Here is a 288,358-nt window from a genome sequence, read left to right as displayed (position 1 = left end):
AATACCAAACAGGACCGATAAAAGTGGGGGAGGGCATTCTGGTTGCTAGGTACATGTGTCAATTTTTAGTTGCAGATATGGTGGGATGACCATCCATTGAGTTTATTAGTGAAATTGCTTGGGGGAAAAAAACTGTTCCTGTGTCTGGCTGTCCTCACCAGTCGAGAGCCGAACCTCCTCCCAGAGGGCAGCTTTCTGATCAAGTCATCAGCTGGCTGGGAGTGGTCACTAATAATTCTTCCAGCTCGCTTCGTAACCCTAGACCTGTATATGTCCTCAATCACAGGGAGATCCGAACCGATGATTTTTTCCGCTGCTTTTACAATTCGTTGTAATTAATGTGAAGAAACCCCTTCTTACTTCTGTAAGGAATTCCTCGAGGCTCAGTGCATGCACGTGTATCCTAAGTACAGTGTTGTTACTGAATAAGTCTCCTCCTATTTTCTTATGATTTACAATCCTGTATTTGGACATACTATTCATATCTACCCTCAACCTCCATTTTTCCAGTGTAGAAATATTAAGCCTGGATAGCATATCTTTATATTCTAGTGACTCAATACCCCTTATTAGTTTAGTTGACCTTCTCTGAACCTGTTCCAGTTCATTTGTGTCTGAGGTGCCCAGAACTGAAGACAGTACTCTAAGTGTGGCCTCACCAATAAAAAAAGGGGCACTATCACACTGGCATTTCTCGAGTGCATTCCCATTTAATGCATGCCATGGCCCTGTTAGCTTTTGCTGCAGCTCTTGAGCAGTGTGCACCATAACTCAACTTGTCATCTATGATGACCCTTAAATCCTTTTCCACTGTAGAGCTCTCCATATTAACTTAATTTAACTTATAACTAGAATGTTCATTTTTGCTTCCATAATGAATTTACTTTGCATTTATCTGTTAACTCACATCCTCCACCGATCTGCCCATTTTTCTAGTTTAATGAAGTAATTTTTCTGTGCTTCTACATCCCCTCCTGAGTTAATTTCCTTACTTAGTTTTATGACATCTGCGAATATTGCAATTTTACTCCACTTTGGACCTTTTCTAAGGTTTACCATTTACCACTACTCTCTGTTCGTGATCATATAACCAATTTTTTAGCCAAGTACAATTTTTTTCCCATATCTCTAGGTTCCCAAGTTTTCTTAACAACCTTTTATGTGGCACTGTATCAAATGCCACAATGGTGCCAAATCAAATTACATCACACAGTAATGCAACCTTCACATTACATCAAATCATAATGTCCCTTATTCATGTTACACCACACAGTAGTGTCCCTTATTCACAACACATCACATCATAGCGTTCCTTAATTGTATGCCACACAGTACCTCTTTACTTTATAGACATTATGCCTGTGTCAGTCTGTTGCTGCCTACTGTCAATGTGAGCTGGCCCTATGCTTGGAATGCATGCCCATAGACATTCCAAATGCCATAAGCATTTGCCTAGTTTGCCTATGCCTAAGGCCGGCTCTTCTCTCATCAATATTGGATCTGAAACCCCATGACACCCTTCTGTACAATGGTATAGGCGACTATGGGTAACTTTGATTCTCAGAAGAAACATTGTTCTGTAGTCTACTGTTTATACTCAATTAATGTTTGAGTCTCTGGACTCAATTGGAAAAAAGCACTGCCAGACCACAAAGGACAGTGAGGTAAGATGGCCTAAAATAAGTCCAGGTTTGGGTCATAAAATATTGAATGTAATACAAGGGGCACATTACAATCTAGTTCAAAAATTCAATCTGAAATCTGGTACACAATGAGAACACTGTCAGCAATTCAAATTGCAAATCCAGTGCACTAGTATGCTGCTAACCTGCTACTGACTGCCAAAGGGGAGGGGAAATTTACATGCCAGAGCTGAGGGCATAAAGTTGAGCAGCGGCTGCAGGTGTGCATTTGTACTGAAGACCTTGTAAGAATGTTTTTCTTTTAACTTCTTAGTCCTGAAAAATACTGTGACCTGCTGACCTAAGTAGGAACAATAGATCTAAGTAAATTGACAGTTACTAAAGAACAGCAAAAGCTAGTCTTTTATTCAATTTAACTGCTTATATGTGTTACCGAAGTGGCTGTTCTTTGAAATCATTCATATGCGATTTCATGTTGGGAGAATGCAAGAGTTAAGAAAAGATATTTCAGATGAAACCACATTTATTAACCTGTGCAGGAACATGTCAGTAATATGTCGTTCCTATGTGATTGCGTTACATTGATTCTGCTTGCAGTTAATCAGAATTCAAAGTTCATCAATTTCAGGAAAGCAGAGGAGCATTCAAAACTACTAAAATGTAATTTATATTACAAACATACAGGGTACTCTAACCTAGTAATAATTCATCACAAATGTCTCCTTCGCAGGATGTTCCTATAATCCAGGCTGGAAGAAGATACAGTATGTACAGTATGCATTGAAACAGCCACAAAATTAATGACTACATCACATGCACGTCTTCACATTGCAAATGAGTTAATACTGATATTCTCTAGACAAAATCACCAGCAAGCAGTGTGAGCTCATAGCTTATCTTTAGTTTCTATAGTAAAATCTAATTTCTTCCCATTATATAGTCATGTTTTAGCATACTGTATCATAAATTAATAAACAAGTTTATCAGACAAACTATGGGTGAAATTTAATAGCATGAGAGATTCAGAAAGTGAGAGATTTTATACTGTAAGAATCTTTTTTTTTTTTAAGCGGCAATCATTTACACTTCAAAATCGAACTAGTTTTGCATTGTAAATGATTGCTGCTTTAAAAAAATTGAGATGTCTTTACAAATCTCTCACTTTCTGAATCTCTCAATCTAATACATTTCACCCTAGGTATCTATCACTAAGCTATTACAGTATGTCCATTATATGTATATCTTATGGTTTTTGGGAAGGTCCAGGGTTTTATTTGTTTGTTTTTTTACCCCAGGACTTACATTTTTAGTTTTTCATTCTCTGTGTAGTAGGGATTATGGGATAGCCTGGCGCATATTCATAAATAAAATGTGAGTTGTTTATACTTTAAAAACAACATTTACTTGCAGAAAAAAAAATACATACAACAAACACATGGACAATTTTTCCAAGCAAATCTTATACCTCACCCTATAAGATGGTTGCGGTGGGCTTTTTCTTAAAAGCAATAAGACCTGCGGCACCACCGCAGAAGGCTTGAGGGCAAGGGTCCCAGGAGAAAGTGCAAATGCGTCCTTTCAGAAAGTGTCCAAGTGCCAAAAGTGCAAGTGCACTGGCAAGTTATAGCAGCAACCCGTTTCGGAGAATGCTTCTCCTTCATCAGGCGGTGTAAAGTGCCTGTGCTGTGAGGGGTACTATATACCCGTTTCCTACTATCAATTACAGATCAGTAGCCAATCGAAATTAGCGGGAGATTCCCGCGATTTCGGCCGCTACCGGAAGTGTACTGCGTACCAGCAGTCACTTCCGGTTGCTTTCCACCTCGTTTCCGCTTCCGGAATATACCCTGTTTGAGCAGCTCAGTATAAACAATTGTTATCCTATGCTTTAAGCTTCTCCAACTTCTTTTTTATCCTCTTATTTTCACCGGAGGTTTGGATGCTTCTTTTCTTGTATAATGGACTTTCATTTTCTATTCTTTGAGCGCTTGATGTTCCGGTCGCCATCTTTGTTATGGGCAAAGTGAAGGGCAAAATTTATTTTTTCTTTTTTTCTGGCTTTTATACATTTCCAAAGTTGCACATTGCTCTCCTCACCTACTATGCCGTACTTAGTATTCCCGCATGGTCCATCCCTTTTACCGGGAGAGCAATGTTTTACAGATTTTCCACTTGAATTCACTTCCAAGTATACATGAAAGAAAGAATAAAGACATGTAAGATAAAGTGCATAATTTCAAGTCACTATTTTTATAGTAAAGTGCATATTTAGAAACAATAATTTTCAAAAAGGTTCTTACTTGTACCAAAAGATTAAAATTATTTTAAAATTACAACAGAAAGACTCATAAATTTACTCTTCTAAAAACCATTTCAGCTCGAAATCAACATTGTGACCTTTTGGTGAAAGGGTATCTAAAAGAAAGATCCATTTCATTTCATTTTTCGCAAGATTGATTTCTACATCGCAATTTTTCCAATGTGAATTCACTTGCTGAATGCAAATAAATCTTTTTATGGAACCTTCACACTTTTATGGTGTTTGAAAAAGTGCTCAGATAATGTGTGGGTGATTGCACCCTTGCGGATATTGTATATGTGTTCCGCTGACCTCAATTTTAGATTCCTTTTCGTTTTGCCAATATATATTTTATTGCAGTCACACTCCAGAAGATATATGACGTTTCTACTGTGGCACGTAATAAACTGATTTATTTTGTATTTTGTACCATTGACTTCAAAAGTGGTTGCCTTCTTTTCGTAAGGTTTGTATGAAGTTGCTTTGCACATGGTGCAGGATCCGCATCTATCGAAGCCCTTATTACGTTCGCTCCCATTTTGCTTCTCAGATAGGGCACTCCTTACTAGCAAGTTTTTCATGGAAGGGGCTCTTCTATAGATGAAATTCGGTTTTTCAGGAATATTCTTCCCTAGGACCGGATCATCCAGTAAAATTCTCCAATTATTTTTAATAATGGATTCAACTTTTTTGTGATGCGACCCGTACTTTATGAAAAACGCCCACTCTGTAAAATTTGAATTCTTTGTCCTTTCTTCTGATGTTTTTGGTTTTTAAAAGTTCTGATCTTTCTATTTGATCTATCTTTACTCTTGAATCCTTTAGGAGATTTTCTGAATACCCCTTTTGTCTGAACCTTTCATTCAGTTCTTCGTATTGTTGTTCCAGAACATTTTATTCAGTACAATTCCTTTTCAGGCATTTGTACTGCCCCAGGGGTATGTTTCTTAGCCATCTTTCATGGTGCTCACTATTCGTTTCTATATAGGAATTTGAATCAGTCCATTTCCTATGTGTTTTTGTTTGGATTCCTCCAGCATCGATATATATATATTCAGATCTAAAAATACCAGTTCTGTTTTACTGATATTAAACGTAAGATTGATGTTAAAAGTATTTGAATTTAAAAACTCACAAAAATTGGTTAAAAGCTCATCACTTCCTCTCCATACAAATAAAATGTCATCTATGAAACGCCACCAGGCTACCAGGCTCGCCCCCTCTGCCAACCTGCCATCAACCGCACTGGTTTCCCAAAACGCCATAAACAGGTTGGAATAACTAGGGGCGAACCTGGTGCCCATAGCAGTACCCTTGATCTAAAATATAAAAACTTCCATTAAAATACAAATAATTATTGTTTAAAATGAAAGCTATGGATTCTATGATAAAATCCTGCAGATCTTGGGAGTACTTACTTTTGTTGAGGAAGTATTTTACTGCTTCTTGTCCTTTTTCCCACTCTATAATGGTATAGAGGGTACTAACGTCTGCACTAATTAAAGTGCAGTCTGTGTCCCATTTCACAGATTCTAATTTTCTTAGGACATCTCCAGTGTCTTTTAAGAATGAGCGGGTTTTTACAACAAGTGGCTGTGGATAAAAATCCACAATTGCTGACAGGTTCGATGTGATGCTACCTGTTCCTGTAATAATTGGGCGCCCAATTATGAGTCTTTCTGTTGTAATTTTAAAAGAATTTTAATGTTTTGGTACAAGTAAGAACCTTTTTGAGAATTATTGTTTCTAAATATGCACTTTACTATAAAAATAGTGACTTGAAATTATGCACTTTATCTTACATGTCTTTATTCTTTCTTTCATGTATACTTGGAAGTGAATTCAAGTGGAAAATCTGTAAAACATTGCTCTCCCAGTAAAAGGGAATACTAAGTATGGCATAGTAGGTGAGGAGAGCAATGTGCAACTTTGGAAATGTATAAAAGCCAGAAAAAAAGAAAAAAATAAATTTTGCCCTTCACTTTGCCCATAACAAAGATGGCGACCGGAACATCAAGCGCTCAAAGAATAGAAAATGAAAGTCCATTATAAAAGAAAATAAGCATCCAAACCTCCGGTGAAAATAAGAGGATAAAAAAGAAGTTGGAGAAGCTTAAAGCATAGGATAACAATTGTTTATACTGAGCTGTGCAAACAGGGTATATTCCGGAAGCAGAAACGAGGTGGAACGCAACCGGAAGTGACTGCTGGAACGCAGTACACTTCCGGTAGCGGCCGAAATCGTGGGAATCTCCCGCTAATTTCGATTAGCTACTGATCTGTAATTGATAGTAGGAAAGGGGTATAAAGTACCCCTCACAGCACAGGCACTTTACACAGCCTGAGGAAGGAGAAGCATTCTCCGAAACGCGTTGCTGCTATAACTTGCCAGTGCACTTGCACTTTTGGCACTTGGACACTTTCTGAAAGGAAGCATTTGCACTTTCTCCTGGGACCCTTGCCCTCAAGCCTTCTGCGGTGGTGCCGCAGGTCTTATTGCTTTTAAGAAAAAGCCCACCGCAACCATCTTATAGGGTGAGGTATAAGATTTGTATATTGTACCCAGTGCTTGGAAAAAGTGTCCATGTGTTTGTTGTATGTATTTTTATTCTGCAAATAAATGTTGTTTTTAAAGTATAAACAACTCACATTTTATATATGAATATGTGCCAGGCTATCCCATAATCCCTACTACACAGAAATTTAAGGGGACGGTATCCCTCCCATGGGAATATAGCAGGCTGCTCATTCATAATTAATGCGCATTGACCATAAGTATTTTCTGTAAAGTTTTTCATTCTCATCTGGTCCACTGGGGTCCATGGCATCCATTTTCAGAGGAATTTCTGGTCCCACTGATGCATTGCGTGGGTGTGCCGTTGATGTCATGACACCTGGGCAATGAATCTTTGGATGCCGGTGGGGTGCCTGGGGATGCCTCGGAAACCAAGTGAGCATGAATTATTCCTAAATCCGGAATAACCCCCTATCCAAAATGCTCCTGGTCCTAAGCATTTTGGGTAAAGGATACTCAACCTGTACAATGCAGTTTAAATTCCAAAACAAGTGATTTTGGACTGATGATAGATAAAGGGCAGAATGGATTGCAGTTTTTATTCTTATTCTGTTTTGGGTACAGTACATACACATAGAGCCTAATTCTGATTTATAAAGTAACGCACAGTTGCAGGAAGAAGCTGTGGAAGATTACAGAATTTAAATGCAAATTCAGCAGGAGGCATCTGTAGGAGATGTATACCTCCTGTGTGCCTCAGGTCACCATCGCAATCAACCATGTTATGTGCGCCAAAGCTAAAGCAGTCTGACCTTCAGATCCAATCATCTGGGTCTAAGAAGTCTACTTCCGACAATGTAGAATCCGGCTCTGACACACCTACAAAATTGGGGTCACACGCCCCAGTTTTGTAAAACAGATCCAGTTGCTTCCCCAGCTCCACCACCCAAACATGCAGCATGTCAGTCATGCGGCAGCTAATGGCGGTCTGTGAGTAATATCAAAGGACCCTTTCTGCACGTGTATAGAATGGTTCTTGTGCATGCATAGACCCCCAAAAATTGGATTTGCAAGTAAGCCATATTTGCTTACAATTTCCAATCATGTCAGATGGATTTGTTTCAGGTGTATGTGTAAATTATATCCGCCACTTTAAAAATAGTTTCGGTCAGTGTATAAAACACACTCACTTGTTGCCAAGTTATGAGTAAGACACAAGGAGAGAATATATACAGTATTTATAATGGTCCATCTGCACCTGGATTTATATGGAGAGGTTGCTTTTTAGAAAGCATGAACCATAATAATTAAAATTTTATGAAATAATTATACTGATAAGCTGAAGCACAAGCTTGATTTAAATTAAAATGTAATCAGATATGATTGCTGAATAAAATGTGAATCAGCAATATGATTCTATTGCAATCTATCGAATTTTTCATCTTTTTTTTTATATATGTAAGGTGGCTGTTTAATGTTCATTGGTCTTAAAAGTCTGCTTGATTTAAATTGTTCACACTTCCTTTGTCTGTGACTTTATTTACATTATATCATGGTATAGCAGCAGATGTTTTCAGTTTGTTTTATATTTATTTTATACTATAATGTATTCAATCTTCATCTGCAGCATATCTGTTATATACGCAGATCATTATTTATAATGCCATATACTGTAGTGTCTTTCATTTCTGTAGTAAAGTGTGGACAGTGGTTCATGTGACTTGGAAAATTACATGATTGGTGTTGTACAATGGCATCAATCTATATGAGAGCAAGGAAGGCACATTGCAAAATCATTACCCAATTATGAAAAATGAATGGATTCATTTGTCAGAATGGATCCGACACTATCTATTCAATCATGGACCAAATATGAATGGCCGATGCTGCTTCTGCTCACCTGGCCTGGACCGGGTGAGTGGCGGTGGGAGTCAGGACTGCGCAGGCTGAGGCTGCTCACACCTGGCCCGGTAGCGGGACCTAGTGAGGACGGAGGAAGGAGCGGGCGGAAGAACAGCGGTGGGAGGACAGTTCCGGGAGAGCTGCTGCTGCTTACCTGGCGCCATCCTCCCTGCCTCAATCTGACATTTTATCAAGTCGGATTGAGATTGCCGGAAATGGGGCCGAAACCTGGCTGCATTTCCATCAAAAGCAAGTGGATCAGCGCCCATTCCGCCAATCCATCTGGATTCTAACAGGTTGGAACATTACCTCTGATTGAGCAGCTTGCCAATAAAAGTGTTGTGCAGTTGAGAGAGGCATAGATGGGTCAGCATTAGGAGGGATTGCTGACGCCTGAGTGCCATTGGAGAAGCCAGGGGTATCTCCAGGTAAGCTGGCTCTCAGATGTTGTAAGCCATTATCATGTGGCCTTACACTGGGCTATTAGGCCCAAAAAATTTTTATTGTGCATGGGATGGGTTTGGGAGTGTGATTCCCTCTTTGTTGGTATGGCTGGTCTGCTCCAGGTTAGCACACCCTAACACTTTATTAACATTTATGTTTTTCCCTATCACATTGTATGTATTATTTTAACCACACCTTCATCTCCTTACATAGCACTTATGTGCTTCTTATTAACACCTACTAATTTTCATTTGTGTGCTGCCCTGGAGTAGACAGCCTGTGCCGGCATATTGGGGGCCCACACCCCATACCCAGTGTTAGGGACCCCCAGTGACAGAAATGTCAAAACACATCATAAATCAGGCAGTAATCATTTAAACCAGATACTGCTGCGGATTTAGGGACAGGGACAATTATAGTGACTTTAAACATTGTGGGACAACACAATAAACTAATGATAAATTCAAAATCCTTGTAAAAATTCCTGCTAATTAGTCAGTACAGACACTTAAAACCCTGCCTGGAGTATCATCTGGACCGGGAGCTTCCCTAACATTAGTTTGCCATAGGCACAACCTACTGTAACTTCTGACTCAGATAATTCCAGAGAGAAATCTGACTGATCACAGATTTTAACTGCAGGGATAAGGTTCCCCTCCTCAAACCTGGCATAAAATGTATTTAACTCATCCATAGAGGGCCCATTAGTCTTACATAGACCAGTATTTAAACCACTGTGTTTCTTTATATGCTTGATCCAGTACCACATTGATCTTGTATCTCCAGATTACTTAAAATTACCTAATTTTTTTTTCCAAATAGGCCATCTTAGATAACTGAATGCCCTCTTCAAATCTGAATGAATGACCATGTATCTTTATATCTAATCCCCATCTCTAGATCTTAGCAGGGAACAAATCTCACTATTCATCCATGGCACCTCATTTGGGAATAAACGTATTCTCTTTTCCCTAGATACACCCTCTATGCAAAATTTAAGGTACATCAAAACCTTGGAAGCTAGTGAGTCCACATTGATGCTGTTGTCAGAACAAAGTATTTAATAAGAATATTTCATTCATTAAGAACTAGGATGTGCTATGTTAGTATTCCCTTTATTTTTTTGAGCAGTGTACATGGTCCAAGATGTTGCCACATTTCGGGACGCCCATATTCTGAGCAAATTTTTGGAGAACCGAGTTCAAATTAGCCTGGTTAAATTTGCCAGCACCAATAAAGGCACATTCCAGGTGGGCAGTTTGTAGTCCAGAGCTATGGATATAGACTGCAGCCACAAAGACCACAGAAATGATCTCCCTGGGCATATAAAATGGCCTACAACTTAATAGGATATATTCCAACTGAGCAGAAGTTCTTAATTAAACCTACTTCCGAACACCAGTTGTTATGAGAGTGTATGCAAAGGCCACCACCATTCTTCTTGCTTGACTCTGATGTTCTGTCAGCTCTAAACAAAGTCAACCCAGGTAACTCAATTGGGCAGACAGGATCACCTATACAAAGTCAAGTCTTAGTGAATATTAGTAGAGCACAGTTATTTAATGGCTGATAACAGCCTTTCCTCAGCCTAATCTCATTTTGTTAGAGAGAGATCTAATATTAGCTAAGAAAATACTAGGCAGAGGGTTTAAATGACTGACACCGTAATCTAGCCACAGTGCCAAACCTCTTACTCCTCCTGCTTTCTTAGCCTCCACAAATGCCTTGGGTGATGCAAATCGAATGGCTGCCTCTCCCTCTAATCTCGAGTGCAGATCTGTGCAGCCTGCCATAATCAGGTGGCTCCTATCTCCTTCCTCAGATCAAGTACCAGGAGCAGCAGGATGGCTGGCTCCTGACATCCAGCTTCTTTATGAAGATGCTGGATCATAGTGCACTGCCACTTCTCTGTCGAGATGCTGCAAGGGAAGTGGGGAGACTGAGAAGATGCTGCAGAGCTGCAAAGGCTGAAGGTGAATGGACACCAGAGAGATGCAGAGGCTGAAGGTGCGTGGGCACTGGAGAGAAGTTCTGGGGTACTAGGGTACCGGTGGTTTGAGGGGAGTGGGAAATGGAAAGATGCTGCAAGTGGAATGGAGACAATCAGCTCTCCTGCCAGCTATACCACCAACACAGGTTACATTACATAACCACTCCCCAAAATAATTCTACCATAAAGACATATACCGTAGGGTACACACATGGCGCACTCTGGTGCAAAAGCAGCACTCATTGGCAATTGTAGCAGTATTAAAATAACAGTAAGATTGTCTGGATGTGCATACTGAAACATACATTTATTAGAATAAAAAGCATTAAATTCACATAAAACATTCTTAGTATATATTTGCAATATTGATCATACAGTATATATCGCTTGTTCCTAATTATCATATATTCTCTGGAATGGGTCAATGCAATTTGTTGGAAAACTGCTATTACTGATAGCAGTTTTTGTTAGTATATACTGTAGACACAGTTTTGCTATTAAATATTAACGTTGCCTCCTAGGAATGGATGGTGTAATATTTTCGCACTGTAATACACAAACTTAGTTATAATTAATATTTGATTGTCTATGAACAAGTTGAGACTATTTTAATACGATTTTACATTTTTATTTGGGCTTTTTTTGGGGTATATAAATATTAAAAGTTATGTTTTATTTTTCATTTAGTTAATCTACTGTTCTGTATCCAGAACCAATAATTGTGAGTTGTACATACATATATTTCATTACTCATTTGGCACTTGCAATTAATATTGCCGTACAGTACTTTTAAGCTTTTTTTTTTACAATCCCCACTAATCTATATTAACCATAGGCTATATTCCAGAATATGGAATGCATGAACTCTGCCTAACCTGCCAGGGCCCTAGTAGTTCACATTTCTATTACTCACTTCTGTTCAGGTTACAGAGTGTGGAACGCATGGTGTTTCCAGTAATGACCCTGAACTCTCCAGCCATGAAAGATATGGTGGTGAGTGATCGTAACAGTTAGCTATACACACTGTAACCAATGAATTTTAGGTTTTATTGGGAGACATAATTATTGATGCACCCTTTGTCACCATGGGTATGAGCATGCATTTCAATAAACCTAAGGGATGTATGCTTAGACTTATAAACTGCAAAATAATCTAAATTTGATTCTTTCCCTACAACTTATCTGGGTGGTATCAGTCTATGAGGGTATTCAATTACCGGACTTTTATTGCAGGCTAATTAGCCCTAAAGTGATTGAGGCTTAATACTATAGTTGCCTACCCTCCTGCATTCTGCAGTAGACTCCATGAAATAGCAGCAATTTCCTTCTCTCCCTCATTAGTCTAGCAATCTCCCTCATTTCCCCTAGCCCACATTACACTGTTACATTTTTGAGGAAAAAAGGAATATTACCAAATTCATATTAGGCAATTATCTTGCTTTTACTAATATCAGCAGTAGCCATATCTATATTAAAGCATGCCATTTAAGAAGAAATGTAAGGAAACAAAACTATATCTATAATCATAGAACAGGGCCCTCTTTCCTTATGTGCTTTTCTTAAAATATATGTTACTTGTGTAGTTTCACGGCGGCACTTAAATCGCATCGTATGCAAATCATATGAAAATATTGCATGCAATTTGCATACGTTTCGATCCGCGATGTGATTTAGCACACCCACACTATCCACATCAGCCCGAAACGTGGCGAGCGCAACGAGCCCCGCGAGGGGACACAGTACGTGTCCTCCCACCCTATTTTTAGCCCCACTATCCACGTCGGCGAGGAGTTGATTTTATAAAGTGTGGTGAGCGAAGCAAGTATCGAGCGGATGTGGAAAACTAATGGGAAAAAGGTGGGTGGAGCGCAAAAATATGAGTAATTGGTTTACAATAGATTTATATCAACATGAAAAAATGTATTATTGTAGGATAAAATTGCTGTTTTAGTGTGCAATTGCACTGGGTAGGGTATAAAATAAATGCATATATAACACAATTTGTTGCACAAAATATACAATATTATAGAGCATTAAAAATAGTACATTACTCAATGAAAAATAAAAAAATAGATATAAGGATGGGTCTGATACTTAGTGGTCTGAAGTCCCGTTTCACCGAAGGGTGGGAGACGTTTTGTGGGAATGGAGCAGTGCTTGGTTTAATCCATATATAGCTGGAAATTTAAAGGGTCCATGTACCTTGCTGGATTCTATTCACGCTGGAGGATGATGATAGAGCCGCTGTTGGAGTGCGGGGAATCCTCAACAATGATGTGGAATTTGTAATCCTTATTGTGCAGGTGGTGGTTCCCAAATGGGTAGTGCAGCTTTTGAGCCCAGGTATTGCAAAGTTGGAATCGGTCTCCAAAGTTGTAGTAATTGAAAGAAATAGGAATCAGACCAAAGTAGCCCAGATAAAATCAGCAGGTGCTCCCTGACATGTTTCGCTGCGCTCGCCATGCTTTGGGCTCACCACGCTTTGGGCTGACGTGGATAGTGGGGGTATGCAGATCAAATAGTATGCAAATCGAATGCAAATTGTATGCAAATATTACATACAATTTGCGTACAATTTGCGTATGATCCAATGGGAAGTGCCGTTGTGAAACTACACAAGTACCTAAATTGTCTTGTACTGTAATTTTTTTTTTTTTGCTCACTTATGCATTGTTAAGTGCTGCGGAACCCTTGTGGCACCATAAAAATAAATAATAATAATAATATTCCATTGCTGTTCCACCTGGCACTGACTGAGTTAAGTAATTTGCTGCTTTTCAAACCATAATAATATATCAACTGAATCTAAATACAGGATGTTTTTGCTGTAGGCTGCTTAATACGTGCTATATGATATTAAAAATGAAAAAAAAGTGTATATGTAGATACAGTACAATGCGTTAATATTTTAGAGGAATGTATAAAAAGAAATTAAAAAAGATGCCTTGAGGGCATATGGCATTTTATAAGTCACGTCACACAATTGAGTAACACAAAACTGGAGGGTTTTTTTTCTTTCATTTTGCAAATATAGTAAGTTGTGAACCAAGTACATTATTAGCAATGAATTTTTTTATTTAACTTCCAGTTGAAATACTAAGCAAAGAAGTAAATATGACCTCTGCAGCCAAAATTGGTAATACAATAATTTGGGTACAGTGCATACATGCATGAATATGCTATAAAACTTAGTTTTACACATGAATTTTGCCTATTTAAAGGTATGTGTAAGTTATATATCTTTTTGGGGTGGTAACTTATTAGCCGTGATCCTTTTTCTCATGAAAAAAATGATCACAATGGTCATTATCGGGCTATCAAATTAAATCCCATGCTTTTTCTGGGCAGAAAATGGCCCATTTTTGAGCGATAACACCTGGTATCCATTATAATTCATTGGACCCATGTGTTATTTCTTCTCTGAGGGCTGCTTATTGGGGATTATGGTTTGGCCTCAGCATATTCTCCAAAAAGTGCCGACAGTGACTGGATGTACCTCGTTGCTTGCACCAAGTGATCACAGCCTGGGCTTTATGTCTCATGGTACCTATCCAATATGGGATTCGCTCATCTCAGTAACTGCCTGTGACTGACTCCACTCACTATGCAGTGGGTGTGTTCCTTTTCTGCCACCACTGGCCCTGGAACTGCTTTACTGCTGAGTCCCCTACCATCAGCACCTGAATATCAATTACTGCTGTGTATGCATAGATACGCTGCTGCCACACTTCCTGACAGCATCAGTTGATCCCCACTGGTCACGGACCATTGATGAGGTTCTGCATCAGTAGCTGGCAAAGGGTGAAGCTTGAGGATGCTGAGGCTCACTTCAGACATTGGGAAAATGGAATAGCGTTTTCTGCAATTCAGTGGTCCCCGAATCTAGATGGACTCATGGTTTATTGCTATCCAAAGACTTCTTCCTCTTTCAAGACATTCAAGATGTTACAGCAGTTGCACACTGTCTTCAAGAGTTCACATAAGATGTAGCCATGTTAATCATTCTGCAATGGGTACAATCACTTCAGATATACCTGTATTTTTTTTACTCTGGTGCTTTGCGCCAGGCTGTATACTCCGACCACAGCATTGCTGAATACCGTTAAGTACACACGTGTTGAACACTGCATTTGAACACTTAGGGGCAGATTTATTAAGCTCGGTGAAGTGATAAACTGTATGGTTTTTTATCACCAGCCAATCAGCTCTTACCTGTCATTTTTCATACCAAGCCTGTAGCTTCACAGGTAAGAGCTGATTGGTCGGTGATAAAAACCAGACATTTTATCATTTCTCCGAGCTTAATAAATCTACCGCTCAAATTTAAATTACAATCTGAAAAAGTTCCCTCCAAAATGAACTTCCAGGAAACTGCTAAGGAACAAAGCCACCTCTAGCCTTAATTATGTACATTTTTATTTTACCATACAATCATTTAAAATACACTTCACTTATATATTTTTTATAGATATGGGTACATCACAGCATGGCTACATACAGTTGTCTTCAAAATTATTCAACCCCCACTGAAATTGAATGTTTTGGCCAGTTTGACATTGATTTTGATCATTCAGTCATCTTGCTTACATTTACATGAAAGAGGCACTTGTAGGTCAGAGAAATATAAACTTAAGTTTATAATGAAATAACCACAAATGTCTTTTCTGTGCTCACATCATTATTAGTTTTTATTCAACATCCTTTTACAGTTATAACAGCTTTTAAACGTGAAGCATAGCTTGACACAAGTGTCTTGCAGCGATCTACGGGTATCTTCGCCCATTCTTCATGGGCAAAAGCCTCCAGTTCAGTCAAATTCTTAGGCTTGCGCACTGCAACTGCTTTCTTTAAGTCCCACCAGAGGTTCTCAATCGGATTTAAGTCTGGTGACTGCGATGGCCACTCCAAAATGTTCCAGCCTTTCCTCTGCAACCATGCTCTAGTGGACTTGGAGGTATGCTTGGGATCATTGTCCTGTTGAAAGGTCCAACGTCTCCCAAGCCTCAGGTGTGTGACGGACTGCATCACATTTTCATCCAATATCTCCTGGTACTGAAGAGAATTCATGGTACCTTGTACACGCTGAAGCTTCCCTGTACCTGCAGAAGCAAAACAGCCCCAAAGCATAATTGACCCTCCGCCATGCTTCACAGTAGGCAAGGTGTTCTTTTCGTCATATGCCTTGTTCTTCCTCCTCCAAACATAGCGTTGATCCATGGGCCCAAACAGTTCTAATTTTGTTTCATCAGTCCACAGAACACTATCCCACAACTTTTGTGGTTTGCCCACATGACTTTTGGCATACTGCAGTCGACTCTTCTTATTCTTGGGAGACAGCAAGGGGGTGCGCCTGGGGGTTCTGGCATGGAGACCTTCATTACGCAGTGTGCGCCTTATTGTCTGAGCTGAAACTTCTATACCCACATCTGACAAATCTTTTTTCAGTTCCTCAGCAGTCACACGGGGACTTTTATCCACTCTACGCTTCAGGTAGCGCACAGCAGTCGAAGTCAGGATCTTCTTTCTTCCACGACCAGGTAGCATTTCAATAGTGCCCTTTGCCTTGAATTTGCGAATGATGCTTCCTATGGTGTCTCTTGGTATGTTTAACTTCTTTGCAATCTTCTTATAGCCATTGCCCTTCCTGTGAAGACAAATCACCTCTTCTCTTGTCTTCCTGGACCATTCTCTTGACTTCACCATGTTTGTAACCACACCAGTAAATGTCTAGAAGGAGCTGAGTATCACAGTCATTTTAAAGCTGCCTAATTGGTGCTTATTATGCTTGATTGGTGCTCGGTGACATCCACAGGTGTTTTCAATACCTGATTGAAAACACCAGAATTAACCTCTCTTCTTCAGAGTGGTAGTCTTTAAGGGGTTGAATAATTGTGGCAATGAAGAAACCACAAAATACACATTTACTACTGTGTTATATAAACAATTGATGTCATTTTAGTTGCATTTGGTTCTTTAAAACGTACTTGTAGGATTTCATTCTGAATACAATTCCAAATGTACACTATAGTCCCTAAACCCCTTTACAGCATTGGGGGTTGAATAATTTTGAGCACAACTGTATCTTGCAGTACACACATTTTTCATACTTTACATTTAAATACTATATACAGTATGTATATTTATGTATGTTCCCCCTTTCCCTTGTCTGTTCAAATTATATATATTAAAAACTTTGTCTTTCCTGCCACAGAAATCCTTACTCCTTTCCTGCCCAGGCCTCCCTGCCTTGCTCACCTCCCCAAAGCGGGTAGAGGTTCTAAAGATAAGTATCGGTTCTGATATTTAATAGATGCAGCGGGGTTTTGGGCAAAGGAACTATGTTGACCGATGTTAAGGGAGGTTTATAGTTAGACTGCCAGAGGTTTCTGTTTACATGGGTTACAGTTTTCCTATCTACCTAGGAGAACCTACATGTTTACTCTGGCAAGTTACACATAATAGTATGTTTTTTTTTTCTTCTGTTTGTCTTCTCCCTCCTGGGCTTCACAGGTGGACTGTTAGTTCAAATTGTTATGTTTTATTTAAAATTGTCGTTACTAGAGGGGCGGCCTCCCCTTCTCTCTCTTCTCTAGAGATACCAGGCCACCACCCCCACACTTCCTCACACTACTGCATGAAAACCCCGTTCCTTTCCCCTGCAGTAGTCATGCGGGTCCAAGTTGACGGACCCTTTTGTTTTGCCTTTCCCTTTACCTTCTTTTCTTCTCACCACCTGTCCCTCCCCCCCTCCTCCCCTCCCCCCCCCTGGACCGCATTACCCACCACCAATTCACTCCCCCCATTATCCTCCCCCTGGATTTATTCAGAATACCCTCAGCACTTCCTAAACCTGTATCATGCCCAAGCTAATCTCATTAAATGTTAAGGGGATGAACTCCCCAAACAAGCGTAGGTTGGCCTTGTCATATTTTCATAAACAGAAGGCGGACATAGTGGCCCTCCAAGAGACGCACTTTGCCTCTCCTAACCCCCCAGCATTTAAAGACTCGATTTACCCAACAGCTTACTACGCTAACGGCCCCTTTAAGCGTAACGGAGTCGCTATCCTGTTTAACCGCCACACCCCCTTTATCTGCCACTCCCAAACTGCTGATAAGAATGGCAGATACCTGATTCTCACTGGCCTTCTGGAAGACAGACTGACGACTATTGTTTCTGTATACGCCCCTAATACATGCCAAGTGACATTCCTCCGCAAACTTTTCTCTCTCGTACAAAAAACCTCAAAGGGCTCCCTGATACTAATGGGCGACTTCAACCTAACACTAGACCCTCTGCTCGATAAATCCCGACTCCCCCCTAGCCACCAATCCCACTCAGACAACCAACCGACAGCTTTGCGCAACCTTCTTTTAGAATTTGACTTGTACGATACTTGGAGAACAACCTACCCGACTGGCCGAGAATATACTTTCCACTCCCCAGTTCATAATACCTATTCTAGAATTGATTTCATCCTATGTGACAAATGGTCCCTGCAACACTCCGCAGGAGTCGATATCCTTCCCATTACATGGTCGGACCACGCCCCCGTTGTGTGGCACTGGAACTTTCTCCCATCTAAAATCCCCCCTAGACCATGGCGTTTGTTCCCCCACCTCCTATCAGACCCAATAGCTAAAGACATCATCTCCAAAGCAATAAACGAATATATGTCTAACAACCAGGTGACGGATACCTCTGTAATCAACCACTGGTGTGCATTCAAGGCAGTCACCAGGGGGGCGGCCATACAAGTGGGCGCCACCCTGAAGCGTATGGCCATCGCAACCCAAAAATCCCTGGAGTCCAAACTAATAGAACTCGAAAATAAGAACAAAAAGTCCCCTTCCAACTCCCTAAAGACAGAGCTGGCCTCAATACGTAGTCAACTACAAAAACTGCTCTTAGCACGCACCCAATCAGCTCTAAACAGGCTGAGACATAGATTCTACCTCGCTAGTAACAGATCAGGCAGAATGCTAGCCCGAAAATTGCGGGCCCAACAAGCCAGAAATAGAATCAAACATATAATTTCTCCCAATAAAGAGAAAATTAGCAACCCTAAAGACATCGCAAATCAATTCGCTGACTACTATTCAAAACTTTATAACCTCTCCCTAGACTCCTCCATAGTCCACCCCACTAATGCCACCATTCAGGATTTCTTAGACAGTTTACACTTTCCCTCCCTTACCCAAGAGCAGCTAGACTCCCTAAACGCCCCTTGGTCACAGTTAGAAATCATGGCGGTCATTGGATCACTCCCCCGCAACAAAGCCCCGGGCCCCGACGGGTTCATAGCAGACTTTTACATCTCCTTTAGCGAACTGCTATCTCCCTACTTAAAGGACCTGTTCAATGAACTCTCCTCTACGGGACATGCTCCCCCGGAACTACTAGAAGCCCGAATAGTGACCATCCCGAAACCCGGTAAAAACCCTGCCGCGTGCCAAAACTACCGCCCAATAGCCTTTCTGAATAGTGATATCAAAATTTTCGCCAAACTAATGGCATCCCGAATCAATCAGTTCCTGCCCTTGCTGGTACACCCGGACCAGACGGGGTTCGTCCCGAGGCGACAGGCCCCGGATAACACCAGGAGAGTGTTCAACTTAATTGACTCTCTATCTGAGGAGCAAGGTCTCCTTCTTCTATCTCTCGATGCTGAAAAAGCATTTGACCGACTGAACTGGCAATATATGAGAGAGGTCTTATCACGCTTCGGCTTCAAGGACCGGATTCTGTCGTCAATCATGTCGCTTTATAGCGCCCCGTTGGCCCGGGTGTTTAGCAATGGCTTCCTTTCTTCCCCATTTTTAATTTCCAATGGCACAAGGCAGGGCTGCCCCCTCTCACCCTTAATATTTGTCCTTTCCATAGAACCATTAGCTATGTCTATTCGAAATAACCCCAACATACCGGGTCTCCGGGTAGGCCCCATCAACCATAAACTTAGCCTCTTTGCAGACGATGTCCTGCTTTTCGTGACGGACCCCACCAATACCCTCCCGTTTATCCACACAACACTAGCCTCCTATAGCGCTGCCTCTTATTATAAGCTCAATACATCCAAGACTGATGCCCTCCCGATCAACCTCTCCTCCCTCCCCTCATTGAAGGCCACATATCATTACAACTGGCAGGCAAACTCTATAAAATACCTGGGTATCCACATCCCCCCAAACATGGTATCCGTTTTTGAGGTCAACCTATCCCCCCTCCTAACCTCCCTTGCATCCCTCTCCAGGTCTTGGCTAGCATTTGAGGTTTCCTGGATGGGACGGATGGTAGCATTTAAGATGTCGCTGCTCCCTAAGTTAATGTACCTGTTTTGCACCATCCCCTATACCTTCCCTAAAAAGTCCCTGCAACTGGCTACCTCCATTCTGACGAAGTATGTCTGGTCAACAAAACCTCCAGCTATGGCCCGCTCCAAAATGTCATTACCAAGAGTATTCGGTGGACTTGATCTACCTGACCTATTCCAATATCAAGCAGCCTGCCTCCTTGCCTCGTCTAAATACTATTTCGAAAGAGATGCACCCATGGCGTGGGTGTGCGCTGAACAAGTCTACTCCCCTCAAATCCCTCTCCCTGACTTACTTAAGATCCCAAAACACATAAGGCCTCCCCTAACTGGCCTTCTCCCTGCAACTGTTGCCACTCTCCATATGTGGGACCAATTACTTGCCACCCTCCGTGCCCCAACAGCCCTTATCACTACTCTACCCATCACCACAGTGGCAAAACTGATACCCAATCTCAACCTGAACCGCTGGAAAAGTTGCGGGATCAACTCCTTAGGAGATGTGGTGGACGTCCACACAATCCTTCCCTTCGCCTCTCTACGAGAAACATACTCCCTCCCCCCCCAGGAATATCACCACTACCTACAACTGGCCCATTGGTGGAGTGCCCACTTCTCCAACCGCCCTGCTCCAGAAACACATTACCAGGCAGCCCTCTCCCGACCCACCCTGACGACATCCAAGGGGGACATCTCCTTTTTGTATGGCACCCTGACAACTCCCTTTGAGTTCACTAAGACTTCTGCCCATAGAAAATGGGAGGCAGACCTAGGCACTCAGCTATCTGCTCCTCAGTGGTGTAGGATCTTTTTAACCTCCTACACAATGTCTCGCTGCCTCAACCACTCGGAGATGCACATCAAACTAATCAATCGACTTTACCTAACGCCAGATCGCCTCCACACCTTTTGGCCTACATGCTCTAATATGTGCTGACGGCAGTGCGGGAATGTGGGCAATATATATCATATCTTCTGGTCCTGCCCCAAGCTCAGGGAATACTGCGGGGAGGTCTTTAAGTTAATCTCCACGGTGCTTCAGATATCTCTTCTCCCCGACACACTCATAGCCTTACTTCATATGTACCCCCAGGATCTCCCAACAGGGAAAACATATGTCCTCGGACATAGCGCAACAATGGAAACAGCCCTCCCCCCCTTCCCTCCTCCAGGTCATTTTAAAAACAAACCACCATTATTATATGGAGACCGGCTTTACCCCCTACTCGTCTAAACCCTCCTCACCCCACTCCAGATGGGCCCCTTGGTGTAGCTACATAATGGATGGAGCAGAGGCCGGGCCTTCCACCTCCGGTCCCCCTGGGCAGACGCCACTGTTTAGTCTGAATGAACACCCAGACCCAGACTCACCCACGCCCCAAGAACCCGACCAGTGATCATCCCCTTTTCCTAGGGGTGATAGCCGGAATGAGGCGGAGGTCAACATAAGTGCTACCCTAAGACACAAGTTTCCAGTTACCGAAGGCTGAATAGCTGGTTCTATCTCAATGCTTTATGTTATACTGTATGTAATAAGTCTTATGTTCACTTTGCTCTGCGTAGCGACAGGTTCCCGCTTTGTTATACTTGTTACTCTTGCCTTATTCACTGTACTTACTGTATTGTTCCCACTACTGAATGTAGTCCACTCCCCTCCCCCCCTCCCCCCTAAGTATCCCCTTTCTCTTTTGTACCCCTTATAAAACTTTGTGCTAATAAAAATTTATTGATGGAAAAAAAAAAACTTTGTCTTTCCTGGTAAGTTTTGTGAACAATGTAGACAATGCATCTCTTCAGTTGCCTTTCCTTATAGGCTCTCTAATGTAGTTATTATATCCTTCTGGAAATATGGCCTCCAGTACTGAGCATAGCATTCCAGATGAGGCCAGACCAATGCCCTATACCAGTGTTTTTCAACCAGTGTGCCGTGGCACACTAGTGTGCCTTGAGCTGTTCTCAAGTGTGCCCCCAGATCTAGAGATGCCCAAACCCATTTACAGCCACCACCAGTTCAACTGTTATTTACTGGTCTCTTGTTTTCATGTAAAGGGCCAATGTATTTTATTTTTGTTACCTGTGGGGATCAGTGTGATTGTTTTTAATGTGGGGGCCAATAGGTTTTTTTTTTTTTGTGTTTTGCCCTTTGGGGATCTCATGGTGTGCCTTGGCAATTTTAAAGTCCTATTTAGTGTGCCGCAAGGTAAAAAGGTTGAAAATCACTGCCCTATACCATGGCATTATTACTGTTATTTCTGCAATGTATTCCTCTCCCTATGCATCCAAGCATCTGACTTGTCTTCCCCATTGCTTTGTTACGATGCTTACCTGCCTGTAGGTCACATGAAATCATGACTCCTAGATCCCTTTCCTACTGTATATTTATTTATCCATTAATTATATAGAGCACATATATTCCACAGAGTTTTACAGAGAATACTTGACATCAGTCCCTGCCCCAGTTGAGATTATAATCTATATACCCTAACACATGTACACACATATTCATGCTAGGCTTAATTTTGTTGGAAGCCAATTAACCAACTAGTATATTTTTGGATTGTAGGAGGAAACTGGAGTACCCGGAGGAAACCCACAGAAACACGGGGAGAATATACAAATTCTGCACAGTTAGGACCATGGTGGGAGTCGAACCCATGTCCTCCATGCTGGGAGGCAGTAAGGCTAACCATTACACTATTTGTCAACTTTAAACCTATTTAACCTTTCATTAGTCAAATTAGATAAAAATAAAAGACGTGCTGGTTTTCCGGGTACTTTTATTATTATAAAATGAAATTCGAACAATACAAACAACTTCAATAAAACAGATATGAAATCAACATCTACAATCACATAAAGGAATTCCAGGCAGATTAGAGTAGTTGCAACAACTGTCCATACACAAAGCATCAATTACAAAAACCTTGGTATAGCTTAGTTAGATATTCTGTATACCAATGCAGGCCGGTATATTAAAATACATTTTCCATGCACAAGACATTAACTGCATGTAACTGTATAAAGGTGTGTACACTGGAAGATATTTTTAACACTATTGCTCATTTTGACCCTGATAAAGGAGGCAAACTCCTGTGGGTCATTAATGATGGTTTCTGTTGTCTGTACATCCAACTTGTATGTGCTACTACTGTATGTATAGTACAATGTTAATTCAGTATAGTTGAAATATAAGACAGTTTGATTTGTGAATGTTTTATTTCTATTGTTTATTCATGAATTACACAAAGTATGCATGTATTTTGACAAGTGCATACTAGTCTTCTTGAAATGTACATTATGGGTGAAATTTAATAGGATGAGAGGTCAGAAAGTGAGAGATTTTTTTTTTTTTTAAATAATTTTTATTACCAGGTAAGTAATCCATACAATTGAGATATTACAAAAGAATACAAGGAGAAAAATTTGAATATAAATCAATGGTACACGTCACCGTACAATAGCAGAGAAGATAACACAAATATCCAGGACTCTATTACAAGAAGGATTATTCGGTACATGTATACATCTCCTTAGTGTATAAAGTATCCATAGTACTCTTGTAAACCTGGGAGATTTTCTAGGACACTAACAAATGAACCAACACATAAGGACAAACTGGGTAAGACAAGACAAAAGACAGATTGGGTAGGGGAAGGGGGTATAGGAAAGGAGCAAAGAAAGGTGCGAAGTCGTGTAAGCATTTTCAAACAGTATATATACCAAAATGACAAGAACGGTAATACCATCTATCAGAGATCATGCATACCGTATATTGAGGACAACAGTACTTATCCCGTCTAGGTCCCACATCATTCGAGCCGGGAACCAGACGTCAGCCCAAGGAGGGTTTGTCTTATTTGAAAAAGAGTTTTTGGATATCATCCAAGGTTTCAATAAAAGGATGCCAACGTCGAGTAAATTTTTGAGGGCCATGTAATGGGTCTACACAAGAAAGTTTCTGTTCAAAGAGAGCTGCTTGTAGCAGCATATTTTTAACCAATTCAAGGCGTGGGGCCCCAGAAACGGTCCAGTGTTTTAAAATAGCTTTCTTAGCTATTGTAACAATAATCACAATAAGCGGGAGGGAATTGGTGTCTATTCTATCAATTGGCCACTTCGAAAAAGTTAGGCCCATCATGGCTGCCGGCTCGAACCCAAAGGTTACATGAAACATACCTGTCAAATAAGCTAACACTTTATACCAAAATTTCTTTACTTTGTAACATCCCCACATACAGTGTTGAAAGTCTGCTTTTGTCATTGAGCATTTAGGACATACCCCTGTTTCAGAAAATATCATATGTCGCCTTCTATAAGGAGATATATAGGCCTTATGAAGTGTAAAAAAGCAAACCTCCTGGTAATAAGACGCTACAAGAGCTTTTTGCGTCAGGGGGAGAAGAGCAGTAATATCCTCCGTCGATGTTAACGAAGGAATATCTTGTTGCCATTTGGCTAGTAGGTTGTTAAACTGAACATTATTTAAGGGTTCTGGATCCACAATAAGCTTGTATAAAAATTTCAGCTTGTAAGAACGGAATTGCAAGTAATCTAGTAATGAGTCAATGTCCACTACCTGGGATATATATTTGGTTTTTCCAAGGGGTTTATCAATGACCTTAAGAGAAGTAAGGAAATGGCAGGTCTGCATGTACATAAATCTATGTTTCTCCGGTAAGTTAAACCTACTAGAGATATCTGCAAATGGAATAAAACCGCCTCCTGGATCAAACATCTTCGATGACACATCAAGACCTGCAGCCTTCCACCTGTAGAACCAAACATTTTCCAGGGATGGGGTAAAGTTAGGATTTCCCCACAGTGGAATGAAGTGTGAGCTGAGAGGATTCCTGGACATCTGTTTATTTAGCCTCCACCATGCATTGTAAGTGTCCGTAAATAAAATATGCGAGAGGATGTCCACAGGGATTTTTGATCTAGGGGTCTGTAAGAGAGCTGCGGGGGCATATGGGAAAAACAAAGCAGATTCTATCTCTAAATCTGTATACACTGATTTATTAAGTAGCCAGTCGCTGGAGTATCTAAAAAATATGGCTAGCGAGTAGGATAACAAATCTGGGATTCCCAGACCTCCATTTATTCTGGCAGACCTCAACCTTGTTTTTGCAATTCTAGGACGCCTCCCTCTCCAAAGAAAGCTGGAGAAAATCTGTTCCAGACTTTTAATGTCAGAGTTTTTCAGGGCTCGGGGTACCATTTGCATGAAATATAAAATTTTGGGGAAAGCGATGGACTTAATAATGGACGCTCTGCCAAGAAGTGACAAGGGGAGAGATGACCATGACTGAAGTTTAAGTTTAATTTCCGAGATTGCTGAGGGAAAATTAAGATTATACATCTGTGCTAGATCAACCGGGATTTTAATACCCAAATATTTAAAATGTGTCTTATTTATCGTAAAGGGTATCTGGATGGATTCAAGGATCTTTGGGTCATATGCGCCAAGCGGGACTAATTCCGATTTTGCCCAATTGATCTGATAGCCAGATCTAATTCCAAAGGACTTTAGTAAATTTAAAATAGCTGGGATGGTTTGGGTAGGCTTAGAAATAAAGATAAGAGCATCATCGGCAAAGAGTGCTATTCTAATTTCCTTCTGCTTAACAGAGATTCCCTGTATCAAAGGTGAAGTGCGGATTGCCACCGCCAAAGGCTCTATGGCTAAATCAAAGAGGATGGGGGATAAGGGGCAACCTTGCCTAGTGCCTCTTTTTAAGGTGAAATAAGCAGAGCATAGGCCATTACAATTTACCGTCGATCTGGGGTTATCATATAACATTCTGATAATTGCAATAAATTGATCCGGAAAACCAAAACCCTTCAGAGTTCTATAAAGATGGGGCCAGAGGACCATGTCGAATGCCTTCTCTGCGTCAAGGGCCAAGACCATATTGGGCAGGCCATCTGACGCAGAGAAGGCAGTCGAGCTCGCAATTGCAGCCACTACTCTTCTAACATTGGTCACAGCGTGTCTGCCTGTTACAAAACCGGATTGGTCTTTATGTATTAAATATGGGAGGATAGGCTTCAGTCTCTCCGACAATATCTTCGTGAGAATCTTAAAGTCAATGTTAAGGAGAGATATCGGCCTATACGACCCAGGAAGGCCGAGATCTCTCCCTTGTTTAGGAATAACCTTTATAATTGCGTCAGAAAAATACAGCGGGAGAGAGCCCGAAGTTAAGGAAAAATTAAAAAATTGGGTTAGAGGTTGGGAGATATATGTTGACAAAATCTTAAAAAATTCAGTAGAATACCCATCGGGTCCCGGGGCCTTGGCAAGTTTTAACTGTCCTATCGCCCACCTGACTTCCTCGACAGTGATATTAGATGTCAGATTTCCCGAGATTTCAGCCGGAATCTGTGGTAAAGGCAATAGATCCCAATAAGCTTGATCAGAGGGGACAGTATCTATATTATCATGGGCTAGTGGGGTAGAATAGAGCTTTTCATAAAAAGCCCTCATAGTCTCCGCAATCCGCACTTCATCTTCAGCCTTATCTCCATTATCTAGTCTAAGCGGATGAATAGTGTTGGCCTGTCTAGGTCCTCTCAGAAGATTAGACATCATCTTTCCCGTCTTATTTCCGTGTCCATAGAACTTAGCATCTACATTAAATTGGTATTTGTCCCCATGTAGTTTCAGATACTCTTGGAGAGTAACTTGCGCCTTCTTCAGAGCGCTTCTGTTTAAAAGAGAGGGGTCAAGTTTAAAATTCTGGTAGGCTAAAGAGAGGTTATGTTGCAGTGAGACATAGTCTTCCTTATATTTTCTCTTCAGTCTACTAGAGTATGCGAGTAAGTCTCCCCTTATCACGGACTTAGCAGTCATCCAATAAATATCTGGTTTAGAGGTTTCATATTCTTTATTAGCCTCGGCATATCTTTCCCAAAAAGATATCAATTTATCCTTAAAAGCCGGGGATTTTGTTAAATGAGATGGAAATTTCCACGACGGGGGCTTCTTTACACATAGATCAAATGAGAGGGTTAATGTAACTAATCCATGGTCTGATAATAATGGGGGAAGGATTTTTGGATTTTTTATTTTCGTTATTAGGTTTTCCGCGACAAGGATATAGTCCAATCTGGACCAGGTCTGATGTGTAAGGGATTGACATGAATATTCGGAGCCTGTAGGATTCAAAGTCCTCCAGGAGTCAATAAGGTGTAGGGATTTTAAGATAAACGGTATCCCAACTCTGGGTAGGGAAGGAAGGCGTTTCGGCGTAGGGTATCTATCTAATATATACGATGCAACAAGGTTGAGGTCTCCACAGATTACCAAATTCTCCAGGTCATATTTAAGCAAAATCGAGATTAAACTAGTGAAAAATGATCGGTCATATTTAGTAGGAGCATATATATTGGCCACTATAAAAGCCACGTTACCTATTGTAAACCTGGAGATGACATACCTGCCCCCGGAGTCGGCCTGCAGTGTGTCAGTTGTTATTTGCAAGGTTTTACGTACCAAGGTAATCACACCGCAAGATTTGGATGTGTGAGAGGCAGCTCCCACTACCTTCCAATTAAGCGCATTCAATTTTTTAACCTCCTCCGGGAGCAGGTGTGTCTCCTGCAAACAGGCGACATCTACCCCTTGTTTGGTCAGATAAGTCAGCACTTTACGGCGCTTGGCCGGCGTATGTATGCCACGTACATTTAAAGAGGCAATGGTAATAGCCATTTTATCCTAGGTCTATAAAAACCATAACGCCCCATTTCTTTGCATAAAGGACAAACAAGGGAAACACATTAGGAAAAGGGAAGACATGGACAGGGACAAACGAAGAGAGAACAAGAATGCAGCTAAAACCAATAACGTCAGAACTTTGACTTCCGTTGCAAGTATTGTCATAAAGATATATCAACAATATGTCATTAATTATATAGTAACATAACATATGAACGAGCACCATGCTGATGACATGAGGTGCTTCCATATTAGAGCAGCAAAACTCCATCTACAGAGGGGATTTGTAATTCCAACCAAAACAGGTCGTAACCTATAATCGACCGCAACAAAACTGTTACTCAACTCTCCCAAGGCATACTGGGGGAAGAGGAGGAAAGTTGGCTCAATAAGAACCATTTAGATAGAAGAAGCAGAAAAATTTTCCCTCAGGTAGGAGGAATGTCAGTAATATCGTCTTGGGAATCTCTGGCGGGTCTCGATGAAAGGAAAAGATCAGCTTGTTTTGGATCCTTAAAATCTTTAAAGCCCGTGGGTGTCACAATTCTGAGGGTGGCAGGATATAGAACAAAAAATTTTCTGTTGTCATTCACCAATTTAGTGCACACAGGGTTAAAGGCTCGTCGCGCTTTTGATATTTCACTTGAAAAGTCCTGGAAGACTCTCAGATGATATTGTTCCCACATGATGGGATGGATCTTTCGGGAAGCGGCCCAAATGACCTGTCTGTGTAAAAAATTAAGCACTTTGAAAATGACCACTCTAGGCTTCGAAGAGGCATTCTCCTGAGGTACCAAGGGGCCCAGCCTGTGGACCCTTTCAATCACGAGATCGGTGCAGGCTTGTTCTACATGTAGGATCTTGGGCAGAGTGTGTTTAACCAGGCGCTCCAATGCGGGGCCTTTGACCGACTCAGGGATCCCTGCTATACGCAAATTATTGCGACGTAATCTATTTTCTATATTTTGGAGCGAGTCCGTGAGCCTTACATTTTCCTTAGATATGTGAGCGACGGTCATTTTCAGATCGTGAATGTCATCTGTATTATTACTGATGCGGGTCTCTGCCTCAGATAGCCTGGTTGTTAGACCAGAGATTTGTGCGGTGATATCAGACACCGCCTGGTTCACCAACGGAGAGACAGTTGTCTGAATAGCGGCAATTAAGTCACTGTATTGTAGCGCAGCCAGGCTAGCGCTGTCCGAAATACCTGCACTCAGTCTGTCCTCGGGTATCGGCTTCTTGGACGCTGGGAGAGGTGCTGCGTCCTTCTCCTCCGCCGCCGCCATGTTTTCTCCGCGGCGCTTGTCCTTTCGCTGCTGCATCGGGACTTGTGGCTGTTGTTTAGCTGTCCCTGCCGGACCCAGGAATCTGTCCATGACGGGAGATTGCCTGCGAGGGGAGCGGGATCTGTCTCTGGTAGGTTTCGGCAGTTTCGTGCGGTGTTTAGTTCCCTCTGTAGCGGAGCTGCGTGGATATGCTGCTTATCCACTCATGCCGGAAACGGAAGTCCAGAAAGTGAGAGATTTAGTAAGAAATCTCCAGTTGTATTAAAGCAGCAATCATTTAGACTGCAAAACCAGTTTGATTTTGCAGTGTAAATGATTTAAAAAAAAAACCTGTAGATTTCTTACCAAATCTCTCAATTTCTGAATCTATCATCCTATTACATTTCACCCTATATTTTTGAAAGCAAGATGAAAAAGGAAACTGAATATGGTTCTGATTCTGGATGCTCAGCCAGACACAGGAATAACAGTTCACCTGTTGTAAGTCCTCTGGCGTCCAATGAATGGAGACAACTTGGGGTTCTTCATCAGAAACATAGTTATGATCCTACACCCCCCCCCCCTTCAAATACCCTATAGCCAGGAAACTCAGCTGATACCCATCACTGCAAATCAGCATCTTCCACAATTTGTGCATGAGCAGGAGCACTGGAAACTGGAAATTGCCTGCGTTACAACAACCAGGAAGACAGCTCAAATAACAACTCCCACAAATATGTTATAGTATATTTTTTTTCCACATATTTATTCAGAATGCATTAAATAAGTGTTTATCCTGCTCAACAATCTTGAAATAATGTCCATAGTGAAATGTCGATTAAAACAGACATACAAAAAAAAAAAGTTAAAAACAAGAGAGTTTGTGCTCCGGTTAAAGGCATTAAAATTGGTTGGTTTTCCCAAGGTTTTAGTATAAACCCTCCCCTGTTTAATGTATATACACGTCTAAAAAAGATACATCCTCTGTATAATATAAAAAGGTATAGTTAATATTGAAAGCATTAGTGCAAAAAGCTAAAAGAGATTCTTCATTGCCCCACTAAATAATCTAAATATCATCTGCTAGACACTGCCGGCATGGTCGGCATGGCTTTAAGTCGACATTGTCATTAGGTCAATACAAGAATTAGGTAGAATGTATGCTCTGACAAGAGATGCCTTGGGATGACTGGCTTGTGTTGGCCTGGGAATTTCTGTGCCCTGGAACCAGGGGGTGACATTCTATGGGGTGAGATAAATAGACTATTGCGATTTTTTTCGCAAAAACGGCCGAAATCGCATTTTTTTCCATTTTCGCATATTTAATGAGCTCCGAAAATGTGAAAAAAATGCGATTTTTGCCAACGAGTTGGACACACTGGAAATGCGATGGCTGCTTTTCGCAACACATCGCATCCAGATGTTTTCACATGGAAAAGTATACAAATCGCATATTTAATGGTATGCGATTTGTATAAAGTGTGACTATAATTCGCCCAAAAATCAGACCAGGTTCTGATGGGCGAATTAGCCAGAACCCTGCACAGATCGCAATGTTCTGTGCAGGTTTCTGCTGAAAAAAAAATAAACAGTTAAAATAAAATAAAAAATTAGCGCGGGGTCCCCCGCCCGAGCATAACCAGCCCCGGGCTCATTGAGCCGGTGCTGGTGACATAAAATCAGGGTCCCCGACAAATAGGGGTCCCCTTGATTTAATGAAACCAGCACCAGGCTCAAGGTCTGGCGCTGGTTCCCAAAATACGGGGGACAAAATGACTAGGGGTCCCCCGTATTTTAAGAACCAGCACCGGACCCAACCAGCCAGCAGGGTAATGCCACAGCCGGGGGACACTTATTATATAAGGTCCCGCGGCCAAAGCATTATCCCCGTGGCTGGTCAGCATGGGCAGGGGTCCTGGGGAAGTGGGGACCCCCCCAATGAAGGGGTCCCCCCCTCCAGGACTTACCAGCCCATGCTGAAAGTCCGGGGCTGTCCCCGATGCCCCTGGGCGGTGGGCATCGGGCTGATGGATTGTGTAAAAAAAAGAAGATAAACTATTGTTTTCTACTGGCGAACTATGAGTCCCAGCAAGCCTCCCCCGCATGCTGGGACTTGGAGAACCACAAGTCCCAGCATGCGGGGCATTAAAGGGCCCGCTGGCACTTGTAGTTCTAGAGTACAAAAAATAGTTAAATAAAACACACTGACACCCTGAAAAATAAAAGTTTAATACACACATAACACACACACACTGATACTTACCTACCTTGAGCCCGTAGGTCGGTCCCTGGATCCTGGGTCCGGGCTCCGGGGCTCCAGGGCTGAAGAGTCCGGTTCCGGGGCCTTGGTTCTGGTTCCGGGGCTGGTCCTGGGGTTCCGGGGCTCCAGGGCTGAAGAGTCCAGTTTCGGGGGCCTTGGTCCTGGTTCCGGGGCTGGTCCTGGGGTTCCGGGGCTCCAGGGCTGAAGAGTCCGGTTCCGGGGCCTTGGTCCTGGTTCCGGGGCTGGTCCTGGGGTTCCGGGGCTGGTCCGGGGTCCAGGATCCGATGAAGTCCACAGGGGTACCTAAGGAAGGAAATACTACTCACCTGGTCCCTGGCGACGACATCGGCATCCTCTCAGGCAGACGCGCTGCTCCCGGCTGCTGTGGTACCCGCTCTCGGACTGAGGAGGCAAAGAGATTTTCATCTTCCGCGCCTTTCCTCCGGATGATTCTATTGGCCGCCTAGCGGCCAATCAGGAGCCGACTTTCTCGGCTCCTGATTGGCCGCTAGCCGGCCAATGGAATCATTCTGAGAAGAGGCGCGGAAGATGAACATCTCTGCGCCTCTTCAGTCCGAGAGCGGGTACCACAGCAGCCGGAAGCAGCGCGTCTGCCGGAGAGGATGCCGATGTCGTCGCCGGGGACCAGGTGAGTAGGATTTCCTTCCTTAGGTACCCCTGTGGACTTCATCGGATCCTGGACCCCGGACCAGTCCCGGAACCCCAGGACCAGCCCCGGAACCAGGACCAAGGCCCCGGAACCGTATTCTTCAGCCCAGGAGCCCTGGAACCCCAGGACCAGCCCCGGAACCAGGACCAAGGCCCCGGAACCGGACTCTTCAGCCCTGGAGCCCCGGAGCCCGGACCCAGGATCCAGGGACCGACCTACGGGCTCAAGGTAGGTAAGTATCAGTGTGTGTGTGTGTTATGTGTGTATTAAACTTTTATTTTTCAGGGTGTCAGTGTGTTTTATTTAACTATTTTTTGTACTGTAGAACTACAAGTGCCAGCGGGCCCTTTAATGCCCCGCATGCTGGGACTTGTGGTTCTCCAAGTCCCAGCATGCGGGGTAGGCTTGCTGGGACTCATAGTTCACCAGTAGAAAACAATAGTTTATCTTCTTTTTTTTACACAATCCATCAGCCCGATGCCCACCGCCCAGGGGCATCGGGGACAGCCCCGGACTTTCAGCATGGGCTGGTAAGTCCTGGAGGGGGGGACCCCTTCATTGGGGGGGTCCCCACTTCCCCAGGACCCCTGCCCATGCTGACCAGCCACGGGGATAATGCTTTGGCCGCGGGACCTTATATAATAAGTGTCCCCCGGCTGTGGCATTACCCTGCTGGCTGGTTGGGTCCGGTGCTGGTTCTTAAAATACGGGGGACCCCTAGTCATTTTGTCCCCCGTATTTTGGGAACCAGCGCCGGACCTTGAGCCTGGTGCTGGTTTCATTAAATCAAGGGGACCCCTATTTGTCGGGGACTTTGATTTTATGTCACCAGCACCGGCTCAATGAGCCCGGGGCTGGTTATGCTCTGGCGGGGGACCCAGCGCTCGTTTTTTTTTATTATTTTGCGCTTTCCTGCAAACGTGCGATTTTCAGACATGAAAATCGCACATTTTCAGGACTAAAGACATCGCACCACCTCGCACCTTTTCGCACTATTTGGCCCATTTTTCGCATCTCATTAAATATGCGAAAAACGGCCCAATCTTGCGATTTGAAAAAGGGCGAAGTGGTGCGATAAAAAAACGCTCATTTATCTCATCCCATAGAATGTCACCCTTAGTGTTAGGAGATGATGAGGCTCCTGAAGGATGTTTTTGGCCTAAATTATGCTAAGCACATCAAATTGACTCAGTTCTATTGTTTTTTAAGTTGCTTATTAAGGTAACAGAGCAAGCTAAAAATTATAGTGAAACCATCAGCAAATTAAAAGCAGCAGACCATATGAAACTAGTTTACAAAAATAGAAATGAATTTCAGTAGAAGCTGTTGCAGACAAATACCACTATAATGAAAAATATACACGTAAAAACCTCTGTATAATCACATACGATTTTATATGACAAATACTGTACGTCTCCAATGTACATTTATCTTTTTAGCACAGAAAAATCTTAGAAAAATAACAATGGAAGCTGTTGATTTAACTAGAGATGCGCAGGCTCTGATTTAGTCTGATTTACTCTGATTTCAAAGCAGGATCTTAATGGCTATCCCAAATCACATGACATTTGTTGACAGTTGATAGCCAATAATCAGCTGTAAATTTAACCCATTAGGCTGCATGCACTGTATTTAGTTTAAAAAAAAAAAAGTGTCTCCAGTGGCTACAATTTTCATTCACTAACATTGTCATCCCTCAGTATCAGCAATATATATTCTATTTTAGTGTTGCCAGATAACTGTTTGTTGCACATCTCTAAAATGGTAACAGGCCAGATGCTCTTTACATTTTCTAGGATGTCTTTTAAATACAAAAGTGGCCAAACGGACATTGGCCCTGATTCTGTTTGACTCACAAAGCAGCATTATTTTGCTGCTTTGCGAGGCAATTAACGCCGGCCGCATGAACACCAGCCCCCCCGCTGGACACCGAATGTTGCCTCAGGCCTGCAAATGGAGGTTTTGCACAAACATCCATTTACAGCCTTGTGAACGGGCCCAAAATCATTTGATGGTCACCAACCATCGAATGATTTCTGAAGCACTCGCTAATATAAGCCGCTCCCTGGTGACTTATATTAGCGGCACCCTGCTCCAAGAACAGGGCGGGCAGCTGACATCTGGTGATGTCAGCAGCCTGCCACCGGAAGGCAGGAAACCACCCCCATTCGCATGGGAAGGGCCAGTCTTTTCCTGGACTCACTCAGCATTTTCGTGGGTATGCCCCCAGCTGGCCTCCTACGGGCAGGGACGGCCGAGAGGTATGCAGGGCCCTAGTAAAAGTTTGGGGGAGTGGCCTAATTGCAGGAGGTGTGGAAAAACACTCTAAAGTCGAGGGGGGAGTGCCCCCCCCAGCAGCAGCGGTGGTAGCAGCACACACCTTCAGCATGTGCTGACAGCAGACTCAGCATGAGCTCTCACGCTGTCAGTGAGACGCTCATGCTGAGCCTGCTGTCAGCACAGCATATGCAATAGGCAGTGCTATTTTTGTAGGAAAATAGGTTCAGGAACTGTGGGCGGGGGCAGAAAGTGGGCAGTGATATGGGAGGAGCTACAAAAGGGGTGGCGCATTACATAAAATAAAAAAATAAAAAACAAGAAAAACATAATTCCTCACTCCGTCACGCTTATTATGCATATGCCACACACAGAGATTCCCATTATACATATGCCCCACACCGTGATGCTCCATTATACATATGCCACACACCGTGATGCCCATTATACATATGCCACACACAGTGATGGCCATTATACATATGCCACACACCGTGATGGCCATTATACATATGCCACACACAGATGCCCACTATACATATGGCCCACACCGAGATGCCCATTATACATATGCCACACACCGTGATGGCCATTATACATATGCCCCACTCCGTGATGCCCATTATACATATGCCCCACTCTGTGATGCCCATTATACATATGCCCCACTCCGTGATGCCCATTATACATATGCCACACACCGTGTTGGCCATTATACATATGCCACACACCGTGATGGCCATTATACATATGCCCCACTCTGTGATGCCCATTATACATATTCCACACACAGAGATGCCCATTATACCTAAGGCCCACACAGTGATGCTGCCCATTAAACATAACACCAACATGATCATTATACAGTAACCGCAGTGAGAAAAAAATAAAATTGCATTACAAATTTGTAGAACATTCTTTCTCCATACCAGACAATTGCAGCCAGGATCAGAATCCAGTGTAACTGGGCTCACTGCAGATGGAGGAAGAAGGCACTTCACAGGTCAGGGCAGGCAGCAGGTGGGAGAGCGTCCTCAGGTTAGGCAGGCTGGTAGGTGGGAGAATGCGTCACAGGTCCGCGGACGGGAGAGCGCGCGTCCCTGCCACAAACTGAGATGCCCATTATACATATTCCACACACAGAGATGCCCATTATACATATGCCCCACTCGTGATGCCCATTATACATATGCCATACACCGTGATGCCCATTATACATATGCCATACACCGTGATGCCCATTATACATATTCCACACACAGAGATGCCCATTATACATATTCCACACACAGAGATGCCCATTATACATATGCCCCACTCGTGATGCCCATTATACATATGCCATACACCGTGATGCCCATTATACATATGCCTCACACAGAGATGCCCATTATACATATGCCCCACACAGAGATGCCCATTATACATATGCCCCACACAGTGATGCCCATTATACATATGCCCCACTCCGTGGTGCCCATTATACACATGCCCCACTCCGTGGTGCCCATTATACATATGCCCCACTCCGTGATGACCATTATACATATGCCATACACCGTGATGCTCATTATACATATGCCCCACACAGAGATGCTCATTATACATATGCCACACACCGTGATGCCCATTATACATATGCCCCACTCTGTGATTCTCATTATACATATGCCCCACTCCATGATGCCCATTATACATATGCCCCACTCCGTGATACCCATTATATATATGCCCCACTCCGTGATGCTCATTATACATATGCCCCACTCCGTGATGCCCATTATACATATGCCCCACTCCGTGATGCCCATTATACATATGCCCCACTCCGTGATGCCCATTATACATATTCCACACACAGAGATGCCCATTATACATAAGGCCCACACAGAGATGCCCATTATACATAAGGCCCACACAGAGATGCCCATTATAGATACGGCCCACACAGAGATGCCCATTATACATCAGGCCCACACAGAGATGCCCATTATACATCAGGCCCACACAGAGATGCCCTCCATACCAGACAATTGCAGATGGAGGCAGATGGAGGAATAGAAAGGGCTGACCTGGGCTGCCTGCATAGGTCAGGGCAGGCAGCAGATGGGAGAGCGTCCTCTGGCAGGCTGGCAGGTGGGAGAATGCATCCCTGCAGTGGTCAGCCGGGCGGACAGGTGGACGGCCGGGTGGACGGCCGGGCGGACAGGTGGACGGCCGGGCGGGTGGCCGGGCGGACAGGTGGACGGCCGGGCGGGTGGACGGCCAGGCGGGTGGGCGGGCGGGTGGACGGCCGGGCGGGTGGGCTGGCGTCTCGGCGTCCGTGGGAGTTGTAGCGCTGCGGGAGTCACCATGGATGCGCACCATGGACGTCATGTGCGTGCATCCATGGTGACGGTGGGCAGGGGGCGGGTCGCAGGAAGCTGCAGCGCATCCACCCGGCCAGCGCGGGGATGGATAGATTTGTGCTGGGCAGCCGGGCCTAATTGAACTTCCGGAACGCCGTTCCTGCTGAGGACATATTTGAACAGAACTGCAGGAACGGTGTTCCGGAGCGTTCCGGCCGAAAAATACCCCTGGCAATAGGTGTGTGCTGTTGCTGCTGCTGCCTGGGAGGGAGTACTAGGGCCCCCTCTGGGTCCCCACCAGCATGCCCGGGCCCGAGTAATTAGTACCCGCTCCCCCCCCCTCGGCGGCCCTGCCTACACGCTCTGAGGGCACCCGCAGAGAAGACCTGCACATCCGCATATTTGCTTATGCGCATGTGCAGATCTTCCACATCGGCCGATTAAATCCGAATGACCCCCCCCATCCTCGAAATGACAAGATTTGTGTTACCATATATTGAAGAAATGACTGTGGCAATCCATGGACGGGTTTCAAAACATGTATTGAAAAAGATACATGACAATAATCAGATACATGAAAATAATCCAATGTTTCAATGTCTGTCTGGCATTTTTATCAAGGCGCACATGTCATTTGTCATACATGCAATAGCAGACAAACAATCAAGCAAACCTGACAAGCACCACATTGGCGTACATATACTCATTTACACAATACTGTGATTTCCAAAATCAGCAAACCAGCTCAGCATGAAAATATAAGAAATGAGATATAGAAAAATATTTGTCGCTGATGTCCTGTGACATAAGCTGCCTGCCCCTACAGGTATTGGCCCACCTTCATTCCCAGGGGAAGGCCCGGCATTTGTATGGGGATGCCCATAAAATGCTGGGCATTCCCTTTTTCCAGCACCATTTTCACCCTGGCCACCCCAATCCTTCACCTCAATGAATGGCCCGGCGCTTGTTTAAAGTGTAGACTTGTTACATGCGTAGAAATGCCAAACCCCAACCATCTGGACTGGGGCCAAATTCAGATTACACCAAGTGATCATGAATCAGCCCCATGGAGAGAGGCAGCTGGGAAGACAGAGATTGGAGGTAAGAGCAGATAGGGACTAAGGCATCATTTTGACTTTTAACTAATTTATACATATTAACCAAGTACCAAGTACTGTAGGACAGCTAACAGGGGTCATATGTCCATATCTTACCCATTTACAATCCATTCAAGGTGGTATAAGGTACAGTCCTAATTCAATATTTAGCAGTTACTGCAGAATAGTTAATAATATTTTTTTCACTGGATTCAGCCCAGTGCCCACCACCCTGGGGCACCCACTGGGGACAGCCTCGGGCTTCAGGCCGGGCAGGGTTCATTCTGGAGGGGGGACCCCTAAAATCAATCATTTCCCCTGGCTGTGGCATTATGCTTCCGGCTGTTTGGGACCAGTACTGGTTCTCAAAATACAAGGGACCCCTACTCATTTTTCCCCACATATTTTTGAATCAAGAACCAGCCCCTGAGCTTGGTGCTGGTTTGAAAAATCCTGGGTTCCCCTATTTGTTTTAACCCATTAATTTCTGGAACCAGGACCCGCTCTTTGAGCCTGGGGCTGGTTTCCCCCATGGACCCGACGCTGTTTTTTTTTATTATTATTATTTTATTTATTTATTCTTTAGTTTACAAAATGCAGCCTGCATGGATCTGATTGATCCAAGCAGGCTGAGGATTTGTATTTGCATTTGGCGACCTCATACAGTATACGTACATATGGCCGCCAAATATGAATTTAATAAAATACATCCACCTTCCCCATAGGAAATTCAGAATTTCTGAAATTTGGCAGATTAATAAATCTATTTACAAATTGTATTTACCCAAAAATACGGCTGATGCCAGTCCTATGCAGTCGTACCTGGCACCGGCCATATTTCCATTTTCTAGTAAAGCTCCCCCACTATGAGCTACAGATTTTATGTGGCAGATGCTTGGACAGTTAGTTATCAAAACAGGTCTTTTCCTGTGTGACAAATCTTTGAATGTAAGGTTCTTAAATGTACAGTATGAATGTTGAAAACATACAGTAATTAAAAATTGTCAAGAAGAAAATAAAGGCATTAATCAAACCCAGGACTCTGAGCATGGGACGCAGAAAACTTCACCATTTGGCCTCGACACCTTGTGATAGAGACACAAGATCATGTGTAAATGGAAGCAGTGATACCTTCCCATTGGTTTTGTTTATGCTGTATTGGCTACAGGACTTGGACGCTCCCATTACCCAAACATCAATGGGCCATTGCTTTAACATGTTCGTTCACACAGTACTGTAGGCATATACCCACTCTGCTGGTTAACCCCCACCTCCCCCGTACCTCTTCCCCTGGGAGACTGCTCATTAGTCCGGGTCCCTGGGCAAAATAATTAACTGGGCCCCTTTGCCTCCCCTCTCTCTCCCCTCGGGGGCTGGGAGATTATAGCACTATTTGTGGGGCGGTAAGAGAGCACTGCTGATTTTCAAAAGACTGGCCGGATGCTAATTGGCTGATAGAATTCACCCAATCAGCATCCGGCCAGTCTTTTCAAATTCAGCATGACTTCCTTCCTTGCCACCCAGCAAATAGCGCTACAACCACTTCAGCCTCAGCAGCTACCTGGGGCAGTGCTGCATTCCACAGTGGTGGGGCCCCCTAGAATCCTTGGGCCCTATGGCAACTACCCATTAAGCCCAATGGGAATTATGGCACTGAGGCAGCTTACAGTCAATAAATTGACAACACACTATGTAAAGGAAGGGCTGATACTGCAGTCGTTGCGGGTGGGGGAAAGTGCAGTGGCGTAACTGTAAATGTTGTGGTGCCCTCCCGGCATATACATATATTCTGTACACCTTGATAAAGCGGTGTTCAGGGGTCCACCTGGGGACATGAGGGTAGAGGGAAACAGGACCTGGGGACATGAAGGGGGACATGATGGGGGGAGAGGAGGGACACTGCACCTGGGGACATTAGGGGAGGGAGAGGATACAGCATATCTTCCCTCATGTGCTCCCCCCTTTCCTTCCTTTCATTTGCACATTGGTATCCCCTTTCTGCATAGCTCTGTTTTCTTTCTCCTGGTGGCTCCTCCTCTCCTCACCACAATCCTACCACCAGCACCATCGGAGGAGAGGACTAAGGAGAATGTGGTGGGGTGAAGCTAAGACAAGAGTGATAGCTAGCGCTGCCCACGCTGCATCTCTAGGAGGCACACTACACAGCAGGGGCACACCTGCCAATCACACATGCAAGGCTTCCTGCACAGTGACGGGCAGCCAGGCAAAGTTGTTCCAGACTAGTAAAGGGAATGGGGTTAAACTTTTCTGCGCAAGGGAAGCAGCCTGTATTTATTTTAAGATAAAGGGGACCACCTAGACACCCTTAAATAAACCGTTTAGAAGAAAAGAATAATCTCAATATATGAAATATGGGCGCTTAAAGAAAGAGGCTAATACTCCCCTGTTCATGTATTAGAGCCTCAGAATCCTCTTCGTTTTTCTCGTTCCACATAGATATATGAAATTACAAGAAATGAGAGATAGAGGGCAGCTCCCCTCGTGTAATACTGTTTGACTCAATAGCCACTTCAAAATACTTCAAATCTCAATAAACAAATCGTGTATCAACACAAATTTTCAATATGGGGTTATCCCCCTGCAAGAGACACTCACGGGATCTCTACTTCAATCGTACATATCACACCATATGTGGTGTATCTGGAACCGTAGATGACGTGCATACGTTGGTGAATCCCCCTTAGCAAATTACTCACTCGAGGTTGTAATTGTGATCACCTGTAAGGTGGGTCTTTCTCCTCATGATCCTTCCTCCCAGGAATAGTAGAATATTATCTGTTGCCCATTGTGGGGGTGCAGAACAGAGATAGAGTAAAGCACCGGTACACAACAGGACGACCCGTTCACGATGCACATCAGTGTCTCGTCCGACCCGCTCACGATCACGCAGAGTTCACGACCCGCTCACAGTGTGCGGGTTCCGATCCGATCGCGACCCGCACCCAGGTGTATGGTCGTTTTCAGATCCTACTTGCTGCAGGTAGGATCTGAATAACGACCGACCGACCCTCGGGGCTGCGCATCCAATCGGAATCAGATCGGAACAGGACAGAAAAGGGCCCAATCAACATACAATCTACATACAATTGGTTGGAATTGGATCTAGATTGATGGGATCGGACCCTTGTCGCCCTGGTGTGTACCCTGCATAAGAGACAAAGGGTGTTGGGGAGAGAGATAAGGGGCCCCCCCTTTTCTCTCTCTCCCTCTTTATGGAAAAAGAGGGAGAGAGAGATGAGCAAGTGAGAAAGTGAGGGGGCAATTATGAGTGAGAGACAGGGAAAAAGAGTCAGCGAGAGAGGGGAGAGAGCGCAGGTAGAGAAGGGTAGGAGACTGTCAGAGAGAGGGAGGAAGTAGAGAGGGGGAGTGTGGGGAAAGAAGTGGGGAGGAGAGAGAGGGGATAAGGACTAGCAGCAGAGAGAGAGATAAAGTGGTGAGAGATGTGGAGTGAGAGATTGGGTTGAGAGAAAGAGAGAGCAGGAGAGAAAAGAGAGCGGGTAGGGGAGAGAGAGCAGGATAAGCACCCCCTCCCCCCAGTATAGATGGAACTGTGTGCTTCCCACTGTACCCCACTCCCCCAGGAAGTTGCCGATGGACAGATGGTGCACGCCTCACCCCTAGGACCGATGGGACTTTGTACCTCCAGCAGCACTGGGTTTCCACTCCCCAGCGCTAGGCTACCACTGGGTCTCTGCACTGCATTGCCGGGATCCGCACCACACCACCAGGTCCCCACACCATGTATCCTGTCAGCCCCGGACAGGTCAGGTGCTTTCGTATTTAATGCTGAGGCTAGCTGCTCACTAGTGACGTTGAGCTCCAGCCTTCAGGAGAGTGGAGGAATAGCCTGCCTTCCCTTCCGCTGCGTCTCCCTTCTGCTGCATGCCCCTTCATTAGTAAAGACTGTCACTGGGGGCACGGAACAGCAACGCTATTTAAACAGATTAAAAGGGTGCAGGGGATTGCTACTGTAGCTTGGCCTCGGGCCCCCCAACCTGCCGGGCCCCATAGCAACGGCACACCCTGCACCCTCTATTGTGTTATGCAATTATATATAGCTATTTAGGTAAAGTTAACTAATTAGCTAGCTACATAAACTGACTGAGCAGCACAAGTAAGTAAATCTAGAGCCAGAGAGGATTGATAAAACTATATAAAATACAGTATTTGATGAAAGAATCCCAAAAATCCATCACTAGAAAATTTTGGTGTCCTTACGACAATGATACAGCATTTTTGTCTAGTCAATTTTAGTCATGACAACATGGACGAATATTTAGTCAACATTTAAGTTATTAAAAAGTTCTTATTTTCCCTATTGTTACATTTTAGTCATAGAAATAAATTCTTAATGAATAGTTTGTATAAAGCTTATGGGCCGGTCCTGGTTCCCAAAATAAGGGGGACACACTGAGTAGGGGGTCCCTCGTATTTTGTAAACCAGCACCGGACCCAAATAGCCAGCAGGCTAATGCCACAGCTGGGGGAGACATTTTATACAAGCTCCCCTGGCCAAAGCATTAACCCGTGGCTGATCAGCATGGACCAGGACCCTGGGGGAGTTGGAATAAAGGGGTCCCGTCCCTGGTGCCCCTGGATGGTGGGCACCTAGCTGATAGCGATCAAGTGTAAAAAGAAGATTAATTAACTATTGGGTTATGTTGTGGAATTACATGTCCCAGAAAACCTCCCCTGTATGCAGGGACTTGTAGAACCAGACCCAGCATGTGGAGCATTAAAGGGCCCACTGGGTCTTGTAGTTTTACAACATAACCAATAACCAAATAAAACACACAGAAACCCCAAAAAATAGAACTTTAATTCACACTATGATCATCCATACATACTTACCAATAGGGTCAAGTCCTCTTCTTTGGTAGAATCCATAGGGGTACCTGAGGGAATAAATTATACTCACCAGCTCCTGTGGTGTAATCCGCGTCCTCATCATTCCAAAGTAGACATCCACAACTTTAAAAACAAACCAACCAACCAACAGTCCCAACAGCATATGAACTGAGGAGCCACAAGTGTGTTTACACTTACGTCTCCTCCCCCAGGGATTTCTCAATGATGTCATACACTGGGTCCTCCCCCAGTCAATCAGCCGCAGGCTCCGAGGGAGTTCTATGACTGATCGGCTGTTAGTTGCTCCAAAGAAGCCCATGTTAAAGATTAACATGGGTTTCTATGAGCGGTTCCCACCGTAGACGCCCATGTTAAATTTTTAACATGGGCGTCTATGGTGGGAACCGTCCATAGATGCCCATGTTAATCTTTTTTGTTTTTTTTAAAGTTGTGGATGCCTACTTTGGAACGATGGGACATGATCTAAACCAGAGGAGCTGGTGCGTATAATTTTATTTCCACAGTCAAATTCTATGTTTCTAAGAGTGCACAGGCAGGGTAGAAGGGAGGGGAGCTGCTGACTGTGCACAGGGACAAAGGAGGGGAGTTGTCAATAGTGCCCAGTGAGGGACTCGTTCCTTAAACCAATTGGAAAATACGCTCAACCCCCACCAGTGACACCTGTGACCAAGGAATAGAGAGCTACAATCTGCATGTCACAGCTGCAAGCAGGGTTACCTCTTTTTTCATAACTTGTCCAATTTGTAGCACGGGGAAGGCAGACAGTTTGTGCTCACAACTCATGTCCTGGCTGTAGCAGTTATTGCTGTCACTTTGAAATTAATTATACCTGGCCCCTATGAGCTGCCCATTGTAGCAGCAGTATGGGGGACATCATTGGAAGTGCCCCTCACAAATCACACAGTGGGCAGAAGGACTATGAATGGAGACAAATGGACAGTCAAACCTTGCTAAATCAGGAGAATAGAGGGGTCAGTGATGTATCTACGGTATAGAGGGATCAGTGATGTAGCTTAGGGTATAGAGTGGTCAGTGATGTAGCTTAGGGTATAGAGGGGTCAGGAATGTAGTGTGGAATATAGAGGGGTCAGTGATGTACTGTAGTGTAGTTAGGGGGGTCAGGGATGCAGTGTCAGTGATGTAGTTTAGGGTATAGAGAGTCAGTGATGTAGGTTATAGAGGGGTCAGTGAAGTAGTATGGGATATAGAGGGGTCTGGGATGTATTGTAGGGTATAGAGGGGTCATGGATATAGTGTTGATATAGAAGGGTCAGTGATGTTGTGTGGAATACAAAGGAGTCAGTAGTATAGTGTAGGTTATAGAGGGGTTGATGATGTAGTGTAGGGTATAGAGGGCTCAGTGATGTACTGTAGTGTAGGTAAAGAGGGGTTAGGGATGCAGTGTCAGGGATGCAGGGTCAGTGATGTAGTTTAGGGTATAGAGAGTCATTGAAGTAGTATGGGATATAGAGGGGTCTGAGATGTACAGTAGTGTTAGATATAGAAGGTCACCGGTGTGGAATACAGTGATGTAGTATAGGGTATAGAGGGGTCATGGATCTAGTGTTGATATAGAAGGGTCAGTGATGTTGTGTGGAATACAAAGGAGTCAGTAGTATAGTGTAGGTTATAGAGGGGTCGATGATGTAGTGTAGGGTATAGAGGGGTCAGTAATGTACTGTAGTGTAGTTAGGGGGGTCAGGGATGCAGAGTCAGTGATGTAGGTTATAGAGGGGTCAGTGAAGTAGTATGGGATATAGAGGGGTCTGGGATGTATTGTAGGGTATAGAGGGGTCATGGATATAGTGTTGATATAGAAGGGTCAGTGATGTTGTGTGGAATACAAAGGAGTCAGTAGTATAGTGTAGGTTATAGAGGGGTTGATGATGTAGTGTAGGGTATAGAGGGCTCAGTGATGTACTGTAGTGTAGGTAAAGAGGGGTTAGGGATGCAGTGTCAGGGATGCAGGGTCAGTGATGTAGTTTAGGGTATAGAGAGTCATTGAAGTAGTATGGGATATAGAGGGGTCTGAGATGTACAGTAGTGTTAGATATAGAAGGTCACCGGTGTGGAATACAGTGATGTAGTATAGGGTATAGAGGGGTCATGGATCTAGTGTTGATATAGAAGGGTCAGTGATGTTGTGTGGAATACAAAGGAGTCAGTAGTATAGTGTAGGTTATAGAGGGGTCGATGATGTAGTGTAGGGTATAGAGGGGTCAGTGATGTACTGTAGTGTAGTTAGGGGGGTCAGGGATGCAGTGTCAGTGATGTAGTTTAGGGTATAGAGAGTCAGTGATGTAGGTTATAGAGGTGTCAGTGAAGTAGTATGGGATAAAGAGGGGTCTGGGATGTATTGTAGGGTATAGAGGGGTCATGGATATAGTGTTGATATAGAAGGGTCAGTGATGTTGTGTGGAATACAAAGGAGACAGTAGTATAGTGTAGGTTATAGAGGGGTCGATGATGTAGTGTAGGGTATAGAGGGCTCAGTGATGTAGCTTAGGGTATAGAAGGGTCTGTAATGTAGTGTTAGGTATAGAGAGGTCAGTAATGTAGTGAGGGATATAGAGGGGTCAGTGATGTACTGTAGTGTAGGTAAAGAGGGGTTAGGGATGCAGTGTCAGTGATGCAGGGTCAGTGATGTAGTTTAGGGTATAGAGAGTCATTGAAGTAGTATGGGATATAGAGGGGTCTGAGATGTACAGTAGTGTTAGATATAGAAGGTCACCGGTGTGGAATACAGTGATGTAGTATAGGGTATAGAGGGGTCATGGATGTAGTGTTAGATATAGAAGGGTCACAGGTTTGGAATACATTGATGTAGTATAGGGTATAGAGGGGTCAAGGATGTTGGGTATATTATAGAGGGGTCAGTGATGTAGTGTACGGTATAGAGTGGTCAGTGATGTAGTGTAGGGTATACAGTGGTCAGTGATGTAAAGTAGGATATAGAGGGATCAGTGATGCAGTATAGGGTATAGAGCGTCAATGATGTAGGTTATAGAGGGGTCAGTAATGTAGTGTATGGTATAGAGGGGTCAGTAATGTATGTTACAAGCCACCTCCGGTGGGTTGGTGTTATTCTGTTTGTTTTCCCTGGATCGGTACTCCGAGTTTTGCTGATCCACCTTGCCTGGTGTTCGTGCATACCCTGGTTTTGGGTGTGGCTGCATGCTAGGTTATTTAGCTATGCTTTCAGCATGCAGACCCTTCTGGTTATAGTTCTTAGTGGAGTTCTGTTTGTCAGGGTTCCTGCTCCAGAGTGTTCCAGGTCCCAGCACCTTGTATCCAGCGTCCTGTGTGCCAGCTTTGTTAAAGTCTTGTCAGAGTCCTGTTATAGTCCTGTGTATTCCAGCAGATGCTCCTGCCGGGTGTCCTGTGAAGTTCTGCCTGTGCTTGTGAACCATTGCTGCAGTCTGAGAGACCCTGTAAGAACACTGACCCTGTCTAACAGAGATAAATGCTGTTTTTTCCATCTTCATTATTTCTGCTGATCCCTGTTAGAATGTATCTGTATGGAGTATATGTCCTCTCTAATTTAGGGGTTTTGCCATCCAGCTTCGCACAGGTTATATATTATTTATTATTAACATCTTCATGCATTGTTGCATTTACTCTGTATATTTTTATATTATTAGTTATAGTTCCATCTGGTGTATTGTTACATTTATTTCTCGGTACTGAAGGTGCATATACCTTACCCAGTTTTCGTTGTGGTACCCTGCATCCTGTAGCAGCCTTGTATTCCATAACACCAGGCGGCACCGGAGTTGAGGAGGAAATAATCTACCTCTTCAAACGTGGCTGTTAATGGTAAAGCCTCATTCGCAGGAGGCAATCAGGACAGCAAGGGGTCCACAACGGACGGCTGGTTCATGCCCTTCCTAACAGTAGCTTAGGGTATAGAGGGGTCAGGGATGTAGTGTAAGGTTTAGAAGGGAAGTGATGTAGTGTAGGAAATAGAGGGGTCAGTGATGTACTGTAGTCTAGGGTATAGAGGTGTCAGGGATGCAGTGTAGGGTATATAGGGGTCAGTGATATAGTGTACATTATATAGTGGTCAATGACGTGGAGTAGGGTATAGAGGGGTCAGTGATATAGCTTAAGGTATAGAGAGTCAATGATGTAGGTTATAGAGGAGTCAATGACATAGTTTGGGATATAGAGGGGTCTGGGATGTATTGCAGGGTATAGAGGGGTCAGGGATGTAGTGTAAGGTATAGAGGGTAAGGTATAGAGCAGGGGTGGCCAACTGGTCAGAGGTAAAGAGCCGAAAAATATCGTCGGTCAAGCCAAAGAGCCAACATCATGCGCCAAAAAGGGGCGTGATCGGGGGAGTGGCCAGGGGCGTGGTCATATGACACAAGGGGAGTGGCCACTTGACAAAACTTTATGCCCCCAGTGCCAGATATGCCCCCCACAGTGCCAAACATCATATGCCCCCCACAGTGCCAAACATCATATGCCCCCACAGTGCTAAACATCATATGCCCCCACAGTGCCAAACATCATATGCCCCCACAGTGCCAAACATCATATGCCCCCCACAGTGCCAAACATCATATGCCCCCCACAGTGCCAAACATCATATGCCCCCACAGTGCCAAACATCATATGCCCCCACAGTTAGGAAGCTGGGCTGTCCGGCACAGGTGTTGCCCACAGTGCAACACCTATGCTGGAGGGCCCAGCTTCCTAACTAAAGGGCCCACCTAGAGGGCCAGGAGGGCCCAACAAACAAATGAGCCACGGGCCAAGAGGGCCCGACTAATGCGCCCACAGGCCGGAAGGGCCTGAATGTGCCCACGGGCGTAGTGCCCTACACCTGGTGTTGGGAAAGGCCGCTGGGGGGAGCTTCGTCAGCTCTTTTGCTTCCCACCCCCGCTGGCCTCTCCGGGAGCCATCTTCTTTCTTCTTGCAGAAGGCGCCGGAGATCTTCTGTCTTGATCCCGGTATCTTCTGGCCTCTTCAGCGGCGCCGGAACTCTTCTCCCCGCCGCCGTCTTCTGCGCCGTCCTCCGGCGGCTTCTCGCGTCTTCAGGAGCGCTCCTGCGCTCCGCCGGCATGGAGACAACTTTTCGCCCTCCCGCTGGCGTCTGATGTCAGACGCCGGGGGCGGGGCGGAAACGGCGCGGCGAGGGCTGATTGGCTCGCCGCGTTCGTTTCCTATTGGCCGCCGATGCAGCGTTTTGAATTGGCAGCCGAATTGGCGCCAAATTCAAAACCCCACTTCGCCGATGGGAGCCGCACATTACAGCGTGGCGAGCCGCGGGTTGGCCACCGCTGGTATAGAGGGTCAGTGATATAGTGTGGAATATGAAGGAGTGTAAAGTATAGTGTAGGGTATACACTATATTATGTGTATTATTTATTAACAGTTTTTTATATACAATAGCGCATACATATTCTGCAGCGCTTTACAGAGAATATTTGAACATTCACCCCAGTGGAGCTTACAATCTATATTCCCTACCACACATACACGTACACAGACATTCTAGGGTTAATTTTGTTGGGAGCCAATTAGCCTACCAGTATATTTTTGGATTGTGGGAGGAAACCGAAGTACCCGGAAGAAACCCACGCAAGTACAAGGAGAATATACAAACTCCGCACAGTTAGAGCCATGGTGGGAATTGATCCCATGACCTCAGTGCTGTGAGGCAGTAATGCTAATCATTACACCATCCGTACTGCCCCAAATGTCATGTAGGGTAAAGGGGGGCCAGGGATGTAGTGTAGAATATAGAGGGGTCAGTGAGATAGTGTAGGGCATATAGGGGTCAGTGATGTAGTGGTTAAAGAAGGGTGGGTGATGTAGTGTGGGATATAGAGGGGTCTGGGATGTAGTGTAGGGTACAGAGGGTTCAGGGATGTAGGGTTGGGTATAGAATAATCAGTGATGTAGTGTGCAGTATAGAGGGGTCTGTGATGTAGTCTAGGGTATAGAGGGGTCAGTGAAGTAGTGTAGGGTACAGTCAGGTCAGGTATGTAGTGTTAAGTGTAGAGGGGAAAGTGATGTAGTGTAGGGTATAGAGGGGTCGGTGATGTAGTGTAAGGTACAGAGGGGTTAGTAATGTAGTGTAGGGTACAGGGGGGTTATTGATTTAGTGTAGGGTACAGAGGGGATAGTCATGTAGTGTATGGTATAGAGGACTCGGTGATGTAGTGTGAGGTACAGAGGGGTCAATGATGTAGTGTAGGGTACAGATGGGTCAGTAATGTAGTGTAGGATATGGGTCAGTAATGTAGTGTAAATGTAGAGGGGAAAGTGATGTAGTGTTGGGTATACAGTGCCCATTGATCTAGTGTAGGGTATAGAGGGGTAAGTGATGTAATGTAGGGTACAGAGGGGTTAGTGATGTAGGGTACAGAGGGGTCAGTGATGAAATGTAAGGTGTAGAGGGGAAAGTGATGTAGTGTATAGAAGGGTCAGTGAGATGTAGAGGGGTCAATGATTTAGTGCAGTGTATAGAAGGGTCAGCGAGATGTAGTGCAGGGTATTGAGGGGTCAGTGATGTAGTGTAGGGTGTAGAGGGGCCAGTGATGTATTGTAGGTTACAGAGGCATCAGTGATGTAGTGTAGGTAACAGATGGTTCAGTGATGTAGTGTAGGGTTGGGTATAGAGGGGTCAGTGATGTAGTTTAGGTTATAGAAAGGTCAGTGATGTATTGTGGGGTATAGAGGGGTCAGTGATGTAGTGTAGGGTATCCAGTGGTCAGTTATATAGTGTAGGACAGCGGTGGCCAACCCGCGGCTCGCGAGCCGCATGCGGCTCGCCACACTGTAATGTGTGACTCCCATCGGCGAAGCGGGGTTCTGAATTTGGCGCCAATTCGGCTGCCAATTCAAAACGCTGCATCAGCGGCCAATAGGAAACGGCCGCGGCGAGCCAATCAGCGCTCGCCGCGCCATTTCCGCCCTGCCCCCGGCGTCATCAGACGCCAGCGGGAGGGCGAAAAGTCGTCTCCACGCCGGCGGAGCGCAGGAGCGCTCCTGAAGATGCGAGAAGCCGCTGGAGGACGGCGCAGAAGACGGCGCAGAAGACGGCGGCGGGGAGAAGAGTTCCGGCGCCGTTGAAGAGGCCAGAAGATGCCGGGATCAAGACAGAAGATCTCCGGCGCCTTCTGCAAGAAGAAAGAAGATGGCTCCCGGAGAGGCCAGCGGGGGTGGGAAGCAAAAGAGCTGACGAAGCTCCCCCCATCGGCCTTTCCCAACACCAGGTAGGGGCCTTTGGCCTCCTACCCCCCATCCACCCTAGACCACCGGGTGTCGGGCACTAGGCCCGTGGGCACATTCGGCGCGCGTGCATGATGTTGGCTCTTTGGCTTGACCGACGATATTTTTCGGCTCTTTACCTCTGACCGGTTGGCCACCCCTTGTGTAGGGTATAGAGGGGTCAGTGATGTAATGTAGGGTATACTAATCCCAAAATGTATGAGAGATTCAGATCTTGTGTAGAACAGAAGGGTAAGCTGGGAGATGTTGGAAGATGACATGAGAGATGTATGCTGGTGTTTCGTTAATGGAATTATAGAAAAGTATTAATATCGAAATTGTTAAAATACAGGCAGCTAATGGAGAGACTGACATACAGTAACAGAGAAAAATAATGTGAATGTTTTGTGAGGTGGGCAAGATGAGTAGGAGTTAGGATTGTGGCATCTGTCAGGTGGGCAAGAAAGGGAGGAGCTAGGTTGTGGAACCCACAAGGGAATTCCTCTGGGTGGGGTTAGTTCCATCACCCCTCCAGGACTGCTTTAAGCACTGGCCTCCTCCTCTCCTCAAATGCCACAGGGTATAGATGAGCATATACAGTATTGAAGGGATTAGTGTTTTTTGACATATATTTTACATCTAAATGTTCAAATTATATTTTGCATAAGGAAGGTAAGAAAATTACTCTAATTCCATAGAAAACAGCAATTAGTCCTTGTCATTCTGCATTTAAAATATGTGAAATCATAGGTGAGATATAATGAGGTGCAATATTTTAAGTGTCTACAAAAGCACACCATGTAACAGGGAAGAAAACATAAAAAATTGTGATTTCCAGTTTTCTTTTTTTATTAATGTGATATGTGCATATCTAGTAAAGGTAAAGGTGCGGTAACGGGGGTGTGCTTCTTCAGTAAAAAAAACCCTAACACCCCCCCCCCCCCGCCCCCCGCCGAGCATAAACAGACCCAGGCTGATTGGTTAACAGTAAACTGTAGTAAACAGTGACTGTAAATTCCCTCAGTATCGGAGTCAACACACATGCAGCTCCCCAAGTGCGTTGAGTGTTGACAGTGTTTTTATTTGGAGCACTACTTGACACAATGGTTGTTGGAGTCTGGTGCTGGTTTTACAATGCAGGGGACCCCTACTCTTTTTGTCCTCTGCATTTTTGGAACCAGGAATTGTCCAAGAGTCCAGTGCTGGTCTCTTAAATATGTAGGACGGACCACTGTCACTTCTTTCCTTGTATTTGGAAAATCAGGACCGGCTCAAAGAACCAGGGGCTTGTTATGCTTTTTTTTTACTTTAACACAATTTCACAGGCAGAACCATGCACAGATCTCACTAATCTGTGCGTGGTTTTGCCAAACTCGCCTGCCAGAAGCAGTCGAGATTTTTGAAAATGTTTAGGGCGCAATTTGAAATACTGTACCCTATTACATTTGCTATTTTGATGTTTTCAATGAGAAAATATCTGGAATGCGATTTTTGAAGTATGATTTTTTGTTGTTTTTTGGTCACAGCTAAATTTTTACAGTGATTTGTGGCAAACGTGGGATTTTGGCAGCTTTTGACCCAAAAATCGCACATACTGTACCTCACTCCATTATATTTGGACCCATATATTAAGATACATTGCATAGGTTTAAGATTTAAAAAAAAAAATATATATATATATATAAGTTTTTTCTCCCATTCTAGTTAATTTGCATTCCCTTTATGCAGTTCTACTATATCATTCATTTTAGTATGATATGCAAGTCTCCCTGCTGCTGAGTAGGGAGGAGGGAAGAAGGTGTGCCAGGAGGTGGGGGAGCACAGAAAAGGGGTGCTCCTGAAACTGCTCCATGCTGACAATGTCCATTGTAACAACAGCTACAGACATAAAGCAGCAACTTCTCTTCGCATCTGTCGCCTGCTGCTACTGCTGCTGCTGCCAGCATCTTAGTAGAACAAGAGAAGCAGCAATGAAGGGGGCAGCAGCTCCTAGATCCTGGGTCATCAGGTCCTAGCCAGAGACTACTCACCACGGTCCTGTAAGCAAGCTACAGCATAGACTCAGCTGCTATGCAATAAATGCATCCAGATTTACATAAACGGGAATACAATTGCTCCTGTCCTGTGATATCAAGCCGATTGCCGGGCATCTGAAATACTTGCAGCCTTTTTCTATTTCCTTTGTACAATCATTTAATGTTCTGCAGCGATGTCAGTGTGATTGGGGTTTGGCTAGAAGGACAAGAGCTCAAAACCTGCTGTATGCTCCCTCACTTACTGCTGGATTTCCCGAGGAAGAAGTTCATGCTTCTGTTGTGAGTGGTACTTCCCTACGCAGCCTCCTGACATCCCCTCATCTCACGCTCCCTGGTCTCCAATGCTCTTACTGGGCACAGATTACATTAGGTCAGGATGGATAGACATGTTCTCTCTCTCTTCCAGCTCTTCCTGCCCGTGCTCTGTGGTGAGTAGAATGATGATAGATGTGCATAGTCATACATCATATACTGTAGTATGACTTCTGTAAAACTTGAGTGAAGTTTCTGAGGACATGGGTCAGTAATAGTCTATGCAGCTGTATGTATTCTGTAACCATGTGAAGTAATGTCACTAGTAGTGATTGCTGTGACCGGCATTGTGCTACCTGAGTGTGGGAGAGGATGTGTAGGATACACTGCCAGTATAAATACGCACAACGTGTTCCTTACAGATAGCATTGTTACTGACACAGGATATGGCAGAGACTACAATGGCACTCTTACTTCTGTGCTGTAGCATCTTGGGCTTTGCTGTACACCACAGTATGTTACAAGTACTTTCCTACTTACAGTAGCTCAGAACTGTTTTGTAAGAAAGTATAAATCATTTACATGTTGTTGTTGTTAACACTATCTGGATTTCTTAGCAAAATATATTGCAATTAATGACACAATAGGTTAAGTAACTATGGGGCAACTGCAATATATATATATATATATATATATATATATATATATATATATATATATATATATATATATATATATATATCATTTATCTTATTATTTTTCCTTGAGTTCTAATAATGGAGGTGTTTTATTCATCCTCACTAACTAGCTAATGAAGTAATATTATATGGGACCTGATCTGTACTCATTTTCATATTCCTGTGCTAATTAAAATACAATTTGCTGAGAAACAAAATCCAGTCTAGAGTCTGATGGGAAACCTCACTGAAATGGTGTAATAAAATGCAGCTGAATAATTTAGATAGTGATCTCATATCTGCTGTACTCCTGAGTTCTGCTAACCAGTGACCAGTCCATTATCTCTGCTTCTCACATACATTTTTTTATCAGTGTCTGATGTTTCTGTTATTCTAATTATAGCTTGTGAAAGTGGGAGTGGTCGGCATATTAACACCATAGAATAGAATTTGGAAACCTTTTAACATTTTAAATGAATGATTTGTTATGTTGTATTACTAATTCACACGACTGCCCTAGAATTGGTGTTTTATTTTAACCATGTCATATAGAAAGTTATGTAGATTACTTTTTGGTCCAAGCTGAGGTGCAGTTATTTACATTTGGCTCAGTCTAGGTCTGTAGTGAGGATGATGTTTGTTGATGTTTCCACACTGTTGGACAATGATCAGATTATTTGAAGTACATCAATGGATTTAAAAAGTACTCTGAAGGCTACATAACTCTTGCGACACTTTTTGAGTTGCACTGGAAACAAATTGTAGTCTGTATAATTGAACTGAACTGTATGAGATTTTAATAGAACATATACAGTCTCTTTGTAGAGGAAATCTATTTGTTGTAAACATTCGCCAATGTACTGCAGGATTTTTATTCTGTGTCATCTTCACTAAACACACACAACAAATATTACACATTACTGCTAGATGTCTGCAATTAATTTAATTTTTGTCTAGTTTTTTTTGTCTGTTTATTTTTTCAATCTGGGAAGTTTTCTCATTTTGCAGGAAGTGCAGAGAACAATAGTCAGATGTAGTTGGTCTCTTTCCCATCTTGCTCTAAGATCTTGAATGTATCTTTCAAGAGGTTATGATCATGTAATATTGTAAGTAAAACCAAGGGCCAGATCTACTAAGTGGCAGCAAAAGCTATGGCTTAGTAAATCTACAGTAGCTCCCAGGGATTGTTTCATCAAGACTAGAGGGGAATATTCAATCCCGGGTCCTGACTGTCAGCGTGTCATGACAGTTGGGACCCTGGCCTGGTTTTGGTTCGCTCACCTGTTTATCGACATGCAGGATTCAATGTCCCGTCTGCCGATCGGTGAAACAGTGGCATGTCTGCGAAAACGGCTGTGGGTTGTCAAGATTCGTCCGTGCTCTCGACAATCAATTTTTAGCAAAATGGACGTGATTTCTTTTAATGTGGGGTCCGTTCTGACGAGATGCCGATGCAATACGGTCGGGAAAGCATTCAATAGGCACCCGCTGCTATTTCTATGTCAAAAAAGTCAATCGATTATTGCAATAGTCTCCTTATTGGCCTTCCCCAATACAGACTCTCACCACTACAATCCATCATGAATGCAGCTGCGAGGCTAATCTTCCTAGCCAGACGTTCATCGACTGCAAAACTACTCTGTCCATCACTTCATTGGTTACCTGCATTCTACCATATTCAATACAACATTATTTTACTTACACATAAAGCCAAAAACCAAACTACACCAACATACATATCATCTCTTATTTCAAAGTATCTTCCAACCCGACCTCTACGCTCCTCCCAAGATCTGCGTCTCTCATCCACACTCATTACTCGCTCCCATTCCTGATTGCAGGACTTTCTTCGGGCTGCACCCACTCTGTGGAATGCCCTCCCAAGCAAAATAAGACTCTCCTCCAGTCTCCAAACCTATAAGCGTTTCCTGAAAACTCATCTCTTCAGGCAAGCTTATCAAATTCCAGAACCAGACACGGAACCTTGCATTCTGGTGGAATTGATGCAATAAAGAATACAGTATCTATCCTTATGTATCAATGCCTATTTCCCTATAGATAGTAAGCTTGCGAGCAGGGCCCTCCTACCTTTTGACTGTCTGTAAATTCCCTGTTTGTTGTACCACTGTCTCCTTTTGTAAAGCGTAACGGAATATGCTGCGCTATATAAGAAACTGTTAATAAATAAATAAGTAGTAGTATATGTAATATAATTCAAATATTACACATTTATTTAAATGCTCATATAGTAGATTATTATATGCTTATGGTATATTGGGGCAGATGTATTAAGCATGGTAAAGTGATAAAGTTGTAATAAAGAGGTGATAAAGTGGAAGCTGATAATGCACAAGCCAATCAGCTGAGTTTGAAAAATGATAGTAAGGAGTTGATTGGCTGGTGAATTAGCACATTCCAATTTATCACCACTTTGTCACCACTTTATTACTTTACCAGGCTTAATACATTTGTCACATTATGTTTTTTGTAACCGATGCAGTTAGAAATTCTACAGTGAGCTCTAATAACTGGTTAAACTGGTAGGACCTACACATCCGACAATTGGGCAGCTGTGTTAAGTCTGGTAAAGTGATAAAGTGGTGATAAAGTGGAAGTTGATAACGCACCAGCAAATCAGTTAGCAACTAGCTGTCATTTTTCAAACGTAGTTGATTGGCTGGTGTGTTATCACCTTCCACTTTATCACAGCTTTATCACCACGGTATCACTTTAACAGTCTTGATACATCTGCCCCACTGTGTTCTATGTTATGGACCTGCTAGACACACTCATTTACACAAGGGTGTACTGGGCCCAGGTAGCAAGGGGCAAATATAATAATTATCATTTATTAATAACACTCCTTAGGAGAGGGAATGTGATGCTGTGTCCCTAACTGTTCTGGCTGCTTGGATTGCCTTCTACTGCCTGGACTTTACAGAAGCTGAATTTGTTCGGGCATTTCAACACCGTGTGTCCCTACCCTACTACTACTACTAGTCTCTACTACTAGTATTACCCCCCAAACTGTTATATTTGTGACTACTACATCCATGCTGTCAATGTGTCTTTGCTGCTACTACTACTACAGTACTACTATCTAATTGCCTAACTGTAATCATACTGCTACTACTAATCCCAGTTTCACATGTCCCTAAACTAGTAGCAGCAAGCTGACTTCCTCTTTCCCTAGTAATACTACCTGCACCCTCTGGACATGCCATTCTACTCCTGCTATCATACGTCTCTACAATTACTATGTGTCCTTACTACTATAATACCCCATCCCACCTGTAATGAGTTCCTGCTACTATTACATCCCTGAATGGTGCTTAAAGTAGGTTTTGTTTGGTTAAAGCATTTTTTTAACTAGGCACCCTGGGGGCACCATGAGTGATTAGGCACCTTGGGGGGCTGCAAGGCTCTTGCAGGGGTGCTTTGGATTCGCGGTCCAGGACCAAATCAAATTATTTATAGTCAAAGTAAAAAGGCAAAACTATTGATACTAGCTGCCAATTATAAAACATGTGGACAATCAAAAGCCCAAATGTACCACCACAAAACTGAACCTACTGTAAGGATAGGTACAGTTAGGTGCAATGGTTACTTGGAAAATAAGGCATACAGTAGCTTACTTAACTTAATATTTTTTTTCTAAATGTATTACTAAAATTACTGGTACTCTAGGACGCCATGATTCAAAAAAGTTTGGGAACCACTGCTATAATCCTCAATATTTTATTTTAAAATATGTACATTTTTCTTCCAGTTTCTTATATTCTTTTTGGTCTTTAAGTATTGCCACAGTAGCCAACTTATACCCCTTTTACACCAAAATCCCTGGTCGGACCCTGGTCTTTGAACATGGGAGTTTCCAGGGTTGGACCCAGTTTCATACCCCATTTACACAGCACTGTGACCCAGGTCGGACCCAGGTCTGCGCCGTTTACACTGAACCTGGGTCAGCACTGCTTTTCCCTATGGATGACATTAAAAATGTCAATTTTAGGATAAACTGACATCCAACCTTCCCTCAATGATTTAAAATAAAAATTAAAAGATCTGACAAGTTAGCTTTGAAAAATGTTGGTTTGTTTATTTAGTAAAATATTTTTCAAAAAGTTTTATTCATTGCTCAAGGACACATAGCGGTATAAAAGTGCAGCATCTCCCATGTGCTCTCCCCAGCCCCTTCCCCTGCAGCCGTAGACCGAATCTCCCATGTGCTCTCCCCCCCCCCCCCCCAAAAAAAAAAATAATAATAATATAAATGATACTGCATCCAATTATCCAATTATGATTTCTGTGTGCACTGCCCGTATCCATCCTGGCTGCTGTCTTTTGCCACTGCAGCACACTGTCAAAAGGCATCCAGCACTTCTGGTATCCTTTCAGCACTACCCAGATGTCCTAACCTGGGTTGGGACCATTTACACTGCCCACGACCCAGGTCCAACCAGTGTTCAACCCTGGTCAGGACCTGGGTAGGAGACCAGTGTTACTGGACCTGAGTTGACCCCTTTTACACCAAAGCTGACCTGGGTCCGACCTGGGTTATTCCTTGGTGTAAAAGGGGTATAACACATGGTCAGGTGAAGCAGTAAGTTGCAGGCATAAGTGCGGCAGCTGAGTATCCTACATCTGATCCTGCAATATTTTACTGACAAATTGTATTTGAGAGGGATTGGCACCTAATCTAAAATTTGCCAACCACCCTCTGAATTTGCATCAAGTGAATACATTTTAAATAGTAATATTGTATGTTAAATACCAGATTTTTTGTTCAGATCATATCATCTTAAGCTTAACTACAGTGCATACAGTTCCTCTATTTCGGAATAAACCTTTTTTTTTTTTACTTTTAAGTCTGTTTTATGTCACAGTTGCAAAACAGTGTCCTTTCTCAGCTATAATTATCTCACAAACGGAACCTACTGTAGTAAACGACTCTGTGAAAATCAGCAGCTCAAACAAAAAATCTTTTTCCGCAAATAAATTCTGTATGCCTTCTGATAATGCACTGTATCCTGCAAATAAATCTATACATTTAATTTCCATTTTCTGCCAACGTTTATTTTTCAGTTTCGTAAAACATATATCTGGTGGGGGCAGCGATCTGGATTGAAGCAAAATTCTCAAGGTCATAAGAGGCTCACACTGGGAGTCTCACACATTTCTGCATGACAGCAGCTTTTAAACAGTTGAGCAAAAATGTGAGCTGCCTGTTTGTGCTTCTAGGACCCACTATTAAACATATTGTTTTAAATAATTTCTCACTATTGTGTCAATGCAAATAAATAAATGAGAATAGTTACATAAACTATTTTTCATTTGCTTGGTAGTCTGTTAATGGTTGTAGTAGTAGTAGTAGTAGTAGTAGTAGTAGTAGTAGTAGTAGTAGTAGTAGTAGTAGTAGTAGTAGTAGTAGTAAGACTATAAACTACAGAAAAAAATTTTGTGCCTATATAAGTTATGTAGATCCAAGGATGAGTCCTTGGCAACTACAAATTGCTACTTTTTAATGTTATACATCTTACTAAAACCCCGTACACACATGGTGATTTCAGCCAATATCAGCGGAAATATGGTCGCTGAGTGACCATAACCCCATCTGTATGGGGCGAAGGTCCCGCAACCAGCCCAGTACTGGTTGCTGCGACTAGCCCAGTACTGGTTGCTGCGACCAGTGTCTTTTTCATTCAGTGACTCTGTTTGCATCAACAACCATCACTGGTTACTGATGAAAACGGGACACTCAGCAATTTGGTCGCTGAGCGATATTAAGTCATAATCGCTCAGCAACCAAATTGCTCCGTGCGTACGGAGCTTAGGACTGTCACTAAGCAATACTGACTTGTTTCTGTTTACAAATACAATGTCAGTTATACCAACACTTATGCTCAAAAGCCTGAAGTCTGACATCAATAAAATATCAAGCAATTCCCGCAAGTGTTCATAAGAATCTATGCCGCTTTCCACATTCTTAATAAATACATGCAAATATAGTTTGTAGTTGTACCCATGTGCCTTTAGAGATCATTAAAATAACAACTGATGAAACAAATTAAACTTGGTATTCAAGTCTGATAGAAAGACTTGTGAGATAGTGCAATTTCATGCATCATTTGCCATAAAATTCCTGCTCCTGTCTGACTGTGTGTGTGGCTTTCTTATGTTTCCAAGCCAACCCTTCACATGTTGATTCAAGCCTTAAAGTACATATCAAACTAATCATGGTTTGGTCCAATATAGCACAATTTTATTATAGTTACTTTTATTTAAACAAAAGAACAGCTGATATTCATTATTTTCTGGAAGAAGCAATTGTTGAAAAAAGAAATCAGGATCCAAATATATGAAAGGATCTGAGATCCACTGATATGTAAATCTCTCTGTCTGTTCAAAGAAATTAAAATCAATATTAAGATGTTTTTGGTAGATTTAAAATGTTGCAGCTAGTCACAAATTAAACTGATGAAAGAAAACCCCAAGAAATCACAAGACGGAGAATGGGACAAAAATGTGGGGCAGAAATGGTGGTCATTATTTGGAACAAAGTTTCATGTACGAATATTTTCAGTTTCAGTATGACAATGTTGGACTCTTGGGATTTATTTACTAACATGGGAGTTTATTGAAGATGGGATGTTGCTATGGCCAATCAGATTCAATCTATTATCTTTTAGAAAGTCCTAAATATATAAGGGTGTGGGTCATAGGGTCTACTGCATGAAGGTCGACATGCATTTGGTTGACCACTGAAAGTCGACAGGGTTTAGGTCGACAACTGAAATAGGTCGACATGGCTAAGGACGACAGGATCGGAAGGTCGACACAATCATTAGTTGACATGAGGTTTTCATATTTTTTTGTCCCAAACATCATCATAGTCAACATAGACAAAGGCTAAGCATACCGTGTCCCCTCACATGGCTCGCTACTCTTGCCATGCTTCGGGCACGGTGCCTTGGTGTGCTCGGCACAATAGTTTATTCTCCCACCATGCTATAGTGGATGGTAGGGAATGAAATACCACCTGTCGGCACATTTTGGCTCAAAAAAAACCCCAGTGAAAACCGTATTTTGACCTTTTGATTTCAATTGTCGACTTAATGCTTGTGTCAACCTTCTGACATTGTCGACCTTAGCCATGACAACCTATTTCAGGTGTCAACCTAAGCCTTGTCAATCTTCAGTGGTCGACCTTCATGGGGTCAACTTAATGACCGTATCCCATAAATAAGATGTAGAATCTGCTTGGTTGCTATCTTCCTGGGTAGACGTTCATTGTCTGCTGATACGCTCTGTCAATCCCTCCATTGGTTTCCTTTATTTTACTGCATTCAATATAAAATACTTCTACTAAACATTCAAGGCCATTACTCTGACTACACCGACTTATATCTTTTCACTTATCTCAAAATAGATCCCCACCCGACCTCTCCACTCTGCACAAGATCTGCGTCTCTCATCCACACTCCCACTTACACTTGCAGGATTGGGCAGCACCCACCCTATGGAATGCCCTTCCACATACATTGACTCTCCTCTAGGCTCCAAACTTTCAAGCGTTCCCTGAAAACTCACCTCTTCAGGCAAGCTTATCATATTCAGGAACACCCACACAACCTCCAGTAGCATTCATATCTAATTGCATCCCATCAGGACTGTCTTGTAATCTGGTGGGACTGTCATACTATGGAATTCTATCCTCATGTATCCCTCCTACTATCCCTATAGATTGTAAGCTTCTGAGCAGAATCCTTCTCAGTGCTATTTTTCAGCAGGAACCAGCAGGAACTCAGTTTCTGAACCTCTAATTAAATAGGACATCATCAGGAACTAAAAATTTACTTTCCATAAGATAACTTTTACTTTAAAGTCACCTGGGAGTGCTTTTGTTTCTAAATACAATATATACATCTATCTCTCCCTCCCTCTCTTTATGATATATATTATTTTTTATTTAATTGATCCACCCCGAGACCTGGAGTTCCTGGACCTATTTTTCCAGAAAAATAGTACTGCTCCTTCTATGCTGGTTTGTTTCTACCCAGTTTGTTTTATCACTGTTGTTTCCGATTGCAGCACATACTTTTTGAACTGTGCGATGGGATGTGCGCGGGAGCGCGCATCGCACCCGCAAAACGCACATTGTATGGGCACCTCTAGTGTATGAGGGCCTTAAGAAGCTGTTTAGTTAGTGCTTTACTGTATATCTCTCCACTTTATCAGTCACCATACTTTAATAGCTACCCCACTAGAACACACATTGATAATATGCATAATAAGTTCATTTAAGAAAATCTTTCAAAATGAAAAAAAACAAAACATTGGAGAAAAATAGAAAACTAAAAAAAAAAATTATTTTGAGTAGTTATATTATGTCTAAATAACAATACGATTTTGTAAAAAAAATTCAATTTACATTTTTTTTAAATAAAATAAGTGCATCATTGTTTTTTATTTTTAATCTGTGCCTGAAACAAAGGGCCTTATTCTGCTTGGTGCGGTCCATTCCGAATTCTTTCGGAGGGCGCATTTTAGCCGACTGCGCATGCGTAGGCAACGCAATGCGCATGTGCAACGTAGTGTCTCCGCACTCGTTCTTGCCAATACCGTCCAGAAATTTGCACCGAATTGGCTCGGGAAATATGGGCGTAATATGGGCGTCATGTGGGCGTACACAAGGGCGCGGTTTCAAAGTGGGCAAAACTGGGCATAAATCTGGGCGTACACGTGGGAGTGCACGAACTGTGGTAGGCGTGCATTCGGACAGGACACCGACTGCAAGCGAACCAACACACATGAAATATGCGGTGTCCATAATCAAGTTTCAGTTTGCGGAGACCACTTGTTCATGTGCTAGGCATTCGGTTTGCCCAAATATTACGCCCGCACCTGAAGCACTCTCAGCTGACCACAATACAATCCACTTCTCTACTCATTAGTGATTAATTACACTCTTTTATAAGGGTTCAATTGGAACCACTAAGACAGGTAAAAGGGCAACAATGAAGTAATACATTTTTACATGATGTAAGGGATAATCTAAAGTGCTAGTAATGTGTTTAAGTATCAATTAGGAATTAATTGATTACATTTAAAAATAATCAATTTGTTATGAGGTTGGCTAATTGGATAAGTGTGTCATGTTGCAGAAGCATGAGTTCCGAATAGAGTAGTGAGGTTTGCGGAAATACACCAACTCGGTGCGTACGGCCAGCTTCCCGTCCGTTTGGACGCTGTAAGACCGTGCTGAATCTTTGTGTTCCCACCGCACATGCACCTTTGGATGTAGTCCGAAGACACTCTTCTTAGTGAGTCCGTCCGAAGGGATCCGGACGACCTGTGGGCGTATATTCTTAGAATGTCCGCACGGCGTGGCGTTCGGTCATTTCCGAAAGAATTCGGAACGGACCGCAATAACCAGAATAGAATATCCGCACGGCGTGGCGTTCGGTCATTTCCGAAAGAATTCGGAACGGACCGCAATAACCAGAATAAGGCCCAAAGTGAAAGATATGCCCACAACACTGACATGAAGAAAATGCTTCTAGAAAAATATAACATTTGTTTGCTTCAAACCAAAGTCTAAAATGTTGGAATGAATCCCACAAAAGCATAGGGAGATTATACCAACTCCACACAATTATGGCCATGATGGGAATCAAAGCTATGACCTTAGTGTTGTGAGGCAGTAATACTAGCCATTACACCATCCTGTCCTAAAACATAGGGCCTTATTCTAGTTCACTCTTTCTGACAAAATCCTTCTTAGATGGACAAAACCATGTGCACTGCAGGGAAGCAGATGTAATATGTGCAGAGAGAATTAGATTTGGGTGAGTTATTTTGTTTCTGTGCAGGCTAAATACTGGCTGCTTTATTTTTACACTGCAATATAGATCTCACTTTGAAGTAAAACCTACCCAAATCTAACTCTCTCTGCACAAGTTACATCTGCCCCACCTGCAGTCCACATGATTTTGTCCATCTAAGAAGGATTTTGTCAGAAAGAGTGAACTAGAATAAGGCCCATAATCCCTATCCCCTTCTCAGAGCAAAGGGTATTTCATATAAAATAAGAGTCTTATAAGAGCTGCTATAAGTTTTATAGCAGCATCCTCAATAGCGATTAAAAATACAGTATGTCCATTTCTAAGTGCCTCCAACACATAGGGACCACCTCCATATTTACACAAACTGTAACCTTTCATTACAATACCTTATACCATGACATGAAACCTCATGTTTGCATTTATGTCTCTGATTATTATGGCTAGCTCACATTTCATATGAAAGGCTGTGATCCATACAGAATAAAAATGTTCTCATCAATACATTTTTGTGCTAATCGGTGCACTTATCCATATAAACATGTCCAATCGCTGAAAAGAAGGTTCATGACCTCAAATAAGAAGAAAGAATATACCTGTCACATATTCTCTTAATATAGAAGCAAAGCAACGTCCGTTTGCTTTTACATGGAAAATTACTACCATAGCGTATTATTAATCTAGTTTTGGGTATCAAATGATGCACTAAACTTTGAAAAAGTGGAGTACATTTTTCTTTAATTCTATTGTATAGGACAGATCAACAGAACATTAATGATACAACAGATGATACCAAACTCTGTGCCTACATTAATAATATAAGTGAATGTTAAGGGGAGTACACAATAGATAACATTTTAACAACCATTCAACAAACTCTAAACATCGTCCAGTGCGTACACACTATGGGGGTTATTTAGACCTGATCTCTTCTCTATTAACTTGCACGTCCCTGCAATCAGCCACCACCACACCAGAGTGATATCCCGTCCTGTGCAAGGCTTACAATTAGCTGTACATCCATTCGCAACTTACTCACCAGCCAATGAGTTTTCCAGTGTGTGATGTCTGTGCGGAACCCAGGACCAACTTGGTCAGTGTGATAGAAACAGGCTGATCGGGGCAACAGCTGACATCACACACCACTTAAAAATCTATAGCACGTCTGTATTTTTCCTGACACTCCCATCAAAAGGCAGGTGTCTACCCCCAAATGCCGGCTTCCTGTCAATCAACGTGCAAACAGCTTGCGATCAGAAAATATGCTGGATTTTATTGCTGGATGGTCTCGCGCATGCTCGCTACAATCCGCACACAGGCACAGTTTTTGATAATTGGCCGGCCTGCAAATTCGCAACCCAGCGATCAGGTCTGAATGACCCCCTATATTGCTAGTGTTGCGAGTTCCGTGGGTGGTTAGCGACAGCCTCTGTCATCTGTACATGCAGCTCAATCTGAAGATATCATTAATGACAGCATACTAATGGACGTGGTCATTAACAAGATCTTTTGTAAAACCACTCAGCGTGTACAAACTATATTGCTGTCTGTGAGTTCAATTGAGCTCAAGGGAAATCGTGAGCGGAATCGTATCGTTTTCATGTCGGCTTCTGGGTACCCAGTTTAATTGAGAATTTATTAAAGATATGCTACAGTATACTTCTGGTTTGTGCCTGTACATAGCAAGACTAGGGGCCTTATTTTGGTTCATTCTCTCTGACAAAATCCTTCTTAGATGGACAAAACCATGTGCACTGCAGGGGGGGGGGGCAGATGTCACATGTGCAGAGAGAATTAGATTAGAGTGAGTAATTTTGTTTCTGTGCAGGGAAAATACTGACTGCTTTATTTTTACACTGCAATATAGATCTCACTTTGAAGTAAAACCCCACCCAAATCTAATTCTCTCTGCACATGTTACATCTGCCCCACCTGCAGTGCACATGGTTTTGCCCATCTAAGAAGGATTTTGTCAGAAAGAATGAACCAAAATAAGGCCCTAGGACATGACTGAGTTTGATTGCTGTTTGATGGGGCTGTGACCAACTATATTTTTTTATTTATTAACAGTTTCTTATATAGCGCGTACATATTCTGCAGCGCTTTACAGAGAATATTAGACCATTTACATCAGTCCCTGCCCCAGTGGAGCTTACAATCTATATTCCCTACCACATGTACACACACACACACAAACATTCTAAGGTTAATTTTTGTTGGACGACAATTAGCCTACCAGCATATTTTTGGATTGTTTGATGAAACCTTAGTACCCGGAGGAAACCCACGCAAGTACAGGGAGAATATACAAACTCCGCACAGTTAGGGTCATGGTGGGAATCAAACCCATGAGGGTTGTGAGGCAGTAATGCTAACCATTACACCATCCATGCTGCCCCAATATCAATAGTCATTAGGTTGTCAGCAAAAGGTCGACTTGCACGAGCTCTACATTGACGAAGGTCGACACATTAAAAAGGTACTTTCCCTTTTTTTGGTGTCAGTATCGACACCTGAGCATGAGGATCTCCAATTAATATTTTGCATCCCCTCACATGAATTGCTTCGCTCGCCATGCTTCAGGACTCTTTACAATTCCTATTTGGAGTCCACCTGAATGGTAAAGTATGACAATGTTGATTGTTTCATGTGTCGACACTTTGCCAAAGCTGACCTCTTGCATGTTGTCCTTTTAGTGTCGACCTTGTGCTTGTCGTCCTTTTAGATACAACATATTGACTGTCAACCTAGACATTGTAAGAAGAATCCTACTCTGTAAACACTGTCTGGTCCCGAGGAAGGGTACTAGGCAATCCTCGAATATGACCTTCTACACCCTGTTGATGAAATGTTTTCTGGTTGCACCCATAGTATTTTCCCCTTTAGAAAAACTGTGCTCATATAGCACTGCATGTAGAGTTGTTCTCCTTTAGTGTGCAAGATAATAGTTAGCGAAGTTTTATTTTTGCATTGGATTTGCTGATACCGTGCAGGGGAACTGAAGTTGATTTAGTAAAAAGAAATCAGAAAGTCACAATCAAACTCAAAATCATCAGCTACATGTCTAGAGATGCTAATGTACAGTGCACATGACACACATGACACCGTGACCCTTGAGAGCATTCTCTGCACTTTCAGTTAATAGATCAACCATTTTCAAAGTTACAGTATCCTGAAAAACCAAGCAATGTTGTTTGTATACCTCCTTACATAATCACACACCAACCTACATTATCTAAGAAATGCATCTAATAAACAGCCCCACCACAAGTCTAATAAGCCATGCATCTATTCTTCCTATTTATACTGAACCTTTGTTACCAGGTACAATGTCAGGACTAGTTAAAGTACTAGTTCCGGTTTGTTGGTAAACAAAAACACAGCAAGCAATTGTATTGATATTTCTGTGCAAAATAACTTTATTCCTACTTCTTTTGACACATGATGTGGCATCAGGCCTTTGCTTGACCTGATCTGGCCTCGCAAACCCGTTTTCATCACTGGGGGTGTCCGGGAAATGTCGACTACCCTTGAAGAGTTCCTTGACTGCCATGCCATACTACAGGGGCAGGAGCCAGGTTCTGAACTTAGACCATGATTCATCACCGCTCGATAAGTAGCGGTCGTTCGCTGCTTACCGAGTGGCTTAATGCTGCCCTGCCGAATGGCCAAATTCCCTCATTACCATGCGAGGGGATGTGTTCCCTAATGTTTATTGATGGAACCTGTTTACTGATAGAACCATTACTTTATGTACATTGTACTACAGTGCCAGCTGGGCAGCCTAAAGCCAAAGCCTCCTATCCATGCCACAAGCATACAAGCAAGTTGTATAACCTTTGTTACATGCACATGGGCAGAATGACTGGCGAGTCACTGAGTGCTCATACACATGTGTTTAGCAGCATTACAAGGGGAGCTACATGTGTATTAGCCTAGGGCACCTTGAACCTTTAATCAGGCCCTGGTGTCACCCTTAGGCAAGTGACACCCTGGTACGTCCCGCACCTCCCTAGTGATGTTACTGGGCCACATATAAATAAATAACAGCTGATGCTGCTCCGGACACTGCGTTCCCCAGCAATGCTGACGTCTTTTGCAGTAAGCATAATAAGGATGTCAGAGATATCCTTAATTCGCCCCCGAGGTTCATCTTCAAGTTTTTCACAGAGAAAGAAAGTCACCATGCAGTGTTGATATTATTTCAAACATACCCCTAACAACTTAGGCAAATATCTATTTTGTAAAAACTAAGGTTTTCTTTGCATTGAATTTGAAGCACAACAGTGTTCAAGTGTGTTGCCCAAATAAATCTGATCCACCCATATTTCAGAGAAAACAGTTGTTTCTTGGCAAGAGAACATATTTCAGCATAAAGCATTGTGCAATGATGTTAAATCCAGTGGAACAATAAATAAGCTGTGAATAGTGCCACAATAGAGTTTTCTTCCATGCTTTACTTAGTTCATTAAAATCTGTGATGAATAAATGAATATTATTATTATTATTATTATTATTATTATTATTATCAGGGGCGAATTTAGGGGTCAGGCCGCCCCTAGGCACAACATTTTTGTGCCCCCCCCCCCCCTATTTTAATGTAATCATATATGTATATACATTGTTATTTATATAATTTCATTAAAATTTAACTGTAGCCCACCTTAATATTTTTTTAAGCACTCTGGACTGCTCACTGTACGGAGGAACCGGAGGGAGGGAGGCACTTATTAGTACAGTGATTAGCACAGTGTCTCCGTCAGTCTCTCTCACACTGTGACTGACTGAGTGCAGGGAGGATCTGCGCGCCGATCAGCTCAGCTGCTGGATACACAGCAGCCATAAGACTGTGTGTGTGTGTAGAGTAGCCAATGGGCGGGGGCTGGCAGCAGTGAGCCTGAGCTATTTCTGGATGCGCAGGGGGACCGTCGGACCCAGCCACTAAGCGGTGATGTAATGTGCATGGCAGAGTGGGTGGGCAGTGGCGGGTGACGAGCGACCCTGCCGCCGACATATGATAATTCATGCCTGTAGCGGCGGCACTCGTCCCTCGCCGCTGCCCACCCGCTATGCCATGCTGCTATTTAACAGAATGTCAGCCTGCCTGCCGCCCTTAATTGGTGCCGCCCTGAGTCCGGTGCCTCACGGGCCTAGGCACAAATCCGGCCCTGATTATTATTATTATTATTATTATTATTATAGCCTTTAAATGTAAAAATTTTAAAAAAGCATTTACATTTATATCAAACAGAAATTAGACCCCACGATGCACTTTTGCTCTGTATCATAGTGCACTATTAAAATACAGCTATTCAAAGAAGGAACATGTTTCCCCTGGAATTGCAGCACATACTGTATGCACTGATGAAAATGACTTATACTGACTTATGAATTATCACAAATTGGAATATGATGGTTTTGCTCTCGATTGCACTTCACAATTATCATAAATTAAAATGTTTGAATTTCACCTATTAGATAAAAAGCAATCCCAGTGTGATGGGTGCATTGAAAGAAGTCAACTAGCATCAATGTTAAAATAGGGCTTTTTTAAAATATAATTGGTGGTAGTATTTAGATCTAACTTGTCTATTGGGCAAGTATACTGCAAGTACATGCTGCTGAGAAGAGATCTGAAGATTTCTGTCTCAAGGTGCCTATACATGGAGCATTTTCTCCGTGCAATGTGATGCGCACATTACGTTGCAAAGCACAAAAAGTGTGTGCAGCTTGTACTTTTTGTACTACAGTAGATCGCATTGCATCAAGTACAAAAAGGCACGCTGCTGTAGCACATCACATGTTTTTTGTACTAGATGCTATCCGATCTAATAGAAGAAGTGGGGAGCACATCACTCTGTATATGGGCACCTTAACAAAAATAATAGGGTAGTGGCTAGTAGGGTATTTTTTTCTGAATTTGATAAATTGGTGGAGACTGTTGGTCCCCATGATAGGATGTTGCCCATTGCACCCCAATCAGATTCAGGGGTTATGCAATGTGCCGCCGCTATTTCCCATGTCAGAAATAGCGGCGGCACATTGTTCCCTATATTGCTCCCTATTCTTAAGCGACAGCATTGAAGCGGGATCACGGCAAAATGGGCCCGACTTTAGAAGCTGTCAGGCCTGTTCTGCCGATAACGGCCATGGATTGTCGCGATCCCGGCCACAGATCTACATGCCCCCACTGTGATGCTAGCACATATGTACTAACATATGCGGCTAGCATCATGTCGTTCAACTGAACATGTCGGTATAATGAATGTCGGTATATTGACCATGTTTGTATTTTGAGTGTCAATGGGTGTCGGTATAGTGACTATCGGTCAAATGTCCACCAGTAAATTGACTGCAAATGTAGTCAGTGTCCAGCTTGTGACATTAATTTGCATGCCAGTTGTGTCTCCAGTATTAGCCAGGCACCCCAGTAATGTCACAGTTATATTAACCAGGCACTAATGCTTTAAGTGTGAATAACAGCCCTGTGCCAGGCAGCCCGGGAGAGGTAAGCCACCATTGTCTGTGGTGTTGACTGACTTATCAACATTGTTTTATGTCATGTGCCGCTGAGCTGGGTATTGTAATCCAATCTACCCTTTCCCACCGCATCACAAGCTCAGCCCCCTCCCCCCCCAGTGCAGATGCCACCTCACAGTGTCCTTCTAATTCCTAGTGTTCTGTGTGCCCAGAGTACACCACACACACACACACACACACACACACACACTAAATTTATATTTTCCAAATGGTACTCAAGGCAGTAAGCCATCCACTCAGCCTTTTTTGGTAATACAAATAAATCAGTTTAAATAGTTTTTTTTCTATACAAAATACAGTAAATGGCCAAAAGTCTGGATGTTCTTTCTAATGAGTACATTTGGATATTTTAGCTGCATAAATTTTTAATTCAATGTTTTATGTATATATGATCCACTAAAATACTTTATGTCAGTAAACCTTTGTAAAAAATTAAAGAAAGAAAGAAATTCACTGTTCAGGAATTACAGGTACTGCAAGAACATTGTAGTACTTACAAAAGGTCATTTTACAGATGAACCCCATCCACTGTTGCACATTGCAGCATACGCACACACACCTGCTACCCAAGCAATATAAAGGGGGTGGAGTGGCAGCTGCTGCAATCAAGTATGGTATACAGTGATGAGTATGCATCATGGGTAGGCTAAGAAGTACTGTATGCCACTGAAGTAATGGAGGGGAACACATCTGTGCTCTCTAATTGCTTCCTAACTTGGATAAAATGGCTTAATGCACATAAGGGGTTATTCAGACCTGATTGCAGATTATTAATTTGCAATCGTTGACAATATAGGCAGATTTGACTGCATGTTCAGATGACTGCGGAGCATGCATCTTTACCAATATAGTGTGTACACACCATAGGTGCCGATTCTGTGGGTGCTTGAGGGCCCGAGCACCCACGGAAATTGATGAGCACCCACCCGCTCAGCAGCGGCCCACTCGCCTGTGTCCCACTGCACTCCCCCTCCCTCGTCGCTGGCACAGGTACTGTGTGGGCATTTATGTACCTGCACTGTGGGGGCATTTATGTATTTGGCACTGTGGGGGCATTTATGTATTTGGCACTGTGGGGGGATTTTTGTACCTGCACTGTGTGGGCAATTATGTATTTGGCACTGTGGGGGCATTTATGTATTTGGCACTGTGGGAGGATTTTTGTACCTGAACTGTGTGGGCATTTATGTATTTGGCACTGTTGCCATAATTTGAATATTGTAAACAACTGTGCTGCGTAATATAAATCAGTATTATTTTGTGGCCACACCCCTTTCACATGAAGCCACTCCCCTATATTTTTGGCTTGAGCACCCATCAGCAAAAACATAAATCAGCACCTATAGTACACACTAGACAAAATGCACGGTAATATAGTTAATGATTTTGTTAGAATGCATATCGTTAAAAAAAATTGCCTAATGCATATACACCTTTAATACCTGGATGTTTTACTGAATGTTTTTTTTACAGTGCAGTGTCATAGCGAAACATTAGGCTCACTATTCTGAGCAAGGTATGCGGTCCCTGGGTCAACAATGTCTAGATTGACAGTCGCTAGGTCGAGCACTATTGGTGACTAGTTTGGCAACTAAGAATGTCCTAGGTCGACGTTGACACAGGCTTAAGGTTGATGTGGACATGAATACGGTCGACATGAGTTTTTCATGATTTTTTTTTTTAACAAGGTGGTTTTTCATACCTTACTATTCAAGTGAGCATAGAGTGAGAATATGATCATGTGCCAAGTGGGGAAGCAGTCAAAATCCCGACCGCCGAAATTCTGTCACTTTGTCCCTCTGTGGGTGTCCACGACACCCAAAGAGGGAGAATAAATTATTGAGCTGAGCATAGAGAGGCACCGGGCCCTCTGTGTGACGAGCGCAGCTGGCCCGCAAGGGGGGGGGGATCCACGTCCCCCCCTTGTCGGGATTCTGGCATTGGGATTCCGACCGCCTGGATTACATACCAATCCCTCTAGTGCAGTAAGGCTCTGCGCCAGAAGCATGGCAAGCATAGCGAGCCATGTAAGGGGACGTGCTATACTTATACGTGCCCATGTCAACATAGGTCGACATAGACACCAAAAATGTGAAAACCTCATGTCAACATTATTCATGTCAACCATATCCATGTCAACTTAAAGATTGTCAGCCTTCTTTCAGTGTCGACCATTCTTAGGTGTCGACCTAGTCACTGTCAACTATTAGTGGTCATCCTAGTGACTATCGACCTAGGCCAGGGCCGGATTTATGTTTGTGGGGGCCCTGGGCAACACGGTTTGTGCCCCCCCCCCCACACACACACACACGCACACTCCACGGATCTTGGGATCTTGCTCCATATGGACCATTTATTATTGCAGCAACATTTTCTCTGGATCATCCCCAGTGCTTCATCTATAATGCGCAAATGTTGGGGTATGTAATTCATTAAATTAACCTCTAGAGCACCACCGAAACATTGAATGCTCATCAACATCTAGGGGACTGCTACTATGATCTGATAAAAAACATTGCTGCTTACTATTTCTACTAATAATAGGAGGAGGCCCTATTTAAAAGGGGTCATGCAATACAAATATAGTAGTCATTTTATCAGTGGCATTTATTTACTACCTGTGTGACATTTACTGTTAATGATCTGATATAGATGCTAGGAGGCTGAGTATCTGTTTTAACATTTATATACTGTATGTCATTATAGATTGAATTATATTGTTAGAAAAAATATTTTTTCAGCCAGCGCTTCTACTCTCACATTTGTTTATCCAGAGTAACTGGGAAGTATTTGATTTGAGGTATATGGAAGATTCTTCACTTGTAGTGGTTTTTTCCATACACTGTAGTATAGCTTTGCTTGTATTCTCTAACAGTTTTCATTATAAGCACAATAAAAAAAAAAAAAAGTTTTTTAATTCATCCCATCTCTGCTAAATTTTGGCATTAAATGCCATACCCCACGCTGAATTTCCTTTTCCTCCAAACATACCAAATAGCAAAATTAATTGTCACTGTCATCATGCCAGAAAGCACACATGGAATGCCATTCTGCAGACCTGAGTGACAGAAGCCGTACTGGACATTTGTATTGAATGGAAGCTCGCACATCCGTAAAACATCCTTTTTCATCAATATAATTTAATTGGATGTGACTTTGCTCTCTTTTCTAGAAGTAGTAAACAATCAACAGTCTTACTTTTTGTTTTCCCATCATTATGTTAGTTTGTGCTCTAGAAATATTATCTATTTGCATTATTTAAAAAATAAATGGCAAATTCCTTTTCATATTCTCCAATTAATAATAAGATAGGCAACAGTGTATTATTTGGTACTTGTTTCCTAGCACGGCGCCCATCGTATGCCATCGTATATAACTAATTACGGTATGCGATGGGATGCAATGGGACCCGATTTTCGGGTCCTAAGACCCACACTGTACAGTTTTAATATCACATCGCATTGCATGCCATTACAATGGCATGTGATGTGATGAGATTTTTAATTGCACAGGCACCCCCACTATCAATGCCAACCCGAAGCTTGGCGAGCGGCGGCGGTACATGTCCTCCGACCATTTCATACCCCCACTATCCATGACGGCGTGGAGTTGATTCTATATAGTGTGGTGAGCGCAGCGAGCCACCGAGCCCAAAGCGTGGCAAGCGGACGCGGAATACATGTGAAGTAATCTGTGTCCCCTCGCAGGGCTCGCTGCGCTCGCCACGCTTCGGGCTCGGTGGTTCGCTGCGCTCGCCACACTATATAAAATCAACTCCACGCGACGTGGATAGTGGGGGTATGAAAAGGTCGGAGGACGCGTACCACCACCGCTCGCCACGCTTCAGGTTGGCGTTCATAGTGGGGGTGGCGTTAACAATGGGGGTGCATTTAACATAGTAATCACCCATCAGGGTGCATGTACAATAAAAAATCAAGTCTGATCGCATCGCATGCGATTGGGTCGCATGCAATGCGATCGAAACAATGGCATAAGATGAAAATCGTGGGCACTGTGCTAGGAAACAAGTACCTATTATTTTTTTCTAATAAATCTCAAATTAAACTGATAAACTCATCACTATCAATGGATAACCAGATTTTGTTTCATACAATTCAGATTGAAATATATACGAGAGAGCCACTGGAAACATATGGTATATACAATACTGAGACGGGTCCTCTTTCCTCCCTCACTTTCATCTCCGACTCTCTGTCTAGCCTGTGTGTTAGTCTGCTGTAATTGATCATGGCCCCCTCCTTTGCATCTGAGGGGTATCTTTTTTCTAATTTTTTTTTAAGGGGCATGAACAAACTGGCATGTTTGGGCCCCTGCCTTTATGTAAAGATCTTTGAATTACGTGAACATAATCATTTATAATAATTTATCTGAACAATTTTTATTTACTCTCTATGGATATTTGATAGGCAATACTACAAATTTATTTTATTTAATATTTTTATTTCACATGTTTCATGAAATCAACACATAGTGGATTCACGGACCATAAGGATTCACATCCATAGTTCAAACTTAAGAAGCCGAACTTATTGTATAAACTATTTCATCTGAATTGTTTAGTCTCATTTGAAACTTAGAGCCTGATTCAGGTTGGCTCAGTAATTCCGCTTAATTCCATGCTCCTTTGTATAAATTGCTAAATCTTCAGGTGTGAACAACATACCAACTTTTTTTCTAAAGTATATATTATTTATGTGTGTATGCTTTAACATTTTAATTTTTTTTGGTACCCCTTATAATCCTTTTGTGTTTGTTTTGTAATTGTTTTTATGTTCTGTATAGTATTTTTCTTGATTCCCTGCTTGTTGTAGTAAGTAACTGGTTGTTACAATTGCTCTTATTATTATAGCAATGATTATTTAGCTATTGTATCTTTTTAAGAAGGCTTAGTGTCAATTCTTAAGTGTAGCAATTGGGTGAACTCTGTTCCTTTCCAATAGCTGGAATGCTACTGTATAGTTCTTTATGCTGTATCTATCCCAGATATTTGTAAAATGTTTTAGTTACTCTGCAGGGAATCAGTCTCAGATTAGCCTATGGGCGGTATTCAATGTGAATACCGGCGAGGTGCAGCGAATCCTGTTTAGGATTCGCTGCACATTCGCCACGTTCCGGAGCCTCGCCGGCTCCGGTATTCAACGAGTCAGGGGCTCGCTGCCCCTGACCGGCGAATATGAGCTCCTGCGGCGAACGCCGCAGGGAGCCTGAGGACGGTGGCAGGCAGGGAGATGGAAGTCTCTCTGCCTGCCCCAGAGCGTATGTGGGGGGGAGGTGGGCTCCCCGGGTGCCAGGCAGCACAGGCTGCCCCCCGGGGGTGCCAGCAGGGGACCGGGTATATTCACTACACCTGATCGTGCATATGCAATGATCGGGTGCAGTGAATATATGAATATCTAATGAGCGGCTCGGCTCCGGCGCCCCCTGCTGGCTGCTGTGTAAAAAAAAATATATATATTTATTTTTTTTAAATTAAATATATATTCATGTGCTTACAGCACATGAATAAAAATAGCATGCCCCTCCTCAGAATAAAATTCCTGATTTTTTGACACCAAATGTAAAAAACAAAACACTTTATTTTAAAAGTTCACATTCCACTTCTCCATAAAAAGATAGCGATTGCTACTCGGTGAATTATGGCGAAAAAAACCTTCAAATGTATTCGCCATGTGGTCATTGAATAGGGTGATTCACCGTTTTCGTCAAAAATTCGCCAAACAGCACAAATTCGCCATAAAAACATGGCGAATCATGCTAATTGAATACCGTCCTATGTATACAGTTCAATCAGCATCGCAGTTTACCGATCGTCTGAGACGCCGCCCACCGACTGTCTGAATGCACGTCCCCCTGCCGCCAATTGCCTTCAATAACATACAAGTGGATGTGTAATAAAAACACATCCCCTCGCATGCCTCCGCTGCAGGAGAAATCATTCAATGGTTGCGACCATCAAATGATTTCTCCTGCCTTCGAAAATAGAAATCAGTGAAAACTGACTTTTTAATTACGAGCACCTGGACATGGACGGGCAGGTGGCAAACATCCTGTGACATCAGTTGCCTACCCTCAGTAGGCATCAGCCTGCCTGCATACCTGTTGGAATGCCTACCTTTTTCATGGGGGTACTTGTGTAGTTTCACGGCGCCAGCATGGCACCGTGCGTCTGAGTCCCCTTGCTGGCGCCGTGAAACTACACAAGAACCTTCATGGGGATGCCCCTAAAATGCTGGGCGTTCTGATGGGCGAGCCCCATTCCCACCGCCATCCGCCACCGACCCTCCCTCCCCACAACAATTGGCCTGCTGAGGAGGTTTGTTGCCAGGCTCTGCACAAATACGCGTTTGTGCAGACTCCCAAACATTGTATTGGGCTGATTTCATGCTGAATGAATCAGAATTAGGCCTTTACTGCGTTTGACTGAAAAACACGGCTGCATTGGGCACATTTTGAAGATTGCTTGCTTTTTTACAATATTAGTATTTTTCTACCTGTATAAATGTAGCTAAAGATGTTGGCTATCAGACTCTAACAGTACATCACTGATATAAAGCAAATAACTTTGAAAATGTATTTACTGAAAACAACTACTGTTAATGGTTTACTTTATTAAAACAGTGCCACAGATCAGACAAGATTGGTAGACACTGTATACCTATTAGGAAAAAGTAAAGATCATGGAGGGGACCATAGAATGGATAATAGATGATGTTTTTTACAGAAATATAGAGTATTAGGAAAAGAACACAAAAAAAACCAGGAAAAAAAGTAGAAAAACAGTGCCACAGAGCTGATAAGTTCAGTTGTTTTTTTTACCACATGTTTAACATGGTTGCATTGTTTGTCACACCAAACAGCCACACTAGGCACTGCTTTGTCTGACCTGGTCAAAAACACAAACACAAGCCACCAATAGCAGAGAGACATCCTGGCCCCTCTGCATCCTCCAGTGTCTTCTGTGCGGCCGATCACCCAATGATTGTACAGAGAAACAGCCATCAGGAGATGTAAATTAAGCCCTTTATTGGGTGGCTGCTCAGATGATTTCCGCCGTGGAAATAAAAAGATGTTCTGATGGTGGTGATCTGATGTTCCAGTGTTTGGAAACCCATATTTTACAAATATTATAATTTTTTTTTTTTTTTTATATAAAATATTTTTGGATAACAGTTATTTATGATCTTCACCTAATTCTTTTGTTAAAAAATTCAGACAATTTCTGCGCGGTTTGTAGAAAAAAAATTGCAAGTCAAGTAGTTAAAAAGTAAGTTGTAATGAAAAAAAAAATGAAAAGTGAAATTATCAACTAAAAAGATACTGCCACTCTGCCATTAATGTTTACAATGTATGATGGCTTTTTTTTACATCTTCAGCTACAACATCAGTCCATATCGGTCACCTGTACATTGGTTCTAGTCTGGACGTTATATTAGTGCCAGTCCAGCTCTCTGATCTCAATACTAGTGTCGGTCCACTTCTAGTGTCTCTACTCAACCCGTTTTGACCTGATTGGGTAGTTTTCTACCCAGCAGGTTAATATTTTTTTCAAGAACAATTAACCTTTTCTCTATCTAATCACAATAATTTTAGCTAATCAATTTTCTTTCAAAACTCCACCACCCTTTTAGCACGTTTATTTGAAGCTAACTGTAACCCTACAAAAAAAATTGAAAAAATGTAATTAAAAGTTAAAAAAAACTGTAAAATAAAAAAGATTCATTATTCCTGTGTCATGAATAGCAGTCACCACATATGTAATAATTTTTCCCCTCACATGCACCCCATCTGTGTTACACTTTCCCCGTGATTTATCGGCCCAAAATCATGTAGAAAAGTGCCATATTGTATAAGTGCAAAAAGTGCAACGTGAGTTTGCATCGAGCATTATTTTTAATAAATGATAAATGAAAACATACCTTACGGGTACAGTGTAGGGGCCTGATGGTCAGTATACAGACAATGGAAACCTGACTGCTGGTACTCCATGAGCGCATTAAAGCCCCTTGGACCCCCACAAGGGAGAATAACCCCTGAAAGTCAGGATTCTGACTGTCAGGCATTTAACAGTCAGGATTCCGATGTCGGTATACCGTACTGACCGTTGGAATCCCGACAGTTGAGAGGTCGTCCGGCACCCTTGCATTATATTTATTACTGATTACTACTGATAACATGCTGTTACTAATCTATATTGTAGTTTTATAATTAGGTTGAGTTTATTGTAAACAAATCATGTTTTCTTGTATAGGTTTATTTGTTTCCAAAATTACTCAATGTATTGGCCCATTGGATAGAAAACTGCCTTGATTTTGACACCAGATTTTCCTTTAATTACCCATCCATCAAGAAAACGCAAAAAAAAGTCAACCTATTCAGGTATAACCCCAAAAAATCTATTATGCACAAAAATAATTACTAAGTGGTCAGTGGTATGTAATAAATGGTAATGGTATATGGTATATCAAAACATTAAATACTCATGATACACTAACTAATAATATATAATTTATATATTGTATTTATATATTGTATTTAAAAAATCCCAAACCGGGGCACGAATGCAGTGGTAGGAGTGTGGCCTCTTGATAAATGTGTATAGTATATACGGTTGGTTGATCCATGCATGATAATGTAGTAATGTATCAGATTAAAAACACTACATTATAGACAATATATCATAGTCCAGTGCAGTATAGTGTAACATATGTATAATTCAAGTACACAGTCTAGAACCTAATCCCTAGAGAAGAGAGTGGGCACCTTGTACTACTGTGGGCCATTCTGACCCTGTTAGAATACATCAATACCATAAAGGTACAAAAATAATCATAGTAAAGACAAATACAACTGACTGTTGAAATACCTGTACACTCCCAAAATAAGGTGCTTCAGTGTGTATATATATATATATATATATATATATATATATATATATATATATATATAGAGAGAGAGAGAGAGAGAGAGAGAGAGTTCTTGACTTTACATAATGTAGAACATGTTAGAGGGATACATTCAGTGGCACAGAGAGGGGCAGAGAGCAGGTACTTTTTACCCAGGCTCGGGTTTGACCAAGGTGCCCAAAGCACGTTACCCCCCCTCTCAGTGCTGTGTGCTGAGCTGGGGAGAGCAGCAGCAGCAGCCTGTCCACTGAGTGGCCTGTGCTACATTTGTTTTCAATGGATGTGGCCACGCCCCCTCCATTTGCCATGCCCCTTCGTTTTAAAAGGGCCGGCAGAGCTGTCATCGCCCATGCTCAGTATAATGAAATATAAGTCCCTGGAGTCTGGACTATGCCCCCCTTTGAATATTTCACTGAACAGCTTTGAACATACAGGTATTTGCTTATTTACTCTGTAGATTAAAATCAGATAGCTGTAAACAGATAAATCTAAAAAACGAACTAGAATTAAAACTAGAAATTATTAAAATTACAGAAACAAATGTCACTTGCACATAAAGGGTGAAACAAACATTCCCCGTTAGGAAGGAAATACATGAATAGTCCTCTTTCTTGTAGGGTACAGATAAAATAACACATGACATTGACATGCTTGAAATAATAGAAAGAGGAAGTTAAAGAAAGGCAAAACGGAACTAGTAGTATACAATGTGAATTTTTCCCCCAGTCTTTTATAGCTGTAGTGCTGATGTCATATATTGTTTTAAGTTAGTTTTACATTTTTATATTTTCATCTACAAATATGGGTTTCATTTAAATTTAAGAGTAAATCCAGGTAGAATTAACAATTTTGCACCTTAGAAAAACAATGGTTCACTGCAGGAGGAGCCACATTTAAAATGTGGGTAGAGGTATTACTTCATAGCTTGGCATCCGGATGGCTGACAGACAGTAACTAGGTCTACCTAAGCCAGTGATGGCTAACCTTGACATGCCAGCTGTTGTTGAACTACACATCCCAGCATGCCCTACATCATTTTTAGCATGGCCAAATAGCAAAACTGTAGCAGAGCATGCTTCGATGTATAGTTCAACAACAGCTTGAGTGTCAAGGTTAGCCATCACTGACCTAAGCAGTAACAATGGCTCTGGCCAACACATGGGATTTTTGACAAATAATTTTGAACTTTTTCATACTTTACCATCTACGTGGACTGGGAACAGTAAAGTTTGCAACAGTAATGAAGTGATTCCCCTGGCCCGAAGCATGAACCAAGCATGATCCAAAGGGCTGCCGTACACTAATTGTTGGTCCATTTGTTCAAGTGACACAAAAAAAGTAAAAAACTCATGTCACCCTTTTCATGTGTCAACCTTTTGCCTGTGTGGGTCTTTCCAGGGTCAGCTTTGTCATCTTTTGCAGCCTAGACATTGTTGACCTGCTACACTACTCCCTCATAACACATTATTGAATCGCAGGCATAAAGTATTTCAGAAAAAGAAAACAGTTGTGAGCCCACCTAGGGTATAGGAGGGGTCTAAAGGGGGTACTCGGCAGGAGTGGCCTCTCAGCAGCTGCTGAAAACAGGGTAGTTACTCCTATATATAATAGCTAAGAAGAAAAAGAAAGGTAGCAACAATTGGTGAAGAAATTGGATGATCTTTACAATGTTAACAATTTAATATAAGCATGAACTACACAACAATATAATAACCCATAGGATTTTTTTTTTAAAAAGAGGGGTTGATAAACAACGCAATAAAAATTAATGGGTTAAAAGCCCTTTTACCACACTATGACAGCAGTAGAGGAGAGTACGTTCCTAATATGCCCAGGATATTTAAGCTGGAAACATAGTTACTGCTCCTGATCGGATAGATGAGTTAGTGGTATGTATTGTCCTTGAGTCCAAGTGGTCGGCCCTGGATGGCACAATTTACCGGAATCCACTGGAATTGATTTTGAGGACCGTTTGATAGGTACCACAGGTATCCAGATAGTTGGCGTTTGTTTGGGAGGAGCGGTATTCCAGAGAGTCTTTGAGTACTCCAATGGTGCAATGCGGAGGTCAATTGAAGTGCAATCCTATGCTGGGCTGGTTCGGGCTTCGATCTAAAGTTTTAAAAAGGTGGCAAAATGGGCAACTCCTTTGAGAAAGCTGCTAGATGCAGCAAAACGCTTCAGAGTGCTGTTGCCCATTTTGCCACCTTTTTAAAAGTAATAAAAAATAGATAGATCACCATAGGGACATGTTTCCCACTCTGTGTAAGATTTAAAGGACCAGGTGTACCAAAAAGGGAGGTCCTGATTGGTGCAGGGATTGATTTCCATCTACAAAAGGTCAGCTATGCTGAAGCATAGCTGACCTTGTGCTATGATATAACTGCAGTGGTGTAGCTAGGGCTTTGTAGCCCTAGCGGTGGCAGGGGGGAGGAGCCAGCGCCCCTCCCCTGTAATTTTCTGTTTGTTTTTTTTATATTATTAAAATCGCTGCGCTGCTGGGGAAGCTGTTTCAGGCACCAGCCAGGTATCCAGCTGCAGCAGCAGGAAGAGGCTGAATGAAGAGCACTTTGTGCTCTGGTGGCTGCCTGGTGCTTCCCATTGCTCAGTCCCATGTGCCACCTGGATGCAGAAATGTTGGACTTGTGGCAACTGCAATGGACTCATTCAGCTGTTGCATGTCAGCAGCCGGCACCGGGGAGCTGGAAAGTAGCAGCGGGGGCCGGGGACCATAAGAAGAGCAGCTGAGGCAGGGACCAGGAGAGAAGTGGCAACCGGCAGTCAGCAGCCAGAAGCCAGGGACCATAATTAGGGCAGCAGCGGCCGGAACCTCATGAGCAGTGTTAGCCAAAGGTCGATAGCAGGTGAGCAGTTGCAGCCAGCAGAGGCTTGCCCCTGTGAGCAGGAGACCCACCCAATGCCACCTTGCCTCCTTTCACCATGTCACTGCTCACCCCCTTTCAGCATGCCCTTCACCCCCCTCTTGTCTCCGCCCATCACCTCTCCCCTTCATGCCTCAGCCCATGTGCTGCTTTATCAAAAATGGGAGGGAGAGGGGGGCGCCATATTTTTTTTTTGGGGGGGGGGGGATTTCTAGTTATGCCACTGTATAACTGTACCAAACCATGGCTATTCCCAGTGACCCATTTCGGCCTGAAACCTAGCTCTCGCATCTTTTCTTGTATCCTTCTCCCTTTTACTTCATATCCATGTTATGAGCTGGCTTAATAACTATGGGCCTTATTTTGGTTCATTCTTTCTGACAAAATCCTTCTTAGATGGGCAAAACCATGTGCACTGCAGGGGGGGGGGGGGGCAGATGTAACATGTGCAGAGAGAATTAGATTTGGGTGGGGTTTTACTTTAAAGTGAGATCTATATTGCAGTGTAAAAATAAAGCAGTCAGTATTTTCCCTGCACAGAAACAAAATTACTCACCCAAATCTAATTATCTCTGCACATGTTACATCTGCCCCCCCCCCCCTGCAGTGCACATGGTTTTGTCCATCTAAGAAGGATTTTGTCAGAAAGAATGAACCAAAATAAGGCCCTATGTCTTGTATGCCAGACTAGTTCTAGCTACACACCTGAGCATGCCAGCACCTGTACAAGGGATCCTGTGTAGAAGCCCGCAACCTACATGTCGGGTGACACCTAAGTTAATACTACAGGGGTCCTTGTTGAATACAACTGGTACTTTCGTCTGTTCTGGGTCTTTGCAATTCCCAGGAACCGCCAAGCATTCATTACCAATTGAGCAAATGCAATTAGAAGGCTGTTCCCTAATTCTTTAGATTAATGCAAACAGTATTCAGCTAAAAATAAACAATTTTACATGTGACACATACGGTTGAGAAAAGTCTATTATGTTAAAGTTACTTGGAAAAAAGTCTAAATGCTAAACCACAGTGTTAGACAAAAGATTTCAAATAATATGGAAGTAGGAAAGTGGTGGACACATATTAATGACATTATTCAAATAATGAAAGCAAGAATTTCTAATTGATGGCTAGAACTTGAGTAAAAGCTGAAATACTATTCAAAGTTAACAATGGAGTTAGAATTGCAACATTTCCTGTGGGGACAAGGAGTTACTGTAATATAAAATAAATTTAGAACCTATTACAATAAGAAAGGGGGTGTTGTGGAAAAGGAAGAAAGTCATTTTGCAATGAATATAATAAAATATTTCCAATGGATTGATAGCAAAATCTAGGTGTCTTGATTATTTATTGCAAAGTGCAATTATTATTATTATTATTATTATTATTATTATTATTATTATTATTATTATTATTATTATCCTTTATTTCTAATAATAATAATAATAATAATATTTGCACTTTGCAATAAATAATCTAGACACCTAGATTTGGCTATCAAACTATTGGAAATATTTTATTATATTATTCACTGCAAAATGACTTTATTCCTTTCCCACAGTACCCTCTTTTTTATTCTAGTATAAATATAAAATGCAAACCGTAAAAAATATATTTTTATTAGTTGCACATAACTTATGATACGTGATATTGAAAATAAGCTTGCAGATGTGTTGGCATTTAGTGCCTGATTCAGACCTCCAAATTTGGACGTTGCATGATGTTTGCTGTACTGCGCATACGCATTGGCTGCAATGTGCATGTGCTAGGACCGCCAGCGAGTGCCTTCAGCTAATTTTTTGATTTGCAAGGCACTCACGTCCTGTTTGACAGTGGGTAGGCTTGTTAGGGTGGATCCCCTGGGCTTCATGGGCATTCCCACGAAAACGGTGAGCACGCCCAACGAAACGCTGGTTGTCCGCCCAAACACAGACGTGTTTATGCCTGAGCTACGTGGTGGTTGCTAGCACTAGGCAGAGGTGGAATTATCATTCGATGGTAAGTGAAAAACAAATGATTTTTCTGCTGAGTGGCCACATGCGAACAGATATGTACCCGTGGATCACAAGGAGGGCAATTCTCAATGCTCAGCTCAGTGTTCACTGGGCTCGGAACACTCACAGCCCAGCGAACAGGTCTGAATCAGACCCTTAGAGCTCAAGATTATGCCATTAAGTGTTTCTTAAGTAGAGAATTACAGGAGAATCATTGAATCCACTTAATATTGAATGACAGAGCGAAGGTGTATTGATCAGTAGGTGACAGGCTTACCTGCCTTTCATTCCCCCCCCCCCCCCCAAAGGATTAAGATCGAGAAGAAAGAACACAATCCCATTTGGTTTTAGTTGACTAATAAATTATACCCCTTTTAGACATGCGACACAGCAATTACCCGGCATTTTGAGTGCTGGGCGCAGTCTGACCCTATTTCACAATTAAGAGAGTTAAACAGTTAAAACTGTCAACCTGGTAATTTGCGAAAAACACGGGTAATTTGTGTAGTGTGAAAGGGTCTATCCAGGTCACAAATTCCGGGTCAATGACCCTGGTAAAAAGCAGGGGCGGAGACCTGGGATTTAAGACCCGGGTAGACCCTTTCACACTACACAAATTACCAGGTACAACTGCTTCACCTGGTAATTTGCTGTTATGTCTGAAAGGGGTATCAGTTAGATAAATTGTATTTTTATTTAGCAAAACACAATATATAACACACTTATTTTTGGTTGTTAGTGCACTACAGGTCTCAGGAATTCATGTATTCAAGATCATGCTCGCAATTGTAATTCAACAAAAGCCAGCATGATCTGACAGCCACGGGAATGGTTGTACAAGAACCAGCATACCTATGCTATAAGTTTATACATAATTTAAAGTAGCAACCAAACTTCTTAGAACTTTAGATTATTTTATTTATTTATGAAAAAAATAATGTCTCAAAAATAGAAAAACCTTTGATATCCTTTGTCCATTTAGACAGCATTGCAGAGATGACAGTGTCAATCCTGTTGTCAATATTGCCATTTCAGTTTAGCTTTAGCAGAAGGCCCATACAGAAACACTATACTATATAAAATAAATAAAGTACATATTTCTCTATTTTTTCTTAGTCACCCAGTGGTTTTTTATGTTTTAACTTATTAACTTATGGGGTACTGCATAAAAAAATAGGTTCATAACAGGACTGAGAGAACCATTGGCATAGATGTTGGTTTTATGGTTCCAGCAAAATAAAGAAACATACAACTGAAATGATTAAAGGAATCACAGCCAAATGTATCTTAAGGCGTGTGCACGGTGTGATTTTTGATTGGCCGATTTTGAGTAAGCTATTTTGATTAGATGCACCATGAATATAGTCTGTGTTCTAGTCAAAATTGCTTCGCCTGTACAGTCTATTTTGCCAGGCGATTCTGACTTAAGAAGTGTGCAAATGGTGAGATTTTGGTGAGGAAGGGTTTAAGCTCGAATTCACTATTTAATCCCTTCGGGACTAATGTCCCTAAGCGATATATCCATCGCATCTCAGTCTTTGAGAGGCGTTTTGCTACGTCATTGTTGCAACTTTTTGGGATAATTTGTTCAATCAGGATTAGCGGCGTTTAGGTCCAGCTGTACCTAATGAATTACTGGTATAAATATACCAGCCTATGGACACTGTAGCACGCTTCTGATGTTTCCGAAACGCGTTAAGTGTGCTTTTATGCTTGGACTCGTACATCCTGAAAGGCTTACTTTGGAGAGTGTGGACCCCCTGCTGTGGCTTTTTATTCCAGACTGAGGAACTCAGAAGGGAGGACTTTGATTACATAATTTGCCCGCTGTTTGCCATATGGAGTGCTTGTCTCATGCCTTTTAATCAGTCACTTTATTGTAAGTGCATTCTATGTATTAAAATCTTTTTAACTTTATTGACCTGCACTATGCTGTATTCTATTGTGTCTCCCCTGCTTATTTAATAGGGGAGAAAGGAATCATTGGAATACACAGAATTACCATATGACCATGCATCTGCCAATTTGGGATCTATTTGGGTTTGGTATAATCCTCTATGAGGTCTGATTAACCTTCTAACATAGTTACCTGTGAGCGCTACCTTTCAAATTCACTATTTCTTCTACCCACCTGCAATTCTCAGTAGTATATGGCGTTTCTACTATGTGGATTTGTGTGTAGCTGCACTCTGGTTTTATTGCGCACTTGGTAATCAATACAAACTGGGTAGCAACAGACAGACTTGGAGGTAAGAGGGCCCTGCTGCAAGCTTATAATCTATAGGGTCTAAGTGTGCTAATGCTTCATAAACAGGGGATAAGCCTTATTTGATACTGCCCCTAGGGGTTGGGATTGTTGGGTCTACAACAACTAGGTCGACAAGCATTGAGTCGACACCGCTAGGTCGAGATGGATCATGGTCGACCTGGGTCAAGGTCAACATGGATCAAGGTCGACATGGGTCTAGGTAGACATAACATTAGGTCGACACAAGCATTAGGTCGACATGGGCTAGGTCAACAGTCAAAAGGTCAACATGGGGTTTTTCACAGTTTTTTTACCCATGTTGACCTTAACCCATGTCGGCCTTGATTCATGTCGACCTAGAGGTGTCGACCCAATGCTTGTCAACCTAGTTGTTGTTGTCCTAATGACCATATCCCGCCCCTAGCTGTTCCCATATCTGCCTGGCTGACCCAAATCTCTACCATGGCTACGAGCGGGGTGGGCAAATGTAGTTGCTGGTGCCATGCAAAGCCCATGTCCATGTAACATGCCATAATGGGTTCAATTTAGGATAAAGACAAGGGGTGAGTCATAGGCAGTTGCAAGTAAACAGGGCAGGATCCTGTGTAAAGAGGAGGAGGACATTGGAAAATATGGTGTGGACCATATGTCCAGCTGGCACCTGGTTAGAAAATTGTGCTCATATACCTACAGCAGGACTAACAAAGACCTGGCCCAATGGTTTGGGGAACAATGACCCCCATGAGACCCTGATATCAGGTTCCCACTAACTCAGTGTGTCAGACACAGCCTGCCCATCAGCCATTTATCCACCTTCATTAGTAAAAAAGTCAGTGGTGGTAATATGACAGGCTGCCCAAAAACTGGTTAGGGAAGATTTTCCATAAAATGTTATAATCTCAGAATTGTAAAATTGTCCCCTTACTCTTTTTTATATGATGGTAAGAAATTTGTAATTTGATTGTTACCTTAACATAGAGAAAGCAACTATTTACTTTTTACTGTTTCTGGTCTTATATATTGTCCCCTCAGAAAGGATTCGGCATGAAAAGCCGGCGGTTAGGATCCCGGCGTTCAAAATCCCGACGCCGGAATCCCGAACGCTGAAATCCCGACAAAGGGGGGATGTGGATCGCCCCCCCTTGCGGGCTCGCTGCGTTTGCCACGCAGCGGGCCCAGTGCCTCGCTACGCTCGGCACACTAATTTATTCTCCCTCCGAGGGTGTCGTGGACACCCACGGGGGGAGAAAGTGTCAGGATTTCGGCGTTCGGGATTCCGGTCTCGGGATTTTGAATGCCGTGATCCCGACCGCCGGGATTTAAACTGCATCCCCTCAGAAATGTATATTGCAGAAAAGAATTACTGAGCCCAGAAAAGGATGTGGAATATTTCCAAAGCCAAACATATACAGAATATGTGTCAATCATTTCATTATTGCAAATTCAAGAATTAAAAAAGGAAATTTCACAAGTCAGTTAACGAAAAAAATAAAATAAAATAGTAACAGCAAAAGTCAAGGACATCTTAAAGTTTATTGCTCTTTTAACACTTCCTTGTGACTGACTAACATGTGACCTTTGTCCATTGAACAATTTCCTTTTTCATGACCTCCCACCATTCCGAATGTTTTTGTAAGCGATCAGCTTAATCTTTTGGAGAAAGCAGGCTGCTCTGCATTGTTTTAAGAATGTAAAAAAAAAAAACATATTACATGTGTTTGCATTCAGTGTTCTTTGTGGAGTTTCTCCACTCAGGAATAGCATGTTTCATTGTATGAACAATCCAAATATCCTGCAATTACGAAAAGTAATTTATATTAATAATTTTAGATGGAATTTGTAGTCCAAAAAGTTTTCTCAGTCTATAGCAGAATTTTTGGATGTGTATATTAAACTATATGAAAGATTACAACCATTGTTATGATGCGCGCTCCCTTGGGTCCTCTGCCATCTGTACATGCAGAACGTTGGAGGATATCGGTAGCAGGAGCCATGCTGTGGACAAAACCATGTGCACTGCAGAGGGGGGGGGGCAGATGTAACATGAGCAAAGAGAGTTAGATTTGACTGGGGTTTGTGCTTCAAACTGATATCTATATTGCAGTGTGAAAATAAAGCAGTCAGTATTTACCCTGCACAAAAACAATATAACTCACCTAAATCTAACTCTCTCTGCACATGTTGCATCTGCCCCACCTGTAGTGCACATGGTTTTATCCATTAGAGAGAGAATTTGCTTTTTCGAGTGATCCAGAATCAGGCCCATTGTTGAATGTGCACCCTGCTTTAGAATCTAATAGACTTAAAATCAAACTGTTATTTGCTGTGATTTGTACATTTAACTGTACATGTATTCTATATGAATGATATACTTCTAATAAATATAGGACGTACTGTAGTATTTCAAGGTGTTGACTAAAATCCGTGAAATTGAATTTTTTGCATCTCTGATGATGCATAATCTAGTATGTGTTTTGCAATCCTCTCCTTTTGGAAAGAAGTGTTTTTTATTTAAGCTGAACACATTCTGCAAGTGTTTGCTAAAGTCACACTGGCACCTAGCACCAAGCAGCCTGCTTTAGCCTCCAGTACTTGAATTTGCTTTAGACACCAAGAAGACTCCCTGTAGTTTTTTTTCCTCAGTGCCGCTCAACAGCTATTGAAATGTAAAAAAAAAATGAATCAATCAAAAGTTTTTAATTCCAATGATTACTGATGTTATAAATGTCAGTTTTGAAGGGTAGCTGTTAAATCCTAAAGGACCACTACACTTTAAAGTGTAAATATACAGATGTGAATAATTAAAGTAAATATTTTACACATCATTATTGCAGTGACATTCAACTGCAGTGCTGTTAAATACTAAAGTTTAATTACCGTCACACTGTATTGAAGGGTGTTTAAGCCACATGCACTTCTTTTGGAAAATTGTTACAGGTCAAAAGATGTATCATAAAGTTATAAAATATAATGCCCTATAATCAAATAAATTTTCCATGTTTTTTTATCTTTTTTATATTTTAGGAACATGTATACATACTATATAGAGTGCCTTATTCATCATGGTTCACTAGTTAGAGGAAAAGCAGTTGCCTGTGATCAAAAAGTCACCGTGCAGACAGAACGAATAACTGCCTATTGCAAAACTGTGCATGCAAACCATCAAACAGATTTTCGATCTGAGTAATGGGGTATACACACTGGGCAATGTAAGCACCAATCGCTGTGTGTGTGTTTGCCCCATAGCAATAGCAATGCATGGCCCTAAGCGTCTCCTAGTGCCGAGCTAGATATTTCAAGCATGCTTGAAATATCTAGTCATCGCCCATGTTCTCTCTATTGAGAACACAGGCAGTGACAGTTCGCTCAGCACACAGCGCTGATGCAGTACTGTGTGCTCAGCAATCTGTGCTGAGCGAGCTGAGCGATTCAGCACAAAACTTAACTCGCCACGACTGTACGGGGCATTAGTCTAGGGCTTCCATTAATCTGCTCAAGAAACAGACTGGAACTGGTTATCGCCAACGTCAGAGACCCACTCAAAAAATGCGTTGTGTTCAAAAATACACCCAGACAATGCCATGTTTCCAACCCCAAAATGTTGGTTATCTGTCAATCAAACTGTAACTTCTATGCAACTGCTATGCATATTAATATTTAGTTGCTATGCAAACGCTGCAAATGTGCAGTCATTCAATATTCAAATGTATTATAAATTCTCTCTTTAGCGATCAATGCAGAAATAGGCTCAGAGTTGGATAGTGTACCATGCTCACTACAAGTGATAAAGGTATCTTTAGATGGCTTTTGTGCCCTTCTTTTTATATAATATGGATTGTGTACGGTGATTCAAAGTTCTCCATGTATATATGCGATATTCAAAAAGAAGCAAAAATAATAATGTGTAGTAGAGTCATAGAAATGGGGGGAGGGGGTTAGGAAACCTCAAAGTGCTATTTAAATGACATGCTTACCTCACTCACATAAAATAGAATGTTCAAAGGTACATAAAGGTTTCTTTACTTCCTTATGTGTGAATATAATTTCCACCTAAGGATGTAAGGTAGTGTCGTACCCCAACTCACATAAATTGTGCTGTAGACACATACAGTATATAAAGGTATCTTTACTTTCTAGTATTCAGTAGCATAGCAAAAATTAGAGCATATACAGTACAGCATGTTCATGTAAAGGTATCTTTGGACTTTGATGTTAAGGAGATGATGTTTCTTTGAGGTAATTTTTATATGTAGGGTAAATCAAAATTGGGTGTCAGTCCATAGCATATTTTAAATATGTATTTAAAATAGAATGTATTTCTACAAACCATAAAAGGCCAATAGCGGTATAAACAGGACATAAAAGGTATAGAAAATATTTACAAAAGATATAGAGACAAATAAAACATTCAAACAAGAAAATATTGATCTGGACTATTTAAATATTTAAAAAATGATGTTCCCAATTTGTTCCAACAGAGGGCCTGATTGAGACCTGCTCACTTGGCGGCATATATACACTGCCTATTGAGCAGGTAAACGCCACACAAACACGCGCCCCCTTCCCCTAGCATGTGAGAGGATGTGTACGCTTACACATCTGCTCGCATGTGGGTGCATGGAGGAGAAATCATTTGATGGTCGCTGACTATCGAATGATTTCTCTAGCCTTTGCTCTGAAAAGTCCATACTTATTTTTCAGATGCACACTATCCACCGAATTGTCATGTGATGTCAGGCATCCACCCCAAGGATTCATGGGCATCCTCTTTCCTGCCCACCATTTGACAAAAGCCCCAGTGAGTGTGAAACGTGCTGAAGGCGTTCGTTCCCGGGGCTTGCACATACACATATATTGACCTGAGCATTTAGGGGTGAATCGCCCCCAGAGTCTCCAATATTTTGTCAGATAGCTTTATATATGTATGTCTATAGCACAATTATTGTGAGTCGGGGTACAACACTCCCATACATCCTTAGGTTAAGGTGATATACACACATAAGGACGTAGTAAAGAAACCTTTATGCCAGTGGTTCTCAAACTGTCTTGAATCACGGCACCCTAGATTATCATCATAGTATTAGCATTTTCTTTCATGGCACCCCTAAGATAAATTTAAAAAAAAAAAAAAATCCTGTAATCTTTAGGGCCAGTTATGTGGTAGTGTTCAGTTGTGCTTCTGTTTGTTTACATGCTTTATGATTGACAGCAGCTAGCACTGCTTTTTAAATATTACTTTGATAATAAATAATTTGATTTGGTCCTGGACCACCAACCTGAGTCACCCCTGCAATGGCCTCACGCTACCCCAGGGTGTCTAGACACACAGTTTGGGAACCATTGCTTTATGCACTGGTGAACATTCGATTTTATAGATGCATGTACTTTAACTAGCACTTTGAGGTTTTCCTACATTCCTCCCTTTTCTATGACTATACTACACATTATTATTTTTTCTTCTTTTTGAATATATATATATATATATATATATATATATATACTTGCTGAGTTCAGTGTAAGATGGAGGATGAGGTCAGGTGATGGTGCAACCATTGCAATGGCACCTAGCCTTCTTTGCCCCTTACTGCATTTACCCCATTGGCAGTTCCAAGATATTGAAATGACACCAATTGTAGAACATGTACCTCTATGTTGCCTACTAAAACATGTTATACCAGAAACTGGACACGGGTGTAGGCAAGGTTTAATTGTGACTTTTCCACCAAAATTCAAGTATTTGGGAGGCATGCAATAAACAATAAAAAAAATCTTATCTGTATAAAATACTGTATTATCTAAAAACCTGTATGATTATCCCTCTTATATGGTTATTTGAATTATATAACAAATGTGAGCGACGCTGGCATTTTTAGTGGATGATTTGAATATCTCTCACAGAGATGTTGACACTCAAAGGGTTAATAATTTTCCGGGAGATGTTTCTTTATGTCTTGGAGCTGACTGTTCCTTGGAGGTCATCATGAAGTTTAAGTAAAGTCTATTACAGTACAATGTTCTCAGGGAAAATCTTTTGTATATATTGAAAACATATAGGGGTTACACAATAGTGATTTATTGGACTTCATTTGGGCTTCTTGTTGACCTCCGCTTGTTACATGTAGATGACAGCCAGCCCCATATTGGTCCTTTCCTGTTACTGTTTCTTAAGTATACAAGATGTTGGAACCAATCCAGAGGGACATGTGAAACCTCTTCCATATATGCAATTTATAAATTGTTACACAGTTCCAGGCTGCATTGCTTATCTAGAACTGCAATCGCAAATACAGACATGGTGTGCCCCTATTCGTACATTTGCACTGTTAAGGATCACATATGCTAAGCTGCTGTGAGCAGTTTAGCATACAAGATCCAACTTGAACTAGTCCTAAAGTACTGCTACTATTAGAATAATATAACAAAAAATGGTACTTGTGTATTATCTGGGCGCCCGATGTTGAAAATTGCATGCATTAACTTAAGGCATGCAATGCGATGCGACCGACGTGATTTTGCGGTAAAATCGTGTCGATCGCATCGCATGCGATGCGATCGACGCGATTTTTCCATAGGAATCAATGTTAAATGGTTCCAAATGGTCCCTGACACCCGATTTCACATTAGGGGCAATGTTAAATGCCCCCAGGGCCCCGCCCCCCATTAGGTGTATTAGCGAGGGGCGGCGGTACGCGTCCTCCGACCTTTTCATACCCCCACTATCCACGTCGGCATGTAGTTGATTTTATATAGTGTGGCGAGCGCAGCAAGCCACCGAGCCCGAAGCTTGGTGAGCAGACGAGGAATACAAGCCCGAAGCGTGGCGAGCGGACGCAAAATACATGTTAAGTAATCCGCGTCCGCTCGCCACGCTTCGGGCTCGTATTCCGCGTCCCCTCGCGGGGCACGCTTCGCTTGCCACGCTTCGGGCTCGGTGGCTCACTGCGCTCGCCACACTATATAAAATCAACTCCACGCCGAAGTGGATATTGGGGGTATGAAAAAAGTCGGAGGACGAGTACCGCCGCCCCTCGCGGGCTCGCTGCGCTCGACACGCTTTGGGTTGGCGTTGATGGTGGGGTGGCTTTAATAATGAGGGGGCATACACCTAATGGGGGGCCTAGGGGGCATTTAACATTGCCCCTAATGTGAAATCGGGTGTCAGGGACCATTTAGAATCATTTAACATTGATTCCTATGGAAAAATCGCGTTGATCGCGTCGATCGCATCACATGTACGATTTGGTCGCATGCGATGCGATCTACGCGATTTTCGCGACCGATGAAAAAATCGGGCGCCCAGATAATACACAAGTACCCAAAAAATAAATGTGAGGTGTATAGTATTTTATTTAGCCTCCCCCCCCCCCCCCTTAAGCATGCTGTTGATGAGTACACATCAGTTCAGATAAGATGACCCTATGTGATCACGTGCTTCTGTCTTTCTCTCTCTTTCTCCTGGCAGGGGAAAGTCAATAGCAAGGACTCCTGAGAAACTACAGCAAATCACAGTTCAAAACAAAAGTAAAAAAGCATATGCTTTCATTGTGTTTCATAGTAGTGGGCCAATGGGCTAATGGGGGTGTGCATTATTTTCATAAGAATTTGAAAAAAAAAAAAGATTAATAAATTTATGTATTTTTTTTATTTTCAATGTCAATAAGTTTAATTAAAGTTGTCTTATGCGTTTAGTGCAGCTACATTAATTATTTATAAATGTGCAAGAATACAGTAGATCTTTTCTGCTTTACAAATGTCAGTGAATAATTAAATAGGGAGCTTATTAAGTAGCAAAAGTAAGTGTGAATCATAACTTAGCTTTCGTGTCAATTCCACCTCAACCGTTTGCAATTAGGAGGTGATTCATTGATGAATGCAGACGCTGCTATGCCTTTGAAAAAAATAATGATGCAACCAATAACATGCTAATCCTGCAGAAGGCATTTTGTGTTAATAGACTCCTTTTGCATGCTTTTGTGATCCGTTGATGCATCTGAAAATGCTGCTATCAGGTCACTTGCATCAACATCGGCCATCTGAGTAGCATTCAGGCTACGCAGGATGTCCGGGCTGTTGGAGCTTGCGGGCAGGGCCGGATTAAGCCTTTAGGGGGCCTACAGCACTTCAGACAGGGAAGTCCCCTCCCACTTGTCATTGCTGGCAGATAGCTGCATGGGAGAATATTACACTTTTTAAAACACAGAGTAAAGACAGTATAAATGTCGGTCAATGGGTAACTGCAGGGCGGGGATTAATATAAACATATATATATATATATATATATATATATATATAGATATATATATATATATAATACCACATGAAAAATCTGTGTTTGTCCCTCTGTACCTTACTCTGTAGGAGCCCTGACGACAGGCTCAACGCTGCCTCGGATTAAAAACCCTCCCATGACAAGGCCACTGCTGCTGTTTCCTCCATGGGCCTGAAAAGCATATGATGAGCTCCACCAAGCAGAGCTCAGCACAAGCCTCTCAGTCTCTGACCTCTTCTGCAAAGCCTCATTGGACTTCATCAACTCCCAGTAATGCACTGCACACTTGTGCAGTCAGAAAACCTTGGCTCTCGATGCTCAGCACTATTAATCATTGTCACATTGGCTGCAGCACTACCCCACTCCCATGCACAGAACCTTGAGCTAAAAAAAAGAAATAAAAAAATGTATTTTAAAAATACATGCCAACCACAGGGGGCCCCCAGATAGAGGGGGGCCCAGGCGTACTGACCCCCTGTGCCTCCCCCTTAATACATCCCTGCTTGCGGGGCAAGGAAATTTGCATTGGAATACTTAGATCTTAGCCCCAGCACACCTACAAATGGGGTTGACACGCTTAGGGGGTTTGGGGACTGGCAAGGTCTGTTCCTCAAAACAGGAATGTTGTCTCCGTTTTGTAGGAGTGCCAAAGTTTGTGTCTGCATCTTTACTGACCTCAATTACAGACCTGAGAAAGAACCCTGAATTGGTCCCATTGTTCATATCATTTGACAGAATGCCAATTCCAGGTAGTACAATAACTGATGCAGTAGTACAAGAACATGCTCTGTCATTCAAACATGATTTGATTATTAATGGTAATTAATAAGTAATGGTAATAGTAATAAAAAAATATTTTGCTATATCAATAAGAGTTTCCTCATGTTTACCATATTGTTCATCTAAACTTTAAAAATGGATACAATATTAAAGCTAATAATATGTTAAGACTGACAAACTTTTTTTTAATAAACATACTGAAATGAATAACCTACTGTAAGTCATAATGCTTTAACTAATTGAGCCAATTCAAAATTTGGTCAAGCCAACTAGAAAGGCTTTGTAAATAGTTTAGCTGCAAGTACATATAGTTATTTGTTCAGATCAAGGAGCACATTTCACGGCACATGTAATGAGAAGTCTTACTGAGGTCTGACAGTATAAGCCCAAGGCACATTAAACCAATGGTTGTTTTGAGTTTTGCCACTTTAAATAATGTGCAGAACTTTCCCCTTTAAGGTAGGCAGCTTAGTTCAACAGCCAGTAGTTGTTTAGTGTGGGGGAGCATCCAGAGTTAATATTGGTGTGAGGCAGATTATCTGGCTTTTTGTTCCAGGGTGTGTTATGCATTCTTCTGTAATTTAAAGGGGAATACACAGAGTGCGATCTAATCTAGGGCTGAAGTTCATTTAGCCGATTTTGACTACATGGACTGTGGGATTTATGGCCATATACACTGTATGAGACATAGTAAAAATAGTAAAAATAGACTGTGCCTGCCCAGTTTATTTTTACTTGTAATACAGACCTCGTGAGGCCATATATAGATATAACAAGCCCCTTAGCACTGTGCGATATTGGCTAACTTTCCTTACGATTTGGACTACAGTATATAGTGAAAATTGTAAGGAAAGTGAAGTCACAATCGCCCCTTTAGATGTAGAAATACATTACACATTTTCCAATCAAATGAATGTAATCAACCACAAGGAGCCAGCCATGTCTGGCCAGATCTGGAAGAAAGGGGACAATACACCTAGCCGGGTCTCCTGTGGATTGATTAAACAAAGATCTCTTCTGTTGAACAATAGGGTGTAAAGAGTACACTGGTGTAAAGAGTACAATAGTACCTTAAATCACTCAACCTTTATAGTCCCTTGTGGTATACTAAAACAATAGAAAACTTTGACTGACTTGATTACTTTAACAGATAACATAAAACCATTGCATATATTGCCAATATTAAAGCTGGATCAGAGACGGTATAGATGTGAGCAGCAGCATGCTACAGTATAAAGAATGAATAAACATTCAAACTGAGTATAGTTAGAGACATGGGGTAAAAAGTAAATATTCAAAAATATTGTGTTGACGTGGTAAATGGTGTAATATTGTATTTATAGTCACAGATCTCCTTTTCCCCCACATTCCACCCTTCTTTGTTTTTTTTCTGTGGATGTAGGTGTATGGTGGTAAAGAATGGTACTGTTATGAGCCACCTCTGGTGGGTCTGTGTAAATTCAGCCTGACTCTTGTATTTGTTCTGTGTTCAGTTTCACCTGTCATACAATTAGGCAATTAGCACTCTGCCTTGTGTGTCAGGCTGCTCACCTGCAGTGATTTTCCTCATTAAGGGGGCTTGTCCATTCTAGCTGTTCTGATTTGACATTGCCCATATTATCCAGTCTGCCCTAAGCTCTGGACTTGTTATACTGCTTGTTTTAAGCTATTGCAGCAGATCATTCTGAGTCCCTGCCTGTTTACTCGGATCCTATCCAGCCCTGTGTTCACCTACCTGGATCCTGTTTCCCAAAGTTTGCTTAACCCTTCATGTGCCTGTGCTGTGTTTGGTCCTTTTTTTCCTTGTTGATACTTGCTCTTATGGAGCTTCTGTTTGTATCCTGGGATTATTCCCCTGTCCTGTTTGAAACTAGTACTGCCCCACAGTCTGGTCTCACTGTATGTCCATCTGTGTCACTGTAAGCAGTCTGTTTGTCTACTAGTGTGTTGTCCCTTAGTACTACACTTAGTTTTTGTTAGCGACCAGCCATTGTGGTTCACTCCTCCGTACTTTCATCAACATCTACAGTAAAGTGTCACTAGTATGTAACATCCCTAACAGTGGTCTGGTGCCATTGTATTATATCCTTGTTTACTGTTTGTCCTTCCTTTTGTGTCCCAGTCTGACTCCAGTCCTGTATTTGCCTTGCCCAGCCTCCTGTAGCAGCCTCGTCCCTCTGTAAGACCTGGTCGCACCGGAGTGGGGGTGGACCTAATTTAGGTGAAGCCTTAGCCTACAGGAGTCTTTAAGGACTGCTGTGCAAGTGCAACAGCACCCCCTATAAGACCTTAGTGGCATCCCTAACAGGTAGCTTGTTTGTTTAGTTATGTTTGTAGGCTTTGTGGTTGCTTTCGTCTTGCATTGGGGTATGTTGTAAACCAATTGTCCTGAATGGGAACTTATTACACCATCTGAATGGGTGGTTTGTGGAATGCACACATAGATACTGCACTATATATTTAGATGCATAAATGTCTGAATAAACTTCTACAACATGTGTTATTGTTATATATTCAATCAATTTAATAAGATGCATTTTTATAAGCAGGTGGCCACCCGAAGGACAGAAATATATATATATATATATATATATATATATGCAGCGGAGGTCTGGCACTCCAATGTTACAGTTGAAAGCTGCAGCCGGTGCCTTCACAGGGGGGTAAGTATAGCAACTGGGGGTGCGGCACTCACGGCTTCGGTTTTTAGAAATCAACACACCGTGACACGGTTTAAAGTGATCATCAACATTTCAAATATCGTGATGACAAATACACGATATTTGAAACGTTGATGATCACTTTAAACCGTGTCACGGTGTGTTGATTTCTAAAAACCGAAGCGGTGAGTGCCGCACCCCCAGTTGCTATATATATATATATATATATATATATATATATATATATAAAGAAAGGGGGGTTTCAGAGGGCGCTTCAGATAGTGAATTAATCACTTTAAATTGACATTAATATTTAATAAAATGTACAAACATGTAAAAACCCATCTAGAAAGGGGTAATGACCTTGTGTTTCCTGCGCACCCCCTTGCTGCCTGGGTCAAAAAACTTCCTGGTGTCTTCCCAAAAGGCACCAAAAAAGACAGGAGTAGGAGAGTAGGTGGAAGTGACCTTTGGCGCACTGGGTATAGAAATTTCTTCCAATAAGTAATGTAGTGGGTTAATCCAAAAATTTATTTATTGTGACACAAAGTTGATAAAAGGCAAAAAACAATTACAATAACATCAGAAATCCTTCCTCACCCAGCTAGAGAGGTGGAGCCAAGGATGGTATTGACAGAGTGCTCCAAAGGGTACACCCTGTAGGCTCCACAAACTTTAAACTGGGCAGTACTGGGCACAGATAAAAACATCAAATATGGTGGATACAATATAAGTCCTTCTCACCCAGCTGATGAAATGGAGCCAGGATGGTAGGTTGACAGGGGGTCCAAGAAAAAGGGCTCACCCTGTCGGCTCCACAAACTTAGGCTGGGCAGATGGTCCTCCGTGGTAGGCTGCAATCCTGTTGGGCCAACGCGTTTCGAGTCTCAGAAGACTCTTTTTCAAGGCTGAGGATTGCTATGGCGTTTTTCTATTTATGGAAGAAAAAGGCGGGAAATAGTAGAGGCGGGGAGTAGGTGTGTCTCCAAACACCATCCCCGGATTTGTCGTGTCCGTCTGTCATCAGCGCAACTTCCGGTCCTATTACCGGAAGTATGTGACTGACGCGATCGCGGCAACTTCCGCCGGAAGTTGACGTTCCGTCCATACGGAGGAAGATTCAGGTGATGTCCATGATCGTCCTGGGGAGGCGGCGTCTACCTCCTGAAGTGGGAACTCCGTTTCTTCATTGCGGAGATTCATTCTCTGCATCCGCGGCCATTTTGGATAAGGGAAAGATTCGTGTTGTATGGGAATCACCGGGCGCCATCTTGGGATCGGGTTATTCACTGTTATAGCGGTGGCCATCTTTGATGTGGTCACAATAGAGGAGTCCAAAGTGAATGGTACCTCAGGATAAAGCAAAGGACATAATTAGGAAGGCAATTATTAAATAACGATATTCCATGCAATATTCATCTGGAGCAGAAAATTCATCTGAAGTAGAAAAATTCATATAATATTAAAAGGTGAATAAAAAGTTTCCGATAAAAAGGGAATAAAAATGAGATAAAAAATATCATATATACACAACTGGTGAACAATCGCAATGGTAAGCAAGTACAACTCAGTTCAGTTGGTCAATTCGGTCGAAATGAGGAGCCCAACGCATTTCGTCATGTCATGACTTCATCAGGGGCAAAGAATGCAACGACAATAACTATGTGTGTCCTATATAAGGGTATCGAGTATTTCAATATCTGTCCAACACAATCCCAATATTCGGAGTAACAAAGATTCGTCCTCAAATTGAGTGCAATTATTTAGAGGATTTGCTGGATGAAATCACCAAAATAATGTGATCAGGAGCAGTAGCATACATCAGGGGTTCACCACAGGGTTCATCACTGTGGTGAACCCCTGCTGTATGCTGCTGCTCCTGATGCACTCAATTTGAGGACGAATCTTTGTTGCTCAAAGTACATAATTTAAATAATTGCAAACCACCATTGTAAAATATTATTTCGCTATAGCACACCTTGGGCCTTATTTTGGTTCATTCTTTCTGACAAATCCTTCTTAGATGGACAAAACCATGTGCACTGCAGGGGGGCAGATGTAACATGTGCAGAGAGAATTAGATTTGGGTGAGTAATTTTGTTTCTGTGCAGGGAAAATACTGACTGCTTTATTTTTACACTGCAATATAGATCTCACTTTGAAGTAAAACCCCACCCAAATCTAATTCTCTCTGCACAAGTAACACCTGCCCCACCTGCAGTGCACATGGTTTTGCCCATCTAAGAAGGATTTTGTCAGAAAGAATGAACCAAAATAAGGCCCCTTATTATTATACAAATAGATGGATGTTAACATAAAAGCAATATGTGATGTTTTAAATGTTTTTTGCTTAACTTTTCCCATTGATCATAAATAACCAATTTAAAAAAAAAAATGTGGTCCCAATACAGTGAATAATTTGTTAGACTGATTGGTCTGAATAAGTTCAGTGAATGGCTGACATCCACAAACTATAGGTCCCTCAGACATGCTATGCAGATTTTTATGCTACAAGGTGTTTGTCCCAATTATTATATGTGGACAAAATCACATTCTAAATGGTTCTAAGCAAAAAATATTATTTCCCTATAACACACCTTATTGTTCAATAAATAAATACAGGTTGACAAAAAAAGGAATATTTAATGTAATAAGTGCTTTCTGCATGACTTTTGCCATTGATCATAAATAACCTACAGTATAATCACTACTATGTAGAATATCTGAACATACAGTAATTTTGCTGTTGCCCAATTGTCTTGAAGGTTGGAAAGGCCAGCCTCTCTCATGACAAGGATAAGTGACTTCGTTTCAGTTCAAAATGTAATTTAAGGTTAACAGAGAAAAAGCAGCCTAGCTGTCACAATTTAGACAAGACAGATTGCAGCCTCTGTCCTACTGCCCTCGACATGGACAAGTATTTCCTAAAGTGGAAAATCTAAATGGTATTTCCCGTTTGCTGCTCTCTGTTAATAAAGTACATCTAGAACAATGCTTTGAAAAAGCTATTGGACGTCGAGACGTATGGGCATATCTTTGATGGGTTCAGTAACTGCATACATGCCCCAGGGGGCCTGCACCTTAGTCAGAGTATACAATTAACAATAGAGGGGATGTAGCTGCCCAGGCCTCCTTATAAAAACAGGCCCATTATCATGACAGCATGATGATCACCAGACAAACACCAACTGGCCACATGGTTGGCCATAAATCATTAGTATTAAAATAGCTTTCCTATTTTCCACACTTATACAATGTTTGCAGTTTTATACATTTATATATCCTGATATCGCTATCACTGTTGAGAACACAACAATTAATCCTAATCCACAAGATCGCTGCCTAGGGGTTATCCTTGATTCTGAACTGTCCTTCATTCCTCACATTCAATCTGTCTCTAAATCATGTTACATGCATCTAAAAAACATATCCAAAATTCGTCCGTACCTTACACAAGACACTGCAAAAACTCGAATCCATGCACTCATTATACCACGCATTGATTATTGCACTGGCCTCCTTACCGGTCTTCCTTAGAAAAGACTCTCACCACTACAATCAATTTTGAATGCAGCTGCAAGGTTGATCTTTCTGGCTAGATGGTCATCATCTGCTGATCAACTCTGTCAGTGTTATGATACCCGGGTGTCCTCGCCAACCCTGACTCCGTTGTCACCGAATGAGATTGGCGGCTGCGTGCTAGTGCTAGGCTTCGCCTATAATAGCCGCGTTCGACAGAGCCCGTTAGTCAGGCTCCGCCCCCGATGCCACCAGGTCTTAAGGGTTGACAACGCTGCCACCAATGTCAAGGATGAACAAGGGGATAACTAACTAACCCAAGAAGGCGAGGTCACCCTTGCTCTGTAGCAAACAGGGTAGACGTAACAATACGTAAAGATGTAACACAATACTATTCCAAACAGGTGTAACAATACACAGAGGTGTTATATCAATATCAAGATACGAGTAAGGGCAGCCTGGGGGTAGACCCCACTTATCTGTGCACCGAGGGGGCAACGGCAGCGGGAACCAGGATACGGACAACTGGACAACACACGGACACCAGGAGAACAGGAGACGAAACGGAGGATACGGCTGGGAATCAACGACAGGACGCAGGACGACTGGGCACAGGAACCAGGAGTAGAGGATAGGTGGGAACCAGGAACACTTGAGACCCTGAGGTGCAAAAGCTATAACCGGCGCCTGTCCTGGGCAGACGCCGGCTCTTTATTCGAAATCCCCGCTGACGCTGACGTGCGCCGCGCTGCCGGGCGCATGACGTTAGCGCGCCGGCACGCCGACGGAGACGCTCGGGGACGTTGCCCGGCAACGCCCCGATGCCTGCTGACGATGCCGTGGGGACGGAAGCTAGGGGCGCTGCTGCGCGACGCCCCCAACGTCTCCCCCGGCACTCGTCTACACTGTCTGTCCCGGCGGGTCCGGGACAGCAGTGTAACAGTCAGTCCCTCCATTGGTTGCCTGTATATTACTGCACTCAATGTAAAATACTTCTACTTACTGTACATACAGTATAAAGCCATTACTCTGACTACACCAACATATCTCTTTGCTTATCTCAAAATATATCCCCACCCGACCTCTCCACTCTGCACAAGATCTGCGTCTCTCATCCACACTCATAACTTGCTCCCACTTACACTTGCAGGATTTTTGTTGGGCAGCACCCACCCTATGGAATGCCATTCCACATACATTGACTCTCCTCTAGCCTCCAAACTTTCAAGCGTTCCCTGAAAACTCACCTCTTCAGGCTAGCTTATCATATTCAGGAACACCCACACAACCTCCAGTAGCATTCATATCTAACTGCTTCCCATCAGGACTGTTTTGTAATCTGATGGGACTGCCATGCTATGGAATTCTATCCTTATACAGCCCTCCTATTATCCCTATAGATTGTAAGCTTGCGAGCAGGGCCACCTACCTCCATTGTTGGTTTGTATCTACCCAGTTTGTTTAATCACTGTTGTTTCCAATTGTAAAGCGCAACGGAATATGCTGCGCTATGTATAAGAAACTGTAAATAAATAAATAAAATAAATAAATAATATTTAGGGAGACACTGTGGCTTATAGTGTATGAGTTCTATATGCTTACATGGCATAGGCCTCACCTCATTCACTTCTCATAACAGGCCTTAGAGCATTTACAGCTCCAGGCCCATTAGGCCCTTAATTTGGCCCTGCTTCTAGACTAGTGCTCTAATCCCAAAATGACATGTACATGCCCCTGTTCCTAGTAATGGATATGAATTACTGGGAGGTATGAAATAATATCCTATAGAATATATAATTAGGAAACAGTATTTTATTACAATGATTTAATAAATATTTTCAATCCAAGTTATGTGAAAGTGCAATAACACAAACTATTACAAAAATATGTATATCCTGTATGAGCTGTATGCTTCCAACGTCATACCCATCGTTTCATACGTGTGAAGATGCAAGCCTACAGCAGATATTCTAATGTTTACTTTTAACTAAATAGTACAGTCACACAATGTGTGTGCTTTTCTGCAGATTCATTCATCTGAAACCTATATGAAAATTATATGAAATTAAGGACTGTCTAAGTTTGGCAGTTAATATGATAAATAACATGTGTCATTCTCTATCAACCCCTGTATCAAATTGTGACATAAAACCTCACTTATTCCCACCTTCATTACAGATAAATCAGGTTCTGGAAGTGTGAATGCAAAGTATGCTACAAATTACAGTTAAGTGCAATACTTTTCAGATGATCATTAAGAGACAGTAATTCTGTAATGTTATAGTTGTTATAAAGCCTCTGTAGAGGCTTAATATGTAGTCCAACCAGGTTCTAATTATCCCTACCCCTAAGAGTAAACAGAAGTGCATTGAAGGATGTTGTCTGTAATATGCATTACGGTGTGTGGTATAGTATTCAATAGGCCTTACGGTGTGTGGTTTAATATGTTATAGGCATTACGTGTGTTTGTTATAATATGTAATAGGCATTACAGTGCATGGCTTAAAGTAAAATAAGCATTACAGCGTGTGACAAAATGTGTAATGGGCATTATGATGTGTGGCATAAAGAGAAGTAAGCATTATGGTTTGTGGCATAATGTGTAATTGGCATTATGGTGTGTGGCATAATGTGTAATAGACATTAATGTGTGTGGCATATTGTGTAAAGGGTATTACAGTGCATGGCATAATATGTAATGGGCATTATGGTGTGTGGCATAATGTGTAATAGGCATTATAGTGTGTGGCATAATGTGCAATGGGCATTACAATGTGTGTTATTCTCTGCATGTCTCATGTAAACATTGGCTGATGTTATTGGCTTGAATTTAACAATGGAACAGTGTTGTAATGTTTCTACATTAATCCAACTATGTTCTAACCAGAAAAAGATTGACAAAGCATCTTATAGGAGATATTTATTTGCGCTATTTTTTAAATTGTTTCCATCTATCAGAATATTTGTTTTCAGCATATTTTACAGTTAGATCATCACTAAACCCCTAAAAAATTCATCAGCAATAACCTCTTTTATTGATGATAATAACTCATCCCTTTCGAACATCTAAGGGTATTAAATTGCTAAATTGATTGAGAACCTTCCATTTTATATTGCGGTTCTGAGAGGCACAAATGGGACCTAGTAATGACTCCAGGTAAATTGGCTCTCAAATTAGATTTTTTTTTTTTTTGTAAATGCTATTATCATGTGGCCTTCCATTAGACAGTTAAATAGCCAAGAGTGGGTACTGTTATCATTTCCCTTGAACTCACCGGCAGATTCCCAGACACACAATAGATCTTATGTGTGTAATTTCACATAAGATCTATTGTAAGATCTGCAACTCCAGCATACTGGTCCTTAGCAGCTTTAGATTATGTGTGGAGCAGGTAAGATCATCGGATCCATCTCAAGACCTGCTGGTCCACACATTGGATCAGAAATGTACCAAAACACCTCATGATGTGCACAAAAGTACACAAAATGAATCACACAGGCTGTCGAAATCGTGCATTTGGCTCTGAAGTCCTTCTAATGTATAACCAGCATTAGAGAAGACTTGGGGCCAGATGCACTAAGCTTTAAAAGTTATCAAATGGAGAGTGATAAACTACCAACCAATCAGCTCCTGCCTGACATTTTTCAAACACAGTAGGTGCTTATTGGCTTGCTGGTTATCATTTTCCATTTTATTACCCTTGAAGCTTAGTGCATCTGGCCCTTGTCCTGGAGGCTTATAATATTGTTTCAAATATATGAAAATAAGATCTATGAACTACAGATGGAGCAGCTGTCAGCCAGCCTGCCTCATCGCCAGATCTCCTGTGCTGGTGCAAGCTGGCGGACGGCAGCTCCATCTGACGGGGATGCGTGAGCGTCTCACTTGCACGCGCATCCCCATCATCAAGGCGGCGTGGAGCAGCTTCCCTGCCTTTCTCTGCTTCAGGGAGACAGTCAGGGACATCAGTCTAAATAAACAGTAACTCTGGAAATTACTGCTCACGGAACTTTGCACAATTACAAAGTGCTTTTTATGTTTCATGTTTGTTTGTCCTGGTCTGTCAGTATACCGGTATCAGGACTTTACAAATAGTGTTTTTTGCTGCCACAAATATACCCTCTATAATATATATTTTTATTATTGTTTTTTATTTATTGGTTCATTGTAGATCCTTATTAAATAAAGCGAGTATATTCTTTTTAAACAATCTACGTGCCAGTGATTTATTTGGTACTCTTTACCTTGCACGGCGCCCACGATTTTGATCGTGGGCATCGCAGGTAAAAAAATCGCGGGCATCGCGGGCATTGAATGCACTAAAAATTGGGTGCGACGCGACCGACGCGATGCCCGCGATTTCCCATAGGGATCAATGTTAAATTTCTCAATTGACCCGATTTTACTGTTCAATGCCTCAATTCACACGATTTTTCCATAGGAAACAATGTTAAATGGCCCACAGAGGCCAAATAGGCACCCTGAAGTGTGAAATGGCCCCCACAATTGTTAACGCCACCCCACGATCAACGTCAACCCGAAGCGTAGCGAGCGCAGCGAGCCCGCGAGGGGCGGCGGTACGCGTCCTACGACCTTTTCATACCCCCACTATCCACGTCGCTACACTATTCTATTCTCAACTCCACGCTGACGTGGATAGTGGGGTATGAAAAGGTCGTAGGACGCGTACCGCCGCCCCTCGCGGGCTCGCTGCGCTCGCCACGCTTCGGGTTGACGTTGATCGTGGGGTGGCGTTAACAATTGTGGGGGCCATTTCACACTTCAGGGTGGCTATTTGGCCTCTGTGGGCCATTTAACATTGATTCCTATGGAAAAATCGTGTCAATTGAGGCATTGAACAGAAAAATCGGGTCAATTGAGAAATTTAACATTGGTCCCTATGGGAAATCGCGGGCATCGCGTCGGTCGCGTCGCACCCGATTTTTAAGTGCATTCAATGCCCGCGATGGGCGCCGTTGCGTGTAGCGTGTAGCGCATTGGTTTTCTCAAAAACCCTTCCTTCTAGACTATCTTCATTGGGTACTTTGTAGTATACCCCGGGTTTACCCTGCTGCAACCTTCCACACCACTAACTCAGCGCAGTTGCCACCCACATCTTGTAAGGGACATCGGGGGGAGCTGAGGGCAGAGCGGGTTGGAGGGCTGCTACAGCCTCCATCATAACACGCCGCATGAGAGCTACTCCATCTGTACTACCATGTAGTATTCAAATCTTATAGGTAGTACCCCTTGGTGTGCTGGGGAATATCTGTTCTGTGGCAGACACAGGGAAAAGGAGACATAGGAGATCCACCTCCTGGCATGTTCATATTCTTCAGTAAGAGCTTACCCAGTCACAATGTGAATGTAGTCTTGGGGAGAAATCCATTGAGTGAAGCCTGCTATTTGCCAATGCTGTGGCATTTAAATACCATAAACAGCACCCCATCTTGCACATTTTTGGCATACTTTGCTAACTCTCCCCCCCCCCCCCCCCCACACACACACACAAACACAAATCCCAAACATGCACAAAAGTACTCACTACCCTATGCTATAGTTAACAGTTTTGGGGCGAGATCGGACAGCTGTAAAGTATGGCTGCTGCTGCTGCACTGATTCGTCCGCAGGTATGTTTTTGCCAATAATTGAATCCCCCCTTAGTGAACAAGGCAATGCTTGTCTGAATATTCCGCCTCTCCAGTAATATGGAGTCACAAGTAAAAGATGTTGTTAGATTTGCATATGGATTTGTGCATATGTATGTTAGCAATGTGCCTGCTATGCCCCGAAATTGATTTCATGCAAATAAAACTGATATACATTCAACACACCATGAGGATCTAAAATTACAAAATTAAATAGATTCTGATTGAATATTATGATCTGATACTAAATGCATAAAAATGTCGGTCGAAGGAAACCAAAGAAGGACAACAAGGTTTTTGGGGCACACTTTACAAGAATATTGAATAGATGATCAGTGAATCAATTAAAACATAACATTTATTCAAGAAATATATTTAGTAATAAAGACAAAAACAAGAAAACATATTCAATTCATATAAATGCAAAAATCCCTATAATGATATAAAAAGTCTTTGTGATCATGTACAAGGTTACCGAAAATGGTTTCTCTACTGATTATATGCTTTGGCTGTCACCGCTGTTAATAAGGTGTAAATCATTACAGTAATTGGCTATAATTTAAATGATACAATATACAATATTTAGGGGGAAATATTTATTAATATACAATATTTAGGGTGAAATTTAATAGGATGAGAGATTCAGAAAGTGAGAGATTTGGTAAGAAATCTCCATTTTTTTTAAAGCGGCAATCATGTTCATTTCAAACTCAAACTGGTTTTGCAGTGTAAATGATTGCAGCTTTAAAAAAAATGGAGATTTCTTACCAAATCTCTCACTTTCTGAATCTCTCATCCTATTAAATACCCCCCTTTGTATGTTAAGCTGGTTTCACATTGCAAAAACCTGCTTTCAACCCGTTTTTCTAAACATGTCTTAAAACGGGTCAAAAGCCAGTTAAACCCCTTTTATATTGCATGTTCTAAAGGTATATTGCAGTTTAAATACCATTGTAATTTTAAATGTTTTTTTTCCTGCTTGTGGGCGGGGATCAAGTGTGGTTATCATTTGTAGCAAATACCGTTTCTGAGCTGTTCAGACTGCAGGGAAAACGGCTCTGAAACGTGTAGGATCCTGCTTTTAACACGTTTCAAAATACCGGTATTTTGTAACCGGTAAATTGATTATGGAGCTTTCATATTGCAGCTGGTACCGTTTTAAAGCAGTTAAAAATCGGCAATATGCCGTGTTAAAACTGCAATGTGAAAGGGGCTTAATTAATTATTGGTGTAATCCACAGAATACATTCAATATTTTGCTCAGCACCAGTAGCCCAAATAGTTAACAGATAAGAAATGGAGAAAGGCAAACGTTGTAACTGTATTGAAATTAATTCTCCGCTGAGAATTGTTCCTGTGCTTCTGCTGTCTGAGAGATTCAGAAAATTACAGCACCAGGTATTCCTTGATAGTCAAAGAAGAAGAAAGAAAAGAATTGTCTTTTTTGCTGGCGCACTGAGAGAGAACAATAGATTCAAAATAAAATGTACCTTTTAATTAGTATTTTGATAAAACCGTTCAAGTGAAATATGTACCACCTAAACTATTTGACAAACATTGAACAATAAAGTTTAAAAGCTCTCTATACAGTATTATGCTGCTGATATTTGGCAGCCCTGCTTCTTGGGGGCATATAAATCCTCTATCAGAATATGCCTAAGGTTAAAGGTGATTGCGCTGCTCTTGGCGCATAGATGGAAAATAATAGGAAAGATCAACCATGTATCATGGTGATGTGTGCTTTAAATCAGAATGTGCTGAAAATATTCTTATGTGCCGCTTCTCCAATTTTTAGACGTTTTTTAGGAGCAGATATTCCTGCTGCTCTTTTAGCAGTATTAAACTGCTCGTATTTGGCAGCTCTGTTCCATAAGGTCTTGCAAATCCTCTTATTAGAGTACCCTTGGAATGATAGTGATTTCGCTGCTCTTTATGCAGACATGCAGGCTGCTAAGGCACGGCAGCTACATATCCTTAGGGTAGGCACTTTAATTGAGATACACTGAGGGCGTACAGATTAATTGTTATGTACATCAATTTTAATTATTCAGTGTTTTTTAGGGGTGGCTATTTCTGCTGCTCTCTGCAGTATTAATTCTGCTAATATTTGGCAGCCAGTGGCATAGCTACGTTTTGAGCGCCCCCCCGCCATTAGCGGGGGGGCGCCCCCCCCCCGTTGCCGCCCCGCCGAGCACCCCTACCCCGCCGCCCATGCAAACCCCCCCTCAATCCCCCACAGCCTTACCTATCGCGCGCTGGTCCCGGCGGCTCCGTTCTTCTGCTGAGGACCACCAGAAAATGGCCGCCCCCATACAGCAGACAGTTTCAGAGAACAGTGTGCTATATGGGGGCGGCCATTTTGTGGTGGTCCTCAGCAGAAGAACGGAGCCGCCGGGACCAGCGCGATAGGTAAGTCTGCGGGGATTGAGGGGGGGGGGGGTTAACTATAGCACCGCAGCCCCCGGCGCCCCCACATGCACAGCGCCCCTCCGCGGTGGCGGGGGCTGCGGTGCTATAGTTACGCTCCTGTTGGCAGCTCCACTCCCTATAGATATATAAGTTGTTATCACTAATATTTCAGCAGTTGTTTTATGGAATATGTGTGAGATTACTGGTGTTCCAAGTGTGATTGTTCTGTACAGGCAAAGAGGGAGTAATATACAACAATTGCTATTGCTTCAGGAAGTTTTAGTAATGTCTCTTAATTATACAGTAGATACTGATTTCAGTACCTACTAGCTACTACTCCCCTGCTGGTGCTTGAATCTTCTGAGTGTTCCTAATAAGCACGTTGTATGGGAGTAGAGTTTATCAGTTCCCTTTGTCAACAGAAAATTCTATAAATATATATCAAAGTATATTGTGTGTTTTTATTTGTTACACATTTTTTATAAACAGTTTGTTAGTTCGTATCAAGATGCCGGCAACATTAATTCCAATGTATCTATTGCGGGCATAAGCTGCTGCTCGTACAAGAGACAGCTTGGGCAGTGGTATAGATCCCTTCCGTGATTATAACAGTTTTAAAACATTCCTGTCTGTCCCTCTGAGTTTTACTGGGATCTTTTAACACATTGTCTGCCCGATAGTGTCCCGTTTTTCCAGGGGCATTGTGTGTCTATTTATGGTATATGATGTATGTATACTTTATTGCATACACATTGAGAGATATATCAGTTTTACAGGGTGTATTATATTTGAGCCCTGTCTTGTTTGTGTAGTCTTATTTTATTATTCTCCATTATCCCCGCATTCATTAGTGTTTATATGCAGTTGGGCTTCTTGTGCCCCTGAATGGAGGTTGCTACAGTCTCTCTCCTTTATTGTGTACACACTAGAAGATATATCAATTTGCAAGGTATGTTATATTTAGACCTTTTACTTTTTGCAGTTTTATTTTATTATTCTCCAATTCTCCTGCATTTGCTAATATTGTTTGTAAGCGGTTGGGCTTTTTATGTCCCTAAATGGAGATAGCTGCAATCTCTCTTATCAGTCCTAGATTGGACAGATATAAGTGCCATTAACTGGTCATGGTGTAGTCATTATGCAAAGTGCCGCTTGTCAATACTATTCCTTCTGTTTGGTACAATCAGTTGAATTTAGCGGCAGACAAAATCTCCATTGTTATACAGTCATTTTCACAATCTGTCTAGTACATTGAACACAACACGTGCATTGGGCTTGGGCCGACGCGCGTTTCACATACGGCTTTCTCAAGGCTGAACTCGAGCCTCACTGCTGGTGGGAGTATATTGGAGAGGTGGGCCAATCAGGTTCGTTCCTGTGGTCATCTGGTGCACTTTCGTCACTCCATATGCTTATCATTATTTGGTTTGTTTTATATTTAACTCTGTTTCAAATAAGATTATATTGTTGAGCCAAAAAACAAGAATAAGAATAAATATAATGTTTATGTTATTCATCCTGTGTTTAGTATATATGTTATTGTTTATGGTTAGGACTGAGTAATTAACAAAAAAATTATTGTATAAGGGACCAGATTGTTTATTAATAAAAGTGCTAATATTTTTACCCGCATATTTATTTGTCTTAATCATTGCTCGAATGTAGTGTATTTCATTTGTGCTATTATACATTATATATGTTTTCAAAGAAAATAATAAATACAAAATAATATATAATAATAATTAAATAGTAATATATCATAAATAATAAAGGAAGATTTTTTAATAGAGGAGATGTAATAAATAATTCTGTGAAAAGGTCAAACACAAAGCAGTGAAAATCAACAAAAAACATTTTTTGTGCAAAAGTGGAAAATAAAAATAAATTATTTATTAAAAGCAAATATATAGATCCCGTATCCGTACATCCCGTATCTGAATTATTCCAAAAAATGTGTTTTTTTAGAACAATTAGAATTTTTTTGTTTGTTTGTTTTTTCCCCTAACCCTTTTTTTATACTTACCAAGTCCTTCTGCGTCCTCAGCAGGCCTTGAGCATCCTCTCCAGCATCTTCTCCAGCATCGTCTCCAGCGGTACCAGGAGTGCATTGTGCGAGTGCGCGCCTGGGAACTCCCGCAATGCACTCCTGAGACCGCTGGAGATGCTGGAGACGGTGCTAAAGGCCTGCCGTGGACGCCGGGGGACAACATGGGAGCAGAGGGACCATCGGGGCACCACCAGGGGACAGGTATGTATGCCTAAAAAAATTTATTCCAAAAAATTGAAAAATCCCTTATCCGGAATGCTCATAGTCCCGAGCATTTCGGATAAGGGATACTCAACCTGTATTATAATAAGAGTGTATTGGTTTTGTATTCAAGTGTATATATGGTGCTATCTTAAATATGTGATATTAATGTGATATTGTGTAGTGATTATCATTTTTGTTTTAATAGGGGTATGTGAATTTTGTGAGAAGAGGGTGAGAGGGGGGAGAAAAGGGAAGGGGGGAATTTGCTGGTTTTTATTTGTCATGTATCAGGTTGGTTGGTTGATTCATTTTAGCATTGCAGTATTTCGAGAATACTGCAATTCTATACCGGGAAGCTATTATATTCATCAGTCATGTTGGTTGTTGACTGTTCATTAGAAATATCATCTTGGTTTCAAATTTAAGAAGGGCTTTCTCTACATCTCCCCCACCTATGTAAGTTTGGATATGTTTCATACCAAAGGCCCGTAAGCCTCTTGGATCACTGTTGTGGGCCTGTAAAAAAATGATTGGCTACTGGGGTTAATGGTTTTAATCTCAATTTGTCTTGTTGTGCGTTTCTGATACTTCCAGCATGTTACAGGATTCTTGTTTTTAGTAGTCTCTTGGTTTTCCCTATATAGATTTTTTGCATGGGCAGGACAGCTGGTACACTACTCCAATTGTTGTGCAATCTATATAAGAGTCAATAGTCCATTTGTTATTGTATTTATCCTGGAACTGTGTTTTAGGTATCATACAGTATATTGACATGCTTTTCATTGTCGACAATTATTTGAGCCCTTCTTAGAATAGAGTGACCATCGTTAGATGGCTCTGTACTACTTTGTCTTTTAGACTTGGGGACCATCTCCAACTTGTCTCAACCTTCTGTGGGAGGATTTCTTTCAAGTCTGGGTCCATATGTAAAATTTTCCAGTGTTTCTGGACTATTGAAGTGACTTAGCGCCATTTGTTGTTAAAGGTACCAATGAATCTGATTGGTTCCTCCTTTGTTATCTTTGTTTTGGGGACTAAAAGAGATTCCCTAGAATAATGTTTAACCTCTCATCTGGATGTTTTAATGAGTTTGTTGCTATACCCCCTTTGTTTCAACCTCTCACACAGTATTTTTTCCCTCATATTAAAATCCGAGGTTTGGGAGCAATTCCTCTTGGTCCTTAATAGTTCCCCTTTAGGGATGCCCTTTATTGTAGATGGTAGGTGGGAACTTGATGCGTGTAATATAGCATCTGTTGCTGTCTTTTTGCAATAGATATCACTTGTAATTTGTCCATTATATTCTCTCTTGATTGTTAAGTCCAGAAATGTCACCTCTTTTTGGCTTTCTTCACCAGTGAGTTTAAGGTTCAGATTGTTGTCATTCAAGATGGTAATTAACTTTCTGAGGTCCTCTTGATGTCCATCCCACAGGATTAGTACATCATCAATATACCTTAAATAAAGGAGGATGAGGATGTGGTCCGTGTATATTTCATGTTCTTTAGAAAATACCACCTCCTTCTCCCACCACCCCAGGTAGAGGCCCACGTAGGTCGGCGCACATGCTGTACCCATCGCGGTGCCTCTCAACTTCCTTGATAGTCTCCTAATCAGGTACTATCCAGGCCATTCACTCATTAGCTTCTAAGGTCAGATGGGCGACGCAGTGAGGTATGGCAATAATATGATCATCAGTGCATAAGAATAGATGATTCCTGATACAGAGTCGGCATTGCCGGGATACCAAACACCGCGCACAAAATGCATAGCAGTATATATATAGACAGTATATATTTAATTAGTTAGTGGTCACAATCCCATTCGTTGAATGGCAAATGAGACAGGAAAAGTGGAATGTGCTCACAGTTCTTAAGGTGTACCAAGATAAATAAAGAAAAAGAACCAGTAGGTGCCTTCTGTACAATTAAAACAATTTATTTACTAAATATCACAAGAAACCATAAAAACATATGTATAAATAAACAATAAAACAATGATGCATGCATGCACAATAACCACAATTATTCTAAAAAGCCATTCAGATGCAAGTGCATAATGTTTGTAACTATAGTTACCAGTTCCTTTTTAGGACAAGTGGGGCGTTGAGGTTGGCAAATGTTTCCAACAGATCACACTCAGTGGTGGTGTAATTAGTGAAAGAAAAATCCTTTCCAGCAAGCCTTAGGTAAAGTCCTTTCCTTAAATGCTGATGTTTTTATATATAAAGGTCAGTCTTTTATTGGACAATGCAACCTCCTGTGACCATCTGACATGTAAGTTGCTCAGTGTGTTATTTATTAGGTCACAGTACCTTTTGTGAGGTTTTCCACACTTGCTTTGTCCGGCCAGTGGATCTGACTGCAGCCAGACTGCACAATACTCCAAAGGGTGAGCAGCAGGTGACAGCCGCTCTTGGGTGCGCTGTTGTCAGGTGCACAAACCACCGTGTGTGGTAACTGCTGGATGAAGCTCTGTTTGCAGGCTAAATGTGTCAGCTGCAGGAACCGGGTTGTCGCGGGTTGGTTCAAGCCGATATGGCAGATGTTTCCACTTGCTCTAATGCCGTCAGTGTTCCCCGTCGGTCCTCAGCTGTCGACACTTCTGAATAGCTCCTCACAAGACGCGTTTCGCCGCGCTCAGGCAGCTTTTTCAATTTCCTGAAACGTAAGACAAATTCAAAACAAACTGACTTTAGTAATTCACACTTTTACAGATATATCAAATTGCTGTGCAAAATTTAACTGCAGCTCCTATACCTTGGGACACAAGAACAACACAAAAAGCTATTGGTAATGGTGCGCTGACACCTGCACAGTTTTTAACCCTTTACACAGTTACACTGACTGTTCCACAGTGTCAGGGAATATGCACTTGTCCATTCAATTTTAGACCGCTGCTCCCCAGAGTTTAACCCGATCCCATGTGTGTTTGGTAGGAAATCTGGAAGGAAATGAACAGAGGGGGGCGTCTAATGGTACATTACCATTTTTATTATTTAACAAACATATAACATTTTTCATAAAAGCAATCCAAATATGGCACCCATACCAGATAATGCATCAGGTGTGGGCTGGTTACCACAAGGTTTTTCAATCAATCCCACTGGCACACTGCTACCCTGGGCACGATTGCCGCTAGATGTTCACCCATGGAACCTCTCAGGGGATAATTGTTCTTTAAGACAGATAATCTTATATTGAAGAAGCATATAGACTCCTGGGTGACAAGAAATCTTACATAAAGATACTTAATGATCCGAAGAGATTAAAAGAGAGACTAAACAATAAAAGTATAACTGTAGAGGAATACAATTATCTTCTTAATAAAACTCCAAGAATTGCCACATTTTATCATATTCCAAATATCCACAAAAAGTGTAACCCAACCTTCAGGAAATCCGATAATTAGTGGAATTGGGTCTCTAACATCCAAAATGTCTGAGTACATAGACAGATATATAAAAGAGTATGTACCCCTGCTAGAGACATATATACAAGATTTGACCCACATGCTACAAGTAATTAATTACTTTGTCCTAAAATATATTTATTTCACCTTCTTGGAAAAATTCTTCCTACAGTGCTGTGGAATAGCGATGGGGAGCATTTGTGCCCCGAGCCTTGAATATTTATATATGGGCCACTGGGTAAAAGATGGCTCATATAGGGACAAAATAATACATGGCTCATATAGGGACAAAATAATCACTTTCAAACGCTATATACAGTAGATGACGTTCTTATTGTATGGAATGGAAGTAAAAGTTAGTTTGAATCCTTCATGGTTTATATTAATGTAAATAATTATAGTCTATCATTCACCCACAATTTTAGTGAAACACATATAGAATTTCTAGACCTGGTTGTAACTACAGAAAATTTTGAGACCATGGGGCGCATAGAAACGTATATGCACTTTAAACAAGTGGATAGCAACAGCTATCTTGATTTTCAGAGTTGCCACCTTTCTAGATGGAAACAGAATATACAATTTTCCCAGTTCACCAGGTTATATAGAAACTGCACTAGTACAGAGACGTTTGACATACTGTACAATCAAAGACATACAGTATGAACAAAAGTTTAAAGAAAAAGGTTACCCTGAAAAAGTAGTTTTGGAAGTAAGGCAAGGGGACAAATATCACAGACATGTTGGTGTACAAAAAGAAGGGGGCAGAAAGAAATGAAAATACTTTCTTCTGTCCCCTTATCTCTAAATATAGTGATATTTTTTAAAAAAACTATTATGTAAAAACTGGCATGTTATGAAATTGTACCCAATATTAGTGGACATCTACCCACTCAACCAAATATATTCTATAAAAAAAAGCCAGAAAGTAAAATCTATGGTCTCCAAGAGTTGTTCAGAAAAATTACCAGAGAAATCACTGTTTAAATGTTTGGGGGTATTGTGGGTTCCTTTCCGTGTGGGGGCTGTAAAGTATGCCGATTAATGCAGAAAGGGGATAAAACCTTTTTTGACCAAAAAGACGAATACAAGATTAAAAGCTTCATAAACTGTACGTCATCTTTCATAATCTATATGTAAATATGCCCTTGTATGCTTAAATATATAGGTAAAACTAAAATACCCTTAAAAATAAGAGTACTGGAGCATACAAGAAATATCAAAAATAAGGTTACAAATCACAGTGTTCCCCTTTGTTTCACTTTGCCCAATATCATAATGGAGATCCCAGTCTGCTGAAGTTTATGGGAATAGGACATGTGCCAGTGCATAAGAGAGGTGGAGACAGGGGAAAAAACTCTATCAAAGACAGAAACTTTCTGGATAGTCACATTAAAGACACCAATCCCCAAAGGGTTAAATGAAAACTATAAAATTTCCCCTTTTATACAGGATTTTTCAAAAAGTGGGAGTAAATAGAGAGGTAATCTTTATGTGCTCTGTAAAGTGCCTTTCTTTTTATACAATGAGCAGGTTGAGAAGGTTAGCATTATATGGATATCCGTATATCAGATATAAGAAAAAACAGATCCTGCTATTAACATTTTGATATAGTATTTAATATATTTTCGGCATAAAAATATCGCTTTATGAAGATATATTTTTCATGATTTTTGTTTTTAATCTTTAAATATAAAATTTTTTTTAAACATGTTCACAAACATAGCGGCTGCATTGATATATGAGTATAACTAAAATGCTTGATATTATGTAGCAACAAAAGTAGCTAAGAACTGCTACATATATATTGCTGAATAGAAAGGAATATTATATAGCTCTAAAACAGTGGTTCTCAACCTCGGTCCTCAGGAAACACAGTGCACGTTTTCCATGTCTCCACACAGAATCACAAGTGAAATAATTAGCTCCACCTGTGGATCTTTTAAAAGGTGTCATAATAATGGCAACTTTGGAAGGCCTTCTGTGAATTTCTGCTTGTAGATTCTTGATGCCAACAGTATGTTATTCATATATGTTTCCTTAATATGGATAAATGTACAGATGGATTTTACTTTGATGCTAATTGTCACATCAAGGAAATGAATCTCAGTATGGCTACAGTATGTGACATTGTTAGGTTCACCAGGCTAATAGATTCATTGATGTAGACACTGTATTCTCCATTTCGGTGATGGGGTCTGTCCAAATTAAGAATATATCATCTATATAACTGCAGTAGTATGGGATAAGGGGCTTCAATTCATTAGTGAGTAGATACACTCATACTCCCGAAACTAAATAAAGATATCATACCATAGCTTTGGCCATTGCAGTATTGATTCTCATCAAGATGGATACAGGTGTGTCCTCATACAACTAGCCTCAAGTCACCATGCGGTTTAAGAACCATGGTGTGAAAGAGCCGTGCACATATCTTTTTTCCATAATTTCCCTGCTGAATGCAGGGAAAATGCTTAATTACAATGTAATGTGACAATCCCATTTCATGATACTGCACTGATTAATTTGTATGTGACACTTGCATATCTGAGTGCAAGGTTGAATTTTTTTTACCAAGCACAACAGAACTTGGAATTTAAAAATAATGAAGCCACTTCGTAAACAGACAATGTTCAGACTCAGCTGCACACAAATATTATACAAGTGTTGCATATCAAATTAATCAGTGCGATTTTGTAAAGCAATTTTGTAATGACAAACATTCGAGGAAAAAAGACCCTCGGCAGACTGGACCAGCCAAACCAAAAAGGTATGTTTGGTGCAACTGCTGGAATAGTGTATGAGGACACATTTTTAGAATACAGTATACTGGAAGAACTTCCTATAAAAATAATATTCTGTTGAAATCCATTTTCATATTACCATTTTATTTAACATGTTGTCAGTGTCATTACATCAACTATTATAGATAATGTGTTCCATTACTGACCCTTCTTTAGACCTTTAGTAATACATTCTATCATAAAAATCATTATCCTTATTTTATTCATTATCCTTATTTTATTATATCTTTTACAGGTTCTTCTGCCATGCTTATCATGCTAATAATACACTTATACAGTGAAAGTATTACTAAGCTAGTCTTAAGGACCCATCCAATGGATGGGCGAAAATTTTATTTAATGGACCCCTATAGGCCTTAAACCCCTTTGGTGGTATGCTCGAAAAATTTTCGGACTGAGCTGCACTTCAGGAGCGGGTTTTCCTGGGAAATTTCCATGCATGCTACTGAAAGGGGGCTCTCCCCTCCCCCCCCCCTTCCATTTCTTTTTTTGTTTCAAAATTGAATTATTAATGTTTTATAGTTTACAAACAAGGTGAAATGGGTACAGAAATAAAAAGAAAAGGGGGAGGGAAGCAATGGGGAAAGAGGACATAATCACAAAATTACAATATAGTGTCACGAGACAAAGGAGCGATACAAATAATTGCTAATAATAATACGTTAGGTAGATGTATACTTATGTAAGCATTCACCTCATAAGGGCAAAAAAATAATTTCAATGTAAGGCAACAACTAGAAGGTTCATATACTATCTAGATACTCATTTCAGAGGGTATACCTTAAGACGGATGAACTAGAGGTCTATATCAGTGGGTGGGACGATCTGTATGCATTCCAAGGGGACCATCGGAGGGCGTGCTTGGATGGGCCGCCAGAGAAGAATAGTCCTGCAGTTTCATATTCATAGTGAGAGTGAACTGCGTGTTCTACCTCTGACAGGGTAGGGCTTTGGGGGGGGGGGGGGGGGTGCGCCAATGTTGTGCAATCGATAACCTAGTTGATGTCAATACAGTATATGACCTACTACATACTTATCACCTGGGGAGAGGGTACCAGAATAAATAGGTTTAGGTAGTGGACGTAAACAGTAGCCTAGGACATCAGAAATGAGGGCGAACACTGCTGTCCAAAGGGAGACGAGTGCAGGACAGGACCAGAAAGTATGATACAATGTACCAATGCCACCACAATTATGTCAGCAGGCATCTGAGTAAGACGGCCAGATAGAATGAAGCCTGGCAGGGGTAAAATAATCCCCCCATTTCTGATCCTCCCCACTGCCGCTCGGGAAGGTTCGGCTTGCTCAGCCGTTCTTGTACTGGGGCGTCCAAACACAGGAATGCCCGAACAGACAAATGGCTGAGCACTCGAACACCTGAGTGCTCCCGAGCCCCGAACTTCTCCTTGCAGCCGCAAACAGCCTGGTGAAGATTTTCTGCAGCCCCTGGACTCGAGAAGATAGAGGGCAGATGAAAGAAGTGGGAGGTGGGCTGAGGTTGGAAGCATTTGCCGAGCTAGCAGAAAGGGAGTGTGTGTATGTGTGAGAAGCAGGTGCAAGTCTAGGGGTATTGTAGTGTGTGTATGTGTGGGAAGTAAGTGCAGGTCTGGGGGTAGTGTAGTGTGTGCAGGAAGCATGTGCAGGGCTAGCGGTACTGTAGTGTGTCAGGGAAGCAAGTGGAATGCTAGCAGTAGTGTAGTGTGTGAGAAGCAAGTGCAGGGCTATAAGTAGTGTAGTGTGTGAGGGAAGCATGTGCAGGGCTAGCTGTAGTGTGTGTGGGAAGCAGGTGCAGGGCTAGCGCTAATGTAGTGTGTGAGGGAAGCAGGGGTAGTGTAGTATGTGTGTGTGTGGAAAGACAGTCCTGGGCTAGTGGTAATGTATTGTGTGTGGGAAGCAGGGGTAGTGTGTGTGTGTGTGTGTGTGTGTGTGTGTGTGTGTGTGTGTGTGTGAAAAGCCAGTGCTGGGCTAGTGGTAGTGTGTGTAGGTAGCAGGTGCAGGGCTTTCAGTAGTGTGTGTGGAAAGTCAGTGCTGGTCTAGTGGTAGAGTAGTGTGTGTGGGAAGCAGGTGCAGGGCTAGCAGTAGTGTAGTGTGTGTGTGTGTTTGGGAAGCAGGAGTAGTGTGTGTGTGAAAATTTGGTGCTGGGCTAATGGTAGTATAGGAAGCAGGGGCAGGGTGTGTGTGAAGGGGGAAGCAGGAGCAGGGTTAGATGTAGTGTAGTGTGTGCATGGAGCAGGTTCATGGTTAGGGGTAGTGTGTGCGAGGAGCGGGTGCTGGGTTTGTTGTATAGTGTGAGCAGGTAGCTGGTGCATGGTTAGAGGTAGTGTTGTGTGCTCAGGAAGCGAAGTTAGGTGTATTGTGTGTGGGGAGTGGGTCCAGGGTTGGGTAGTGCAGTGAGTGTGCGGTTAGGTGTGGTGTGGGTAGTACCTTTTGTACCTGTCCTGTGACCAGACCATGTTAACTGTGTGTAATGCTGGAGAGGAAAACCTGAGGAGGAGGACAGCATGACAGAAAGTGAGTAATTAAGGACAAATTAAGCTAATTGGAAACATCCAATTACTTATTTAGTCATTAGGGGTGTCCAGAGGGTTCTAGACAGATTTTCTTAAAATATGAATTTTAGATTTATTTAGACTTGCTTTGGAGATGCTAAAAAAAACTTGCACCCAACTGAGTATAAAAAAAATCTTGTATCTGTGGGTAAACCAGCACTGGTTCAAGATTTGTTTTGTAAACTCCCGCCTAATTGCTGTTTAAACCACACCCACATCAGATACGCCATGTCCCCAACATTACTTTTACCCCTATTTTTGCGCTGCATTTTTCTGTGAAAGTTGGGCCACTTGCCTATTTCTGACCCCCAGGCAGAAAATTGTCAGCCAGCCAGCCTCGACCACAGCCCATGAAATTTTTTTTTGCTACAGGGGTGTGGCCATGCCTTTTTTTTTACCAGGGCCTGGCAGCACTTTCAGCAGCACTGGTTGTATTCAGGAAGTCATAAGCTTTCCAGCGACATACAGATAGAGCTGCTCCAGATGATAGAACCGCCATTCGCCACCTCGCACATCCCCATTACATGGAGTTCCTGTTCACCACCACTGGCGATCCTGCAGTCTGGCTGGTAGGTGCTCCATCTGTATCACAATGCATGGAAACAACATAAATAACATGGACCCTTATGACAGCACCCTTAAGGGCTCATCCCATTAAATCCATCTTCAAACTTAGATTGTCCCTTAAGATAATAAGGTAGTGTGCAAGTTTGAAGATGATTAGTTAAAGCCTTCGAGCATTATCGTGGAACGTCCATATAAACACACACATATACACACATACACACACATACACAAATATCAGTGAATTATACTTATGTAGATCTTGGAAACTTGGATACAATGTGCATTATGTTTAAATAATAATAAAATAAAACAATCTAAAAGGTATAATATGCCTTCCCAGGTATGATTAATAGCAAAATATTTTTAAATACTGTAAGTTCACAAATTCATATAATACATGCATGGACAATGAAAAGAATGCACATCAGCTTCAGATGTGAATGTGCAATAATCCAGTCAGAAGAGATACTATCATCATTGAGTATATGACCCCCCCCCCCTCCCATTGGGCACCCTCAATTGATGTGACTACTGACAGGTATAGACGTATCTGGATTCTTCATCATCTTGCAAATACATGCTCATTTGTGTTTAGAGATGTTTCTTTTTAAATTGTTATACACTTTATATTAGTCATGATGACACTATTTAAAGCAATTGCTAAATGACTGCTGGCAGAGAGTGCTCCGAATGTATATTGGATGCTTACACATTGGGCATATGCTGGAACCAGAGCTGGCACTACCTGCTCAGCAAAGGCATGCAAAAGGCACTCTGCCAGCTCTGCTTACCCTGCTGGGAAGTGCAGTGCTTCCTGCTGCGCCTGTCTCAACCAGCACAGCTCTAATTTCCAGTACTGCCTCCCTCTCCGCTTCTGCAAGGGCCAGCCCACATATTACCTGCAGCACCAAGGAGTGAGATCCTGGATTGCAGTGGGGGCAGCAGCCTATGCACGCTGTATATGCAGGGTTGCATTCGGGTACTGGAGACTGCAGTGGTCGACCCTCCTTCTATCTCTGGCACATCTTGCCCCCACTAATTTTCTATTAATGAAGTGAGTGTTTATTTATTTACTGTATATATTACTGACCGTGATTATTAAAGTCTATAAAATATCTTAATATATTAACAATAAGTTTGATTATTGTTCAAAACAGTATGGGACTGCAATCGGATTATAGAGAATTATCTGAAAATAGCTTTGGTAATATATTTTTATGTAAAAATAAATTGCGCAAATCAAATGTATTCAAATAATCTAAAAATAATCATTGAATATCATTACAGATAAGAGCCTACACATCATTCTACTCTTCTACAGCCAAACCACGGTGGAACATGTAGATACCAAATAACTGTCACAGCTGACAGAACATTAGGCACTGGTTCCCTGCTTCCTATCACAAAAGAGTGTATCTGATTCAATTTGACAGGCAGGCTCGGCCGTAGATGATTTATCAGGCAATTTGATAATTCATACTACAGCTTCTACAAGGCATCATCTTGTCTAAAAGTCATGCAACTAGGTATGAAATATTAATGGTCAGAGTTTTCTCATCATACAACTCTAGAAATGTGCTGATTAACTACAGATTTTGCAGCTTAATGAATAACTCCATACAACTGAGATCTGTGGTCATTCTCTTGGTGACTGGTAAATTATTTTTGATGCTAATCGAAAGTGATGAGGGAGTTAAAGTATTAGAGAAAGTCTCCAAAAAAGCAGAAATTTTCACAGCATAGAGGGAGAAGGTACAAATCAACTCTATAATTCAAATTTTTGTATATGGAAAAAGTTTTTGATGCTTGAGAAAAAACCACCAAGAAAAAAAGTGCACAGAGAATAATAAAACCATGATCATTGCCTTGCATATACGAAATGTCCCAGACAAATTCCACATGGATAATTATAAATGTATTTATAAAGCACCATTATATTATGCATTTATTTACACTGAGGTACTATGTATCATAAATAACATACAATGACATGAAACAGAAAATAAAGATAATACTTATTGGCAGATCCTATGGGGTAGTGGGTGGCCTCAGTGTGTGATGGAGGTCAGTCCACATAGCAGATAAACCTAATCAGGGAGTGGTTTCATTACCATTAGAAGCATGATAACACAGGGTTAACAGCAATATGCAGCTCATACAGGATGTATGGAATGTGAAAGCTTGTGTTAGGCCTCCTCTCTGGGTGGACTGCAGGACCTGTTGCTTCCTTCCTTAAGTTTTTAAGGGAGTCAGTCCAGCACAGTCCTGCCGGTGATAGCTTTCTTTTAGCTACCTATCCAGCCTTCTCTCTGCTCCACTCTAATTCGGCTGGGTCTTGGTCAGCTGTTCCCGGTTATCCGTCCATCAGCTCCTGATTCTGTGCTGGTATACATGAGTCTTCCTTCTAGGAAACCTGGTTCTCAGTTCTATCTACTGTACACTCCAGAAAGTATGGAGAACAATTAACATAAAAAGCAGTGGTATAATCATTCTAGCTAGTGGTGGGGAAACTGTAGGTGGCTAATGAAAAATCGGGACAGTTGGGAGGTATGCATTTTATATAATTTGTACAGTTTAATAAAAGTTTTCATATATTAAGGACCTTGCATGTTATACCTCTTCAAAAGGCCAGGCAGCTAATGTATGGGGGCCTTTGGTTTGTAATACTATTCCCCTACAGTACTATTGCTATTAATTTTTATTATTGTATTATTATTAATTTAGATAGTGCCACAAGGGATCCACAGCACCCAGTTACAGAGGTGTAGATGTAAGCAGTGGTGATCAGGGGAATATGCGCTATCCCCGTGCGTTATGGCAGGGGATAGTGCTTCCCCTGATGTATGACACCCATGATGCATCTACTTTATTGGTGGTGCTACGGGGCAGCAGGCTTATCAGCGCTTTTAAATTTTTTAAATAAATGTGTCGGGATATTACCAGATCTATTATCCGGCGATGTGGAGCTTAGTTACTTATGCAGCCCTATTGTGGATCACCAGCTTTTCTGGCGCTGCAGGTCATACCTATTGTCATACCTTTGTTTATGATGTTGTTGGGCACTTGTTCATGTGTTCATTCAGGAGTGGCGCAATCAGCCGTATAACTGGGCCACAAACTGAACGATGTTAGGGTCTTGGCAAGGTTGTTCTTCCCACCCTTCTTTTAAGAGGTCCATAATCCCTTTGGGCTGTCTCCCATAGAGGAACTCAAAGGGACTAAACCGTGTAGAGGATTGGGGTACCTCTCTGACTGCAAACATCAAGTAAGGTAAGAGCAGATCCCAATCTCATTTTTCTTGAGACACTGACGTCTTTATAATTTGATTAAGGTTTTGAGCAAACCTTTCTACCAGGCCATCTGTTTGTGTGTAGGACACTGAGGTGGTAATCCTGTCTACTTTTAGCATCTGGCATAAATCCTTCATGAGTTTAGAAAAAAATGTGTACCTTGGTTTAAGTCCTCTTTTGGTGTTCTAAGACGTATATATGGTTAGTAGCTCTCTGGCAATGGTGCCAGATTTCATATTATGCAGGGGTATAGCCTCCGGGTACTTGGTTACGTAATCAACTACCACCAATATGTATTGGTGCACCCAAGCAGATTTTTCCACCGGCCCTATCAGATCCATGCCAATCCACTCAAAAGGCATGGAAATGATAGGGAGGAGTACCAGTGGAGCCCTAAACTCTGGTCGTGGGGGTTTCTTCTGGCACACTGTGCATTCCTGACAATACCTCTTAATGTAGGCCTAAATGCTGGGCCAAAAGAACTTTAACTAGATGCGTTGGAGTGTTTTCTCCTCTGCCAGATGGCCACCCTACAAATGCATATGTGCAGAATCTAAATCCAACTGCTCTAGTTTCCGGGGAGCTAAGAGCTGATCAAGCCTTTTCCCTTGTAAGGAAGCATCACGATATAACAAATAATTTTTCAAAACAAAATATGGTATACCGTCTAATGGTAAAGGATCAATTACCCTGCCATTAACCACTTTAACAGTCTCAAAGGCATGTACCAAATTGCTGTCCTCGCGTTGATCTCTCCCAAAGTCCTGCAGTGATACGTCTCACCAACTGGGTTCTATTTGGCCTCAAACTCTGTCTCTTGGGGTGGTTCAGGACCAGCAGCAGCTCTCCCGGATGCCAAACTTTGGTAGTCTCTGGCCTGAGTTGCTTCATTGGCTGACGGTTGTTGGTGTCATGTCAGGTAACCAGCTCCTGCAGCAATGTAAAGTCACAGCCCAGAATCAATGGATAATGTGGTCTGGAGGTGACCACCACTACCACCTTTAAGGTTCGGCCCTGAATGGTCAGGAAGCACAACACCCTGACAGGAGGCAGGGCCATGTCAGCTCCTGGAAAACCACATTGGCAGTGAGGATGGTAAGCTCACTGCCGGTATCTAGCAGTGCCCAGAACTCCTGGCCTTCCAATTGTACCATCACCCGGAACAAGGAGGACTCTGTTTGGCATATCCCTGCAGCCACCATGTTGACCAACAGCCAAGCCATTTTTCCCCACACTACTATCCATCGACTCACCCTATTTTAGTCCCACTGCCACATGACCAGGCTCCCCACACTCAAAGCACCGCACTCAAAGCACACCAAGAGAGACGGAGCCTTTGGTTTAACCACTGGGATTTAAGTTCTAGGCTTAGGTATAGGCACATATCCTGACCTGGCTTTATTCAGCTTTCCCAGCATCAGGTACCACTCAATCACCACTGCCAACTCCTCAAATATCTGGGGGTCAGCCTGAAGGGCCCATTGCTGCATTGAGCGGTCTAACACCCATATAGCCTGGTCCAGTGCAACTATCTCTACAATCCTCACTGCATAGTTTTTATCCGGCTGCAACCAGGCCCTTGCCAGCCAGGCTAGTTTAGCCAGCTGAAGCCTGGGAGGCTCAGAGCCCTCCAGCCACCAGTCATGGAATTCCTGGGCTTTGCTGGGTCCCATCAATCAAATCCTATCCAGTATAGCCTTTTTCAGGCTAGAATAAGTGCATGCCTCAGCCACAGTCATATCCACATACACTTGCTGTGCCTCTCCTGTTAAACAGGGAGCAGCCTGTCTGACCATTCCTCTGCAGGCCATCCCAACTGTGTGTCCGTGCGCTCAAATGTGCAAAGGAATGCCTCTATATCATCAGCTGGGGTGAGCCCCGGTAGTCTCTCCCACTCTGGCTCACCTTTTTTTAGCACCTTTAGCTCATTATGCAACTGCTCATTATCTGAATCTGAGTTTGATGTTGAGCAGTCAGATCCTGTTGCCCTGCATGTATCATCTGGACCTGGTCTTGCTGGCTCTGTGTTTGGGTTTGTTGTGCAGCCAACATATTCTGCCCTATTTATAGTTTACGTTTATATATATATATAATTTTTATTGAAATATAAACAATTAACATAGCATAACAAGTCAGTAAAGTTCACATTACAGATACAGGTAGTATAGGGTACATGTATACTAAGATATATATACATAGAAGGGCAAGTAAAGGTCGCAGTACCAGGGTGCAATTAGTAGGCATTAGGAAGTGTGGAGTAGTATTCCAGGTTTTCCCGTGGTGTATTAAAAGGGAGGAGTTCCTTTCTCCAAGACCGTCATGTTATACCAAGTGGACAATTGTACGGCTTTTCTAATATTATCTCGTTCTGTGGGGGTCAGTGTTAGTATATAGGTCGTTTTTTTAAGCTGTACAGGGAAATAATTAATTCCCTTATCTTCCATTTACAAATGCCAACAGTAACAAATTCGGTACTTATATGTTAGCGGGGCACCCGGCTACGCTACGCTGACAACGTAGTTTTGGCTATGTTATCAGCGTAGCCATTGGCGGCCAGCCGGTTAATCTCGGGCGGCAGGGGCGGGCGGGCAGACAGGGAGGGTTTACTTACATTGTCCTGTTGAAGGACGGGCGGCGGGGTGGGCGGGCAGGCGGCGGGGATTCAGCAGCGGCCGGGCGGGGGACAAAACCTCTAGATGGCGGTGAGCAATGGTGGCGATTTAGCGTAGTCACCGCTGGGGGAGCATCACATGGTTTCCCAGCTCCCCCAGCGGCACTACGCTAATAGCGTACATGCCGGACTGTCATGGCGGGCGGGACTGTTGGGAGCCGAGTGCCGGAGCCGCCTGGGACATCGTGGATGGTAAGTATCATGCACACTACACACACACACACATTACACACACACAAAACGCGCACTTACACAATCATATGCCCACTATCAACGTCATAACCCCAGTGTCCACATGGGTGTGGAGTTAATTTCAGAAAGCGTGGCGAGTGTATCTGCGTCCCCTCGGGGGGCTCGCTTTTCTCGCCATGCTTCGGGCTCGGTGGCTCATTGTGCACGCCACACTTTCTAAAATTAACTCCCCACCCACATGGACACTGGGGTTATGACGTGGGTAGTGAACATATGATTCTTTATTTTTTAGCAGGGCTCCAGTTACGTAATTTGCGTAACTTACATCAGTTGCGTAAGTTAGGTAGTTTACGTAGCCAGCATAGTGGTGTATTGGTATTCTCAATCCACCACTATGCAAACTACGGAACGGGTGCCCACAAATTCTGTATAATCAGCCCCCGACAATAAAAATGACATTTGTGTGTGTTTGTGTGTGTATGAAGGGGATAAAAATAAAATGCACATTAAAGAAAAGAAAGCAGATAAAAAAAGAGGACTATATTCTGGCAATATTAAATATTTTCTATTTCTGCCTCTTACATCAATGATAATTGTTATATTAAAAAAGACACATTAAATGTCCTGTTTTAACATAGTGTTTATTTAGTACACCACATTGGACAATTAATTTCTCTTTCCATGTATGTCTTATATTATTAACCTGTGGTAGCAACCCCCCCCCCCCCCCCCCCCCCAATCCTGATGATCTAATTGTTCTACAATACGATTTATTCTAGCTACAGAAAAACCACCAATTAACTACTGTATGGATATATGATTTATCTGCCTTTAAGAAGTACAATCCTAATACATTAAGTGTCATTACCTAGCGTAGCTTTTAATCTACAGTATGCAAATAATATTTTCCTGCTCATTGCCTTGTATATCTACAGCACCTGATGACTTCCTTAAGTGCTTTACTGCAAACAGTTGTCTTATGTCTTATGATATCTGACTTCTGCTCATTTCTGATTACATTGTCTGTCTGATCCCTGACTTTGGATTGTGTCTGAAAGCTGGCTTTCCTTTGGATATTCTGTTCTTGTCATGCATTAATAATGCAACTCATTTTTGTTTCCAAAATCATTTTGTTATGCTAAACCTTGTTTTCCACACTCTGGCCCTGGAACAATGTTTGTGTGTGTGTGTGTGTATATATATATATCTATCTTTATCACATATAGAAGGAAAGTACATTGTTGCGTATATATATATATATATATATATATATATATATATATATATACACACAGAGAACAATACCCAGGCGCAAAACCTCCTAAATCACGTAGTTCAGTTCCTCAATGCGTGCAGCTCTTAACGAGGGCCAGACCAAGGACCCAATCAGCAGAATCTCAGGAGAAATGAGAAAAGCGCACCATGAGCCAAAAGTAATACAGTTCCTTACTAAAAAATATAAGCTCACATACATATAGGTTTGGGATACACAGCTTGCCAGCATAGCAGGGATTGATCACAGCATACGGTATCACATATATCACGGTAAAACAAATGTCCAGCGTCCGTTTGCCGTCCTCCGTACTCAGCCGCTGCTAGGATCTCCCACACAGTCGGACGTCACTCCGTCCTCTCCGTAAGCCACGCCCAATGCATTTCGTCTATGGACTTCATCAGACACCCCACTGACACCCCCCTGATGAAGTCCATATATATATATATATATATATATATACGCAACAATGTACTTTCCGTCTATATATTATAAAGATATATAGGGTGAAATGTTATAGGGTGAGAGAATCAGAAAGTGAGAGATTTGGTAAGAAATCTCCAAGTTTTTTAAAGCGACAATCATTTACACTGCAAAACCAGTTTGATATTGCATGGGATCCCATCCCTAGCAAGGTCGCTGGGTACACATATCGTGTAGTATGGTGAGTGAAGTTTTTCAATCTCAGTGTGGACTTCCCCTTGATTTATTTAGCATCTGTATATGCAACCACTTCAGTGACATACACCATAGCATGCCAATAAGATGGACTATTTCAGTGTCTGGGGTATGTGGGGCAGAGTGCTGCTGGAGTGATGAGCTTGGTGCCAATGGTGCTATTAGAGAGAGTGGGCCAGATGCACTAAGCTTCAAAATGTGATAACATGGAGCCTGATACAAGTCATCCAGATCTGTCATTTTTCAAACCAAGCCTGTAGCATGGCAGCTAGGAGCTGATTGGCTGGTTGTTTATCACTCTCTATCAATTTTTTAATTTGAGTGCATCTGGAAAACTATGCGGCACTGGAGCAGTTCTTCTGCACCTGGGTGAGTACTGGAGAGGGGGGGGGGAGGGAATCTTAAAATGCACACCCTATATACATGAGGTGCTATCATGCTGGGACTTGTACAGTAGTTCTGCAAAGAAAAACACATGGTGCAGCTTGGTATATTAATTGGCCAAGAAATATTTGCCCACCAACCAGCTTCACAGTGACCTCATTTCTGGTGGGTCCCTAATACTAAGTTTGAAACTGGGGCACGGAACCCCAAAAAGGCCCGCATAAGCCAGTCACCCCAGGGCAGCACACAAGTGAAAAAACTAAGCTATAAGTGTGTTAATAAGAAAGTAGCAGAAGCTAGAGGTTAAAATGTGTAGTGCTAGAGAAAGTAATATTAGTGAAAAATAAATAGTGCTAAATAAATGTTAGGGTGAGTACTGCAGAGGACAAGGACTGCAGGGACAGCTTCTACTCACAATTAAATTAAAGGTACTTGTGTATTATCAGGGCGCCCAATTTGCCTACGTACAGATCGCATTGCATTGCATCGATGGTACTTGTTAAGTTTCACGGCACCCCTGGCCCCGGATTGCATTGCACGCAAATCGCATGTGATGCGATTTAGCACACCCCAACTATCCACGTCGATGCCATGCAATGCGATTTAGCACACCCCCACTATCCACGTCACTCCGAAGCGTGTTGAGCGAAGCGAGCCCCGCGAGGGGACGTGGAACGCATCCTCCCGACCTTTTCATACCCCCACTATGCACATCGGCATGGAGTTGATTGTATAATGTGTGGCGAGCGCAGCGAGGTGAGCGCCCGCGGAATACATGTAAAGTAATCCGCGTCCCTTCGCGGGGCTTGCTGCACTGACCACGCTTCAGTTTGGGGGCTCACTGCGCTCACCACACTTTATACACTTTATAAGATCAACTCCACGCCGAAATGGATAGTGGTGGTATGAAAAGGTTGGAAGGACGTGGATAGTGAGGTGTGCTATATCGCATTGCATCGCATCGACGTGGATAGTGGGGGTGTGCTAAATTGCATCGCACACGATAAAATCGCACCACATGCGATAAAATCGCATGCGATCGCATGTGATTTGTGTACGATGCAATCTGCGGCCAGGGGTGCAGTGCAAATGAACTAGTATCTTTGCATCACATGCAAAATTCTATGCAGAATAGGGCACTAAGCTATTTGCTTAGTGGGCGCCCTGAAAATACACAAGTTATTTGTACAAACGAAATTCTACTTGTCTTTTCTTCCAAGTCTTCTTTCTTATCTGTCGCATTCGGTTCTGTTTCTAGAGTGGATTCTCTGTGCTGTGCAACAGCTCTCTGTGGTCATGTAAGGTGAACTAATAGTGTAGGATGGACACAGTTTCCAATAGGGATCTGCTAGGAACAGGGGATATTATGGGAGTGTATGTGGCTGTCACCTTTCCCTACTACTCTGACTGTACATATGTGGTCAACATTTTGCAGCCCACCCACCCTGCTCATCATAGCCTTCATACCTTTGACTGTCTGTCAATACCCATTTTGTTTTATCACTTTCTCCTATTGTAAAGAACAATGGAATATGCTGAGTTATATAAGAAACTGATAATAAATAGCTGCTAAAATGAGCAGCAAGAGGAGGTCAGCAGGGAAAATACATTCTCCATAGGTTATAACAGCACAGTGGCGAAGCAAGATGTGAGCAAGCTGGATACTTTCGGGAAGCATTTCCTAGGGTAGCAGCTTCTGACTTGGTCCCATGGCAGGGACAACAAGATGCTTGTTATATAAGAAGTGGGGCAGAGTCACATTTAAAGAAAAACCATCACTTTTGTCACAAACGTGACAGATTAAAAGGAATCATAAAACTGACTTTACTGTAAATCCGACCAAGTGGTAGAGTGGGCACACATTAGCCCCCCTTTTCTTTTTCCTCCTTTAAGATCCATCTATCCTTCTTTTCTACAACATTTACAACATTCATCCCTGGGTTGCGGTCATCTATCATCCTCCCAGTTCCCTGATAACTATAACATCCGTATTGACATCACTACTACCACATTCCACCAATCTTTCTGCCCTTACCTTCTTCTTTGGACTCTCTCAATGGACCACCACCTCCATACATTGTCTCAATTAACAGATATTCACCCTCTCCGACAACATTGTCCGTCCTTCAATCTCTCATCTCCACTCCTCCCCTCACAAAATCCACTGCCACAAAGTGTAATCTCAAAATTCTTGACCCCATTTTGCACACTTGATATTTTCCTCTCTCTTTTATCCACCATGGCTTGCCCAAACCAGGTAGCCTCTTTCCATTGCCCCAACCAGGTGCACTCAAATCCATTGAACTCTTTTTCACTGTCCCCCTCTGCCTTTCCAAACACAACTCTGGCACTCCAACCTGATCCAGGTCCTTCATAAATGGTTGCACACTATCGAGCACATCTGGAGGAAAACTCAGTATTTGGCAGACCTCCTCTTCAAGTTCTTCCTCTCTTCCAACAGTTCTGCCCCCTCCCTCAACAATCAATCTTTCTTCTAGTCACTCATATCTTCTCTATACTCCAATCCTGGATACCTGTTTACTACTTTCAACACTATTATAAATAGTGTAATAATACTACTACTACTACTACTACTACTACTAATAATAATAATACTAATAATAATATTTTGATACTGCACATGGACATAACAGTACTGCCATTAATTAACTGAAGATCACGGGAGATGTTCAAGCTGTAACCAGTTATGTAAAACCTCTGCTTGTCACTATGAATTTTTCCTAATGAGCTTGCTGTGTGGTAGATCCTTGAGATTGTTGAGGTCTATGTAATCAAAAACAGATGTAATCATTAACAACACTCTCATAAAATATAATTAAGTCATGTGAGGACCACATTGTGAAATTCTTATGAGGAAATTTTGGTGCCCACTAAGAATCTTAGAAAATGTGCCATCATTATCTACTGCCTTTAAAAGAAGCTTTACAATATATCCCGCTTCAAACAGAATTGATGATTTTCACAAATCACCCCACTTTATATAAGCTCCTTTGTATCAGAACTTCCATTGTAACCTGCCTGTGTAACCTGTCTTTATATAGCTAGCGTTGCATGGACATCAATAATGCATAGTGATGTGGTGTTTATACTTTAGAACACAGCTTGCAACTTCCAACAGTTTTTAGTTATGTAATTAGAACTAGTCTGCAACAAAAATTCACAAAATGATCTGTTTCACTGAAAGTTTTACTATAGTTTAGCTTGTAACTTCAATAATGTTGCGCAAAAAAGGTAATATAGAATTTAAGACGCAATTGATCTATTCCAGTGATTTTCAACCTTTTTAACCTTCGGCACACTAAATAACATTTTAAAATTGCCAAGGCACACCATGAAATCCCCACAGGGCAAAACACATTGGCCCTCACAGGAAAAAAAAAAACATATTAGACCCCATATAAAATGCAATCACACTGGTCCCCACAGGTAACAAAAATATAATACATTGGCCCTTTACATGAAAAGAAGAGACCAGTAAATAACAGATGAACTGGTGGTGGCTGTAAACAGGTTTGTGCATCTCTAGATCTCGGGGCACACTTGAGAACAGCTCAAGGTACACTAGTGTGCCACGGCACAGTGGTTGAAAAACACTGATCTATTCTGTACATGAGATTTCCCAGTAAAAAACATTAGATTTTTTTTTCCGTCTTTTCTTGAGAAACCATGGCAATAGCTAAAACAAATTCCAACCATGGCAATAGCTAAAACAAATTCCAACCGTGGCAATAGCTAAAACAAATTCCAACAGCATTTTGGATAATAACTTCCATGGGTTGTGTACTCCACCCTGGCAAGGTACCAGGTATGTACAGAATGCTGGCAGCCACAATCAGAACTCTTCTCCTGACATCTACAGTATACTTATTTCCTCTATACCTTAATGTTAATTTCAGGGTAGCTAGGCACTTAATTTTGACTAGCAGAGGGGTTAGCAACTGCCGTCGACTATGGTCCATGCCTTTCCGGACTGGCTATCTGGCACTTCTGGAAGCCAGGTTTGCCAGTTCGTGGAGCATGCCGTGCGGACTGGCTACTGACTCATGGCACACACCCCTGAGTAGTGGGTGTACCTCTTGTAACAAGGGCATGGCAAAGCCCTGTAAACACCCCCTGTAGTATGTGCATCCACAAAATGCCAGTGCTAGAGAACAGTCGCACCTTATCCCTACAGTAGTTTCATGTATCCTCCTAACACCACCTGCTCTTCCTCTGAACTCCTTACTCTTTTATATCCTCTCACCACTGTCCTTGCTCTCTGCACTCCACCTATGCTCTTACCATCTGTCTCACATCTGTCCAGACTATCCACTCTCCACATATCCTCCAAACAACCTGCCTCAAACCAGAACTCCACATATCCTCCTACAACCAGCTGCCCTGGAGAAATCTTGCACTCTCACCTAAGTTCAGGCAACAGCTGGGGTGCTCACCAAGGATGTGTCACCAAGCAGTGCAGTCCAAATTATACTCCAGAACACCACAGGGTGTGAATGAAAAAACTCTCTATACTAAAAATTCAAGTTAATTAATTTCAGATGTATAAACATACCAAGTCTTAATAGTTCATCGAAAGTTTTTGATCGCAGTATGGACGTTTGTCAAGGAAACAAGTGACCACTCCACTCTAGACATCAATATGGTTCAGTCTCTAGGACTCCAACAAGAAACATGAACATGCAGTACAGCCTCCAGACCCTTGTTTAAATGAGTTCAAGATGGAACCATGTCTAGCCAGACTGTCTAGAGGTCATCACCAAAAGTTAGACATGCATTAGTTAGACATTAACAAAAGTTTTACATGCATTAGTTAGACATTGACAATATACAGACATGCATTAGTTAAACCTGCCAACACACTCAATATCCTGACAACCAACTTTTTTTAAACCGACTTGTTCATACTTTACCATCCCAGTGGGCATATAGGGAAAATAGAAGCATGGCCAGTGTACACATATTGATTTTCCATGTTGACCTTTTACTTGTGTCGTTACTTTTGTCATATGGGAGGCTTGCCCACCTTTCCGGCTGCTGTAATGTATATATTATATATATTAGGTCGATACGTTTAGACTTAATAGGTCTTTATGTCTTAAAGATCATTTTGGCCGACAACCCGTGTCCAATCTACCAATTGCACCATCTTCCATTATTCCTCCGAAACTTTGCCAGATTGACCCAGATCCAAATTTTACCCCATTACATTTAACCCAGCAATTAAGACGTTTACAAGGCTCATGGATCAACAAACAGAGGCCTTACAACATCCGATTACAGGAACATCTCTATAGCATAATCTCACTAGGGCAGAGAGAGAGGCCCTTGAGTCCCTATCAGCATGTACGGACATTATAATATGTGGGGCCGATAAAGGCAGTGCTGTAGTTGTCCTCAACACAGAGGAGTATTGTCAGGAATGTGACCGATTGCTGAGTGACACATCTACATATGGTCTGTTGGATAAAGATCCCACATGGGGATTCAAAGTGGAACTGGATACCATACTCAATTGCGCTACTCATGATGGATTGATTACTCCTGAGTTAAAACAAGCACTTTCAGTGGATTACCCTGTAGTACCTCTGTTATATTCAATTCCAAAAGTACACAAAGCATTAAAGGATCCCCCTGGATGACCGATTATCTCCGCCAGTGGGTCTCTTTATCATCCAGTCTCAGTGTTTCTGGATGGGCTACTAAACCCTGTACTAATGTACAGGCATTACCCTCGTACCTGAAGGATACAACCTCTCTGCTTAGAGTATTGAGAGATTTGCACCTGAATAGGGATTTGACCTCCATCACATATCTGTGTACTGCAGATTTGTCGAGCCTCTACACCTGTATCCCACATGATGCTGGTGTAGAGGCAGTTAGACAATTATTAACTAATAATCCTCTGTACATAGGTCCACCAGTAGAATTGTTCCTGGACTTATTGGTATTTATTGGTATTGACCAGGAATTATTTTCTATACAATGGAAAGTTATTCTTACAACGGTCAGGAGTGGCCATGGGGTCAGCGGTAGCCCTGGCTTACGCCAATACTTTTATGTACAGTGTTGATAAACAGTTATTTTTTCAAGGTGACAGTTTACTTACTGGGGTGGTCTTGTATTATCGATACATTAACGACCCATTAATTTTTTGGTCTGAAAATCCGGATTCATTGAAAGCATTATTAGTCAGTGGCAGTGTTATCCAACTTACTTCCCACATTGATGTGGGTAATGTTCAATTTTTGGATGTGGATATCACTTTAAGTAATGGTCATTTAACAACTGCCCTTTATTCTAAGCCGACGGACAGGAATACCCTGTTGCAGCACAATAGTTTGCACCCCATCCCACTACGGCGTGGTCTTCCATACTCGCAACTTTTGCGGGTGCGTAGGATTATGTCTGATGAGACAGCTGTGCCTGCGGCCTTAAACACCATGGTGAATAAATTTGTACAGAGGGGCTACCCCCGTACCTCCCTTTTGCCCATCAGGGATAAAGTTCTTAATACCCCTAGGGATAGTACTTTACAGCCTAAACCAGAGAGTGTTAATAACAGCTCTGACCGTAAAGTCCCCTGGGTGAACAAATTTTCTATGGATAGCAGGCACACCACAGCATTAGCCAAGAAGTGGTGGCCTATTGTTTCCACCAATAAGGATTTGCCCCTTCTGCACAATACCAGGTTAATGCCCAGCTACTCAAGACAATCCAACCTCAAGGATCGTCTAGTTAAACTAGATATATCTGGTTGGCATAAAAAGGCACCCACACATTTCCTGGCTAGGAAAAATGGGTGCTTTAGGTGCTTGGGGTGTGCAACTTGTAAAAACATGACTGTTAGTGATAAATTCACCAATTCTTTGTCTAAGAGAACCTTTTTCATTAAGTATCCTCTTACTTGCAGTTCAACCTATGTCGTTTACTTGTTGACCTGTCCCTGTGGGCTGTCCTATGTGGGGAAGAACCAGCGTCAATTTAAAGAACGCATGGCCCTACATAGGACAGCCATTAACCAAGTCATTCAATCTGGCTACAGTGACCAGCCCATTGCTTGTCATTGTCTATCCCAACATCATTCAGTGAGTGGCATACGGTCTATTATTATTGACCATATACCCAAATATTTGAGGGGAGGCAACAGAAACAAGGCATTACTGCAACGAGAAAGTAAATGGATTTTTCTTTTGGAGACCATGGCCCTAATGGGCTGAATGAGACCCTTGGCTTTTTGTGACAAGGCCTCTGAGTATCATCAGGGCCTTGCTTTTGTGTTTCAGTAATTATTCCTCAGTAGTGTGCCTTCCCTTTGTTATGCCTCCTCTTACAGGGATTACCATAGTTGTACTGTACTGCCATTATCCCATGGGACAGTTCTATTCAAACTGTCAGGTCCAGACATGTAACCACGGACTGCTATTGGTATTTGTTATATGCGTCTGTTTGTTTGTCTCTATTTATGTTTGTGTGTTTTATCACCATGCTTCTTTAGATATGCCCTAGCTTGACGTGTCATTTCATATGCACAGATAGATTGTACGCAATATGGGTATGTTATTGTTTACAGTTGCCAGGTTACTGATGAGGCTCCAATCAGAGGCCGTAACATGCTTCCAGTGGTGGCTGGTGTGACAGGGTGAGCGTGCGTCTGGTTGGCGGAAGTCGCACAGTGGTGTGTGACTGTGCGTCCAGGCGCACTGGTGTCTAGGTACCTTTGTCTGTTGGACGGGGAGATTACTTGCAGCCGGCTGAACACTTCCGGTTCCGCCAGGCATTGCTTTGTGATCCACCGTCCGGCAGGTGAGCCTCATTAGCTTGTCAATTTGGGGGTTGGGCGGGATCTGTATGTGTGGGGTATATATGTTAGATCTGTACATAAATGTAGTTGTGTATGTTGTCCTGCCCTGACGAAGGGGGGTAACCCCGAAACGGTTGGTGAATAAAAGGACCCTTTTCTTCAGTCTGCTGAGTGCCGCCTCCTCCCTGCCTCTATATATATATATATATATATATATATATATATATATATATATATATATATATATATATAAGGGCGTAACTAGAACTTAGTGGACCCCATAGCGAAAATCTTGAATGGGCCCCCACAACATTAGCACAGAGCAAGATTGATGGATAACAAAGACAGAACAGAGGTGACAGGACAGGGACATGACAGTGGGAACAGGACAAAGGGGACAGGGCAGGAAAGAGGTGAAATTGGCAGGATAGAGGTGACAGGACAGATGTGACAGGGTCAGCTGGCAGGGAGACGGCAAAGACAGAGATGACAGGACCTAGAGAAATTGAAAATGAGAAAGTGAGGTGGTATGGACATGACAGTGGGATAGGGACAACATTGCTGGGACAGGACAAAATGCAAGCAGGACAGGGTTAGACTGGGAGGGGGCGGGAGTTAGGTAAATGCTGCAGGAAGTGGTGGTTAGGGTTAGGCTGTGGGCCTGCAAGTTAGGCTAAGACACTAGTGGGAAGGGCTGTGTGTGTGTGTGTGTGTGTGTGTGTGTGTGTGTGTGTGTGTGTGTGGGGGGGGGGGGTCAGAGTAAGGGTGATAAGGTTAGGGCACTTATGGAGCCCCTGCTGGGATATCTTATGTATCTCATAACATAGACAGGGTTAGAACAGAGGACCAGGACAGATGGAGCAGAGAAAGGACAGAGGGGACAGGAGAGAGTAGTAACAGGGACAGTAAATATGTGACATGACAGGTATAGAGAGGATAGGGACAGGAGAGAGGAATGACAGCAACAGATAGAGGGGACAGGTGCATGACATTAAGGAGAGGACAGAGGTGCCAGGACAAGGGGACATGAGAGATCAGTGCACTGGGGTTAGGAAGGGGGCAATGGTGACAGTGTAGAGGTTTAAGACAGTGGGCTGTAACAGAGAAACATTATTTTTATATGTACTCACAGCCAGCTCCGCGCCTGATCCAGCTGTCAGCAGCGTCAGCACCTCTTCTATGGCTGGGCAGAGGATCAGAAGGTGCTGGATCCTAGTGTTGTAGAGAAATGATGGGGCCGCATGTACCTTCTACTGAGTAGCACTCATAGAGACTTCAGCAGGTGGCAGGATCACAGGAGAAGCCGGGTGAGCCGGGCAGAGGTGTGCATGGAGCGGGTGCTGCAAGCAGGAAACTCTTTGCTGCTTCCACCTTCCATGCGCCCGCTTCTGCAAAGCTTCCTGTTCTTGTGAGATGATGACATCACCATCATTCACAAGCTTCTCCAGCAGGGGGCTCGAGCATAGGTCAATGGGTAAAGAATCCCGGCTCCCTCTTCTAAACCTCCCTGAAAACCTTGATTACAACTCGCTTATCTATGGAAGTACAGTGCAGTGGGGATGGCTCGGCCCCTATAGCAGCTGCATCCCCTGTACCCTCCATAGTTATGCCACTGTATGCTGTCCTGCTTCTTTAATGTATGTATAGGGTTACATCCTGTGGCTGCTATAATGTATGTATATCCTGACATGCTATGGCTACTAGAATGTACGTATATGGTGACACGCTACGGCTTCTATAATGTATCTATATGGTGACATGCTGGGGCTACTATACTGTATGTATATGGTGACAGAAAAGAAGGGTGGTTTGCTGTGATGGGATATTATCAAAGGTTCATTCAAAATGTCACTGCTAGAGCAGCTCCACTAACCGAATGTCTTAAAAAACAGCGTATCAAGCCTGTCTTGCAAGCTCCTGACTTTAGAAAACAATTTGTGTTACCTACTTATGCCTCTGTGACAGGATTAGGAGCAGTCCTCTCTCAAGAGGTAGATGTAGAGGAGAAGCCCATCATCTACATTAAATGCTTGGTCATTAAGTGGGCAGTTGAGTTATTAAGGTATTATTTACTGTGGCCAGATTTTTCGTTGGTCACAGATGATGCAACCTTACAGTGGATGCATAAAAAGAGGTAATTGCTCATGTGACCCATTGGTTTTTAGCCTTGCAGCCATTAAAGTTTGAGGTGAGGCATCGTCCGGAGAAACAGCACCTCAATGCTGATGCACTTTCCAGGAGGTTTGTAGGTCCTAATCCTCCAAGCAACCCTATGGTTAAGCTAGGAGAGGAGGAAGAAGGTGAGGTGGGCGACCTCTGGAAAGTAGTAGAGGGCTGTGTACCTAGGTGGATTACACAAGTAGGGGTGGACGAGGCAGAGAGCTTGCCTGAAAATTGTGTAGCTTGACCAGGGTGGTTGAAGCTAAGGGGGAGGAGTGAGGCAGTGCCAGTATTCCCCCACATGAAAGTAATGTGGAGGATTTAGACCAGGTTTTGGTAGCAGTAGCAGAATCTCAGGTGTAATCAGCAGCACCTGGGATTTCCTGATATAAGGGTTTCCAGGCAGAGTCATCTTTCTCTCGATGGTGGAATATCTACCTGAGTGATAGGCCGGGGTTGTTATAGCATAGGAACCATTGGAGCCTTTCAAGAGTGTGCTATGCTGAGAGAGCCTGCATGCTATTGCCTATAATACTGACAGCATGCGGATTGAACCTGCTATGCTGTAACCTGCTGTTGAGAATAAACAACAAAGTCGTGACCTGAGACCCTGTGTTTGTGATCTTTTTCACAGTTTGTATATGGTGACATGCTACGGCTGCTATAATGTATGTATATAGTGACATGCTACAACTGCTATAATGTATGTATGTATGGGGTGACATGCTACTGCTGCTATAGAGTGACATGCTACGGCTTCTGTAATGTATGTATAGGGTGACATGCTGCGACTGCTATAATGTATGTATCTGGAGACATGCTATGACTGCTATAATGTATGTATATGGTGACATGCGACGGCTTCTATAATGTATGTATAGGGTGACATGCTAGGTCTGCTATAATGTATGTGTATGGAGACATGCTACGGCTGCTATAATGTATGTATAGGGTGATATTCTGTTGCTGCTATAATGTACATATGTATCTGGTGACATGATATGGCTGCTATACTGTATGTATATAGGACATGCGATGACTGCTATAATGTATGTATATGGGAAATAGAGACAAGCAGGCTTGGTTTTCAGAGAACTGGGGGTTATTTTGTTGTTTGGTAGCCACTACTTTTTGAGCAATGATATTTCACACGTGAGTCAATTTCTGTGTTCTATTGTTTTCTATTGCAAGTTGGTTGGTTGGTTGGTTATTGTTAATACATTACTAATTACTAAATACATTTGGTTAATCTTATTACTGATTTACAAAGCATTCTTAAGCAAAAATAAGTGCAGTGTGTTTGTGGCCCTGCTCTGTTGCTTTGTTTAGCCAGCCAACCTTTGGTCTATGGTGGTGAAAAATATTGTGAACTGTGAAATCGTCAAAATTGACAGGGAATGGCTGGAAATGAATGACTTGATGTTAGAAATACTATAGGGACAAAAAGACCCAATTTAGTCAAAGCTGTTATATATATATATATTGAGATAGAGATATAGGGCCTTATTCTAGTTCACTCTTAGAGGCAAATTCCTTCTTAGATGGACAAAACCATGTGCACTGCAGGTGGGGCAGATGTAAAATGTGCAGAGAGAATTAGATTTGGGTTGGGTTTTACTTCAAAGTGAGATCTATATTGCAGTGTAAAAATAAAGCAGTCAGTATTTACCCTGCACAGAAACAAAATAACTCACCCAAAGCTAAATCTTTCTGCACATGTTACATCTGCCCCTCTGCAGTGCACATGGTTTTGTCCAGCTAAGAAGGAATTTGCCTCTAAGAGTGAACTAGAATAAGGCCCATACAGAATAGCTGCACTCTATAATTCCTCCCTGTTAGCAGAGGAAGAAGAAGATAAAGAGATAGAGATAGTGTACAAGATAATAGCCACCACCTTCATGCAGGGCCGGCGCCACCACTAGGCAAATCTAGGCATTTGCCTAGGGCGCCGGCCACTGGAGGGCGGCATTTTGTGCTGCCCGGGTACCTGTCCTACGGCGCTGTGTATTTAAATCTGGTGGCGGAGGCAGCGGGGGTCCCTGCAGTCCATTAGAAATCACGAGCGCTATCCGCCGGGCTATGTGGAAGCGCTTCTAGTGTGAAAACTCTGGCAGCACGGCGCACGCTGATCTCAGCCAATCAGCGTGCTGCCAGTGTTTTCACACTAGAAGCGCTTCCGCATAGCCCTGCGGATAGCGCTCGTGATTTCTAATGGACTGCAGGGACCCCCGCTGCCTCCGCCGCCAGATTTAAATACACAGAGCCGCAGGACAGGTACCTACCCCCCCCCCCCCCCCGGCACCGGGGCGCCCCCACCCCGACTCGCCTGGGGCGCTCCGGTGCCTTGCACCGGCCCTGCCTTCATGTAAAATTTTACACAGTGGGTGAATAGTTTAAAATGTATTAAAACATTGCATCAGACATATACATATCAGAAATGTATTTCATAGATCGGTTCTTTCAACATGGAATAAGCTTGATGTGTTTCGTCATGAAATTACTTCATATACAGTCAAAGTTTTTTTAACTTAAAACTATTTTGCTTTGGTATATAATTCATGTCTTCAATACCTATTGTATAATCTATCAGTACCTAGAAAAGTAAAAGAAGGAACATATGATGTTTTAAATATAAAAATTTTCCTAAAATTTGGAAATAATTGGGTATTATTATTGCCCATCAGGTCTACAAACACTGGGCGAGATTTAGTGAAATTAGATTTTTTTTAACAAAGTGCGATTTTGTCCAAAATCGCCCTATATCGCCCTTTTAAAAAATCGCACTTTTGCTGTGAATTCGCAAATTTAATGAGATGCGAATTTGCGGCAAAAAAGTGTGATATGGTGCGATAATGTGCGATTTTGAGTCATGAAAATGTGCGATTTTCAGTGATGAAAATCGGCACATTTTCAGAAATGTGCGATTTTGTGTAAAAAAAACAGTGAAAAAAAAACGGCGTGGGGTCCCCCCTCTTGAGCATAACCAGCCCTGGGCTCAAAGAGCCGGTCCTGGTTTCATAAAATCACGGGGCTGGACAAATAGGGGCTATGAAACCAGGACCGGCATTTTGAGCCTGGGGCTGGTTATGCTCAAGAGGGGGGACCCCACGCCGTTTTTTTTTTTTTCACTTTTTTGGCATAACTCAATCTGTCGCATGACGCGCTCAATCTGTGCATGTTTCTTACAAATTCGCCAATCAGAACCTGGTCTATTTTTTTGCGATTTTTATACATTTTGGCGATTTCCAAATTCGCACTCCATTAAATTGGCGATTTCTATATTTTACAATAGGAAAACATCTGGATGTGAATTGAGTAATCGCCACTTCTGCAAATTCGTGGCAAAAAGTGTGATTTTTTGCTGCAATTCGCATCCCATTAAGTTGGCGATCTATGTAAAAAGTGCGATTTCAGCCGTTTTGGCGAAAAAAATCGCAAAAAAATAAAATCGCTCCCTATTAAATGTCACCCACTATATCTGACACCTATGCTTCTATCTTGATCCCGTTGGGTATGCACATATCATTAGACACACTCCCGGGATCCAGTTCCCTACATTTCCCTCCTAACTACATTCCTCATATGGTTTTTACAGATGTTATTGCATTTCCATTTAAAGGATATTAAAAGTGAAGAGACTAAAACTCCTTTAACAATTTCTAAACCTCTAAATCGATGGTTCGGGTATGTACTTACTAAAGAGGCGGATTAAGCATGGGGCGACAGGGGTGGTTGCATAAGAGGCCCCCACACCGTGTCGCTGCCGGTGTGAGGCTCCTGTCGCCCTGTGCTCAGGAGCGAGGTCGGGCAGCGCAGGCAGGTGGCGCAGCACAGGTGGGCAGGGGGTCCCTGCAGTGGGCTCGGCAGTCAGCGCCGGGGTCCGGGGTCCCTGCCACGGATGGGAAGTCAGCGGCGGGGTCCCTGCGACGGATGGGAACTAGTAGCCAATGCCGCTACTAAATCCCATATGCTGCAGTGACCACGCCTCTTACTTCTCATACGCTGCAGAGACCCCGGTGCTGACTGCCCAGACCGCTGCAGGGACCCCCTGCCCGCCTGTGCTGCCCAGGTACCAGCCTCCCTTTTTGTTTTCCAGGGCCCCCACAGACCTTAATTCGCCACTGACTTACTACTCCGCTCTACAAAATTCCTCTTTATGAAAAAAAGATAATACAAATGTATTTCTATCATTATTCAGTTTCCCTGATTAAATAATTTCATGACGAAATGCACACGTGCATTAGCAGAACATAATTCTTTTAGATATCCAGATATTTCAAATCAAGTATATAATTTGGAACAAACTTCAAACATTTACATGTATTATTTTTATCTCCATGTCCGTAAATGAAAGGATGCTCTAATATCAATGTCTTTATTCATGTTGCACAGTATTTTTTTCAAAATACCTGTATACCCTATTTGTTATAAACAAACTTTAAAAAAAAAAAATAACATTTTGATTGAAGATAATTTTTTTTGACACATTTACATTTGGCATTCCAGTTATAGATAGGAAAGGTCTTTTATTTCCTGGGAGAGATTACTCCAAGGCAAACAAATGGTGCTGTCAAGTAATATATTTACAATTCAGGGAAAGCCTGACTGACATGACTGTTGAATACAGAACTGGTCTTTGATTTTTAATTAACCTTTTTTCATTAATAATAAAGTATATTTCTCAGCTGCTTACATTGCATAAGTATATATTACTATTTATTTAGTACTTCATCCCTCATACTGTAGCTATCTAATTAATACACTTATGACATCATACAGGTGGAAATAAAAAAGGGATTTGAGAGGAAGTGGTGTCGCTAACACATGCCGAAATGCCAATTACACATAAGGTCACACATGATGCCCATTACATACTATATAACAAACCGTAATGCCCATTAAAAACTATATAACAAACCATAATGCCCAGTACATACTATATAACACACAGCAATGCCCATTACATACTATATAACACACCGTAATGCCCATTACATACTATATAACACACCGTAATGCCCATTACATACTATTTAACACACAGCAATGCCCATTGCATACTATATCACACAGTAATGCCCATTACATACGATATAACACACCATAATGCCCATTACATACTATTTAACACACAGAAATGCCGATTACATACTATATAACACACCGTAATGCCCATTACATACTATATTACACACCGTAATGGCCATTACATACTATATAACACACTGTGATGCCCATTACCAGTGCCGAATTTCCCATTAGGCACGTGAGGCACGTGCCTAGGGGCGGCACATTTTTGGGGGCCGGCACTTGGATGCTTGTGATAGTACTGTCAGCCTGAAATGTACCAGTAACTGCACAATATCCACTGTACTGTACCATAGTCCATCTTGAATAGAGTGTAAAGGAATAGGACATGCAGGTACTACCTCTGCAAGTTGTCCTACTTAGTAAAATATGTATTCATAATAAAAGAAAATGTTACAGTTGTTGGCTTTTTTATTATTATATAAAATTGCCAATCATTAAATGAGAGCTTATAACTAATCAATAAAGAGAATAAAATTAGGCAGGGGGCGGCAATTAATGTTGTGCCTACGGGCGCCCTCACCCCTAAATCTGCCCCTGCCCATTACATACTATATAACACACTGAAATGCCCATTACATACTATATAACACACCGTAATGCCCATTACATACTATATAACACACATCAATGCCCATTACATACTATATAACACACCGTGATGCCCATTACATATTATATAACACACATCAATGCCCATTACATGCTATATAGTACACCGTAATGCCCATTACATACTATATAACAAACCGTGATGCCCATTACATATTATTTAACACACATCAATGCCCATTACATGCTATATAACACACCGTACTGCCCATTGCATACTATATAATACACCATAATACCCATTACATACTATATAACAAGACGTAATGCCCATTACATACTATATAACACACCATAATGCCCATTACATACTATATAACACACCGTACTGCCCATTACATACTATATAACACACGGTGATGCCCATTACATGCTATATAACACACCGTAATGGCCATTACATACTATATAACACTGTAATGCCCATTACATGCTATATAACACACCGTAATGCGGATTACATACTATATAACACACTGTGATGCCCATTACACACTATATTACACACTGTAATGCCCATTACATACTATATAACACACCGTAATGCCCATTACATACTATATAACACACCGTAATGCCCATTACATATTATATAACACACAGCAATGCCCATTACATACTATATAACACATCTTAAAGCCCATTACATACTATATAACACACCGTACTGCCCATTACATACTATATAACACACGGTGATGCCCATTACATGCTATATAACACACCGTACTGCCCATTACATACTATATAATACACCATGATGCCCATTACATACTATATAACACACCGTAATGCGGATTACATACTATATAACACACTGTGATGCCCATTACACACTATATTACACACTGTAATGCCCATTACATACTATATAAAACACCGTAATGCCCATTACATACTATATAACAAACCGTAATGCCCATTACATATTATATAACACACAGCAATGCCCATTACATGCTATATAACACATCGTAATGCCCATTACATACTATATAACACACCGTACTGCCCATTACATACTATATAACACACGGTGATGCCCATTACATGCTATATAACACACCGTAATGCCCATTACATACTATGTAACAAACCGTAATGCCCATTACATATTATATAACACACAGCAATGCCCATTACATGCTATATAACACATCGTAATGCCCATTACATACTATATAACACACCGTACTGCCCATTACATACTATATAACACACGGTGATGCCCATTACATGCTATATAACACACCGTACTGCCCATTACATACTATATAATACACCATGATGCCCATTACATACTATATAACAAACCGTAATGCCCATTACACATTTGACACATAAGTGCCATTTACTCCTCCCCTCCATAATGCACCTTACACTATGGGTGAAATTGAATAGGATGAGAAATTCAGAAAGTGAAAGATTTGGTAAGAAATCTCCAGTTTTTTAAAAGCGGCAATCATTTACACTTCAAAACCAGTTTGATGTTGCAGTGTAAATGATTGCTGCTTTAAAAAAACCTGGATATTTCTTACCAAATCTCTCACTTTCTGAATCTCTCATCCTATTAAATCTCACCCTATATGCCACTCACCGTATTACCCCTTACACAAAATTACACACTGTAATAATGACACATCTCACGTGTGTGTGTGTGTGTGTGTGTGTGTAAATTGTGCTTACCTGCCATGATTTTTGTTTCTGTTGGCCATTACCACTTTTAATGGCAGCCACCAGCCATGGATGGGGGAGGCACAGGCACACATGAGGAGGTCACAGATGTACAGATGGGGAAAGGAAGAGGGGTTCCTTGAGGGACAAAAGGAGATTGTGGCAGAGGTAAAGATGGCATGGAGAGCAGGGACACAGAGAAGGAGAAAGTATGAGATGCACAGATGAGCAGGAAAGAGGTATGGATATAGAAAGTACACTCACTGTGAGCTGTATCATGATGCAGTGCTCACTCTGCTTTAGCTTGCGTTGGCCTGTCAGCTGTTTGATAGGAGCAAGCAAGCAGCAGAGCGGGTAAAGCGCCTGTCCATGGTAACGCTGTGTACAATGCAGGTAAGTGCCAGCGGTGCTTGCCTGAATGTCAGATCACAAAGAGCGGATGCAAGGTCGGGAGGTTTTTTTTTTGCCTGGTGCTCCCTGCAGGCAGCATAGTTACGCCACTGAGCGGGCGTGCTGGGGGAGCAGGCGAGCAGGGCAGGAGGCCCAGTAAATCTACGATGTAATACTTCCTTTTATTGAGGGTATGATGTTCAAGGTGTTCTCCTCCCTCTGCTGCTAGATCTTCAATCTTTCAATGCTCAGCATATGTAAACAAAACATAAACTAAAAAAATAACAATGTTTATCTCTGTTGATTGTCCTCACTTGGAGGTGTAATACGTGGACTCAGAGTGCGTACCTAACTTACAAACTATAAGCTAGGGTTACACATATAGCGGTTTCTTTAGATAACAGGGTGGGTGGCGTACCCGTATACACGGTGCATTGTTGTTATCCAAGCGTATATTACGGATGGTGTAATGGTTAGCATTACTGCCTCACACCACTGAGGTCATGGGTTCAATTCCTACAATGGCTCTAACTGTGTGGAGTTTGTATATTCTCCCCGTACTTGCATGGGTTTCCCACGGGTACTCCAGTTTCCTCCCACATTTCAAAAATATACAGGTAGACTAATTGGCTTCCAACAAAAAATTAACCCTAGAATGTCTGTGTGTGCGTATACATGTTGTAGGGAATATAGATTGTAAGCTCCACTGGGGCAGCCACTGAAGTGAATGTCCGAATATTCTCTGTAAAGCGCTGCAGCATATGTATGCGCTATATAAGAAACTGTTCATAAATAAATAAATAAAATAAAGGTATCTTTCACTTTTTACTTGTAAAAAATATTTATTCTCAATAATTATTTATTTTTATTTTTTATTTATAATAATAATAAGGTAAGGGCAGTGTTTCTGCGGTGATTGAAATCATCTGCATATCAGGCCAAACAAAGCCCACCTTGACAAAGGGACACACGGTCCCGAAACATGTTGGTTTGAGGAAGCTGACTACTGTTTTTATTGATTCCAGGGAAGGATTAAGGGTAAGATTTGTGTTTGGCCTGATATCCAAAGCACTGGACCTTGTCCGGATCAAGCCCAATTGCAGACGATTTCAACCACCGCAGAAACACTGCCCTTACCTGACCAAGTTTTTATTATTATTATAAATAAAAAATACAAAAAATGTATTATTGAGAATAAATATTTTTTACAAGGAAAAAGTGAAAGATACCTTTATACACTTGGATAACAACAACGCACCGTGAGTACGGGTACGCCACCCACCCTGTTATCTAAAGAAACCATTATATGTGTAACCCTAGCTTATACTGTGTAAGTTAGGTACGCACTCTTAGTACATGTATTACACCTCCAAGTGAGGACAATCAACAGAGATACACATTGTTGTTTTTCTCGTTTATGTTTCGTTTACATATGCTGAGCATTGAAAGATTGAAGATCCAGCAGCAGAGGGAGGAGAACACCTTGAACATCAGACCCTCAATAAAAGGAAGTATTACATCCTAGATTTACTGGGTGTCCACACCAGGGAGGTGCTCAGTTTGGTTTACCATCCCCCATTCTTTCCAATTGGCTTTAAAAGCCTTGAAGGTTAGGCTTTAGAGATTTGCCTACGAGCAGCACCTCTATTGGAGCGCACGAGAAATCCTCTACACCACAAATCAATAATGAGCAGGGCGGGAGAGCCAGCGGCAAAGTGCACGGCTGCAGCGCCCGGTGACATTTAACAATTATGTTTTGATAAGCAACCTAATGGATTATTCATAACCACCGCTCTGCCAAACAGCAGGGCCCTCATGCACTCAGGTGTGGCAATCCAACCCCAGCTTCCACTTACCTCCAGAGCAGACTCTGGGAATGGTTCCGGTTCATTCGCTCCCCCATGTGACATTACACAGTATATGTGTTATAAATACCTTGTATTTTTTTTTAAAAATTATTACAGGTGACACCATGCTTTTCCTGCCTCCCCTGACTGCACGTCCCTGGGTGCTATTGCTATGCCTCTGAATTTTCAGTTTAAAGTTGTTTACTTCAGTGCTGCCTACCCTCCCAGAATGGTCTCCGTGAATCGCGTCAATGTAGCCCCACCCACCACTGTGCAATGCCTGCAATACCGGCATTGCATGGCAAGGCGGTGTGGCCACAATGACACGATAATGCTGGCCACACCCCCAAACATTGTGTTATCCCTGTGACTCTACCGCTTTTAAGTTATGGTGGCGGTCCTGCCCTCTTGCATGTCGGAGCTGGCTGCCCTCTCCCGCTAGGTTTTATATGCAGCACATCAAACCTACTGTCATCGCAAGCAGCTGGAGTTGAGCATATTGAGCATACACAATGGGCAATGTAGGCAATATGATGGACCTGATTGGACAGCATATTGCTCAGTGTGTACTCTTAAGCTTAAGTCTAATTCAATGTTTGTAACTGCTTATCTACATAAGTATAATTGAACAATGTTTGTGTGTTTTTATATGGATATTCCATGATAACTCCCGAACGCTTCAATTAATCGTCTTCAAACTTTGCACACTACCTTATCATCTTAAGGGACAATCTAAGTTAAATATGGGTTTAATCGGAGGAGCCCTTAAGGGTGCTGTCATAAGGGCCCATGCTAGTTATGTTGTTTTCATGCATTGTGATATGTCATTGGAAAGCTTGTGACTTTCTGAATACAACACAATAAACAGACTTCCTTAAGTGGACCCTTAAAGGCCTATAAAGGTCCATTAAATTAAAAACATTTTCACTTTACAAAACTTTTGACAAACTGAAATGTATAAGCGTCAGAGTGGTCTGTAGATATCATTGTGAAATCCATGTGATATCGATCCCCAGTCAGTTATTTTTTTCTCTTGATTGTTTGCTTATTTATTGAGGGTTTTCGGGATCTTCTATACCTGCTGCAGCAGCTCCTACCCTGCTGTTTTTGGCAAGGGAAGGTGGCTAGGTGCAGGGCCGGTGCTAGGGGGTTCGGCGCCCTCCTGCAAACTATAAATTTGCGCCCACCCAAACTTTACAAAGGGAGGGGTGTGGCCACACAATAATGCTCCCACTCCAAATTACACCACACAGTAGCACAATCTTATTCACCTAACACAGCACCAGTGCCGTAACTAGCCATTTTGGTGCCATGTGTGAAAAAACAGGGACAGTGCGCAAAATTGTAGAAGCGTGGCTTCATGGGGAATTGGCGTGGTCACATAAAAGTACCAATAACACCATAATCCCCATAACACATTATGCTTCTCACCTCAAAGCCCATAACACATTATAGTAACCACACACAGTAATGCACATTATTCGTAATGCCACACATCATGATGCCCCTTGCACAATATGCAGAACACCATAATGCCCATTACACATTATGCCACACACTGTAATTCCCCTTACATATTATGCCATGCACTATAATGCCCATATGACATTGACACACATAATGCTACACATAATGCCCCGAGTACCAGTGGCGTAACTAGAAATTTAGCTCCCCCCTGCCAAAAAAGTTTCTAGCGCCCCCCCCCCCTCATATTTTAGAAATTATATAGACACTGAAAGTGAGCCCCACTATATATATATATATATATATATATATATATATACATATTTTACGCTGAAAGTGAGCCCCACATCTCCCTGCTTACCACCTTCCAAGGGGAGCAGGGAGCTTGTCACCCTGGCTGCAACACATGAAGAGAGGAAAAAGCGCTTATGTGCTGCTGCCCGCTGGCTAGTGGAGTTTTGGCCGGGCAGCACGCCACTTACATCAGTGGCTTCTGGAACAGCCAGACATCCGTTTCACCTCCCGCTGCAGGCTTGGCTGCCCTTTAAAAACAAAGCGGCCGGGGAGTAGCTGCAGCCCCCACATTCATCATGTCACTTACTCCCAATGTCAGTGCGCCAGGCGGGTGCCGGTGTGCCCCCAGGGCCATATTAACAGCATTGTGGGCCCCCGGGCAAAGCAGTGCATTGGGGCCCTAGCTACACACATATATATATATATATATATATATATATATATATATATATATATATATATGTGTGTGTGTGTGTGTGTGTGTGTGTGTGTGTGTGTGTGTGTGTGTGTGTGGTCCGGTGGAGGCTCCAGTTAGTGGTGGTGGCTCTGGCTGTGAGATTACCCACACCCAGTGTGGCTCTCCCATACCCCACACCCCAGTGTGGCTCTCCCATACCCCACACCCAGTGTGGCTCTCCCATACCCCACACCCAGTGTGGCTCTCCCATACCCCCATCAACAAGTGTGGCTTTCTCACATCATTGGCCAACCCCCCCCCCCACACACACACACACACACACACACACACACATACACACACACACACATACATACACACACACATAGTCCATTACAACTTGACTGTGCGCCTCAGACCCCCTTCCTCTGTGTTACCCTCAGCCCTCATGCATTGTCTACACTAGGGTTGCTGCTTCTGATCTATCTCCTATTTGTGTGCCTTACCCCCTCCGGCATCTGCGCTGCGGGTGGGCTGTCTCCTGCAGTGTTCCCCATCAGAGCGCCTGTCTCCGGCTCCGTCCTAATCCGCACGCCATTCTCCTGCTCCCCATACGATTTGCGCTCCTGCAGGTAATTCGCGGGCGGGTGTGCGCGGGGGAATATGTGGGTGGCCCCGCACATGACACGTGGGGACTGGAGGGGGACTGGAGGTGGCTCTGGATGATGACGGTCCGGAGGGCAGCACCACTAGGCACAGCAGCCTGTTATATGCACAGCACAGTGACAGCCAGGAGTGAAGCAGCGCTGCCGCTGCTCAGGAGGGGCAGGTTTGGTGGAGTTTCAGACACTGCTGCCTGTGCTGCTGTTATTAGGAGGGGTAGATGAAGAGTCAGGCAGCGCTGCCGCTGCTCAGGAGGGGGGGGTTCAGACACTGCTGTTTTTGCTGCTGCTATTGGGAGGGGTAGACGAGGAGTCGTTGGGGGGGCAGCCCTGCCGGCGCCCACACAGACCCTGCTGCCGCACGCTCCCCCAAGCGGCAGCGGGGGCTGCCTTATGCTACCTACGCCACTGCCGAGTACTCCTGCATATGCCCACATTTGCAGCATTGCTTATTCATAACACCAACAGCCGTTGCGAAAAGTAGTTGCTCTGCTTACAAGTAGTGCCCACAGCAGTTGCCGACATTAGTAGTGTTGCCTCTACACGTGCCTACACCAGTTGCCGACATTAGTAGTGCTGCCTCTACACGTGCCCACACCAGTTGCCGACATTAGTAGTGCTGTCTATACACGTGCCCACACCAGTTGCCGACATTAGTAGTGCTGCCTCTACACGTGCCTACACCAGTTGCCGACATTAGTAGTGCTGCCTCTACACGTGCCCACACCAGTTGCCGACATTAATAGTGCTGTCTATACACATGCCCACACCAGTTGCCGACATTAGTAGTGCTGCCTACACACGTGCCCACACCAGTTGCCGATATTAGTAGTGCTGCCTACACACGTGCTCACACCAGTTGCCGACAGTAGTACCACTGCCTACACACGTGCCCACACCAGTTGCCGACATTAGTAGCGCTGCATATAGATGTGCCCACACCAGTTGCCGACATTAGTAGCGCTGCCTATACACGTGCCCACACCAGTTGCCGACATTAGTAGTGCTGCCTATACACGTGCCTACACCAGTTGCCGACATTAGTAGTGCTGTCTATACAGGTGCCCACACCAGTTGCCGACATTAGTAGTGCTGTCTATACACGTGCCCACACCAGTTGCCGACATTAGTAGTGCTGCCTACACACGTTCCCACACCAGTTGCCGATATTAGTAGTGCTGCCTACACACGTGCTCACACCAGTTGCCGACAGTAGTACCGCTGCCTACACACGTGCCCACACCAGTTGCCGACATTAGTAGCGCTGCATATAGATGTGCCCACACCAGTTGCCGACATTAGTAGCGCTGCCTATACACGTGCCAACACCAGTTGCCGACATTAGTAGTGCTGTCTATACACGTGCCCACACCAGTTGCCGACATTAGTAGTGCTGCCTACACACGTTCCCACACCAGTTGCCGATATTAGTAGTGCTGCCTACACACGTGCTCACACCAGTTGCCGACAGTAGTACCGCTGCCTACACACGTGCCCACACCAGTTGCCGACATTAGTAGCGCTGCATATATATGTGCCTACACCAGTTGCCGACATTAGTAGCGCTGCCTATACACGTGTCTACACCAGTTGCCGACATTAGTAGCGCTGCCTACACATGTGCCCACACCAGTTGCCGACATTAGCAGCGCTGCCTATATACGTGCCCACACCAGTTGCCGACATTAGTAGCGCTGCCTACACATGTGCCCACACCAGTTGCTGACATTAGTAGTGCTGCCTACACATGTGCCCACATCAGTTGCCGACATTAGTACACTCACGCATCAGACCATTCCTCTCCACTGACGCGACCAAAATTCTCATTCACTCTCTTAGCATCTCCCGCCTTGACTACTGCAACATCCTTCTCTCTGGGCTACCTCTCACCCGCCTCGCACCTCTCCAAACCATTCTTAACGCTGCTGCTAGGCTCATCTTCCTCTCCCGCCGCTCTACCTCCGCCTCCCCCCTCTGTCTATCTCTTCACTGGCTCCCCATTCCTTTCCGAGTTCTCTTTAAACTCCTCACCACCACCTACAAGGCTCTCTCCTCCTCCACCGCTCCTTACCTCTCTTCACTGATCTCTATCCACACTCCCTCCCGTCCTCTTCGCTCCATCGCTGACCGCCGACTGACCTCTCACCTAATCACCTCCTCCCACTCCCGTGTCCAAGACTTCTCTCGCGCTGCCCCCCTGCACTGGAACAACCTCCCGCCACCCATCAGGCTTTCTGATTCCCTTACCTCCTTCAAGCGCTCCCTCAAAACCCACTTTTTTCGACTAGCCTATCCCTCCTCCTAACCTCTTTTGATCCTCCTATCCTGCCTCCGTTCCCCTCCGTTCCTACTTTTCCTGTTGTTTTTCGTTCGTCCACCCACCTATTTTTAGTATGTTAACTCTTATGAGTAGGGTCCTCCTGCCTCACGTACTCACCCTACCTCTTTACCTCACATGTCCTCCTGTCCTGTTCTTCTCTTCCTCTACTTCATCTTCAGTCTCCTCGACAATTTTGACACCTACTTCTGAACTGATGCTGATTTTATTTCTACCAGCTATACCCCTATTTATACTGTATTTTTCAACACACCCTGTACGTTACCTTGTAATTTGTTTTTTGTTTGCTATGTACGGCGCTGCGGACACTTTGCGGCGCCTTATAAATAAACGTACTACTACTACTCACACTTTACAATGGTGGCAGCTCATCCTGTCCTGTTTCCTGTTGTCTTCAGGCAGTCTTGCTCCCTTGTAGCTCCACACCTTCTGGTCCGTGTAGCCACGCCCCCTCCGTCCGTGTAGCTCCGCCCCCTTTCGGCCCCTGACGATGACCAGCTGATAATGAGCCAGGAGGGATCTCTGTGCCTCCGGCGCTTCTGCCTGTGATGAAGTGTGACAGGCGCAGCAGCAGCCGGCACGCACGGAGGACAGCAGAGGATGTACAGCAGGGAGGGCGCCTCTCCTGCCCGGCACCTACCTGCTTTGCATCCTCTGCTGAGTGTTTTTTGCCCTGCTGTGGTTGGGAAGGGTAGGTGAAACAAGAATTGCATCTTGTTCCAGTCTTAAGGACGGGCCTTAAGACTAGTACTTTATATTTAAGCCCTGTACACACAGGGCAACGCCGGCCTCTGTGCTGAGCACAATTCGTTCAGCACATATCACGACACACAAGCAATACACCCGCGATGTCTGCTGAGCGATCTATACTGAGCAGGGATTTTCCTATTGTTTATAGGCAAAACCCCACGATTTAACAGGATAGGCAAGGCAAGCACTGTCTATCTCTGCGAGTGATAGCGACACGTGGGACCGTGCATCGCTGTCGCCCAGGGCCAGTGGCGGATTAAGCACGGGGTGACAGGGGCAGTCACCCTGGGGCCCCCACACATAAGGGGCCCCCACACTGGCACTGCTGCACTGTCGTCCCGTGCTTGAGCAGTGGGATCGGGGAGCACAGGCGGGCAGACGGGCAGGGGGTCCCTGCAGCGGTCTGGGCGGTCAGCGACAGGGTCCCTGTCGCGGATGGGAAGTCAGTGGCGGGGGTCCCTGCAGCGAATGGGAACTAGTAGCCAATACCGCTACTAGTTCCCATCTGCTGCCGGGACCGCGCCGCTAACTTCCCATACACTGCAGGGACCACAGCGCTGACTGCTCAGACCACTGCAGGGACCCCCAGTGCTGCCCATGTACCAACCTCCCCAGAGGGGGGATGAGTCTGCGGTGGGGGAGGATGTGTCTGCAGGGGGGGGGGGGGGGGGTCTGTGGGGGCCCCCACAATTTTGTTGTCCAGGGCCCCCACAGACATTGATCCGCCCCTGCCCAGGGCCATACACACAGAGCGATCTAGTAATTTCTAAGCGATCTACAGGTAGTCCGAATTTACTAAGAGTGCTATTTCACATGGGATGTTGCTATGGGCAACCAATCAGAATCTATTTTCCTTTTTATTTAGCACCTTTTAGAAGATAAGTATTATCTGATTGGTTGCCCATAGCAACATCCCATGTGAAATAAAACTCCCATCTTAGTAAATTACCCCCATAGTACAGATAACAGTAATGCACCAATAAATACTAAATAATATTACTACTAATAACTCTATTGCTGAGGATGAATCTATTTAAAGCTCCAAGAGGTGGATAGATTCCTATGTGACAAGGACAACCTGTAAAGTGACAGACAGGGAACAGAAATGAGGCATCTAAAATAATAATACAGGAGGAAAGTGGTGAGTTCAGTCATCCAGGAAATTGTAGTTACAAGAAGATTTTCAAATAAAGCCAAGACCAACACAGCACAATTAGCTTCAATATATGATACAGGTTTCACAATACAAAAAATCAATACTGACTACTCCAACATTCATTATTGTATTAATGCACATAGAAAATAATATAAAGTAGGTAAATGCCAGTTTCCATCTCTGCAGCACAGGGCAGCCATACCTTCCTGCTCCCATCACTGGCTGGTAGCAGAATAATCATCTATCCCAATTATATATTGGCAGAAATTGCAAAAAAAATTTAATTCAAGATTTTCCCTAACATTATTTTGTCCGCTACATTCTATGAGCTGTGAGGACCTACTGAGAGGGAGGTAACACATGGGCCATTTAGGAATCATGTAATTTGCAATGTGATATGAATGCAAGTTAGCACCCAAGAGTGCATTGCAGGATGTGATTACATTGGGCAGATGTATAAAGCAACAATGGCAGGGGTTATGAAGGAGATCATGCCTGTGTTTTGCTCACTTTAAGGTCTTGGGCTAAATGATGATGGAAGCTGAGGAGCTTGCACAGACGTATGCTTCTCCATGCCCATCCTGGTCATGCTCCCTGGTTTTGCTTTGTGAATGATAGCTCCTGTAAACACTGGGCAGACTCAGCAGAAACTCTTAGATACTTGTAAGTTACACACTATTTCATTTAATGCTTGGAGTCCCAAATTCATGAGTATCCTGTGACCAAGAGCCCAGGGAATGGCAGCAGAGCTTAAGATCTTTCAGATGTGGTGATGTGTAGAGCTTCTTTCAAAGTGTCAGGTTCTAATGTCAGTTTGAGGGTGAGTCTTTGGATCAAATTCAATTGAGCATAAGGTGTAGCGCAATAAACCATACCTCACTATTTTGTTTTACTGCGAATATAGGTTTCTAAGTTATTAGCACCGAAAATTGTTGGTGCCCAGGTCCCAGAGGTTATTTTTTTTCTCTAAGAACAATGATTTTAAGAAAAATTGCTGCTGAGATGTGAGGGGAAAAAAGGATGTGTAATTTCTATAGAAATCACTGTATCCCATTTTCTGTCCAGCAATTGAATAGCAAAGCCCTGTGGCTCAGCGAAATACCCAACACTGCTGGGGGTTTTTCATTTCATGCTGGCAATTGAAAGAGCCTGTGTGTGTATGTTATATCTATTTTAAGTCTGTGTGTATTGTAAAATGTGAATCTGTACATTATATCAGTCTGTGTGGCAATTTAGGAAGTGTGGATTTGGGTAATCAGATATGTAAAATAAAATATGTTAAAGACACCTTAGAGTTGTGTAGCCTATATTACATGTCACATACATCCTTTATAACTTCTAATATTTATAATATACATGATCTCATTTACCATTCTACAGTGAGAGATTTCATTCTTTTCCACACTGCATTCATTTTATCAAAGCGCTCAACAGGGACTAGTGGTCATAAGGTTATTCTCCACTATATAAAAAATTTACTGATTCAGAGTTAGTGCAAGCCACAGGAGGACACTGATGCTGAACAGCTATGATCTTTCACTCCATCAAACACATATTGCAGTAATATATAAAACATGGCAGTTACTGTAACTGTTGCAGTTGGCGACAGAAAACTGATGAGAAAAATTACAAATCCAAATATGCTAATAAATGTTACTTATGGATGCGTCTATTCAAGCATAGGACAACATGTGGAGTAGGCTGCGAGGTAGATATTTACATAGGTACTCTTTACCTAGAAGGGCGCCCATCGCGGCCATCGCGGGCATTGCATGCACTAAAAAATCGGGTGCGATGCGACCGACGCGATGCCAGCGATTTCCCATAGGGAACAATGTTAAATGTCCCAATTGACCCGATTTTCCTGTTCAATGCCTCAATTGACCCGATTTTTCCATAGGAAACAATGTTAAATGGGCCACAGAGGCCAAATAGGCACCCTGAAGTGTGAAATGTCCCCCACAATTGTTAACGCCACCCCACGATCAACGTCAACCCCCACTATCCATGTCGGCGTGGAGTTGAGAATAGAAAGTGTGGCGAGCGCAGCGAGCCACCGAGCCCGAAGCGTGGCGAGCGGACGCGGATACCTTCACAGGTATCCGCGTCCCCTCGTGGGCTTCACAGCTGTCCGCGTCCCCTCGCGGGGCTCGCTGCGCTCGCCATGCTTCGGGCTCGGTGGCTCGCTGCGCTCGCCACACTTTCTATTCTCAACTCCACGCCGACGTGGATAGTGGGGGTATGAAAAGGTCGTAGGACGCGTACCGCCGCCCCTCGCGGGCTCGCTGCGCTCGCCACGCTTCGGGTTCACGTTGATCGTGGGGTGGCGTTAACAATTGTGGGGACCATTTCACACTTCAGGGTGCCTATTTGGCCTCTGTGGGCCATTTAACATTGTTTCCTATGGAAAAATCGGGTCAATTGAGGCATTGAACAGGAAAATCGGGTCAATTGGGACATTTAACATTGTTTCCTATGGGAAATCGCGGGCATCGCGTCGGTCGCATCGCATGTGATTTTTTTGGTCGCATGCGATGCGACCGATGCGATTTTTTTTTTACTAACGATGCCCACGATCAAAATCGTGGGCGCCCTTCTAGGTAAAGAGTACCTTTACATATGTGATTCAGCATAGGTAAATTCATGTGGGATTTTCAGTCATCCGTAAATCATCACCTCCCAGGATGCAGCTAAAATCTTAACCAACTGTAGAGATATAGAATACCGTTTTACTAGAACTGTGGCATGAACTTGCATTATACTGTAAATGACCGAATAAGGTCACACTGGACCATACAGAACAGAGAGCAGCTGTCAGCAAAAAGAGACAGGTGTCTGATTTAGTGTGAAAAAGTATTAAAGGTTTACGGGGGTATTTAGTCTGGGATTCCGACTGTCGGAGTGTCCCAACAGTTGGAATTCTGGGCTGGTTTAGTTTCATACAACTGTAACACGTCAGCCGGAAATCAATGTTCCAGCAGTCGAGCGTCGGAAGGTCCGCAGATCGACGAAAACTGCAGTGGATTGTTGCAAATCAGCCATGAATTCGATAATCCGCGCCCGTTTCCGACAAAACAGATCCTACTGTTTAAAAAGTCAGATTTGACACCCTTCAATGCTGTCGATAAAGGCAGCAATGAATAGGTGAGTGCCGAAATTTCCCCTGTCAGGAAATATCAGCACAAATAGAATACCGCCCTGTAACTTTATTGGTATGCAATAACGGATTCAGTATTGAATCCCGGCGGTCGGGATCCCGGCGTTCAGAATCCCGACGCCGGAATCCCGACAGCCGAAATGCCGACAAGGGGGGGACGTGGATCGCCCCCCCTTGCGGGCTCGCTGCGCTCGCCACGCAGCGGGCCCGGTGCCTCGCTACGCTCGGCACGCTATTTTATTCTCCCATCAGGGGTGTCGTGGACACCCCAGGAGGGAGAAAGTGTCGGCATTTCGGCGGTCGGGATTCCGGCGTCGGGATTCTGAACGCCGGGATCCCGACCGCCGGGATCTTAACTGCATCCCGCAATAACATATCTCATTATTTAATTGTTAAAATGGTTTAAATATACAATAGAGGATAGTGAAAAAGAAAGGCAAAAATGTAAATACTAAAATTACCCAACATTAATTGTTTTTTAAATCAATTCAATGCGATCACAGTGGGTATTATCTTTCACAGGTTATCTTGTTGCTCTTGGTAACCTACTTAATTTTTTATTTTGTTATACATAAATACATAAGGCTTTTTTCACTGCCTTATGTATTTCCATGGACAATCCCTCACCCATATTGAGTATATTTGAGAGAGGACAATAATACTATAGATATTTGACTTATATTTACTGGTGGTGTTCTCTGTGTATATACTGTAGCCTAATCCTACGGCTGCAGCTAATGTCTTATTGTTTTAACTTACCCTGTATATGTGACATACACTGTTTATGAGTCAGACTATAATTTAACCATTTGCCTGGCATAGTCATATCAGATGCAACCAAGTGAGGTTTGGCTCACATCTAGTCAATGCCCACTAGGCAGCTGCTGAAAGGTAATCTGCTGTCCAGCCGGCCCGTTCGTATGCAGCAGTGTGGACGGGGGCTGTGGAGAGGCAAACATGATTGCGCCCATGGAAATTACATGTCCAGAAAACGCTGGGCATTCCCATGAAATGCACCAGTGATCCGGGTGCTGGGGCTGGACAGCTGATATCACCGGATGTCACCTGCCCGCCCTCTTCCCGTACAGGGGCGCAGCAGATCTAAGACACCAGAGAATATTTTAGCTCTACAGAAAACATTTCCGACCTGCATACACTCTGCGAATGGATGTTTATACAAAACATCCATTTGCATGTGTGCGACGGGCAGACCTTCATGTGGGCGTGTTTAGAAATTTGCAGCTTTACGGTTCAATCAGAATGAGGCCCATAGTGTAAATATATAAAGTTAATACAGTAAAGTGTGTTATTTGATTGTTTAAACCAATTTTTTCAAAAGTATTATTTAATTTTTTTAATGATCAAATTATGTTAATAACAGCTCTTTAAATTTAATTAAGCATTTTTAGGAAATATTTATATTAAATCAGGTTTAAATAGTGATTATTTAGCTAATTTTATAATAAAAAATGATAATTTTGAGAAACTTTTTGGAAAAAATATTAGCCAGTTTGCAAAGTGCTAATTTTCCTATATTCAAAGACTGGCCAAAATCAGGCATTTGGAAAACTCCTCTATACATCCTGTGCCTAGTGCAGATGCGCTGTGTCTCACCCCCAGCCCGCTCCAGTGTGCATGCGCAAGATATTAAGTGTCTCGTGTGCAACTTGGAGCTGGCAGCTGCCACAGCCAGGGTCAGAGCTGTCCCTGCTGTGGTGTATGGGCAATGATACCAGCAAATGTTAAAATACGTAGCTGCAATTGATGAAACGGTCAGAACATTGGCCGTTCTAATATTGCCCAGCATATTGGCATGCTATAACACATTTAGCAGTACCGATAATGACAGGTGAGATGCCCTGGTGTCATTTAATGGTAATCACTCCTGTTTTGGAGAAGTGGTATAAGTTCACATAACACTTCTCCCCCATAATGGAGGATAATACATCTACCCAACGGTGCCCTAACAGCAATTGTAGGCATATCTGCCAATAATCTAAAGTTTGAATAAGGGACAGAGTGGATTCCCAACACTCCGAGAAATGTTAAGTGGTTGCAATGCAATGCAGCACACTGTACAGTCCACCAAGCTGTTTGGAGACATCCATTAAATATAGAGTAAGGAAATGGAAAATTGCAGAGGAACTTGTCTGAACTCCCCACGTTATCCACGTTATGACATCTTCCACGTTATCATTTGCAGATACCAACAGTTATTGGTTAGCTATTACAAATTAAAGAATGAGTTGACACTGCTTTACCGCTTGGCTTCTTAAGATCAATGGTTCTCAATGGTATTCAGTACCACACATAACAATTTACATTATAACACAAATTGCATCCCCAAAAAAAATACATGGATTTAAAAAATGCCTCTTTATAAGTATATCCTCTAGCATTAATCAACTCCTGCAGCAGTCCTCCAACTGTGGGTACTGACTCCAAAATGGGTCGCTACCATCTCAATGCGGGGTCACGACTCATGTTGCTGATGACCTCTATGTTCTTTCAGTCAGTGATCCAAGGAGTCTAAAAAATCAGTTGAATTATCTGTTACTTCAGTCTCTTGTCTGGTCGACAATACCACCGTTTCCCGTAGAAAATTAAGTGACCGCATTAGCAGTCACTTCACTTCTGTTTTGTGCCTCCACAATGAGCCATGTATAAATGTTGGTCTACTGATCACAGCAGTGGTGGCAATTCTGTGGTAAATTTCTGGGGTCCTGTAATAAATGTTATTGTCTGACAGTGATCCCATTGCAAAATACTGTAGTTTGGGAATGCCTGTATTACTGTTTTCTAAAGGGTACTTGTGTAGTTTCACGGTGGCAGTTATGTAGTCAGCGTAGTGTCCGTGTCAGCATCGCAGCCACCGTAGTCAGCGTCCCTGTCAGCTTCAGCGTTGTGTTCCCGCAGCCAGCGTAGTCAGCTTGTGTCTGCAACTGTGTGTACGTTTGCACCTAACTGAAGCTTACGCAGTTAGCGTATTCAGTCAGCGTTACGCAGTTAGCGTAGTCAGTTAGCAATGTGTCAGGGTTTATTACATTGTGTGGGAACCATTGACCATTTTTAATGTGTGGCTGAAACATCCCCACTATCCACGTCAGCCCAAAGTGTGGTGAGCGCAGTGGTACGCGTCCTCCCGACCTGTTCATACCCCCACCACGTCAGCGTGGAGTTGACTTTATAAGGGGGGGACGAGGGGATGCGTAAAACGAGCCGCGAGCGCTCAGCTCACTGCACTTACCATACTTTATAAAATGAACTCCAGTGGGGGTATGAACAGGTCGGGAGGTCGCATACTGTATCCACTCACGGGGATCGCTGCGCTCGCCACACTTCAGGCTGAAGTGGATAGTGGGGGTTTGAAATGGAGGCATTTGCCAGTATGTAATATGGAGCACTGGCAAATGCGTCCTTTATTGTTCATGAGGCGCACTTACGCACCACACCCCCCTTTGTGCACGAGATGCACGCGCTACCGCATCTCTAAACCTGACCTTCTCCCTGAAGCGGACACGGGTAGGGTTGTCGTACCCTGCCACACAAATTACTGAGACGCACAAGCGTATGAGACGCTCGTGGGTCTCAGGCAGATGGAGCGCCTCTCAGCCGGCACCCGCATGATCGTCTCTTCGCTGGTGTCCCCCAGCGCTGTGTGAAAGGTGCTCACTAGGCTTGCCTGGAATGTCAGGGATAGAGCTGCAGCAGTACTGTGACTACGCTGCCTGATGGGGACACTACGCTGACTACGCTAGGCTGCTGTTGGGGTACGCTGACTACGCTAGGCTGCTGTTGGGCTACGCTGACTACGCTAGGCTGCTGTTGGGCTACGCTGACTACGCTAGGCTGCTGTTGGGCTACGCTGACTACGCTAGGCTGCTGTTGGGCTACGCTGACAGTGTAGCGTTGCGCCGTGAAACTACACAAGTACCTTCTAAAGTGTTCATCGTGGCACTCAGCTCAGTAATCTACAAACAAAGTTGAGTTCAATTTTAGCAAAGAAAACAGGTTAGAATATGTTCACTTCTCCAGAAACATGAAGTAGCTGTTCTCCAATAAAAAAGTAGATGTTAATGTGAATATGGGCAGAGGAGAAGAAAGACAAAGAGAGAACAAAATAAACAGAAATAGGAAGTGAACTTTATGGCTCTTTCTTCATCTCCACTCCATAACATTTTTGTTTCCTGATTCCATTCCAGGATGTCTCCTCTGCTCAGCATCTGCTAGTTTTCTTTCCAAGCTTCATCTCCAAACACTCTTTTCACTTAATTTTGTCTTTGGCTTTTGCATTATTCCTGCACTTTCTGCATTCTTGTCAGCTCTCCTGATTGTAGTCCCTGAGTCCCCGAAGGGTCTACCAATCTCCCTGATTGCACCTTACCCCTATTATGTTGTACTTTTATTCTTGTAGTTTTACATCTTACTAACTGCTTTGGTGCTCATTGATATTTGGATGTAAGTCATTTCTGTGACACGCCCCTCAGATGTAGCAGTACATGTCGGCATTTATAATCGTCACAATCTCCTTAAAATACTTTTTCAAAAGTTGCTGTTTCTTCTTCTGGAAATGTGTTGTCTTCTTCAGGCTCCATGTTGTATTTCTCTGATCTCCCCTTGTGCTTCCAATCTGACACATAGGCCTTTATTCAGATCTGATCGCAGTACAAATTTGTTCTCAAAATGGGCAAAACCATGTGCACTGCAGGTGGGGCAAATGCAACATGTGCAGAGGGAGTTAGATTTGTTTGAGTTATTTTGTTAATGTGCAGAGTAAATATTGGCTGCATTAATTTTACACTGCCATTTAGATTTAGGTTTCAACGCACCCCACCCAAACGTAACTCTCTCTCTGCACATGTTACATCTGCCCCACTTGCAGTGCACATGGTTTTGCCCATTTTGAGAACAAATTTGTACTGCGATCAGATCTGAATAAGGGCCATATTTTGGTACAGTAGTCCTTATAATAAGAGATTTATTTACCAAAAGTATGTAGAATTTTTTGGGGCTGTGTCGACGGTTGTCCCTTCTTGTAAGTGGCAAGGGCTCAGTTTTGGAGATCTGATGTGATAATAAAGACACTGGGGTAAATGTATGAAGCAGTGATAAGGGAGGAGAAGTGATAAAGGGCCTGGTACTTTATCACTGGGCCAGTGGCGTAACTACATTTTGGGCGCCCCTCCCCCGCCGTTAAAGGGAGGGCGCCCAGCCACTCACCCGCCCCTCCGCCCGCCGCACCAACCCCCGCAGTCTAGATGTTCAGATCCGATATATCTGTGGGTACCTGGGGGAGTGGCAGGCGAGGACCGCAGGCGGCGCAGATGGAGACCGGGGGCGCGGCAGGAGAATAGGAAGAAATCCTATTTAAAAGACCGGGCGGCCGCTGATTGGCTGAGCTCTCAGCCAATCAGCGGCCGCCCGGTCTTTTGAATAAGATTTCTTTATATTCTCCCGCCGCGCCCCCGGTCTCCATCTGCGCCGCCTGCCCCCCAGGTAGCCGTCAATGCAGGTGGGGGGGACGCTGCGAGGCGGCTGGGGGGACGGACGCTGCGGGGGACACAGAGGCGGCAATTACTTACAGCTGAGCCGGGCAGGGGGAGCCGGGAGCTGTCTGTACTGAAGAAAAAAAGCCCATACAATGAATCGGCAGCCTGTGATTGGCTGAGCGCTCTCTCAGCCAGTCAGCAATTGGCTGAGAGAGCGCTCAGCAGCCAATCACAGGCTGCCCATTCATTGTATGGGCTTTTTTTTCTTCAGTACAGACAGCTCCCGGCTCCCCCTGCCCGGCTCAGCTGTAAGTAATTGCCGCCTCTGTGTCCCCCGCAGCTTCCGTCCCACGCAGCGTCCGTCCCCCCAGCCGCCTCAATGCCCCCCTGCCCCCTGCTCCCTTCACATTGCAGCTAACGTAACTATAGCACTGCAGCCCCCGGCGCCCGCACATGCATAGCGCCCCCCCCCGCGGTCGCGGGGGCTGCGGTGCTATAGTTACGCCCCTGCACTGGGCAATCAGCTCCTGACTGTTAAGTTACAGGCCAGGGACAGTTAAATGCTGATTGGCAAGTGATAAAGTACCAGGCACTTCTTCTCCATTATCACTGCTTCATACATCTACCCCACTGTGAGGTGATAAAGTGAAAGGTGATAAAGCACCAGCCAATAAGCTCCCAACTGTCACATTTCAAGGCTGGTCTGTAACTTGGCAGTTAGGAGCTGATTGGCTGGTGCATTATCACTGGACACTTTATTACTTCACCAGGCTTAACAAACTTGTCCAATAGAGTTTTAGGCACGTTTTATGTCATAGTGTCCTGGCTGACTGCTTGAAAAAATAAATTTTCCCTTGCTCGGTTTTACCCATTTTGTACATGGCACAAGCCTTTTGGCAATACTAATGCCATATACTGTATCTATCAGCACTAACAATAAAATACTGCAAATCTGTGCATATGTAGCAAATAAAACAATGGGCTTTATCTTATTTTGTCACTGAGGGGTAGATATATGAAGCAGTGATACGGAAGGAGAAGAGTGCCAGAGGAGAAGGCAGTCCATGGCAACCAATTAACAATGAAGTAACATCTATAATTTGTATAAAATACAATTATACAGAGCAGCTGATAGGTTGTCATGGGCCACTTCTGCTCTGGCTCACTTCTCCTCCCATATCACTACTTCATACATCTACCCCAGACTCCCATATGCTGTCCCGGACTCCTACAATCTGTCACTGACTCGCATATGCTGTCACTGACTCCCATAAGATGTCAACACATTGCATTTAAGTAAACGCAGCGTGCTACTGTAAATGTGGTATAATGAAGTGCTCCTGAATTCATTGATTATCCTGCCAATGTCATGATTACATTTTCAGACATTACCTAAGATTAAGTTCAATGGCTAGTGGGTGGTGCAGGCCTCTCAGGAATTTCGAGAGTCCATGCTGACTGTGGAGCAGAAGCAGTTGACTGTTGCCCCTACTTCTAAGTGGCTGGGGCTCAGTTTTGAGGTTCTGATGTTATAATTAAAACACAGTAAATGCTCTCATACCCATATGCGATTCGGGCTGTTAACCCATGATTCTGACAGATTGGGTCGAGAATTTGGGTTAAATAGTCCAAAATTGCATGTGTTTGACATCCCATCCAATGCGTGGCTACATGCACATTGGATCAGATCCAGAGGTTGTGCCTGCTTGCCCATCCGACCTCCAACTCGGACCTCTGACTCAAATATATTGCACACAATCCTGACACCTGACACCAGTCTAGTGACCCCCAGACTGTTTAGCTACTGTGACAATCCAAAACCTCCTAATTTCAAATAATACCTCACTCCCTCACTGAGACTGAACATGGACCCCAAAAACTCCATCATGCAGGCAAACAATTTGTTAACATAATTTCCTGATTATCACCCACCTTAGATGAGTATTTTGCAGCATTTGGTATGCTGCTCTGTGAACTGCTAAATATTGTGTGTGGGAGACAGGAGGGGGATGGGGCCACTACTCTGTGCAGGGCCAAATCGTACAAATAAGTGACTGGCTGATAAGTGGCCTCACTGGTAGGTCAGCCTACTGGGAATATTCCCTGTAATGTCTACGGCCAATTGTCCCTGCACAGTAGTGTATGCCACCTTTAGAGGTGGCATTATTTCACTTACAGTATTCAGTAGTTTAGGTACGCTCTATATCATAGTGCCCTAGCTGGTTGCCTAGGTTTGCCCAGTGGCACCACTGGCACTGCCTGGAATGCAAAATATGCCAATATAGTAATGCTTCCTCTTCTAACATACAAACGTCATATAAACGTTTTTAACTACAGTATGTGTCAGACAAACAGCTGAGCTAATTTATATGACACTCTTTAATATAATAGAAGCTTAAGTTTATGGTACTTATCCAACTTTTTCTTCAGTTCCACTAGATATTATTTTAATCAGTCAGCCTATTTCCTTGCCAAACATTTTCCTCAACATTGTCTTGAAGTCCTTTTGTGCTCACAATATCCTCAATTTACATCTGTGCTATTGTTAGTTGCCAAATACTGTAAATCATTGTTTTTGGCATATTTCCAAGTGCAATTTAAAACATCAGACCACATTTATAAGATAAGCTAGTCTTTTACAGTAAAGCCATATGTTACTTTATGCTGTATGTGTGATTCTTATCTTAGTATTCATGTTTGGAAACAAGGGGGGAAATTTAATAGGATGAGAGATTCAGAAAGTGAGATATTTTTTAAGAGATCTCCAGTTTTTTAAAGCAGCGATCATTTACACTTCAAAATCAAACTGGTTTTAAAGTGTAAATGATTTCACTTTCTGAAAATCTCATCCTATTACATTTCACCCAGTGTGTTATGTTGCTGTACTGCAAAGTTAGACAGTTTTATTCTGTCTATACATGGTGTCACACAGTGTAGCGCTCTTCCAGCTAGACATGCAGGGCCAGATTAACAATGGGCCTGATGGAGCTACAGCTCCAGGCCCACTCTCCTTGCTGAGGGCAAGGGCTTTCCAACGAGCCCAGCCCCGCTTTGCTAGCCCCCCGGGAACCGGAGATACCGCCAGGCAAAGATAGAACGTTTTCCCCATAGGATAACATGGGACCCGCTAATTCCGACCCCACCCGGTTCCAACAGCTGCCAGTTCCCCTTTCGGCATCACAGAAACAGGAGGTTGATCTCTTTTAATTTCTGAAATGTAATTTCATGGCTGTTCATGTTGTTTGAGGACAGATTTATATGGAACCAAATGGCCCAGTTTGACAGGACCAAAATCATTCAAAGCCCACATGTAAATGAGTCATTTGGTTCTGAAGATATGGTTGTTTAAAGGGGTGGGGGGGTTTCTCTCCCCCTCACACCAGAAAATGCAGGGACTAGGCTGGTGTAAAAGGGGCCAGCCTGGTAATGTCCCTGCATGATCCTGGGACCATATTCCCGGGTAAGTCCCTGCATTTTCTGGTGTGAAAGGGGTATTATTTCAAATAGCTGGGACCTGCAGTGCTATGAATACAGCCGGGCAGCCAGCTGCTCTTTGCCTGGCTGTCAATGGCTGTCATTTCTGCCTGGCAGCAGCTGTCCTCCAGTCACTGCAAGCAAGTATTCCCCCTTGGCAAAGAGCATGTAATCCCGCATGGCAATGAGCATGGAACCCCTGGCAATGAGCATGTAGGTAAACAGCACTTATGTAGCATAATTTTTAATAGGTATTATGGTGTTTGGCATAATACGTAATGGACAATATGGTGTGTGGCTTAACATGTAATAGGCATTATAGTGTAAATTTTTAATGTGCACCTTTAGCGCGCAATACCCCTGTTTCTGAAGCATATTGTGCATTATTGCTCATTCTGTTTAGCATAGTGTGTATTTTGGCTCAATTCATGTGGCAAAATGTGAATTTTGCCTTAATCTGTGTGGCATAATGTGAATTTTGACTCAATCCGTGTGCCATAGTGTGAATTTTGGCTCAGTCAGTGTGAATTTTGGCTCATTCCATGTGGCATAATGTGTAAGAGGTAAATACAGTATAAGGGGGTTACTATTGTTTTGCATGATTTGTATAAGGGGTATAATATTGTGGTAAAGTTAGATGACCACATAAAGGTGCTGAAATGTTGTCTACCAAGTTTTGGCTTTCAGTATTTTTTTTATAACTGGAGTGCCGCCTCACCCCGCAAGTATCTTAGGACATCGGTATCCTGCCGGTGCACCTTTGAAGGGCACCTGCCAATATATCTCCCTGTATATTTACTATGCCAGCCCCCTGCCTTTTCCAGGCATATATAATTAGTTGAAAGTATTTACACAAATAGAGACACCCATGAGCAGACCACCCAACCAGAACACTGGTCATGCCCCCCACATTATTAGGTGCTGGCCACAACCCCTATTATTGTGCATAATAGGTCTTTGATCATTTTCAGCTCCAGGCCCATTTAAACCTTAATCTGGCACTGTAGACATGTTCATACTTAAAAGTGCTCTTCTGGTATGTTATAGAGCCTAGAAAATGATCCCACATTGCTGTGTGTGTGTGTGTGTAGGGGCCATAGCAATAGTAATCACCTGTGTTATCTCACCGGAGAACACTGGTGCTGCCAGCTCCCTGTGTGTGTGCTGTGAGCAATGCTAGATCACTTAGATTGCTCAGCACACAGTCTGCTGAGCAATCTAAGTGATCTAGCATTGCTCAGATCGCTCTGCACACTTGCAACAGTAAATGCTCCTTCACTAAAGGCCCCCATACATTAGGCCGACTTGTCCTTAAGACAAGTCGGACCCAATTCTCCTGTGAGCCGCCCGGGAGCTCCCCGGGAGGCTCACACACAATTTGGCACTTAAAGAGCCAAATTTGACATGTGATAAATCGCTTGCGATTTATCACATGTCGGGGCGCAGGGGGCGGGCGGTGAGGGACAGGGGGCGGCGGTGCTCTCATCAGGGGGAGCAGTGGGGTGGGCAGCGGGTCCCTGAGCGCCGGGGAGTGCTGACCTGGCCGGGCGGTGATGTTCATATATATCAGCAGCGCTGCGGGAGTCGGGAGGGGACGTGGTGCCGGGTGCGGCGAGTGCTGCTGGCTGACCTGGCCGGGCATGTGATAACAAATAGCAGCGGCGGGGACGGGACGCGCAGTGGCGGCTATTAGATTTTTAAAATACCTGTCAAATGACTGGCCGTTCTCTGATTGGCTGAGAGCTCTCTCCCAATCAGAGAACGGACGGTCATTTGACAGGTATTTTAAAAATCTAATAGCCGCCACTGCGCGTCCCGTCCCCGCCCCTGCTATTTGTTATCACATGCCCGGCCAGGTCAGCCAGCAGCACTCGCCGCACCCGGCACCACGTCCCCTCCCGACTCCCGCAGCACTGCTGATATATATGAACATCACCGCCCGGCCAGGTCAGCACTCCCCGGCGCTCAGGGACCTGCTGCCCGCCCCACTGCTCCCCCAGTGTCTGCATGCATATGCCTGTCAGGTGGGCAGGCATATGCATACAGGGAGGTCGGACGTGATCGTATGTACTGACCGTCCGACCTCCCTGATCCGGTCCGATGCGCACGGGACCGCGCATCGGATCGGATCAGATATCACACACCTGCGATTTTGGGCCGATTTCACCCGATTATCGGCACAAAGTGCCGAAATCGGATGAAATCGTCCCAAAATCGGATAGTGTATGGGGGTCTTAAGAGAGCACTATGCTAGTGTTGCATATATTTTTATGTTGTTTCACACTGTGCATGCCTTATAATGGGAACACATGCAGTCTGGTTGCAGAGTAAACCCCAATCTGTACATAGTATTAACCTTTTCAGTTCCAACGTCTGGTCAGGCTCAACAGCCCTAGTGCTAGTAGCAGATCCAGTGGTGAGACACTTTAAAATAAGAACATTAACATCGTTCAACATTCAATGTAAACCATTTTTGAATAAAAAAAAAAAACATACAATTAATTTAAACATTTAAAGCAGACTGCAAAAAATAATTTGGACTGCAAAAGGTTAACCATTACAACCAGAGAGGTTGGACAAGGATGTAAATTAGCTTTCTTACATAGGACGGAATGCACTAAAGTGAAAATTCGGTAATAATCGTTGTTTTGACCACATTTTCGTATGCACTAAAGACCATGTGCCCAGGCACCGCTGCGTAGGGAATCACCAGCAAAAGCTAGCACTACCCTATAGAGGACTATTGTCTTCTCTTCACAGCGCTGTGTGAGGGATCCACCATGGATCCCTTCCAGCATGCCTTGCGGCCGGCGCCGTCTCTGCTGCATTGCAAAGGACAGCTCTTATGACAAGAGATGTCCTTTGCGTTACTAATCACATATTAGTGCATATGTGATTATTATAAATGCAGTATGCGGCAATGTGTGGTAGTAGATGCTAGTGCATCCCCCACATATATGATGAAGTTGATGAACGACACTTACTGATTCTCATTGGATGATTGCCTAATCACATGCAAATAAAAATGTGCTGTGTAATTTGTTTTAGAAAACACAAACTTGTATTGAAAATTACCAATTTTTATTTGATATCTGTGAACCTGCTTTGTGATAGGGCTTACATTATTCTCGTTAATAATGGTAAACATTTTATTAAACCTAGCATGAATAAAAATATAAAAATATAAAAATTGCAAAGTGATAAAACATAACTAACAATTGACTTGTTGGCAGTACGTATTGGGTTTGCAAAGAGAGGAATGTGAAGCTACCCTAAATGCATTGTGAGCTACCATGAGGTAAACATTTTTGCTTGTCAATTTTCATACCTATTTTGACAAATTAACCTGGCACTCAAAGGGTTAACTAAAAAAAAAGATTGACTAACAAAATACTTACTCAATAGCAGCAACAGCAGCACACTATGGGGTAAATTTAGTAAGATGGGAGTTCTATTGAAGATTGAAGCATGAGATGCTCATGCTGAGCCTGCTGTCCGCACAGCACATGCTGTAGGTGTGTGCTGCTGCTGCTGCTCAGGAGGGACAGAGGGGAAAGAGGGAGTGTGGTCAGACCAGAGCAGAGCCCTTGCCCGTCCAGCAAGCCCAGGCCTGTGTAATTATTACCCACTTCTCCTCCCTCTCTCGGCGGCCCAGACTCTCCTTCTGCAGCGATAAGAGCTTCCACTCTCCTTGGAAGGTTTTGCACAAGATTTTGAAGTATTTCTGTGGGAATATGTGCCCAATCATTCCAAAGAGCATTTATGAGGTCAGGCACTGATATTGGTCAAAAAGGTTCGGCTCACAATCTCCATTCCAGTTCATTCCAATGGTGCTCAATGGGGTTGTGGTCAGGGCTCTGTGAAGGCCAGTCAAGGTTTTTCACACCAAACTCATCAAACCCTGTTTTTACAATCCTTGAATTGAGGCAAAGTCATGTTGGAATAGAAAAGGGCCAATCACAAACTGTTACCACAAAGTTGGAAGCATAGCATTGTTCAAAGTGCCTTAAGATTACCCATAATTGGAAATAAGGGTCCTAGCTCAAACCCTGAATAACAGCCCCATACCTTTATCCCTCCTACACCAAATTTCACAGTTGACATAATTCAGTCAGGCAGGTAATGTTCTCCAGGCATCAGTGGCATAACTATAGCTCCGCAGCCCCCGAGGTGGCGGGGAGGCGCAGAGAAAGTTTGGGTGCCGGGGGTCTGTGGGGCTATAGTTACCCGCTGCTGTCTGCCGGTACCTGCCTGCCATGCAGTCACAGTCCTGTCTCTCCCAGCGCTGGCTCCTGCTTCTATAATGAAAACTGACACTTAGAAAATGGCTGCCCCCATACTGCAGTCACTTTTCATTATAGCAGCAGGAGCCAGCGCTGGGAGAGATGGGACCGTGACCGCAGATGCGGCCGGACAGGTATGGGCATGGGGGGGGGGCGCTGAGGAGAGGGGGAGGGGAAGTGGGAGGGGGGGCGCAAAAAAATTAGCGGTGGGGGCGCAAACTAGTTAGTTACCCACTGACAGGCATCTGCCAAACTCAGAATCACCCATCTAACTGCCAAACAGAGAGGTTTGATTCATTTCTCCACAGGACATGTTTCCACTGTTCCAGTGTCGGTGTGATTTTACATCTATCTGACACTTGATGATGTGGGGTTTGCCTGCAGCTGCTCTGCCATGGAAACCCTTTCCATTAAACTCCTGCCACACAGTTTATGTGCTTACATGCCAGTGGAAGTTTGGAACTCCTTATCTATGGAATCAGCAGAGCGTTGGTGACTTTTATGGACCATGCACCTTAGCAGTCTGATTTTACAGGGTCTTCTGCTTTGTGGTTGAGTTGCTGTTGACGCTTCTACTATCTAATAATATCACTTACAGTTGACCATTGAATATCCAGTTACATTTAACAAGCTGCCTTATTGCAAAGGTGGCATCCTATCACAATAACAGGCTTCAAGTCTCGGAGCTCTTTAAAATTACCCATTTTGTATTACAATTGTTTGCAAATGGAGACTGCATGGCTAGGTGCTTGATTTTATACTCATTTGGCAATGGGTCTGCTTGAAACCTCTCAATTCAATAATTAACAGATGTGGCCAAATACTGTTGTCCATATAGTATCATGATGATATAGGCAATGACACTCATGTCCTATTATGTACCTTAACATGTCACCAGAGACATAGTTAGATTAATGGATACATGTCCAGTACCATATGAATTGGGTTATTATTAATTGGAGAGTGTCATTGTTTTCTTAATGTACAGTATGAAGATATTTGACGAGATTCAATTGAAAGACATTTCAGCATTTTAAAGTTTCCTTTCTATTAAACGTTTAGGCAATAAAGAGTGCAGACCACTGTAATTCATACAATAAAGTATGCGTAGTCTAAAATATATAAAAAAAAGCCAATCAAAATAACGGCTTCTGCAATTTACTTTCACTTTGAGCTGTGGCAGTTTTTAGCCCACAAACTCCCCAGCTCATCCCCGGCCCCCATTTGCTCTTACCTCCAATTTCTGTCTTCTCACTCTCTCCATATCCAGCAAGTTTAAAACAGATCAGTGTCCCTGCAAAAATTGCTTTGAATTTAATCCATGGAGTGGCCTCTATTGGTCACTGACAATACTTTACCTCATAGAGATGAGGAGTAAGTTAGCCTTTTATTTATAGATAGTGAATATCCCTTGATTTCACAATGTTATTATTAATTGAATTGTGTTGGTAAATGGATAAAAAATCATATTTTCCCTCTTAACCCGATAATTCAAAATGTTCTATTCTGTGGCTCTCCCTTCCTGTCCAAAATATTAACCACCCTTCCCTTATTGAAAAAGAAAGCAGCAAATTGTTCTCTTGAGATGTCTTATGTGACAAAGTTTGTCTCATGAGTTCTTCTAAAACAAGATAAAACATACTGTATATCAATGTGTTTAAAAGTAATGGTAGCTGCTACTGTAGGTAGGAATGGGGACAGGACAGGTCCTGCAGAGTGTTGGAAATGTAATAAAAAAATATTAATAAGCTGTAATACACTTACATATATGTGAGGTGAGAAGTGTGATTCAGTTAACTCCATGTCATCAAAAGGTGAAACTACATTTATGTTTGAAAGTTGATTGAAGTGAAACAGTATCCAAAACAAACTTTAAAATGCAGCTGTAGTAGGGGCCATGATCCTCATAAAACTACTCATTCGGATCTGCATACATTAATAATCCATTAGTCACACTCTATTTAAAGGGCTTATCAACACAATGACACATAGACCCTTTCATGCTGCATATTTTATGTATTGCTGATTTAAATACATGGGGTGAAATTTATTAGGATGAGAGATTCAGAAAGTGAGAGATTTAGTAAGAAATCTTCAGGTTTTTTTTAAAGCGGCAATCATTTACACTTCAAAATCAAACTGGTTTTGCAGTGTAAATGATTGGCGCTTTAAAAAAAAAATTCATCCTATTACATTTTACCCATGGTATCCATAGCGATCAATAAATTCCGTTTCTGCTAATTTGCTTTTTATTTCCTTATATACATTATAATAGAAAATATGTGTCTGTGATAAATGTAGGATTTCAGCCATTTACCTTGAGGGCAGCCATCACAATAGGTATTCAAGCTACAGTACTGTGGTTGAAATATAGTCAACCCTAGAGGAGCACTTTGCTTTGGAAGAGGGGGGGGGGGGGGGGGGGGGCAACAGTGTGAGGCTGCTGCAACTTGTCCCTGAGTTCATGGACAAAAGAGTGACATTGTTGGAAATGTAATGGCCACAGGGCCCTTAATGATGGTGAAAGGCTTATTGCCTCCTGAAAGTTCTAGTGTAGATTAGGCTGCAGGATCTGGCTTTGATCATACCCAGTACAGTACTTAGATATTTTAGTATCTGGCTGCAAGATGACAGGAGTGCTACACACTCCCCTTCCATTATAATAAATGCAAAGTGAAAGAACAAATCACCAGGTTGACCCTAGTGGACAGACTTTAGGCTTAATCTGGATAAGTAGATTTGTAGCCGGTGAATTACTTAACATTGTATGTCTATGTAACCTATATTATCATTACTACTGTACTGTACCTTTAATTAAAAATGAATATTCACTTAATGGAATAGCTATATTAGCCAATAAATATAATGACTACCACCAGGGGCATTTTTAGGCTTAATGTCCGTAAAGACACAGACTTTCCTGTCCCATTAGATATTAATTATCCTTCAAATATGTGACCAATATATAATGCAGACAGCATATGTGAGTGACCAGCATATAATCCACTATCAGGTCATTCCCCTGGTCTCTCCAGCCTTATGCTGCCATCTGTCGACCATCAACCTCCCGCATCTCTCAGTTTCACCCTTGTATATCTGCCAGCACCATGTGTGAGTCAGCCTCCCAGCCTCACACTTCTCTGTCTGTCAGCACCATTTCCCCATCTGTGTATCTCCAGCATATCTTGTCTCTCCAGCTCTTTCCCCCTTGTCATTACAGCACATCCCTCTGTGTCACCTCACATTTCTTTAGCACCATGCCCCTGTCTCTCTGAGTCTCATCGACCTTCATGTCTCCATGTCCAGCCCCCATGTGCAGGGGCGTAACTACCATAGGAGCAGGGGGTGCAGCTGATATGGGGCCCAGAGCTGAAGGGGGCCCATCTTTGCTGTCAAACTAATATGTTTTGCATACATTTATCACCATCAGTTGCTAAATAGGGGGCCCTTACAAACTTTTGCTATGGGGCCTACGAATATCTAGTTACGCCTCTGCCCATGTGTCTCACACTCCAGCACACTTACCTTATCTGTCTTTTGCTGCCTGCTTCTCTTCACAGCTCCAGTACCATCGAGTAGCATAGCAACAGTTGGGTTCACTCTTTCTATCTGCCCTGACAAATACCGTAATATCACAGGCATGTAGCAGCAAATTAATGGGTCCAAGGAGCAGATGAACACGCCTCACAAGATTACTGAGCATCTGCCTGTACCCCCTGTTGCCAGGCCTGCTGCCATACAGTACAGAAAGTAGTTAATATATTTAGTAACCCCTTTACAATAATTACCTCTAGAATTGCACTTATTAATTTGCTCCAAATTAAGAAAATAATTTAATTTATGTACATTAAATGTCTAATTACATTCCTCAGTCTTATTAAAAATCCTTAAACCTACTTAACCCCATTACTACTTAACCCCATTGAATCATTGACCTCTTAATCACCCTTATTCTTCCCTATCATAAATTATATCCAGCTACCCCCTCTGCTGCCATACTCTAACTCACCTGCTGGAGATCTCACCTGCTGAATATGTTCCTCTCCTGTGGCAGAAACACAGGTTCTGAATGAAGCTACACATTAGTGAAGAGACAAATGTAGTTACAGTTGCAACCAGTTTCCTGTTCTAATACCATCCACAAATCAAAGAAAACATACAGTTCAAGCATCTATGGTACCTAGGGCCTGATTAGGTGGTGGAAAATATATGCTAATGTTCAAACCACTGTATTTGGTAAAGAAATCTTCTGCTTCTGAACAAAGATGTAGCATTGGTTTCACATTGGTTATAATAATATTAAAGTTTGAAGTAACCTTGTGGTTGCTCAGAATGTTTGTTGAGACTAAGATGCCGGTGCCAGCACTATTGCGTACAAGGATGCATTCGCTAGCTGCAAAATTAAAGTACATTGCCGCCTCTCGCCATCCCACTGCAGTGATGCTAACGCATATGTATTAACATATGCACCTAGCATCGCAGTGCGGTGACAGAGACCCCCTGCTATACCTGTGATGTGGTGTGCGGGGGGTCTCTGTCACATCCGTGTCTCAGTGTGGCTGTCCTCGGCGCCTCCTCCTTCCCCTTCAGCAGGAAGGACATCCGGCTGTGACTGACAACATGCTAGGGGGAGGAGGAGTTAAGGGACGGGACCAGTGGGTCTGCGGGGGGCGCTGATAGAAGCCCATAGGCTATTATAGGGTATCGCCACCCAAAGGTGGCTACACCCATCCTGGCAAAGACAGGGTGGCCGGGTTTTAGTACAATTGAAAATGCGGTAAAACCCCCTCAATGAGAGTGCATAGTGCTGCTGAATTTGTCATTGTGGAGGTGGTTGGTGATCACAGAATGTGTGCTTTAACAGACTATTCTACCTGGCTGTTCAGCTTCTTATTGCCGTTCAATTTAGAATTGCGGTCCTACTGTAAACATTGTTCGGTACTGCTTTCCTAGCACGGCGCCCACGATCTAGATTGTATGTGTGGGGCTGATATCTCAAGCATCTCATGCATCTTATGTGTTTGTGCGGCATAAGATGCATGAGATGATGCAATCGACGCGATCAACGAGATTGACGAGATTTTTACATTGCAAGCATCTCATGCATCTTATGTGTTTGTGCGGCATAAGATGCATGAGATGATGCAATCGACAATTTTTACATTGGAATAAATGTAAAAAGGCCCCAAAACCCCAATTTTAATTGCTAACCCCCCCTCATGGGTGAAATGAACCCCCCATTGTTAATGCCACCCCACTATTGACGCCAACCTGAAGTGTGGCGAGCGCAGGGAGCCCGCGAGGGGCGGCGGTACTCGTCCTCCCACCTTTTCATACCCCCACTATCCACGTCGGTGTGCAGTTGTTTTTATATAGTGTGGCGAGCGCAGTGAGCCACCGAGCCCGAAGCGTGGCGAGCGCAGCGAGCCCCGTGAGGGGACGCAGAATACATGTAAAGTAGTCGGCGTGCGCTCGCCACGCTTCGGGCTCGGTGGCTCGCTGCGCTCGCCACACTATATATTATCAACTCCACGCCGACGTGGATAGTGGGGGTATGAAAAGGTCGGAGAACGCGTACCGCCGCCCTTCACGGCCTCGCTGCGCTCGTCATGCTTCGGGTTGGCGTTGATAGTGCACAATGGTTATTGGGGGCTCACGATTTTTTATCTCATGGATCTCATGGATCTCATGCATCTTATGGATGCATGAGATTAAAAAATCGGGTCCATCGCGTTGATTGTATGCCTTAAGTACCTTAAAATTAAGGCATACAATCAATGAAACGGGCGCCGTGATAGGAAAGCAGTACCCATCGTTCACAACACCCAGCCTACAGTTATTGCTCCAAGTTGAAGCATCGTCACGATACCAAGCCGACAATTATTGCTCCAAGTTTCATTGACTCCAGCCGATTTCCACAAGATCAAGAGACTATAAATAGACTGCCACAACCCCAGAGTGCCAGCACTTCCCTCTTTAGTTTAATCTGTAATAATGACTTAAGAAATCCTGTGTGCTTACATACTGTATACTCCATTTTAATTTAAGTATTTCCCCCTAGTATCGGACACCCAATTAACACAGAATTGTGGTAGTCCCTTGCCTGAGACACTTAGTATACAATATATAATAGTTCTTTATGTTGAAAAAAGTAGTACATTTCAATACAAATATAATTGTAACACAGCATATAGATAACATATATTGAATATGGCAAATTACGTAAACTTCTTATATTCCTGTTTTTATATGCTAGTTATGCTGTAAACAGCTAATGGCACACTGTCCTCCTCAGGCTCCCTCCTGTTATGTCGGGTGTGGTATGGCGGTGCGACAATCGGGATACCGATGGTCAGTATCCCGACATGAGAATCCAGACTGCCAGTTCTCCGACAGAGGGGCGGGTACAAAGAAGCCCCTTGCGTGTTCACTTCTCTTGGCACAGGTTCTATTCTCCCTCTATGGGGGTTGTGGTCCCGAACAAGGGAGAATAGCCCTTGTCAGTCGGGATCCCGACTGTTGGGCATTTAAACAGTCGGGATTCTGATGTCGGAGTACCGACCATTGGCATCCCGACTGTCGGGCAGTCATCCGGCACACGTTATGTGCTCTTACCATGGTAATACAGCCGGTCTTTTTAATAGAGCTTTGTGTAACTCCATGTACAGTAATAGACTGAATAGTTTAAAGCCTTCAGCAGGATGAGCACTTAAAGCAAAGGGGCCCTTGAATAAAAATGTGCACAATCATAAGTAGCAGAGTTTTTGAGATATAATTTGGAAGTAGATACAGGTCGAGTATCCCGTATCCGAATATCCGTTATCCGAATTATTCCGAAATACGGACATTCCAGAAAGTGAAAAAAAAATTTTTTTTTGCTAAAAACTCACTGGGGACATTTGTAACAGCATCACTGGGGACATGATATGTAACTGGCACTACATATGTGCAAGACAATGATTGCTTGGCATTCAAATTCAGTGCTGAGATAGTACACACATTTTGTTTCACGTTTTGAAACCTTGTTTTTTGAACAATTAAAATATATTTGTGTGTATTTTATGTGGTAATAAACTATATTTGTGTGTATATTATGTGTTTATACAGCATAAATGCAAGATACTTCAAAATACATCATTGAAATATTAAAATATTCCGAAATACGGAATAATCCGTTATCCAAAATTCTCCTGGTCCCGAGCATTTTGGATAAGGGATACTCAACCTGTATCATGTGACTATTGTAGGTACTGTGTCATTTGACTATAATTGTGTATAACACAGTATGTTATACTGGTTAGGGTGCTTTCAAACTGGATGAAGCATTTCTAAAAAGAGAAACTGGTGTTCAATATCACATTTAGCTTTTATAAATAAGTTAGGGCCAGATGTATCAAGCTTCAAAAGTGATAAAGCTCCTACCCGCCATTTTTTAAACCCAGCCAGTAACATCGCAGGTAGGAGCTGATTGGCTGGCTGTTTATTACTCTCCATTTTATCACTTTTTGAAGCTTGATACATATGGCTCTTAGAGCTTAAACCATTTTGACTCTGTTCTATTTTCTAGCTTCACTAACTGTAGTAAGCATTGCGTTTAGAAAATGAAAAATCAATTATTCAAAAGAAAGATTAAAAAAGAAAAGAAGAAAAGCAAAAGCAGCAACTTTTTTCCCTTTTCCATATGGATGACTGGAGAAGTGCTTAGTTGAAAATGCCATCCTATGACAAATTATTATTATAAATGTACTGTAAGAATTCTGCATTGATGTAAACAAAAATCTGATGTTCATACAAATGTGTCTAGTTAGGTTCTAGGTTCTGCTGTGTAGAGGCCTGCGTATGCTCACACTATGTATGCATATGCAGCATAGCAAGACTTGCGTTGCTGTGATGCATGTGCCCATGCGGCAATAGCTTGACACACTTGTACGTTACCGAAAAATATTCTGTAAGTAATCTTTCATTTTCAGTTAACAAGTATATATTTTTAGATAACAACTAATATGTTAATAAATATTTTACAATATGTTGATTAAAATGTCATTTTGTAACAATATATAGGTGGATTCCAACAAACTGCACACAAGTGCAATGAAACTTATATGATGGAAAAGTTACCTGAATGTGGGCACCATTTTGAAATGCAGATGAATACAGTGCAGCAAGACCAGTGGTGCAACCTGACCGAATTCATCACGTAAGAAAAATGCTCCTTTTTTAAATTTAACCATAATACCTATTGACCATTACGGCAATATTTTGTACTAGCACGTTATTATGTAACACATGTCCAAATGTAATAATATCACTGGTATCAACTGGTGTTTATTTTATATTAGTATCCAATCCCCTTTTACTTTTGTGTTTTTTGTAATATTTATTTTGGCCAATTTAATATTACTTTAACAAATTAAATAGATGGCTAGTGTAAACTGCAATGGCTAGTGTAAAAGACTAGCGTAAACTAAAATGAAAAAAATATACAGTAATAAATTTAAATATAATAAAATATCAACACAAAAAATACTTGCCTACTTTTGACATTAAAGTGTATGTACACTGCCTGAGAGGCAAATCATAAAATTGACCATTGGCCATGAAAAACCTTAGTTGAAACTGTATGTAGTCATAACATAATTTGCCTTATAACTAATGCAGGAAATTGGTACTAAATGGGGGTAAGGGTCAATCGGGTCGATTGCTGTACATTTTAAGGCCTCGGGGAGATTGCTACTTTTTCAAGGAGTTTCCCTGACATTCAGGTAGAGTTGGCAATTATGTTACAAAGTGAATGCATTCCTTCACATTTGTCCATCAAAATTACACAGTGTTGTCTATCTGGCATAAGCATCAATGCATTGAGAGTGATAATGTACTAACCAACACAGCCTGTAATGTAAGATGTAAAAGTAGTGGATTGCAGTGTTGGACTGGGGCACAAAGGGCCCACAGGGGAGTGTATAGGTGGGGTCCCATGCTTAGGGGTGTGGCCAGTCTCTAGGGAGGGTGTGGCAGTCAACAAAGAGGCTTAATTTACCATTAAAGAGCACATGGACAGGTCCCTTTGATAAATATATATTGGAATACTGCTACAGCATGCATAATAATGTACCAGAATTTTAACAGGAATGCAATGTAGAAAATACACCATAGTCCTGTGCAGTGTAAAGTAACATATGTACAGTATAATGTATAATTAGTGAACAGTCTGGAACTGGATCCCTACATCAGTTGTTTATATTTATAGCTGGTAGTGCTGCTGGAGGTAGACCAATAAAGGGCAATTACTTTCAGTATCTCCAGTGACGTGCACTCTTGATGCTTCAGAATACTAAGACATTTTGAACAATGCCATGTTTCCAACTTGTGGTAACAGTTTGGGGAAGGCCATTTCCTATTCCAAGATGACTGTGCTCCAGTGCACAAATCAAGGACTATAAAGACATGGTTTGATGAGTTCAGTGTAGAAGAGCTTGGCTAGCCCACACAGAGCCCTGACCTAAACCTCACTGAGCACATTTGTGATGAACTGAGCCAGGCTTTCTTGTCTAGCATGAATGTCTCACCAGATAAATGCTCTACAGAATGAATGGGTACAAATTCCCACAGAAACTCTTCCAAATCTTGTGGCAAGCCTTCCAATAAGAATGGCAGTTGTTATATCTGCAAAATGTAGACCAACCCTATATTAAAGTATGTGTACTTGAATACAGTGGGTCTCAGTAGCGCACGCAGGGGGGGTTTCTGAGTACCCAGAAACCCCTCCAGGAATCTAAGGGGACTAATCTGAAAGCTGAGGGTCCCCTCTTTCTATGGGTACAAGAATTTTAAAAATCGGCCTTGGGGAACCAGGGATATCTGACTTCAAATGAGTGGACCCCATCCAAGCCTGTTAATTGCTCTTCCCAGTCAAATATTTCAGGTTCTGTCTGACTTAGAGTTTTTTCTGAGGGTATATTCCAAAAGCTGGGACTCTCCCCCTTTGATGGACACTAGCAGCTTGTCTCTACTGTTCCCAGAACCAGAGATATCAGCCTTCCAGCAGCTGGTTACGGCTCCAGCTCCACACACCTGGTATATAGTTTTATATTCTCGTTGGCAGATTGCTCTGCCTCCTGAACTCTGATCACCTAGTCCCCAGTACCATTTGGTAGGTGGGATTCTCTCGTTTTTAATTCCATTAATCTAGTTCCGGGAACTGGAGATATCTGTAGTCAAGCAAGCTGTCCTCCCACCAGAAAATGCTGAATAATAAGCCAACTCCACTATACACCCCTCCTCTGCGTATTAAACATCCTCTACCACCCTGGAAGTTATGCATCAGGACCCCTTCATTCAGCCCAATGACCCCTTCTCCCACCCCATCTCCCACCATCTGTGCAGTAAAGGGGCAATTAGTGGAAATTACTGATCCAGGCCCTACATGCTGAGCGGTTGATGTAATACCCCTACCACCCGCGGGACATCAAAGCTTCCGCTCATAGCACCCCCTACCCCTACCACTGGAGGATTGGTAGGGGCCCCAATACAGTGCTATGCCCAGGGGTATACACTGCTGTTAAATATATATATATATATATATATATATATATATATAGTTTGCAGAAGAAGAAGCGGCACTCGGAGGTCTTTTTTCAAAGTGTATTTGCAAAAAAGAAGTGACTGACGTTTCGGAGCTTGCGCTCCTTTTTCAAAGTGTACAGGTGAGACTCACCTGTACACTTTGAAAAAGGAGCGCAAGCTCCGAAACGTCAGTCACTTCTTTTTTGCAAATACACTTTGAAAAAAGACCTCCGAGTGCCGCTTCTTCTTCTGCAAACTACCAAATCTTTGTTGAGGGCACCGGGGCAGTTGCTGAGTTGGAGGAGAGTGCCAGGCTGCAACCATCCACTATATATATATATATATATATATATATATATATATATATATATATATATATATAAATATAATTTATATACATTTGGTCTATCTATAATACTTTAACTGACTCGGCATATACTGGGTGACCTAAGTGTCCATCTCCGTGCTTTGCTCTGCCCCTCTGGAAACCCCCTTCTGAAAATCCTGCGTTTTCCCCTGGGTCTGACTGCACGGCTGCTAATTTTCAGTACTCAAAAGTTAGGTAAATGCCTTCCCGACAATGTGAAATCTTGCCCCATACAAGCCTGCAAATTGATGTGTACAGCTTGCGAAAATATTGCACGCCTGCAAAGAACTGCAAATCCATTCGCAAGATGATCACCATCAAATTGTTTTTCCATTGTGTGTAGTCTGTGCGTATCTCTGGACTTACTTGTCATGTGCGATCAGGTCTGAATTAGACCCAGGGTCATTACAGTCCCTGTTGGTGTACTTGTCAGTTGTCTACATAATGTGTATGCTCAGTATTGGAGCTGGAGCCTAATAAAAAGATTATCATATCTACAATGTAACAGATGTGTAACCTTTACTCTTAACATATACTGTAATTCTATACCTAAGTTGGCTCTTCATGAGAGAGCTCCGGCTGCCAGTTTCAGCTCATTTATAAGGGTGAGATGTACTAAACCTTGAAAAGTGATAAATTGGAGAGTGATAAACCACCAGCCAATCACCTCCTACCTGTTATTTTTCAAACACAGCCTGCGACATGACATATAGGAGCAGATTGGCTGGTGGTTTATCACTCGCCATTTTATCACTAATCAAGCTTAGTACATCTGGCCCTTAAGGAGAAGCAAGTATAACATTCTTATTATTTACTAAGATCACATACTGTATACTGTAGCTGTTACTTACTCTCTTGGTGGCCTTTTGCCAATTTGCACAATGGAACCTCAATGACTGTTTTATCCACATGCAGTCACACTCATTATATTTTATTTGAACGAGAAGGGGAAAGGGGACACATTTTCACTTCGCACCCTTGGAGATAGTTTGCCTAGATGATCAAATAGTAAAGACATAAAAGAAAAGAGAACATCAGATTCTTATTGTCATCTGAAATGTTTCTGTACACTTACACAATATCCTGACTGAAAAACAAATGAGAATACTGTACACAACTTATTTCAATGCCATCAGTTACGGTAAGTATGAACTATTAAATGACTTTGATTTAAAATTATTTGGAGAATTGCAGACCCTACAAGATGACCATGGGCTACAAAATGTTCTGCTGCTGGACTTATCTTTATCTTATCTGGACTTAATATACAGTAGGAATGCTGTTACTTGTGTTGAACAAGGTAATTGATAAGAGGGCAGTCGGTGTAGAACATTTTGTAACTGATGGAAAGGGCCATGTTCTAGAATCTGTAGTTGGATAGTGTTGCAGGAAATGAGTGCCATTTATCATGCTGTAACAATGCAGTCCTATTGTGAATATACAGTAGATGCAGGAAACACACTCTGTGCCAGTGGTTGGCAAACTGTGTGCCGTGGCTCCCTGGGGTGCCTCGGGACACATGCAGGGGTGCCCTGGGTTGGTGGTCCAGGATCTACTCAAATTAATGGTTAATTATTTATGAGCAAAACCAGTGCTGGTGGCTGCAATCATAAAATGTGTACAAACAGAAGCAAATCCTGCCCTTTACCACATAACTGACCCTAAGAATCACATATAAACCCAATGTAATTCATTTTTTTTGAGCCCAGGGGTGCCGTGAAAAAAAATCTGATACTCTAGGGTGCCGTGATTCAAAAAAGATTGGGAACCCCTGCTCTATGCAGACTTCCCCCATTTAGAAAGTTCTTCTGTGTAGACCAGAGGTTCACAAACTCCATCATTACAGTCCAGTTTATAACGATATCGATGCTAGAGCACAAATTGTTTAAATTGTACCTTAGTCAATTTACTCTAACCGCATAGATATCCTTAACTGGACTATAATGGCAGAGTTTGAGAAAGTGTTGTGTGGACACTTTGGGGTTTATTTACTAAGATGGGAGTTCTATTGAAGATGGGATGTTGCTATGGACAACCAATCATATTATATCTATTATCTTCTAGAAGGTAGATCTTAAGAAGTAGATTGTGATTGGTTGCTATGGGCAACATCCCATCTTCAAAAGAACTTCCATTTTAGTAAATTAACCCTTTTCTGTGACCATTTGTGTTCTGCAATGGGAATGTGCATGTCATATAAAGTTGCATATTATTAGTTGCAGACCACCCCTTAAATTACAGTAGTTCAAGATTTCCCATTTTGTTTTGAATATTGATTATACTAGCTTTATGTACTGTTAAATTAGGCATAACACAAAAGTTGCCAAGATTTTTTTTCTTTGTTATATTTTTTGAACTCTGCATTTATAGACAAACATTGTTTTCTTCTTTTCAAACATTTTACAAGGGAGCATTGCCTGAATGGTTTCCATCAGCAATTAGGGCCGGTACTTGTGTATTAGCACGGCGCCCAGTTTTCTTACGTACGTTAATGTAGTGAAATCGAATCACATAACGTTCTACTACCATGGGATGTGATTTTACCCTTCCAGCTATTTGTCAGATCTCCAGTGTTTTACAGTTGTTCCAGTGATTTTCAGTAATTTCAACTCATTCAAGTGAGATGGCAGCATCGTCAGTGAGCCTGTTCCCGCAGAGTGAGGAGGACGCCGTTCATTTTTTGTGGATTGTTGTGGTTTTATTTATTCTCCGCATGTGTGTGTATTTTATACTGTACACAACTTATTTCAATGCCATCAGTTACGGTAAGTATGAACTATTGTCCATCAAGGAGTGCATGTGGAGGTGCCACATAAAGGTGTTTACCTCAGCAATGGGTGTTTGGAGGGATATCACGCAAAATGGGCCAGTGCTTTATCACAAAAGTGCCACAACGGATGCCAGCATCCTCATTTGCGCTATTAACAGCCACATTGAGCCCGGAACCACTATTTATAGTGATTACTGGCATGCTTACAGCACGGAGGAATTGGAATGGGCAGGATACCACCATGCCTGTGTTAACCACAAATACAATTTTGTGTATCCAGAAAGTGGTGTGCACACCCAAACAATTGAGCGACTTTGGGGTTCAGCAAAATGGAGGAACAAGGGCCAACGTGGTACAGTTCGCCACCATTTGGATTCCTATTTGCAAGAATTCATTTGGCGCAAATGTTTGGCAGGAGATAAGCCCTTTGATCGAATCTTGCATGCCCTGACTCTGCTCCCAAAAGCTGATTGACTTTTTTATTATTCTTATTGTTACCATCATTGTTATTGTGCTATCATTGTCACTTTTCTTTTTGATTATTGTTACTATGAATTGTTGTTTGATCTTTAATCATTATTTATTTACTAAATTCGACCAGTTACTCGTTAACATACATTGTCATTACTGGGTCAGATGAATGATATTGCTGGTGTGAATGTGTCCAGAACACACCCCCATTATCCACGTTAGCCCAAAGCGTGGCGAGCGCAGCAAGCCCCGCGTGGGGCGGCGGAAGGCGCCATCCGACCTTTTCATACCCCCACTATCCACATCGGCATGGAGTCGATTTTCTATAGTGTGGCGAGCGCAGCAAGCCGCCGAGCCCCGCGAGGGGACACGGATTATTTAACATGTAATACGTGTCTGCTCGCCACGCTTCGGGCTCGGTGGCTCGCTACGCTCGCCACACTATATAAAATCAACTCCACGCCGACGTGGATAGTGGGGGTATGAAAAGGTCAGAGGGCGCGTTCCGCCACCCCTCGTAGGGCTTGCTGCGCGAGCCACACTTCAGGCTAACGTGGATACTGGGGGTGACGCAAAACAATGGCAGAGGTGCTTGCATAGCATGTCATACTAAGCACCCATCACATCTCTGCCATGGGTGCTTATCCAATGAAATATCGCATTGCATCTCTTTTAATGGCATGCGATCATATGCGATATTTCATTGTATAAGCACTCCTGTGAAGTTAACATGGATATTGCATAGCCCAAAGCTATTTGCTTAGTGGGCGCCGTCGTAATACACAAGTACCTTAGGGCCTTATTCTAGTTCACTCTTTCTGACAAAATCCTTCTTAGATGGACAAACCATGTGCACTGCAGGGAGAGAATTAGATTTGGGTGAGTTATTTAGTTTCTGTGCAGGGTAAATACTGGCTGCATTATTTTTACACTGCAATATAGATCTCACTTTGAAATAAAACCCCACCCAAATCTAATTCTCTCTGCACAAGTAACATCTGCCCCACCTGCAGTGCACATGGTTTTGTCCATGTGGCCGGAGCCTCCGGCACACGGACAATGGCAGCCACTAGACTGAAAGGGTTAACCCCTTCAGGCTCGGCCGCCGGACAAACAAAGGGGCGCTTGGCACCAAAAATCAAAGACACACAGGCGTTCGGTCACAGTACATCTAAGAAGGATTTTGTCAGAAAGAGTGAACTAGAATAAGGCCCTTAGTGAGGCTGTTTCTCCAGCAGACTGCATTGGGTCATTCCAATGTGACTGAAGCAACATTTGAAGATTTAGAATTTTATATCGGTCTCACAATATTTAGTTGTTTTTTAATATAGAAAGTCTGGATGAATAAAAGTATAACTATGTTACATTCATGACCTTTGAAAAACATTCAATTTTATTACATTTAGAAACTAATACAGCAACAAAATCTTATAATTTTTTTAAAACAAATTATGCAATTTAAAATATTCTCTGAACATCAAATAACTGTGGATTTGGTATTAAATAATAATAATAGCAATAAATAGTCACATGATTCTATTTCTAGTGTAAGATATTGTTATAATAATATTTTCATATATTTATAAACTATCCAGCTCTCCCAAGGAGTTTATATCTGAACAAAGGGGGTTATTGAAATCCATTCGGTCCTCTGTGCATTCGCACGGAGGACTGATGGTACGCATCTGCGCATGCGCTTTTCTGCACATGTACTCCCCCTAAGTCTGTACATGCGCAGAAACGACACATGTTGGCTCCCAAAAAAAAGAAAAACCCAGTGTCAACCTATTTGAATGTCGACATTTGGACATGTCGACCCTTTTGCACGGTGACATTTTTACATGTCGACCTTTTTACATGTCGACCTTCTTGTTTGTCGACCAAATAATTGTCGACCTCTTTGGTGTCTACCCGTTGTACGGTTACTGTCTCAGCATCCCCTGTCATGTTTTAAAAAACAAGATTAAAAGAGGTAAAATAGAGAGATGTATGGGGAGTGAGAGAGAAGGAAGGTAGAGAGAAAGAGAGGGGACAGGGGGAAAGAAAGCAGTGGAGAAAAAAACGTGGGAGAGAAAAGGAGAGAGAGGGTATAAGGGGAGAGAGCAGAGGAAGACAGAAAATGACAAGAGAGAGAGCAAGGGAGAGAGAAAGGGGGTGGGGGAGAGGACTGAAAGAGAAAAAAACAGGAGCGAGAGTAGAGGTGAGAGTGAGAGGTTAAGGGAAACAGCAAGAGAGAGAGAAAAAGAGGAGAGAGATGGGGGAAGGGAGAGAGAGAAAGAGAGGGAGAGGAGGGTTGTGACAGTCATCACTTTGCACCTCCTAATCCTCCCCACCGTGCACCACGCGGAGACACACTCCCCCACTGTGTACCTCAATAAGTCTCCCCCTCCCTACTGTGTACCTCACCAAGTCCCCCGCCCCGTTGGATTTTATCACTGGATGGCCTTACTTATGCGCGGTACGTTCTGCATGCATGCACAGTCTGGCATAAGAATTCCCAGCCCAGAGTTCAGGTATGAATTACCCCCAATATTTCCATGCAGTGAGTAGTGTGGTACTTACATCTATGTAATAAAGCAGATCGTATAGGTAACATATAGCTGGGAGAGGTGTAAGAGAGTACCACAATTATTACTATTAGGTCTATTGCAAATAGTGATAGAAGAAGAAGAGTGTGGTATAATTGGGCAGCCTTAATACTGTTAATGGCTAATAGTAAGTGTGACAGAAACTCTGCTGAGTGTACTTACATTGGTATGAGGCTGTGTCAGAGCCCATATGATGTATGGGGATGTCACAGAACATGCACTATTGCATCAATCTGGGCTGCGTATATATTTTGAAAGTGGGCTGTATAAGGTGGGTTGGTTTATAGGCACGGTAGTCATGGGCTTATACAGTATATGTTGAACACCCTGTTGCTTTACAGTTCAGTCTTCTCTGCAGATTACTTTCTTTAACACTGGGTTATTTAAGAAAATTATTATCATTTCTTGTCTGTCATGCATGTTTTTTGGATTCGTCAGGTTGACAGTAACTTTATTAAGTCAGTCAGTTTTAGAACAGCATGAAATGGAAAGTAATGGTCTCAGCTGTAAGGGAGAATTGCAATAATTTACAGTATGCAGGGCTGCCAAGAGAAATCCTGGGCCCCGGTACAACAGCGTCACGGGGCCCCCCTGGAGTGGCGAGCAACAGAAAAGAGGTGTGGCCATTAAAGGATATAGGGGTGTGTACCACACCATATACCCTTTATGCAACACAATAGTAGACCCCTTATACTTGCCCCTTTACATTATGCTACACAAAATTCAAATCGATTACTTGCCGCCCCGTTCGTATGCAGCAGTGTGGACAAAAGCGTGGGGTGGTGGATATGGGTTGCGCCCATGGGAGTAAGGGGTCGTGGCCATGGATGGGCAGATAGCGGCAGGGTCCCTACGGAGGATGGGAACTAGGTAATAGCTCCCATCCTCCGCAAGGACCCCACTGCTGTCTGCCCATCCGTCACAGGGACCCTCTGCCCCCCTGCGCTGCCCAGACCCCTATGCCATACAGCAGGGGTGGCCAGCCCACGGCTCCTCTCCCCAAGATCTGTGACTGGCACGATCATCCCCATTTGAAGCGCCGCCTCTGGAGTATAAGGATCCCAAGCTCACACACGCAGCAGGGAAAGCGGCAACAGTTCTGGCAAGAAGCAGCAGATGTCACTACTTGCAGTATCGCCGAGCTGAGCTGCCGGTATCTGCTGTGTCCCCCAAAGCTACAGATCCGGCGCCAAGAGCAGCTGCATTGTGATGGCCAGCGGTATGTGCACCTGGAGGGAGAGGGGGGATTGTGTCCATTAAACCTCTTTAATCTCATGTGATCCTGGGCAGTATGGTCCCACCCAGATCGCATTCCATATATGATCCGTCATAAATGGGCCCCATGTAGCCTGTTCCCTTCACACACATTGGAGGTCATTCTGATTGACCACAAAGCTGCAAAATTTGCAGCTTTGCGGGTCATCTAAATACCTCAGATTACACGCATGCGAACGGATGTTTTACATCATCATCGATTTGCAGCTTGTGTGCAGGGCAGTGCGGTCGCCGACCATCAAATGATTTCTCAAGCGCTCGCAGATCTAAGTCAGTCTCTGCTGTCTTAGATCTGTGGCGCTCCTGTACGAGAAGAGGTGGGCAGCTGACACCCGGTGACATCAGCTGCCCTCCCCCGGCACCCACGTCATGGGAGTTCCCATGGGCGCAAACCATATCCACCACCCCACGCTTCCGTCCACACTGCTGCATGCGATCTGGGCGGCAAATAATCGGTTTGCTCGCTCACACAAAGTGGCTGCACATGCACAACATCGCTCCCCTGTGTGACCGTGCGGGGGAGCGAACCAACCTGAATGAGGGCCATAGCCTGTTACACACACACATAGCCTGTTCCTTCACACATACAGTACATAGCCTGTTACACACACACACACACACATATACATACATAGCCTGTTACACACACACACATAGCCTGTTACACACACACACACACACACACACATATATACATACACAGCCTGTTCCTTCACACATACAGAACATAGCCTGTGTTACACACACACACACACACACACACACACACATATATATATATATATATATATATATATATATATACACAAAGCCTGTTACACCCACACACATAGCCTGTTACACACACACACATATAGACATACATACATACATAGCCTGTTACACACACACACACACACATAGGGCGGGATGTACTAATGCTTGCTGCCGCGGAAGTTGTCTTTTATCTCCGCGTTCCTGCGTTCTCGAATGCACTAAAGTAGCGGTGGTTTTGTTCTGCTCTTCAGTAGCCCGTCGGGGAGTATCGCGGGACACCCGCGACGAGACTTCCTCCTCATAGACGGCTGAGTAGAATTGTCACGGCTCACATGCACTAACAGCTGCACTGTTTGCTAAAAGCGATTAAAGCAGTGGGCATTAACGCCACAATAAGCTGGCGAATTTCCTCATTATTTTCTTGTATTATTTGTCTACAGCATATTTATTTGTATATATTATATATATATATATATATATATATATATATATATATATATATATATATATATATATAGTAGAACAGACGAGGCGGCACTCGAAGACTTGTGCAAAACAGAAAAGCGTGTATTCAAAGATACTGATCTTTGAATACACGCTTTTCTGTTTTGCACAAGTCTTCGAGTGCCGCCTCGTCTGTTCTACTGTCTATACTGTGCTGAGTGCACACTCAGGAAGGCACCGGAGCAAAACAATCCCTGTGGGGACGTTGGAGTGCCGGAGCATCACCACTGTATATATATATATATATATATGTAATATTGCCAGCACTGGTACTTGGTGGATGGATAGGAGTATGTAAGGATGTAATTAAGTATTCTTTCATATTGGGTTATACAGAACCCTTTGACATTTTGCAAATCCCTTAAGGTACCGTGACCATCAACAAGTGCGCACTGCGCATGACGGCAAGGAAATAAACCTGCGCATGCGCAGTACAAAAAAAAACACACCATGACGGACGCACTGTCCGCAACTCCAGCAGGGAAGTCTGAAGTTTAGAGCATGAGGCGGACGAAGATGCACCAGGCAAACATAACGCAGCGTACAACAAACGTTAGGTAGGCGAAAAAATAATAATAAATTGCGAAATTTAGTACATCCCGCCCTACGCCTGTTACACACACATATATACATACACAGCCTGTTACACACACACACACACATATACATACATACAAAGCCTGTTACACACACACACACACACACACATAGCCTTTTACACACACACACACACACACACACACACACACACACACACACACACACACACATATATATACATACATACAAAGCCTGTTACACACACACACACACACATACATAGCCTGTTACACACACACACACACACACACACACACATATAGACATACATACATAGCCTGTTACACACACACACACACACACACACACACACACACACACACATAGCCTGTCACACACACATATATACATACACAGCCTGTTACACACACACACACACACACACATATATAAATATATACAAAGCCTGTTACACACACACACACACAGCCTGTTACACACACACACACACACACAGCCTGTTACACACACATATATCCATACATACACAGCCTGTTACATACATACACACACACACACACACACACACACACACACACACTTTTTGTCTGTTCCCCCTGTCCATAGCCATGCATTGCGGGCGGCATTACCTTTTGAAACAGGGAGCAGGAGCAGGACAGCCATCGCTGACCGGGCTTAGGCAAAATCGGGGGCGTGGCCTAATCGTGGACCCGTGGCCACGCCCCCTTTTTAAAAAAACCCCGATTTTTTTTTTTTTTTTTTTGGTGTGTGTCGGGACCCGGGCCCCCCTGGCAGGCCCGGGCCCAGGTAAAATGTACCCGCCCCCACCTGCCTCTCGGCGGCCCTGACAGTATGTGACATAGAATTAAGTTTGCAGCAGGTAAGAGATAGTAGAAAAATGTTGAAACTTGACAGATGTAAAAGGTGTATGTTATCTGTTGTCTGGGGACACAGAAGTATTATCTCTTCGGAGATATTACTATAACGGAGTCTATGGAAGGGGATTAAAACAATGAGTATAGTAATGTGTGAGAGTGAGTGGGTGGGAGCTGGTGATCGTTCATCTACACTTAAGGATGTTTAAGATCTCTGGCTTCTGATCCATTCATAGTGGCTGCTTGTTCACACAGGGACCGGTGTTATGCGTATGAGCATGCGCAGCCACAATTCTGCGCATGTGCATACAGCAGGTGCGTGCGGCCACGGCAAATATATTGTTCACTGAGTGCACGTATCCAAGATTGCGGGAAGGGGGCATGGGGCAGCGGTGGATAGTCGAGCCCATGGGAATGCCCAGCGTTCTCATGAAAACATCTGACATCACCAGATTCAGCTGCCCACCCACCCACTTCCTTCCGACGACCATCGAATGATGTGGGTATTCCCCCATAGCCTGCGAATGGATGTTTATGTACAACATCCATTCACAGCCCCTGCAAACGTACGCAGCGTGGAAGGGGAAGCGTGTGTATCGGCATTGGCAGAGCAGCGTCTGGTGGACTCAACCAGAATGGTGCCTGTATGTGTAGTCTTATAATGCAACTAGGGGAATTGGGAAAACACCAGTGCACAAGCCTCTCGCACAGTACAGGTCGAGTATCCCGTATCCGAATATCTGTTATCCGAATTATTCCGAAATACGGACATTCCAGAAAGTGAAAATTTTTTTTTGCTAAAAACTCACTGGGGACATTTGTAACAGCATCACTGGGGACATGATATGTAACTGGCACTATATATGTGCAAGACAATGATTGCTTGGCATTCAAATTCAGTGCTGAGATAGTACACACATTTTGTTTCACGTTTTGAAACCTTGTTTTTTGAACAATTAAAATATATTTGTGTGTATTTTATGTGGTAATAAAATATATTTGTGTGTATATTATGTGTTTATACAGCATAAATGCAAGATACTTCAAAATACATCATTGAAATATTAAAATATTCCGAAATACGGAATAATCCGTTATCCAAAATTCTCCTGGTCCCGAGCATTTTAGATAAGGGATACTCAACCTGTAATAGAGAAATCACAATAATGGTTTACCTGTATGTGTAGTCTGTATGGAGCAATGGCTTATTAAGACATATTGCTGGGATTCTTTCAGATTATCTGGATATGAACATTCTGCCTTAACTGCAATATGTTAAAACAAGAGCAAGAATCTTATAACTGAAAGACAGGATCACTAACTAAGTATTACACCTGTTAACAGATTTTTATCCTGCTTTGTTCTATTGCAAAATTGATCTAATCTGGGTTGATCAGCATTCTTGTGTTTAATTAACTCAACTTAATAGAACCAAGTGATCAGGTGGACTGATGCTGACACACTTCCATCAATATTATTATGCCACTCAGCTGGCTAATCAGAGGGTGCGGGTGCTGGCTGGTGAGAGCCAGGATTGATTAGTGCTTATAGTTGGCTAAGCCAGTACAGGAAACTTTCTGTTGCAGTCCTATTAGGTGGGCATGAAACTGGGTTAAGTCTTAAACATTGTAAGAGCAGATGTGTGACCTCGAGGCATATTGCCTACACAACTTTATTCTTATACTGTACTCAAGAAATAAAGACAGGAGACTTAGATTGGCAGAAACTTGTTAGCTGATTTATTTGAAATATTTTAAGCTAATTTTGATTGTTTGTTTTTAGTTTATTGTCATTTAATTAATTATTAAAATGGTGGCCCAGGAAGAACGGCTAGGGCTAATCTCCACCCCAAACTAGTATACGTAATTTGGCCTAACAACCTCAAGCGGTATCCACTCTACCCACTGCATCAACTGCCCACCCAGCCGGATGGGATCGCTATCCCCGGTCGGGTAATGTAGCGAAGGCCTAAGCCAATGAGGGGCAAGCGCACCGAACAAGACCAAATACGCACTAGACATAACTCAATAAACTCATTAAACTCTATGAACTTGCCGTTCTTTCCCGCCTGTCAGCTAACGCTATTAAAGACTCACCAAGCAGTAACCGGTCAAAAAACCCAGGGAGGGAGGGTGGGGAATTTCTCCAGGGAAAAGAGGGAGACTCCTCCTCCCCAGGGAATTATATACAATGCTAACTCTGACCCAACCCTTGTCTCTATAGGCTCTCAGTGTCACATGCCACTTAAGGCCCCACCCAGCTCTCATGTTTAATCTCCTCTATGTCTATGCAGCCATTACGTTGTTTTAAACATTGTAAGAGCAGATGTGTGACCTCGAGGCATGTTGCCTACACAACTTTATTCTTATACTGTACTCAAGAAATAAAGACAGGAGACTTAGATTGGCAGAAACTTGTTAGCTGATTTATTTGAAATATTTTAAGCTAATTTTGATTGTTTGTTTTTAGTTTATTGTCATTTAATTAATTATTAAAATGGTGGCCCAGGAAGAACGGCTAGGGCTAATCTCCACCCCAAACTAGTATACGTAATTTGGCCTAACAACCTCAAGCGGTATCCACTCTACCCACTGCATCAACTGCCCACCCAGCCGGATGGGATCGCTATCCCCGGTCGGGTAATGTAGCGAAGGCCTAAGCCAATGAGGGGCAAGCGCACCGAACAAGACCAAATACGCACTAGACATAACTCAATAAACTCATTAAACTCTATGAACTTGCCGTTCTTTCCCGCCAACGCGGGGCCTCGATCCCGAATGCCCCCGCCCGCCACCATCTACACTATGGAATCTATAACTACCATCAAATCTTCAACAAACATAAACAGACCCTCCTGCACTAGATGGATTCCGTCGGGTCTTAAAAGATGGCGGTGCCTAAATCTAATGCGCTCATGTGGGACCACTGCGCCACCTTCCTTCAAAACCCAACGCGCAACTGCTGAATTCAATTTCTTTCTCGCTTCATCAATGGCCCTGCAATCCCTCGCGCCTCTCCAGCACAAGCGAGGAACCACAAATGACCAAACTATAGTACAAGTAGGCCAACTTGCCTTTATGGCAGCCAGGTCACCTAAAATCAAGGCCCGCAATTCCAGCTGGGATATTTTCCCCAGATCGTTCCCACCAAGATGTATCACCAAAATGCTGGGTGAACCAAACTCACTCATCTTCCTCATGAGGAAAGCCCTTAGCTCGCGCCAGGACATCCCTCTCACTCCCAACCAACGCACCAAGTTGGAGCACTCAGATACAGGGCCATCACCGCACATCACCATCCTGGCTGCCCAATATACGAAAGAGTGGCCTACAATCCACACACTAAACGCGTCGTCGCCCACACCTATAGAAAAGGAATTTAAGATGGAATTAGAAAATGCTTATTTTATTGCTAGCAGTTATCTATTGTTTAGGAGGGTCTGCCAAAAGAAAAAATTTGGTATTGATGCACAAATTTGGTGCGGTGAACTGCTTCAATCAGTATTGAAGCCACTCCTGGACACAAAGGGTGAGATACAAACTGAGGTAGGGAAGGGACTTGGACGGGTGTAGGAAAACAGGGGATTACTCGGCCGGAGGAAAAAACGTCTGAACCTGCTGAGGGACTCTTAATTAGAAGCCAAATTAGCCGAATTAGAATGAGCCAGATTCAGTCCGTCAGGTCAGGCAAAAAAGCGTGAAAACTCCGGACGCTGGCCCAACAACAGAGCGTGGCTAATCCCCGAGTAGGAAACTTGAGGGCAGGGGTAACACAGGAGTACAACCATACAACTGGAAACCACACATACGCATGAACATCAGAGCAGGAGGTTAGGGCGGATATATTTCTTATAGGTCGCGGAGCGCCATCGCCCTAGCCGCTTAATGTCCCTAGTTGACCATCCAGCACTAGCAGCTGCCGTTGCCGCGCCAATTCTAAAGGAGTGGGTGCCAAACTCTGAAGGCGACAGGCCCAGCTCGCCTAAGCATTTGCGAAGCATCCAGCTAAATTGATACCTCGTCAAGGGTGATCCGTCATAATGCACCAGCCATGAATCCCCTCCACTAGGACGTACCAGAGCGTAGCGCTGAGCTAACGTTACTGGGCAAGCAGCGACTGGACGTGCCGCCCCCATGCACACCCACGTCCCTCTGGCTGTCTGGTCAGTTTTGGAACGCCTAATCCTGCAAAGGAGTGACTCTTGCTCTATGCGTATATCAGAAAAAAGTAGGGCGGAGCCCTTAAGTTTTGACGGGGAAACCAGTTCTAAAACTCGAAACGCCCCGTGAAACGCCATTGTAAAGGCCAAACTAAACAACAATGACTCAAATGCGGAATCTGCAAAATTGCTAACTTTATCTAGAATAGATAGTAACAGGGGGAGATCAATAGGTCGTCTGCGATCGGGTGCTACTGGCACCACACGGCCCCAACCCTTCATGGCCTTGCGCACCAGGAAACATTTAGTAAAATCCTGGGTACCTTTTAGCTGCGCGAAAAAGGATATGCCTGCAAGATATCGCGCCGCCACAGCCCTAGATTTGCCTGAGTTGTAAAGGCTCCAGACAAAGGAAAGCAGTAGCCTTTGACCCCGCCTACCTGGCTGCGCTGCACCTCCCGAAAAAGCTTGCCATTCCAACCATGCTTGTCGGTAAATCCTAAGGGTAGCCGGCGCTACGGACAGCTCGGCTAGCCCCTCCAGTCCGGCCCGATGACCTGCCAAACATAAATTGGGCATGAAACCCCCATCACTTCAGCATCAGGGGCCAACTCCCTGAAGCGCTCCCACTGAAATCGCGACAAAGCATCGGCGACCTCGTTCTGTATGCCCGGTACGTGTCTGGCCTTAAACAGTATGTTATAACGAAGACATTGCAAGTGTAACTGCGCCAAAACCCTGAGCACCAGGAGCGATTTCGCCTTCTGGTTGTTTATTGCATGGACCGCGCTGAAATTGTCGCACCAAAAAAGGACGCTGTTGTTGGCTATGCGCTCGCCCCAGATTTCCATGGCAACCATGATTGGAAATAGCTCTAGCAATAGCAAATCCCTAGTCAGACCCTTGCCGTACCATGAGGCAGGCCAAGCCTGAGCGCACCAACACCCGTCTAGAAAACAACCGAAACCGGTGGAGCCAGCGGCATCGGTGAAGAGCTGCAGTCTGGAGTTGTCAACCGCCGGGGGCAGCCAGATACGTATCCCGTTAAATTCCTCTAGAAAATCTACCCAAACGGCCATGTCACGCCTAATTTCTGCCGACAGACGCACCAAATGGTGCCCTCTGTTGACCCCGGCGGTAGCTCGCTCCAGTTTGCGACAAAACAAACGACCCATCGGGATGATTCGGCAGGCAAAATTAAGCTGTCCCAGTAGGGACTGTGCTTGGCGTAGGGAAACCTTCTTGGATTTACAGCAGATAGCAATGCCCTCTCTCAGCTTCGCAATCTTATCCTGCGGCAAGCAGCAAAGACCCTTAATTGTGTCAATCTGGATCCCCAGAAATGACAGGCATGTTACGGGGCCTTCCGTTTTGTCCTCCGCAATGGGCACGCCAAATTGCTGGAAAACGGAACGGGTGGCCTCAAGCAGCAGTGAACACTGATCGGAGTCGGAAGGTCCCACACACAAGAAGTCATCCAGGTAGTGAGCGATCCCGCTCAGACCGGATGACTTCTCCACGCACCAATGCAAGAAGGTGCTGAACCTCTCAAAATAGGCACAGGATACGGAACACCCCATCGGCAAACATTTGTCAATGAAGTATTCCCCACCTATACGGAAGCCCATGAACCTAAATGCATCGGGGTGAAGGGGAAGTAACCTGAAGGCCGACTCTACATCGATCTTTGCCATCAGGGCACCTTTCCCGTGTGACCTGACCATTACCATAGCGTCGTCGAACGACTGATAGGTAACTGAACAGAACTCCGCCGGTATAGCATCGTTCACTGAGAAGCCTGAAGGATAAGACAGGTGCTGGATAAGCCTGAACTTGCCAGGGACCTTCTTGGGCACGACCCCCACAGGTGAAATCACCATGTTTGGCAGGGGTGGCGCCGAAAAAGGCCCCGCCATACGCCCCATACGCAGCTCCTTGTCCACTTTTTCTTTGAGAACTGTGGGAAGGGAAATGGCAGACCGCAGATTCCTAAATGATCCCCCTACAACATTGCCTTTAATAGGAAGACGGAAACCGTGACTAAAACCTTCATGCAGGAAGACAGCCGTCTCCCTGTCCGGGTACTGATGGAGCCAAGAAGACATGGCTCCTATCCGTACCGGGGTGTCAGCTCTATCGAGCGTTCCCGGAAGTGGATGGCCTGGGTGTTGCGGAAGCGGGCGCCCCTCGAGAGGGGCGGCCCCCTCGAAAGCAGCCAGAAGCTGGGTGGTTCCCTGAGCAATTGATGCAGATATGCTTGTATCTACACCGTTGCCCTTGGCTGCAAAAGGAATTGTTATATGCGTAACATTTGCCCTTTGCAGATCCAGGCGTGAAAGTCCTACCTGCCGGGTTAAAACGCTTCTGGGCCTGCTCCGTCACCGAGCGGTGCTGGGCAGGGGGAGGGGCCGGAACCGTGGTCGGTGGGTTCGCACTAGCAACCCCTTCTAGATGCGTTTTTGTCAGATTCATCCAAACCTCCACATCCTTACAACCAAAATCCATAATATGTAAACAGTCCTGCTTACGCCGGAACTGTTCATCATATGTTCTCCATGACACCCCACCATAAGACCTGTACATATCATGGACCATGTGAATATAACGTATTATATTCATATGCTCGTCCGGCCTATCTTCCAGGTAGCATGCGGCAAAAACGCAAAAGCCCGACAACCAGTTGTCATAGTTGCGGAAGGCTTCTGCCCCTATGCCACCCTTCGCCTTCGCAGCTTTAAAAGCTTTTTTGGACTCGTCAGTTAAACTGAACAGGTCCACAAATTCACCCTTCTCGATCTTAGCTCTGCAGCTCTCGCGGAGACCGCGTAGAACCGCAGTGTAGTCACAGTGCACTACCGCTGGGAGGTTCCTACGCTTGCGCTCCCTTTTGGAAAGTGATGCAGTACGCTTGCGCTTAAGGCTGGATTTGCCCTTAGCAGCAGCCAGCCGGCCCGCCTCCTTTTTCGCGTACTTTGCGGCCCTCTTGCGCTCTTTCTTATTTTTTCCTGCCTCAGAACCATCAGGAGATGATGAAGAGGACGATGAAGAGTAACGGCTAGAGCCAGAACCCACAGTGGAAGAATAAGCTACCGACCCTTCACCTCCTTCAGCAGTGTCCTCACCTGATGATTCCGGTTGGGCGGCCCATGTATCATCATCCTCGTCAGTGTCACCATCGTTTCCTGTGCCGTCGCCGTCGTCAGGAATGACTTCAACGTCCTCCGCACCTGAGGAAACAACAGACAAGGGCCTGGAGGGCCGCCCAGATCGGGCCCGGGCAGACCGGTGCCTACTGGATGACCGGTTAGGCTGTGCCCTCTGTGAAGGGGTATGGCGGGACTTCTGGGAGGGTGTACCAAGGCCCCTAAAAGCCCTTACTAATTCTGAGCAGCCCGGAATGTCCTGACCGCTGACCAGAGCGTGTCTGCTACCCCCGCCTGAACCCCTGGAACCACTAGGGCCAGGCTCCACAAGAGGGGCCAAGGCCCCTGCTACCGATGACAGGGCTGCGGACAGTAATGCAGGGTCGAACTCGGAGGCAGGGCCCTCCGTCCTTTTATCTGCTCTAGCTTTACTATGGCGCCTATCTCGGGATGTCCTACCCCCCCGGCGTCCACCTGTGACCATGGCTCTATCCGGCTCTGGCCCTTCCTCATGAAAACTGTCCCTATCCCATGATGGCCTGTAACCATATAGGGGAGTGTCAGGGTCTGGGGTGGCAGCAGGCTGCCTTACTGGCCTGTAATGCTGCTCACTGACAGCCTGGCTGCGCCATGCCTGTGAAACTGCTTCCCCCCTTTGCGCAGGGAGGCCCCCCCTCCTACCTCTACCCCGAGGGAGGGCCGCCATGTCATGATCAGGCCTGCCTTCATTATCCCCTGACCGCCCTCTCCGTGTTGGCGCGCGTGATGGCCGCCGTGCACTATTCCTAGTAGCGGGGATGGGGGGTACATTTCCCTCCGCTACTCCAGCCTCGCGACGGGCGCCGCCATTAGGCCTGCGCCCGCCGCGTGACGCGCCCCGACCGCGCTGAGCCTGTCGGCCGCGCGACGCGTCACTCCGTCCACCGGGGGTGACGCGGCCGGCTGCCGCAGACGCGCAGCCTCTCCCCGCTCGCCCGCGGCGAGTGTCAGCCAGTCCCCCGCCGGGAGAGATGCCAGACGCCGTCAGAGGAGGCCCGGCCGCCATTACCGCATCACCGCGGCGGGCCCGACCAGCGGTCGCACGCCCGCCGCGCGTCACACTCCTCCCACGGGCAGCACGCACCCCAGGAGGGGAGCCCACGCCCGCCGCATCTGCCACTGAGGGCACCGCAGCGGCTGAACTCCTACCCCCTGATGCCGCGGCCTGTGCACCGTCAGGAACCGGTAGGCTGCCTGTGCCCCTAGAGGCCTCAAACTCCGCGAACCGGGCGGGTGGCCTAACTGACCGCCTGGGTCGCCTAGGGGTAGCCCGGGGCATTATAACTGAGGTAAAAATTATTTGTCAGTGGAAGTGTAAATGACTGTAAAGCGCTAAGGCTAACAGGGACAGGGACACAGCCTACTCACAGAATTTCTCCAGGGAAAAGAGGGAGACTCCTCCTCCCCAGGGAATTATATACAATGCTAACTCTGACCCAACTCTTGTCTCTATAGGCTCTCAGTGTCACATGCCACTTAAGGCCCCACCCAGCTCTCATGTTTAATCTCCTCTATGTCTATGCAGCCATTACGTTGTTTTTACATTTTGAACAAAATCAAAATCTGGAACCAGCTCATAAAAACTGTGGGTGCTTAATGCTTTATCCTAATAATCCTATGTAGTGGTCTATTAGGCTACGAGATTTGTCACCTCCTTGTCTTAGAGTTGCCTGGAAGTGTTGTGATGGTAATGTTCTCAAATCCTTAGCACAACTGTGCTATGAATTTAGGAATCTAAATAAATACTACTTCTGATATCTGCACCTGAACCACGCTTTACACAGTCAATTCCCAGATTACTTTATTGGCATACTCTATTTCTCTACTCTATTACTCTATTAAAAATGATTTGTGAACCCTGGGTCCACACAAACAAGTACTAGATAATTGAGGTAATCTTTTTCCACCTTATCCTGTCCCAGCCAAGGCTGTCTGAGTTCTGGGCTGGTGTTTCTTCTACTGGTGGGTCGTCTTCTTCTTTGCTCTGTCCTAGGTTTTGTCTCCTTGGTATTGTAGGTGAACACCTTTAGAATCATTACACTAGGCAATATGTGTTCAATTTTCTTATGTCGGCAAAGGTCTGTGTTGCTTTGGCTTGAAAGACAATTTTAGTCCCCAGCTTTTCAGGTTATTTTTGGTAAATGTATCCATCAGCCAAGAGATATGTATTTATAGGTAATGATGTTACTTCCTGATTTGCTTATATTAAAGACAGAATTGCTGTGCATGTGATTCTTGGGAAGCCTTTAGCCCTGACACCATGCCATTTTGTGTTCTCAACCTGACATTTGTTGATGATTTACAAGTTTCACAATTATGTACTGCCTCTGTAACACTTGTCGCTCTTGCCCTTATTTACCTTTCTTATAAAATTGAGTTCTCTGCCCTAACAAAATAAGACAAGACTGTTGTGAATAAATAAAATCACAGTTCTTTAATGAGCAACATCTTTGCTAAAGCTCCCATGATGGAGGGAAGCACGTCAGAGGCACACTACCGGACCCCCGTTTGTGCACCATAAGCCGTGGCTTGTTAAGCTTGCACAGAGCCCAGGACCTGTCCACTACTATCACTACTACTATCACTACTATTGGCCCTGAGCAACGGTCTGCAGCTCATAAACTTGTTATGCCGAGCATTGCCAGACAACAGCGACTCACACTCTACTCTTCTTTTCCCATTAAGTGGAGGTAAGGCTGCCCTTACAGTGGATACATATAACTTGATCCCAGCTCCATTAGATCCTATAAGGGGAATTATGTACATTGGAGCCAATTCATACTCATTTGGTTGGGTCCGAATTCGGCCCCTTTCCCTATGTTTGGGGTCTGCACACAAACCCCAGGAGCAAATGGCTTTGGTGAGTTTCACACTTGCTGAGCCGTTCGCTCGAGGAGGGGAGGGAAGGGGGTGGGCAGGGTTAGGCAGTGGCATCACTAGGGTTGGTGTCATACGGTGTAGTAACTCATGTGTCACACACACCCCCAAGTTCCTGGAAGATGGAGACGGGATGCTTGTGCACGCCGAGGGCACGTTGAAAATTTTTGGGGTGTGGCCTATCATAAGGGGCATGGCCTGTACCATGATTGTATTGTGTACCTACAGACTGAACATTTTAGTGAACTTTGTTATACCCATTACACATAAAGCCCCATGCCATAATGCCAATTACACATTATGCCGCACACCGTGATGACAATTACACATTATGCCCCAAACCGCGATGCTAATTACACAATACACCGTACACTGTGATGCTAATTACACATTATGCCACACACCTTGATGCCCATTACACCCCACACTTTGATGGCAATTACCCAATGCTCCCTACACCATAATGCTCCCTACACCGTAATGCCCATTACACATTATGCCCCATACCATGATGCCCATTACACCGCACAATGTGATGCACATTAAACATATGCCCCCACAGTGCCAGATATTCCCCCACAGTGCCAGATACACATATGCCCCCAGAGTGCCAGATATGCCCTCACAGTGCCAAATACACATATGCCCCCACAGTGCCAGATACACATATGCCCTCACAGTGCCAGATACACATATGCCCCCACAGTGCCAGGTATGCCCCCACAGTGCCAGCTTTGCCCCCACAGTGCCAGATACACAAATGCCCCCACAATGACAGATATTCCCCCACAGTGCCAAATACACATACTGTATGTCCCCACAGTGCCAAATACACAAATGCCCCCACAGTGCCAGATATGCCCATACAGTGCCAGAAACACATATGCCCCCACAGTGCCAGAATTTCCCACCAGCAGAGTGTAGCTCACCATTTTGCTGTCTCCATCTGTTGCTGCTGCTGTTGGGGGGGAGTGCGCAGTACACACCCCTCCGGCCCTCACAGCAGTCCGGTGTCCCCCTGGCCTGCTGTCCTGTATCTCCTCTGCCACTACAGAGGGGAGAGGAGCGCTCAGCGCAGGGCGCATATCTCCTTCCCCCTCACTGTGTCTATGAGTCTGTCCCTGTCAGTCAATCATATCTTGCGGGATTGCTCTTGATCGGCTGCCGGCCAGCAAGCTCTGATTGGCTTGCGGTCCCGCAGCCAATCAGGAGCGGGCCCGCAAACTCAGATTGGCTGATGGCCCAGACAGGGACAGACTCATAGACACAGTGAAGGGGAAGGAGATATGCGCCCTGCACTAAGCACTCTCCTACCTCCCCTCTGAAGCGGCGGTGGCGGAGGATAGTGAAGGGAAGGTGAGACGCGCGATGCGCTCTTCTCTCTCCCCTCTGAACGGAACCAGCGGCGGGTGCGACGTGTGCAGCAGCACGGCTGATTTTGTAGTCACCCCACTGACTGGTGACACCCGGTGCGGGCCACACCCCCACACCCGCCTAGTGACGCCACTGGGGTCTCCAGAAAAAACGTGATGGCGTGGCAATGCCTGAACGGGGCAGGCGGCTGATGTCAGTGCCCAAGTATGGACTTACTTTTCAGAGTGAAGGCTGCAGAAATCTTTTGATGGTCATTTACATTTTTTTCTTTCTTACTTTTTGGGAGGACTTTTTATTTATATTGTTCATGTGATGTTATATATAATTCAATTAATACATTAGAGACTCTTATGGTTATTAAAATTAATTAACTGTGCCTTATTAAAGAACTGTGATTTTATTGATTCACATCAGTCTTATTTAATGAGCGCAGAGAACTCTAAATTTAATATATTTGCTTGGCACCTTTGGATGGTTATCGGAATATGCTTTCACAGGCATCTTAGAAACTCTGCGGCTTCATGTTATTTACAAGTTACCACATATTGAAAGACGGTTTGAATAGCGCCTGAATTTGCATTGTGGTAATTGGTTATTTATCTTTTGTCTGTAATTTTTTTTTTAGTGTTTGTTTAAAATCCATACACTCTTATTAAAAATGAAAGGAGACTGCTGTTAAAGAATGAATTGCAGAGCACCCCCTTTGTGCCTGCATTGGCGGGAAGGCATACCCCTGCGTATGGAACATCTCATTCAAGATGAAAGTGAACTTTAGTAGCTTCCCTTGTGGCAGCTAATAACGTACCAATTTCTGTCATTGGACTCATGTAGGTGGATATTAAAGTCTAAAACTGGGTACACATTGAGCAAAATATTGCCCGTTCAATCAAATGTCCAATGCAAGCCTGTCAGCAGGTGTGTATCCCCATATATCTGTGAATGTCCTCTTTCACAAGCATATAACATTGGCCCTACAGCACAGCCAATGGATGATATATGTGCAGATATATCAAGGCATCTGCCTACCACCCATACACTTGCTGGGACTGACATTTAACTGTGAGTGCACATTTAAATTGTGATGTCAAGAAGGACACAAGGAAGGGTGATTGGCAAGTGTGTATGTATGTATGTACCAATCATATAGGACAGTGTATCCATTAGCCAAATGTGTATCCAGGTGAGAGAAACAAACTAAACAACAAATAGTTCCTGTCATTTTTCAGACTCAGGGCCCCATTTATCAATGAGTCTTGATACCAGTGGTATATTTTGTTACACTAACAAATAGGCGGCTGGGATTCAGCATTACTTACAGGTACCTCACTTACAGGCTCTGGTGATGTCTGCATCCTCCAATGACATCCTCTGCACCAGTGGCGTAACTATACATTTTGTTCCTCCCTGCCAAAAAGGTTGTAGCTTATCACTCTCAACTTTATCACTCTCCAACACTTAATATGTAGACCAGGCATGTCCAAACTGCGGCCCTCCAGCTGTTGTGAAATGACACATCCCAGCATGCCTTGCAATCGTTTTAGCATTCCCTAATAGCAAACTGTGGCAAGGCCTGATGGGACTTGTAGTTTCACAACATCTGGAGGGCCATAGTTTGGACATGCCTGATGTAGACCCTTAGACTGAATCTAATATACAATGTACATACAGTAGTGCTGGTGAAAAAAAGCTACCCCAGAGCAGTGGCGTAAGTTCGTCCCAGTTGCCCGGAGGCAAGATAAATATTGGTGCCCCCCCCACACACACACAACTTTATATAAATATATGTATGTGTGTGTGTGTGTATGTATGTTATGGATATTATGTTTAAAATAAAGAGAGTATGATGTCTCTGGTCCTGGTCGGAGGATAAGTCAGCCAAGGAAGCTATGTCAATGGTTTTCAATTAACTTATTCAAACTTGCATTGAAGTAGAGGTGCCCCCTTGGGAGCAGGAGCCCGGCGGCAGATGACTCCATTGCCTCCCAGAGTTATGCCTCTGCCCCAGAGCATGAATGCTCCACAAAAAAGTAGTTGGGCTATAGTTCATAAGTCACGTTCATTCGTAGTGGCAGCAGTTATAGTCAGGTTCAGAAGAACAACAAAAGATTATGGAACTAGATGTGTAATATATCCAGGGGTGCCGATTTATGTTTTTGCTGGAGGGTGCTCAAGGAGGTGTGGCCTCATGAAAAGAAGCATGTCATTTGGGGAGGGGGAGTGGCCCTGCAATATGCTGAAATGAACAGTGAATCACAATGCACACACAATAGGCAATAGCTAATACTGCACACTGTACACATACACACACAACACATAATCGTGACTAATACCGCCCACTATAAGCACACATACTACACAAAAATGGCAGTGTGTATAGAAATGGAACACAGGTTAGGCAGCACACACACTGCACTCTGCCCAGCAGTTATTACTCACCAGACCAGCAACTTTGTGATGGTGCCAGGCAGACGCTGCCAATGGTGCCAGACATTGTCTTGTATGCGAAAGTACACATGCGCCAGTTGCTGGGTCACGGTTAAGGAAAGGGGCCTGCTTACAACACACTTCTCCTGTCACACTGCCTCGCGTATCCCAGGCAGCAGGATTGGCGGTAATGGTGCAGTGGACGCAAATCAGCAAGTAAATGTGGCCTGGCAGTGGGACTTTACGGCCCGTGGGTGCTCATAATTTTTTGTGGGTGCTCGGGCCCTTGAGCACCCACAGAATCGGCACCTATGAATATATGTAATATGTAGTGTGGACCTACATGACAACCTGCCCCGTATTCCTGCCAATTGAGAGGCAGTTCTGCTTCTGCAAATGAAAAGACATTGGAACCACTGTCAAATCAGAATTAATATTAGCCATTAGGTAAAATGAAAGTGTGATGGATACAATCATTTTAATTTTGTTCCTATGATTAAAACATTCTCATATTTGGAAGATTATGAGAATAATCTCATCTGCCAAACTCCATGTAATGAACTTTTAATACTATGACAATTAAGGGTTTTTAATGGATTGAGACTGAAAGACATATAAATTGTAGCAGTAAATAACATAAAACAGTTCAACCACTGATTGTCTATCATTCTAAGAATTCAGTGGAAGGTGGTATCACTTCACAGTGGACAATAGGCTCTTTTTTGTAATGGAAATAAGGGGATTGTGTATTTTATGCAGTATATTTTCATAAGAGGCTTCACATTATTGGTTAGATGTATTTGGTTTGTGTAATAGAAATCAATTAAAATAGAACTCAAAGATGACTCATTTGCATTGTTTAGTTAGTTACATAATTTACATTGAGGAATGAAACAAAGGAAATAAGAAGTATTATGTGCATTGTATAATGTTATGATGTGCATCTGAGAGAGACTGCGCTTTACAATATAATAGATATAAAAGGGGAACTAGTAATTTTAAAAGATGCATCTATATTGTATACGGTAATCAGCAGGGATCTTTTTCCAATGGATACTAGTTAAATGGGTTTATATTTTATTTGATTAAAGCCTATAATAGACAAAAGAAACTATGGTATGCTATGAACACATCAAAGTCCTCCATAATTATAACTTTCCAAAAAGGACATCTCTGCAGAAGCAAACCCATATGCAAACTCTGATCTAAACGCAATCGGCAAAAAACATTCTTGGATAAAAAAAAATTATAATCATTATTTTAAAACCTGAGGCTAGGCATATATGTAAATATAACAAAAGACCAGTGTGTTTTTTACCTATGGGCATGTAGGGATATCCCCACCCCAAGTAAAATACACCACTGTGTGAAGCCAGATCCAGTCTTCACTCTGACTGGCAGTGAGTTATTATTGAAAGTCCAACCTGCCTGTCCCATTGGGAGGTGATCCTTCCCTCCGGGATGCCTCTATGGGCTGCTGTGGCTGCAGCCCTTAAAAATGGGTTCTGCACATGTGCAGAACAGAGGATGATACTGTGCATGCACTGGAACTGGGACCGTGAATATGTTTCTATGGACTGCTGCCGAAGCAGCCCATAGAGGCTGGGGGCCAGTGCATGCGCAGTACTGAAAAAGCTACTGTGCATGCTCTGGTCATGTGTCAGTGATGGGGGTTGGGCCAGCAGCAGGGATCAGCAGGCACCAGTGGCAATGGGGACCAGCAGCGGAGGGGGGCCTGGCATCACGGCAGCCCTCCTACTCGACAGAGGTAAGAGCTGCCACTGCAAAAGACATGAAAAATGAATACATTTCTTTGGCAGGGATGAAATGCACTATACATTCCTGCTAGTATCACACAGACATTCTGTAGTTGTAAATGTGTATTTTTTTTTTTCTTCAATGTAGGCCAATGTAATGTTTCAGGCTCTAAACTAAGCTAGCACATCTGGTTACCATTAAGTGTCTTAAGCTATGTCTTTGTGTGATAACAATGTAATGCAGTCTCCTATAAGCTTTCTTATAAAAAATAAATTATAATACACCAAAAAGGAATACGCAAAACTAATCCCTCAGAGGTGAAGATCATTTTTTTAAAGAAATATTTATCCATACATATACACAAAATGCATTGTTTGAAATTAAATACACATTAAACATTTCAGTCATGCCATTTAAATTACTTTATCCACTTTAACTCCACTTTAGACCTCATTCTAGTCAGCGAGGAACTCGGGCCTGTTTGCAATGCTGGAGGTCTGCGCAAACGCATGCCTGATTCTGTGCAAGTGCAGTCCCCCTTTGTGAATGCCTTCGGCGAGCAGAACACTCACCGAGGTGTTTGCATTGTTGAGGCAGTGGAGGGAGTGGACGGGGCTGGGGAAGGGCATCCCCATTAAAACACTGGGCGTTCTTCTGGGAATGCAGGTGGGTCAATGCCAGCACAGGGCAGGTGGCTGATGTCACATGATATCAAATGTGATGTCACTGACTTTTATTACCGAAACGGAAATAAATCATTCGATGGTCAGCGACCATCAAATTAATTCTCTGCCCTTCAGCTGCATTTATGAGAACACATCCCCTCGCATGCTAGCAGGGGCAGCAGGGGGGTGCAGGCGTTCAGTGGGGTGACCTGTTCACTAGGCAGCAAGTGTACGCAGCCTAGCAAACAGGTTTGAATCAGGCCCTTTATATCTTCACCGGGCTTAGTGCATCTGCCCCATAGTGCTTTATAACCAATGCATTGAAATAACACTGATGTTCCCATTTGAGTGTATGTATATATAAATATATATATATATATATATATATATCTTGTATTTTTACCCTCAAGAATATAACAGCTAGGTAATCGTGTAAGGTGAGAGGTCAGGAGATTTCTAGGCTCTACAGGAAGTCAGGGAGATTGCTGCTAATTTAAGGAGTCCTCCTGACCAAGAAGGGTATATGACAAGTACTGTATGTGTTTCAGGCTTTTGACTCAATTGAAACAACCAAAAACCGAAATAGAGGAAGATGTCATCTGATGCTTACTCCAAATGGATGAATAGACTTTGAGTAATATACAGACCATAAAATATTTTAGGGTTTTCGAAAGACATGGGCCATAACATGAGAAACATTATTTTATGATTAGCCATAATTATATAATAGCACGTCGTAAAGCAATGTTTCTCTTGCACATGCTTTAAAATAGTCATACTCATATTTTGCCTTTTTAAGGAGTCAATAAAATCTTACATACAAAGAAATGAGGAGTATTTGTTCTAACATATAAAATACATTTAAAAATAGATTTTATATTTTGAAAGATGAAAACATTTTAGAAGAGCAAAAAAAAGACATAGGTAATAGAGTGCGATTTTTTAGACATGTGCGATTTTTGGTCAAAAACGGCCGAAATCGCACATTTTCCGAAAATCGCACATTTAATAGGTTGAAAATCGCGGTAAAAAATCGCACTTTTTACCGCGAAATCGCACTTTTAGAAGTGCGATTTTTAGTCACATTTCAATTCGCATCCAGATGTTTTCCCATTATAAAGTATACAACTCGCAAATGTAATAGGGTGCGATTTTTGGTCAATGTTACCAAAAATCGCAAAAAAAATAGACCAGGTTCTGACAGGCGAATTTGACAGAACCATGCACAGATCATTGAGATCTGTGCATGGTTCTGTTAATAAAAATGTGTAAAAGTGTTTTTATAAAAAAAAAAACGGCGTGGGGTCCCCCCTCCTAAGCATAACCAGCCCCGGGCTCATTGAGCCGGACCTGGTTCCAAAAATACGGGGGGACAAAAAGCATAGGGGTCCCCCGTATTTCTGAAACCAGCCCCGGACTCTTGGACCGGTCCTGGTTCCAAAAATACGGGGGACAAAAAATCTGGGGGTCCCCCGTATTTTGAAACCAGCACCGGGCTCCAACAGCCCGCGGTGTCATGCCACAGCCGGGGGACACTTTTTATACAAGGTCCCCCGGCCAAAACATGAGCACCGTGGCTGGTCAGCCTTGGACGGGGTACCTGGAGGAGTGGGGACCCCCCCAATAAAGGGGTCCCCCCCCCCCAGGCTTCACCCGTCCAGGGCTGAAGCCCGGGGCTGTCACCGGCGTCCGTGGCCAGTGGACGCCGGCCTGATAGGGTTAAATCCATCATACATATCATTACATTGCTTTTTACCGGCGAACTACAAGTGCCAGCAGACCTCCCCCGCATGCTGGGACTTGGAGAACCACAAGTCCCAGCATGCAGGGCATTAATGGGCCCGCTGGGACTTGTAGTCCACCTGTAAAAAGAATGTTTATAAAAAACACACACACAGAGAAGTACAAGTTTATTACACACACACACCTCACTTTTACACCAGCGTTACTTACCATTCCTGGATCCAGCGCTGGTCTGGCTGCTTTACAGCCGGCTCCCCCCGCACTGACAGGCAGCGGGGAGAACCGCTTTCTCCGTTGCCTGTCACCGGCTTTCTCCGTAGCTTCTGTAGCTCTGTCCCAGTGCTACAGAGGCTGAGAGCGTGATTGGCTGAGCTACAGTATGCGTCTCCATGGAGACGCATAGCTCAGCCAATCAGGACTGAGCTATGCGTCTCCATGGAGACGCATACTGTAGCTCAGCCAATCACGCTCTCAGCCTCTGTAGCACTGGGACAGAGCTACAGAAGCTACGGAGAAAGCCGGTGACAGGCAACGGAGAAAGCGGTTCTCCCCGCTGCCTGTCAGTGCGGGGGGAGCCGGCTGTAAAGCAGCCAGACCAGCGCTGGATCCAGGAATGGTAAGTAACGCTGGTGTAAAAGTGAGGTGTGTGTGTGTAATAAACTTGTACTTCTCTGTGTGTGTGTTTTTTATAAACATTCTTTTTACAGGTGGACTACAAGTCCCAGCGGGCCCATTAATGCCCTGCATGCTGGGACTTGTGGTTCTCCAAGTCCCAGCATGCGGGGGAGGTCTGCTGGCACTTGTAGTTCGCCGGTAAAAAGCAATGTAATGATATGTATGATGGATTTAACCCTATCAGGCCGGCGTCCACTGGCCACGGACGCCGGTGACAGCCCCGGGCTTCAGCCCTGGACGGGTGAAGCCTGGGGGGGGGACCCCTTTATTGGGGGGGTCCCCACTCCTCCAGGTACCCCGTCCAAGGCTGACCAGCCACGGTGCTCATGTTTTGGCCGGGGGACCTTGTATAAAAAGTGTCCCCCGGCTGTGGCATGACACCGCGGGCTGTTGGAGCCCGGTGCTGGTTTCAAAATACGGGGGGACCCCCAGATTTTTTGTCCCCCGTATTTTTGGAACCAGGACCGGTCCAAGAGTCCGGGGCTGGTTTCAGAAATACGGGGGACCCCTATGCTTTTTGTCCCCCCGTATTTTTGGAACCAGGTCCGGCTCAATGAGCCCGGGGCTGGTTATGCTTAGGAGGGGGGACCCCACGCCATTTTTTTTTTTACTTTTTTTTTTTAGCACAAAATCGCATTTATGAAAATGCGCACATTTTCATGACTGAAAATGCGCACATTTTCATGACTAAAAATCGCGGCAAATCGCGGCAAATCGCATTTTTTGCCGCTAATTCGCATCTCATTACATATGCGAATTCGCGGCAAAAAACGCGATTTTTAAAGGTGCGATTTGGTGCGATTTTTTTTTAGTCTAAAAAAACGCACCCTATTACATTTCGCTCATAGTGACGGAGTGAAACTTCGATGTTCCATAGTTTTTTCATTGCTGTCTTAATATACTAACACAAATGAAATGGCTTAGAAAACAATCACAGTCTAAGGTGGTTTATTTGCACAAGGAACTTTCTACTGATAGTTACATTATCCTTATATAATCCATGGTCCACCCACATCTCTCAAGGACACACCACAACAACCCATGTATATCAATGTAGATGTAATAACATGATGTTTGCCATTAAGGTCTGACATGATAAATATCTTGCCAGTAGATCTGTCTATACATTTCACATTTTGGCTTGTGGACTGGAGTTCAGGAGGGCTGCAGACAGGTTTTGTGAGCCAGTGGTGGTGACATTGCCTTGTCTGATGTCTACAGACAAACAGTATTTAGATGCAGTCAAACTTATAGCTATTTTTTTTTATCACCATCATTGCCAGATGTGCTTTAGATACTATATTAACCTAGTTTATTGTGTGCTTGTCACTGATTGCTAGTGTTATTATTTACTCTTGAGGCCAGTTGGGGGTATAGAGCTTTACTTGTGATTAATAAGTTGTTTCTTCTGAAGCCAATGGTGCACTGCAGACAATCACTGTCTGAATTTTACACTGATATTCATGGTCAGCTGCAGTATGGGATTTAGTTGCTGGGCGGTGTAGATTTGAAAGTCGTATGTCCCAGGACCTGTTCTCATTGGAGGCTTCAGCAATTATTACTAGATAAAATCACTCACAGTTCAAATTTAACAATCGGGTGCCTGGTTTTTAACAAATACCCAGTGACGTGCGGTGAGGACAGTGGTTGGTGAGGCACTGGCAGCAGAAACAAAAATTGTGTACTGCGCTGGAAAGTGGGCATCAGAAGTATATATAATGTTAATATTTTAATTATTATGCTCACGCTGAAAACAATGAATACAGGACACTTATTTTTAAATAAAACACTTTATTCATTATTTTTAGCGTGAGCATAATAATTAAAATATTAACGTTATATATACTTCTGATGCCCACTTTCCAACGCAGTGCACAATTTTTGTTTTCTTTGTAACCCTTTTTAGAGCCTAGTAGGCTCTTAGCACTTGCAGCAGCCAAAGGGGCCATTTCTATATATTCTCCTATTTAAGTCTTTATACAATATACTATTACAAGCGCCAGGGTTCTCTAGAGTGTGGGTCACCACTCTTCTAGATACCAATCCTTTACTGGCAGCAGAAAACAGAATGACTTGGTGCAGGGGAGCGTCAGGTCCTACAAACATCAAGGGTGCCATAGCAGCTGCATATCCTGCACCTGCCACAGTGTTCAACCTCCATATACACATAGTGCACCATACACTTATGCCCCACATGATTAATGCCCATATACACATAAGGCACCGTACACATTTGCCCCACATGATTAATGCCCATATACACATAAGGCACCGTACACATATGCCCCACATGATTAATGAACATAATGCGCCACATGATTAATGCCCACATATCCTGCACCTGCCACAGCTTTCAACCTCCATATACACATAGTGCACCATACACTTATGCCCCACATGATTAATGCCCATATACACACAAGGCACCGTACACATTTGCCCCACATGATTAATGCCTATATACACATAATGCACCATACACTTATGCACCACATGATTAATGCCCATATACACATAAGGCACCATACACGTATGCCCCACATGATTACTGCACATAATGCCCCACATGATTAATGCCCACATACACATAATGCACCATACACGTATGCCCCACATGATTACTGCACATAATGCCCCACATGATTAATGCCCACATACACATAATGCACCATACACGTATGCCCCACATGATTACTGCACATAATGCCCCACATGATTAATGCCCATATACACATAAGGCACCATACACGTATGCCCCACATGATTACTGCACATAATGCCCCACATGATTAATGCCCATATACACATAAGGCACCATACACGTATGCCGCACATGATTACTGCACATAATGCCCCACATGATTATTGCCCACATACACATAATGCACCATACACTTATGCCCCACATGATTAATACCCATATACACATAAGCCCTTGTACACATATGCCCCACATGATTAATGCCCATATACACGTTTGCCCCAAATGATTAATGGCCATATACACATAATGCACCATACACTTATGCTCCACACTAATGCCCCATATACACATAAGGCCTTGTACACATTTTCCCCACATGATTAAATGCCCATATACATATAATGTACCTTACATATATCCACACTGCCTGGTCCCTGGCTCTCACTCATCAGCAGCCGGGATCAAACTTCCACACATGTAGCGCCCGGCACCTGCATTCTCCAGCCTCTGGCTTTCTCCCGTATACCTCGTCGTCCCTGCCCTGGGGCTACCAATTGGGCTCAGGCTCCGGGCATGGCACCTACGTTGATGGGAGCCGTCTACGCCGGGCATACGGGGGCTGGGGTGCGGAGATCCGGGCTGAGAAGGAGGTACTTGCACACTTTCATCACGCACCAGTCAGGGACGGGGGGAGCCCGTGTGTCGGTACGTGTAGCGCCGGGTAGGGAAAGAGAGGAGGGGAGGGGGACGGGACGGACGGTGCAGAGGTTCTTGCACCCGCACGCAGTGTGGGGATGGCGGGGGGGGGGGGGCGCTTTGGGAGCGGTGCGGAGGGTGAAGCTGGATTGCTTCTGCTGCGCTGACAGGCAGCAGAGTGACACCAATCATAGCTGCCTCAGTGACAGGGGCGTGCTATAATATAGGCAGAAAGCACCCCCTGTCGCTGAGGCACCGCTATAGGTGCCGCCTATGCAGGTTTTTTTAATGGGATTTTTCAGCCTGCTGCTTGGGCTCGCCCCCTGCCCGCCTCCTCCTACTGGAAACTGAACATGGATAGCCGGCGGCACTGCTCCCAGTGCCTCCGAAATCAATTAAAAAACAAAACGATGGTGTAAAAATGAATAGGATGAAATAAAGCATATACTTATGACACATAATATGTGTCATAAGTATTTTCTTTATATTATTTTATTAAGTTTATCATTAATGACAGGGGAGGCACTGCCTCCCCTGCCTCCCCTGACTGCACGTCCCTGCAAATACCTGTACATCATATGTGAGCCCAGTGGTGGGGATGCTAGTGGTCACCAGACTGACATTAGCATCCCGATACAAAGACACCCAACAGGGACTCCATAAGTGCCCGAACCCTCTCCCCCTATTCCCTAATCCTTACTCTATCTGCTTGAAGCTTAACCCTAACCCTCCCGACCAGTGCTTAACCATAAATCCCATTGCCCGCCACCCAAAGTTAACCCCTCCACTCCGCAGACTAACCCTAACCTCCCACCCACAGAGTAAGCCCCCTTTAGTGACTAAATCTCCCCTACCCCAGTTTAACCATAATTTGCACTGGAATACTCAGGATTATGGTGTTGGGATTCCATCAACCAACATCCCAATCCACGGGATTAGAACTGCATCCCGCTTCTGATTCTACTTTATCATGTTGAGGTTTAATTTGCCCCTTCCTAAAACATATCACAAGTAATTTTCATCTACCTTTCTGACAGCACATAGGGTAGGTATCAAACTTTGAGACCTTTTATTGCAAAATCTTACTGCTCCCAAAGGCTAGGATACCAGCACAATCCAATTGTTTCACTCACTATTTGACTTCTCTACCACCCCTAAATATAACCTCTCTATGGGCCTTATTCTGGTCTGTGCGGACGGAGCCGAATATGCGGCCAGGACTGTGCGTCCTAAACCCCGCCTTTCGTACGGATCGCTCACTCCGTCCGAATGCGGTAAGAAGCTGTCCGAACGGACCGCAAGTGTATTTCTCATGAATACACCTCCTCCATCTCAGGGAACCTCCCCCATCATTCGATGGTCGCAGACCATCGAATGCAGGATCGAGTGGTCAGGCAGCTCCCGCAACCTCAGACCACACGGGCATTTCTCAGTGCAAAAGCAGGGATCTGGGCGGGCAGCTGACATCCGGCAATGTCATATGTCCGCCCCCTACACGTGCGTCACGACCGCATTACCATACGTACGCCCAGCGTTTTCATGGGAACGCCCATGAAACGCGGGGTGTAAACATATGGTAATGAGCCCAAACAGCCCTTCACGCCCCTCTCTACCTTCTGTTCGTAGTGTACACATTTCATGCGGAATTTGGACGTGCGTCCCGTTCGCACATGCGCAGAGACACAAAACATCGGCGGAGCGACCGCACGCGGACATTACCGCACCAACTAGAATAAGCCCCTATGTCTCATTCACCCATGGTCCAATAAGCAAAAGGAATTAGTTAAGGTCTTTGTTTTATCACCACTCTGGGCGCCACAAGAGTTCCGCAGCGCCCAGTTACAGAGTACACATAATCAAACAGGAAAACAGTAGACAATATTTGACAATATAGAACAAATACAGGGTAAATGAATATAAGAACATCAGCCTATTGCTGCAACATAAGTATCAAGGTGGCAGCAAACAGCATGCTTTGGTGCAGTCGAAGACTGCTGAAGTAATGCTGCCCATACATATGTGAGATATTGCATGCAATCATTCGATTTCGGCCACATCTGGCCGATAAATTGAATGATTGCATGCATTTTGAAGGGGACATTGGACGCGATGCGCAGGCACGCCATTGAATGTCGCATCGATAGATATTAAGTGCTGCACATAATATTGATCAAATTGCATGTTTTTAACCACATGCGATTGCTCAAATGCAATCAGCGTGGGGACTGGAGCGGGGACCGGAGCTGGCAGCGGGGACCCGAGCTGGCGGCGGCAGAGCACAGGAACGCTGGCGGGTACCGGTGACGGCAGAGGACAGGAGCACTGGCGGGGACCGGAGCTGGCGGTCGGAGGACATGAGCGCTGGCGGGGTTCGGGGTACATACCTGGCTGGGGACCGGAGCTGTCAGGCGGTGGAACTCAGCAGTGGCAGCATATGACTTTGAAACACTGGATGGCCCTCTGATTGGCTGAGGCCACTGAGAGAGAGCTCAGCAGCCGCCTGAATGTGAGGCCGCTGATTGGCTGAGAAAGCTCTCTGTCTCAGCGGCCTCGGCCAATTAGAGGGCCGTCCAGTGTTTCAAAGTCCTGCTGAGTCCCGCCACCTGCCTGGTACGTACCCCGCTCCCCGCCAGTGCTCCACACAGCCACTTCCAGCACCCGATGTCTGGCATGCGACATCGGGTGCTGCACTAGGCACCACTTGATGCGATCAGATGCGATGGGACATCGCATTGCGATGTCCCGTCGCATCTGATTGCATAAGTGTATGGGCAGCATAAGAAAGGATAAGCACATGAGGTAAGAGGTCCCTGCCCGTGAAAGCTTACATTCTTGCATATGCAAGAAAAAAAATCTACTGTGTTTAAAGTATACATTATGTATATAAATGTATATGTAGTGTCTTTGGAACCAGGGGAGTTTTAAAGTGGAGTGCATTGCACTGCATACATGAGAAGGGGGGGGGGGGGGGGGTTCTGTATGCTGTTATGCAGGGGGGGGGGGGGGGTGGTGGAAGAGGGTCTCTTCACAAGCATAAGTGCATATAAGTTGCTGCCTCTGATTACGTTTTGTGCCCTTAAAAAAAAAGGTATATATATGTATATAGATAGATAGATAGATAGATAGATAGATACTTAAGAGGGGCACGAAACTTCATCACAGGCAGCAACTTATGTGCACTTATGCTTGTGAAGAGACATATAGAACTCCCCCCATAATAATGTATACTTTAAACACAGTAGATTTTTTTTTTTTAAAGGGAGGCCGCAAACTCAATCCCATTGAGCTGGGAATGAAGAAACCTCCATGTCAATTAAACACATTATAAAAAAAAACATGCATGCCAGTCATCTTACATATTCCCCCACTTCGGTGACTGAGTCTGCCAGCCGCCACTCAGCCTTCCCGTGCTGCCGCCGCTCACCCTTCACGCTCACCATCCTTGTAGTGGTGGGTGGGTGTGCGGTGACCTCACCCGCGCCAACGATCTGGCGTGGCAACCTCAGTCTGCACTACAAGAACCGCGGGAGGAGCTGCGTGCAGCCGGACATGCGCTATCTTGAAATCTGGCAAAGCCGCGGCCAGCCACGGACATAGTTGTTTTGGGCAGGACTGCTGTGATCGCGGTCCGCGGCCCAGCCAGGGGGGGGGAGCGGCCGGTTCTGGTCAGTTATGGACCAGCCCACCGGGAATTTCCCCGGTTTCCCGCCAGGGCCAATCCACCCCTGGGACTTAGTATACTTAAGATACCTTCCTGACTGGTAATTGGTACGGTTATAGTGCACTGTGTGTATATATTTACAATAAAGAGCTTTTGCCATGTTACTAAACTGTTTACCTGAGTGATCAGAGAATCCATATCTTCACACTGAATATGGTTATTGTATTTCCAGTAATCATTAATACTGGCACATGGGAAGTTATCATAGTTCTTGTCCCTTCTCAGACTCTCACTGTCCTGTTGAGAAAGTTAGTCTGTTCTTGAGAATACATTTTTCTGCTACTTTGATCACCTTGCCATACACTTTACACAGAAAGAGATTATTTGTAATGTTTGTGCCAATTTTCTAACACTTACTTCATTGTGGACAGTTACAATCCAAAGAAATCAAACTTCAAATGTATTGGTACTGGAGGCCTTTATTTTCTAGCACACTACCATGGTTCCTAGTCTTAATCCCTTTGCTGCTGAGGGTCTTCTCACCCCTAGGCTTGGCTTATTTTGCCACTTTTCCACTAGTGAAATGCCAACATTAAATTGAGAATTATTTTATGCAGCACACTAAGAAATGACACACTAATAAAATATCCTTTATTTGAAAGTTCCCATAAGCAAAATAATATCACCCCCCCCCCCCATACCCCAACCTCCAATAAAAAAAGCTTGTTTTTTTATAAAGGCAAATGTGAATATATTGTATAAGGGGGAGGGGGGGGGGGGGCATTTTTGTCTTAAAGTAAACGCATATGATTTTTAGGAGTAATATGCTTCCACAACAAGACTTACCATTATACATTAGAAAACCTACTCCAGCAAATGAGGGAACATATATATATATATATATATATATATATATATATATATATATATATATAGAAGAGATGGTTGAAGCAGGCACTCACCACAGGCAAATATCCAAGTTGAAAAGATTTATTTAGATCATAACTGTAGTCAGTCGACGTTTCGGTCTACGACAGGGACCTTTGTCAAGACATAAGACATCCAAAGACTGGAAGCACCAGGTAGTGTGGTACCTGGTGCTTCCAGTCTTTGGATGTCTTATGTCTTGACAAAGGTCCCTGTCGTGGACCGAAACATCGACTGACTACAGTTATGATCTGAATAAATCTTTTCAACTTGGACACTGCAAAAGTCAAGTCTTGGCAATATAATATTCCCACCACCATTCTAGAAAATGAAATATTCTGTGTATTATATAATGTGCTGCATGCGTAATGTGAGGTACACATTAGATGACACAGCAAATGATGCAATGTCAAACAATTGTGTGGCGCTCAAAAGTTAATAATACATTAAAAGTTTATCAATTGGGTATTACAATATTTATATTTATTATTTCATATTGTCTCATTTAGAAGAAATAAAGAAGCAAAACATTGCTAGCATTAGGTATATAAAATAATTAATAAAAATAACACTTTTGTACATATAATATATATGTTACAAGGACAAGGACAATAAGTATACTTATGGTGGAATCCTGTTTGTTACTATGTGGCTCCATTGAGGTAAAGATGGTAATCCTCAATATTTTGCACTAGAACTGGTCTTCTTGGAAAAGAGGGGTGTCCATATTCCTTGACTGGGTTATGAGGCCATGCTTATCTCCTTGTCTCAGATATGCAGACCCAAAAGCAAACAGGTGGTGGTTTCCCAAATATTTGTAAAACCACCACCTGCTCACTTTTGGGTCTACATATCTGAGACTCATAACTCCTGGCCTCATAATCTAGTCAGGTATATGGACACCCCCCTTTTCCAAGAAGAACAGCTCTAGTGGACAATATTGAGGATTACCATCTTTACCTCAAGGGAGCCACATAGGAACAAAATGGATTCCACCATAACTATACTTATTGTCCTTGTTACATATATATTATATGTATAAAAATGTTCTTTTTTTCATTAATTCTTTTATATACCTAATGCTAGCAACTTTCAAGCGCCACACAATTGTTTTTTCAGTTGCTATATATTGTTTGGGAACTGACCTTCCCTGTGTGTTGGCAGCTCTTTGCATGGCATCAAATCAACAAGAACCCTCTCCTTTTCCTTTGGTAAAGGACCCCCATTTTTTTTTTCAATGATGCAATATCAATGATTTCCCTTGAACTGGCTGTTCCCCCTTACAAATGATACAGTTCATAAACATTCAAAGATTTTACAAACAATATTATTTAGTGGCCACATCCAGGAGTATGCTGTTTTGATAATATAGGCAGTATTTGACTGCATTCACAAAGGACATTACTCACAATCTGCAGGAGAGGAAATCGTTAACGATATAGTGTGTAAACACTAGATGATATACACGAAAATATTGTTAACAATATCTTTATAGTGCATATAGTTTTTAAAGAATCGTCTAAAGTATATGAAGCTTAAAGATTTTTGGTTCAATAACAGGTTAATTATGTGTGTTTTGGGGTTGTAATTATTGGCTTTGTAATATGGTTCAAATTAAAAATATTTGAGGAAAACCAAAATGTCTAAAACAAATATAAATAGTGTAATCTCTCATTTAAAAAATAATATCTGGATTGAAGAAACTCAAAAAATATTTCTGGTGCAATGCAATGACATGCGATCTCTATTTTCGGAGCTAAACTGTAATGGATCTTTAACCATATTTAGTATTTTCACATTTGTGACAGAAATTCTTGCCATCCTAAAACAAATTGAAGATACAAAAGAAGCTATTTTGGGGAATTGGCATCTGTGTTGCAAAAAACAATCTGCTTCATTAAATGTTTATATAGCAGGAAATATGTTTGCCACTTGTGTGTGGAGAACAGACTCATCTCCCCATTTACATTTAAGTACACATGATTTAGCAGACTTTTCAATTTTCTACAGGCTAAACATAATAGGTGCTATTAACTTGATGACCCAGTGTCAATAACTGTTACTGCAGTGATAAATTGCATGGAAACACATTACTTACAATGATGCACTTTAATAGACACAAATAAAAGAAAATGTTTTGAAGATTAAAATGCATAGAAAAAAATAATTAGATATTTAAAGCAATGTAAAAACTAGAGATGAAGCCCAAATGACAGAACTATGGCCCTTATTCTGATCTGTGCGGAAATTCCCGCATTCTTACGGAGCGGTCAGCACGCAACGGTGTTTTGCCGCATGCGGCCATCGTCCGTAGAAACGCCCACGTGTCCTCCGCATTCGGACGGACTCACTCTTTAAGAACAGGGCGTGTTTACGGACGACATACAAACCATGCGTGTGCGGGAGAAACACTCCGATTCTGCACGGTATTACAGAGTATTACAGAGTATGCTCGGGAATACCGCATCCGAACGGGAGCCAAGCGGTGCTACCGCACGTAAGCGGAGTATTTACGCCAAACAACCCACTATGAAGTATCTTCTGCAATACATCACATGACCCACTTATTCAATTACCTATCCTCATAAAAAACTGCTTATTTGGAATTGGAATCAATTAGATTCCAATATATCCTTACAAGCATGCCTAACACATGCATTGCACACATTAACCCTTACAGCAATTGAAGTGCAATGGTTTCAATTAAAGCACTGACAAGCGGCCTATTAGTGAGTAATGAGTAAAGGAGTAGATTCTATTGGGTTCAGGTGTTAATGGTTGTAGTCATTAGGCGTACGTTCGCCTAGCGCATGAACGAGTGGTGTCCGCAAAGCAATAGTACACTTGTGGACACCGCACATTTCTGCCCTTTTTGATCGCGTGCATTCGGAGTGGTTTCCGAATGTACGCCCCCCAACATAAGTGTACTCCCCCGTGTCCGCCCATGTTTCCGCCCCGTTTTGCCCACTTTGAAACTACGCCCATGTGTCATTCCGCATGACGCCCATAATACGCCCCTATTTCCCGAATGATAGCGGTGAACAGTTCTGGACGGGATCTGGCCGAACTGGTACCGAGTCAATGCGTGGCACATGCGCGTTGCGTTCGCCACGCATGCGCAGACGCCGTAAAGACGCGATCCGAAAGTATGCGGTAAAGTCCGCGTCAATCAGAATAAGGGCCTATGTTGGGAAATACTGTATATTGGGATGTGTACAGCAGAATGAGGCATGGTAAATGTTTCAGATATACAGTATAAAGCTTTGATGTGCCTGTATTTTCTGTGAAATAATTCCAGAAATAAGAAGAGAAAAGGAAATGTCAATATTAATGATGATGATAGTTGGCCACATGAGATAAAAGGCCCTTACAAAAGTTAATTAAATGGTTCATAAATATGTTTGGTGTACAAAAAATATATAAAACATATACATTGGTCTATGAAACTAGCCTGTAATTGCACACAGGCATGCCCCACATAAGTATTGCTTTTCGTCAATTAAACATTCAGTACATGAGCCCATTTTCATTTGAAACAATTAAATAGATTTTAAATATTTGTTATTATTATTATTATTACATTTTATTTATAAAGTGCCACATGTGGTACACAGTGACATACATAATAGTAACTGAACACTTAGAACAAAAAAAGAGCACCGGTAACAATTAGCAGCCCAATTCTTAGTACACTATACAGCTGAGATATAGGCAAGGAGAGGAATAGTCTGCATGCTACCAGAAGCAGGTTATCAGTGGTAGAAATGAATGAACACAAGTGAGAAGAGATGCTAGTATAGATGGCAGATGAGAAAGAGAACTGTACTTGAAATGCAAGAAGAGGTCTGTGAGAACAGGAGGGAAAAGGGGCCCTGCTCCAAGGAGCTTAAATTCTAGAGGGAGGAGGACAAAGACAAGCCACATGAGAAGCAGGAAAGGAGGCCTGAAGGCAAGAAATGTGCATGGCAGGGATGGCAGTAGGTAGGGAGAGCGGCTTTGGCACTATATTATGGAGAGCAGACTCAGTAGTAGGTTATGCCACTCATAAAAGGTATCAGGTGAGGCAGCCGTGTTTGGCGCACTATGTATGATTACCCTGGGTGGAATAGGTCATGCCTAGAATGGATTATAGAAAATGTGGTGGTTGCAGCATCCTAAAGGTTGTAGTTGAGTCCTAAGTAGGGTCTATGTAAAGTATATATATATATATTTTTTTTTTTTACTTTAGCTATCTTTATCATCAGAAATGTAGGACCTGCTACCATCCACATACACAGTCTAGCCTGGATCCCACCCAAGGAAATGCAATATTGATTGCAGTATATCAGCATAAATGTGGTAGCAACCAACAAATAACTGAATAAACTCTCTGAGCTGGCATGGCACGTACTGCCTTACTGTAATAGGGGCACATGTTGGAGCCTATAAGTCATGGAAAGTAATGACATTTGGCCAATTCAACAATTGGATTAAAACAGAAAAAAATAGCAGAGCGCAAATCTATTCTAAACAACTCTGAATCTGCTGTCCTTAGAAGGGGGATAGTCCACTCCTTAGATTACATAGAAGAACAGAGAAAGATAAAGACAGCCCTAATTTGGAGTATACAGTAATATTAATAAAAAAAAATTTTCACCGGCCAGTAATAATCATAAATAACTTCTAAAAAGTAAATAAAATTCACTCTATCCACTCAATATGAGGTAATGCATGGGTTATTGTGTTAGTAAAACATAGCAGAATAAGGCAACAGTTATAAATACTTTCTCTACTGAAGTTTAATTAGTCCAGGTTTTGATTTTTATTGGAATTTCTTTGTTTGTATGGAAGATGATTATAATAAACAGTCAGTCGTTTATTGGTTCTCTCACAGCTTGGTTGGTTAGTAAATCAAATGTTAGTAACATGCATACTAGCCAGATGTAGCAGGGGGATGTAAACTCAATCAATGCTTGAGAAACAAATTTGATGCCTGAGCCCATACAAGCTCTAACTTGCCAGTCTTCCCGTAGTGCTGCTTGTCTGAAATCGTGGCTTCCCGGCTGCTGGTCCTTTGCCAAAGTTCATGCAGCCCTTCAGGGTTACTTCCACGGGACAATCTCCAGTGTGGCAGGGTGATCGGCAGTGTACACAGAGTCCATTTTTTTATTAATAGTATACTCCAAATCAGCGCTGTCTTTATCTTTCTCAATTAGATTAAAAAGCTGCACTTTAAAAAAAAATGTAAACTACCTTGGATTTACTGTACATATAAAAAATATACTCTATGGGGGTATTCAATTCTGGATTCCGACAGTCGGATTCCTGGCCTGTTTTCATCCGGCTCCTCAGTATCTGGACAGGCAGAATTCAATGTTCCAGTTGTCCAGTGGTGAAAAGGGGGCGTGCCGACAAAAATGGCCATGGATTTTTGAGAAACAGCCATGAATTCAACAATATACAGCCGTTTCCGACAAAACACATCCGACTGGTTTTAAAGTTTGATCTGTTTTGTCAAGATCTGCCTTGAATGCTGTCAGAAATTACAGCATTGAATAGGCGGCAGGCGTTATTTCCCGTCAGAAATAGCGCCCGGGATTGAATAACCCCCCTATATCTCACAGTTGATATACTAAAATCACAGCACCTACCTTATGTCACAACATATTACATTTGCCCCATAGTGTTTGTCATGCCTGTGGTCAGATCCTGGCTGGAAACAACGACAAGTGTAGGGGCTGACTGGTACACAAAATGTGTTGCCTTGATAACCAAAAATGTGGTGCGAATTACCAGGAGGCACCCAAGAAAGTTAGTCTAGAACTGGGGTAGCCAACCCTAGTCCTCCAGAGCTACCAACAGTGCATGTTTTGCAGGTCTCCTCCCAGAATCACAAGTGAGCTAATTAGCTCCATCTGTGGATCTTTTAAAATATGTCAGTGATTAATGATTCCAGCTGTGCAGCAGCTAGGTTGTCTGGAAAATGTGCACTGTTGGTAGCTCTCGAGGGCTAGGGTTGGCTACCACTGGTCTAGAAGAAGGACCACAAGGTAAAAGCTCCTCTTTATTAATACCACAGATGGTACAGGTGATGAATGATGAGACTTGGGAAATATATAAACGGCAATAAACAGACAGAATTCAGTACCATGGGAACATTGCAAAAGCTACAGACAATAGGTACAGCTTAAGGATGCTGATGCAGTCTATGAGATCATGAAATACTTAGTAGCAAATGTAGCAGTGTTTACACACTGATAGAGTCCAGGTATCATTTGCAACAGTGATAAGAACTGGTAAGTAGTGCTGCGTAAAAACACTGAAGGAGTCCGGATAATAACACCTGGATTTATAATGGATAATGCTGCAGTGTGAGAACATTGATAGAGTCAGATAAAAAGAGCACACTAAGTATGACAAGGTACAGGTGCAGTTTGGGAACACTAATGAAGTCCAGAGGATGAAACTAGACATCGATGGAGAATCACCGATGGTGAGTATCAATGGCAAAACACCAATGGAGCTGGATACCAATGGAGGATCACCAATGGTGAGCATTGATGGTGGAACAGTGATGGAGCTGGATATCAATAAAGAATCTCAGATGTGAGTATCGATGGCAGAACACAGATGGAGCTGATTATCAATGGCGGAGCCCCGATAGAGCTGGAAATCGATGGCAGAACACCAATGGAGCTGGATATCGATGGCGTAACATGAATAGGTATCAAAGTCGGAACACCGATGGAGCCAGGCAAGCTGCACACTGGAATACTGAGGACCTGGAGCAGGATTGGAAGCCCTGTATAGCGGCACCCGGAAGCAGCTTAGAGACACAGAGAGAGATAGAAAACACCATACAGGTAGCACAATCTGATCAGTAGCACTAGCAACTGGCCTTACTCATTCAACACATTTATAGCAACAGAGAAGTGATGATTGGCTGGGCAATTAGCACTGCTGAGAGTCTCACAGGATAGGCTGAAGAATACCCTATGACCAGGAAGAACATGGCTGCTCCCATGTTCAGGAAAGGCAGGAAATTCTGTATGTACAGCACATGGAGCATGGCTACAGAAATGGTGGCAGCATGTTAATCATACTGAGATTGCAGACAGAGATTTGCATACAGCATGCACCAGTTCAGTAATCAATGATCACTGTACATAAACAGTCAGCTTTATCTACTACTCTGAATTAAGCCCTATTTTCACTAAAGTGAACATGAAATAACAAACAAGTTCTTTTTGTGGCAAAGTCCTGACCATAAAATCAATTATCAACAAACATCTTATGTCTTTGTAATTATAAAGGAGCTTTCATTCGGTCTATAATGGATCAATGGAAATTGCCTGTGGTGTTCTCTGAGGCCAAGACAGTTCTACACTTCTGTGTACATTGCAATTGGTACTGTACATAGCTGAAAAATACATGTGCACACTCCAAGCTCCAAGAACACTACACTACAAGTCATGATAACAATTCTTATTATTTTTAAAATTACCATATTGAATTCAGCGGGAGGGATAAGTGAGGCAGAGGGGGTAGTCAGCTGCAGGTGGGTTCAACTGCGGGGGACATTTGTGTTGCAGGGGCTTAGATACGCTGCAAAGACTGAGGTGCGCTACATTAGGGGAGAGGCAGTTAGGTTGTGCTCACCCAGGAGCTGACCCATTTTCTGTACTTAAGCCTTAGGAATATTACGATAAAGTCACCTTGCTGTGGTAGGTTGGCCTATATTTTTGGCCAGAAATTAGGCCAAAACATACATACTGTATTATTCCATGTTAAATTGCAGAGTTTATTAAAATTTATTATCAATGATGTTAGCACTTAAAGTGTGCCTGTGATTTTTTTTTCCTGTGTGGCTCTAAAAATATCAGTACGGTGAAACCCCTTTTTTAACATTTCTTTTATCCATTTAATATAGTACAGACTCAAAAAGCATCATACAAAATAGGCAACAATCAGCTGAAAACCTACTGCTTGGATAATACAAATAGCAACACAACATTAACATCATAAATGGAGTCATGCCAGATAAAGATGGCAAAGCATTATATAGATGATGGTAGCACCTCTTATCATGTTTACAATTAGGTTGTGCAATCAAGCCTTCCATCCATTAAATATCTGTTCAGTGAAGGAGAATTTTCTACAACACATAAACCACAACAATAACAATTTGATTTTCACCAGTAACTACAGTAAAATAGAAGTAGAGTTCCTAGATCTCAAGATATTCATAGAAGACAATAAAATACACACTAACACATACAAAAAATCCGTTGACGTTAACAGTTTCATATTATCCAGCAGCTGGCATCACCCAAATTGGCTACAATCAATCCCAAAGAGTCAGTTCATAAGAATAAAACGCAATTGCACTAAAAACTCAGATTTCATAGAACAAAGCAATAGCATGATAACACAATTCACAGAAAAAGAATACAAATTGACCGACCTACAAAAAGCACGTACAGACATAGAGGGAGTAGACAGAACTGACCTCCTAAAATACAAAGAAAAAAAGAGTGGGATATACCAAGAAACACCTTTCATTACTCAATACTCACAAGAATCCAAACAACTCCAACATATACTGAAAAAACATTGGCCACTATTATTACAGGATGAGACACTTTCAGACATTCTTCCAGAAAAACCTAAAATAGTATATAGGAAAGCTCCGGACATCAAACAAAAATTAATCAATAATCACATTCCCCCCAAAAAACAAATACAGCAAACTTTAACCAACAAACCCAACAAAGGCTTTTTTTATTGTGGGACATGTATGGGATGCACAAATCAAAACCAAAAAACAACCCAACCAGTTATAACTTACACATCAACATCAACCCAAGAAACACACAAAATCAAAACCAGAATTACATGCAACAGCAAAGGGGTGATATATTTATTACAATGCGGGTGTAACAAACAATATGGGGGACGTACTACAAGACCCCTAAAAACCAGAATCAGCGAACATATCAGAAATATCACCAAAAAGAACGAGGAACACAACCTATCCAAACACTTTTCAGATCACCACAACGGCGACCCAAGATCACTGACATTTATAGGCATTGCAGAAGTTCACAACAACTGGAGGGGAGGAGACTTCACACATAAAATTAACAAACTTGAACTCAAATACATGTATGAATTAAAAACACTAAAACCGCGGGGACTTAACCTTGACAATGAAGTAAAAGCAATAATAGGGAAAAAATGACATACAGATAACAGTTAAGAGGGATGACCCCACAGCAGACAGACAATAATGGAATTGACAAATGAGATACCCATGACAGTTGAGGGGGAGGATCCCCCAACAGACAGACAATCATGTATATGAGCAATGAACAATCATGACAGTTAGGAGGGAGACCCCCCCAACAGACAGAAACTTACTTAACCATAGACAGACAATAATTGATATGAATAAGGAACAATCATGACAGTTGTGAGGGAGACCCCCCAACAGACAAAAACCCACTCAATCAATTTAACTGACGAACTAGATGGGTGACAAGCCACAACACCATTCCAATAGATTAATAAAATCCGTAGTAATACCTATACAGTAACAACCACCATCCAATAGACTAATAAAATCCGTATTAGCACCAATACAACAACAATTACTGCGTATACTATAAATTACTCATTTTATTAACAATAAGAAACCTCTAATCAGCAATGAACTGCTTACTAATTAGATGTATGAACACAGGGCTCATAAACACCCCTTTTCATAATGAAACAATAGCTGGAATAAAAAGCGACAATCAACAGAACAGTTATATAAGTAACAAGACAATTAACTAATCAGCAGTTAACAGCGTATGTAACTGCAGACTGACACATGAATGCATTGGCCCAATCAGCGATTGAACAACCCAGCCAATCAAAAAATAGAAGTGCAAAATGGAGGGACATTTAAACCCAGAGACATATCATACCATCATCTCCCTAGAAGAAGGCAACGACAGCCGAAACGCATTGGAGGTACATACAGAACTGTAACATATCCTGCAGAGAAGAGAACCACAGCCGAGGACCGACATCCGACATCTGACACCATCACCAACAGCCAGCAGCCGGTGAGCACACACGCCGCTGCGACAGCAGTAACCGCAGCAAGAACTGACAACAGTTGGTGTAACGGCAGCGGTGAGTATACGTGAGAGGGAGAGCGGGTTGCAGCGGTGAGGTCCTGTAACTGTGAGGAACGGTCACCGCAACGGAGCTACACAGCATCCTGACACGGTGAGCCGCGCTCACTGACACAGACGGGCAGCAACTTCTGTACATCCCGTGTCCCGGTTAGCAGTGCACCGCACTCAGCTACCGGTGACGAGCGGGAGACAGAGGCAGCTTCACCCATCCAGGACCCCCACTCCCCAAGTCACCTCCACAGCCACCACCGTTCCCGAACACGAAATTAAGGTACCAGAACATTGCAAAACACAATAAGGATTACAAATAGCGGGACACCGCTGAACTTATTCACTCTACCCTAAGTTTACCTATTTTTGATTATCAGGACCAATCTGGCACACTCGCTAGATGAGCGGGTACACACTACGCAATTAATTGAACAGACAATCGAAATCAACAATTTTTTGCACGATTTCCACCTTTCATCATCCTGCACTGTCGGTCCAACAACATCTTTTCTCAAACAGTGACATTCTGTTCATAATCGATAGATTATTTGTGACAATACTGTTTATGATACAATTTCTGCCCCCCTTTCTTTCCTTTTTTTCTTTTTTTCTTTTTCTTGTTACTTTGCATTGTTTTATTCATCCTGTGTAGATTAATTGCCCCTGAAGGAACACATATTCTCCAGCCTCAAGTGACTGGACACTGTGTTGAAAAGAGCATTTGTTATGCACAGGTTTTTTTGCACAATAAAAGTCATTTAATTTACCCAACTTGTAGAATCTTAGTGACAGAGCGCAGCACTGAAACCAAATCTCCTATACTGTAATCCACAACGGACCTAGTCACCCGTTCTAAGTGCAGCTGCTAGTCCTAGGTACACCCCAATAGAATCTGTGCGCAGGTATACCAAAAACAGCCCCCTGTTTTTTCCTACTGATCTGTTCAGTGAAGCATCATTGATGATTCTTTACTGTTTTATCACAATATATTTGTGTGCGACAGATAACACAACATTGTACACATTGTCCTTCTCTTTAGTTTCTCCATTGTATTTTAACTCAGCACATATCTTAAACCCAATAGCCACAGTTTCTGTAATTACTGTTTTTGTGATACAATATCAGCTATTTTTTTTTATTTCTTTTTCTTTAGAGAGATTTCGGTACTTGTTTCCTAGCACGGCCACAATCGCAGGCATCGCGGGTAATTTTTAATGGTCTACGATGCGACCGACGCGATGCCCGCGATTTCCCATTGAAATGCATTGAAAAAGTAAAAATCGCGTCGGTCGTATCGTATGCGTCCAAAAAAAGCATAAGATGGTACCGAAGCGATGCCCGCGATTTCCCATAGGGAACAATGTAAAATGCCTCAATTTAACCAAATCAACATAGGGAACAATGTTAAATGGGCCAGAGACCCCAAAAACCCCCCCTGACCAGTGAAATGGCCCCCCAAAAATAGTTAACGCCACCCCACGATCAACGTCAAACCGAAGCGTGGCGAGCGCAGCGAGCCCGCCAGGGGCGGCGGTACGCATCCTCCGACCTTTTCATACCCCCACTATCCACGTCGGCGTGGAGTTGAGAATAGATAGTGTGGCGAGCGCAGCGAGGGGACGCGGATACCTGTGAAGCCCGCGAAGGGACGTGTTTACCAGTGAAGGTATCCGCGTGCGCTCGCCACGCTTCAGGCTCGGTGGCTCGCTGCGCTCGCCACACTATCTATTCTCAACTCTACGCCGACGTGGATAGTGGGGGTATGAAAAGGTCGGAGGACGCGTACCTCCGCCCCTCGCGGGCTCGCTGCGCTCGCCACGCTTCGGGTTCACGTTGATCGTGGGGTGGCGTTAACTATTTTTGGGGGGCCATTTCACTGGTCAGGGGGGTTTTTTGGGGTCTCTGGCCTATTTAACATTGATTTGGTTAAATTGAGGCATTTTACATTGTTCCCTATGGGAAATCGCGGGCATCGCGTCAGTCGCATCGCATGCGATTTTTTAGCCCGCATGCGATGCGACCGATGCGATTTTTTTTACCTGCGATGCCCCAGATCAAGATCGTTGTGGCCGTGCTAGGAAACAAGTACTGAGATTTCAAGTTGGATGAAATGAAACAGGTGGCACAAGTAAAAAAAAATTATATTTTTGGAATGAAATGTATAGCTTAATATTGGTGAATGGACAGGTAACTACTGTCCATATTACCACTGCTTGTTACAATATAGGGTAACAGCAATTGTGTTGTGTATACTGTGAGTGATTTTTGTTAACTAATTTGATTGTTCTAAAACAGAGCTGAGCAGTCTGGATGGTCTTCCTCTGGGCAAAGATTGTGCTTGGATTTTTTCTTTTCCCCAGCATTTATAGTTTCTTTTGACTCTTTTGTGCATGCTCCTTTGTGATTCTGGTTCTTTAGCATTACAACCCAGCAGGACTACATCTCCCAGCATGCTCCACTAGGATTTCCTGTTGTGTTGTCCTTGTGAAATTAACATAACCCTAGTTATGTCTTAATGTGCTTTTAAAATGGAACAGGTTTCGAGGGACGGGTGTGCCAGTCTTTTCATAACATTCAGTATGTCCTGTACATCATTTTAGCTGCTTCAGTCAAGTTAGAGGCAGCAGGAGCGTTTCATGCTAGCAGAGGCCAGGCAGCAGTTATTCAGAAGGAGTTGGGGGTCCGCTGTTCTATCCCCATAAGCTGAAGATGAAAGGATACAGTTGCTGGGACCCTTCCATGTTGTTTAAGTGCAGTGGCCATGTGGCCAGGACTGACCCTGATGAGTATATTGGAGTGGTATATCTGAGATCCTTATAGGACATTTATTAAACTGGGGTTACTGCCTTTGATGAGTTTTAGGGACTCTACTGGAACTTATGGGTTTCAATCTGATAATTATGAAATGTTGTTGTTTTTTACACTATCTTTTACTTACTAGGTGCCTTCTCATTGTATGTGACGGTGTTGAATTTAAGGAGGTCTGAGAGCACAGTGCCCTCACACGTATACTATATTTTGCTGATTTTACCTATGCCTTGTAAACTCATCTCCCTGCTAAATAATTACACCCCTTACAGCTAGCACACAATGTAGGCTGCTAGACTGTTAATAAACTAGCCCCATAGCACCTATTCTCTACTCCATATACAGGCTGCCTATAAGATTGTGAATCTATTTCAAGATTGCCTTACTAATTTTTAAAGCCCAACATAACCAGAGTCCAAAGTCCCTGAAACAACTTCTAATTCCATACTGCCCCACTCGATTACTGCAATCTGTAGACGTAGGAATTTTAGCAGTCTCCCAGGAATTCATCTGGGGCTCAAGCTCTATGGAACTCATATCCCCACACAGTTCCCCGCACAGTTCGAGGCTCCACTCTAGAATCCTTCAATAACAAACTCAAGACTTTTGTGTTTACTCAAGCATTTCCTAATGTCCCTTTATCATCCCCATTCTCTCTGTATTTTCTGAAAAGGTTTTCTGTATTTAATTTATTCTGTACAGCATCATGTTCATTTTATCTGATAAGCATGAGTACCAATGAAAAATTGTTCTATATACTTAAAATTATTATCAGCGCAAAAGCTAGCATTTTCATCACCCCAGGCAAGGCAGTAACTGGTCTTGTCTCCGGTTTCCTGCATTCACATTAGGGTATCCATACCTCCTAACTGTCCCAATTTTTACAGGACAGTCCCAGCAGTGGGGAATAGATGCTGTGCACATGACACTGAAGAGAGAGACAGGGGGCATGACCAGCAGCTCTCACAGTGCTGGCCATGCCCCCAACAGTGTCAAAAACAGGGGGCCGTTCCTGATCGTGTGACCCCACACCCCTAATATTGTCCACGTGCCTACGGCGTAATCAATTTTCCCTCCTCTCAAATAAATGTTGGAAGGTATGGCATCACATCCTGCACTAGGGGCATGCACCTTCCTAGCCCCTTCTACCTAGTTGTGGCCTTGTTATTATCATTATTATCTATCTATCTTTCTATCTATCAACAGTATCTATCACTATGATGTTTGTTAAAAAATGACTGACGCTTACAGTACTTAGCATTATTTTGCACTCAGTTGCACTATGATATGACTGTATTACCCCCTCTAACACTTCCTTGACTCTTCCTCTAAACCTAAATTACTTCAGAAGCTTTAACATTTTCCAAGTGTCTCCCTTATATTTATGATTGATGCCTGTATTTGATGGCGTATTGTGGCTCCACTAGGAAACCTGTTGCCCACCTGCACACCGGAAATTTAAGGTATTTTTAAGGAGGAACCCCGAATTTTCATATATAAACAAGAGGGGGTGCTGTTCCCAGCAGTCAAGCATATAGCATTTTTGGACAAGAAGAGAAAAGGGACTGCTTTGGGGGGAACGCACTAAAGAAATGGAATCTTAAAAAGTAACTTTTAATTTATTATTATTAATAATCCCACGATTAACTTGAGTGGGAATGCATTCCCACTCAAGTTAATCGTGGGATTATTAATAATAATAAATTAAAAGTTACTTTTTAAGATTCCATTTCTTTAGTGCGTTCCCCCCAAAGCAGTCCCTTTTCTCTTCTTGTCCAAAAATGCCTGTATTTGATAACAGAAACACGGTTAACACCATTTTGTGGAAGTAGAAGTTTCAAACTGCTTTATCCATTTACATGCATAAGGTGATGAGCTAGTATGAAAAGCCCTGACATATTACTAGGCTGAACTGCATATGGAGACTCCACTGCTGAATAATAGATAATCATAAATGTGTAATGATGATAATAATGGGAGTCCTGGAACACTATTCTGCTACTTAGAGATAGGGAAATATATATAAGAAAATTAATAATACAGTATAGTTTATCTTTAATTAGAAAAATGACTCAATGGTTATGCTAAAATATGTTTATCTTTATATAATTTTGTATGCATAGATTACTTACATTAAAGAGATGTTCTCAAGCAGTGGTGCTCAACCTTGAGTACTAATATGCCTAAGGGTAGTCGCTATGATATTCAATGCTAATTATATATGAGAATAGTATAATTTTAAGCCATTCTTTATTTTCTTACAAAACCAAAAAGTAGAAGCACTGGAAAAATATCTCTAAATGAGTGATTCAATTAAAAAGAGAAGGTATTTAATAACATACAATAACTAAAATGTCCAAATGGAATCTGTGGGTCCTGGATGCCGCTGGAGGTACAGTCGTGATGGTGTTGTAGATGGTGAATTTCCAAAGCCAGGGACCTCAACTATATTGCGACCAATTGGCCAATAAAAATTCTTTATTTTCTTAGTTTCTTTTAAAAACTTGTTTATGCATTACTTTTATAAATAACAGAGCCTAAACATTTTATCTAATAGCATTTTATTAAGTACAAATGTAGCTGCTAGAAAATGAGAACCACTGTTCTACTAGAATATTTACATGAAATCAACCTAGGTTAGTAAATTGGCATAATTTCAAAAAGACCAGGGAAATTTGTGTTCATTAGATATTTTCATATTTAACTGTCACATTGTAAACTTTGAGATACTGGGCAACATGTAAAAGAGAGCCATTAATGCCCCACATGCTGGAACTTGTGGTTCTCCAAGTCCCAGCATATGGGAGAGGCCTTCTGGGACTTGTATTTCTACTGTGAAAACCAATGTATTTTTTTGTATTCTTTTTTTACACCAAAACAATCAGCCTGCCACCCACAGCCCAGAGGTGGTGGGGACAGCCCTGGGCTTCAGCATCAGATGGGTATAGCCTGGAGGGAACCCCTTTATTGATGGGGCCCACTCCCTCAGGTACCACTCCAGGGCTTACCAGCCACAGCAGCCAATGTTCGGCTGGGGGACCTTGTATAAAAAAATGTGTCCCCTGGCTTTTGCATGACACCACTAGGCTGTTGGAGCTCAGTGCTGGTTTCTTGAATACAGGGGGACCCCCAGTCTTTTTGTGCCATGTATATATATATTTTTTGAACCAGGCACAGCTCAGTGAACCCAGGGCAGAGTATGCCAATGTGTGGGGAAAGGGAGGGGGATTGATGGGGGGCGGGCATGTCTTTTTTTAAATTTTATATTTAACACACTTTTTTTGACAGAACCATGCACAGTACTCCCTGTTCTGTCAGATTCGTCAGACTGGACCTGGTATTTATTTTGCGGTTTTTGGTCATGTTTAGGGTGATATTTGATAATTTGCAGATAATCATAAATGTGTTATGATGATAATAATGGGAGTCCTGGAACACTATTCTGCTACTTAGAGATAGGGAAATATATATAAGAAAATTAATAATACAGTATAGTTTATCTGTAATTGGTTGGTAAATGGTTATGCTAAAATATGTTTATCTTTATATAATTTTGTATGCATAGATTACTTACATTAAAGAGATGTTCTCAAGCAGTCGTGCTCAACCTTGAGTACTAATATGCCTAAGGGTAGTCGCTAGTGCATTTGTGATTTTGATGTTTTCTATTTTCCACTGCGCTTTGCTTTAAAAAGGATTGGCAATACCACGGGGGAGAGGCATTTGCTTGGTATGGGAAGTTTGAACTCAGGAATGAGAAGAATTCCGAGTTACAATATACCCCCCAAAAACTTTTATTTATGGTAGGATACACAGTTCTATTTATATATAGTGACATATGGGGAAGCGGGGGTTTATGATATAGAGGAAGTCTATGGACACTGGTGGGTGGGGTAGTTTTTGACACTTGAATCTACAGTATCACCACTGTGGGTGGTGGGAAATGCTAATTGCAATTTGTTGCGGCTGGGGGAAATCATTGTCACAGGGGGGAGGTCAAGGCAAATTTCCCATGGATATAGTGGGAAGGATGTATACAAGACACTCGCTAGGTGTATAGTTTTCCTATAAAATATTAATATATTATACATAAATATTGGAGGAAAAAACTGTTTTCAGGTGGTTTTTGAACAAAACAAATTAGCTAATTAAGTGGTTAAAGAATATAAACAGAAAAAAATCTAATTAGGTCAACTACTTGGGGCCATGACCATTAAGGGAGTTAGTAATTAAAAATATAAAACAAATATAACTAGTTATTCAGTGTATAATACAATATAGGATGATATTTGTCTCTGCTTGGAGTCATAGTTAGCTGCTTAACAATGTTATAAACACACTCCATGTGCTACTATGAAATAAGTACAGATAAGTGCAGAAAGTGTGGTGGCATCCTGTATTTACCTGCATTATTTGATCATCTAACCGGGAATTTCGGAGGGACAATTGCTGTGATTGCTATTGTAATCAGTTTCAAAGTGAGGAGGGAAGGTCCCAGATCCTCCCATTTTAAGCTTACATCTCTGCTCCTTTTCAGACACTGTCAAGTTACGGTTCCACTTGCACTGTTTCAGAAAACTTTTGATATTTTATTGATGTACGATTTAGAACACTGGATGAAATAGCTATTTATGCCCATTTTATTATAATAAAACTTGATAGTATTCTCAAACTTGCCACAACATTCACTAGTTGTTTGCCATAGTTGTACGTGTGCACTGCACATGCACCCACAATCCATATGATCGCATGGGTGCATACACTCCTACGAACTGGTATGGCTATTCATAATTGCAACTAGTATGCCAGTGTGACTTATTCTCAACATTGATGACTGCGGGCACATCTGTTTCTGTTTTTCTTTATGGCAGATATGCTGTGGAGAAGGCGTGCACTGCACATTTACAAATCCATTTTTAAAGGAATACTTATGCCGAGTATATAGACTTATTCCTGTTTATCCAGATCGAAAGAACTTTATTTATTCTTTGGACTTAACTATATATATATATATATATATATTGTAAGACAGTGGCAGGGAAAGTCATAGACGGCAGGTACCTTTCCCCTAGAATCCTGTCTTATGGCATATAGACTGCAGGCTGTTTCAATCTGTGTGGTAAGCTCCGGCTTACAAAGGGTGTTCTGTCCTGGGCTGGTAATCAGGAGAGCACCTGATTCTTTAAAAAGGAGTCAGCCCTCTCCATAGCTCTCTCTCTCTCCCTGGGTGTTGGAGGCATTAAGCTGCCGCTAGAGAGAGACAAGGCTGTAAGTACTGAGTTACTTGATCTATATCTACTGTGTGTGTCCAGTGTCACATAGTGTGGCCCTGGTATAGAGAGGGACATTTATTCTGTTTAGTTAGAGCTCAGACGAGCAGGTTTTATTTTTCTGTTTTGCCTGAAGTGTAAAGGCTGTTTTTTTTTAGTTTCTTGCTCTGAGTGCTGCAATAAACTCAGGCAAGCCCTGTTTTGGACCCAAGCCGTGATGTCACTGTCTAAGTCTGTGCCAAATCCTCACCTGTGCCTACCCGTTTGACGCTAAAACCCCACAATATATATATATATATATATATATATATATATATATATATGAAACTATTTTGGGGGTAGTTACATATGACTCTTATTTATTTGTTGTGGTGTCGAGTAGCACCTGCAGTGTTTTTATAATATTGTCATTGTTTACATAATTTTGTTGAGCTGTTCTGATATTGTGATTGTCTGCCATTAGGACTCATTTAGGATTCCCATCTAGAGGACCCATTGCAATGCTTTTTATTGTATAATATTTAGCTGTTGCCTTTCTCATTTAGTACATAGCATTTTTATAACTGTGATACAGGCAATCATGCTTGAATGAGCTCATGCCTTACGCTAAATAGAATTTCTTATCCTTGCAAACCATGCTAACTTTATGTAACATAAAATACTCATTAAAGTTATTTCACATTCCTTACCTGCTGCTGTTGCTATTGGACGTATGCACAGCATACAGTACAATATATTATGCATTGCACAGTTGCCTGTAATTAATCGTTTTGAATTTCGCTGAGACTAATTTGATATATGTCAAACTAAATTAAAATTTCTAATAGAATGTTCTCAAGGAGCACGTTATATAAGTTAGAATTGACATTTCCGTCGTACTAATAAAACAGCATACTGTAAATTTTAAATTACAGTTTACTTTATTAGCTACAGTAGTTCAAACATTCAACAGCCTTACATGATAGATTAGAACAAAATCACTTAGCGGCTTAGCATTAAACACAGCTTGGATGTTGGATTAAGCACTTTAACATTATTCCTCTGGGCCTGAACCAATAAATAAATATATTCATTTAATGTTGATTGAAGAATGCAGAAAAAACATTTACAGTTTTCTAATGATACTCAATCAGAAATGATTTTAAAGAGTAATAATTCTTTCTATACTGTATAAGAAATGTTATTACTGTACATTCAGCTTATTAAATATAATATAATTTATATATATATATATATATATATATAGAGAGAGAGAGAGAGAGAGAGAGAGAGAGAGAGAGAGAGAGAGAGTAAACTTATTAATTTAATAATATTAATAATATAGGGCTTTATTTATGTCTTTATATGCTATGTTAATGCAGGGGCCCACAACATTGAAAGGGGATTAGCAGTACTAATTTCATTTATAATACTCCAGCCAACTGTAGCAGTGTGTTAGCCTGTGTGCAGTACACCTCTAAGCTCCGCCTTTTTAGCCTCTCCCCCTGAAAGAGACATATGACATCACCCACATTGAGTGCCATGCAAGCCAGAAAAAGCCAAGTAAGAGGCTATCCTGCATAGAGAGCTGAAGGAGCCATCAAAGAAGCTTTGTTGGGTACCTCGGTGCTCTTCAGATGAGTGTAATTAAAAAGTAAGGAAAGTGGAGAGGGAGAAGCTACAGAAAAATATGGGGATGTGGATATCTGCTTATGTTGCAGAATGGGTACAGACCATTAGATTTATTTTACTGAATGAGCACATACTATCATTTTACTGAAGTAGAACATGGCATTATTATTATTATTATTACTATTATTATGTTACTGAATGAGCACATGGCATTATTAGTATTATTATGTTACTGAATTAGCACATGGCATTATTATTATTATTATTATTATTATTATTATTATTATTATTATAATTATGTTACTGAATGAGCACATGGCACCATTATTATTATTATTATTATTATGTTACTGAATGGGAATAAACTATTGTAATTATTTTACTAAAAGGCTACATGCCAATATTATTTGTCTACTGAATGGAAACAGAAAATTGTTATTTGCTGAATGGGCACAGGCCATTGTTATTATTATACTCAATGGGCATAGTCTATATTTATTGTTTTGCTGAATGGACACAGACCATCTTTTCCTTATTACTGAATAGACACAGACCCTTGCTATTATTTTCCTTTCTCTGCTATGTGTAGGTGAGGCAGGCCAGCGTTCCTTCCCTCTGGCTTCTGTGCCGACAGGCTCTGGTTACCTACTTGCTAGCAGCAGGCATGTCTCATAGGGATGCCCATGCCACTCATCTCTACAGTGGGGGTTAGAAAAGAATAAAAAGTATTTGTCAATAGTTGTCTTTTTTGCCATTTAAATGATAACATTTTGGTAGGTTTTTTGGTACTTGTTTCCTAGAAGGGCGCCCATCGCGGGCATCGCATGTACATCGCATGCCATTATAATGGCATGCGATGCGACCGATGCGAGGGCTGCGATTTTACATAGAAATGCATAGTAAAATGTAAATTGCGTCGGTCGCATCGCATGCGGCCAAAAAATCGCATGCGATGCGACCGACGCGATTACCGATTTTACATAGGGAACAATGTTAAATGGCCCAATTGACCCGATTTTACATAGGGAACAATGTTAAATGGCCCACAGACCCCAAATAGCCACCCTGAAGTGTGAAATGGCCCCCCCAATTGTTAACGCCACCCCACCATCAACGTCAACCCGAAGCGTGGCGAGCGCAGCGAGCCCGCGAGGAGCGGCGGTACGCGTCCTCCGACCTTTTCATACCCCCACTATCCACGTCGGCGTGGAGTTGAGAATAGAAAGTGTGGCGAGTGCAGCGAGCCACCGAGCCCGAAGCGTGGCGAGCCCCGCGAGGGGACGCGGAATACGAGCCCGAAGCGTGGCGAGGGGACGCGGAATACATGTTAAGTAATTCGTGTCCCCTCGCGGGGCTCGCTGCGCTCGTCATGCTTCGGGAGCGTGTTCCGCGTTCCCTCGCGGGGCTTGCTACGCTTGCCACGCTTCATGCTCGGTGGCTCGCTGCGCTAGCCACACTTTCTATTCTCAACTCCACACCGACGTGGATAGTGGGGGTATGAAAAGGTCGGAGGACGCGTACCGCCGCTACCTCGCAGGCTCGCTGCGCTCGCCTCGCTTCGGGTTGACGTTGATCGTGGGGTGGTGTTAACAATTGGGGGGGCCATTTCACACTTCAGGGTGGGTATTTGGGGTCTGTGGGCCATTTAACATTGTTCCCTATGTGAAATCGGGTCAATTGGGCCATTTAACATTGTTCCCTATGTAAAATCGCGGTAATTGCGTCGGTCGCATTTTTTTGGGCGCATGCGATGCGACCGACGCAATTTTTTTCCTTGCGATGCCTAAGATCAAAATCGTGGGCGCCCTTCTAGGAAACAAGTACCGTTTTTTTTTTTACCATGCGGGGATGTATAAACAAACTAATGCTATTTTCTGAAAATCCAGGCTTCTGAATTAACCAAGCTTCGGTATTTAATAGTTGTGTACTGTATAAATTATTGATATTGAAGTTGAAATGTCTAGCTGGGATTATTTACTTTTGTGTTGGCATTGTTTTGCCCTTTGCTTCCTCTTCTAAAACATAACATGATGGTTATAACCCTGAATGTTGTTATTCATTAGAAATCTCATCTCCTCCAGTCTAAGGTGATCTATTCTCCACATGTCCCGGTCACCGACCTCATGGTAAAAATGATATTATATTGCCCCCTGGTATAGTTGTACATGTTAAGCAGGTCTTTTCTTAAATGGTGGAAAGCATATTTACTGTATGTGCATTAGTTATAATGTTGTTAATAGTTGTATCTGTTATTGACAAATCACCATCAATTTACATATTTCACAGGTTTAGGTAGAGCTCTTGGTAAACGCCATTGTTTCTTTCCCCATATGTGCCTATCAATACTCATTAATAATAAACAATAATGCATACGCACAATAAAAATACATCAATACACATATAAAATGGCTGTGTACCAGATTATGATGGAAAACAAGCACATTGGATATATCCAAATATTGGCGTAGATACTGGCACCACCAACCTGGACATCCTGCACTGGACTGAATTTATTTTAATTGAGAACGCTTTATCAAGGCATTTTGTGGTGTCATGTGTAATCACTTAAATACCAATATCCGCCACCACTTCCTGTTTTCGGCACACGGAAAGAGACGTGGAGGCGCTGGTTACTTTCTTTTGCAACATGCAATAACTTTGTTTAAAGATGCAAAGTTTAAATATTACATATTATATAGTGAACAATAGTTACATATAATGTTATGGAATCAATTTAGCATAATTATAAAACTATTTACGCTTAAAAACATGGTTTATGCCTTGTGTTATCAAACTGACAACATTATAAATGTAGCACATCAAGTGTAAGCAATGCACTCTGAGCACTTTAGATATAATTAGTATTTCCTCATTTGTATAGTAACACGTTACAGTGGCGTAGCTACATATGTGGCAGACCCTGCGGCGGCTTGGGGGAGCGGCACCAGCAGGGTCTGTGGTGGGCGCCGCTGGCTGAACTGACAGGCGCCCCGGCAGCAGTGAGCGCTGAGCTGGTCCCGCCCTGTACATATCTAATGAGCGGGGATCCAGTGCAGTGCATATTGAATGAGTGGGTCCCCGCCCCGTGCATATGTAATGAGCGGGTCCCGTCTTGGGGGGGGGGGGGGTGTCAGAATTTTTTTTGGCATGGGGGAGAAAAATTTCTAGCTACGCCACTGATGATATGTTATTCTGAACCTTAAAAAATTGCTTATTGGTTTAAGCAATTAGGATATGGTGATAAGGGCCTTAGAAAGCTGGGGGTGGCACAAATACTGGGGCAATGCAAAATCTGGGAAGGCATGGCCAAACCCCATCCCTCAAAATCATAAAACTTACCACGCACTTCACTGTAAAGAGTCACCATGCACTGTAAAGGGAGACCTATGGCACAGCACTGCTGCTTCCTGCTAGGTATTCACACAGCAGGAGAGGAAGAGGGGGCCAAACCTTAAAGATCAGGAGAGGGGGGATGGGGGGGAGAACAGTTCCAGAGCATAGAAGTACTTCCCTCCCACACTGTGCCTGGCTCCCCAGGTATGTAACCACCTCTTCTGCGATCACTGCTGCTGATAACCCTGTAGTTTGATGTTAACATGTATACTGATAAGGGTGTATCTATAGGCCTAAAAAAATTAGTAGACTCAACATTTATCAGGTTTGGCTTTAGAAACAGTAATTTGCATACACCACAAACCCCCTTCCAACCTGCCACTGCGCAAACCACAACTCCCCACCACCCAGACTTGCCACCACACAAACCACATCCCCTTTCTGGACCTGCCATGCACATACACGACAACTTCCACTCCAACCTGCCAACACATACCCCCTCCACTGAACCTGCCACAGCATACACCACAAAGCCCCACCCCTGGACCTGCTGCATCACCCTGGGCCTGCTGCCTCTATCCCCACACCTGAACCTGCTGCATCTAGCCCAAACCTGTACCTGCTGCCTCTAGCACATCCCTTTGTCCCCCCAGAGCCTGCCACTGTCAGCCCCTTAACAACCATTACCACTTCCAGCCTCTTCTCCCACAGCCTTTTACCTTCAATTTTCGTTTCTTCTATACATATTAGAATATCATCCAGAATATCCTCACCTCCATAGGCGAATCTAGAATTATGGTAATGGGTGATCCCAGATCTAGACATAATAGCAGGGGGACCTTTGCGCGGCATAGTCAAAAAGGGGGCGTGGCCTCATGGGAAGGAGGCTGGCATCACAAAAAAGGGTGTGGTATTACATTTTAGACCATACACAGTAATGCCCATTACACATTTTAGCAAACTCCGTAATACCCATTACACATAAAGCCACACGCCGTAATGCCAATTACACATAAGGTCACACACCATAATGCCCACTACACATTGTGCCACACATCATGATGCCCATTACATACTATATAACAAATCCTAATGCCCATTACATTGTGCGTGATGTCGGGGGAGCACGCCGGGTGACGGCACCACATGATTAAAGGGGGGGCGGGCTGAGGTGAAAGCGTGGAGAAGAATTGGAGCAAAAGCTGCAGGGGTGACAGTCATTGACAGCTGGGCAGAGAGCAGGGGGCTGCCCGGCTGTATTCAGAGCACTGCAGGTCACGGCTGTTTGAAATAATACCCCTTTCACTACAGAAAATGCAGGTATTTACCCGGGAATATGGTCCCAGGATCATGCAGGGACATTCCCAGGCTGACCCCTTATACACCAGCCTAGAACCCGGTATTTTCTGGTGTGAGGGGGAGAGACAACCACTCCCCTCTCCCTACCCCCCTTTAACCAACCAGCTATATCTTCGGAACCAACTGGCCCATTTACATGAGACCAGTATCATATTGAAGAACTTTTGAGTTGGCTTCGAATGATTTTGGTCCCGTGAAACTGGGCTGTTTGGTTCAAGAGAATTCTGCCCTCAAAGAACATAAACAGTCATGAAATTACATTTAAGAAATGAAAAAGAAAAAACGGTTTAACCTCAATTATCCCTGGAACCAATTAACCCATATGGATCCAGCCTGGTATCAGATTGAAGGCCCAGCGATTTGGGTTGAGATCAACCTCGAGCTTCAGTGATGCCGAAGGGGGAACTGGCAGCCGTTGAACTGGGTGTGGGTCAGAATTAGCGGGTCCCATGTTATCCTATAGGGAAAACGTTCCAGCTTTGCCTGGCAGTATCTCCAGTTCCCAGGGGGCTAGAGACACAGGGATAGGCTCTTTGGAAAGCCCCATCCCTCAAAATGGGATAATGGGTGGTCCGGTGCACCCCCGGACCACCCCCTAGGTTCGCCTATGCTCACCTATGCCCACTACTGCCAAAAAATTTCGGCACAATTGCTAAGCTAAGGGTGTGGCCAAAATGGTAAACATGGTCATGGCCCTTCAAAAAAAAAATTGATGACCTAGGACCTTTCAAAAGCCTAGGTCTAGATAATTAATACCCATGGCCTAGATGCTGACTATTGAGAAAATGAAGCGCTTTGATAGGGAAGGAATGGATAGGCACAGAAAGATGGAAAAGAAGTTCAAATATGTATATCCCCGGTGAGCGGGGAAACATGTTTTTGGAAGGAGTCCCACTTACTCCTGGCTGGGCTTTATGTGCTTGTATCCCCAATTGAGGACTCTGAATTCACTGCGGCTCTGCCCTAAACTCTTCTTCGTCCCTGACAAGGAAAAAGGGACAGACAGCATCTCCGGCATCCTCCCTGCCCGGCTAAGGCCGGTTTCTCACACTCCGGCTCCTGCTGGCCGGTGAAATCCCATACGGCCAGGGAGCCGTGCCGCACACAGTACTTTATCATGGAGGGGATGGCCACAGCCCAGCAGCCGTCCCTTCCAGTGGCGGGATCCGGCTGCAGCCGTGCGGCCGGGCCGTGGCCATCCCGTGTGAATGGACACAATAGTGTCCATTTACAACTAATGTGTGCGGCACGGCTCCCTGGTCGTACGGGTTTTCGCCGTCCGGCAGGAGCCGGAGTGTGTGAAACCAGCCTAACGCTGATATTGAGCATAACAGTGTCCGGGCTGTGTCGGAGCTCTGTAACAGGCAGCGGCAATTGCCTCACTCCCACCCTGCTTACAATGCTGTTGAGCCCAGCAGTATTCTAGCTCTAGCAGTTAAACAGCTGCACACCAAATTCTGACCCTGGGCAACGTTGTTGACATTTAGTCAGCTGTAAATTTGTGTAGCCGCAGGAAAATTCAAACAGAGCTGCATTAAAGGGGGCCACAAATGAAGTATGGGACTCCAGATAGGGCAATATTGCCCCTAACAAGCATCACCTGGAAACCCTTTGCCCTGCATTTACGTGGGCATTCTCCTATTAAGGACTCCTACAAATTCTCGTCATCAGCAAAGGTAATTTGACAAACTAAAACCATTTACCAGGCATAGTTTTATATAAAAGAGACTTATTATTAAGAGACATTATTTTTCCAAATAGAGCACTCTTTATTTATCCAGAAGGATCCTTCATAAACTAGTAGCTCATGCAGATTTGGCAGTAATGAACTTGCATTGTTAATTGGATATTTTAATTCATTTATGTATGTATGTATGTTTTTTTGGTATTAATACATTTACATTCTGTGTGCACCTTTGAGCGCCCCACGCTTCTTCGCTTTTCTTTGTCGTTTAAATTGGAGGTTGGCATTCCTTCAGCATGGTGGCAGCAGGGTAGCACAATACACCCCTACATTCCCATAGCGCCGAGACACTTTCTCCATCAAATATGTATATACAGTAGTGAAAAAAGATTTATAACAACACTAAATAGTTACACCTAATCTATTGTTTAAATAGGTCCAACACAAGCCAAGTAGAGAGCTGCAGGGAGCCCAGTCCTCTCCTTTCACAGCTCTCAATGGCTGTCTGTGAGGACGCAGTAACCCTCCTACCCTGCTAAAGGAAACTGAGCACCACAGTAAATGGATCTAGTAGTATCAGTAGAGAGGAGATGCCTGGTCACTCCCATAATACATTTTTTCTGTCCAGATGATGAACCACCACATATTGTATCATTTATATTAAGGTAGGCAGGGGAAAGAGAGATTGGAGTCAAAGTGTTGCAGGAGGATGGCACAGCCAAAATACTCCCTCTGCTTCTACTGTTGCCAGGCAGTGGGGGACGCCGGGTGGCAGCTGTAGTGCTTCTTCCGCTGCTGTGGTTCCTGGGCAATGGGGGGTAATCAGTGTTGGAGGTCTGGGCTAGCTGCTCCCTTGGGGATTGTCCACCTAGGTCTTTATAATCAGTCAGCCCCGCCGGTGATAGCTGCTGCCTAGAAGACTCACTTGCCTCAGGATAGCTTCACTCGTTCCTGGGTTTTTCTGGAGACTCCATTTGCCTGTTCTGGTCCAATTCTGGTAGTCATACATTCTCCATTCTGAATACCTGGTTTCTGTTTCCAATGGTCATGGCTTTGTGTTCATACCCTCATCGTAACACAGAGGGGAAATTGAGAAAATGGTGGGGAACAAATATGGGAAGGTAGGGGAAGAGGTAGTAAAAAGAAAAAAAAACATTTAAAGCTGGGAACAATAGCAAGTGACTCAGCAAATGATGGGTCCAAAATATTAGTACTAGTAACCCTTTGATGTCCAACTGCAAATGGGTGATTAAAGTATGTGATTAGGTATGTCTGCTATTACAAGAAGTAAAGGGTGTATACAGTTGTGCTCATAAGTTTACATACATAAGCAGAATTTGTGATTTTTTGGCCATTTGTCATAGAATATGAATGATAACTCAAAAACTTTTCTTTCACTCATGGTTAGTGGTTGGGTGAAGCCATTTATTGTCAAACAGCTGTGTTTACTCTTTTTAAATCATTACAAGACAGATACTTTCGTAACTGGTGGGGCGCCTGTGTGAGTTGTTGAGCCAGCAGCAATCTAAAATAGGGATTGTCAGTCCCTGTGTAAAAACAATGGTAGAGAAATCAATTGCACTGAATTGATGGCAGAAGGAGGCTAATGATAAAAGTTAAAACACTTTAAATAATGCAATTATAACACTAAAAAATAGCAGGGGTGTACATAAAACATTATGTTAAAACTAACAGGTCATTTGAAAATGCTGCGTCCAGTTGTTGTAATATCACCTTATTGTGGACCCACAGTTCATAGTGGGGAGAGGGGGGGATGTATGGTGGAATGTTCTTCCAGACAATGGGTGTAACGTCCCTTACAGTGCTTCCTCCAAATTGGTAGCGGGGGTGGTCTTCCTCCCAATTGGAATATCCGAAGCTGTAGGTGGTCCACTTAGTAGTTGAGGCACAGGCACCAGCCCTTCCAAGCCTCAACTGCTGCTGTTCCTAGACATCACCTACACCATCATTGTGGAGTTTCCAACCTGAGAGTAAAATTGGGGAACCAGACCACCCTTAGCCACTTTTCATCTATCTGAGCATGGTATTATTAATCTGAAGGAAAGCCACCTCTCTAAGGTACCCACCTCGACTACTAAGTGGACCACCTACAGCTTCGGATATTCCAATTGGGAGGAAGACTACCCCTGCTACCAATTTGGAGGAAGCACTGTAAGGGACGTTACACCCATTGTCTGGAGGAACATTCCACCATAGATCCCCCTCTTCCCACTATGAACTGTGGGTCCACAATAAGGTGATATTACAACAACTGGACGCAGCATTTTCAAATGACCTGTTATTTTTAACATAATGTTTTATGTACACCCCTGCTATTTTTTAGTGTTATAATTGCATTAATTAAAAGTGTTTTAACATTTATCATTAGCCTCCTGCCATCAATTCAGCGCTTGGCTTTGTGTTTTGGATCATTATCATGTTAGAATGTCCAAGTATGTCTCATATGCAGCTTCAGGGCTGATGAGTGCAAATATTCCTCCACTATTTTCTGGTAATATGCTGCATTCACCTTGCCATAAATTTTGACCAAGTTTCCAGTGCCTTTGTAGCTCACACATCCCCAAAACATCAGTGATCCACCTCTGTGTTTCACAGTAGGAATGGTGTACCTTTCATCATAGGTCTTGTTGACTCCTCTCCAAATGTAACGTTTATGGTGGCCAAAAAGTTCAATTTTGGTCTCATCGCTCCAAATGACTTGGTTCCAGAAGTTTTGAGGCTTGTCTCTGTGCTGTTTGGAGTATTGTAAGCGGGATGCTTTGTGGCATTTGCGTAGTAATGGCTTTATTTTGGCAACTTGACTATGCAGCCCATTTTTCTTGAAATGCCTCCTTATTGTGCATCCTGAAACAACCACACCACACCCTGTATTTATTTATACTGTAGTAAGCAAATTAAAATGGAGTTTATAAGAGCACTCAATCTACAAGTAGTAAAACATATATAATAAGGCACCAATAAATAAATATCAGTGTTACTATACATATTTTACTATTGTACATTGAGTACTCCTATAAACTTCAGAATACAGTAGAATAGGCATAAGCAAAAATATATAAAGTTTATTCTGTGCTTGTGTTGAATGCAAATACTCATCTATTGCAAATATGTAGTGAGATCCGTGAGAATCAGAACCAGCCCCATTGTGAGACATCCTACTTATTTTACAACAACAAAAAAAGTGAAACCTTGAATTATCCATTTAAAAGCCATATAATGAAAGCTTATTCAGAGTTATATACCAACAATAAATTGGATTTGACATGTGGAGTTTACATCATCTTTTCTTATTTTATTCTAGACGTGAGTGTTTTTCCTGAGGTATTCCAAGACAAATTCAATGGTAAACATAAACTCAGACGAGACATAATGGATGAAGAAAATAACAACCTATTAGTTACATCTAATACATCATTTTTTTTTCAAAGTGCTGAGCAAGAAAAGTATTGAACGTAAAAATGGTCAGGCACATGACCTGAAATAAATTATTTCCTTTGCTCTCCATCAAGCAGCACTCCATTAGCACAACTGCCACTTTCCTATTTTGCAGAAAAATATATGATTGCTTAAAAGAGAGCCTATTTCATTTTAATGTACTGAGGTTTACTTGTCCATTATCCAGCATTGCTTAAGCATAGCCACAGACTGAACCTGTCAATTCTCCAAGTGTACTAAGATGCCATTATAAACGTGGAGGAAAGCACTGTGACATCCCTAGTTCTAATTCTCACTGTACAAATGTGAGAGTATATCTCAAACTCATAGGGCGGCAAGGTCATGTGACCTAAGCCAAGCTGGAATTAGAGTAACAGTTGCAAAGATTTATTATTTGGGCCTTTTTTTTTAAATAGTACTTTATCATTTCAATGAAGTTTAGTATTTATTGATTTTCTTTAGTTTGGTGTTTGAAAGAGAGTGATATTTGCACTATTATAAAACAAAACTGCCATTAAAACATTAATTATATTATGGAAGGATTTGTTTATAAAAACAGCACGCAAAATATCCAGTGTAATTTTTATTTTATTTACCTATTAATAACATTACCAGTTGTAGGCAATGTCAATTACATCTTAAAAATAAGTTTTATATAAGACAAAGAAAACCTTTCATACTTAAGCTATATTTATTTATAATTGTATATTATAAAGCATTATTTAAATCACATTTAATATATCAATGATCGTTCGGGATGCCAGCATTCACAATACCAACACTGGCATCCCAACTACCACCATGTGACTGGCATAGCAATCATGACATCAATGAGGATACCGTGTCAGAATCCCAACTGCACGGCAGATTAGGGTAGGGCTCGGGAAGGTGTTAGCTTTAGGCACATGAGTGGATGAGGGTTAGGCTGTGAAGGGGGGGGGGGGGGGGGTCAGGATTTGGTGAAGGAAGGTTTGGGTTAGGCCCTTAGAAGGGGAGTTGGGTTAGTCTGTTAAGCAAGGGGGTTAGGTTTATGTGGTGGGGTACGGGGGTTAGAGTTAGGCACTATCAGGTAAGGTTAGGGATAGGCTGCTGGGAGAGGGTTAGACTGTAAGAGGCAGGGCTAGGGTTAGAGGGGGCAGGCGGAAGGTAAGTATACTTGCCAGACCCCTGTTGGGATTCCATCATTTGGGGTGCTAATGTCTGTATTCTGAATGCTGGTGTCGCCACCCCCAATCTTCTGTACGTATCCCATTTATACATTTTAAAAGCTAAATGATTTTGTCCCAAAAATATATTTTACCACCATTTTTTTTTTCATTTTAATAGTTAATTTATCAGTACTTTAAGGACAAATCAGTTTTTTCAGCTAACGTTTCCATGGTCTTGAAGTCCTATGCAGTGAAGTGTCTGTGAAGCCACATTCCTTTTATGGAACTCAGCCAATAGATGGGCAGTGATCTCTATCAACTCTAGTGTAACAGTACCAACTATAGTAATGGCTGTAGCAGTACATGAAATTGATGATGTTGTGCCATCAATTTAATCAATGTCTGCAAATGTCAAAAAGAGGGACAATAGATGGAAATATGAATAAAAAGTATGGCTGAAAGAGGGTGAATATGGAAATAAATGATAAGAGGGCAAAAAGAAAGTGATAATGATAGGGAAAAAGAGAGAGAAAGGGGGAGAATGGATGTGAGAGTGGGGGAAAAAGATAATATAGGACAGAAAAACAGAATGGGTAAATGTGAGGAGAAACTGGTGTGGTCAGAGCCAGATTCAGGGGGAGGTGCATGAGAGGCATGTACCCATGAGCCCTCATTTTGTAAGGATCCCCCTCACAAGCTTGCCCAGGCCTACTATGTATTAATTACCATGCAGCTCCATGCATTTACTAATTGACTTAGTATGAGTGGGGGCGGACTGGATAAGGACTAGTGTGTGACAGAGATTTTGCTAGATCCCTAAAGATTTTTTTTTGAGGACATCCCATCTACCACTGAGTTTGTCATTGGTGCCAACATGGTCCAAGACCGCAGGGTTTTCTCATACTCTCCCAATAATCTGTCCACCCGGTGTGCGATATGACGTACCCGAGCACCCGGGATACAACAGACTTTACTATTATGGTCCTGATAACAGATTGCCCTGTCCACTTTCCCCTACCACAACTTTCTGCCTGATTTTCCCTCCCTGCTAGAGGGTGTATTCCTTTGGTTGCTAGAGGAACCCTTTCTTGTCAGCTCCCCTAGCTCCTCGTACCTTTGGGCACATCTACTAGGGATTGGTAGCTCAGATCTTGTCTGCTACTTCCTCCATCTCCTATTCCCCCTAACCATTACCCAGCTACCAATACTTTCTTCCTCGTCTGACTCAACCTCTATTGCAGCAATAAGCTGCAAACTCTGCTCAAGGTTATATATCTGCCTCAGTGTTACAATGTGTTCCCTGGGCTTCCAGATCAAACACCTGCTTGCATCTGGTACAGACCTATTTGCCTGTAAACACAATGTTCATCGGTGCATACTGACAAGATGCAGATTGGAGGAGATTCTCAACCTTGTTCCTATGCTCCTTCCTTCTTACAGCACCCAACCTCACACACACACACACACACACACACACACTGCCTTTCTACTACCTCTAATCACATAAACCACAATGCTTGCTTCCTGCTGCCCACTGTCTCCCCCTGTGCCACTAAATCCGGTGCCCTTACCCTCCGTGCTTGCACAGTCCCCCCTGGCACCTGCTTTTGTACCTCTACCATCTGTTCTCCAGCACATGCCTCAGCACTAGCACGCTTCACACTCTTTCCCGTGTCTGCATCGCGCTGACATTAACAACACAAGCTGTAGCACTCGCGTACACACCAGCAGCTTCCTCGCTGCTCACTTTGCCAGACACTTTCAGTTTTTGGTTTCATCTCCGTCCTCTGTCTCCACGCTACTTCTCCGCATCTACTGTACAGTCCGGGTGACTCCTTCTTCCCAGCCCCTGTACACTGACATCTGCCAATGCCGCAGTGTCACATTGCTGAAAGTACTGGGAAAAGTTGGCAGCATATCAAAGTTGTCTATGGCTGCTCAGGTTATGCTCAATAAAAAAGGATTGGTGCACACGCAAGCCCTAGGTTGCAGCCTCATCTGCCTTGTGTTTGATCAAATATTGATCACAATTCTTCCCTTAAATTCTGCCCATAAATTCCTCCATCTATCCAACCCCAGCCACATCCTCTCATCCATCATTCTTCTCCCCTCCTACCCTGGCCACCTCTTCTCCTTTCTCCTCCCCACAGTCCCTGCTCCATCATCATCTCCCTTCCCTTACACCTGAACCATATGCTCTCCTCCATCACTCTCCTTCCCTCACACCCTGGACACATCCTCTCCTCCATTATCCTCCTTGTCTCACACACCAGCCACATCTTCTCCTTAATCACTCCACTTATATCTTCTCCCTCATCCTCTTACCATGACATAATGGCAACCTTATATCATCTTACTTCCCTCACACTCTGGCCCCAACACCCTGCACTATTGCCCTCATTCCCTCACCGTTGCAGCTCAGTCAATAAGCAGTTCTGTGGCATTGCAGCCACTACTTGTATGACTCTTTGCCAAACATGTCGTAACTCAAGAATTCATGGGACTCTTTGTCCATTTTTAATGCTGGGTACACATCTGCATAATAGTGCAACCCAGTGATGTGGTGATTCAATGTATCGCATTGCCATATACACCATATGTTCTGCTGTCATTACATACATACCAGTGTTAATTTTGTCAGGGATTTTCAATTAGTTTTAGTCACTTTCCTAAAATTTGATGAAAATAAATGTCACATTTTAGTGTTCATGTTTTAGTCAGTGGATCTTGACAAACATTTTTGTTATCCTCTTCTGAAAGTAGATGGATAGAGCAGAAATCTGTACTTTTAGGGACTGTAATCCCAAACCTGTAGAGAAACCATCTTGAAGGAAATCCAACAATCTGGCCACTTTGAACCTAGAAGTGTGAACATTCTGACGCTCACAACACCTAATGTAAATCTTCCAGACTCTATGGTAATTTGAAGCAGACACCGTTTTACGAGCACTTAGCATAGTCTGGATAACTGCCTCAGACAGTCCTTTTCTCCTTAGTAAGGAGGTCTCATAAGACAGGCCGTAAAACTGAGCCGAGCTAGGTCCAGGTGCAGAAATGGCCCTTGTCTTAGCAGGTCCTGAGGAAGAGGCCAAGATTTCGCTGATAACTTCAGAATGTCCGAATACCATGACCTCTTGGGCCAGTCTGGTGAAATCAGAATTGCCTGCACTTGTTGAGACTTCACCCTTCTCAATACCCGCGGTATCATTGAGAATGGAGGAAAAATGTATACCAGGTGAAAATTCCACGGAACCGTCATAGCATCCACCTCCCAAGCGGTTGGATCCGAGTCTGGAACAAAATTTTGGAACCTGACAGTTGTTCCTGGATGCCATTAGATCCCCTTCTGGGAGCCCCCAGTGACTCACAATCTCCTGGAATACTTCCAGATGTAAGGATCATTCCCCCTCCAGAAAAAAAAGACAACACAAAAAGCAGCGCTCATGAATGATGAGTGAATCAGATTTGAAAATTCATGTAACAATTTATTAAAAAACAGTTTTAAAAAATATATATAGCAGCATGTAGATCAAATATAGTATTTTGACAAGTGTACACTATTGCAATAGGATTTATGGTAGCGAAAAAATGAGGGGGGGGGATAAAATCACAATTAATAACTGGTGCCCAGATCTCACGTGTGTCTGGATGACCCCGTCCGGGGTAGGGAGGATTGAAGAACCCGCACTGTCCACTTATGAAGTACAGTCCCAATGATATGTGGAGTCCAAGAAACGGCGATTTGTAATCCTGAAAGCACACAGAGGGAGTGGCTGATGTTGTGATAGCCTACCTCCAACCTCGTGGCCGGGTGTCCAGGTAAATGATGATGAAATTGAGCCGTAGACTTCCAGGGGTTGTGTGAGAAAAATTGTGGTCAGATAATTGAGCAGGTGAAGTGACGTTCCGTTGTATATGTTGTGAGTTGATTTGCAAGAAGGCAGTATCAGTTTACACTTTCACATAAGCTTATGTGAAAGTGTAAACTGATACTGCCTTCTTGCAAATCAACTCACAACATATACAACGGAACGTCACTTCCGGTGACGCGGGAACGTTACCAGGGAGATGGCACAACACTAGGGGAACTACTTCCGGTTTAAAACCCCGATCAACGGGGATTAAATGTACTTGTTCATTGAATCTTGATGTATAATAGTGAGATCAACATCTCACATGTCTGAGGAATATAATTATCTTCATATATAGGGTCAAATCGCCCTCGCATGTCACTAAAGTATAAGAATAAGAGGTTGAATGAATGTAAGATCAGGTCACCCATTTGACCCGGAAATAGTCCATAGAGGTCAAATTCAATTAATTACGTTTTTTTACATGAAATTGTTTGTTTTTCTATATTATTTATGGATTGTTATGTTTTTAAGGTCTGTCTCCACCATATATTTAAAGAATTTATTGATTATTATGTCAGCATAATGAGTGAATCAGATCAATCATGCAAATGAATCCCATAATGCATTGGGTATAAATATAGGTTCAGATCATACAGCAGCATACCTTGACAAAGCTGACGTTTGGACAGCGAAACGCGTTGGTAACACTGGTGCCGGATCCTGGACAACCATTTGGAGGTTTCACCTGCTCAATTATCTGACCACAATTTTTCTCACACAACCCCTGGAAGTCTACGGCTCAATTTCATCACCATTTACCTGGACACCCGGCTACGAGGTTGGAGGTAGGCTATCACAACATCAGCCACTCCCTCTGTGTGCTTTCAGGATTACAAATCGCCGTTTCTTGGACTCCACATATCATTGGGACTGTACTTCATAAGTGGACAGTGTGGGTTCTTCAATCCTCCCTACCCCGGACGGGGTCATCCAGACACACGTGAGATCTGGGCACCAGTTATTAATTGTGATTTTATCCCCCCCCCCCTCATTTTTTCGCTACCATAAATCCTATTGCAATAGTGTACACTTGTCAAAATACTATATTTGATCTACATGCTGCTATATATATTTTTTAAAACTGTTTTTTAATAAATTGTTACATGAATTTTCAAATCTGATTCACTCATCATTCATGAGCGCTGCTTTTTGTGTTGTCTTTTTTTCTGTTATATGTAGGGACTGACCCTCCCTATTCAAGCAGCTGCTCCTATTGAGTCAGCAACTCAATCCAAGCGCTCCCAAGGGTTTACACAGTAGTGTAACCACCCACTTTTGGTACTCATTCCCCCTCCAGCAAGTCCTCTCTGCTGAGAAAATCCGCCTTGACATTCCGGATCCCCGGAATGAAGACCGCAGACAGAATAGGAATGTTTATCTCTGCCCATCTGAGAATTTTCAAGACTTCCTGCATCGCCATGCTACTGCGAGTTCCGCCCTGATGATTCAGGTAAGCCACTGCTGTGGCGTTGTCTGACTGTACTCTGATCGGAAGGCCTTTCAGACAATCCTCCGCTTGTTGGAGTGTTTTCCACACTGCTCGAAGTTCCAAAATATTTATTGGCAATCTGGATTCCTGTTTGGACCACAGGTCCTGCAACCGAAGATGAAGGGCAACCGCCCCCCAACCCGCGATTGGCGTCGGTCGTTATGACCACCCAGTCCCAAGAGCGGAGTGACCGTCCCAGCTGCAAGGTTTCTATGCCCGTCCACCATAGTAAGGACTCCCTTGTCTCCTGAGAGAGGAGTAACCTTTCTTGTTTCATGGTTTTCTTATTCCCTGACAAACAGGAGAGGATGTTCCACTGAAGAGTTCTGGAATGAAACCTGGCAAAGTGTAGTGTCTCGAAAGTTGCCACAAGCTTCACCCCTTGCCAAACTCTAGGCCTTGAAGGCTGCAGTAACAGTAATACCAGCTGACTAATGTCCCTCACTTTGGACTCTGGTAAAAATACCCTCTGCAAGTGGGTGTCCAATAAACAGCAGTCTCTGTGAAGGGATTAAATGGGATTTGGGTAGATTGAGTACACTGACAGGTGTTCCTGCAACTTGCTCTCTGACTTTGCTTTGAATAGCAGATAGTCCAGGTAGGGAATAATCACTATTCCCCTCAGCCTGAGTGACGCTGCCATGACAGCCATCACCTTTGTGAATACCCTCGGTGCTGTAGCCAGACCGAAGGGTAGAGCCCGGAACTGCAAGTGAGTCTCCCCTATCGCAAAGCGAAGTAAGGATTGATGCTCTGTGCATATAGGTATGTGAAGGTATGCATCCTGAATATCTACCGATGCCAAAAATTCCCCTGGATCTATACTGCCAAGCACTGAGCGCAGAGACTCCATGCGGAAGTGATCCACCCAAAGGTGTTGGTTTAAGGACTTCAAATTTAGTATAGGTCTGACCGACCCGTCTGGTTTGGGCACCAAGAAAAGCATTGAGTAAAAAAACTTTCTTACGTTCCTCCTGAGGAACCGGGACCACCACCCCCATTTCCCTGAGAGCCAACGCCGCACCCAAAAGGGCCGTGCGTGAACTGGCTTCTCTTGGTCAAGGGGTTGGAAGAAATCTCAGTGGAGGATTCCCCCTGAGATTTATCCGATAACCTCTTGGGACAATTGAAAGAACCCAAGGGTCTGAGGTTGGAATGTTCCATTTGTCCCAAAACTGCAGGAGGCGACCCCCCACTCTGAGGGAAGAACGGTGAGCCTCCACCCCGTCATGCAGAGGATTTTTCCTCTCCTTTTGAAACCTGCTTCTTTCCAAAGGCTCCAAATCTGGATTTGGAAGCTTTTCCTTTACCGGTCGGGAATCCAACTTTTCCCGCCTGTCCTTTGTTAGGCGCTCCCCCTCGAAAGGACGAGCAAAAAGCAGGTTTGAAAACTCCAAAATTTGAACCTGAAGCTTTTGTAGTGGTAGGAAGAAAGGTACTCTTCCCCCCTGTGGCCTGCTTTATGATGGACTCTAATTCAGAACCAAAAAGCAGTTCCCCTTTAAAAGCCAAGGACTCAAGGGATTTCTTTGATTCACTATCTGCATCCCAGGCCTTAAGCCAGAAGCCTTGCAGATACCGATGTGGTGGAAACCTTAGATGCCATCTTAGCGCCTTCTTCACCAGCCTCAGTGATGTACTCTGCAGCACATCTGAGCTTCTCAGTTAAGAGAAAAACCTCGGAATCAGGTTGCAACTGATCTCCCAAAGCCTCGGCCCACTTAATCATTGCTTTGACTACCCAGGCTGAGGCAATAATGGGACAGAGTGTATAGCCCACTCTGTCACGACTGGGGATTTGGGACCCGGGAGTGACCTTGGTGGCTAGCTGACAACCCAATGGAAACAGGATGGAGGCAAGTGGATACAAATGGGTAATGTTTATTGCATAGAATGAACTGGTACAGGGGACATTTGAAAGTCTGTAAAAGTCTTTGGAAAGCTGGGAACTGATAAGTTACTTGGAGGCACGGGAGCACAGGAGCTGGAAAGCACAGAGTAGGGCCACTGGAGTGCAGGTGCAGGAAGCACAGAGTTGGACCACTGGAGAGCAGGTGCCGGAAGCACGGTAGGCAGTGGTGAAGGTGGTTGCGGGTGCAGGTACTGAGGCACGCAGAGACAGGTGGACACAGGTGCAGATGCTGGAGCGTGCGGGTGCAAGTGGTCACAGGTGCAGGTAACTCGGAAGCACAGGTGCAGGAAACTCGGAAGCACAGGTGCAGGAAACTCGGAAGCACAGGTGTAGGAAACTCGGAAGCACAGGTGCAGGTAACTCGAAATGCAGGAACGGATGAACACTGGTGCAGATGAACACAGGTGCAGGTAACTCGGAAGCACAGGTGCAGGAAACTCGGAAGCACAGGTGCAGGTAACTCGGAAGCACAGGTGCAGGTAACTCGGAAGCACAGGTGCAGGTAACTCGGAAGCACAGGTGCAGGTAACTCGGAAGCACAGGTGCAGGTAACTCGGAAGCCCAGGTGCAGGTAACTCGGAAGCACAGGTACGGATGAACACTGGCACAGATGAACACAGGTGCAGATAACTTGGAAGCACAGGTGCAGATAACTGGAAGCACAGGTGCAGGCGACTCGGGAACACAGGTGCAGACGACTCGGGAACACAGGTGCAGGCGACTAGGGAACACAGGTGCAGGCGACTAGGGAACACAGGTGCTGGATACAGGTACAGGGTAACACTGGTGCAGGTACTTGTAATGCAGGAACAGGTGAACACTGGTGCAGGGTCTTGAAGGCACACAGGTGTAGTAACGCTGGTGCAGGGTTTTGGAGGCACACAGGTGTAGTAACGCTGGTGCAGGGTTTTGGAGGCACACAGGTGTAGGAACGCTGGAGCAGGTACTTGGAGACACACAGGTGTAGAAATGCTGGTACAGGGTCTTGGAAGCAGGATACAAATGCTGGGTAACTGGAATACCACAGAGCTAAAGCAGGAACACAAGCTGAAGCTTCCTCCCAAGTTATTGACAACAATGCAAAAGCAAAGCGTCTATGCAGGGCTGGGAGGATAACCCCTCAGAGCAGCACTGATTGGCCATCCAGGTGATTGCGAATGGCCACACCTGGAACAGTCTCTGGATGAGACCAACAGGGAACTTGTATAAATCCTTTCAAGTGGTAACCACAGAGTTAATGGCTGAATCAGAATCACTCAGGTGCTCATTACAAGCAAATACTCAGATCTTGCTGCAGCAGGCTGAGAAACAAGACTGACAGGCAGGTAAGACAGGACAAACACACTGAGTTCTGGCAGGATTGTGACAGTACCCCCCCTTTTTGGGTGGCCACCGGACACTTCAGGAACTTTGAAGAAAAGTCACAATTCTGCCTCATCGTCAGAACAGGTGGACCATCCATCGTCGATGTAAACGGAATTCCCGTTCCATTGGACACGATAATGAGGATGACTTCCGTCCTGAAGGAACACTTGACTTGGACGAAGAGGACCACTGGAGAAAGACGTAGAATCAAATTCATCAGGGATAACTGAAGTATTTTTGACTGGAACTGAGAGACGAGAAGATCGGGCCCTAGAGGCTAAGGCACCACTAGGACTCAAATTAAATCTTGTTCGATATCCAGGGGCTTTCGGATAGCCATCTTTAGCATCTAACTGAAATTTTCTCAGAGGTAAGACATGGCAAGGTGAAACAGGATTTTCAAGGAAAGGGGTAGAGTCATAATCCTCATCATACTCGGAATCAGAATCCATGTCTAGAGTTAAGACTGCCTTGCTCTGACTGGAGGTTTCTGAAGACTTGTTGGGGCAAGGTACCGTAGAAGGTTCCACTTGAGGATGAGACAGAGAAACACAGCCAACTCTTAAGCTCATGGGTACAGACCTTGAAGATGTGGGATAGTCAGCAGAAAACTCGAAGGAATCTTTGGAAGGAGACAGAGCCATATAATTTAGTTCCATATCTATGGACTGAGTCTTCGGTGACGACTGTGAACCAGCCTGTTTTCTGGCAGCCCGAAATTTTTTGATATATTGGTCAAGAAGAGCTTGATCTTGTTCGGGGAGTTCCATCTTGGAGGACTGAGCTAAATCTGTGTTAAAGTATAGAGTCTCTAGAGTACTAACTGTTTTTTCAACACAGTGGGAGTCGATAGAAGACAGGCTGGAATTATCAGGATCAGGTAAGTTTGGAAGAGTCTCTGGGCTGAAGGATAGTACAGACTTGGAAGTAGACAAACTTGGACCAGCTGGAACCGGAGGACATCCGATTGTACTTGAACCAGCTAGGACCGGCAGGGACTCTGGATTGACGGATGGGACCGGATGATCACTGAAGATGCTTAAACCGGCTGGGACCGGCATGGACTCAGGATTGATGGCTAAGACCGGATGAGAACCAGAGGTGTCGGAATCAGCTGGAACGAAATGAGCTTCCTGACTGACGGCTGGAACCGGATCATCATTGGAGGTACTTGAACCGGCTGAGACCGGAGTGGACTCTGGACTGTCGGATGGGACCGGATGAGGTCCAGAGGTGTCGGAATCAGCTGGAACTGAATGAGCCTCCTGACTGACGGCTGGAACCGGATCATCAATGGAGGTACTTGAACCGGCTGGAACCGGAGTGGACACAGGACTGCGGACCCCCTCTTGGGGCTGAAGACTGCGGACCCCCACTTGGGGCTGAAGACTGCGGACCCCCACTTGGGGCTGAAGACTGCGGACCCCCACTTGGGGCTGAAGACTGCGGACCCCCACTTGGGGCTGAAGACTGCGGACCCCCACTTGGGGCTGAAGACTGCGGACCCCCACTTGGGGCTGAAGACTGCGGACCCCCACTTGGGGCTGAAGACTGCGGACCCCCTCTTGGGGCTGAAGACTGCGGACCCCCTCTTGGGGCTGAAGACTGGATGTGGTCAGAATCACTTTGTTCTTGGGCTTGCGGAGTGAACAATTCTCAATGAAGTGGTCTGGATTACCACAGTAGAAACATAAATGGAGAGACCTGCGTCTTTGGCGTTCAGATTCTGAAAGCTGGGACCTCCGCTTGCCTTGGACAGAAATTTCGCTCTGAAGGTTGGGAGGCCTTTCAAATTTCACAGGCACTGTCACTGAGACTCCTTTCCCTTTGGAGCTGTAGCTGATGGGCTTCACAACCTCAGGAGTGTAACTGAGTAACGTAGTTATTATGGGAAACATTTTTGCCAAAAGTTCTTGCAGCTGGATAAGTGAGTGGTGGTAGGTTCCCATTGGTATTGCTGTCAGATTTTGCATAGCCACTTTAAAGTCACTAGCCAAGTCCATGGGCTTTTGCATACTGTCACGACTGGGGATTTGGGACCCGGGAGTGACCTTGGTGGCTAGCTGACAACCCAATGGAAACAGGATGGAGGCAAGTGGATACAAATGGGTAATGTTTATTGCATAGAATGAACTGGTACAGGGGACATTTGAAAGTCTGTAAAAGTCTTTGGAAAGCTGGGAACTGATAAGTTACTTGGAGGCACGGGAGCACAGGAGCTGGAAAGCACAGAGTAGGGCCACTGGAGTGCAGGTGCAGGAAGCACGGAGTTGGACCACTGGAGAGCAGGTGCCGGAAGCACGGTAGGCAGTGGTGAAGGTGGTTGCGGGTGCAGGTACTGAGGCACGCAGAGACAGGTGGACACAGGTGCAGATGCTGGAGCGTGCGGGTGCAAGTGGTCACAGGTGCAGGTAACTCGGAAGCACAGGTGCAGGAAACTCGGAAGCACAGGTGCAGGAAACTCGGAAGCACAGGTGCAGGAAACTCGGAAGCACAGGTGCAGGTAACTCGAAATGCAGGAACGGATGAACACTGGTGCAGATGAACACAGGTGCAGGTAACTCGGAAGCACAGGTGCAGGAAACTCGGAAGCACAGGTGCAGGTAACTCGGAAGCACAGGTGCAGGTAACTCGGAAGCACAGGTGCAGGTAACTCGGAAGCACAGGTGCAGGTAACTCGGAAGCACAGGTGCAGGTAACTCGGAAGCACAGGTGCAGGTAACTCGGAAGCACAGGTGCAGGTAACTCGGAAGCACAGGTACGGATGAACACTGGCACAGATGAACACAGGTGCAGATAACTTGGAAGCACAGGTGCAGATAACTGGAAGCACAGGTGCAGGCGACTCGGGAACACAGGTGCAGACGACTCGGGAACACAGGTGCAGGCGACTAGGGAACACAGGTGCAGGCGACTAGGGAACACAGGTGCTGGATACAGGTACAGGGTAACACTGGTGCAGGTACTTGTAATGCAGGAACAGGTGAACACTGGTGCAGGGTCTTGAAGGCACACAGGTGTAGTAACGCTGGTGCAGGGTTTTGGAGGCACACAGGTGTAGTAACGCTGGTGCAGGGTTTTGGAGGCACACAGGTGTAGGAACGCTGGAGCAGGTACTTGGAGACACACAGGTGTAGAAATGCTGGTACAGGGTCTTGGAAGCAGGATACAAATGCTGGGTAACTGGAATACCACAGAGCTAAAGCAGGAACACAAGCTGAAGCTTCCTCCCAAGTTATTGACAACAATGCAAAAGCAAAGCGTCTATGCAGGGCTGGGAGGATAACCCCTCAGAGCAGCACTGATTGGCCATCCAGGTGATTGCGAATGGCCACACCTGGAACAGTCTCTGGATGAGACCAACAGGGAACTTGTATAAATCCTTTCAAGTGGTAACCACAGAGTTAATGGCTGAATCAGAATCACTCAGGTGCTCATTACAAGCAAATACTCAGATCTTGCTGCAGCAGGCTGAGAAACAAGACTGACAGGCAGGTAAGACAGGACAAACACACTGAGTTCTGGCAGGATTGTGACACACTCCTTCAAAGACTGCCTTAAGGCATCCTTCCACTTTTTTTATCTACCGGGTCCCTGAAGGCCGCGCCACCCTGGACAGGCAAGGCTGTGGTTTTTTGACAATCTAGCCACAGGAGCGTCCACTAACTAAACTTTTTCCCACAACTTTACATGCTACTCAGGCATGGGGTACATATTTGCAAACCTTTTAGACATATTCACTTTTTTATCTGGAAACTTCCAGGCTTCTCCCAACAGGGAGACCATACCTTCATCAGAAGGGAATGTAACAGACTCTTTATGCATTCTTTTAAAAACACAATGCGCCTGAACCCTGTCTTCTTCAGACAGGTCCAAAGCCTGTTCCACAGCAGGGATTAAATCCTCAATGCCCGGGACAGAAGAATCAGCCTCTTCCCTTTGGTCCCAACGTGAATCATCTTCACAAACACCATCATCATCAGAATCCACAGATAACAGAGGAGGTGTAGCTGAAGGCCTTCTGGAGGAAGGGCTATCAGAAGGTTTTGCAAACTTCTCCATAAGAGAATTCATCTTATGAACCCCTTAAGCAGTGTCCTGTATGACTTGCAGTAACATGGAGTCCCCTTGCGAATGAGCAATGGGTCCCATAGAAGTCTGAGAGGATGAACTAGGGCCAGGAGACTTAATAAGGTTATCCTTTTGCCTATGGAGAGCCCATGCAGGTTCTTGTTGCTCAGACCTCAGGGCTTGCGCACTAGTGGGCACAGCTTCACAGGCAGGGCACAAATCCCCTTGATCCATCTATTCACATGTTAAATTTACTCAGCAGGATCTGCAGTCTAATAACATGGCCCGCACCTCCCCCCTCTCCGCAGCAGCATCATCTGTCAGGAACCAGTCTGTTTTGTTTTCTGTCAGTTTCTGTTTGGCATTTTTACTCACTGGTGGCCTCCAGTGGCAGGTCTGTTGCCATCACAGCTTTGTGTTCTGGGAGCTTAATTTATTCACTAGGCTGTGAGATAATTAAGCTAATCAAGAACTAGTCTGGGAGCTCCCTGAATCTTCAGGTGCAATTAATCACCTGAGCCCTTTATAGGGCAGGCTCACCTGCAGTACTCTGCCAGTGATAGCTTTCTGTTAACCTATGTTTAGTTCCTGCTTCCTGCGGAGAGAACTCTCTGTCAGCTCTCAGATTCGCTACCTGGTTCCCTGTTCCGTCTGCTGTTTGGATCTCAGGATTTATCCTCTGCATCTCATTGCTCACTGTAGCATCAGCCTGTATACCCGGACACCGGAGCTTTCTGGTTCCTGCTGTTCACCTTTGGAAATTCCAGTGCTCTCCTGGTTTCCTGCTTCCAAGTCTGCTTGGTGTGTCATCCAGTCCTGGGCCAGAGCCTGCACCTGATCCACTTCCCTCTTCTCCCTGTGGGTCACGTAAGTGCTCTTTTGGAGCCCGGTGGTTCTATCTTTTATTATTCATTTGCCCGCCGTGGCTGTTCCCCGCTGTGGGTCCGTCGTTATTCCTTTGTGTCATTTTTCCAGCTGTTCCTCCTGTTTTGTTATTGTCTGTCACCCTAGCTTCCATCAGGCAGGGGTGTTTCCCTTTCCATCTGCAACCGGTTTTGGGGAATCACTTGCCTTGGTGTGCCCCTGTTCCGAGATTCCCTATTGTATCTCTTGTGTCTGCGACTGGGTCGCAACTGCCGTCCTTGGCCTGGAGCCGGTAGTCAGGGGTCTTTTTCCAGCTAGGTCCTTTAGCCAGATCATCCTTTTGAGCTACCCCCTGGCGATTGCTCACCCCTTGTCATTACCTAACACCTGGCTGCATCGGGGTCAGAGCCGGCCTAACTGGCTCTGTCGAACGCGGCGGCTACAGGCGAAGCCTAGCACTTGCAGGGGTATTCCATCTGCCCGGGGGACTCAACAGAGTCAGTGTAGGTTTCGCTGTGGCCGTTCTAAACAGCGGTCCCAGCTGCGGGCTCACGCCTGACCTTTTTCCTCCTGCCAGCTGTCGTATCACCCAGAGCCCAGGCGAGAACCGTAACATCATCATACGTGTCAGTCATATTTAACCCACGGTGAACAATGTCAGGCAAAGAACCAGTCAATGTATATACAGTAGTGTACTTATCTGACTTCAGCGTCAGCGGGGTTGGCGCTTTACAGGAGAAACTGTAATCTCTGTACCTTGAAAAATTTCAGCCAGGCTTTAGCTCCACAGTTGAGAGAAAATGGCGCCAGTACACAGAGTAGGAAGAGACTAAGTCTCTGCTTCAGTAGGGTAGGATAGCCTAATTGGCGCCCTTTCCCCCTTTAGCTGCTCCCACAAGTGTTTCTCCTCACCTCCAGTGCCTCCCCTTCTTCCTGGGATCACTTGGAGTCGTCCAGCAGCGCTGGACACCTGTAATAGACTTCACTTCCACAGAGGGATTTCAGTCTATAAACCCTCCGAGATGGCATCCACCATCAGGGGAGGTCTGTCCCCCACGATCCCCTTCTAAGTAAGGAGCCGGTTTCAGACGCTACACGGGCCCAGGCAAACCTCTTCGTAAAAGAGGTTATGCGCGGTGCAGGAGACGCCGCTGCATCTCTTTATATGAGATGCAGCTGCGTCTCGCCGCACACAGAGCCCTGACAGGACACGCTTCTGTCAGCCTCTGCTGCGCTCAGTGTGCGGCGCATCCTAGAAGCAGCACACTGGAAATAAAAAACCTGCACTAGGTTAAGTTAATAAAATAATAAAGATTCCTTACTAATCTAGTAAAAATCCAAAGGAAAAAAGTTGGCGGCTGCAGGAGCAGCCGAGCATAGCACCCACTCCTGTGGGCACCTAAAACGAACTGAAGCGTGATGGGATGTGGAAGGGCAGGAGCCTGCAACCAGAGGAAAGACTTCAGCATAGATGCCTGGCTCCTGCGGACCCTCCTACATCCCAAGGTGAAGCTGTGTCACCGGACTGGACGAAAGAGAAAATACATTATGATTAATTGATACAGCATTTTCATCTAGTCAAATTTAGTCATAACAACATGGACAAACCTTCGGCAAGGAATAGTTTAAAATTTTCGTCAACGAAATTAATACTAATATGTACATAATGTAATATCACAGTGTAGTCCACAGCATTGTACCATCTCAAGTGCAGCATGTTTCCAACGTACCATATTTTTTTTCGGGTAGTGAATTCAATGTACAAAATGTATTTACCAGTATGAAACAAATGCAATTCAGTCATAACAAAATGTTTGTATGAAGTGTAGAAGAGCGGAATGACTGAGATAAGCATGTAGTGGGTTAAACATCCGATGCTGTGATAACCTTAATGAAACATGTGACTGCATCCAATAAGGATAAATGGATGGCAGAGTTAGCTGAGGATATGAGTAGAAGGAATGGGAGGAGTCTTCCTCTTTTGCCTGAGTTTCCCACCCTCCTTCCCCTTATTTTGGCTGTGGGTGGGTGTTTCTTTGGGCTGGCTGTAAAGAACAGCAGGTTAATCAATTTAAGGTCATTGTTAAAAGATGATTTGTTGTATACAGTTGTTTTCGGTGCGCTCACCTTTGTTGACTGTAGGCCTTTGCTGGATCACTCAGTCAGGGCCAACGACACCACCCAGATGGGTGGGCGGTCAATGTAGAAAACTGAGCGGATCCCGCTTGTTGTTAGTATATTTGTTGATTAGGTAGGATAGTTGTGGGTGGAGCTTAAATAATTAGCTTCTTTCTTGACCACTATTAATTAATTATATTGATCAATAAATTAGTTTATAGCTATTTAATAAATACTTTCTGCCAAACGTAAGTCTCAGAGTCATTATTTCAGGTTTCAGTTAAGTGTTAATTATCATGCAAACACAAGGTCACACATCAGTTGCTAGGATGTTTATGACAACCTACTGAGAGCAATAAGCTACAATTAACATGTTACAGCACATTTGGTATATTTACAAAAATAGAGTTGTAGTTTGTAATTCACTGAACGATTCAGATGATTCTGAACGTAGATAAATTCAGAGATTTATTTGATTAATTAATTTGTAGTTCACTGTTAATTTGCAAAAAAAATCACTGAATAAATAATGCCTCCTAGCCAACCATACAAATTACAGTGCATTAAAACTAGAAGAGAGTATAATCAAATGCAACATTTTATAGTCTAATTTCAGCACTGCAGACTTTCATTCCTCCTTGATTTTACTAGGCAAAACTATGGGGGTTATTCTATTTCACTCTTTCTGACAAAATCGTTTTTAGATGGACAAATTCATGTGCACTGCAGGTGGGGCAGATGTTACTTGTGCAGAGAGAATTAGATTTGGGTGGGTTTTTACTTCAAAGTGAGATCTATATTGCAGTGTAAAAAAAAAAAACAGCCAGTATTTAGCCTGCACAGAAATAAAATAAATCACCCAAATCTAATGCTGGGTACACACCAGGAAGACTAGGGCCCGATCCCCTCAATCTAGATCCAATTCCGACCAATTGGATGTAGATTGTGTGCTGATTGGGCCCTTTTCTGTCCTGGTGTGGACCGATACCAATCCGATGCGCGGTCCCGCGGGTCGGTCGTTATTGAGATCCTACCTGCTGCAGGTAGGATCTCAATGACGACCATACAGCCGGGTGCGGGTCGCCATCGGATCAGACCCGCTCACGGTGCACATCGTGAGCGGGTCATGCCCCCCCGCGTCACCGTTAGCGGGTCGGACGAGCCACTGACGACCCGCTCACGATGTGCATCGTGAGCGGGTCGTCCTGGTGTGTACCCTACATAATTCTCTCTGCACATTTTACATCTGCCCCTGCAGTGCACATGTTTTTGTCCATCTAAGAAGGATTTTGTCAGAAATAGTGAACTAGAATAAGGCCCTATGGGCCTGATTCAAACTGTCTCACTAGGGTACATTTATTCAAATGCCTCCCCATTGAACACACGCCCCTCCTGCTTGCTGAGTGAATCCTCACACTAGCATGCAAGGGGATGTGTACACACGTAGGTGCAAGGAGGAGAAATCATTAAAAGGTCAATCACCGTCTAATGATTTCTCTAGCCCTTGCTCTGACAAGTAAGTCTTTACTCATGTTCTAGATAAGGTGGGGTTATATGCTGCGCTGGTGGGTTGATATGCGTTTACATAATACCACACGCTGATCACAAGAACACAGGACACTGTATCGTTAAAAATATATATCACTTTATAAATTCATAAAAAATCCATGGTAAAGAACAATAATGTGATCAAGAAATTAATATACTATACATACAACATATGTATAATATATATATATATATATATATATAAACAAAATATAAACAATATATGTTTATAAATGAGCTGATTTAGCCTGAATTACTGATAATATTCGGTGTATAGCTTCAGCTGGTGTCCCAGCAATAAATAAGTGCAGTGAGCCATTTAGTAATGGTTAGTTAGTCTTCCACTTTATAGGTTAGTAGCTTATGCCAATATCATCATGTCAGTAAGCAGTAAAATGGCAACGTGCCCAATTACCATGTAAGCTGACATACAGTATTGTCCTGATGAGATGAGCAGTTAGTGATGTTAGGGCATAAGCAGAACCTCAAACAATAAGCAGAGGGGTAAGCAGATGTATATAGGTGGAGCCACTCTCATTAGAGATTCTATTGCCATTCGCCATCCCCCACAGGCCACCAGAGACTGACCGCACGCACAAGACGCTCACGTGCCCCCACCCCCCCCCTGAAGCAGAGATGGGCAGGGAAGCCTTCTGTCCCTGCAAGCGAGTGAGCCGCTTGCATGTCCACATCTGCCAGCTGACGGCGGCTCAATCTGTATATATGTGACAGTTAACGAAAAGAATTATACCATTCTTTGTTAGAGCAGCATTCAGAGAATAGCCCACACCTCTCATGGTGATATCAGAGGCATACCATATATGGAAGTGGCTTTAGATGACATCAGAGGCGCTGGCAGCTTCCTGTGGATGGTCCAGGTAGAGCGCTTGCAGGCGTGGTGGGGGAAAGCACAAGTGTGCTGAACAGCATAAGTCCAGTGGGAGGACAAAAGCAGCTGCACTGAACTTGGGGCAGAAGTCAGGCTGAGAAGTGGGCAGAAATTACGTTCTGTATCAATGTGTTTTTTTCGTCTCCTTGGCAACAGGAAATTTTCTCATGATGGGTTGTAACCATACAGGGGCAGGATTATATATCACTACGGATGGTGTAATGGTTAGCATTACAGCCTCACAGCAATGAGGTCATGGGTTCGATTCCCACCATGGCTCTAACTGTGAGTCTGTATATTCTCCCCGTACTTGCGTGGGTTTCCTCCGGGTACTCCGGTTTCCTCCCACAATCCAAAAATATACTGGTAGGCTAATTGGCTCCCAACGAAATGAACCCTAGAATGTCTCTGTGTGTGTATGTGCATGTGGTAGGGAATATAGATTGTAAGCTCCATTGGGGCAGGGACTGATGTGAATATTCAAATTATTATCTGTTAAGCGCCACATAATATGTGTGCGCTATATAAGAAACTGTTAATAAATAAAATCACTAGACAATAAGGCTAATAATCAGATATAGTATAGTCAAAATTAGAAAAAACATATTGGTACATATACAAATAATAAATCAATTAACATATGTCTATCAGTGTGTCCTGTGTAATTATATACAGGGAAGAGATATTTATATATTTTTCTCTTAGTAGTTATTAAGATAATTGGGGGGGGGGTGGTACTTAACTGAGTGTGAATTATAAATTAATCTGGACCTGAGCAATTAGGTCCGAATCTCCCCCAAAGTTACCAAATATATTCTTTGTGTAAGTATTAGGACTACAGGGACGTGGCTACAGCAGGACGTGAGTAAGGTTGTGCGTCTGGGCTCCCCCGTGCCTACCGCTGCAGATGGAGCTCTTCCCCATGTGCAACCAAGTTTCCCCGGGAAAGTAAGCTTGTATTAGCCCCCAAGAGCGTTCCAGTGCAAGACAGCATCATAGCGAGTACCTTCTGTTTGGTGCTGCGGTCCGGCGGAGAAACCTGTGGTTCCGTGTGAGAGACGGCTCCGGGGTCTTTTGGTGAGCTGCCCCCAACAGTGCCTGCCCGGAAAGTTGTGGAAGGACGAGGCGACGGGAGAGACGGACGCACAGTGCCCCCGCATATTTCTGTGAGCACCTGGGCACGGGTGGGAGACGCGGCGCCGGGAGGAACACAGCTATGCTAGCCTACAGGAGGCGGCTGGGGAGAGAAGTTACCGGACACAGCAGGGGGTCCTCCAGCGAGTTGCCTTTGGATGTGCCTGCCCGAGTAACAAGGGGAGCCAACAGCCAGCACTCAGAGAGACCTGCCGGGGCGCGAGTGAGAGTCGTGGTGCCGGGCAGGACAGCGGGTCGATAACCCACAGGAGGGCTGCTGGGATGGCTTGAATCACCTGAGGGGTGGACAGAACACTGGTTCCGGTGGGTGAGTGACCCCTTTTTCCCTGTTGAATACTGCTTGGCAGGACTTGTGGGCAGCCTAAAGTATCAGCATGTGGTGAAACAATCTGGGAACCCTGTAGCAGGGTAAGCCTTCTTTAAAGCGACACAGCTGTATAGAAGTCATAGCAGCACCCCGGGGAAGGCTGGGAAAGTGACAGCGCCAGAGGGGTTAAAAATTACCGGCTGTTATCAGGCACTGTGTAAACGTGAGAGGGGCCTGCTTTGTAATCCCAGGTGAAGATAAAAACGGATTTTCAGTGATCTTTGTGCCGTGTGGGTATGAGAAGGTGGTTGCCTATGCTGGACTGTATACTTTAAAGGCTTCAGAGGCTGTTAAGAGTGAGGGGCAGTTTACAGCCCGCAAGGACTGAGCAACTAATTCTTTATAACACCAGTAGTCAGAGTGAGCTTAATCCGTTTGTTGGGACATAGTGCCAGTGGGGTTAAAAACCCATTTGGTACTACCACTCACTGGGTAAACCAGAGCCTATCTTGCAGTTTAAAATGAACTCTGAGTGTTGCATGTGCCACTCTGTGCTCCTTAAAAGACAAGGGGTGACTTTATAGAAACGGTGAAGCATAAATGGTACAGTCTATTCTGCCTTGGTCAAGTTGAGCTGGTACCGGTGCGGGACAGCAGCTTATAAGAAACTGGTGGCTTGTTTAGATTAAGAGGCAGTAAATTGACTGCGTGGACTGAGAAATTTATTCTATCTATTGCAAGGTGCGCAAGTGATTATAACGCACCTGTAGTAGCTGTGTATGAGGTCAGGCACTATTGGCAAAACAGGCCAAAACACTGCGGCGGCCAGACTGAAGAAGTATGCCCGGTCCCAAGCAGGAAGCAGCTCCCAGACGGGCACCCCTCAATCGACCCCCACTAAGGAGAATAAAAACCTGCAACCCCCAGAGGTAACCTTGCAACAAGTCCTTGAGGCAATTAATACTTGTGAAACCCGTCTCCTTGAACAGAAAAACAAAGTTCAGTCAGATATCACACTATTGAGAAATGACGCACAAAAGATCCGTGAAAGAGTAACAGAGATAGAAAATCGCATCTCGGCAGTGGAAGATACAGTAGCCCCACTACAGACACAGGTCAAATCTCTGAGCGGTCAAATGATAGACATGCGTCAAAAATTGTCCGACATGGAAGGAAGGTTAAGACGCAATAATATTCGCTTTATTGGTTTTGAGGAGCGCATAGAGGAAAATGCCCCAGAAAAATTTCTGGAAGAATGGCTAACTCGGATGTTCGGTAACAAGGCCTTCTCTGCGCAGTTTGCAATTGAGAGAGCGCATCGTATCCCAGGCCGGGCTCCCCTTCCAGGTGGACCTCCGCGCACCCTGATAGCTACATTTTTAAACTTCAAAGATCGGGACTGTGTGTTGAGACTGGCTAGGGATAAGCTGGACTTTGCCTATAACGGCAGGAGAATCTCAGCCTTTCCTGATTTTCCATTAGAGGTGCAGAAGGATCGAGCAAAATTCAAGGATATTAAAACCCGCCTCAGGGAGCTTGAGTTGAAATACTCTATGCTCTATCCGTCCAAACTTAGAATAGTGGCGGATGGTGCCACAAAGTTTTTTTTCACTCCAGGAGAGGCAGCGAGCTGGCTGGATGGCGCTTATCCGGGCAGAGGACAGGTCTCATCCAGCTAGTTGTGCCTAAAGAAGGACATTCTTTGATTGCATGTCTTCTGCCTATATAACCAGTGTTTTTCCTTGGTCCCTATTTGCTCTCCTTATTGATGCGGGGGAAATTATGCTTGGGGGAATACATGGGGGGGGGGGGGAATCAAACCATTAATATATAACAAATGATGTGTCAGCAGGCAGTGGGAACACGGGGTAGGGCGGGGGTAGGCCTCTTTGGTGGCCATTAGTTTATTGCCCCAGGAGTCAACCTAGTTGTTATAGTGTAAAGGGGGGATATTTGTTGTGGGGGGATTGGGAAGAAGGTATGCCTAGGGGTTCAGGTTATACAGGGAGGGGGTGGAGGGAGGGGGGGAGTATATTTGTGTGTGTGTTTTTGTTTGTTCACAGCAAGTTCATGACAAGATTGACTCATAGTACGTACTTGATAAGACTGGTAAATTCAGCAAAAAGAGCCGGTAACTGTCTTCATTCCCCACACCTGGAAAAGCGCTGGTTAAATGTAAAATATTCGTGTACCATTCTGACAGCACTTATGGTTAGATTACTGACCTGGAATGTCAGAGGCCTGAATTGTAGGGTGAAAAGAGCATTGGTTTTGAAGCAGTGTAAAAGCATGGATGTCGATATCATCTGTTTGCAAGAGACCCACTTGTATGGGGAACGGTTAGCCTCTTTGAAACGTCCCTGGATAGGACATATCTATCATGCCCCCTTTTCTTCAACCTCTAGGGGTGTCTCGATATTGATTAAGAAGTCATTGGTTTTTGATGTCGGTTCATTGAAGATAGACGTGGGTGGCAGATTTATTTTTCTGGAATGTGCTATAGATCATATACATTTTTGTATACTCACAGTGTATATTCCACCCCCGTTTTCTTATGACGTAATGAAAGCGGCGGTTGAATTTGCAGCTACATATCCAGATAGTTTGGTTATTTGACTTGGGGATTTTAACAAGGTACTTCAGCCCCGCCTAGACAGATGGAACAGGTCTGATAAAGAAATCGTTAATGAAGGAAACAGGTTCGCAGATTTCATAGAGGAGATAGGCTGGAAGGACCCTTGGAGGTTGAGGAATCCGGACCTCCAACAGTTCTCCTGCTACTCCTCGTCTCATAAAGTGTTTTCAAGAATTGATATGATTCTGGTTTCCGAGAAAGTTCTTAATAAGATCAGTCAGGTTGAAAATAAGGCCCGTGGGATCTCGGATCATTCCCCCGTGTTTATCCAGATTGATCTAGAGATTCAGACGGGTTTCAGATACTGGAAATTACAGTCTTACTGGCTGGCACAAATGGGGGAACAGGAATAAATTGAGGGCATGATAGAAGAGTTTTTTGATAGGAATAAAGGTTCAACATTAAATATTTATGTGTGAGATGCTTTCAAGGCCTATATAAGAGGGATCGGTACTTATGTATAATCTGGGCTCCCGATTTTTTCATTGCATGCCACTACTTAAGGCATGCAATGCAATGCAATGCGATTTTTCATTGTAAAGACCTGGTTTTTAATTGTATAGTCACCCATAGGTGATTTCATACCCCCACTATCCAACTACGCATGGAGTTGATTTTATATAGTATGGCGAGCCCGAAGCGTGGCGAGCGGAGTGTGGATAACTTTACATGTATTCTGCGTCCGCTCGCCACGCTTCGGGCTCAGTGGCTCGCTGCGCTCCCCACACTATATAAAATCAACTCCATGCGTAGTTGGATAGTGGGGGTATGAAATCACCCATGGGTGACTATACAATTAAAAATTGGGTCTTTACAATGAAAAATCGCATTGCATTGTATGCCACTATATTGTATGCGATGCGATGCAATGCAATGCAATGCAATGCAATGAAAAAATCGGGCGCCCAGATAATACATAAGTACCGAGGGGTCTTTATTAAGAGAATTGCTTTAACTTAGAAAACTGTTATCTTTCAAACAAATCAGAACTAGCCAGAACTACATGGCAGACGGCCCAAAAAGAGTGGGTAGAGTTCCATCAGGAGGTGACTTGCCGAAGGTTGGCCACAGGGGCTCATAAATGGTACTCCAATTCCGATCGAACTGGGAAATTCCTGGCATACTTAATGGATAGACCATCCAATACTATCCCTATGATCAGGTTAGATACAGGGGAAATGGTGATAAAAACCCCGAAGATAGTGGAAGTATTCTCCACATACTTTGAGGGGGTGTATAAATCCAAATTAAATTGTAGTAATGAGGAAATCGGGGAGTATCTGGGGAGGATAGACATGCCATTTTTGTCCCCCAGTTCAAGGGATTTACTGGAGGCCCCCATAGTACTGGAGGAAGTAATATCAGCAATTAATTCATTTCCAGGGGGAAAAGCACCAGGCTTGGATGGTCTTCTGGGTGAGGTTTACCAGAAGTATGCCAGGAAATTGGGTGTTTTCCAGCTTATGGAACTGGAGCAGAGTGTACCCCCTTCTATGTCAGAGGCCACAATAATTGTGATCCCGAAGAGTGGCAAAGACCCAACTCGGGTTGATTCTTTTAGGCCCATATCATTAATATCATCCGATGCCAAAATATATGCCAAAATACTAGCAAATAGATTGAAGAAAGTAATAGATCAAATAGTTCACCTTGACCAGACAGGCTTTATGGCAGGAAAATCTAAAATGATAAATCTGCGAAGGGCTTATTCATACCTCCAAAGTGTGGAGCAAGAAAGTTCGAGTGCAGTGCTCGCATCATTTGATGCGAACAAGGCATTCGATTCGGTCGAATGGAAATTCTTATGGAGAGTTTTGCAGGCATTTGGATTTGGGGAGAGGTTTATTAAGCAGATCTCACTGCTTTATCAGAATCCAAAAGCCAGGATGACCATCAATGGGTATACCTCTCCCTCCTTCTCTCTCTCCAGAGGAACGCGTCAGGGATATCCCCTTTCCCCCCTGCTGTTTGCAGTGGTGGTGGAACCCCTGGCTTGCATATTAAGAACTGCTCTGGGGGGCGAGAGGAATGGATTGGGACCCAGTAGAAACCTAGTCTCATTATATGCAGACGACCTCCTGGTGGGATTGGCGGATCCTAGTGATTTACCTAAGATAATAAAATATATACAGGACTTTGGGGAATATTCAGGCCTGACAATGAATTGGAACAAATCAAACTACTGTATATCCAAATAGGCAACGAAGAGAGGAATGATCCTGAGGTTAATACCCAACTAAAAAAGGTAGGAAAGTTTTGCTACTTGGGTATTTGCCTGGCCAGAAATTCAGTGGACTTTATCCCTGATAATAGTATTCCATTTATTAGGGATCTAAGGGCTAAATTTCGAAGCTGGTCCAGGCTTCCGATCTCCCAAATTGGGCTGGTTAACCTCGTTAAGATGGCAATCTTGCCTAAATTTTTATATATCGCCCAACAGTCTCCAGTCTTAATCAAAGATGAGTATTTTAGGAAGATAAACAGCCTTGTCTCCTCATTTATATGGCGGGATAAGCGACCCAGAGTCAGGAGGGACATCCTGTGTAGAGACAGAGAAAAGGGTGGTCTGGCTCTCCCAGATTTTAAAGTTTACTATATGGCGGCCCAAATGGTCCACATCTGTTCCTGGGTTAGGCCGGGGGAGGTCACATGGGAATTACGGAAACTTGTGGAGAATGCGGATCTTGAAGTCACTCCTCTCCAGAGACTGATGGTGAGGGGGCTCCGCCGGGACCTTCCTCCAATTATTAGTCAAGCCGTTAAGGTCTGGAGATGGACCTGTAATTAACAAAATATGACAGTCTAGATCCGGGTACCCCTATATTTTTCCTCCACACATTGAAGGAACTAAAGGAACCAACAGGGAGGGAGGATGTGGAATCTCTACGGAATTAGTTCTATAGGCCAATGGTATCAAGAAGGGGTGTTAAAGTCCTTTATGCAGCTACAAGTTGAGTTTAACTTACCGAAGGAACTGTTCTATAGATATTTACAAGTAAGAAGCGCTATGGCCCAATATAGTAAAGGTGATCTGAGGGCACTGGAGGAAGCCCCCTGCAAGAAATTTATTAAACAACTAGGGATGGGCAAACGGCTGTCTAAGATGTACCGCTTTTTACATTCCTATTTACAAAGTGAGGAGTTGGGGGATCTATGGGTAAAATGGATAGAGGATATTCCTCAGCTTGATGAGACTGTGTGGAGGACGGCACTGGCGGGCCCTAAATCTGCAACTAACTCCATGCGGATACAGCAGGTTTAATTCAATATTCTACATAGGACCTATATAACCCCAGTAAGAATTAAAAAATATGATGCTTCTGCGTCCGATAGATGTCCAAAGTGTGGAGAAGGGGAGGCCGCATCTGTACATTTATTGTGGAGCTGTAATAACGTTAATAGGTTTTGGGACGGGATAATTAAACCTATGGAGCAAGTTGGCATCCCCAGGGGAACCCTGAATAAACCTAATTTGGTGTTGGGGTTATGGGAGGAGGAGGAAATCACCCGGGATATGAAGCAGTTGGCAAAGAGTCAGTGGATGTCCTCCAAAGGCCCGGTGTTAGCTGAATGGACTAACCTAGTAAACGTCACTAGTGAACATGAGAAATTTGTATATGCTTTCCGTGGCTCGATTCAGAAATATCACAGGATATGGGTATACTGGAACCGATCAGCCTACTATAAAGCAAGTAATAGCAATAGGGTATAGGAAATAAGCACAGAAGTAGGGAAATTACGTATAGGGCTAAGGATAGAGCCCAGCACGAAACAGGGTGGAATAGATAACCAGAAAGTATAGAATTAGGCACTTAACGTGGCACAAAAATGGATTTAGTACACATGTTCGAATATAATTATTCCTTTATTTATAAATCTAGTCACGTATTATTAGGCACTTAGTTGTTCTACACCTTTTTTTTTCCTTCCCTCTCAGCTGTTTATCGATTTGAGAAATGACAAGAGTAGATACAGTAATTATGCATGAGATTGAATTGCTTAGTATCATAGACACAAATAAGTAGTTAGCGGCATGTATCTAATTATACATGCAAAATAAGCGGTCTTCATTATGCGTGTACTGTTCTTGTAAGGAAGAGTTTGTATGTAAGGTAGGAAGGGAGTAAACTTGGAGTAAGTTCTTAGGGCTGTGAACTTGTCAGGGTAGTGGGTGTATGTTTATGTCTTTATTTGTGTTGCTCTACGTGATGTGTATATGTTTTTATATTTGTTTACAATATCCGCTGATTGTATATGGATGTGATGAATTGTTTGTTTTTGATATGAAATTGAAATGATAAATAAAGACTCAATTAAAAAAAAAAAAAAAGTATTAGGACTACAGTCGTGTGTTCATTACATTTCCTAAATAGCTGTGTGGATAATACTGTAGCACTGCCTGTCATATGTATTGCCCATATTTATGTACCTTATGGAATTGTGACTCAAAGTAGGAAAGAGCAGCTTCACTGGGCCCCTACATAATATTACGCTAAGTGCTTTGGAGTGTACCCGAACTGTAAGATCTGTACAAAACCCTGGGACACATTAACCTTGTTTGCCGAGCTGGTAAGCTGTTTACCTGCTACAAATAGTACAGGGGATATTTATATATCCACTCCTGGGCCTTGTATATAAAAGTGCCTAGGACCCCTCAGCGGACCAGCAGAGGGTAGTAAAATAAGAGTATCAGAAATAAACAGTAAACATATTGGGTGTAAAACAAAATAATTTTATTGTCAGAAGTAATTATACAATAAAGACAATTTCTTGACAATAAACCTTTCTCCTATACCAGTGGTTCCCAAACTGTGTGCCCTGGCACCCTGGGGTGCCTTGGGGGACTTGCAGGGGTGCCCTGGGTTGATGGTCCAGGACCAATTCAAGTTCTTTATATCCAATATAATAGTAAAATTATGGACAAACAGAAGTACATTTTGTCCATTACAACATAACTGATCCTAAGGATGAGATATAAACCTCAAATTCCTCAATGAGAAACCTATAGCCTAGGGGTGCCGCGAAAAAAATTCTGATGCTTCAGGGTGCCATGAGTCAAAAAAGTTTGGGAACCCCTATACATTGAAGATCTGCTGAACCAATAAAATTGACATTTTCAATTAAAGATTTTTTTAGGATCACTTTTTCCTTACTATTTTTGTCACAAAAACACCACCTGTGTGTATATATGTTTGTATGTGTGATTTTAACCCCTATAAATTCACTGCGGCCTCCCATCACATTATATAATGGGATTTTTAGAAATATGATCTATTAAAAGTTAAATTTTATGTAAATATTTTTGTTCGAAGTGCGCTCCCTGAATAACAGTCCTTTTTTTCTTCTTGCCTATTGCTTAAATTTCTACTGTTTGGGAACTGCACCCCCACAAACCAATTGATTTAAGTGTGGGGATTTGATCCACGGATCATATGAAAAAATCTATAGAGTGCAGGCATACCGCTAGCTCCGATAAGGAGCAAACCTGTACCTGCTACAAATGAAAGATCCAGATCTTATCTATATCCAGTGTATGTGATTCCTTGTTAAATTACCTATAAACAACAGAGGTCAGCATCGCAGACTGTGAGCATAGCGAAGGTGTTGGAAAGACGTTTTATCAACACTGAGCTGTTATTGACATGCCATTGGGAGTTTTAGTGCTAGGCAACTCTTATGTATTGCTAATAAAATGATTGTAAACCTTTAAAGGTCCATACACACTGGGCGACTATACCCAGCATGTATGGACAGCGATGATCACTATCATCACTGGGGGGAAAGCCGCTCAGTGCATACACACTGAGTGGCTTTCCCCCTGCCTGGTGCTGACAGCTTTGCAAATACAGAAGGAATAAACTATTCAATACAGGCAGTATGTGACAAAAAAAGATACATTTTCTAATGAATGGTGTCCTCATAAAATTGAATTTAAATGGTAATGTTTTATTATACAATTACTGTCATGCACCTATTTATGTTTAACAATGAATACTTTATTTTTGTTAATTTTTGTTGTTGTTGTTCTAACAAGGGTCAATTTGCAGGTGTTAACGACCCCAAGTTCTCTTGGCTTATTATCATAATAAGTTATAATATTAGAAATAATTATGCAAAGGCTTGTTAAATGACATTACATTTTCACTTCTTTTAACCTATCTACTATATGTGTAAAATATAAAAATAGAGCTAGTATTGTTCTTTAATATTCAGTTAAAATGCCTACAAAATAGAATTGGTTGTTTGTGTACGGTATGTAATTAGCACATACTGTAATAGTAAAACTGTTTCCCTTTTAACATTAATGTTTTCTCTCCTTTATAGGCATTATGACATTTTTTCATTATGTACAAAGTTGACAGCTGAGAATGGGGGCTGCTTTTGGCCAAATACCCTGGCAGAACGATTCATCACTGGAATTCACAGACAATTTTTTTCAAATTGTACTTCAGACACAGTGTCATGGGAAGATCCTCCAGATGAAATTCTCACAACTCTTATTCTTGTCCCTATATTCTTGACTGCAGCAATGATCAGTCTAGTGGTTTGGTGCAGTAAAAGAGCTGATGTTTTTGGATGAACCAATTTCCTTGAGATTTGAAAAATCCTATGACTAGAAATGAAGCATTGGAGGAAGAACAGCCATCCTAAGATAAATACTCTTAATATGGACTGACTTTACTATGACATTACTGACTTTGTAATCCTAACAAATACAGAAACCGTTGTTGACATAATGCCAACAAAGATTTTTTCTATGTAGTATAAATTTACTGCTTTTAATATGTTTTTAATTTTGTACTTGGCATTACTATTTGTCACTTAATTCAGTCTGGTATCTATAAACTCTTTGCTTCCTTTTTTTTTTTTTTTGTAAAGTATGTCACAGAGTTTAGTGGGTGTGTTAGTTATTTATTATCCCTCAGCCCTAAAAGTCTATAGCAGGGGAATATACAAGGCCATAGCTGAATTTGACTACGCAACAGATGTTAATATTAAACATTGTTCTAATTAAGGACATTGTGACAAACAAGTAGTTTGTGGGTCCCATTTCTTTACAGAAACCGTTACAGTATTACATATTCACACATCAATTTTTATTACATACATCAACAGTAACATTAATATTTGTAGCTTTATCTCTGTTAATGCTCTTATTACCTTGCCGTGAGACAATAAAATAGTTATTTCTAGATAACAAATCTGCTATGGCAGAGAATATATGATGCCGGCAATCCAGAGTAAACGCTATACATCCACATCATGCTAGAATGTGTCTGGGAGCTATATTTGTACATACTGTAAAAGGGGACAGTTAAGATACATGGCGCGAGTGAATGTGTAAGGGTGTTGTACTCCATATGTAATAGAATGTAATTTTTTGCACCAAGTTTCTTAAATGTCCCATTCTGTCAAATTAATTAATGAAGTAATTGTTAAAATACACACAAGAATGTGCATAGGCTAATAAAAAAAAATCATAAAAATGAAGGTTCATGACATAAATTGTCTGAGAATTATTTATTTCAAATAGTTTATTCTTCAGTGGTGCAAGAAGAAGATACAAATTTACTTTATGCTACTCACATATTGGTTTGTGCAATGGAATTTCTTATCTTTAAAAATAAATGTAAACTACATTGCATGTGATTCTGCACCTTCTATACACGTAGTAGATATGTTTCATCTGCATTTTTCAAATACGCATATGTGACCTAACAGGAATTGTAATCATACAACAATGTAAATGACTGCCGGAGAATAACTTTTGTAGATGCTTTAAAGGTTTTTAGTGCACTAATTAAGATATATATAAGGGACCAACTGCAACGGTGCATGCAATATGCAGTAGTATTTAATAAGAAGCATTCAACAACAGTGCGGTGCAATGCAGGCTTATCATCTAGGTTTCTAAACACTTATCATAGAATAATCTTACATTCTGAAATTTAAAACCAATGTGTACTCAGTTTTAAAGCTGTACTACCATTCAGGGAGGGAAAACCAGGAAATGCAGGCTGCCCCCTGAGAGAGCTTTAGTTGCAGTGCCAGATCCTATACAAAGACAGGAGCCAGGTTAATGTTACAGTGCATATCCTAGATCCTGTTAATGAACAGAAGTTGGCACTGTGGTGTCACCCCTCGGCAGGTGACAACTGAGTGCAGCCCATACCCACCTTGTGATGCAACTGTAACTTGGTATAATATTAAAATTAAGTTTAAGCTAGTTTCAAGTTCCCCTGATTGTGTGCTAATTTAAGTAGCTTTCTAATCAATGACCCTATCCTGAAGCAATAACCACACAATTAATTTATCGAAATTCCAAAGAATGTTTTTTTTTTTTTAACCAAAGATCACCTGTAAATTTCAGCAGCTTTATATTGGACAAGCTTGGGAAATCACTCTGGTTGAGAGATCCTTATATACCCAAATTTAAAATTATAGTTTCCACCATGTATTTAATTAGAATTAGGTTTGCAATGTGTCATTAAAGTAAAATACAGTTACTGAGTTGAGAACTATGGATTATGAGACAAACAGGAACATATAAATTCCAAACAAATTCCATCAGTCTATAGCTTATGCACAGTAAAAATTAAAAAAGATAAGTTTAAAAAATAGAACGGCTGCAATAGTAATAACCGGTAGCTTATTACTGTAATTGGTCAATATTTCCTGTTAAAGTGATAAATGTATGTTTGTTCTATTAATGTTAAAATAAATCATAACAAAAAAAAATCTTACAGAAGCTAAGTAAATACACACAGCCATTAAATTCAGCATGTTCTCTATTTTGTTGCTGATGCAGACTTGGACCCATTTTTGCTCTGGAAATGTAGTTGTAAAGGGAGCTTGTAAATAAAGACATATTTTTTGCAAGTTGTCTAATTGGACGAGTTTAACTCTTTGGGCAGTATTCAATGTCAAAGTTCTCCGTGCATGGAGAGCGTTTTATTTCGCTCTCCATGCACTCTCCGTGTTCCGGAGGGCTCTCTGCCACTCCTGCTCCCTCTATTCAATGTGGTTAAGACTCTCCGCCACTCGCGGAGAGTCTTAACCCCTGCAGGGAGCAGGGAGCTTTCAGGGAGCCGGAAGCAGCCAGAGAGATTAAAGTCTCCCTGGCTGCTCCAGAGGAATGTGGAGAGGAGGGGGGCTCTCCGGGACCCAGGCAGCACAGGCTGCCCCCCCCCTATAGCCAGCGGGGGACTGCACCCGTTCGTGCATACTATCGATCGGGTGCAGTGAATATATGAATATGTAATGAGCGGCTCGAGCGCTCCGGCCCCCTGCTGGCTGCACTGTGTAAAAAAAAAAAAAAAAACAATTAAAAAAAATATATTTTTTTAAATTAAATATATATTCATGTGCTATAAGCACATGAATAAAAATAACATGCCCCTTCACAGAAAAAAAAAACTGATTTTTTGACACCAAAATTTAAGAAAAAAACCTTTTAGTTTAAAAGTTCACATTCCAGCTCTCCATCAAAAGATGGAGAATTGCTACACGGAGAGACACGGAGAACATCACTTAGAAAGACGGAGAGAATTTCACATTGAATAGGGTTGCTCGCTTTTGGAGAGCAAAATGCTCCGTCCAAGGCGAACAAAGCACAAGTTCTCCACAAAACACGGAGAACTTTTCTCATTGAATACTGCCCAATATGTCACATTTTCTATTTATATGGACATTATTAAATATTTATTGCATAAACTGATGTGAATACATTTGCCATTCAAATTCTAATGTCCATTTAAATGTACAAAAATACTGTGAACATTTTTCGGCAAATTCTAGGGTATCAAAATATTGAATTGAACAAGTTGCTAATTTTGGAGTACGAGCTACAATGCTTTATGTACTAAAAAAGGAAAAGAACCCAAATGACCAAACATATTTTTGGGATTGGATTTGTTCATATACTTTACCATTGTCATCACTAGGATACATTAAAAACATACAGCGAATCATATATGGTAAGCTGCATCCAACTCTGTATCAATGGCATATGTTTTAGATTTAAAATGGAAAAAACAGAGGTATCTCTCTCTACTTTTTTTCTATCCAAGGCTTAGCACATAGGACCCTAATAAATGTTCAAATGTAAAAATTGTTCAGGTTTTCCTCGCAGTTAATGTAATATTTTTGTTCACATTCTGCCCTTGCAATTTTCTTTACCTATTAAAAATAACATAAAAAGTGCTATTTTTGGCTACTGTCTTTATTGATTTGCACACATTATGGGCCTTATTCAGGTCTGATCGCAGTACAAATTTGTTCTCAAAATGGGCAAAACCCTGTGCACTGCAGGTGGGGCAGATGTAACATGTATAGAGAGTTAGATTTGTGTGACTTATTTTGTTTCTGTGCAGGGTAAATACTAGCTGCATTATTTTTACACTGCAATTTAGACTTCAGTTTTAACACACCCCACCCAAATTGACCTCTGTCTGCACGTTACATCTGCCCCACCTGCAGTGCACACGGTTTTGCCAATTTTGAGAACAAATTTGTACTGCGATCAGATCTGAATAAGTGCCTATGTCCACTATATTAATATCTGAAAACTATTTAACAGTAGGTAATAGAATGAAGAGTACTGAGCTCTCACCTAGATGGTGTAATGGATGTATTGATAAGATGTAATACAGGACAAAAATATTTATTGTTAATAAATATGTGTTTTTATTAAACTTTAAATGGGCAGAGTCCTGGGTATCTGCACAGGAATAGGCCAGCGGGGTATCACTCTAAGTGGCCCCTTAATGGGGTTTTATGGTGTCTGGGGCTGTGTGGGGGAAGGTTGCGCGCTGTGGATGATGGAGCTGTTGCTTGCAGCAATAATATAGAGCAACAATGTCTGGGGTCATGAGGCAGTTCGTGGGGATGGTTATGCAAGTCAAATATGCCCACTGCGGTGGACTCCTGCCGCGGCTGGATCCAGATAGAGGAAAACCGACTGCGCCTTCACACCACCATCTGGAAAGGGTAAGCAGAGGCAGCGGGACGCCACTCCCTGCACTTTGACTGTTGTTCACAGAGGGCATATTAGACTTGCATAACCATCCCCACGAACTGCCTCACAACCCCATACATTGTTGCTCTATATTGTTGTTTCAAGCAACAGCTCCATTATCTCCAATGCCACAGCGTGCAACTTTCCCCACCCCGCCCAATCGGAGACTGCTACGGTCACCTATTGTGGACATAGGTCCCAGGTGAGGGACCTATGGTGCATAGGGATCCCTAAAGGATACCCTAAAGCCCCATTAAAAGGCCACTTAGAGGGCTGTATTCAATGAGAAAAATGACGACGTGCAGCGAATCCTGTTTAGGATTCGCTGCACATTCGCCACTGCACGCCGCGTTCCGGAGCCTCGCCGGCTCCAGTATTCAATGAGTCAGGGGCTCGCTGGAAGTCTCCCTGCCTGCCCCAGAAGTTTGTGGGGGGGGAGGTGGGCTCCCCGGGTGCCAGGCAGCACAGGCTGCCCCCCAGGAGAGCCAGCAGGGAAGCAGATATTCACTGCACCCGATCGTGCATATGTAATGATCGGATGCAGTGAATATATAAATAATCTAATGAGCGGCTCGGCTCCGGCCCCCTGCTGGCTGCTCGTGTAAAAAAAAAAATATATATATATATATTTTTTTAAATTAAATATATATTCATGTGCTTACAGCACATGAATAAAAATAGCATGCCCCTCCTCAGAATAAAATTCAGGATTTTTTTACACCAAATAGAAAAAACAAAACACTTTATTTTAAAAGTTCACATTCCACTTCACCATAAAAAGATAGCGATTGCTACTCGGTGAATCATGGCGAAAAAAACCTTGAAATGTATTCGCCATCTAGTCATTGAATAGGGTGATACACCGTTTTAGTCAAAAATTCGCCGTACAGCACGAAAATAGCACAAAATCACCAGAAAACATGGCGAATTAGGCTCATTGAATACGTTCCTTAGAGTGATACCCAGCTGGCCTATTCCTGTGCTATTCCAGGACTCTGCATGTTTATATTTATTAACAATAAATATTTTTGTCCTTTATTACATCTTATCAATACATCCATTACACCATCTAGGTGAGTGCTCAGTACTCTTGCATTACCCACTGTGTATTATCTGGACATACCCTTTACTCAGCAGCTCCCTATCTATACCGCTGGAATCTCTCCAGCACCACATACTTGATTAATTTGAGTGCTATTGCTGACATCCAATACCTATTTAACAGTATGGTTTGTCCTTCTTTATTTGGAATTCCAGAAACCAATTGTGTTATATTATACAGGGATATCATATCCTAATTTTGCTTTAGCAAAAAAAAAATAATCATGTATCAATAAAATAGAGAATGCACAATTAAAATCTTTTATATGTGTCAAGTCTATTTTCAAAAAATAAAATACACAAATATTCAAACAGATGTGTACGCAAAAGAGATGCATGCATGGTAACGCACAGCTGGGAAGTCACAAAAAATGACTGAAACAAAGACATAAACTTAAAAATGAAATAAACCACTGCAGTACTGCAGCAAAATCCTCTGGGAATAATACAATAAGGTGTTTGATACACTTTTTGTTCACTTAGCATACATTTGATGTGCAGTTCTAGCTACCAACAATGCCTAATTTGCTTGCCTGTGGATCTCCTGCCTGTATGCACTCCCAATTATTCAAGAAGTCTAGTTTAAAAATAACTGCTCAGTTTTCACAAGGTCAGCCTGTAAGTAACTTGCTATGATTGTGCCTTTATAATGCTCATATATTTATTAAAACATACCCAGGAAATACTCATTACAGCATGTTAAACATATGCTTCTTTGTGACTACAGACTTTAGCTATTCCATGTGGTTTCTACAAATATTTATTTTTGCAATTTTTTTCTACCAAACATTAAAACAGAGAATAACGCATATTTCTAGAGCAAATACACTCTACATGCAGAAAAATATTGTATACTATAGTACTATTTAAGTATATTGATATGCGGATGGTAGGGTGACCAACTCATCCCTTTAATCCGGGACACATATTAATTACACAGGTTCTGTGGCTGGCTTTCACCTGGTTTTAAACTGCCACACCTCAAGACTCCATTTCACCTGGTTTTAAACTGCCACAGTGTAATTAATATGTGTCCTGGATTAAAGGGATGAGTTGGTAACCCTAGCGTATGGTTGTCAATGGCTGCATTATGTCATATTGCAGTAATAAATGCAAATTTTGCAAAAAAAAGTGGGTATAAAGCTGGGCACACACTTACTTATGGATCGTGAGCGGGTAGGCATTTGGCAGGTGAGTACAGCTGATAGATCTGTGAACAATGTCATTTACAGACATGTGTCAACCTCAGCTATAACTGTTATCTAGCTGTTTATATGGGTGGTCACAGCTGAAGTTATAGCTGGGCGGGCAAATTCAAATGCGAGGCCAGCATTGATCGGGAGGACCAACATTTCAAGTGGCCAATCAATTAATGTGTATGCTTACCTGAATTGTCTGCACTGTCGGCATGACAGCTGGTTTGCTGACAAGACGGCATTTGGTGTCATGTCTGGATTCCCGTAGCAAGATGTAGGGATCAGTAAGCAGGATCATAATATTGATTGAGATAATAGAACCAGAAGGATCAAATGTAGGTGCATGGGTCAGAACTAGGGTTGTGCACCCAGACATTTTTGGAGTTTTCGTTTTGAATCTTGATCTCCTTCGTGATTTGGATCTGGATTGGTTGTGCCCCAAAACCACCCTTGTGGGTTTTGGATGTTTTTTGTTTTTTTTCTAATTACATGGCACACTTAGAAGCGCCCCTGGCATTGTACAGCACATACGACAGCACCCCTGGAATTATATGGCACATACGACTGCACCCCTGAAATTATACAGCACACGTGGCAGCGCCCTTGGATTTATACAAAACCTTGGCAGCACCCCTGGAATTGTATGGCACACTTAGCACTCCTGGATATGTAACGTGTTATGCTTGGGGGTGAATGTGTATTATATACAGTATATTGAAAGTGTTTTATGGGAAGTAAGGTAGTTCAGAAAGGGCCTACAGTATTTGGTATGAGTCATGATACTGTATATGCTGAAGTGAAGAGATGAGTTCGCAAGAAGTGCTTAATGTGGAATGAGGAAACTAGATATAGTTCTCCGAAGGATACAAATCACTGATTTGTTTGCAGTTACAGTTTGGTCACCGTTAATAACACTGCAAAAGGGGCTGATTTTTTTTTATGTCTTTGGACATTCAAGATTGAGAAAAGAAGAGAGATTAGAAAAACTAAAGAAAATGTTATCAGCATTAAAAAATAAGAAATGTCTTGCAGATAAAATGAAACTATATTGGGACATAGAAAGAATTAACAATTTTAAAACACATTTAAACAATGGGATAATTTTAATAAAATAAAAAACTACCAATATGAACGAGATACAGTCATTAGGTCTACAGTAACACCCCATCAAATCCCAACTTCAAGACAGAGATTTATTATATCATATCAACCTCAGCACAAATCTTACCATAATTTTCAAGAACATTACCTTACAGACAATTCACATAGGAAGAGACCCACACATTTCACCTACAAAAGAACTGACAGATGTCACGGGTAAGGCTGTTTGTGGACCAAGATGAGGCCCTGACTAAAGGTGGCAACAACAATATAGGGTTCCAACACAGAGCTGGAGACAGCAAGACACAGAGATTGACCGATTAGCAGAGTCGGGGTCAGCAATGCACGGGGATTGACCAATGAGCAAAGCACAGCACTCTAGGAGACAGGGATTGAACTATCAGCAAACAGCAGTGCAAGGTGACCGGGATTGAACAATTGAGCAGAGCACAGCACTGTAGGAGACTGGGATTGAACTATCAGCAAACAGCAGTGCAGGTGACTGAGAATAAACCATTGAGCAGAGAAGTGCAGCAGGCAAAACAGGACAGCTATTGAGGGAACACCGGGATGGACAGATAAATGCAGAGATGCAGCTACTCAGGATAGCCAGGTGGTGCAATAGCTGGTATTTACACTGGATTCTTTAATTGCCCTGGAGATGGATTGCAGACTGCATGCCTGGGTACAGTATGTACAATAAAGGGTACTTGTGTATTTTGGCGGCGCCCCCGATGTCCGTCGTACGACGAACAGATCGCATCGCATCGCATGCCATGCACCCGATGGCATGCGATGCGATGCGACGCGATTTTGACCCCCTATACGACCAAAAATCGTATAAGCACCCTAAAGGGTGCTTTTGAGCACCCAAATGGGTGCTTACAATGTTAAATGCACCCCCACGCCACCCCCCACTATAAACGTGAACCCGAAGCGTGGCGAGCGCAGCGAGCCCGCGAGGGGCGGCGGTACGCGTCCTACGACCTTTTCATACCCCCACTATCCACGTCGGCGTGGAGTTGAGAATAGAATAGTGTGGCGAGCGCAGGGAGCCACCGTGCCCGAAGCGTGGCGAGCGCAGCGAGCCCCGCGAGGGGACGCGGATACCTTCACAGTTATACGCGTCCCCTCGCGGGCTTCACAGGTGTCCGTGGCGACGCGGACACCTGTGAAGCCCGCGAGGGGACGCGTTTACCTGTGAAGGTATCCGCGTCCCCTCGCGGGGCTCGCTGCGCTCGCCACGCTTCGGGCTCGGTGGCTCGCTGCGCTCGCCACACTATTCTATTCTCAACTCCACGCCGACGTGGATAGTGGGGGTATGAAAAGGTCGTAGGACGCGTACCGCCGCCCCTCGCGGGCTCGCTGCGCTCGCCACGCTTCGGGTTCACGTTTATAGTGGGGGGTGGCGTGGGGGTGCATTTAACATTGTAAGCACCCATTTGGGTGCTTAACATAGTATAAGCACCCATTAGGGTGCTTATACAATGTTTAATCGCATCGCATCGTATGGCATCGTATGCCATGTACAATGGCATACAATTTCAAAATTGTATGCCATCGTGCTCTATCGTACGATATCGCGTCGCATCGCATACCATCGTATGTGTTATGGTATG

At 43.2% G+C, this 288,358-nt stretch overlaps 1 protein-coding gene across 1 annotated transcript; it reads left to right on the top strand.

Annotated features, from left to right (window-relative positions):
- Window positions 1-51,718: 51,718 nt before the first annotated feature.
- RAMP3 (receptor activity modifying protein 3) lies at window positions 51,719-282,527 on the top strand. The gene is made up of 3 exons (XM_083188183.1): window positions 51,719-52,315; window positions 179,718-179,853; window positions 278,649-282,527. The coding sequence occupies exons 1-3, from the start codon at window positions 52,264-52,266 to the stop codon at window positions 278,902-278,904; spliced, it is 444 nt and encodes a 147-aa protein (XP_083044309.1). The 5' UTR covers window positions 51,719-52,263; the 3' UTR covers window positions 278,905-282,527.
- Window positions 282,528-288,358: the final 5,831 nt, after the last annotated feature.

This window comes from Crinia signifera, chromosome 5 (genome assembly GCF_055691185.1).
Source record: "Crinia signifera chromosome 5, ASM5569118v1, whole genome shotgun sequence".
Classification (NCBI taxonomy): domain Eukaryota; kingdom Metazoa; phylum Chordata; class Amphibia; order Anura; family Myobatrachidae; genus Crinia; species Crinia signifera.
The sequence above is the reverse complement of the archived record's forward strand: the minus strand, read 5'-3'. Positions and strand labels throughout refer to the sequence as shown.

What these genes read in the sequence shown, in the direction of transcription:
- RAMP3 (XM_083188183.1), top strand. Translation starts at nt 52,264, where the DNA reads ATGGATAGACATGTTCTCTCTCTCTTCCAGCTCTTCCTGCCCGTGCTC. An exon ending in CTTCCTGCCCGTGCTCTGTG is followed by an intron (nt 52,316 to 179,717) that starts GTGAGTAGAATG and finishes AACAATATATAG; the next exon opens with GTGGATTCCAACAAACTGCA. An exon ending in AACCTGACCGAATTCATCAC is followed by an intron (nt 179,854 to 278,648) that starts GTAAGAAAAATG and finishes TCTCCTTTATAG; the next exon opens with GCATTATGACATTTTTTCAT.